The 243,793-nt window shown below is 45.3% G+C and overlaps 4 protein-coding genes and 1 long non-coding RNA gene across 7 annotated transcripts; 1 reads left to right on the forward strand and 4 right to left on the reverse strand.

The window, feature by feature from the left end:
• Positions 1–23,595: 23,595 nt before the first annotated feature.
• Positions 23,596–30,545, reverse strand: HLX (H2.0 like homeobox). Its single transcript, XM_038761285.1, has 4 exons — positions 30,047–30,545; positions 27,196–27,375; positions 26,316–26,500; positions 23,596–24,456 (listed from the first exon to the last, which is right to left on the reverse strand). The coding sequence occupies exons 1-4, from the start codon at positions 30,507–30,509 to the stop codon at positions 24,001–24,003; spliced, it is 1,284 nt and encodes a 427-aa protein (XP_038617213.1). The 5' UTR covers positions 30,510–30,545; the 3' UTR covers positions 23,596–24,000.
• A 33,549-nt stretch (positions 30,546–64,094) lies between these two features.
• Positions 64,095–81,144, reverse strand: LOC119941023 (mitochondrial amidoxime-reducing component 1-like). Of its 2 annotated transcripts, XM_038761464.1 has the most exons (7): positions 81,123–81,144; positions 76,147–76,320; positions 73,968–74,130; positions 70,656–70,796; positions 68,553–68,614; positions 68,340–68,411; positions 64,095–65,486 (listed from the first exon to the last, which is right to left on the reverse strand). In XM_038761464.1, exons 2-7 carry the CDS (start codon positions 76,287–76,289, stop codon positions 65,360–65,362), a joined length of 708 nt encoding a protein of 235 aa, XP_038617392.1. In that variant the 5' UTR covers positions 76,290–76,320; positions 81,123–81,144; the 3' UTR covers positions 64,095–65,359. The 2 variants fall into 2 exon arrangements, with proteins under 2 accessions (XP_038617392.1, XP_038617394.1); XM_038761466.1 differs by lacking the exons at positions 76,147–76,320; positions 81,123–81,144 and adding an exon at positions 79,392–79,464.
• Positions 81,145–83,262: 2,118 nt separating this feature from the next.
• On the reverse strand, positions 83,263–100,071 carry LOC119940831 (mitochondrial amidoxime reducing component 2-like). The gene is made up of 7 exons (XM_038761180.1): positions 99,717–100,071; positions 95,847–96,020; positions 93,342–93,504; positions 91,418–91,558; positions 87,114–87,175; positions 86,955–87,026; positions 83,263–84,069 (listed from the first exon to the last, which is right to left on the reverse strand). Exons 1-7 carry the CDS (start codon positions 100,028–100,030, stop codon positions 83,946–83,948), a joined length of 1,050 nt encoding a protein of 349 aa, XP_038617108.1. The 5' UTR covers positions 100,031–100,071; the 3' UTR covers positions 83,263–83,945.
• A 21,306-nt stretch (positions 100,072–121,377) lies between these two features.
• On the reverse strand, positions 121,378–186,540 carry MARK1 (microtubule affinity regulating kinase 1). Of its 2 annotated transcripts, none has more exons than XM_038760757.1 (18): positions 186,154–186,540; positions 164,569–164,769; positions 162,968–163,021; positions 157,540–157,588; positions 155,365–155,430; positions 152,061–152,131; positions 146,835–146,891; positions 145,817–146,053; positions 145,609–145,728; positions 141,104–141,203; positions 138,319–138,431; positions 136,669–136,822; positions 133,480–133,670; positions 130,831–130,931; positions 129,521–129,685; positions 128,625–128,876; positions 125,502–125,546; positions 121,378–123,888 (listed from the first exon to the last, which is right to left on the reverse strand). In XM_038760757.1, the coding sequence occupies exons 1-18, from the start codon at positions 186,202–186,204 to the stop codon at positions 123,534–123,536; spliced, it is 2,382 nt and encodes a 793-aa protein (XP_038616685.1). In that variant the 5' UTR covers positions 186,205–186,540; the 3' UTR covers positions 121,378–123,533. The 2 variants fall into 2 exon arrangements, with proteins under 2 accessions (XP_038616685.1, XP_038616684.1); XM_038760756.1 differs by having other exon boundaries at positions 130,807–130,931.
• Positions 186,541–192,709: 6,169 nt separating this feature from the next.
• Positions 192,710–243,536, forward strand: LOC119940588. Its single transcript, XR_005455026.1, has 3 exons — positions 192,710–192,815; positions 210,199–210,308; positions 243,320–243,536. It is a non-coding gene; the product is annotated as an uncharacterized LOC119940588 (long non-coding RNA).
• The last annotated feature ends 257 nt before the right edge of the window (positions 243,537–243,793 follow it).

Raw genomic sequence — 243,793 nt, forward strand, 5'->3', positions numbered from 1 at the left:
GGGCCTCCGCCATATGTCAACAGGGTGGCTAATTCCCTGGGCCTGGATTAGCACGAGAGGCATTTCATCAAGACATTTGACACCTTCCTTTGAAGAGTGACAGACAGGGCATGCTAATGCCCCTGGCTAGCATCTAAGGGCCCCTGATTGAAATGGAAATCTGCCTGTGTGGAAAAAAAAAAGCCCCCAGCTAATTCATTGTTTTAAAATCCTAACAATAATAATAATAATTATGGGACTTGTTAAGTGCTCACTATGTGCCAAGCACTGTTCTAAGCACTGGGAATGTTACAAGTTAATCAGGTTGGACACAGTCCCTGTCCCACCTGGGGCTTACACTCATCCCCATTTTACAGATGAGGTAACTGAAGCATAGAGAAGTTAAGTGACTTGCCTAAGGTCACACAGCAGACATGTGGCAGAGCCAGGATTTGAACCCAGGTCCATCTGATTCCCAGGCCTGTGCTCTATCCACTAAGCCACACTGCTTGCTGACCACTTGCTTATCCCGCTGCTGCTTCCATTTGCTTATCGGCAATTCCTCATTTTCTAGTTTGTGTCATTCCAGCCAAAGATGAGTCTCCCACACCTCCGCTGCCCCTTGAAGAGACGCTGGACTCCTCAAGAGGTTTAATCCCCCAACTGTCATCTCTTCCAGTGATACTCAGAACAGCTGTTATTCCTTCCTCAGTCCCAAGGAGGCTGGCAGAAGGCCTGAGGGGCCCACAACTAATTTCCATACTTGGATCTAAATCTGGATGTGCATCATATTTTCTTGAAACAGTAGTAGCGCAGAGTCCCTCCACCTTCTGATCAATGTGATTTAATGTCTTCCTCAGGAGTGGTGAGCTCATTTGGGGTCATTTTCAGCTTGAAAAGGCTGACACTCTGGTTAATTGGAATCCACTTGCTCTGTAGTTTACTGCAAGGCCTCTGATCACCTTTTAGTGAGCAGTTATGGCTTTCCAAACCACGAAGACACACATTAGGAAAAGGAGTCAAGTATTTAAAAACTGAAAGATTAGTGATTTTCCTTAGAAGGCTAACAAGACAGAGATTAAAGTCCTACTCACTGGCCCTAATTCATAAAGACTAGAAAGGAACCTAATATAGATTTTTCAGGTTAGGTGTAGAAAACGTAATTAATACGGTGGTGACATTTCTTTAACATAAGTGATCCCATACAGTGTATTTGTTTTTAACTACAGCTTTTAAATGTCCCTATCATTCGACCAAGCCATGCTTTCAAAGCCAATTAAATCATAGGATTATAGACAGTTTGTCCTTTTTTGGAAGGAAAAAGGCTCTTAGAATACTGCGGTTAGCAGTTGTTCTCGTTGGCTGTGTTACGCCTTCACGAATGACAAACTTCAAGATATGGCTCTGCTGTTTTCATTGGTTTATGCTGGGCAGGGATGAGGGGATTCTTTTGTGTTGCATCTATGTGTGTACGTGTGTCTTCAAAGAGGCAGCTGGTTTTGTCTTTAGTTTCAAATGTCAATAAAAAAATCCACGTGCTTGCCAGAACATGCCCATGTGTAATGGATTTGAATCCCCAAACCACCTGATGATAGCCCTGTGCAGCCTGAGCTATGAGGGTTTCTTAGTATCAGTTGCACTTTGGGGTTATGGTTTTGGAAGTGAAGTTGGATTTTTTTTTTCTAACATGATGACAGTCATAATCATGACAGTCTGAGATCTGCTGGGGGTAAATGTTGGGGATGCAGAGCCAACAAAAGATCTTGCCCAGAAGCCCAACATCCAGACCAGTGACCCCACTACAGTGAGGCCAACAACAACAATTGTGAAATGTGTTGAAAAGCTTACTATTTGCTAAGCACTGTGGTAGATACAAGACAATTAGATCAGGCACAGCTCCAATTCCACATGAGGTTCACAGTCTAATGAACAGGCAGAACAGGTATTTAGTATTCATTTTACAGATGAGGAAACTGAGACACAGAGAAGTGACTTGCCCCAGGTCACCCAGCAGACAAGTGGTAGAGTCACATTAGAACCCAGATCTTCTGGCCCTGATTACCTTGTATTTACCCCAGTGCTTGGAACATAGTAAGCATTTAAATACCGCAGTTCTTGTTCTTACTGTTTCCACTAGGTTATGCTCCCTCTCACCATAAAGCAGACCAACCAGGCCTCAGCCTCTGACAGATTTGGTGGGGACGGTTTGGAGTTTCGGCCCAATAAGAGCATCTGAACCTTGAGGGATCAGAGTTTCCCGACAAGATTAGAGGCCACCATGCATCCCAGAAATCAAATTTCAGACCCAAAGAACCTTCCAGAGGGAGAGTGGGCAACAAATTAGCAGACTCCTCATGAATCTTGGACCTCTCGTGAATGTCAGACAATCTTTAACTGCTCACCTGCTCTACACTCAGCAAGTTTTCTCTATTCATATCTTTCCTGCCATTCAATCATTGAAGTAAACAGGTAGGTGCCTGAAATATGGCCTGCTGATGGAAATAATAATAATAGTAATTATGGTACTTGTTAAGCACTATGCCCCAGACACTGTTCTAAGCACTGGGGTAGATATAAGTTAATCAGGTTGGACACAGTCCCTGTCTCACATGGGGCTCACAGTCTCAAACCCCATTGTACAGATGAGGTAACTGAACCACAAAAAAAGTGAAATGACTTGCCCAAGTGGCAGGGCTTGGATAAGAACCCATGACCTTCTGACTGCCAGGCCCATGTTCTATCCATTATGCCACACTGCTTCTGAATCTGTGTTCAACTGGGTCCTGTCCCTTTGGAAGGAAAGAAATGTTTCAGGGCATGATAGATAAAGGCCTTGGTTGGGGAGAAGGTGTGTGGGGGAAAGGTGGGTAGAGTGTGAGAACTGGTTGGGTATGAGTGAGTGTGTATGGGGGTAACCACATATCAGTCAATCAATGGTGTTTACTGAATTCTGACTATGCAGAGCACCGTACTAAGCACTTGGGAGAGGAACTTACCACAGAGTTGGTGTGAGAGTTCCCTTCTCACACAGAGTGAAAGCAGTGAGAGAGAAAAGAGCATATCAAAAGGATTTGGGTAGTGAAAGAGGTGTGAGTATGACTGGGTTTGTACCAGCAATAGGATGTGAGTGACAAAGAATGAAAGTTAAAATGAGTGAGTATGCGTGTGTGTTGAGTAAAGGGAGGAGAGACAGGGTTACCTTCCTTCATGATACCCAGGGACCTGGGCACAAAAAATTAGATTCCAGGCAAATCTCAGCCCATCCCTATTTCCATTTATCTTTCCTAACCTGAGACAGGAACTCTCCTGTCTATCTGGCACGCAGCTCATTTTCAACTATCCAGTCTCCTTGAGTTTGGACAAGATGTGGGATGTTCTCCTTTTCCAGCCTCTTTACAAACATTCCTCCAAATACTTCCTCCTCTGTTAATGGAAGGAACCAACCCTAGCACAGCCTTACCATTCATTTACCAGCCCTTCCAGTGAAGATGGGAACTTGGTGAGCAACAGAGGAGCAATCTAGGATAGTGCTGAGTTTAGAACCAACGCTGGATTATCCTGATTAGGATCTATCTGATGCCACAAGGGGCAAATGTTCTTCTTAATGAGTATGAAGCCCTTAAATATTAATGCCAACTCTAAATCAAGCAACACCAGGGCAAGGGTCCTTTTTCACTATTGCTGTCAACTGAAAACTTAATGCTTAGACCAGTGATAGAAAGACCCAAGAGGCTGAGCAACAAGAATGCTAGATGAGGGATGGAAACTTTGAAGAAGGCAGCATATCAAAGCTGTTGCCATACAACAGGCGTAAGACCACTTCAACCTAGACAGCGGTTTTCTGAGTCATGAGGGAAGATAGATTTGGGTCCTCTAAATAGGGATGATAGGCCACAACCTTGTCTTCCTCTCTCCCCGATTAGAATGAGAGAAGGAACCGTTTTCTACTTGCTCTGTATTCTCCCAAGAACCTAGCATAGTGTTCTGTCCACATTAACCACTCAGTAAGTACTCAGACTGAATTATTAATTTAAAGTTCATCTTGTGGTTAAACTAGGTTAATTCTTACCAAGTATTTGGTTATTTCTATGGTTGTATTATTTAAGGTGGATTTCTTCATCCCCTATCCTTTTAACAAGGACATTCCTTTTCTAGACTACTTCTGATGAGTTGAGGCATCTAATAGCTAAACCACACAGATCTTTCTGAGGAGGGGATCTTAGAACCAATCTAAGGGGCTTTGTCATTCGTTCATTCATTCATTCAATCGTATTTATTGAGCACTTACTGTGTGCAGAGCACTGTACTAAGCGCTTGGGAATACTACAACTGTTGTTTTCTCTGATAAATTCCTGAAAAACATTGCATTCGAAATCATATGAAGTCAAACCCAGTCAGTGCCCACTAACTGATTTTCATATCCACAGTCAGATAATAATTATTATTACTATCAAATTATTATTATTATTATTGTTGATAAGTGCTTATTATGTGCCAAGCACTGAATTATATGCTGGGGTAGACACAAGATAATCAGGTCAGACACAGTCCTTCTCCTACATGGGGCTGACTGTCTAAGTAGGAGGGAGAAGAGGTATCAAATCCCCATTTTACAGATGAGAAAACTGAGGCACAGGGGAATTAAGTGACTGGCCCAAAGGCCCACAGCAGGCACGTGATAGAGCCAGGATTAAAATCCAGGTCCTCTGGCTCCCAGGCTCGTATTCTGTCCAGGCCATGCTGCTTCCCGTTGTCACGTTTTAACTTCTTTTTCGAGTTTTTTGGTAAAACTATGGTATTTATGAAGCGTTTAGTAGGTATTAAGCACTGTACTGAGAGCTGGGATAGATTTAAGAGCATCGTTTGGAGCACGGTCCCTGACGTACCTGATGCTCACAATCTAGGAGGTAGGGATCGCAAATCAGCTTCAGTACAAGCACGCCTGGAAAAGCGAGGTAAGTGGTGAAGAAGAAGTGTCAGAGGGAGAAGAAGGCAGGGAAGGCGGCCAGGTTCGCGCCTGAACTGTCTGCAGCCGATGGGTCGTGTCTCTCCGCCCCCTCTCCACTTCCACACCCCGCCAACCCCCGACTCCCCCGGGCCCTGAGAGGAGAAACGAACTCAGCAGGTAGGAAGAAAATGCGAAGTGAAATCCAAGATGCTCTCAAAGGCGAGGTCTCCGGAGGTCTCTCCGCTTCTCCCCTTCTTCCGGGAGACAGGAAAGCGCAGGCTGCTGGCGAGGGAGGAGAAAGCATTCGGGGGTCTTTGGGGAAAATTCAATCAAAGAAAGTATTTTCCCACAGACTAGGCCAAACAGATCTTAATGGCTCTTTCCTGATTGAAGAATAAATCACCTATTGATTTATGACCCGGAACGGGGTCTGGTTCCAAATTGAGTTCAAAATTTTACAAAAAAAAAAAAAAAGGAAAATGCTGATTGCTTCATTTCTTCTCTCTCCTCTCTGTTCTTCTTCCTCTTCCCTCCCTCCTCCCCACTTCCCTCCGCCCCTCTTCATTTTCCTCCCTTCTTCCTCTTTAGTTCTCCTACCGATTAACCTGCCCCCGCCCTCGGGAGCAAATCTCTGCCCAGCGCTTAGAACAGTGCTTGGAACATAAAAAGCGCTTAACAAATACCATCATCATTATCATTAAAAAGACAGGTGAGAGGAGGGAAAAGGGGAAGTGGAGAGGAAGAGGAAAAGGAAAAGGGAATAAATAACAAGAAAAGTCATTTGTATTAAGCGTTTAGTATATGCCAGCCACCGTACTAAACGCTAGGGTGGATAGAGAAGCAGCGTGGCGTAGTGGAAAGAGCCCGGGTTTGGGAAACAGGGGACGTGGGTTCTAACCCTGCTCCATCAGTTGTCTGATGTGTGACCTTGGGCAAGCCACTTTACTTCTCTGTGCCTCAGTTACCCCATCTGTAAAATAGGGATTAAGACTATAAGCCCCACGTGGGACAACCTGATTACCTTGTATCTACTCCAGCTCTTAGAACAGTGCTTGGCACGTAGTAAACGCTTAACAAATACCATGATTATTATACGAGATAATCAGGTCAGACACCGCCCCTGTCTCACACAGGGCTCACGGAAAGGGGGATGGAGGGGCTGATAAAAAGAAACATGGGCATCTCATTTTTTTGTGGGGGGAAGGGGTCGTTCCTCAAGTGCTACTCTGGGCTCTGGAAAACGCCAGGGTCCTCTCCTCTTGTCTGAAATGGAGGGGAGGGTCCGCGATGGTGGAGCAAAAACCATAAGAATCGCCTGATTCCTGGACGCCCCTGGGTGGCCTGGGCCCTCCCTCATGCTGATGCTGGGCAGGGAGCCGCGGGGGCTGGCTTGGTGGCCTAGTGGCCTGGGAGACAGAAGGCCATGGGTTCTAATCCCGACTCCGCCACTTGTCTGCTGTGTGACCGTGGGCAAGTCACTTCATTCCTCTGTGCCTCAGTTACCTCGTTTGTAAAATGGGGATTGAGACTGTGAGCCCCACATGGGACAGGGACTGTGTCTAACTCGATTTGCTTGCATCCAGTCCAGCGCTTAGTACAGTGCCTGGCACAAAGTAAGTGCTTAACAAATACCATCATTATTATTATTATTAACTCAGGGCTCTGGGACCTCATCCGACACTAAGCTCCGTGGGTGTGCTATAGTTTCTGTTGATAAAACAAACAGACTTACAGTATTTTGGTACGGAATCATAGCAAATACACCTGTATGGCGTAGACAAATGGATTAATCGTAGCCTAGGTAAACCCAGATTAATCTGTAATCAATCAATCAATCAGTGATATTTATTGAACGCTTACAGTATGCAGCACTGTATTAAGGGCTTGAGGAGTGCAATTCAACAGTTCACTCATTCATTCAATCGTATTTATTAAGCGCTTACTGTGTGCAGAGCATTGTACTAAGCGCTTGGAAGAGTATGATACAACAGTGTTTACATTGACTAGAAAGAGGGGAGCGACTTTACACTCGGTACGTTTAAAAGCAAGGGGAAATGGGTTTCCAAAGTCTCATCTTCGGAATCATTCATATTTCCCCTTTAATAGAAACCGGTGAAGGACACACAGTTATGGTCCTGGAGATGTCCCAAAGGAAACGAGTTTGCGCTTGCTTGGGACACGTCGATCTTTCAGCTTGGCAAGACCTGCCAGTGAATGAAATGAGGAGTCCAGGAAACCATCCTATAGTTTATTAATAATAATAATAATGGTATTTGTTAAGCGCTTACTCTGTGCCAAGCACTGTTCTAAGCACTAGGGTAGATACAAGGTAATCAGGTTGCCCACGTGGGGCTCACACTTTTAATCCCCATTTTCCAGATGAGGTAACGGAGGCACGGAGAAGTTAAGTGGCTTACCCAAGGTCACCCAGCAGACAAATGGCGGAGGTAGGATTAGAACCCACGTCCTCTGGCTCCCAAGCCCGGGTTCTTTCGTTTAATTCAGGAGGAAAATGCTTTTGAGGCTAAGGAGAAGGTTAAACCTTAAATGACCCGGTTGGATTTTGATGAAATTCCTCGGACGTTTGAGGGACAGCCAAAGTTCAATTTGTCGGTGTAGACTACGCCTCTGGAAAACTTTCATATGCGTCTTTGGGCATTTATCCCATTCCGTGGAGCTTGCCCAGACCATTGGGAGCCTGCCTTATTGAAACGGCTTGTCTTCATCTATACTTTGAGGAAAATCTATGTTGTCTGTGATTTACGATCTGGAAAATGGAACCTAGTTTCCGTTATTAGTGGTTACGCCATGTTTGGCAAAAGACTCTGTTTATTCCTCTATATCGTATATATAACATAAATAGATGATTAAATTGAATGCTTTGAATTAATTCATTTATTAACCATTTCTATGCGTTCCGAGCACAACGGAATGGAAAGAAAGTTAGAAACAAAAGAACCGGCGACAGGAGGAAGGGTAGAGGTCGGAGAGAGGCGCAAAGAGTGTTTAAATTAATTTCCGTTCCGATCCTGCTACAAAATCAGCCTCCAGCTGATGAAACTCCCGCGTCTGGCTAAACGCTTGTGACCATTCTACCTCGGGTCGGGGGCCTGCGTGGTCTCTTGGCCCCTGGCTGTTTTTCTGTCTGGTTAATCCATCTATCAGTCGGTCAATCACTGCTATTTACTGAGCACTTATTGGCCTAAACGCTTGCGAGGATACCATAGAGTTAGAAGACGCGACTCCTGCCTCAAGAAAGGTGATGATGATGATAATGTTTTTTTGTTAAGCGCTTACTATATGCTAAGCAGTGTTCAAAACACTGGGGTAGAAAAAAAATAATCAGGTTGGACAAATCCCTGTCCCACAGTCTCAATCCCCATTTTACAGATGAGTTTACTGAGGCACGGAGAAGTCAAGTGACTTGCCCAAGGTCACACAGCAGACAAGTGGCGGAGACGGAATTAGAACCCACAACCTCTGACTCCCAAGCCCAGGCTCTTGCCACTAGGCCATGCTGCTCCTCTATAGCCCGCCCCCCAGACGGACCCAAGCCTCAGCTAAACTTTACTGTGAGCAAACTGCACTCCCTAAAATACCGCTGGCGCCCTTCTCACTCCCAAGCACACACGCACAGTGCATAGGTCAACCCTGACCCTCCTCCTCCGTCACCGATGCAGCAACGCCCAAGGCTTTGCTTGAGCAGGGGCCGAAAACCAATAAATCGCTCTGCAATTCTTCCTCTGCGCTTGGAAGATTAACGCCGAGGTTTTCCAGCTAGGAGCTGACCGATGGAGAACTGGCTCGGAGAGGGGCCTTTGGACAGTCCCAGGAGCCTCCAGGATCCCCTGTCTCAACCCAAGACCCTCCCAGCCCCCCAGGACCCCCTGTCTCAACCCAAGACCCTCCCAGCCGCCCACCTTCCCTCCCCCAGCCCCTGGCCCCTCCCGGACGCCCAAGCCCTTCTCCGAAGCATCAGCCGAGCCGTGCCACCCTTGCTCCGAGACCCCTGAATATGCCCTGCACGAAGACAGATTGAAGGGATTTAGGACTCTGCTATCTGTAAACGGCGGTAAAATTGAATTTTATAAAATAGTAAAAAAGGGCGGACAGGCCGAACAGGGAATGGTTCGCCAAATCTAGCACCACCAAAACGCGAGAGCACCCTTCGAAGTTTAAAGGTGGTGTATTAGGAAGCCCCACTTCTTCACCCAGAGGATTGTATCGTACTCTCCCAAGCGCTTAGTACAGTGCTCTGCACATAATAAGCGCTCAATAAATACCACCGGTGATGATTGTAAGGCTGGGGGATTCGTTGTCAGGGAAAATTGGGCAGGAAGGTTCTAAAAGAGTTTTAAAAGATTCATGGACCGAGGTCCAGAATGGGTTACTAAGAGGGTGAGTTAGTGATGTGGAGGGGAAAGCAGAACCCTGGAACTGGGTATCCAAGTGGGAGAGCAGCCATCACACTTTTCCTCCTGGAACGTGTGTCTTGCTCCTGAATGTACTCGCCCAAGCGCTTAGAACAATGCTTTGCACTCAGAAGGCGCTTAATATCAATATTGGTATTTGTTAAGCGCTTACTACACACCGAACACTGTACTAAGCCCTAAGACTTCTAGACTGTAAGCTTGTGGTCAGGAAACGTGTCTGTTAACTCTGCTGTATTGTATTCTGCCGAGCACTTAGTACAATGCTCTGCACATAGTAAGCGCTCAAGAAGTACCACTGATTGATAGGATGCATGTTAATCAGGTTAGACACAGTTTCTGTCCCACATGGGAATCTCTAAGTGGGAGGGAGAACAAGTATTGAACCCCCATTTTACTGATGAGGAAACTGAGGCATAGAAGAGTTAACGGACTTTCCCACAGCAGGCAAGTGCCAGAATTGGGATTAGAACCCAGGTCTTCTAACTCCCAGACCTGCTTTCTTTCTGCCACCCTGGTTCTTAATAAATTCCTGCTCAATAAATCCGATTGGTCGATTGATCCTCCAAGGGATCTGTTGCCACTGTTGGAGACAGAGCCCATCGCCGTGGGCAGGAATGGTATTTCGGAGGTTCTTCGGTTCATTCTCGCTGGCTCCGGTTGCCGGGGCTCCCCGGGGTGAACAGCCCGGGGGCCCACCACCCAAAACTGCTTGATTAGAAGCAGTGTGGCTTTGTGGAAAGAGCAGGGGCTTTGGGAGTCCGTGGACGTGGGTTTAATTAATTTAATAATGGCATTTATTAAGCGCTTACTCTGTGCGAAGCAGTGTTCTAAGCGCTGGGGGGATACAAGGTGATCAGGTTGTCCCACGTGGGCCTCACAGTCTTAATCCCCATTTTACAGGTGAGGCACAGAGAAGTAAAGTGACTTGCCCGAAGTCACATAGCTGACAAGTGGCGGAGCCGGGATTAGAACCCATGACCTCTGGCTCCCAAGCCTGGGCTCTTTCCACTGAGCCACACTTCCGACTCCGCCCGTGGTCTGCTGTATCACCTTGGGCAAGCCACCCTCTGCCTCAGTTTCCTCATATGTAAAATGGGGATTAAGACCGTGGGCCCCGCGTGGGACAACCTGATGACCTCGTATCTACCCCAGAGCTTAGAACGGGCACCTTGTACTAAGTACAATCTTTTAGTCTTTTAGACTGTGAGCCCACTGTTATGTAGGGACTGTCTCTATATGTTGCCAATTTGTACTTCCCAAGCGCTTAGCTCTGCACATAGTAAGCGCTCAATAAATACGATTGATGATGATTGTAAGCGCCTAACAAATACTATCGGTATTATTATTATTATTGTTAATAAATTCGAGGAGCCCGCGGGGGGCCGGCCGCTCCAAGGTACCAGGTAGCTCGGGGCGCATTGAGCCGGGAAGTTTATTGCCTGGCGCGGGGATTAAGGGAGAGAGGAGAGTGCACCATACATGGCCGGGGCTTCTCGGGCCTCACACCCCCGACTCGGATTCGTAAAATAGCCCCATCCATTACTGGGCCGATATCTGGAGCCAGAAAGTGTACACAGACCATAAATCTCTCGGGCCCCTCGCTGCGCTGCGAGCCGCCCGCTCCTCCGCCCGCGCCCCGCATTCTTCGCGGAGGAGGGGGCGTGGGAGGGGGCGGGGGCCGAGGCTGAAGGAGTAGAGCCCAGAGAAGCCCACCCGCTCGTTTATCAAACGCCTTATAACTCCGCCGGGCGGCCAATGGCTTGGGGGAGAGGAGGCAGCTCTTAGCAAGGAGGCGTCGTTATCCTGTCCGCAAGATGCATAATATTAGCATTAAGGCTTAGGTCATCGCACGCCTTTAAAATCATCATCGCTCCCTGGAGGAAGAGGGCGCGGGGAGGGGCCGGGCCCAAGCGGTTCCGGCCTGCTGATGGGTGGTGCCATCCCTGGGAGGTAGATAATAATAATGGCATCTGTTAAGCGCTTACTATATGCGAAGCACTGCTTTAAGCGCTGGGGGGGGATATAAGGTGATCAGATTGTCCCTCGTGGGGCTCACATCCTTAATCACCATTTTACAGATGAGGTATCTGAGGCCCAGAGAAGTTAAGTGACTTGCCCAAAGTCACACAGCTGACAAGAGGCGGAGCTGGATTAGAACCCACGACCTGTGGCTCCCAAGCCCGGGCTCTTTCCACTGAGCCACTACGCTTCTCTGCGAGATGCCTGCTCTCTGGCCTCCAGCCTGTTCCCTCTTCGGCCTCCCCCATCTCCAACCGCGCGCTTAGCATCCCTCTAAATCCTCTCATTCATTCAATCGTATTTATTGAGCGCTTACTGTGTACAGAGCACTGTACTAAGAGCTTAACTCTCCGGAACTCATCACTTAAAATCCGCCAACGGCTCCCCCCTCTTCTGTCCCGGATGAACCCAAAACTCCTGACCCTGTGCTCCAAGGAACCCGATTGCGTGGCTTAGTGGAAAGAGCCCGGGTTTGGGAGTCAGAGGATGTGGGTTATAATCCCAGCTCCGCCACTTGTCTGCCGTGTGACCTTGGGCAAGTCACTTAACTTGTCTGTGCCTCAGTTACCTAATCAGTAAAATGGGGATTTAGATTGGGAGCTCCATGTGGGACAATCTGATTACTCGTATCTACCCCAGCGCTTAGAACAGTGCTTGGCACACAGTAAGCGCTTAACAAATACCATTATTATTATTGTTGTTGTTATTATTATTGTCTATCTCTCTCATCCCCGACGCCCTCCTGGACTCCGGCCACATCCCAGGGCCTCCTTAACAGACCTGCTCTCTTTCCCTCGCCTTCGTCACTCGCCACACCACTTATCTCTGACCCACCACTCACATCTTCCACTAGTCTAGATCGCTCCCCCCCACCGCTCCCTTTAGCCAAACCATTGCCCTTCCTTTTTCCGAAGCGTCTTCAAAGCCACCTTCTCCAGGAGGTAATCCTTGATTATCCCATCTTCCCGATCGGGACCTCCTCACCACCCACTCACGCCAGCCACCTCGGCCTCTTCAGCATTCCCGAGATCTGATCAGGAGTTCGTTATTCTTCCCTACTCTCACATTCTATTTGCATTTCGGCTCCTTGTAGCTCCTTGCCTTCAACAAATTGTAATTTTGCAATTGTAAATGCGCTCAAGCAGACGCTCAATAAATGTCAGCTGTGTGATTCTGGGAAAATCACTTAACTTCTCTGGGGCTCAGTTACCTCAACTGCAAAATGGGGATTAAGACGGTGAGCCCCACGTAAGATAACCTGATAACCTTGTATCTACCCCAGCGCTTTGAACAGTGCTTGGCACATATAAAGCGTTTAACAAATACCATCATTATTATTATTATTACTGATGAGAGCGAGAAGACGATGACGACGACGATGACGTAAGAATGTCTAAGATTGGAAGGTGACAACGAGGTAAATACCTAAGTAAACCAGACCTAGCTTCTTTTACAGAGTCAGCTACACGTATGTCCTTTTACCTTGAACACTGTGTGTGATTGCTTGTGTGTTTGTTGGGTGGGAGAGTACAAAGAGAGATAAAAGTGCTCACACTTATGGATGTAATTTCACCGACCGCAACGTGATCCTCTAGCTAAGGACCACACGATCTCTCTGTGTTTTTAGAGCCGTTTAGATTTTGATCGCTTCCTGCCAGGAATGTAATAACAACAACAATAGTAACAGTAATAATAATAATACTTGCTAAGGGCTTACTATGTGCTGAGCACTGTTCTGAGCGCTGGGGTAGATACAAGTTAATGAGGTTGGACACAGTCCCTGTCCCACATAGGGTTTACCAGGCGAAGTAGAAGGGAGAACAAGTATTGAACAGATAGGATAATTGAGGCACAGATAAGTTAAGTGACTTGTCCAAGGCCACGCAGTAGAGATGTGGCAAAGCCGGAATTAGAACCCAAGTTCTCTGTCTCATAGGCCCAAGATCTTTCTACTAGGCCACACTGCTTCTCATTACTAATCAAGATGGAAGTGTTTACCCAAGATCACATAAGCGTCCGAACTCTTTTGTCATGAGAAAGTGGTTGGAACTGGGAAAGAATCGCAATGCGGGGGAGCGACGGTGCTGCATTTGCGCGGACCTTGCTCATCTGCTTCCTGCCTTTGTGTTTGTTTATTTATTGGTGGAGGGTTTTTTTTAAAAATGTCATTTGTTAAGCCCTTACTATGTGTCAAGCACCGTTCTTAGAAGTTAATCAGTTAATCAGGCCGGATACAGTTGCCCTGCGCTCTGCATACAGTAAGCTCTCAATAATTACGATTGATGGGTTGTAACGCCCATATTACTGAGAGTTCGGTGGGGGTTTTTAGCCTCTGGGTTCAGGTTTAATCGTGTTATAAATGTCCCAGTTACAACTAAAGACAATCTGTCCATGTGCACAGTGTGGTCACGCATTTTCTGTTCATCCTGGACACGATAAGACAAAGTCTTAGGCAAGACTGTAAGCTCGTTGTGGGGAGGGAACGTGTCTACCAACTCTGTTGTGTTGTAATCTCTCGAACTCTTATTACATTGCTCTGCATTTAGTAAGCTCTCAATGAATCCCGTTGATTGATTGACAAGTCTGCATCTGAACTGAAAACTGGGAGTTAATTGATAAGGACATATTGGTATGGCGCCCTGCTATCAAAAATGGAGTGGCTGTCAGCAAAAGTTTCATATGGAAAGAGAGACGGAGGCTAAAGAGAAATCAGCTCCAAGCGCTACACACATTAAGGACGACAAAAAAGGGAGACAATGCTTTTGTGTGTCCAGTGTGGACAGGACTGTGGAAAATGCGTTGGCCTCACTTAAGTGTGGCACTCACACTTAAAAGTAAACTTCATCCTCAGTGAGGTCTTCTTCGAATAGGAAGGACAAGTATTTATGTTCATCCCGGTAGCATCGTTTTCAAAAAAAAAAAAGATGAACGGATGGTTGGATGGATTGATAGATGGATGGATGGTCAGACTTAAACAATGTATTTGTTTCGTGCCCTTTCCAAAGACCGCCAAAAGTAGTGACGACGACGACGATAACATTTGTTGAGTGCCAAGAGCAAAAAGTTTGCTGTGCAGGGCTGTGGCTTCAGTGAGATTCTCATGAACTGTTGTGAGATTCTCAAGACATAGGACGGTTCCTGAGACCCCGCTGTTTGGCAGACTGAGGGGAGAGGGCTCGGGGATTCCCGTCGCAACCGTGTCAACTCTATGGGGACAATGGAGAGCTTTGGGCCCGCGAGTTTCCAGCTATGGATGAGTTATCATCCACGTTTTTCTAGGCGGGGCTTCCTGCCTCGCTTTACCCAGGTCTTCGGTAACACCTCAGATTTTCCGACCCGTCTAGGGAAGGGCTGGGAGTATCCGAGTGAAGCTGAAAAGACTCAGCATTGGATATACACACTTACAACTACAAGTGTATGCAAGTTGTGCTTTTGTGGGTGCGAATGTGTGAGGGTGGGGCTGAGTGAGTGTGTATGTGTCCTGGAGTGTCGACGTTTAAGCTGGACTCGTGTGTGTGTGTGTGTGTGTGTGTGTGTGTGTGTGTGTGTGTGTACAGGGGAAGGTGATTGTGTCGCGCGTGTACAGTGCTCTGCATAGAGTAAGAGCTCAATAAATAGCATTGATTGATAAGGCGTTTCATACCTCACTGCCCAGGCTACCCAACTCAAATAGCGTGGCTTAGTGGAAAGAGAACTCAGGCCTGGGAGTCAGAGGACGTGGGTTCTAATCCCGGCTCCTCCACTTGTCTGCTGTGTGACCTTGGGTAAACAGTTTAACTTCTCTGTGCCTCAGTTACCTCATCTGTAAAATAGGGATTAAGACTGTGAGCCCCACGTGGGACAACCTGATTACCTTGTAATAATAATAATAATAATGATGGTATTTGTTAAACGCTTACTATGTGCCAAGCACTGTTCTAAGCGCTGGGGGGATACAAGGTGATCAAGCTTGTCCCACGTGGGGCTCACAGTCTTAGTCCCCATTTTACAGAGGAGGGAACTGAGGCCCAGAGAAGTTAAGTGACTTGCCCAAGGTCACACAGCTGGCAAGTGGTGGAGCCGGGATTCGAACCCATGACCTGTGACTCCCAAGCCCGTGCTCTTTCAGCTGAGCCACACTACTTCTCTTGTATCTACCCCAGCGCTTAGAATAGTGCTTGGAGCATAGTAAGCGCTTAACAAATATTATTATTATTATTATTATTATTATTATTATTATTATTATTATTATTATATGCCATCAGAAATAGAAGATCTCCTCAGGCCGCCCCCAATCAAGGCTAAACCTGATTCCCCAAGAGGCCGGGCTAGGCTCCGGTTTCAACCAGGTGGTGCCGATCAGTCCCCTGCTCCCGCCCCCCAACCCCCCTCCCTCTCTCTAAGCAGGGGTCCCCCGAGGTCACCCCCGCACCCTGCCCCTCCAGCAGAACCTTCCAGCGAACGGGCGGGGGTGGAAGGCAAGAGAGGCCACCTCCACCCCGCGCCCCCCGGGATTGCTGCGCCTAGGGACAGAGACCACTCTTGTCTGTGGCTAATCCCGCTCCGGGGGACTGGGTGGGGGGAAAAGAAGCAGCGTGGCTTAGTGGCAAGAGCACAGGATTGAGAGTCAGAGGGAGTGGGCTCTAATCCCGTCTCCACCACTTGTTTGCTGTGTGGACTTGGACATGCCACTTAACTTCTCTGTGCCTCAGTCACCCCATCTGTAAAATAATACAGCCCATGTGAGCCCCATGTGAGACAATCTGATAACCTCATATCTACCCCAACGCTTAGAACAGTGCCTGGCACATTCATTCATTCAATCAATCGAAGTTATTGAGCGCTTACTGTGTGCAGAGCACTGTACTAAGCCCTTGATAGTAGGCGCTTCACAAATACCATAATTATTGTAAGGGGATGTGGATGAGAAGAGGATGGAGAGGGGATGGGGGCGGGACCGGCATCCCCCAGATACCCAAACTTCGGGAAGCGGGAGAGCCCTAAGAGAAGGAAAGCCCTGCTGAAAGCTCACCTCCTCCAGGAGGCCTTCCCAGACTGAGCCCCCCTTTTCCTCTGCTCCTCCTCTCCCCATCGCCCCTACTCCCTCCTTTTGCTCTACCCCACTCACAGCTCCACAGCACTTGTGTATATATGAACATATTTATTATTCTATTAATTGTATTAATTATTTGTATATGTCTATAATTCTAGTTATTTATATTGATGCTATTGATGCCTGTCTATGTGTTTTGTTGTCTGTATCCCCCTTTCTAGACTGTGAGCCCGTTGTTGGTTGGGGATTGTCTCTGTTGCCGAGTTGTACTTTCCAAGAGCTCAGTATAGTGCTCTGCACACAGTAGGCGTTCAATAAATACGTCTGAATGAATGAATGAATGGATGGATGAATGAATGGGTCTCCCCGGGCTTGTCACACTCCAAAGACGCTTTAGACTCCATTTTTTGAAAGAAAAGCGTCGACACACGCGACCCCCATTGATCGGATCATGACCTCGAGGCTCCTGAACCTGCTGGGGGGTGGAAGGGGAGGGGGAGACAGTCAGGTTCTCCTGGGAACACGTTGGGAGGGAGGGAATCGGGGGTGTGGGGGAAGAGAGATCAGTAGGGAGGAAGGGAAAGAGGCGGGAATGGGACGGGGGTGGGATGAACCGCGAACTCCCTCCTCATCCCGGCAGAGTTTGGGGGCGGGAGCGAAGTTTGCCACGTGGGGCTCACAGTCTTAATCCCCATTTTACAGATGAGGTCTCTGAGGTTTAGAGAGGTTAAATGACTTGCCCAAAGTCCCACAGCTGACAAGTGGCAGAGTCGGAATTAGAATCCACGACCTCTGACTCCTAAACACAGACTCTTTCCACTAAGCCACGCTGGGATGCGAGTTGACCCCGGGTTTCCAGAGACAGGGAGAGCCCTCCTCCTTATCCCACTAACCACGAAGAAATCCGGAGAGAAAGACTGTGGCTAGCCAGCAGCGGAGCCTCTTTGGCCCGGGGAGGAGGTAGGGGAAGGGGAAAAAAGGAGACATTTCGGAGCGTCTTTCTCCAAGTCCAAGAGAAACCCTGCAGTCCCTTCCGCGGGCGAGAACCCCCACGGCAGAGGCTGAGCCAGAAGCGGGCCTGAGGCCGGGCTTTATTGGAAGCCGGAGCTGTTTATCTAAGAAAGTGAATAAAGGTTTTGTGTAAACAGCCATTATTTCTGATGAGCGTTCAACGGCAATAAGGAGGGGGGGAGTTGGACTCCTTTTTTATGCGTGTGTATAAGGAGAGACTGTGGCCAAAGTTGACGTTTTGGAGATTGCAATTTGTCTTGTGGACGCCAGCCAGTCCGGGGGCATAACCTCGAAGGTGGGTGGGGGTGGAGAGGAAGATGTGCGTCCCACACGGGAGCGTGTACACCAATGTACCGTGAGCGTGTGGCGGTTGGTGTTCGCGTCCCCGCGAGCGCAAATCCAACGGCAGAGAGCTCCATCGAAATCCCAGTCCCTTATTTGCATTTAAAACTGATCTTCAAAGGGGCCGGGTCCTCATCGGGCTTAATCAGTCCCTGTGGATTTGGGGGGTGGTCCGTTCTGGGCCAAGCATGCGTCTGCGCGACTAAATGATCCGGATAATTCAACCGAATAATAATAATGTTGGTATTGGTTAAGCGCTTACTATGTACCAAGCGCTTGGAGAGCTTGAGAAGCAGCGTGGCTCAGCGGAAAGAGCCCGGGCTTTGGAGTCAGAGTTCATGGGTTCAAATCCCGGCTCCGCCAACTGTCAGCTGTGTGACTTTGGGCAAGTCACTTCACTTCTCTGGGCCTCAGTTACCTCAACTGTAAAATGGGGATTAAGACTGTGAGCCCCCGTGGGACAACCTGATCACCTTGTAACCTCCCCAGCGCTTAGAACAGTGCTTTGCACACAGTAAGCGCTTAATAAATGCCATTATTATTATTATATGCAGCGGAAACGGTTCCTTCTGGCCGCAAACGTACGAATAAATGTATCTTTCGGCTCTGGGTGATTCGGCTAAATTTCCGAGGGAACCGCAACTCGATGCGTTTCATTCATTCATTCATTCAATCGTCTTTATTGAGCGCTTATTGTGTGCAGAGCACTGTACTAAGCGCTTGGGAAGTACAAATCGGAAACAGAGACGGTCCCTACCCAACAACGGGCTCACAGTCTCTATTTCTAAGATGCGGATCAGAAACCCGGGCCCCCAGCGCGCCCCCACAACACTGCCTCCTCCTCCCTAGCCTCCTCCCTAACAAACAAACACACCCTCGCCATCAAATTAATTTGACTGGGCGGGGGAGGGGAGGAGGGGGTCCCGTTTGGGACGGTGGATTAACCCATTGGGCTTTCTGTCTCTGTTTGCGGGCGGCTGGGGCTGGGCTGGGTTTAATTTCCTTCCAGACCGCAATCCTCCCTGGCTGAATCGCCAGCCTGTTCGTTCCCTGGGTTTCATGGTAAATGCCAGCTCCTCCCGGGGGCCGGAGATTCGATGTCACCCTCCGTGACCGCCCCCCAGTCCACGCCCCGGGGGGACCCCAAGGGGGAGTGCAGCAGGAGAGAGGGATGGGGGAGAGAAAGGACCCGGCAAAGCGCTTCGACGGATAAATCAGTGTCTCTCCTGTTTTTCTGCTCTCTCCCTGTCTGATTCCCTGCTCATCCTGGCTGAACGCCCTCCTCCACCAGCCCGGACACTCCAGGGAGGAGTTACCAGCTGAGGGAGATCAGGAGCTAACACTCTGGACTCAGGAGGGATAATGAACCGGGGAAAAGGTATGGAGAGAGAGAAGGAGGAGGACCATCTCCCGCCGTGAAGGGGGAGGAGGAGACGCCAAAGGGTTGAATCCTGTTCCACCGCTCTCGTCAAGCCCTAACGGACTGGATTTATCCCCCCTCCTCCACCGAGTGCCCCCAAATCAGGGTCGGGCTTCATTTCGGGGTTCCGAAGGCGCCCCGGGCCGAAGTAATATTAGACTGTCATCAGGTGAAATTCCCCACATCCCCTGTTCCCATTGCCTCTAACGCTCCAGGAATCTGACACACGAAACCAACAGAAAGGCCACGTGGCTTTAGTCACAATAGTACCCACCTGAGACCGTTTGGGAGTTACCATCCCCTTCCATCCTCCCTCCTGGAGACAGGGGACTACCCCAGGTGGCCCCTAGAAACCCCGATTTCTGTACCTGGTGAAAACCAAATAATGAATCCAGCAGCAGAAGAAGGGATGGTGATCAGAGACAGTGGTGAGCCGGAGCCGTGGGAGACGTGCATTTCCCTTACAGGTATTGGTTTGGGATGAATCCTGTTTCAGTTACTGGATGAATCGGGAGCAAAAATAGGAAAAATAAACAAACAAGTTCCTTCCTCAGTAACAGAACTTTAGTTGGGGAGGGCCGGGGGGGGGGGTTCTTTTATCTGGAAAACAAAAGCAGCAATTGCTTCCATTTTCCTTTTCCCTGGCCAGGGGAAGTGATGGCTCACGGTAGTGGAGGCATTGGCACCAATTAAAGGTAGCCCAAAGCGACGGAGTGGTCGCCGCGGGAAGGCAAAGGGTGGTTTGCGATTCGAGGAGCCATCATCCCCCTTCGACTCCGGTCCATGCCGCAGCAGCGGGAGCCGGGAGCCGGGAGCCGGGAGCCGGGAGCCATCCCACCCCGCCTCGGCCTCTGATTTCTTCGCCCTAGAATTAAGCGGGGCCGGGGGATCCGCCACATGCCTTCAGAACTACTGCGGCGTCCGAGCTGAATACCTTGTGTTTTAAGCACAGCTCTTGGCCCATGGTAAACGCTTAATAAATATCAGTATTAATAATTTGTGTTTGCTTCTCTCCACGATTTGATCAGGGGCAACCGGCGGGAGTGACATGAAATTAACATCATTTACCACCACCGCCTCCCTCCCCTCTCCTTCCCTGATGGCGATTTTTCTTTTTGGTATTTGTTAAGTGCTTACTAGGTGCCAGGCACTGTTCTAAGCGGTGGGTGGATACAAGGTAATCAGGTTGGACATAGTGTATGTCCCACGGGGGCTCACAGTCTTAATCCCCATTTTACAGATGAGGCACCTGAGGCATGGAGAAGTTAAGTGACTTGTCCAAGGGGCGGACTCGGAATTAGAACCCAGATTCTTTCTTACTCCCAGGCCCGTGCTCTATCTACGACGCCACGCTGCTTCTGAACTCGTATCCCATAAAGGATGCCCCAGGGTTTTTCAAGGTTGTTAGCGTATCTCCAGGACCCAATCCCCCTCTTTCAAGCCCGTCTCAGTTCCGAATGGAAAAGAGAGACAATAACAATAATAATCATGATGATAATGATATTTGTTAAGCGCTTACTATGTGCCAAGCACTGTTCTAAGCGCTGGAGTAGATACAAGGTAATCGGGTTGCCTCACGTGGGGCTCGCACTCAATCCCCATTTTACAAATGAGGCAACTGAGGCACAGAGAAGTAAAGTGACTGGCCCAAAGTCACACAGCTGATAAATGGCGGAGTGCTGGGATTAGAACCCATGGCCTCTAACTCCCAAATCCGTGCTCTTGCCACTACGTACACAAGTTCTGCTGTCTGTCCCTGCGTGACTGGCCATCTCTCCTTCCTCTCCCTTCCCCATAAAGGTTTGGTCAATCGAGGAGCCTCGCCTTCTCCTCCAAACGCGCCTTCCTAGCTTTCTCCATCCCTTCTCCAAGCGCCAACCCGAACCTCGCGTTTTCGGCAGGATCAGCCCGAAGACAAGAACGGCAAAACCTGAAGGGATCGTGGCTGTGTTCGTCTTCCTTCGAAAGGCCGGAGCTCCCAGACCTAGTCGAGACAGTCGTGGATCTCCTGGCTCCCTTGGAAGTCTGCTCGGCCCCTGTGCTCTAAATCCCACATGTTGGCCTTAATTTAGAAAATAAATTTATGTCTCTAAAATGCAATTATTTTCTACGGTTGTTTTTTTTTAGACCAGAGGTTGTTCTCGGATGAAAATAACTAGAAATAAAATCGGAAAACGAAGCTGCCTTTTCACTGCACCTAAGGACGGACCCTTGAACAGTGATTGTTTCCCCATCCCATGCACCTTCTTCCCTGGCATATGCACGGGAGCCCCCCAGATTCCTGGAGTGCTGCTCGGGAGATTGTCGGAAACCGGAGGCCAAATTGCAAGAGTCTGAGTGGGGCCGGTGAATTTGTACGGTTGCTGCTCCTTGAAACAGAAAAGCAGAGCTCGTCTTGCTATGGGATATTTTTTGAATTGTTTTTACTAACATTCCCTCTTAATTTTCTGGGATCGTTAGGTGCTTCAACCATCTCCTTCCCCATCCTCTCTTTCCTGGTCTTGAAAATATTATTTTAAAGTGATTTAACGGGGCGCGGGAAGGAGCTTAGCCCAGAGCCCAGACCCTACAGCACAGCCCAGAGCCCCAAAGAAGTGTAAGATAGAGAAGCAGCGTGGCGAGATGGATAGAGCAAGAGCCTGGAAGTCAAAACACCTGGGTTCTAATCCCAGCTCAGTCACTTGTCTGCTGTGTGACTTCGGGCAAGTTGCTTCCCTTCTCTGGGCCTCAGTTACCTCATAAGCAAAATGGGAATTAATGTGAGCCCCTGTGGAACGTGGGCTGTGTCCAGCCTGATTCCTTTGTAACTTACCCCAGCGCTTAGATCAGTGCCTAGCACATGTTAAGCTCTTAAAAATACCATGAAAATTAAAATTAAAAAATCAATCCTCTGGAGCCTCAAGTTCCAGAGAACGAGGGGGACGAAGATCCGAACTGGAGGGCGGGGGTCGAGGGGAAGGGGGAAGAGAAAATAAATTCCCCAGGCTCCGAATGGGCCTTCCTGCTCTACGGTTTTGCCTGTGCTGGCTCTGTATTTCCTCAGTTTTTCCGGGAACTCGCCCTTCCTCTTCCCCGCTCCCAGAAATCTAAGAATCGGTACCGTCCCCCGGCCCAAGACTTCAGCGGAACAAGCATGTTTCTCTGCCTCTCGTCCCTCCTCGACCCCTACTTCTCTCTCTCTCTCTCTCTCCTTCCTTCTCTCCCTTCCCCCTGCTTGTCTGCTTCCCTTCTCCTCTCCCTCTCTCAAGAACTCTCGCCTCCTTCCATCCCTTCGTCCCCCCTGCTGGAGGGTGGGGAGGCCCGGAGCGAAGTCAAGACCGCCTATTAAAAGCAATTTAGAATTGAAATCCCCCCCCCCCCCCGCCTCCGAGCATTTTTATTAAAAGAGACTCCAGGTACTCTTCTCACTAGGATGGGTTGGGGTGTCCGCACCCCCAAGGTGCTTAGGGGATGGGGGCAGGCGGCCCGGGGCGGCGTTTCGTGCCTAGGAAACCCCTTCGACATTTTCCCACTGGCCCGGGACGCTCGGCGGCTTCTGGCGGAGCGGGAAGGGTTAGTCATGGCACGTTAATTAATTCATTAACATGTCTAACTCTCTCCAACCACCTAAAGCATGCGCAGCCAGTGCTTGCTAAACTCATTTTATGAGAGCACTTGTTGATGGCTTAACGGTGGGCGGGCAGGGTTACACTTTGCAAACCCCCTCCTCAGCCTGCTCGCTTCACCCTTACGGTGCTCTCTTCGACTACTATCGGTCCCCTCCCTCCTCCTGCCTCTGACCTCTTGCCTCCTCTCTCCAGCCTTCAGCCTCATTCATTCAATCGTATTTATTGAGCGCTTACTGTGTGCAGAGTACTGTATTAAGCGCTTGGGAAGTACAAGTCGGTAACATATACAGACGGTCCCTACCCAACAACGGGCTCACAGTCTAGAGCCTCCTCACTCCACCCTCCACTCTCTAGCCTCCAGCCTCCTCTCTCCAGCCTCCAGCCTCCTCCCTCCACCTTCCAACTTGCTCCTTTCAGCTTCCAACCTTCTCCCTTCAGCTCAACTTTCTCTCTCCAGCCTCCTGCATCCTCTCTCCCGCTTCCAGCCTCTTCCCTCTCGCCTTCTGCCCCGTGCCGAGTCCCTCCACCCCTTGTTCTTGCTTTTTAGACGATTCTGGGGCTCCTCTAGGCTGTTCTACCTGTTCTACTTCAGATTCTTTTCGCCAGTGAAACTTCTTCTCTCCCCGAGTCCCGTTACTTCGGCGAAAGGGCCCTCCTGCCCCTCCCGGGCTCCTCCCCGGACCCGCTCCCGGCCGTTGACGGTGACGGTGACCCCTGACCCGCCGCACCGCTCCGGGCCCGGCCTCCGGCCCACCAGGCGCAGGCGGGTTTTACAAACCGTAATAAACATTTTATTTACAGGGATTTGGTTTTCCTCAGTGCAGCAACGTGTTGGCCGGAGTTTAGAAAGCGACGCCAGCCGTCGGGCGCCGGGGCGGTTCACAGTGAGAGCTGATGCGGGAAGGCCTGGTTTTGAGGGGGAGAACCAGTGTCTGCCTGGGCGTCTCCCGTCCCCCCGGAGCCCCCGGCCCCGCGGCAGACTATGTACAAAAGAGGTCCCGCGGGCCCGAGGCCCGCCGGGCTGCGGAGTAAAGTCCAGGGACCCGCTCCATCCGAGACATAAATTAGCAAGAGTCCAGGGGAGTCGGGTGGGAGTGAGGGTCCGGGGCGTGGGCGGCCAGTTGGGCCCTTTCCCCTCTGTGGCCCGGCCGGCCCGTGTCCAGTCCCGTCCTGTCCCGTCCCGTCCCGTCCCGTCGGGTCCCGGCTCCCTACAGGGCGGGCGGTTGGGGAGGGGGCGGCTGCGGGGTCTCGGCTTGGGCTGCGGGCGGAGGCGGGGTCCGGTCGAGCTCCGGGCCGCAGCTGGGGGGCCCGGGGGGCCCGGGGGTGCAGGCCGCGCCGGACGACGAGGACGAGGACGAGGACGAAGAGGAGGGCGAGGAGGACGAGGAGGACGAGGAGGACTTGATGACGCTGGTCTGGTGCAGGGGCGGCTCGGGCCCCTCAGTCCTTTCCGAGTCGCTGGGCGCCAGGTCCAGCAGGGAGTCGGGGTCGCTGGAGAAGCTGTCGCCGTCGGAGCGGCTGGGGCTCCGCTCCTCCCGCTCGCCGCCCGCCGTCGGGACCCCGCCGCCCGCCTTCTCCGCCGGCTCCTTCTCCTTGTCCTTCTGCGCCTGGGCTTCCTTCGAGTGGCGCCACTTCATCCGCCGGTTCTGGAACCAGACCTTCACCTGCCGAGCCAAACACCCGCTCGGGGTCACGAGGGGCCCAGCAGGGGACACCAGCGACTGATCCCCCCCCACCACCACCACCACCACCACCGGACCCGCGGAGGGACCACGACCTGGGCCCGGGAAGGGACACACACACACACACACACACACACACACACACACACACGCCCGGACTCTCTCCCCACCCTGTCCTCCTTCCAGAATTGAGGCCTTGGTCCTCACTGGAGGAGGATTCAGGGGTCCGTGCCACCTCCGGGGCTGGGGATGCTTGTCGTTACTCTTTAGGGCGAGGTGCTACATCACCATCACCGTGGGCGTTTTCGTCTCTGGAGTGGCCAGTGGCCCGTGGCTCCCTCCCCTGAGCCCGGCCAGGACCCCAGCATTTAGGGACCCCCGGGGACTCCCTCCCCCCCCCCCCCGCAGGGCGCGGGAGAGGGGAGGTGACCGAAATTCTGGTTGATGCCAGTCCTCTGGATGACAGCCAGGGACCCGGGGCGGGGAGGGAGGGGCGAGAAGCCGCCCACAAGGTTCAGTATAACGCGCTGCGGAGCCTTCTCGCCCGCCCTCGGGACCTTTCCTTCGCGTGGTAGGGCCGAGAGACCGATAAGGGTCCGCTCAGGTCCCCGCTGGCCTGATAAACTAATCCCTCTGGGGGATCGGGAAACGCTGGAATTAAAAATCCAAAAGGAAGGAGCGTATAGAAATAGATAAATGATCCCCCGTAGGACGTCCTACGTTCACAAGAGCTCTAGCTTCCCTTTTAAAAATAACATCCACAGCTGGTGGAAAACGGACTCGGTCGGCCAGAGAGATGGAGGGAGAGGGAGGGAGAGGGAGAGGGAGAAAGGAGACAGGAGGAAAAGAGGGACAGAGACCTAGAGAGAGACAGGCGAAAGGAGGGCTTACGATCTAAAATGCAAAGCGAGAAGATGGAGAGAACCTTCCTTCTGCTCCTCGAAGCCATGTAACAAGGGACATTAATTTCGGTTTAGAATTAAAGCCCAATACGCTAAAATCTAGTTTTGCTTATAATATTCCACAATAAAACTGTAAAAATAATCTCCTTTTGGTTTTGTAGAGTTTGGGTTTTGGTGGGTTTTTTTTTTTTTTTTTTTGAGGAGCTGGGGCCTGGTGAACGGCCTCTGCGTATTTTAAGAAAAGCATGAACCAGGATTTTTTTCTTCTTCTTCTTCTTCTTCAGGAAACTGGGTGTTGCTTCAGAGACCACAGCGTTAGAGAATCGGGCCGGCTGCGGCGCATCTCCCCGCGGACTACTCGCAGAAAAGGGGTGAATAATGCCGTTTGAAGCGATGTTTTCACTTCCTCCCAGTTAAGGATTTCACAATCCAGCACCAGCAGAAGCAGAAAAAGGGGAGGAGGAAGAGGAGAAGGAAGAGGAGGAGGAGGAGGAGGAGAAAGAGGAGGAGAAACGGCTCATGTTTTATTGGTTTTTATCTTTGAAATAAAACTGCCTCCTACGGCGAGTTGCAGGGCCCGTCAATTCCCTTTCCCTCGGCCTATACGCTTTCTTGGTGGTACTTTGCACTCTTTGCCGCACTAACACCCAAAGTATATTGGCGTAATTGCCCAGGGGGTCGCTAGACCTTTTTCCGTCTTTAATTTCCTCTCTGTCCTCCTCCCCTTGGCCTCAATTTTCGCAACAAGAAGCGTGAAATCCAAGATTTGTTGTTTCAACAGGGAGGAAATGCTTAATATGTTTTCGCCGTCAGCATCCAGTGTGAGCTAACGGAGGGGCTGAGTCAGGGGGACAGGGGGAAGGAGGAGGCTTGTGGGAGCCAGACTCTTAAGACCCCTCTCAAAATTGTCTGCCCCCACGGTCCGCGAGAGGTCCTTACTTGAGCGTCCGTAAGACCCAGCATCGCGGCCAGCTGCTTTCTGTCCGGCTTGGTGACATATTTCTGAATTTCGAATCTTTTCTCCAAACCTTTCCTCTGCAGGTTAGAAAAAACGGCCCGGGACCAGGAGCGCTTCCTTTTATACGTCTGAGGCATTGTGTCTTTAGTTAGAACGGCGTAAGGACCTGTGGGTTTGGAGAAAGGGTGGGGGAGAGGGAAGGGAAAATAAGCAGAGGGGAAGAGAGTGGAGAGGCCTAGTTATTAATAAACACACGGGAGCAGAGGGGTGAGGGCAATTAGAGACGCTTAAATAAATATAAAAGCGGCAGAGGGCCCAGCTCTATAGAGAAGGCCCATTGCCGGGACTCTCAGTTCTCTTGCCAAGCAGTGACCACGCAATTGGGCAACTTTGCCTGATTGAGGCGATTATTTAAAAAGTTGCTAAATATACAGCTTTTCCAGAGTCGTGGTAAAAATCCAACAAACTCCACTTGGTACCATTCTATAGGGCTGTCGACTAACGGGCCGCCTAACTCGACTGCTGTCTCTAGGGCCTCCCGTCAGCGCCCACTCCATTCACCTCTCGGACTTCCAGCCACTCTTCTCCCCAGTAACAACCCTCTTTACTGGGTCACTGGGGGAAAATCTTCCAATTTCCAGCATCTTCCCTCAGCCCGATAGCCCCACACCTCCCGTCCACGGTGGGCGGTGGGGAGGGGGAAAGGAGGGAGAAAGAGCTCTTGGAGGTTGGCCTCTCTGACTGTCCGTCTGCCTGACTGCCTTCGGCCTTCCTTTTTTTCCCCCCCTTCTCCGGACCTGAGCTGGGGCAGAAGTGACTCCAGGGGTGATGCAGTGGGGGGAGAGAGGGCGCGTTCGGTACCTGGAAAAGTGTCTTGAAACTGGTGCTGCACTGAACTTCTCGGGGTTGTGTTTAAGGGACCCAGGAGAGCAGAGGCCTCGTTAATGGGATCTAGAGACGCGAAGAACTGGCCGGCGGCGGGTTGCAGGGCAGGGAGGTGAACCCCGGTTTGTCGGCTGGTGGTTAGTAAGGAAGTGAGATCTGGGAGCACAGGAACAAGGAGATCCGCGTTACACGCAAGCAAATCCACACACCCCGAGCAAGACTATTATTTTTCTTTCCCCTCGTTTCCTCTAGTTTGTCTATCCGGAGAAGCGGCTGCATGGACGAGTTTACCTGAGTCTTTCTTATGTGGCCCTTTCTCTCCTTCCTCACTCCTTCCCATAATTTTATTACATCGTAATTATCTGCATATCATCCAAGTCCTTTAAATGAACTAACGGCTTTCTCTCTCTCTCTCTCTCTCTCTCTCTCTCTCTCTCTCTCTCTCTCTCTCTCTCTCTCTCTCTCTCTCTCCCTTTCCTAAACACAATCCCCTTCCTTCTACAAAATCAAAGGCCTTTGAATGGCTAGACGGTCCGTGAGTGTCGGGAAATTATATTTAGAACATCCCCATACACATACCAAAAAGAAAAAAATAAATATTTTTAAAACGGGATCTCCTTTTGTATATTTATACTACGTGTCTAAGGGGAACTGGGGTTGACACAGTCACGTATCAAAGCAAAAATCATACGTATCGGCAAAAAGTTTTCATGTACAGAGACTTCAGATTTCTTTCGACCACTTAACGCCGACATGGTAAGAACTTGTTATTTAGAGGAGGAGAAATCCATTCATTCCGTCATTCGATCGTATTTATTGGGCGCTTACTGTGCGCAGAGGACTGTATTAACCGCTTGGAAAGTATAGTACAGCGATAAAGAGAGAGAAATCCCTGCCCACAACGAGCTCAGAAGCTCGACGAGTTAAAAACGAATTCTCAGGAAATCTCGAGAAGGTATTCCTCTGTCTCTGCCTCTCTCTTTCTCTCCCCACAACCGCACCCCCGCACCCAGAAAGGCATCAAGGTCGCTGAAAAGGTTTGGAAATGGCGGAAAAAAAAATGATGGTATCTATCAATCGCTTACTATGTGCCAAACACTGTTCTAGGCGCCGAAATATGGCATCTGTTAAGGGCTATGTGCCAAGCACTGTTCTAAGCGCTGAAATATGGTATCTGCTGAGCGCTGACTAGATGCCAAGCGCTGTTCTAAGCGCTGGGATAGACACAGGGTAGTCAGGTTGTCCACATGGGGCTCACGGTCCCACCCCCGGTTTACGGATGGGGTCACTGAGGCCCAGAGAAGTGAAGTGGCTTGCCTAAATAATAATAATAATAATCATGATGGCGACTACGTGCCCAGCAGTGTTCTAAGCGCTGGTGGGGGGGGGGGGACACACACACACACACACAAGGTGATCAGGTTGTCCCACGTGGGGCTCACAGTCTTCATCCCCATTTTCCAGATGAGGTCACCGAGGCCCAGAGAAGTGAAGCGACTTGCCCAAAGTCACCCAGCTGACAAGAGGCGGGGTCGGGATTGGAACCCACGACCTCCGACTCCCGAGCCCGAGCTCTTTCCCCGGCTTCTCTAAATCATCATCATCATCATCAATCGTATTTATTGAGCGCTTACTATGTGCAGAGCACTGTACTAAGCGCTTGGGAAGTACAAATTGGCAACGTCTAGGGACAGTCCCTACCCAACAGTGGGCTCACAGTCTAAAAGAGCGGGCTCACAGTCTAAATGGATCGATCGTATTTATTTATCTCCATCCCCCCCATCTTACCTCCTTCCCTTCCCCACAGCACCTGTATATATGTATATATGTCTGTACATATTTATTACTCTATTTATTTATTTATTTTACTTGTACATATCCATTCTATTTATTTTATTTTGTTAGTCTGTTTGGTTTTGTTGTCTGTCTCCTCCTTTTAGACCGTGAGCCCACTGTTGGGTAGGGACTGTCTCTCTATGTTGCCAACTTGTACTTCCCAAGCGCTTAGTCCAGTGCTCTGCACATAGTAAGCGCTCAATCAATACGATTGATGATGACGATGAGGAGGAGGAGGAGCGCTTACTGTGTGCAGAGCACTGGACTAAGCGCTTGGGAAGTCCGAACATCTAGAGACGGTCCCGGCCCAACGGCGGGCTCACAGTGCAGAAAGTGGGCTCACCGAGTCCTTCAGAGGGGCGGGGGCGGGACTGGAACCCACGACTCGCTGGGTAGGGACTGTCTCTATATGTTGCCAGTTTGTACTTCCCAAGCGCTTAGTCCAGTGCTCTGCACATAGTAAGCTCTCAATAAATACGACTGATGATGATGATGATGATGATGAGCGCTTACTGTGTGCAGAGCACTGGACTAAGCGCTTGGGAAGTCCGAGTTGGCAACATCTAGAGACGGTCCCGGCCCAACGGCGGGCTCACGGTCCCGAAAGTGGGCTCACCGAGTCCTTCAGAGGGGTGGGGGCGGGACTGGAACCCACGACTCGCTGGTAGGGACTGTCTGTATATGTTGCCCATTTGTACTTCGATGATGATGATGATGATGATGATGAGCGCTTACTGTGTGCAGAGCACTGTACTAAGCGCTTGGGAAGTCCAAGTTGGCAACATCTAGAGACGGTCCCGGCCCAACGGCGGGCTCACAGTGCAGAAAGTGGGCTCACCGAGTCCTTCAGAGGGGCGGGGGCGGGACTGGAACCCACGACTGTCTCTCTGTGTTGCCCATTTGTACTTCCCAAGCGCTTAGTCCAGTGCTCCGCACACAGTAAGCGCTCAATACATACCATTGAGGACGCTGCCTGGCGCCGGAGACCTACCTCGCAGTGTGTTGCCCTCCTTGACCTTGGGGTCGAACTCGGCGGAGAGGATGCGGTCAATGCCGAATTTGAGGTCCTTGCTGGCGGGGGCCGGGGGGTGGGGGTGGGGGTGCGGGTGGGGATGGGGATAGGCGGCGGCCAGCGGGGACAGGCGGGCGGGGAAGCCGGGAGGGGGCTCGGGGGGCGCCGCCAGCGGGGTGGGGCGCAGCGGGGAGCCGCCGGGGAGTCCGTCCGCCGCCGGTCCGGCCTCCCCCACGGCCGCCTGCAGGATGTCGGCGATGCAGAAGGAAGGCTTCTTGGCGGCGCCGGGCTCCGGGGGGAAGGAGCAGCCGGGCGCGGGCGCGGGCGGGGGCGCGGGCGCGGGCACGGGCGGGGGCGCGTGCCCGCCGGCCGGGGAGCAGTAGGCCGCCGACCACAGGCTGAAGCCGGACGCGTAGAAGGGAGCCAGCCCCGCCGTGTACATCCTGCCCGCGCCCGCCTCGGCCCCTTCCCTTCTCCGCCGGACGGACGGGCGGACGGACCCTCGCTCCGGCCCGGGCTCCTCCCGGCAGAGACGGCGGGGCGGGGCGGCGGGGCGGGGGGACAACGGACCCGCGGGGCGGATCGTCCCCGCTCCGAGTTTAAAACAACAACCACCGTGGAAAGAAAAAATCATAAAAAAAAAAAATCTTCCCTCCGAAAAACTCCCCGGGTTTTGGCCGCGGCTCCGGAGTGGGCTCTGGGGTAGGACCTCGATCCGCGCGCTCATTGGCCCGCGCCGCGGCCAATGGGAGCGCGGGGGGGGCGCGCGACGAGGGAGGTGACGGCGGCTCTCCCGTCGCCTTGGCCACGCCCCCCCACACACACGAGGCCACGCCCCCCAGCGGCGGCTGCCTAAATGATAATGATGATCATAATAATAATGATGGCATTTGTTAAGCGCTTACTATGTGCAAAGCACTCTTCTAAGCGCTGGGGGGATACAAGGTCATCAGGTTGTCCCACGGGGGGCTCGCAGTCAACCCCCATTTTACAGACGAGGGAACTGAGGCCCAGAGAAGTGAAGTGACTTGCCCAAGGTCACACAGCTGACGATTGGCGGAGCCGGGATTTGAACCCACGACCACTGACTCCAAAGCGCGTGCTCTTTCCACGGAGCCACGCTGCTTCTCTCATCATCATCATCATCAATCGTATTGATTGGGCGCTTACTGTGTGCAGTCAGTCAATCAATCAATCGTATTTATTGAGCGCTTACTATGTGCAGAGCACTGTACTAAGCGCTTGGGAAGTACAAATTGGCAACACATAGAGACAGTGCTTTTAGACTGTGAGCCCACTGTTGGGTAGGGACTGTCGCTAGATGTTGCCAATTTGTGCTTCCCAAGCGCCTAGTCCAGTGCTCTGCACATAGTAAGCGCTCAATCAATACGATTGATGATGATGATGTGTGCAGAGCACTGGACTAAGCGCTTGGGAAGTACGAGTTGGCAACATCTAGAGACGGTCCCTACCCCACAGTGGGCTCACAGTCTACAAGGGGGAGACAGAGAACAAAACCAAACAGACTAACAAAATAAAATAAATAGAAGAGATAGGTACAAGCAAAATAAATAAATATCATCATCATCAATCGTATTTATTGAGCGCTTACTATGTGCAGAGCACTGTACTAAGCGCTCGGGAAGTACAACTTGGCAACATCTAGAGACGGTCCCCACCCAACAGTGGGCTCACAGTCTACAATGGGGAGACAGAGAACAAAACCAAACAAACAAAATAAAATAAATAGAATAGATAGGTACAAGTAAAATAAATAAAAAAATAAATATCATCATCATCAATCGTATTTATTGAGCGCTTACTGTGTGCGGAGGACTGGACTAAGCGCTTGGGTAGTACAAATTGGCAACATATAGAGACAGTCATCATCATCATCATCATCAATCATATTTATTGAGCGCTTACTGTGTGCGGAGCACTGTACTAAGCGCTTGGGAAGTACAAGTTGGCAACATCTAGAGACAGTCCCTACCCAACAGTGGGCTCACAGTCTAAAAGGGGAAGACGGAGAACAAAATCAAACAGACTAACAAAATAAAATAAATAGAATAGATATGTACAAGTAAAATAAATAGAGTAATAAATATGTACAAACGTATATACATATATACAGGTGCTGTGGGGAAGGGAAGGAGGTAAGATGGGGGGATGGAGAGCGGGACGAAGGGGAAAGGAAGGAAGGGGCTCAGTCTGGGAAGGCCTCCTGGAGGAGGTGAGCTCCTACAATCAAATAATAATGATGATGATAATCATCATAATAGCATTTATTCATTCATTCAATCGTATTTATTGAGCGCTTACTGTGTGCGGGGCACTGTACTAAGCGCTTGGGAAGTACAAGTTGGTACTGTATATATGTATATATGTTTGTACATATTTATTACTCTATTTATTTATTTTACTTGTACATATCTATTCTATTTATTTTATTTTGTTAGTATGTTTGGTTTTGTTCTCTGTCTCCCCCCTTTAGACTGTGAGCCCACTGTTGGGTAGGGACTGTCTCTAGATGTTGCCAACTTGTACTTCCCAAGCGCTTAGTACAATGCTCTGCACACAGTAAGCGCTCAATAAATACGACTGATTGATTGATTAACATATAGAGACGGCACTTACCCAACAACGGGAGATGAGAGAGGGGACAAAGATGAGAGGGGGGGAGAGAACTTCATTCTTTCAATCGTAGTTATTGAGCGCTTACTGTGTGGGGGGCACTGTACTAAGCGCTTGGGAAGTACAAGTTGGCAACATATAGAGACGGCACTTACCCAACAACGGGAGATGAGAGAGGGGAGAAAGATGGGGGGGGGGGCGGGGAGCGCTTCATTCTTTCAGTCGTATTTATTGAGCGCTTACTATGTGCAGAGCACTGTACTAAGCGCTTGGGAAGTACAAGTTGGCAACGTACAGAGACGGTCCCTACCCAAGAGCAAGCGCTAACTGTGTGCAAAGCACCGTTCTAAGCGCTGGGGAGGTTACAAGGTGATCAGGTTGTCCCACGGGGGGCTCACAGTCTTCATCCCCATTTTACAGAATGATAGCATTTGTTAAGCGCTTACTATGTGCCCTACTGAGAGCTCACCTCCTCCAGGAGGCCTTCCCAGACTGAGCTCCCTCCTTCCTCTCTCCCTCGCCCCCTCCATCCCCCCGCCTTACCTCCTTCCCCTTCCCACAGCACCTGTATATATGTATATATGTTTGTGCGTATTTATTACTCTATTTATTTTATTTATACATATTTATTCTATTTATTTTATTTCGTTAATATGTTTTGTTTTGTTCTCTGTCTCCCCCTTCTAGACCGTGAGCCCGCTGTTGGGTAGGGACCGTCTCTATATGTTGTCAACTTGTATTTTCCAAGCGCTTAGTCCAGTGCTTGCACACAGTAAGCGCTCAATAAATACGATTGAATGAATGAATGTGCCAGGCACTGTACTAAGCGCTGGAGTGGATGCAAACCAATCAGGTTGGACCCAATCAAAGGATCTGCTGAGAGTCCCCGCGGATCCAGAGATGTCGCGGGACAGAAGTGCGTTCATTCATTCACTCATTCATTCAATCAATCGTATTTATTGAGCGCTTACTGTGTGCAGAGCACTGTACTAAGCGCTTGGGAAGTACAAGTCGGCAACATATAGAGACGGTCCCTACCCAACGACGGGCTCACAGTCTAGAAGGGGGAGACAGACAACAAAATAAAACATGGAGACAGGTGTCGAAACCGTCAGAACAAATGGAATTAAAGCTATATGCACATCATTAACAAAATAAATAGAACAGTAAATATGTACAAGTAAAATAAATAGAGTAATCAATCTGTACAACTATATATACAAGTCCTGTGGGGAGGGGAAGGAGGTAGGGCGAGGGGGATGGGGAGGAGGAGAGGAAAAAGGGGGCTCGGTCTGGGAAGGCCTATTGGAGGTTCATTCACCCAGCCATTCAATCGTATCTATTTTTTAAATAATGGCATTTGTTAAGCGCTTAATATGTGCAGAGCACTGTTCCAAGCGCTGGGGAGGTTACAAGGTGATCAGGTTGCCCCAAGGGGGGTTCACAGTCTTAACTCCCGTTCTACAGATGAGGTAACTGAGGCCCAGAGAAGTTAAGTGACTTGCCCAAGACAAGTGGTGGAGCCGGGATTTGAACCCATGACCTCTGACTCCAAAGCCTGTGCTCTTTCCATTGAGCCACGCTGAGCACTTACTGTGTGCACAGCACTGTACTAAGCGCTTGAGCGAGCACAGTATAACTTCTAGACTGTGAGCCCGTTGTTGGGTCGGGACCGTCTCTATCTGTTGCCGAATTGTACTTTCGAAGCGCTTAGGGCAGTGCTCGGCACGCAGTAAGCGCTCAAAAAATACGATTGAATGAATGAATGAATGATAAACAGACGCTTAGTGCAGTGCCTTGCACAGAGTAAGCGCTCAATAAATACGATCGAATGAATAAACAGGCACTTTCCCCGCCTACACCGAGCTTACAGTTTAAAGGGGGAGACAGACATTAATAGAAATAAATACATTACAGATAGAGGTACATAAGTAATAATAATAATAGTGATGCTATTTGTTAAGCGCTTACTATGTGCCGAGCTGTGGGGCTGGGTTGTGTTTGTGTATGGGTGGGGTGTGTTTGTGTGTAAGGGTGTATGAGCGCAAATTCAGCAAACTTCCCCTCGGCCCGTGTTGGAAACGAAGAACGTTTTATGTGGCTCAGGAGTTGTGGACGCTTCTGCCTCTTTTCTCTCCCCCGCAAGAACTCTCTGGCCCATGGGTTTCTGAGAGAGAGGAGGAGGGGAAGGAGGGAGAGGAGGAGGAGAAAAAGGAGAAGAGGGAACAGTGCTCAGCGCTTAGAACAGAGCTTTGCACATAGTAAGCGCTTAACAAATGCCATTTTTAAGAAGAGAGAGAAGGAGGAGGGGCGCCCGCAAATTGGGCTTGATTCAGAGCTGTCAAGCGGTGACAACTTGAACGAGTGAGATGTCAAACAAAGTAAGACGGATGCCTCCGACTCCACAGTCTCCCCGAGACGCAGCCAAGCGCCTCACTGCAACTGCGCTCTGCAATCCGCTTCTGCAATCCACACGACGCGAGGGATGCTCCCTCTCCGCGGCGGAGGATCAGAAAGGAGAGATGACGCGCTCCCGCATCCTCGCCCCCACGCTGCCCATTCCTGGGCAAGTCCCTGCAGCAGAGATAGAGAGAGAGATACATGCAGGATGGATGCCTTAGGGCCGGCAAAGTGACAGCAGCCCTAGGAAAAAAAAGGTATAACGAATGGGTCGGCAGGACCTTAGCAGATCACACACGTATCATGCGGCTGTGGTTTGTGTCTTCTACGGGCTCTTTAGGATTTAGAATACAGGGTGGGATGAAGTACCAGTTTTCTCCATGCCGTTTTCTCCTTATTTTACGAGTTTCGTGCCTTTTAAAATTCAGGGAGAACGGACTTTTTAATAAACAAAAAGCAGGCCACTTAGCACAAGCCCATGCATTTTCAGATCAGAATTATTGTTGATGATAATTATTATTAATAATATTTCAAACAATCAATCCGTGGTATTCGGAAGCTGTCTTTTGTTTTCGATCTTCTCGCTACCGTCTAATACTCCTGAAATATCTTCATCGACGATTTCTTCTCTCATCGAGAGTAAAGGGGTTTGACCAACCTCATACGAGGGCGCAGAGCTCTTCTACTCTAGGGTCACCGGGAAAGCGGCTTGGGGTTTGAGTTCACCATATTGATTTCAAGGGCTAAATCTCTATCGCATCTTCAAATGTTTTCCTTTCTCATGGGCGTGCGATCAGTTATGAACAATTAATTTCCAGCCATTTAGGGCTAGCGTTTCTCTCTCTGCCTGACTCCATCTCTGCCTCCTTCTCCTCCCTCCCTCTCTTTTTGTATCTGTCTCTCTCCTCTCTGTTTCTCCTTCTATCTCTGTCAATTCCCTCCCTTTCCCCTACTCCCCTCCGCAACAGAGATCTACCACCCCGAGTGTCTTTGCCTGTCTCTCTGCCTCCCTTTGGCTGTCTGTTACCTCCTCCCCTTTTCCGAGAACGGGGGTGATGGGCCGAACACCTTTGGTGGCTGAGATACAAGGACTGGATCCCTTTTGGAGAAGAGGTAAACGAAAAGTAACAATAATAATAATGATGGCATTTATTAAGCGCTTACTATGTGCAAAGCACTGTTCTATTTGCCAGGTGCGAAGCAAAGTCAGCGCTGAAAAAGGAGGTTTGCAAGCAAAACAAACGGAGGAAAACGCGAGCAGCATAACAAAGCTCTGTTCCCCCACTGACCGCCCCCTTGGAAACAGCGTTGGGGTCAAGTGGGCACCATAGGGGCAAGTGATGGTGGCGGCCACGGGCAACGGGTTTTCTATAGGTTCAGAGGACAGGGGCATCCGGGACGAAATGTTGGTTGTTTGGGGGTGGACGGAGTAAATGGACGAAAAGCAGGGTGGTTTGGGGGTTCCCCACTAACCCTTCGGGTTTCCGGGCGGGGCTGGAAATTAGCAAACTTCCTAACGGGGCCGGCGCGTGGGGAGGGGAGAGGCTGTTTTTTCTCTTTCATTTCTCGTCACAGCAGGAGAGGGGTGTTCTTTGACCTCCTCTCATCGAACCTCAGGCCCCGCCAGAATCGAGCCCCGGGACTAGCTCCTGAGAGAACGCGCGGGGCTAGAAACCGGAACAGAATCGAGCATCTTCAGAAACCGGGAGAGAACCGAGCATCTCCAGAACCAGGGAGAGAACCGAGCATCTCCAGAACCAGGGAGGGAACCGAGCATCTCCAGAACCAGGGAGGGAACCGAGCATCTCCAGAACCAGAGAGGGAACCGAGCACCTCCAGAAGCCTGGAGGGAACTGAGCATCTCCAGAAACCAGGAGAGAACCGAATATTTCCAGAACCTGGGAGGGAACTGAGCATCTCCAGAAGCCGGGTGGGAACCGAGCATCTCTAGAACCAGGGAGGGAACCGAGCATTTCCAGAATCAGGGAGAGAACTGGGTATATCCAGAACCAGGGAGGGAACCGAGCATCTCCAGAAGCCAGGAGAGAACCGAGCACTTCCACAACCCGGGCTGGGAACCAGAACCAGAACCGGGCTCCAGAACCTCTCTGCAGGAACCGTTGAGGCCGAGCCTCCAATGGGGCAGAGCAGCGCTCGTCCCTTGGGATATAAGAAAAGCCAATCACTTTGTACCCAACCAGGATGCTCGAGGGCGAAATAAACTCCCCTGGGTACGGGTGCCCCCTTCCCGGGGGGTGGGAGGGATAGGCGATTCCCCACCCGCCGCTCCCACTTCAGATGAGGCTGAGGCCGAGAGCCAGCAACTCAACCCGGAGGGATTAGTTGAACGGATGGATCATTCGATGGGGACGGAGCGTGGCGGGGAGGGGCGGGGAGAGCAGGGTCAGGAGAGGGAGGGGGTTAGGCGGGCTTTCCTGCTGTGACCCCAATTTCCCCCCCTGCCACCCTCTCTCCCTGCAGAAGTCACTTGTGCAGGGCTTAATCAGAAATGAGCCAGGAGGCAGGGCTCAAGTGAGTACCTGGTTTTACATTTTCGGTTGGCAATAACTCTGAATGTGAGGCCGTCTTATTGTCATTTTCCCAGTGGCACTAATACTCCCGGGGACTTCCACTGCCCAGTCCACAGATACCGGGGCCTTTCACTGCCGGATCTACAGATGTCAGGGATCTGCCCTACCCTGTCCACGGTTGCCAAGGCAACACACTGCCCGGTCCACAGATGTCAGGGCTCTGCACAGCCCCGTCCACAGTTGCCGGGGCTTTCAATGCTCTGGGAAGCCCTGGCGCAAATTAAACCCTGACCACAACCCCTTTCCCGGGACCCATTGAAAGGTCAATCTTAAGAGCTAGAAATGGCACCTCTGATTGGAGCATAATTAACCCCAGGGATAGCGCTCAAGACTGGGAGCTAGGGGAAGGAGGAGGAAGGCCTAGCCCTCTCTTCTCCATCCTATCTTTCCTTCACCCCCGCCCCCCAACTCCCCAACAGGGAAAGTGTCTCCATGGACCCAAGCTCATTGCTACCCCTCCCCCTCCGGTACTATTCACCCTCTCCCAAGAAGCCCCAACCCTCCCCCCATCTCCTCCTCCTCCTCCTCCTCCACTTCTTCCTCACCAGGTCCCCGGCAGAGAAGCAGGAACGGTCCAGCAGGAAGCGCGGGCCTCGCCGAAGTTCAGATCATCTCCTGTTTTTGATGGGCTCCGACTCGGACTAAATGAGCGGATATGCCTGCGAGATTGGGCCGAAAATAGAAGCGGCTTTAGTATTTTAGGATACAGCAGAAATCCTTATTTCTTCCGGAGAAAAACTTTATAATGACTCCTAGCACTTCCCCTTTCAATATTTGTGCAACTTTATCTCCCCCAGCAAGTTGCTCGGGTGACGCAAATCCGCCCCTGTGTGTTACAACTACCAAAATAAATGCGCGGAAATCAATTCCCTTCTAGCAATGAAAACATAAATATACAGCTGCGACTTTCGCCTTTAATCTCGCCTTTCCGAGCGGAGGACAGATGAACTTACGGGGAGTTTTTCAGCCGGGCGAAGGTGGCGGGCGGGGAGAAGAGGCCGGGAACAATGGTGGGGGAGGAGCGGGTGGCCTAACTCGGGCCCAGGGCCTCTCTCTAGCCCCGATGGCCTTTGCTTACCTACTTATCGATCAGTCAATCAATCCGATTTGAGAAACTAGTGGAAAGAGCGTGGTCCTGGGAATCAGTGGGCCTGGGTCCAAATCCCCCCTCCATCACTCGCCCGTGGTGTGTGACCGTGGGCCAGTCACTTAACTTCTCCGGGCCTCAGTTTCCTCACAGGTAAAATGGGGATTCGATACCAGTTTTCCCTCCTATTTGGACGGTGAATCCCATGTAGGACAGAGACTGTGATCCCCTTGATAAGGCTGTATCTGCTCCATAGCTTGGTTAACTGTTTGGCCTGCAATAAGCACCTAACACATAGCATGATCATTATCATTGTTATCAAAGCAAAACGAGGCCATTTGATTGTACGGTAAATTCATGCCCTATACCCCTTCCCGACTCCCAACCTCCCTAACCAACTTTGCCGGGATTTTCAAAGCCTGCATCTACACAAGCAAAAATGAAGTGGGAGTTGAGGTCAACATCTTACCAATAAGATGGGTTTTTTTTTCCTGACCCAGCATTCGATCAGTGGTATTTATTGAGTGTTTACTGTGTGCAGAGTTCTGTTCTAAGAGTTTGGGACAGTACAATACAACAGAGTTAGTAGTCACGTTCCCTGCCCACAGTGCTCTGCACAAAGTAAGCGCCCAATAAATACGATTGAATGAATGAATAAGGAGTTTACAGCCCAGCTGACAAGTGGTGGAGCGGGGATTAGAACCCGTGCCCTCTGACTCCCAAGCCCGGGCTCTTTCCCACTAAGCCACGCTGCTTCTCAAGCCAAGTTGCCTGTATCATACTCTCCCAGGCGCTTGGCACAGTGATATGACCACAGTAAAAGCTTAATAAATTTGTTAGCGTGGCTCAGTGGAAAGAGCACGGGCTTTGGAGTCAGAGGTCATGGGTTCGAATCCCGACTCCGCCACATGTCTGCTGTGTGGCCTTGGGCAAGTCACTTAACTTCTCTGAGCCTCAGTTACCTCATCTGTAAAATGGGGATTAAGACTGTGAACCCCACATGGGACAACCTGATCACTTTGTATCCCCCCAGCGCTTAGAACAGTGCTTTGCACATAGTAAGCGCTTATCAAATGCCAACATTATTATTATTGATTGATTGATTAGTACAGTGCTCCGCAGTAACCACTCGATAAGTACTCTTGATTGCTCGGTGGATTGATTAAAGGTAAGGAGCACTGGACATGGGGATAAGGCTGTGGGACAAAAACTTTAGGCCTTCCCAGACTGAGCCCCTTCCTTCCTCTCCCCCTCGTCCCCCTCTCCATCCCCCATCTTACCTCCTTCCCTTCCCCACAGCACCTGTATATATGTATATATGTTTGTACATATTTTTTACTCTATTTATTTATTTATTTATTTTATTTGTACATATCTATTCTATTTATTTTATTTTGTTAGTATGTTTGGTTTTGTTCTCTGTCTCCCCCTTTTAGACTGTGAGCCCACTGTTGGGTAGGGACTGTCTCTATATGTTGCCAATTTGTACTTCCCAAGCGCTTAGTACAGTGCTCTGCACATAGTAAGCGCTCAATAAATACGATTGATGATGAAAAAGGGAGGAGAAACTGAGGAAAGTGTTGAAAGTGGGAGTCTGAAACGCAGATTGCTAAAGAGATCCTTGGCCTTCATGAAAAATAAGTTTGGAAGCTAGTAGCCGGCATGGTTGGAATCAGGTAGGCTTGCACCGTCGGTAGGTCACCATCAGGGGGCGGTGTCGCCTCCCAGCGAGGGTGAGGAGCCCCAAGCCGGGAAAGGCTGTTCTCTGGCGACACCTACTGGATTATTTCTAAAACAGCAGCAGGCGACGACGTGCGATGCCAGGAATCCGACGTGATGTAAGTAGCGCTTCCTTTTACTCAAATGCAGGGTTTCCTAAAATTGGCTTTGACAAGCAGCTGTTTCCTCAGCAGACAACATGGAAAGAGCCTTTTTGACGCGCTTAAACAAGCCAGGCAGGGCAAGTTGGTTTCAATGTCTTTCTCTGGAAGGCCAGACACCCATAGCCACCTGTCAGAAGAGGACTCTCCACAGTCAATCAATCAGTCAATCAATCAATCGTATTTATTGAGCGCTTACTGTGTGTAGAGCACTGTACTAATCGCTTGGGAAGTACAAGTTGGCAACATATAGAGACAGTCCCTACCCATCAGTGGGCTCACAGTCTAAAAAAAGTCTAAAAGTCAGGTTGGAATAATAATAATGATGGCATTTGTGTAGCGCTTACTATGTGCCAGGCACTGTTCTAAGCGCTGGGGTGTGCATCAAGGCGAGGGATGCAGAGCTGAGCTCCTTCCCCCGACTCCCGCTCCTCACCCTCTCTTTTTCTGCTAAGGGAGAAAGATGCTCGCCCCCTCCTGTCCTTTACAAACTCCTAAATGGGGTAGCCAGAATGGCCCATGCCGTTGCATGGGATTGACCAGGCTTAGCACCGCAGATGGAGCCTGGAGAGGGGGCCGAGGGGAGGGCTTTGAGGACTGCCCTAACTGGGAGTGAAGATAGAAGGACCTGGAAGGAGAGAGGAAAAAAGGAAGAGAGGGAAGAAGGGAGGGAAAGAGGAATAGGGTGGATGGAGGGGAGGGAGGAAAGGAAGAGAGAGAGAGGGAGGGAGGGGGCAGATGGACAAAGGTACACCCTCCACCAACAGCACTTGTAAACAGAAACCCAGGAAATAATAATAATAATGGCATTTATTAAGAGCTTACAATGTGCAAAGCGTTGTTCTAAGCGCTGGGGAGGTTACAAGGTGATCAGGTTGTCCCACGGGGGACTCACAGTCTTAATCCCCATTTTACAGATGAGATAACTGAGGCACAGAGAAGTTAAGTGACTTGCCCAAAGTCACACAGCTGACAATTGGCAGAGCTGGGATTTGAACCCATGGCCTCTGACTCCAAAGCCCGGGCTCTTTCCACTGAGCCACGCTGCTTAGGCCCATCTCCTTTCTAGTTGAAATTTTCGGGCAGAAAAGCATCTTCAAAGCCCGGGCTTGGGACTCAGACATCAGGGGTTCAAATTTCGGCTTTGCCAATTGTCAGCTGTGTGACTTTGGGCAAGTCACTTAACTTCTCTGGGCCTCAGTTCCCTCATCTGTAAAATGGGGATTAAGACTGTGAGCCCCCCGTGGGACAACCTGATCACCTTGTAACCTCCCCAGCACTTTGAACAGTGCTTTGCACATAATAAACATTTAATAAATGCCATGATTATTATCTTCCATCCATCATCACCTTCACCACTGCCAGCACCATCAACATCATCATCAATCACATTCATTGAGCACCTACTTTGGGCAGAATGCTGTTCTAAGTACTCAGGAGATTGCAAATTCTTGTGCTGAAGGAATTTACAGTTTGCACAGGAGACAGACACTTAAACGGCTCCCACACGCATCCACGGCGTGAGGCCTCCACAAGACCCCGGAAAGACTTTTGGCTGTGGTTGCGCACTGACCTCTGAGACCTGAGGAGTCTGAAATTCTGCTCCTCCTAGCCACAAACCACTGGTGATTTTGTTTTTATTCCTTGCATTTGTCTGTGTTGCGTTTCAGTGTTTCATCACTCTTGATGTGTATGTCTTCAGTCTTCTCCTTATCACTTTCTCCCCACTTATACTCTTAAATTATGAATCCCCTGAGAGACATGGCTAATTTCCTCCTGCGTATTTTCTCCAACCACTTATTCTGCACATAATAAGCACTTAATACCTACACACTACTACTATTAGATTACAGTCAAGGGCAGTAATAGGGTATATATGATAATGCCGTTATTATTATTATTATATGCACATAAACGTGCTTAGGCAGCACAGCCCAGTCATTGATTTTAAAAATGTCTTGGAGCATGCATATCACCATATAATCCTGCTCTTCTCCCACACCCCAAAATCTGAATGCTTGTAAGACCTCTGGGATCTAGAAGGAATTTTAACCCTCACCTCTCTCCCTCCTCCCTCCCTCCCTCCCTCCTCCTCCATTGGACAGGACTCAGTTTTATTCCCTGGGTGCCCTCCAGGGATGCTCCTGTTCACTGCCCTTTTAAAAATTAAGTTTGAATAATAAACATCACATCTTATGTTCCCATTAGCAGATTGCTCCCCATCCTAGCTGGGAAAGAAGTGATATTCACTTCACCCTCAGACTATCCCTCTCCATGGTCAGAAATCGTTGTTCTCACTTTCTACCTCTGTCCCACAGGTCCTTCTATACCCACTCACAAGAGACATCAGCTTGAAAAAAAACCAGTGGGGTCCAGTGGAAAGAGCACAAGACTGCAAGTCAGGAAACCCGGCTCCTCTGCTTGTCTGCCGTGTGACCTTAGGTAGGTCACATAACTACTCTGTGCCTTAGTTTCCTTCATCTGTAATATGGAGATTAAACCTTCCCCTTTAAGACTGTGAGCCTTATGAGGGACAGGGATTGTGCCCGAGTTGATTGTATTGTAGCTACTCCAATGTTCAGCTATGGAAAGTGCTTAACAAATACCACAGTTAGCTCTGAAACAGAGGACAAAACCTGGGAGCAGGATGGGCCCCCCTGAAGTGGGACTTTGGTGCTGGTGCTTCTGTAAGGTTTTAATGTCCCTGCTGCGATTACTTGGAGATAATCTCAAAAGCAAAGCCACACCCACCCCTCCCTGCCTAATCCCTACCTCTCTCTTCTCCAGTTTGTTTGAAGAGCTATAGGCCAGAGAGACCAGTGCCAATTCCCTCCTTTCTCAATAAGTACAATAATAATGATAATAATGATTGTAATAATATTATTATTGCAATGATAATTGTGGTATTTGTTAAGTGCTTACTATGTGCCAGGCACTATACTAAACGCTGGGGTGGATACAAGCAAATCGGGTTGGACACAGTCCCTCTCCCACCTGGGGCTCACAGTCTCAATCACTATTTTACGGATGAGGTCACTGGGGCCCAGAGAAGTGAAGTGAGTTGCCCGACGTCACACAGTAGACAAGAGGTGGAGATAGATTAGAACCCCAGGTTCTGACTCCAGGCCCATGCTCTATCCACTACGCCATGCTGTTTCTCTATCTGATGGTGCCCGAACACACACACCCGAACACTGCAAGGGAGTGGGTAAGAGAAGCCGGGAGCCCTTCAAGCAATTCACCCATGTCCAAGGACAGTACTGCACCTATCCCAGGGCCCAGACACCAAAATCTGAGAGGTTCCCCTGGCTCCCAAGCAACTGGTGAGGTCTGCACACTTTCACCCTGGGTAGCCCCGGACCTACTTCAGGACCAACTGCTAGCAGGGAAGTTTTATGATCTAATAAATAAACCCTGCAGACTGTGTAACGTTCTCGGGGTGATCCCCGGGTGCAGTTGAGCTCAGATTAAGCTCAGCACAACCATTTGCCACCTCGTTCTCAGTTCCATGGGCTGCACTTCACATTTCCTTTTGGAAAAGCCCGAGGGTCCATTTAACAATAGGCCATTTCCCGGTAAAATAATAAGTGAGGGACCCTTTCTCCCCAGGTCAGTTTGCTATGCTTAAACCCCTTCCATTCCTGGGTAAACTGTGGTCGGCTTCTGGGTACCAAGTCAGAGGTGCATCCGGTGCCTACGAGTGCCCGAGAAACATGCTGCAACTCTGGCATCCAAACTCTCCCTGCCCACGGGTAGATGGATCTGGCCGGAGGCTGGTGAGGAGGGCCCCGTAGAATCGATGGGATTTTCAGCCACACCAGCATTTTTGGCCCCTGCAGCTGAGGATACTGAGAAGATATGTCTGCCCTGGGACCGGGTGGACAGGAGACAGTGGTGGATTGTGGGGAGGTGTGACTCCTTCTTGTAGTTGTCGTTGTTGTACTATCGTACTCGCCCAAGCACTCAGTAAAGTGCTTTGCACCCAGTAAGCACTCAATAAATATGACTGAATGAATGAATGATCAACTGGGCCACCTTTGACCCAGGTTCTGGGTGGATAGCCTGCACAAAGTGACTTCAGACTCACTTGAATTGATCCTGGTAGTTCTTGGCTCACGGCAAATCTTCTGGGGTAACTCCTGGGGTGGTGAGTTGGGAAGGAAGATATCTTAGGACTTCTCAACCAGATGGGGTCAGTGGGTCCCGGAACTGTGGGATCCTCTGGGGTCCTCACTAACTGTGTGGCTCAAATGATCACCGGTCAAGGGGCTAGGGTGGGGACAAGGATGAAGATGGTGATGATGTAATCCCATCTGTGTTGAAAATAGGGATGCGGGCAATCTGGTGGTATTGTTAGCACCAGCCTTGAAATCATGCTGCCAGTTCTCCATTGCCTCACTTGGGTCTTGGGCACTGGGTATCTATTGTCCAGGTGCATACTTTTCCTGGTGGACTGATGTCCACCATCAGCTAAAGAAAAAACTGGGGTTCTTTTGGAACCATGGCCATTAAGAGAAGCCCCACCACCAAGGTGGAACCCCTGCCAAGACAAATCCTCAAATCCTCACAGTCTACTCCTCTCCTCTCAAGCCATTAGGCAAGAATCTACCTTTGGACGGGCGTGGCCTTCAGGCCCTCACTGTTCTGTGATTGGCCACACCAGCTCTATACAGCCAAATAGGCTTTTATTATTCTCCTCTTTTCAGGCTAGAGAGGCTTTTGGTTTGTTATGAAAGGGCTCTCATTGGACCTTGGCTATTGATCGCCTCTGGATACTTCAAGGGCACCTTACCAAGGGCACCTTACCCTCGCAACACCTAACTAAATGGATGATAGCACTTGGGGCTTGAGGCCTAGGTCACATGATCGAATCCTGAGGGTGCCACCATCTTGCTTCCCTTGGTGATCCAACTGGGAGCAGTTGAGGGAGTTGGGGGAGAGATTTACCAGAGACAGACAAGTCCCTTTTTGATGTTCTCCTCCTAAGAACCCAACCCCACCTCTCTTCCAACATAGACTATTCACCTCTTCATTTGTGGGGGTGGGCAATGGGGCTTTGCAGGAGGAGAGCCTGCAGGAAGGGGCTTGGGAGCTGCAACAAGGCTTCAAGAAGCTAATGGGTCCAGAAGACCTGCTTTGGGGCTCTCAGTTCCATTTCAATCAGTGGTATACATTCACTGAGCGCTTCCTGTGTGCAGAGTACTGTACTAAGCACGGAGCTCCTAGTGGCCACCAGCCCTGCTCCATTAGTGTCAGAGGAGTGGAGTGAGCGAAGTGGGGAGTCCAGCCCAGAATGTTGTGGGTGAAAACAACAACTCCTGCCACAGAGTTAGCCGCCCTGGGTCAAGAGTCCCCGCTGGCCCCACAGAGCTGGCTGCCCTGGCACAAGCATTCATGCTGGCCCGCAGAGCTGGCCCCCTAAGCCCCTGCATCATCTCCCAACCCTGCCCAGAGCCCTGGACCTCAGACTCACCCAGAGAGTCTCCTGAGTTGGGGCAATGCCTGCAATGCCTGGAATGTCCTCCCTCCACACATCCACCCTTCAAAGCCCTACTGAGAGCTCACCTCCTCCAGGAGGCCTTCACAGACTGAGCCCCCTTTTTCCTCTCCTCCTCCCCATCCCCCCCCGCCCTACCTCCTTTCCCTCTCCACAGCACTTGAATATATTTGTACAGATTTATTACTCTATTTTACTTGTACATATTTACCATTCTATTTTGTTAATGATGTGCATATAGCTATAATTCTATTTATTCTGATGGTTTTGACACCCGTCTACATGTTATGTTTTGTTGTCTGTCTCCCCCTTCTAGACTGTGAGCCCGTTGTTGGGTAGGGATCGTCTCTATATGTTGCCGACTTGTACTTCCCAAGCGCTTAGTACAGTGCTCTGCACACAGTAAGTGCTCAATTAATATGATTTAATGAATGAATGAACTCAATCTGCTCCCGCTCTTGAGCTGACCCTGAAGAATTGGCCAAACTGGTGTTTCTCCTCTTGGTGCCCCCAGCCCTCCGATGCTTATTTCTCAATCTGTTTCAAGAGCTCTGGAATGATGCCCACAGGCAGAAAAATGCCCCCAGTGTCAGCACTTGGGTGTTCCTAGAGTTTGGGCCCTTTTTATAAATCACATCTTCACTAATCTCCTTAAATGGAGCATTATTTCCTGTCCGTGGCTCCTGGCGCAGAGCATTTGAGAAACTGCTCCCCAATGCTAATGGGAATGACACCAAAGCTTGATTGATATCAATAGGACACAGGCGGTTGCTTAATATACAAGGGGCCCAGATGGAGCAGTTTGCTCTCCTCTCTCCAGTTCAGCTACCCCGCAAGCCAAGAAACGAACCAGCCCTTCTCCATGGGCCTCCACATGAAGAATTGGGCAGTTCTGTCCACCGCTCAGATGCCTATTTTTACACCTTCTGTTTGTCCCTAGTCTGACGTGGTTAATCACAGCCCTCCACAGCCCCCATTGTTCAGGTCCTCCAGAAGAATGTTGTTATATTGACTGTTTGTGCGTCAGCCGAGCTCTCTCTGGAGTTGTTCGTGGATGAAATTAGATCATTTCCATTAGGAGACGCTGCATTATTACTCCCCCGTGCCAAATTGAAAAGTGAGCCAAGATGACTATTTCTGGCCATCCTCACCTCAGGAAGGAAAACCTTCTCAGCTTTAATGGGATCTTGCTATTGTTGGTTCCCTTCTGTTTGACACTGGGCCAGCCCGGGGTTGAAAATTGTTTAGAAAGCTGCATGACATATAATAGAGTTCCAGCCATTTGCTGCAGCACATTCCAGCTCTGTGTTTATTTTGAAGAAGAAAAAAATATATTGTCCTTGGCAGAAAATAATGAAAAAAACAGTAACCCGAATCTCCAAACATATGCTTCTTGTTGCCGCTGTGTTTAAAAACTCCCTGCCAGTGTCAGAGAATTACACGCAGAAGTGATAAATCTCATGTAATATTTATAATGATCTTCATTCCGTGCACAGGCAGATTTTCAGCGTGGAGAGATCTAGGACAGCCGAGAGAAAAGCTATAGGGAAAGGGTCGGGGAGAAAAGACTTGAGCTGAAAGGAAGGTGGAGGCTGAAGATAGTGCTCTCCCCTCCTCTAGATGTAAATAATCTGATCCTAGAAATAAAATTAACAATAATAATAATGATGATGGCATTTTTTAATTGCTTACTATGTGCCAAACAGGTACTGTGCACTGGGGAAGATACAAGATGATCAGGTCAGACACAATCCCTGGTCCACATGGGGCTCAGAGTCTAAGGGGAAGGGAAAACAGGTGTTTGATCCCCGTTTAACAGAGAAGGAAACTGAGGGACAGAGAAGTGAAGTGATCTCCCCAAGGTCACACAGCAGGCAAGGGACACAGCCAGGATTAGAAGTCAGGTCTGCTGACTCACAATCCTATACTCTTTCACTAGGGCTTGCAGTTCGAGATTCTGCGGCAGGGCTGCCTTTCAGCCTACTATCCACTGCCACCTCTCTGACACATAAAACCCCACCACACCAAGGCTAGAGCATCTGCCTGTCTCAACCCTCCTATGACATCTAGTTATCAATCAATCAAGTGATTTTCAACTGTTTGCTCTCCAGAGGCTTCTTCCCTATTGCTTTCCAACATGCTCATGTCTCCCATATCTTAAAAAACCCCTCCCTTGACCCCACGGCTCCTTCCAGCTATTGCCCCATCTCCCTCCTACCATTCCTCTCCAAACTTCTTAGTTGTCTATGCCCACTGTCTCAAGTTCCTCACCTTCAATTCTCTCCTTGACCCCCTCTAATCTGGCTTCCATCCCCTTCACTCCACAGAAGCCACCCTCTCAAAGGTCACAAATGATCTCCTTCTTGCCAAATCCAATGGTCTCTACTCCATCTTAATCCTCCTCAACTTTTCAGCTACCTTCAAAACTGTTGACCATCCTCTTTTCCTGGAAACCTTATCCAACCTTGGCTTCACTGACATTGTCTTCCCCTGGTTCTCCTCCTATCCCTCTGGCCACTCATTCTCAGTCTCTTTCCCCAGCTCCTCCTCTGCCTCTCACCCCTTAACTGTGGGGGTCCCTCAAGGTTCAATTCTGGGTCCCCTTCTATTCGCCATCTACACCCACTCAGATAACTCATTTGCTTACACGGTTTCAATTACCAACTCTATGCAGTTGATTCTCAAATCTACATCTCCAGCCCTGATCTCTCTCCTTCTCTGCAGTCTCGCAGCTCCTCCTGCCTTCAAGATATCTCTACTTGGTTGTCCTACAGTCACCTCAAAGTTAACATGCCCAAAACAGGACTCATTATCTTCCCACCCAAGCCCTATCCCCCTCCTGACTTTCCCATCACTGTAGATGGCACCACCATCCTTCCTGTCTCACAAGCCCAAAATCTTGGTGTTATTCTTGACTCCTCTCTCTCCTTCAACCCTTATATTCAATTTGTCACTAAATCCTGTCAGTTCACCCTTCAAAACGTCGCTAAAATCCATCCTTTCCTCTCCATCCAAACTGCTACCACATTAATCCATGCACTTATCCTATCCTGTCTTGATTATTGTATCAGCCTCCTTGCTGACCGCCCTTCCCTGTCTCTCCCCATTCCAGTCCATACCTCCCTTTGCTGCCCAGATCATTTTTCTACAAAAGCACTCAGTCCGTGTTTCCCTACTCCTCAAGAACCTCCAGTGGTTGCCCATCCACTGCCACATCAAACAGAAATTCCTTACCATCAGCTTTACAGCACTCAATCACCTTGCCCCCACCTACCTCACCTGGTTACTCTCCTCCTACAACCCAGCCCACAAACTCTGCTCCTTGAATACCATACTATCCACTGGAACCTCAATCTCATCTACTTCACTGCCGACCTCTCACCCACAACCTTCTTCTGGCCTGGAACACCCTCCCTCTTCATAGTCAACAGACAATTACTCTCCCTACCTTCAAAGCCTTATTGAAGGCACATCAGTCAATTGTATTAGTCAGTTGTATTTATTGAGCACTTACTGTGTTCAGAGCACTGTACTAAGCATTTGAGAGAGTACAGTATAACAATAAACAGACATATTCCCTGCCCACAGTGAACTGACAGTCTAGAGGATGAGTTTACAGTCTAGAGGATGGGCTTATAGTCTAGAGGAGGAGCTTACATCTCTTCCAAAAGGTCTTCCCTGATTAAGCCCTCCCTCCTCAAATCTTCCAGCAGGTTCTGGGTCTCATCTGTATCGTACCTCTGCCTTGGAACCTGATGGGTAAGGGAAGAAGTCCTGATCAAGGAAGGAAAAGTTAGCATTAAAAGTGCCTTTTGAGGGATAATAACAGAATCTTTGGGCCATCTTACCTAGCTCCCTGCATCCAGAAAGGGCCACAGCCCCACACCAATACCATTTCTCCCAGGTTTAAACACCTCCTCAGGGAGAGCACTGTCCCCTGACCTGTGATGTTCAATAAGCCTTCCTGGAGGGAAGACTGTCCTCCAAAGAGCCCGTGGTTGGGTAGGGACTGTCTCTATATGTTGCCAATTTGTACTTCCCAAGCGCTTAGTACAGTGCTCTGCACACAGTAAGTGCTCAGTAAATATGATTGAATGAATGAATAACCCAAATCCTACAAGCTGCAGGGCAAACCATTTCCTTCCTAGGAGGAAATGGGGACCAGCTGGCCACCCTTCTCCCCAACAAGCTCTTTCCACATTTGAACTCTGTTATTAAGGCCCCTCTCAGACTTCACCTGATTTAAGTCCTGTCGGTAAAACACTGCTGAGGGGTAATTACACCATCGGGGCCTTCCAGGGTGGCCCTGAGAAATAACTCATAAAAACGACTGCAAAGTGCTATGTGAATGCAGCAGAACAATGGCAAGCTGCTTTCATCAGCACCACATTTATTTTCAAGGAAAAGCAGCCTGGAGCTGAACTATAAAAAGAATCCTAAAGACACAATGTGTCTATCTCTCTATCTCTATCTATTTTCCTTATCACTACACTGCCCGTTTGTCATTTGCTCTTTTCTTCATGCTGTGTCATTTTCATTGTCTTGGGCTAAGAAGCGTTTGATAAAAATCTGGCTTCTACTGGCACGAGGAAAATCGGCTGCTTGAGAAAGGAACCTGCCATTGTGATTTACTCACTTCAAAGAGCTCACAATATCTTTTTTTATTATTATTATTCTTTGAAAAGTCCTAACAATGTGTTTTTCGTCTGAGCCTCGTCTGTGGGAAAATTTATTTCTCATCACAGTGGGATGTGGCACGCTTGAAACCGAATACAAAGAGAAATGGTAAATACGTGGAAAGATTTTGTTTTCAGTTCGGTATCCTCTAACAGCGACGTCTCTGGTCCTCTGGTGACCACAATGAGCTGCAGACTTCAGTTGGGAAAGAGACTCAAAATCCCATCTTTGAAAACACCAGGCCTTCTTGGACCGAAAAGGACGAGAAGCATTTTTTTTTTAATGGCATTTGTAAAACACTTACTATGTGTCAAGTGCTGTTCTAAGAGCTGGGGTAGAGACACAGCTCTGACATAGTCCCTGCCCGCATGGGGCTGCCAGTCTAAGTACTGAATGCCACTTTACAATTGAGGAAACTGAGACACAGAGAAGTTTAGTGACTTACCCAAGGGCACATGACAGGCAAGTTAGCAGAGCTGTGATTAGAACCCAGGTCCTCTGATTCCAAGGCCCATGATTTTTCCAGTAAGCTATGCTGCTTCTGTCAATGGCAGTGGTGGATGGAGACAGGAAATCTAGGTTCTAGTGCCACCACAGTCTCATGGACTGGGAAATCCTGGGGAAGGCATTTAACATCTCTGGGTCTCCTCTGTAAAGCAGGGAACCAAATCCCATCCCTCCTTCTCAGGGAAACCGACAAGATGGACACACGCTATTCTCTGTGAAACTGCTCTGACCTCTTGGGAAGAAAGGAGATATCTAAATACAAGTGATTACTTAAACCGTGAGCCCCATGTGGGACAGGGACTGTGTCCAACCTGATTATCTTGTCTCTACTCCAGTACTTAGTCCAGGGCTTGGCACATAGAAAGCCCTTAACAAATACCACTATTATTATTATGCTCCACTAAACCAGAAAATTGTTTCCACACGGGTACTTCTTTCTTCAAATATGAGTCACTTGAATAGCACACGCATTCCCAAATTGTTTGTGTACAAGCAATCAGTGGCCCTGGGATTGGGAGAGGGAGGGTACAAGACATACAAGACAATAGGTGTGGGTACAAGTTTGGGGCCTGAAATGATTACCAGAGGTGACTGAAGAATCCTACGAATATTTGTTCTCCTGAACTGAGCTGCATTTGGTCCCATCCATAGGTCTGATGGTGCGTTACCACACTGAGGCTGACTAGGCAGTGCTTTCGCTGACTAAGGAACCGGGGCAGACTAATTGGTTGGGACAGTGGGAGTTGGGGGTGAAGATTGGGAAGCTCCCTGCCCTGCAGCTCTAGAGTTATTGCTCGGAACCACAGTCACTCTCTCTGAATGTGCGCTCTTGGGCAGATGCCTCACTTACAGTTATTATTATTGTTATTACTACTATGATTATTTTATTTTATTAATAATGGTATTTACTAAGTGTAATCAGATCAGACACGATCTCTGTCCCACACAGGACATAGAATGTGAGGGAGGGAGAATGGGCATTTTACCTCCTCTTTTCAGATGAAGAAACTGAGGCACAGAAAATTTAAGTGACTTACTCAAGGACACACAGCAGGCCAATGACAGAGCTGGAACTAGAACCTGGGTCTCTTGACTCCTAGTCCAAGGCTCTTTTGACTGGGCCATACTGTCTGAAGCGGGCCTCGCATAAATGGATGCAAAGTTTTCCTAGTTCAGCATATGCTGCAGATGGAGTGCTACACAGGACACATACTGAAAACAGAAAGAGTCTGTTCATCACATCACACCTTCCTCAGATATAACAGGTGAGGAGAATGTGTGTCAAGCACTGTACTGTACACTGGGGTACATACAAGATTATTAGGTGAAACACAGTCCCTGTCCCTCATGGAGCTCACAGTTTAAGGGGGAAGGGAGAACAGGTATTGAATCCCCATTTTACAGATGAGAGAACTGAGGCAAAGAGAAGTGAAGTGACTTGCCCAAAGTCACAAAGCTGGCTAAGGGCAGAGCAAGGATTAGAACCCAGGTCCTGTGACTCTTAGGCCCGGGCTCCTTCCATTAGGCCACACTGTTTCTCTGTTGATGAAGTAGTCATAACAGGGTGGGCAAAAGAAATGCCTCCAAAGAGAAAAACCTCAAATGTGTGGTGGATCAGTGGATAACAGGGACACTGCAGAAGAAGATGTAACGCATCATACCTGGGACCCCATTAGGATCACAACTACCTAAAAGAGACTCACCTCCCATTTCCTAGATAGCATTTAAGACCAAAAAATAATTCCTCAAAAAGTTTCCAGTTTCCTCCACCTTACCCAGTGGGTCTTGTTCAAGAAAACCATGGCTGGTATTGTGCTCTATAACCCCAGCTGGTCGTCTGGCAAAACACTGTCAAATTCAAGTATTTCTAAGGAAGACTTTTTTTGGCATTTTTTCTCCTGCAACAAAGCAAAAAGCTTTATGATTGATTTCAAGTCCCTTCGCCAACTCTTCCAATCTTTTATCATCCTGTTATACTCAGCAGTATGGCTCAGTGGAAAGAGCCCAGGCTTGGGAGTCAGAGATCATGGGTTCTAATCCCGGCTCTGCCACTTGTCAGCTGTGTGACTTTGGGCAAGTCACTTACCTTCTCTGTGCCTCAGTTACCTCATCTGTAAAATGGGGATTAAGACTGTGAGCCCCATGTGGGACAACCTGATCACCTTGTATCCATCCCAGCTCTTAGATCAGTGCTTGGCACATAGTAAGCGCTTAACAAATGCCATCATTATTATTATCCTTGTTCTTCCTCTTGCTCCCACTGTAAATCTTGTGTCTGCCTCCCCTTGTAAGCTCCAGAAAGGCAGAAAATGCACATTTTGCTTCTGTCATATTCTCCCAAGTGCTTAGCTCAAAGTGACACCACTGGCAAGAGACTGAGTTGGAACTAGAATCCAGGTCCTCTGATGCCCAGGCCCGTGTTCTTTTTCCTCTTGCATTTCCCTTGAGTTGCAGGGTTCCACACAGCCTCTTATACCTCATCATTTCTAAAACATAATACAATAAGCTCCATCTCTCCCTCCACCCCCAAGCTTTGCCTCTACTCCTGAGTGCAGCTTCTCACCATGAAGGCCATGAAGGGAATCTAGTCAGCGCAGGGCTTTCTGAGCTGTAGTTCACTTTCAGAATCTGACAGGTTGACTGGAAAAAAAAAAGCATTAGGGACCTTGTATGATTGACAAAAAAGTTTTCATCTTGTCTGAAAGAGTACCACCGAGCTCCCACCCAAAATTTGCTGCTCTAGGTTCAGACCTCTAAGGCCCAAGGAAATACACCACTCAGGGCTTTTTTCTTGAGCTTGGCTGAAAGGGGAATTTTATGGTCCGAGGTTCAGAAAACATTCATCTTGTTTGCATAGCAGAGTTCTCGCTAACATTAGGTTAGTGCTTAATGGGAGGTTTGGCCCATTTAGATTTAAATGAAAAGTCATGTTTCTGACAGAAAATTTCCTTTCAAAACTGTGCCTTGACTGTTTAAAGACAGTCAATGACTCTCTTCACATTTTCTCCTAGGCAGGACTCGGTTACCTCCCCAAAATTGGTGTCCCAGCTTAGATGGGCACAGGCAGGCCAGACCATTCATTCATTCATTCATTCAATCATATTCATAGAGCTCTTACTGTGTGCAAAGCGCTGTACTAAGAGCTTGGGAGAGTACAATATAACAACAGACACATTTCTGCCCACGACAAGCTCACAGTCCAGAGGGGACTAGAGCAATGGGAGTCTTAGAATTCACAAAGATATCCTCTTCGTGTGAGGAAGGATTGGATTGCAACTGTCCAGCCCAGGTTGGTCCAATTCACATGATGCCATGTAGCCACTCTTCTCAAATTCAGATGGCTGGAGATTGGGGAAATCCCATGTCAGATGCCCAGGGAACATATCTACCAACTCTATTATAGTGTATTCTCCCAAGTGCTTAGTTCAGTGCTCTGCACAAAGTAAGTGCTCCATAAATATCACTGTTTGATTGATAGAGAAAGAGGCTCGGGCTAAGCAGGAGTGGATTTCATGGGTAGCTGTCATTACCTTCCCTGCCTCTCTCCCCAAGAAAGTGTGGGCAACCTTGAAGTGGGAAGGGAGGGTGGAGCAGAACTGCAGCTTTTCAAAGAAAAGGAAAGGTCAAAGTCAAAAGGAGATGACATAGATTAAAACCCCCTCAGAGTGCAAAACACGGGAATCTTCCAGGCCGGGAGTCACTCAGGGAACAGAGACAGGATCCTATCTGATCACTTTGCACCGTCCTCAGTACTTGGACCAGAACAAGTGCTTAATAAAGACCATCATCATCATCAAGAGGGAGCATGTGTGAGAGAACTGGGGATATATGGAGAAGGCAATTGAGACCATCTTAGTCACGTCAATACTGGGCTCTGAAGCTTCAGACTCTCCTATTTGAAAATCAGAGGTGTCCTGTAAAGAGTAGAGTATTTTTTAGCTCTGTTTCCATGGTTGGTGGGAAAAAAAGGCTTCCCTGTCCCTGAGGAGTAAACCAGGAAAACCTCTACTGGTTTCTAATACTTAAAAAAATGTCTGAGTCATGCAGACTGTAATAAACCCAAGGAGCTGTGGTTACTTCAGGATTTTTCTTTCACTCGTGAAGGGAAGGGAGAGGGAAGGGGAGTTTGTATGGGCTGCTCCAGTCTTACTGCCCTCTTCAGAAAAAACGCCCCCCAAAATGGTTCAGAGGCAGACTGGGCCACTAATAGGCATTCCTTGTTTGAGAGGAATCTTTCTGAGGAAACCACAGGCAAACCTGCTTGTTTCCACCTCCCCTGTTCCTGCTGCACCTAGTGAGGTCATCGGTCCTGCTCTTCAAATGGCCGCCTGTGTTAGAGGAATGTCTCTGAATAGGTGGTGACATTTATAGTGTTATTTCTTTTTCCTGGATTTTATGGGTGATTTCAAAATGGCTTTTCAGGCTCTGGGGGAAGGAGACCTTGCCGGGCCCCCCAACCTTTATCCTCCTGCTGTTCCCCAGAATAGTAGAACTCAGAGGAGTTGTCTCCCCTGTCCCCACTTAAGGGTTCACTTGCACGAAACGGAGGAATAAAAATAAATTTCAGTCAAACTGCTGCTTCAAACAATTCTGAGTCATTTTTGACTGAACAGGGTCAGAATCCAGGGCGGGAGACCAAACCAAGAAGGAAGAGAGGAGCACCAGGAGGTGAGCAATTCTGGTGTGGAGGATCATTAGAGTTGAACCATCCCTTCTCCCTTCCCCCACTGCCACCCCTACCATCAACACCCTCGGACTCCCTCTATCTCCCACGATCCACTCCTAATCACTTGGTGTTGGTTTTGTGATACTGGATGTTTGCCCCAAACCAGTTGAATCCAAGCTCTTAATCAATCAACCAATCATATTCACTGAGTGCTTACTATGTGTAGAGCACTGCACTAAGCATCTGGGAGAATACGATATGGCAGAGTTAGTAGACACATCCCTTACCCACAGTGAGATTACAGTCTGGAAGGGAAGAATCAAAATCATGGTGGTTCCTTTCCCCTTTACTAGGACCCAGTGATCAAGCAGTAGGAAAATCCTGGTTCCAGCCCCCAGTTTTAGTGCAAATCTGAAAAGAGGCAGGCTCAGGCTGAAGGAGATGGCTAGACCCTTGGCTTTCCCTGTCTGTGGGTGGCTGGGGTGGAAGCAGGGAGGAGGGAGTGAGGAGGAAGGGAAAGCCTTCAAAAGAAGCATTTTGGCTATTGGAAAAAGCTATGTTTGAGGAGCCTGGGGTCAGAGATACCAAACAAAAAGGCAATAAGGGGGAAGTGAAATGAAGTTCTTTAGTTTCCAATTTCCTCCACTCCATTTCCTGGTAGTTCTCTGGCTAATAACCTTCTTGGCCCACATCCTCCCTATCCCTTGTTGTGACTGCTGAGAGGCGGAGTCTATGAGGTCCTCACCAGTTGTATCTTTCCCACTCCAGGCCTGCTTAAATGAAGAAAGGTTACCAACATCTCTCTGGCCCCCAAACAGTCCTCCCTGTGGGAGACATATATCTCAAGGTCTTCACTGATCAACCTACTGTCTCTCTGAGGGAGCCTCCTAAAAAGGTGGAGCTTGTGGATTTAAGATGCTTGGAGTAGTAGTAGTAGTAGTAGCTACTGAGTGCAATGTGCTGTACTAAGCTCCTAGGAAAGTGCAATAGAAGTGTAAAACACATTCCCTGCCTACACGAAGCTCACACTCTAAAGCTCTTTGCTGGCCTGGAGCTGGCTGTCTAAATGTGAGTGTGTCCACTGAAAAATGGGAGGAACACCAGAAAATGTGTTTCTATCCAGAAACTCCTATCTAGAATCTCCAGGAAAGATGCAAAGAACTATTGAGCTGGGTGGAGAAAATCATAAAATTGTAGAATAAAAAGGACTGAAAGGAACCTCTAGGGGTCATGGGTCATGGGTCCCGTGGGGTCCCATGTCTTGGTCTGGCATACATCTAAACCATCCTGGCCAATCCAGGGAAGGAGAATTCAGGAGATCCCTTGGCAACTCATTCTAAGCTCACACTGCTTTTCACTCACATTTGGGATTTTGACATCCATGAGCGCTCAGCTCACCTAAGTGTTCTTATGAAACTGGACACTGATGAGGGTGGGTAAGACTTTCATTTTTAGAGAGGCCTCCTTGACCACAGACTGGACATCTGCTTTGCTTGAAAACTGTCAGACTCACTTATTCCTTTAAGGTGTATCCACTCATCCACTATGAGTGGTTCTGGAGTAATTGTTCTCTCTGGGAAGAGAGCCGGGGTGGGCAAAATGCCAAGCTCAGAGGAAAAAGTGAGCTGAGATAAACAAGAGTGTTCTGTGGTTAAAGGGGCAGAGGAGCAGGGACCTCCAGGGAGGCAGAAAATCTAGATCACAGGGAGTTTTAGGCAAAGAATTTCTTACAAAAGCAAAAAGAGAAAGTCCCACAACTTTCCTAGCAGTCTTCTTCCTCTCCCTTCTCTTCCCATCTCTTTCACAGCTGGCCCCAAACACAGAGAAAAGAGATGAACTTTCCTTCTCTGGAGATCTTTATGGTTGGACAACATCTTAGCTGTAGAGTTGAGGGGTAGGGTCCTGATCAAAGGCAGAGGATGAATTAAATGACCCCTTAGGATTCCTTGTGGTTTCAAAGCTTCCTTCCTCATAAACTATAGACCTGACTCCAGATTCACCACCTGTTCTTGCACCACCTCCTCCCCCTCATCATCATCATCAATAGTATTTATTGAACACTTACTATGTGCAGGACACTGTACTAAGCAATTGGGAGAGTACAGTTCCAGCACTTAGAACAGTGCTCGGCACATAGTAAGCACTTAACAAACACCATCATCATTATTACAACAGAGTTGGTAGTCACATTCCTTGCCCGCAACAAACTTACAGTCTAGAGGGAAAGACAAACATTAATATTATCATAAATTTCCTCCAGTGAAACTCATATTGACTTGCCTCCCTGGCAGGTAGGAAGATTTCACCCATGGACTTGTAAATCACACAGAAAATGCAAAATGAAACCCCGACTCACTTCCATCTGTGTTTGAAGTGAAACAAATCTCTCACCAAGACGTATTGGAATCCAAGAATGTAAAAACACGCTCTTCTTAGATCCCCAGAAACTTCATGCCAGTATGCCCTGAGTTGTAAAAAAAAGTGCCATTTCAAATGTTTATAACAACATCTGATTTAATATTATACAGTTTCTCCAGTCATAAACCAGAACAAATACTAAAAGATTTATTACATCCTTCCATTCATGGCCTTAAGTAATCAGACTTAATAATAGAGCTGTTAGGGAAGCCCAGAAAAGAAGCTTCTAACTCTTCAGGCCCCAAGATTCCTGAGGAGATTGTTTTCAAAGAGGTTTTAAGTTTTTAATGAGCCTTGAAATGAAATCTTGCCCTTCAAATAAAACTATTACCTTCTGAAATTTGGCTGTGAGGTTGAAGTTGAGGTAGGTCTGCTCACAGGATAAAACAGCTAGCCAAGTAGAGTTAATAATAATAATAATGGTATTTGTTAAACACTTACTATGTGCAAAGCACTGTTCTAAGTGCTGGGGGGTTACAAAGTGATCAGGTTGTTCCACGGAGGGCTCACAGTCTTAATCCCCATTTTACAGATGAGGTAACTGAGGCACAAAGAAGTTAAGTGACTTGCCCAAAGTCACACAGCTGACAGTTGGCGGAGCCGGGATTTGAACCCACGACCGCTGACTCCAAAGCCCGTTCTCTTTCCACTGAGCAGCATCAAGTCAATAGGCCTGGTGTTAGCTGGTCCATGCATTCCATGGTCTCCCCCAGGGCTCAGGGGGCACACTGCTCTGACCCTAATATTTTTGTAAATATGTAAATATTTTAATGTTCATCTCTCCCATTAGAATGTAAGCTCCTTGTGGGCAGAGAATCTGTCACTGTTTCTTCTAAACTTCCCAAGAAGATGCCCACTGCACCAAGAAGATGCCCAATAAGTGCAGCTATTACTTGTGTAGACAAAAAAAACCTGGATCCAAAAGAACCAGAACTGACTCAGGGGGAACAGATGTTACCAGACGCTCTTGCTTCACTTCCCATTCTGGCCACACACACACACACACACACACACACACACACACACACACACACCACAAACAAACAAACAAAAAAACCCCACCCTCTTTGTTCTTAGAAGTGGAGCCAGCCAATGGAGGGCACAGGAGGACAAAGTGAAAAAGAGGGGCCTATTCCACGCTACCCAGGCCTGAGGATGTCCAGTTTGAATGGCCCGATGGCAGAAACCCATCCAGGGCCAAAGAACCATCAATTCGCTCCTTCCCCTCAATCCTGCAGGAAGCCAAAACAACTTCAGAGTTTGAGTACTGATGGGGCTAATGTGGCCTGGAGGACACTCTTGCCCAGAAAGGGCTGACCATTGGCAGAGGTTTCTTGGAAACCCCATTCACATCTTTGTGCAGATCTACCCACTGTGAACGCAGCTAGGCCAGCAGCGGGCATGAATTTCCCAAGAGTCCCCTCTACCCCCACCCCTGAAGGGCTTCTAAACAGACGTACAGAAACCCTTTTGTGACTTTTTGCCCCGAACCGTTCTCTCCAAGCCAAAGGGGAAAAAAATTTTCATTTTTCTCAGCCATTTGATAACAAAGATGCAGGACCTCTCAGCTCTACAAAAAGCTCAGACTATATTACCCAGGACTTCAATTGATTTGAAATATAGACTTACATTTGTCTTGGCTGCATTAATGAGATCTGTTTTACCAATACATTTATATTTATGACGACTAAGGGCAGATTATAGTTGTTAAAGTTTGTCCTCGGGACATGAAAACACTCCTCTGTCATTAATACATTTTGTAACATAAGCTTTGATGTCAGGTCAATGTAAAGGGTAAAAACTTTCCTAAAGTATGCACACATCATTTTTTAGAGCAGTTGAGCCTAATGGAATAACAAAGGTCAGCATAACAAACCATTACAGCTTTGGTCTTGGCAACTGTGGACACAGAAGAACCTCCAAGAAACCATCATCATTTTTCCAATGTTATGGCATCCAGACGACAAGGCTGGCTCACAAATGAGTCACGTGGACCTAGCACCGCAGTAGCGATGGGAAAGCCGAATGATCGGTTATTCGTTTGTTTACGGAGAGCTTTCCCCGTTGATGTTAACCAGAACTTCTTGAAAAGAAGAGCTCTCCAGCTGTCTTGGGCTGTCCTGGTCTCACAGACTTAATTGCTGGCTAAGTAATCTGGTACACGGGACATGGAAATAAACAGCCTTCTCCCCACCCCTCGGCCCCCACCCCTCCTCCTCTCTTCCTCCTCCCTGGCCCACTTAGCCAGTCTCCTCCAGAAGGCTTTATCAGGTGTAAAAGTACACATCACAATTTAGAATATGCTATTTTCTGCAGATCTTGGGGCTTTAGTTTCCAAGGACAATAGAGTAGTAGTTTTAGGGAGTAGAATTCTGGTATTTATGGAGCACCTACTGAGTTCTACTCACTATTGTATTCTCCCAAACACAGAAGCGGCACTCAATAAATACTATTGGTTGATTAACTGCTTGCGATGTACTGAGCTCTAGGGAAGTACAACAGAAGTATAAGGCATGTCCCCTACCCACAAAAAAAGGCTACCTGGATGTCCTGAAGGCAGTGTGGCTAACTGGAAAAAACACGGGATTGGGAGTCAGGGGACATGAGTGCTAATCCTGACTCTGCATTTGCTGGCTGGGTGACCTTCAACAAGTCACTTTGCTTCCCTATGCTCCGGTTTCCTCATCCATAAACTGTGAATTCAATAGTTGCTCTTCCTCCCTTTTAGACCGCTAGCCCCATATGGAATAGGGACTGTGTCCACCCTGAGAATTTTGTATCTACTCCAGTGCTTAGGACAGTGTTTGGGAAATGGTAAGCACTTAGCAAATACCATGATTATTATTATTATCTGAAGCCAAAGTCATTTCCAGGGTGAGAGACCATGCAAACTGGGTGTGGGGGTCGGACAGGAAGAGGAGAAGCCGGAGGCCTATGTCTCCAAGTGTTTCTGTGCTGTGTGGTCCCAGTAACTCTGACTGTAAACAGATGGCCTTCCTGGGGGTCCATGTCCTTGGGCTCTTTGGGTCAAGTGACTGGCAGAGGTTAGTTACCCACCGGGGCTTGAATTGCCAGTAGTCGATTTGCTCCACTGTGCAGCAGTGGCACAAGTTGCACCACCTTGCCCCAACAATCCTGGCCTCCATCGCCTTCATTGTTGTGCCTTAGAACCTTGACCAACCTGGAAGGCAATTGCTTTGGTCGTTGCTGTGATCTTCTCCATCCTGGTGACCAGCTATTTTTCAGAATCCCTGCTGGGCCTGGCCACCTCACAGAATGCCCAACACACACGACTATAGACAGAGGGATGTGATCATAAGAGGGATAATGGGCCACTGAAATCACACCGTGCATAATCGGGGAAAGCTTCATAGAGAAGGTGAGTTTAAGTAGTTCCAGAAAATGGAAGCTCCCAATGGTCTGAAAGAATTTCTGCAACTCCAAAAGGGGCCTAAAGGATTAGTTGAAAGGAACTTAGGAGAATCAGGGAGAATCTGGTTTATATCAACTGTCACCAAATCTTCCTGACTGGAGTCCTGGGAGGAAAAAACAGGTTGTGGCAAATTCTCCTTTTCACCACTACTACTATCCCCACCCCACCCTGATGGAAGGCCAGAATTGTATGTGATTTGGGTTAAATTACAATAATCTAATCGGGTATGTCAGTCAATTCCTTCCGTAAACTGTCCCAAACTTGGCTCTGCCACAGGAAATTCATGAAACTCAGAGGATTTTTTTTGACTAAATGACCCAGGGTGAAAGGTTCCAGACCCCCGGCCCCAGTCCTCTCTCTGCTGGGTTCTCTTGGCCGTCACACCTTCCTGATGCCTGAGTTTGTCTCTGGAGACCAAAAATCCCAGACTAACTTGGAACATAGTGCAGGATGGATTTTCCATCTCCACCTGGGAATTTACCAATATTCATGGCAATTGCGCCAATGAAGCTACAAAACATTCCCTCCAGGTCAGCCTCTACCTCCCCACCTTCTCTTCATCATCAGTGGTATTCATTGAGCTCTTACTGTGTTCAGAGCACTGTATTAAGTGCTTAGGGAGAGTATATTACAACAGAGTTGGTACTCTCCCTGCCCACATCGAGCTTACAGTCTCTTCATGCTCTCAATTCTACTAGGCTGAAAATGGCAAATTTATGGGTAGGGAGCTTGGGTTGAGGAATAAACACAGTTGCCCCCTTCCAGGCATTGGTGACTCGGAAAAGTGGTATAATGTATCAGATTGCAAGCTCCTTGAGGGAAGCAATTGGGATTACTTTAGTGAACTCTTCCAATTTTTTATGGTGTTTGTTAAGTGCTTACTATGTGTCAAACACTGTTCTAAGCACTGGGGTTAATTAGGTCAGACACTGTCCCTGTCCCTCTTGGGACTCACAGCTTAGGCACATTCAAGCATTCAGTACAGTGCTCTGCACACAATGTGCTTAATGAGTACCACTGATTGATTGAGCAGGAGGGAGAAGAGAAGAGTATCAGGAGCCAAAATGGCCTGGCACTGCCATATCAGGAACGCTGAAACAAGACATTGTTACACACCCTGGGGAATCCACAGTTGTCCTTTACATTTGAGGAAGACACCAGTGATGATGAAATATACTCTTGTGAATGAAAAGGCCAGTACAGGATTCTCAGCCCTAACCACACTGCCCACACACTCAGAGGCTAGTCTTTGTTGTGCCACTGTCAGGTTTGCTGTTTGTAGCTCCTGGCACTGTCTTCAAGCTCCTTGCACAGTCTTAACTTTTGCTGCCCTGTGTCACTCTGAGCTGGTGGCTATTTGCAAGGCTCTTTTCTAGCTCATCTTGTTCCCTCCTTAGGTACTTAATGAGAGCAGTGAGAATGGTCAGAGTTGTTTCTCGGAAGGTTTTTATGTGGACATGGAGTCCTCATTCACAAATGACTAGTTGAGAGGAAGCCGGGCTGTGGCAGCCCCCATTCTCACTGTTCCTGCTGTACCTGTCACAAGCTGCCAAAGATGAGAAGCAGTAAATCGGCTAGCCATAAATTTCAAGGATGGTGTCAACAGGGAGGAAGAGAATAGCACACAGTGGCATGGAGAGCAGCGGTGGCAGAGGGAAACAGCTCGGTAAGGACCACTGTCATCCAGTTCTGACTGAAAAGCCTGTGAGCTCCAGGGTTTGATCTCACCCTGGAACATCCTGACTGTGTCAACTCCTGGGATGGAAGGGGTGAGTAGCCTCTTTACTTGGTACTGTAGACAGGAATTCCTGAGGGAACTACCAACTGGTTTCACTGCTCTGTCCTCAGATGGGGGGTGAGCAATCTCTTTACTGATGGCTGAAATTTCACTATCCTACAGCCATTCTTGACACACAGAAGTTACATCAGAGCTTCTGACAGGCAGGATGCTTGGTTTTGGAAGAGCCTTTCAAAATTTGGGGAACTTGTTTTTGTTAAAAGGACATTTGTGAAAGTCAATTACTTGGAGGAAAACCCCTGAAGCAGTAGGAGGAAATCCGATGATGTTACCCCATTAGCTGTGTGAAAAGAACAACTTTCTCCCCTGTATCCTGGGGGCGGTGGGGAGAGAGTGGAACCGAGTTTGGGGAGTGCAGATGGTCAAAGTGGTCAAAATCATAGTCTTTACCCAATCCTGAAAGCCCTTCTTCTTGCCAAGCAGCCATCATGACCCCAAAACAAGTTTAGTTGCTTCTGTTTATTTGGTTTTAACGAAGGTAAGTTTTAGCTATAAATCATCCAGCAAAGTGTAAAACATGGGCACAAACAGGCTAACAAATACCCCAGCTTTATATCAAAGAATTACAATTCAATTCGTAGAAAGTTAGACATTTAATGGACAGTTTACCTTAATAAAAAAGACATTGACATTTTCTTCTCCTGACTCCTCCTAAAGTAGCTTTAGTTGCTAAATTAATGGCTTCACCACAACCTTTCTCACCCACAGGATCCTAAGTCTTCTGACATGACTCTTTTAACCCATCAGCTCCGATGGCAAGGATCACACAGATCCCAAAAAGCACAGTTACTTGGATCAGACAGTGCCCTCTGGGATTTAGGTGCATCCTGCCAGACGGTGGCTCATTAATATATGATTTGGATACCAAAATATGACCACAAACACAAATCAACTCTTCAACCTTGGCACAATGTGTTTTGGTGTCAGAATTACTGCATCAGTTCATTAGCATTGTCTAGGAAACTATCCAAAGCTCTATCTTTCATCCTCTCTGAACTCTTCAATCACCCTCACTTAGCTTCCTGGTTGGCCTGTTAATTCTCAGAAAAACACCCATCAATTTTCTTACAGCAAGTCTTTCACTCAGAAAGTGTATGCATTGTGGTTGGCATTCCACTTCATGTGTCACAGAATGTCCCAGCCCTCAGGGAACTGCTCAGCAGGGATCCCAACCGGGTGGTTGGCTGGATCCCAAACGATTTCTGGGTCCCAGGGCCAAATGGCAGACTGTTCTTTTGGACTACGAGACCAGATGGATCTTTCCTCCTGTCACATTCTGGAGAATTCTACCTCCTCCAAACTGGAAGCAATGGGGTCCTGGGAAACACTGGCCATGCATGCACAGCCCACCTCCAGTTCCAAGGGAGACACCAAATGAGGATTGTTAGTATCAACACATGAGTCCTCTAGACTGTAGGCTCATTGTGGGCAGGGAACATGACTACCAACTTGTTTATATTTTTATATTGTACTCTCCCAAGCACCTATTGAGCTCTGCACACGGTCAGTGCTCAATAAATATGATTGATTGACTGAACTACTTTTTGCAGCTTTGGATGGGCCTGTGGAGGTCGAGAGAGGAAAAAATTTATAACCTAGATCAGAAGAGAAAGCCAAATTAGACCATATGGGATCATCTGTGTGGAGGAGCTATGTTATTTCCTAGGAATTCAAAACAGATCCTGGGCCCAGGGAGTCAGCCTGTTACTGGCCCAGCAGGTAAATGGGGTCTCCAACCTTAATGGTCCCTGGATTTTCCAGCACAAAATACTGTCCGAAGAGAGGTGATTTTCCATACAGTTTCTGGTCAGACGGGTCACACATACGGTAACTGCCAGGAGAGAAGAACCAATAAGAATCAAGCTGACACGTAAAACCCTCACTAGGGTAATGTAGTTCTTTCTTCATTAGTGAAATTCATGCAGGCGAACCATTAGACATCCTAAATTGAGTTCATTTTGGCCTTCTCTGGTCATTAAAATGACAAATTAAACTCAACGCATTGGACACTGGGGGAAAAATCAATTGCTGATCACTACTGGTGACTAACATTTCTAGAACACTATTAATGATCGATACAATTTTAACTTCTCCAAGGAAAGGTGCACTGTAAGAAAAAAGCAAACAACAACAAAAAAACCCTTTGGAACTGAGCTAAGGAGCCTATTCATTTTTGATGGCTTGGTTTAGGCCAGCCTTTCAGATAAGTACAACACATTTACCAGTCACCCAACATTTTATCCAGGATCCCAGATCATATGTAGCATTCTTAATTACTGTAGACAACATAGATTGTTAGTTGCCCTGGGCAAATAGCCATGTGAATTGTTACCGTTTTGCTAATCTACTACCATTTGCCGCACTCCTACCAACTTGACTGTGCCACTTTCTCCCACAATTTATTTCTTAGCCCCAGTGATAATGATGATATTTATTGAGTGCCTATGTGCCAAGCTCCATGTAAAGTGCTGGGGAAGATGCAAAATAATTAAATTGGACATAGTCCCTGTCCCAAAATGGTGCTCACGGTCTAAGAGGGACAGAACAGCACATATATAGATCTTTAAATTGTATAAGTTATTCATTTATATTAATGTCTCTTCTCCTGTAAGCTAGTTGTGGGTAGGGAAAGTACCTGACAACTTTGATGTATTGTACTCTCCTCCAAATGCTTAGTAGAGTGCTCTTCACATAGTAAGCATTCAATAAATACTATTGATGATGATGATGATAATGATGGAGGGCAGGTATTTTATCCTCATTTTACAGATGAGGAAACTGAGGACCAGAGATGCTTAGTGACTTGCCTAAGTTAAGTGATGAAGTTGGGACTAGAACTTGGTTCTGACTCCCAAGAAGACAGGTGGCCTCCTTACAGTTACTAAGCTCTTCCTGCTTTGATCCTTTCCCTCTCATTACTTCTTGGAAGGGATGACAAGCAGAGAGGCCCAGGTATGGAGAAGTTGGATTAAGAGGAAAGACCAACAGCGATACAAAGAGTGATGGAGCTTCTGAATTGGTGGTAGCTGATGCTACCATTTATTTAGCTTTTGTGTAATTTATAATAATAATAATAATAATGACAGCATTTATTAGGCGCTTACTAGGTGCAAAGCACTGTTCTAAGCCCTGGGGAGGTTACAAGGTGATCAGGTTGTCCCATGGGGGGCTCACAGTCTTAATCCCCATTTTACAGATGAGGTAACTGAGGCACAGAGAAGTGAAGTGATTTGCCCAAAGTCACACAGTGGCAATTGACGGAGTTGGGATTTGAACCCATGACCTCTGACTCCAAAGCCCGTGCTCTTTCCACTGAGCCACGCTGCTTCTCTAATTTATGTAATCCTAGAGGACTTTTCTCTTCCCAATTTATGACTACCTGTCTTGAGGAGGATAAAAATGACTACATTTATGACAATTTAAATCTCCATGAGAGATAGGCAAAAGACACCTCAGGTTGCTGCCTGATTTCTCAGGGTATTATGAGCAATTAGGCCCCGGTCTAAGACACATGCAGAACTCTACAATATAACAAGTAGGTGATCTGCCTGACTATTACCACGTCCTTCTTGCAGTCACTTTCATGCTCTGTGACAATGATCCTACTGTAACACACAAGCTCATGAGTAGCGAATCAGCAGAAAACTTTAGTGGAACAGCACAGATGCATTTTGTACTTCAAGAAAGGCAAGCGCCCTCATCCCCACAGAAAGCTTTCTATCTCCAGCAGGGAAGAGGATAAGTTTGTGGCACCAGAAGCCAGACTAGAGCTCTAGGCACTTGTAGCTAAACCTGGCTGGCAAGATATGGCCCCAGGGCTATATGAAAGCAAGATCTCAGCACTGTTCCCTAAGGGAGAATTGTGGCAGTTGGATTCCTGGCTCCAAAAGGCCGAGACTCATAAGCCCACTCTCCATGGAGGCTATGAGGCATTGCCCTCAAACTTTTGCGCTGACAAACCCGGCCTTTTAGCTTTCAGAAACCTGTTGCTTTTCAACCCTCATCCTCCCCTAAAATTCCTGCCCCCATTTAGTTCCTGGATGGAAATAAAAGGTTGTCCCATGTGCTGAGATGAGAGCTGCAATTATGCATGTGGCTCTGCATGGTACATGGGAGGGACCCCAGCTCAAACCACTATGTTTTAATATTTATAAACTCTGAGCCCAGGCCTGGGTATACAATATGGCTACAGGGGCCTGAATTTTGAATGAACAAGTAATTGCTTGTGAGCGCATGGCCTAAAGGCAAGAACACAGGACTGGGGGTCAGTAGACCTGTATTCTAACCCCAGCTTTACCCCTGAACTTGGGCAAATCACTTAATTTCTTTATGTCTGTTTCCTCATTTGCAAAATGGGGGTTAAATATACATTCTACCTCCCCAGTTGACCGGGATCCCAATGTGGGACAGGAACTGTGTCTGATCTGACTAAACTGTATTTACCCCAGCTCTTAGCAGAGTGTTAGGCATAAAGTAAACCTATTATTATTATTATTGCTATTACTATTAAGGGTTGGCTGCAAGATTGAAGTAGAGGATTGTAGGTGGGAATTTTTTTCCAAAAACACTCAGGGCCAAGAAGCCTTCACAGCTAACAGGCTGAGGTATTGCCGCAGCCTGGCTCACCGAGAAAAGGTCAACTGAGACAGATACTTAAACTGTGTGTGTCTCTGCTTGTCTTTACCTCTTAAGCGTTTGCAGTGGCTCCTTCCTGCTTATGACTCCAGAGTCGGGGTCTACCGTGGTTAAGACGCACCTAGAATGGGCACAGAAAGGATTAGGCAATGGTTCTACCAGTTCTCCCAAGTGCTTACTACAGTGCTCTCCACACAGTAAACCGATTGATTGATTGGTTGGGGACGGGGCTCATGCAACCCCATTCCTTGTGGAGCCTTACCTTCCACAAGCCATGACCCTTTTCAATTTCACATCCCCGATGAGGAGCTCGCTCCAAGAATCCTGGATGGGGACAGCGAAAGTCACAGTCACTGCTCTTCCCAAACACTTGGACCCTGTCTGGCCCACCGGACAATTTCCCTCAGTAGCTCCTCTGTGGCCGAACAGTCCACGGGTCCTCCCCTGGTCATTCGCCCTGCTGACCCACAGTCTCCCTGATAAACTGCCTCCCTGTCGAAAGCCTTGAGAAGCAGTGTGGCTCAGTGGAGAAGAGCACGGGCTTTGGAGTCGGAGGTCATGGGTTCAAACCCCGGCTCCCCCAATTGTCAGCTGTGTGACTTTGGGCAAGTCACTTAACTTCTCTGTATCTCGGTTACCTCATCTGTAAAATGGGGACTGAGACTGTGAGCCCCACGTGAGACAACCTGATCACCTTGTAACATCCCCAGCGCTTAGAACAGTGCTTTGCACATAGTAAGTGCTTAATAAATGCCATTATTATTATTATTGCAGGACTAATTCTCCTCGCAGCTCTGGGTTTCACCCTCCCTTTCCCAGCCCCACCTCTTTGCCCAATTCCTCTCCCATCACCCTGCTGATGTCCAGGGTGAGTGACTGACATTCGAGGTAAATCCGTTTTCCATCTGGGAAGGGTCCTGAGGAGTGAGCAGACTTTCTGCCTAGACATTGCGGGTCCTTTCCCCCTTTTCTATGGGAAGGCCAATTTATTGGACTCCTCCACCGGACCGTCCCACCGCATCCCCTGTCGACCCGCTCTAAGCAGAACTGACCACATGGGGGCAGTGTGGTCATTCAAAAGCACACTCTGATAGCAGATAACGCTGAAGAAAACCCAGGACTATTTGGGAGGAAAATAGAAAACTGCCAACAGAACACAGGTTAAATCAATCCTAGTACTGGGCTTTACCTCTTAACCTCTTAACCAGCAACGTAATTCCAAATGGCTTTGGGCGGGAGAGGGGGGGAGTTGCTTGGTCTGTGTCTTGTCTCTTATGGTTGTACATATTTATTACTCTATTTGTTTATTTATTTATGTATTTATTTTACTTGTACTTTTCTATCCTACTTATTTTATTTTGTTGGTATGTTTGGTTCTGTTCTCTGTCTCCCCGTTGCTTGGTCTGTCTCTTGCCCTGAGGTAGGGTGCTGGCCAGACGTGTTTTGGAGGTCATCGGCAGCTCCAGATCTGGGCAGGCCCGGCAGCCCAGAGTGACCACGGTCTACACTCACAGCTCAAAATGACGCCCCTCAATGATCTGGGAGGCAGTGTGGCTTAGTGGAAGGGGCACGGGACTAAGAGTCAGGAGACCCAGGTTCTAGTCCTAGCTCCATCACTTTGTGACCTTGGGCGAGTCGCTAAACCTCTCCCTGCCTCAGTTTCCTCTTCTGTAAAGCAACGATGGGATGACTGGTCTCCTCGCCTCTCAGCCTGCAAAGCCCATTTGGGGACAGGGACTGTGTCCAGTCTGACTAGACTGTGAGCCCACTGTTGGGTAGGGACTGCCTCTATATGTTGTCAACTTGTATTTCCCAAGCGCATAGTACAGTGCTCTGCACACAGTAAGCGCTCAATAAATACAATTGATTGCATATACCCTACCTCTTAGCACATTGCTTAGCACATAGCACTGAATAGATACCATCATCACCATCATCATCATCAATCGTATTTATTGAGCGCTTACTATGTGCAGAGCACTGTACTAAGTGCTTGGGAAGTACAAATTGGCAACATATAGAGACAGTCCCTACCCAACAGTGGGCTCACAGTCTAAAAGGGGGAGACAGTCTAAAAGGGGGAGACCTTCTTCATTATTTTCTTTATTATTATTATTATTTGATGATAAGCACTATCAATAACTGAACTTGCTTCTCCCCCCATCCTGAGTCACCACTACCAAACCTCACTCTCTGAGTTACTGGTTGGCTTCACAGACTCTAACATTGAAATTGATTGTTCCAAAAGCTCAGGCCCATCAATAACATATTGAGGACATTCGATTCCACTATAGTACCCTTAAGGAACAGGCTCTTGGACAAAGGTAAATTAGCAGATAAATAGCCACTACAGCACATTCTTTACCTCCTCGAAGACCTTACATCCTGAAACAACGATGTTGGGCCTAAAGTTGCTCGTTTTGACTTTCTTCTCCAGCCTGGAGTTGAGATCCGCCAGGGACGCTTCCGAGAGGAGCATGTAAGGGCTGGCATCGGTGTAAGCAATCTGCATGGTGAAATTCAGATGGAGAGAGTGATACGATGGCCCAAGAACCCGCTTCCCAGGATCTCCGGGCGGCCAATGCTTCGAGGAAAAAAATCCCTTCAAACTGAGCATTTTCTCTTTCTTTCAGAAGGGCTTCACCCCCCAGGGGTTTGCAGAGGCTCTGTAGCTCCTCTGGGCCCAGAGGTATTCCATGGCAGATTCTGGACAGGGGCCACCATAGCACACATCGGCTGCTACAGGAAGGGATCGTGCACATGACCCGGTGGGGGGAAGGCGGGGATGTGGAGGGCGCCAATAACCCATGCAGCCAAGTACCCATACTTGGTACTTTCAAGGCCCTGCTGAGAGCTCACCTCCTCCAGGAGGCCTTCCCAGACTGAGCCCCTTCCTTCCTCTCCCCCTCGTCCCCCTCTCCATCCCCCCATCTTACCTCCTTCCCTTCCCCACTGCACCTGTATATATGTACATATGTTTGTACATTTTTTTTTACTCTATTTATTTATTTATTTTATTTGTACATATCTATTCTATTTATTTTATTTTGTTAGTATGTTTGGTTTTGTTCTCTGTCTCCCCCTTATAGACTGTGAGCCCACTGTTGGGTAGGGACTGTCTCTATATGTTGCCAGTTTGTACTTCCCAAGCGCTTAGTACAGTGCTCTGCACATAGTAAGCGCTCAATAAATACGATTGATGATGATGATGATGATGATGATGATGATGATGATGATGTGCTAGAGCAGCCCAGCTGGGAGATAGAGAACAGAGTGCAACAGTGGTAGTTGTAACAACAACAGCATATTTCGAGTGCCCATTTGATGGGGATTGATGATGACTGATAATGACTTAATGGGGAATGATGATGTGAAGCGCTTACTATGTGCCAGGCACTGTTCTAAGCCCAGGAGTAGATAAAAGATAATCGAATTGGACACAGTGTGTGTCCCACATAGGGCTCCCAGTCTCAATCCCCATTTTACAGATGAGGTAACTGAGGCAAAGGGAAGTGTAGTGATTTGCCCAAGGTCACACAGTGGACAAGTGGCAAAGCTGGGATTAGAACTCAGATCCTTCTGATTCCCAGGCTCATACTCCACTAGGCCACACTGCTTCATTTGGTATTATGTACTAGGTGCTTGGAAATGTACATAGTAACAAAATGACATGTTCCCTGCCCACAAGGAGCTTATCCTTTAACTGGTGAGACAGACTTAAAAATATTTACCACTCAAGGTAAAGGGGAAGCAAGGAGTCACCTTAGCATTCACTTCCTGTTGCCCTTGACTGAGCCAGAAGCTGGGGAAGATGCCAGGAACGGAGAAGGATATTGGGAGCGGGGTAGAGGGAAAGGGAAGGAAGGGAAGGGTTGCCACCAGTTAGCTAGTTCAACTTTAGAACACACCAGGTGGTCCAAGGGCTATCGGAGCTCAAAGTTTCCTTGTCTGCTCCAGACTTCAGTGTTTCTCACGGCAATGAGCTGGAAGAAGTGCCCTGTCCATTATCAGTGTTTATTGTACTTCCTTGCTTTCAGCCTGGTTTCTTTAAGAAATCTAATTTCTTTCAGGCCCTAGGCTTGTGGGCCCGTTAGCCTGGCTGGAGTGATGAGAGTGAGTCCGAAAACCAAATCTAATTCCAAAGTGAAATCAAAATTGAAGGGGTCATGACAGAACAAAGCGCATTTTACTATTGATGTAGATGGAGTAGTCTTTCAGTTTGAGGACTGCTGCTATCCAGGTCTCAGAGATATTATGTTCTGTGGCTGCCGACTCTATCCATTCTCCCAACCAGCAGTATTTGCTGGGCATAAGGAGGCCCGGGTGAGAGAGTGTAAATGACTCAGTGCAAACCATCACCACTATTGCAAAAGCAACTTGATGTCAAGACAGACTTGCAAAAATACCTTTCAGCCCTGTGAGCACGAATGAATGTGGTAGGGCACAGCTGGAAACTATCTCAGCCCCCAACACTAATCACAAAATCCTTCAAATCTTCTTGGTTTTGCTTGAAAAATATCAATTAGTGGCATTTATTGAGTGCTTACTGTGTGCTGAACCCCGTACTAAGCGCTAGAGAGTGTACAATACATCAGAGTTGGTAGACACGTTTCCTGCAAGGAACACATAGTCTAGAGGGGGGAGGGTATTGAAAAGAAGTACTGAAACCACAACTCAAATTTGAATTTCTCTTTTTTCCATTTTCTTTCTTTCTAATACCACATTTGCTAAACTTGCATTTCGCTTTCAAATTGAGTAACAATTGGGCTCCCCATTTATCTGTCCACTCAAAGCGTGGGAATGGTGGGAATGAAGCAGAAGGCGGAACAAGGCCAACTCTTTGAGGGCAGGGCTCGGAAGCAGTGTGGCAAGGCAGATAAAGCATGGGCGTGGGATGCAGAAGATCGTGGGTTCTAATCCCGACTCTGCCACTTGTCTGCTGTGTGACCATGGGCAAGTCACTTCACTTCTCTTTGCCTCACTTACCTCATCTGTAAAATGAGGATTGAGATTGTGAACCCCAGGTGGGACAAGGGACTGCGTCCAGCCCAATTTGCTTGTATTCCGTCCCAGAGCTTAGTGCAGTGTCTGGCACATAGTAAGCACTTAACGAATACCATAATAATAATAATAACCTACCAACTCTACTGTATTGTACTCTCCCAATCACTTAATACAGTGCTCTGCACAAAAAATACCAATGATTGACTGAAAGTATTAAGAATATAGCCTAGCCACAAGGGAAGCCCAGCAGACTCTATACCTTGTAAGACCATTCTTTACAGCATTCTGGCATCAAGATGCAGGTAGATGCTTTGGGAGGGAGAATGTAAGTGGGCAATCAGAGAAGAAGGTTCTGGACAGTGGAGTGGACATAATAATAATAACAGGATTTGTTAAGTGCTTACTATGTGCCAGGCATTGTTCTAAGCACTGGGGTCCATACAAGTTAATCAGGTTAGACACAGTCGCTGTCTCACATGGGACTCACACTCTTAATCCCCATTTTACAGGATATCTACTAGGCTACGCTGGTGAGGAGTCAATCCATGGACATGTGCTTAGCTACAATCCTAACAACCCTGGCTTATGGATCATAGCATGGTGAGATGGTGTTCTCCAGCTTAACGTTCCACCAAGAAAACAGTCTCCAAGTGAATGTATGAAGCACGCTCACCTGATCGGTCGGGCAGAAGACGTGTTTTATTTGGTGTGAGTTCCTTGGACGCATGTGTGGCTCGAACTGGACCAGCCGATAGGGCTCCGTCTTCAGGAAACTGCTGATCCACTGGGCAGCCGCATCGCCACAGTCCCTGCCTTCGATTTCCATGCCGTGCACTCTGCAAGGGGTGGAGAGAGACCAGTTTTCTAAATGGGGTGTTTCTGGACCCCAACCTCTTTGATAGAGAAGCAGCGTGGCTCAGTGGAAAGAGCACAGGCTTTGGAGTCAGAGGTCATGGGTTCAAATCCCGGCTCCACCAACTGTCAGCTGTGGGACTTTGGGCAAGTCACTTAACTTCTCTGTGCCTCAGTTACCTCACCTGTAAAATGGGGATTAAAACTGTGAGCCCCCCGTGGGACAATCTGATTACCTTGTAATCTCCCCAGAGCTTAGAACAGTCCTTTGCACATAGTAAGTGCTTAAGAAATACCATTATTATTATTATTATATGGCTGAACAGTCCCATAAGAGAAGTAGCATGGTCTAGTGGATAGAGCATGGGCCTGGGAATCAGAAGGGCCTGAGTTCTAATCCCGACTCCACCACCTGTCTGCTGTGTGACCTTGGGAAAGTCATTTCACTTCTCAGTGCCTCAGTTACCTTATCTGTAAAATGGGGATTAAGACTGTGAGCCCCATGTGGGACAGGGACTTTGTCCAACCCTGACTTGTTTATTGTACTTCCTTGCTTTCAGCCCAGTTTCTTTAAGAAATCTCATTTCTTTCAGGCCCTGGGCTTGTGGGCCTGTTAGCCTAGCTGGCATGATCAGAGAGTGAGTCCGAAAACCAAACCTAATTCCAAAGTGAAAGCATCTTGAAGGCAAACAGAATATCTGTTCAGTGTGGCTTAGTAGAAAGAGTGTAGGTCTCGGGGTCAGAAAACCTGGGCTTTAGTCCCAGCTCTGCCACCGGCCTGCTGTGTAACCACAGGCAAGTCATTCAACCTCTCTCTGCCTCAGTTCCCTCTCCTGTATCCATCCTCCCTCCTTAGACAGCGAACTATGACAGTGAACCCTATGCGGGACAGAGATTATCTGATCTGAATATCTTTTTATCTACACATAGTGTATCTAGCACATAGTGAGTGCTTAGGAAATTGCTAGAATTATTATTCTATAAGGAAGAATCAGAGTAGCCAGATCACAGGAACGTGGGCATTTATTTATCCAGAGACAATGAAGTAAATTCCTCAGTCCAGGAGTTCTCTGACGGGCACCTAACTTTCCCATCTCTGATGTCACATGGGACCACAACAATCCTGACAGAGCTCAGAGCTTAGTTCTTGGAACTAACCTGACCTGCTACCTAGAGGTGGATTGACCCTGTCAATTGACCTTGTCAACTGTCAATCCCTGTCAATTGACTTATGCTACCTTGCTCAATGTTTGCTCTGCACCCCGAGGACTTAATAAATCCTTGATTTTTTTAGTGCTGATATGCTGGGTAATGACAATAAGATGAACTGTCCATCTAAATTAACCAGTTCAGCTGTTCACGCTTCGAGGCCCCTAAATCAATCTTTACTCCTTTATATAATTTACATCTTAAATCAAATAAAATACCATCTCTACCGTTTCATTACAAGTTCCCACAGCAACAGCTTTTAGGTAGTTTGCAGAAATAGGGCCCAAAACACAGTGAGACCATCCGGACAAATAAGAAAGGCCACCTACTCTCTAACTGGCAAAAGCAGGGGTCCCTGAAGCCTGAAAGCAAAGAGGGTGCTTACAGTGTTTGCTTAGACCCAAAGAAGGAGGGAGTGACATGAGGAGGTGTGACCCAAGGCCAGTTCTTTCCACACCTGTCACATTCAAGGGTGCTTTCCTGACCACTCTGAACATTTCCCACTAGGGAGCCAAGCTTTTCCAGCCGTAGCCCGAGTTTGTACAGTTTCTGCTCATTAGAGAAGCTGCCGTCCTCCCCAGATGGCCAGGATGCCACCCCAACCCCTCCACCTTGAATAATGAGAGTTTGAAGGAGACAGTCCTGGTTGGATCTGACCCCTTATCCTAATGGGATGACCCAAGATTTTCCTCAGATGTCTTCCTTTGTGGGTGCTCCTATGTCAAAGCCCATTTAATGCAATAACGGGAAAGTTGATTGTTTTTAAAGGCAAAAATTGCTTCCGGTCATACCTGCAGCTGAGCACTGGGTTTGTGGCGGGCACCTTGGTGGGCAGGACTAGATCCTGGGTGTACGCGGCACTCAGCGTCAGAGAATCGCTATCACAGGTCAGGGAGATCAGCACCATGCGAGGCTCCTGCCGGGCATTGACCATGTGTCCATCCTCCTTAACCACCAGCCAAAATCTGCCATTGCCAAAGCAAATGTATCGGAAACAAGGCACACTCCTACTCTCCCCACCTTGATCTAGGGGACTGGGTTCTGCATAAACTGTGAATGTGTTTGAGCAGGTATCCACTTTATCCCAAAGGACTGGGTTCTACATAAAACTCTTGTGGGTGTCTGTCTGTGGGTGTGTCTCACTGATTTAGTATTACCCCTTCTCAGTCAATCAGTGGTATTTATGGAGCGGGAAGCACCGTCCTAAGCCCTTGGGAGTGTACAACAGAAGGAAGATGAGCATTCCTTGCTCTAAAGGCACTTCACTCTAATGGGGGAAAGGGATAAAAATATATTGACAAACAATGACAGCAGAAGGAAGAACAAGGGTAGGAAGTAAAAGAAAAACCACAAGAAAAAAGTAACCAAAATACAACAATATGCAGGATGAAATAGCTGAATTAATAATTGAATCTACAAATAAAAATATACAAAGCCCACGATCCTGGCTAATGTAATGGATTGATTAATAGTCTAAGAAAGGTGATTTGTCCTATTTGATGACGATGGTCTTTGTTAAGCACTTACTATGTGCCAAGCACTGTTCTAAGCACTGGACCTATTTGTTAGACTAATAATGATGAACTTCTATTTGGCTCTCAATTTACAAAACCAGGCAAATTCTGCCAACTCTCAATTACTCAGTGGTCAGTTCAATCCTTTTGCCTCTTCTATGCCTTCCTTAAGGCATACCTTTCTCGTACCTCACTTCTCAGTAACACCTCCCCGTAACACCTCCCCTGGGCGGGGGAAAGGAGAGGGTAGGAAGTGGATCTTACTTTTTCACAGCTCTGATAAAAATTAATAGTTTATGGGGAAGGAGGAGGTGGCCACAAAGATATTTTGGAAGTTAGCTGTGGATTTTATTTACCTGGATTCTCCTCATGTCCATTTCCAGGGGAAATTGAAGCTGACTTACTAGAGAACACTGAAGTCAGTCAACAGGCTTTCTTGCATCCTTACGCGATTCTGAGTAATAGCAGTAGTAGTAGTAATAGCAGTAGCAATAATAATGATATTGATAATGGCATTTGTTAAGCACTTACTGCATGCTAGGTACTGTACTAAATAACTGTATTTATTGAGTGCCCACTGGGTGCAGTTCACTCTGCTAAGTGCTAGGGAAAGCACGACACAGACTGTTGCCTGGACTGGGGGAGTTACAGAGAAAATACAAACCGAGTTTCCTGCCTCTAAAGAGGGAGATGGAATACATTCAACTAATTATAAATGAAGATACATGGGGCACAGGATCGGTGAGACTGAGAGCGGCAGAGGCCTGTGAACATATTTCCCCGTGGTGATTCCAGGGTCACTGGGTGACATGACCAGGTTCCGGGGAGGTGCTAAAGGTCAGAAGGGAGCAAGGAGCTCCATTAAATATGACTGATTGATCGATCGACTCAGCCCACCTCTTTTCCCACCACAGAGCTCTTTCAACTAGCCGCTGATCCCTGACCCCTGGGCTAATGTAGATTTAGGTTTTGAGATGCCCAGCCAGCCGCCTGACTATCGGAGGCTTGAGCTGGGCCTTGCAGGTTTTCTGCCCTGGCCCACTTCAATTAGGAGGGTAGAAAAACTGCCTAAATTTGAACCTGGTTCCAGATGGGGCTATGAGAGGGCGGGCTGCTGCTTCCCCCGACCCTCCATCCCCAGCGGGAGCCCCTGGGGGACCTCTAGACCCAGGGGCAGGATACAAAACCAAGCCAATTCTGCCAAACTCTCAACTACTCAGGGTCACTTCAATCTCTTTGTCTTCTCTCCTGTTTCGTTCATTCAGTCATATTTATTGAGCACTTACTGTGTGCAGAGCACTGTACTAAGCGGTTGGAAAAGTACAATAGAAGAAAAAAGTGACATTCCCTGCCCACAATGAGCTCACAATCTAGAGTGAGCTCCTGTGCCTCCTTGAAAGCCTTTCTCCTATCTCTCTTCTCAGTAACACCTCCCCTAGGCAGGGGGAAAGGAAAGGGAACAGGGTTAGGATACACAGGGGAGCAGAATGGGGGTATGCATGGGAGCAGGGTTGAGATACACAGGGGAGCAGGGTCGGGGTACGCATGGGAACAGGGTTGGGATACATAGGGGAGTAGGATTGGGATACACAGGGGAGTAGGGTTGGGGTACACAGGGAAGTGGGGTTGGGGTATGCATGGGAGCAGGGATGGGATACACCGGGGAGCAGGGTTGGGGTATAAATGGGACCAGGGTTGGGATACGGATGGGAGCAGGGATGGGATACATAGGGGAGCGGGGTTGGGGTACGCATGGGAGCAGGGATGGGACACACTGGGGAGCAGGGTTGGGGTAGGCATGGGAGCAGGGTTGGGATACACAGGGGAGCAGGGTTGGGATACACAGGGGAGCAGGGTCGGGGTATGCATGGGAGCAGGGATGGGATACACCAGGGAGCAGGGTTGGGGTATAAATGAGACCAGGGTTGGGATACACAGGGGAGTCGGGTTGGGGTACGCATGGGAGCAGGGATGGGACACACCGGGGAGTAGGGTTGGGGTAGGCATGGGAGCAGGGTTGGGATACACAGCGGAGTAGGGTTGGGGTAGACAGGGGAGCAGGGTTGGGGCATCAGGAGAGCAGGGTTGGGGTACAGAGGGGAGTAGGGTTGGGGTACTCAGGGGAGCAGGGTTGGGGTACTCAGGGGAGCAGGGTCAGGGAATACAGGGGAGCAATGTTGGGATACAGAGGGGAGCAAGGAGGGTCGGGGTATGCAGGAGAGCAGGGTTGGGGTACATAGGGGAGTAGGGTTGGGGTACACAGGGGAGCAGGGTTGGGGTATGCAGGAGAACAGGGTTGGGGTACAGGGGGGAGCAGGGTCGGGGTACAGAGGGGAGCAGGGTCGTGGTACAGAGATGGGCTAGGCAGGGGATCGGGGTCAGGGATGCCGGGGGGCAGGGTCGGGCCGCAGGGGTCGTTGGTGCCCCCCCATCCATCGACGATCTTGAGCGAGCGTTTCCTAAGTGGCGGGGGGGGGGGGGGGGGGAGAGATAGGTCCCCCCGGCCCCGGTCGGGGCGGTACCTGTCCCGGAGGGGTCCGGCCCGGAGCCCCAGCTCGGTGCACTGGGCCTCGGGCACCGCCAACCCCTTGCAGGACTTGATGGGGTAGATCCACAGCTCCGACACCGCGCCCACCTGCCGCCGGCCCCGCCGGCCCCGCCGCCCGCGGCCGCCCAGCCCCGACGCCCCCACCGCCCCCAGGGCCCCCAGCGCCCCCAGGGCCACCGCCACCGCCCCCAGCAGCAGCCAGGGGGGCCGGGCCGGAGCCCACGGGGCCAGCCGGGACGGGAGGGGCCAGACCCAGCCCCAGCCGCCCATCGCACCGCGCAGCACCGCGCAGCACCGCGCAGCACCGCACCGCCGGCGGGCCCAGGAGGCCCCGACGCCTCCGGCCGGGGCGGGGGCGGAGGAGCGGGGCCCCGGGGGCGGGGCGAGGAGGGCCGGTGGGGGGGGGGGGGGGGGGCAAGGACCGGGCCTCAACCCCGGGACGCTTAGGGGAAGACAGAAGGCGACGGAGGAGGCCAGAGAAGGAGAGAGAGGAGGACAGAAGGCAAGGGAGTAGGAAAGAGGAGCTCAGAGGACGGCAGTGGGCAGAAGGGGAAAGAGGAGGGCAGAGGGGGACAGAGGAGAACTGAAGGTAAGAGAGGAGGACAGAGAAGAGAGAGGAGGACAGGGGACGGAGAAGAGGAGGGTAGAAGGGGACAGAGGAGGACAGATGGAAAAAGAGGATAGAAGGGGACAGAGGACAGATGGGGAGAGAGGAGGACAGAAGATGAGAGGGGAAGACACAGGACAGAGAAGAGGAGGACAGAAGGGGAGAGAGAGGTCAGATGGGGAGAGAGGAGGACAGAGGAGCGGAGGAGGAGAGAAGGAGAGAGGAGGACAGAAGGGGACAGAGGAGGGCAGAAGGGGACAGAGGAGAAGAGACGAGGATGGAAGGGGACAGGGGAGGACAGAAGAGGAGAGAGGAGAAGAGAGGAGGACAAGGGGACAGAAGAGGAGAGAGGAGAAAAGCGGAGGACAGAAGGGGACAGAGGAGGACAGAGAAGGACAGAAGGGGAGAAAGGAGGACAGAGAAGAAGAGAGGAGGACAGAAGAAGAGAGAGGAGGACAGAAGAGGGGAGAGGAGGGGAGAGGAGAAGAGAGGAGAGTGGAAGGGGCTGTCCAAACATTTTCCCCTCCGGGAAGGTGGGAGCAGGGCAGCCTGAGCCCAGTGTCTTCTTTGCCCTTTGCCATAGTAGTTAAAATCCATTCTAATAGTAATGATGATGGTATTTGTTAAGTGTTTAGTATGTGGCAGGCACTGTACTAATCGCTGGGGTGGATCTGAGCAAATCGAGCCGGACGAATTCCCCGTCCCATGTGGGGCTCACAGTCTCAATCTCCATTTTACAGAGGAGGTAACTGAGGCGCAGAGAAATGCAGTGATTTGCCCAAGGTCACAGTAGACAAACGGCAGAATAGGGATTAGAACTCACGAGCTAACTCCCAGGCCCGTGCTCTGTCCACTATGCTATGCTGCTTAAATGCTGGCTAGATACAAGATAATCAGGTTGGATACCGACCCTATCCCAGATGGGGCTCACAACCTTAATCCCCATTTTACCGATGAGGTAACGGGCACAGAGAAGTTAAGTGATTTGCCCAAGATCACCCAGTCGACAGGTCATGGAGCAGGAATTGGAATCCAGGTCCTTCTGACTCCCAAGCCCGTCCTCGGTCGCACTAGGTCACACTGTCTTTCAGTCAGTACCTTTCAGTGTGGATATTAGCTGGGTAATTCTGATGGAGTAGGCCTGTCAAGTCCCCAGAGGCCTTTATTCTTCCTTCTTCCTCTTCCTCCACTGACCTATTGGAATATATGACCTATTGGCAACCCAGTGATGAAACTCCTCTTTGCTCTGATCCAGCTCTAATTACTTTGGCGAAAATTCCTGATTTTTCACATTTGCCCCCTAGCAATGCTTCACCAGAAGTTGAATGACTCTCAGGGTACTAGACTAGGGGGGCAAAGGTCAAACTCTTTATTATTAGAGGAAAGTAGAGGCTGAAGATACAAAGCTGTGGTTGGGGAACTCAAAGCTCCTTTTCCACATTGGACTCATGCCACTGCTATGACACCCACCTGCGGACAATCACTTGTGTCCATCGTGCCTGGATCTCTCAGGATGACTGTACCAACTGAGGTGATATAAGGCCCTTGTTTACTCAGTGTAACAGAGCTCTCTGGGCAAAAGCTCTGAAGTGAGTGGAACAACTGAAGGAAAATCAATAATGCTGATTAGAGTCCTACTGCAGCTTGTGAATGGACAAGAATGTTCCCCCCGCCCCTCCCAACCTGATCGACCAACTTCAAATGGTGACAAGTTGAATTTTTATTTATCTTTATTAACAGATGAAAGGCTTAGAGTATCCTCATTTGTAAAGTGGTTCAAAATAGATTTCACATAATGCTTAATCATCCCAGAGCAGCACATTTCATCAGTAAGAAAAATGTGATGTTCACTTATAAAATATGTGCCTTTCCTGCTTACCCCCACCCTTGAAATTCCATTCCAATTTAAATTCCGTTCTCCTCCCCTCTATCCTTCTCAGAATCCCCATGGGTGCTGAGGGTTCAAACTTCAGACCAATTTACTGTCAAAACCCAACCCAACATTGTACTGCAATAAGAAATAAATGTAGAATAACCCACATTGGTTAAGACAGGCCTAAATTGCTCAAGATTGAAATAATAATAATGATGGTATTTGTTAAGTGCTTACTCTGTGCAAAGCACTGTTCTAAGCGCTGGGGGGGATACAAGGTGATCAGGTTGTCCCACTTGGGGCTCACAGTTTTAATCTCCATTTTACAGATGAGGGAACTGAGGCACAGAGAAGTTAAGTGACTTGCCCAAAGTCACACAGCTCACAATTGGCAGAGCCGAGATTTGAACCCATGACCTCTGACTCCAAAGCCCGTGATCTTTCCATTGAGCCAAGCTGCTTCTCTGCGCCATGCTGCACCTCTGCATTTCATGATTTGTGAAACATGGTGTTACCAGATTGCTGAAACTATACTGTGACATGGAAAAATCCTAACCATGAAACAAATTTAAGATATGTTCCCTTAATTTTGCTTCACGTTTAGGATTTTTCCACATCACAATATAGGAACAAATGCCCGAATTCTCCTATCTCTCCCCTAAGGGGCAATGGCAGAGCAAAACAAAATCTGCATTCTTTCAAAGGCTTAATGATTTCTCCCCAGTCCTGTAAGCTTCCTTTGCCCAACAATGATTGCAGACATGGAGTTTGCACATTCAGTGGCCTCAGTTATATTTAAAGTTATAATAATTGTGGTGCACTTGTGCACCAAGCACAAGATAATCACATCCCATATGGGTCTCAGAGTCTAAGTAGGCCGAAGAACAGAGCTAAAAAGCTTATGGAGTCACTTCTTCGTTGCCCAAGTACAATACCTGTGTTGACTGACTGAAAAAATATTCATCGTGATCCAAATCCCCACTCATCCCTAGCCCTTCCTCACAATAGCCCAGAAGAGAGATAACATCGCCAGGTTAATGGTGGCTAATGCTGTAGTCCCCATCTACATAGGTTTTTTAAAGCATAGGAAACCTGGAAATACTTTGCTAGCTGCTGTGAGCTGAATGAATCACTACGGGGTCTGGTTCTTCAACTTCCAAAGCTGCCTGGCTACAGATAGGGAATAATGGCTACAGAGTTTCACTTCAGCTAATTCGAATGCAGGGAACAGAAACTGTCGGTTCCCCAAGTTGCTTTTAATTATCTTCGGGTGTGTCGAAGCACTTATCCTGGCAAAGGGATCTCTCTGGTGAAACTGTCACTAATGGTTGCAACACAACAGGGCAGAAAGAGAGCAAAGGTTAATAGTGGGCCCATGCTAAAAAAACGTTAGTCAGTATTCGTCCATGGCCCTGGCTTTCCCTAACTATGAGCCACTACAGCCTCAGACCTTACTTCATCAGTTAAAGCAGTGAGCCATGGGGCCCGGCGCTGTGTGTGTCATGCTTCTGAGGAAAATCTCACTAAAGATAGGTTCTGGGGTTACTAAAAGACTGGCTGGGGAAAGGGAGAGAATAAGATAGAAGCTGGTGTGGAGGGGGAAGAAAGTGGAGCAGGGACAGGCAGAGAGGCAAGGGCTGGGGATGGGGTAAGTGGGGTTGTAGTTAGCAGTGAGAATGAGACAGAGAGAGATATGGGAGGGAAGGACAGAAACCACGAACCTCAGGGGGATAAGTGAAACAAGTGGGCTTAAGGGGGAGTGGACTCCAATCAATAATAACTGTGATATGTGCTAAATGATTATTATATGCCAAGCACTGTACTAAATGCTGGGAGATGCCAGCAGACAACAGAAATGGAAACTATTTTTGCCACTCCTCAAATAAAATCCGGGAAAGTTCCTCCTCCTGAGGTCTAAGAAAAAGCAAGACACAGAAATTGGAAAACAAAACAATACACAAATACTATTTCATAGTTCTGTGAGCTGGGGGCAAGTTTTTCTCATCAGATTTATCCCAGGGCTCTTTCCATACTACATTTTCCAATGCTTACACTAACACGTATACAGGGTCTCCGACTTTCAGGCTTCCGATTTTTTCCACTGAAAAATACACCCCAAAGAGTGGGGATGACTTGTATATGTGCCTCTCAGAGGGATCACACAGGCGGTAGCTGCAAGAAGCAAGAAATCATGATTAGTAGTAGTAGTAGCAGCATCTACTGAAAACCTACTTGATAAAGCACATTGCACTAGGTGTTTGGGAAATTCAGAATAAAGAAGTAACACATTCCCTGCCCACAAGGGAAGATTCTAGTAGGGTGGACTAGCATAAAAAATCTCACAGGGGCGTTCAAAATAAATAATTGAACTCGAAGAAGAGCAAGAGCACTGTCACTGTGAGGAGAAGAGGGTGACAAAACACTAGATTAGATTCCAACTCTGAATATATTAAAATAGTGGCATATGGCATCATATAATAATAATAATAATAATAATAATAATGGCATTTATTAAGCGCTTACTACGTGCAAAGCACTAGGCAAATGTTCATGGCCATTCTTCCATAACAATAATATTAGCATTTATTAAGCCCTAAGTGCCAATCATTCTGCTAGACACAAGATAATCAGAGCATCATGGGGTTCACAGTCTTAGAGAGAGGGAGAGCTGGAACTTAATCTTCATTTTACAGATGAGGAAACTGAGGCACAGAGAAGTTAAGCTACTTGACCAAGTAGCAGTTAAGTGGCAGAGCCAGGATGAGAACCTGGGTCTCTTGACTTCCTTTCCCATGTTCTTTCCACGAGGCCATGCTGTCTTCATCCTAGATGACGTTACTGATGGTGAAAATTCCAAGTAATGCCCACCAGAACAGGAACAGCATGGATGGACTGAGTCAAACAGCAAGGGAACACTCCGAGAGAGGACTCACTCCGAGAGATGGACGAATGAGCCACATAATGAAGCTAGTGAAAAAGCCAGTGTGGTATTGGGATATATTAACTGAAGTGGGACCCAAGCAGGAAAGAAAATATAGATCAGGCTCTCATCAGTTCTGGGTCGAATTTTGGATCTGAATTTGTAAAAAGGATGTTAGATACAGAGAAAAATCAAAACGGATGAAAAGATTAGAAGGCCAACTTCCTAAGAAAAGGTTAAAGGAATTGGGTTGCTTAGCCTGGCTCTGCCATATGTCTGTTTTGTGACCTTGGGCAAGTCCCTTTGCTTCTCTGGGCCTCAGTTCCCTTATCTGTAAAATGGCATTGAAGGGTGTGAGCCCTATGTTGGACAGGGACTGTGTCCAACTTGACTGCCTTGTATCTACCCCAGCGCTTGGAACACTGCTTGGCACAAAATAAGTGCTTAACAAGTACCATAATTATTACTATTAAAGGACGCTGGGAGTGACAATACCTAGATTCAATGACATGAAGGGTTTTTACAACAATTCCACCGCTCCCAATGATGCTTGGACAAAAACAAATGAGTTTAAATTGCTGTTGGGAAGATTTCAGTTGGACAAATGGAAGAGCTTCTTAACTGTTAAACTGAGAAAAATAAAAACTTCACAGGCTACCAGGGAAAGTTGTAGTCTTCAGAGAGTGACCCACTTGCTCTGAATAGTTTAGTATCTCATCTGCTTGAAGACAGGGGGCTGCCCCAATTGACTTCTCAAGGTCCTTTCCAGCTCTTTGATTCTATAGCTGTGTACTTAAAACCCATGACATGTACCATAACACTCCTTAACGCTTCTGCAGCACAAGCGATTCTCTTGGTTCCCTAAATGAAAAACCTTGAAAAATCCACACCAAGTGGTATTGGGAAGGAAGCAGCTCTGGATTTAAGCATGAGATCTGTGGTTGAACTTGGCAAAATAGGATTGATTCAAGAAGTGGAAAGAGCAAGGTTCTCTGCCACTGACCAGCTGTGTGACTCTGGGCAAGTCAGTTAGCCTCTCTGGGGCTGTTTCCTCATCTATAAATTGTGGATGAAATACCCACTCTCCCCATCTCTTACACTGGGAGCCCTGGGTTGGACAGGGACTGGGTCTGATCTGATTATCCATATCTAACCCCAGCGTTCAGCACCCAGTAAACATTTAATAAAGACCTTCCCCGTTATCACTATTATTACTTGCACATGTGGCTGCACCTGTTAAAGAGCTGAACTTATTACTCTCCCAGGCTCGGCGATGGGAGACCGACTTTGTGCAGTCAGAAGTCATAATCGGAAGATTAAGCCTCCTGCACCTCTGGTGTTTGTTTCCTTATTTCCAGAACCAGCGGCCCACCACGCAGAAGATTTTCATCGATATAATCAGTTTACAGTGGCTCTGCCAAACTGGACATTCCTTGAAGGCAGTGAGTGCTCTATGCTGGGCGGTGGGACGGGGTCAGCCTCCTCAAACCACCAGGGTAATGATAATAATAATAATAATAATAATAATAATAATAATACTTAAAAGTCTCCTCAGCCAGGCTCTGGGGGTTGGGAGGAGGGGGTCAAGAGGGGGTGAGTTCACTCTGCTGGGGGCTGGGCTCCCAGGCCAGATGAGAGTTGGGGGAACAGACCTTGTCTGAGTGAAGCAAAAGCGTGACTGGTGATTCCTCTTGCTCCCGCACTACCAAGGTTTTGCAGAGGGAATCACCCCTGTACTGCAAGGCCTTAGTACTCACTGATGCCTCTCCTAATGAGAAGCAGCACCGTCTAGCCGAAAAAGCACGGGCCTGGGTGTTAGAGGACCTGACTTCTAATCCCGGCTCCACCACTTCTCTCCTGTGTGACTCTGGGCATGTCACTTAATTTCTCTGTGCCTCAGGTACCTCATCTGTAAAATGCCTATGAAATCCTCTACCCTTCAACTTAGACTGTGAGCCCCACGTGGGACAGGGACTGTGCCCAGCCTGATTATCTTGTATCTACCCCAGGGCTTAGTATGGTATCTGGCACAAAGTAGGTGCTTAACAATGGTCACACACACACACACACACAAAAAAACCCCCCAAAAAACCCCAATCCACCATATATAGGCCTCTTCACCATGTTAACTAACTACCTCTTCAAGGTTTCCAGTGGCTCCTTCCTGCTAATGATGCCAGTGTCTGGGTCCACAGTAGTTAAAATACATCTGCAACAGAACAAACACGGTGTGAGAAAATGGTCTTTTTCCATATACCGGGATCAGCTCCAAGCGTCCCATTTCCCTGCCTTTTACCTGGGGCAGGACATGACCTTGCTCATTTCCACGCTGCCAATGATGAGCTCATCCCAGGAGTCCTAGGAGAAATAAGGAAGTCCTCGTTTGAATTAAGATATTCGTGGGCTCTGCCACCTCGTTCATTTGGGTGGAGTCGATGCAACCCCCTCATCTGAGGGACAGAGACTGCGTCTAATTCCCGCCTGTGTATTCTCTCCCAGTACTTAGTACAGTGCTCTGCACACAGTAAGCGCTTAATAAATACTGTTGCTACTACTGTTGCTAATACTGGGTTTGGTCATTCCCAACCCAGACAAGTTGCCAGGAGCAGCCTGGTCTAGGTCAGGGTGGTCCTGCCACTGTACACCGGCACCGTGTGATGAGCAGGAGTGGAAGTGGGGACGGAGCCCCACTCCTCACTGACCCTGGCGGAAGACAACATCACCCCACGCCAATCAAAGCTTCGGCACGAGCGAGGACGAGAAGGAGGAAAGCAGAAGCAGTGTGGTCTACTGGAAAGAGCACAGGCCTGGGAGTTGCAGGATCTGGGTTCAAATCCCAGCTCTATCAGTTTGTTTTCTGTGTGTCCTTGGGCAGGTTGCTTAACATCTCTGTGCCTGCTTCCTCATCTGCAAAATGGCGATTAAATCCTACTTTCTTTTACCTAGACTGTGAGCCTCTTAGGAGCCGGGACTGTGTCGATTCTGATTACCTCGTATCTACTCCAGCACTTACAACAGTGCTTGGCACATAGTGAATGCTTAACAAATATCATAATTATTATTAATTGTTAGTTATGACAATCCCTGCTCTCAAGAAGCTTAGATTCTACATGGGGGAGGCAAACACTACCCTTCCCTCCCTCCTTCCTAGCTTTATCCCAGGTTATAGCCAACTGCAACATGCCGCGGGACACCCTCTGTGTTGGATATTCTAACAAAACATCCTACATTCATTTCACCACAGGAGGGTAACAAAGTCACTGAAAATGCTTTCCTGTGAGCCACGGGGCTATAAGCCAACTGCAGAACTTGATCAACCAATCAATCAATGGTATCTACTGAGTGCTTACAACGTGCAGAGCACTGTACTAAGCGCTCGATGTCATAACTCTGTCGAATTTCCTTCTCAGACATGACAGAACATCTCCAAATTTCAAAGTGACAAATTTCTGCGGGGTCTGGAAATTCCAAGCTCAGGATGCCACCACAATGATTTCCTCAGAGGAGTTACAATAACAGTAATAAAATAATAATAATTATTATTATTATGGTACTTGTTAAGTGCTTACTATGTGCCCAGCCCTGTTCTAAGCACTGGGGTAGATACAAGTTAATCAGGTTGGACCCAGTCCCTGGCCCACATGGGGCTCACATGCTTACGGATAAGGGAACTGAGGCCCAGAGAAGTTAAGTGACTTGCCCAAGGTCACACAGCAGCCATGTAGCGGAACCGGGACTAGAACACAGGTCCTTCTGACTCCAGGTACATGCTCTAGCCACTGAGCTACCCTGCTTCTACTTTCCTCCTCAATTTATACCTCAGCTGTGGCATATGCTGGTCTGTGAGAGTTTGAGTTGACTTTCTGCACAGCCCCAAATGCCGGGTTCTTCCCACTGCCTCCGTCTTGCTGGTACCAACGAGCTCAGGCCTTCCCAAGGAAGGGGAGCACATGCCCTCTCTGGTGCCAGCCAAGGGAAACAACTCCTGGATTCCCGTATCGGCTGAAACCTGTGGCTGGAGACTCACTCTACACTCACAGGCAGTGACTAACAGTGATTCTCTGGGACTCAGGATGAGCAAAGGCTTGGGGGGAAAGTGAACGGGAGACAACAAGAGGTCAGCAAGACGGAGTAGCGGAGAGCTGTTCCCTGCCTCCTCTCATCCACCCTGGTCATGTCCATCGGTAGGGCTCTGTGGCTCAGATCTGGGCCAGAGAGCAGCTCAGCTAATCAATCAATCAATGGTATTTATCGAGTGCTTACTCAGTGCAGAGCACTGTTCTAAGTGCTTGGGAGACTACCTGATGGAAGGCTGGCAACTCTTCCCCTACCTCTCCCCAAATGCCAAACTTCACATCCTGCCTTCTGGTGGGCAGAGAGGCAGGCTCATTGGCTGATATTTGTGAATAAATTATATATATATATATATATATATATATATATATATATACTTCTAGGGTCTGGAAATAAGGCTATCTTTGGGGAAGTCAGTCAGCCCCTCTGATCCACCATGGACCTTACACACCCAGAGACTCACTCGAATGCCAGGAGCTGAGGAAAGTCCGCCTCTCCTCCCTGCTCCGGAGTAATGGGACCGTTTTTATTCTTGAGCATCTGTATGACAGTAACCCCAAAATGTAAGATTTCTTCAGCCAAGAAAGATGGAGGCTGAGAGGAGACATGATGGAGATTCACAAAACCATGACAGGCCGGGCTGGGTCTGAAATTTGGCTATTATCTCGTAACTACCCCAGTGCTTAGCACATAGTAACCACTTAGAAAGTATGAAGACTAATCCTTGATCCTCAGGGCAAATCCTGGGCTGTCTGGGCAAGGATCTTTTCTCCTCATGCTTGCTTCTCTAGACTCTCAGAAAGGGCAAAACACACACACACACAAACACTTATCTGCTGTGTGACCTTGGGCAAATCACTTCACTTCTCTGTGCTTCAGTTCCCTCATCTGCAAAATGGGGATTTAAAACCTGCTGTCCCTCCTACTTAGACTGTGAGCCCCATGAGGGATCTTGTATCTACTCCAGCGCTTAGTACAGTGCTTGACACATAGTAAGTACTTAACAAATACAACAATCCTTCTATTTCTTCTTCTTACTATTGAATCTCTTGCTTCCCCAGAACTAGGAAGCCCAAGAGTTAGGCTTCCTACAGTAGAGCTATTTCTCCCTAGCTGCTGAGCAGTGCTATTTTTGATTACTAGCTTGAACATTAAATATTGATATGTATTAGCATTTTACATTAATATTAAATGGGACCATCACTAATTGAAAGCTCCAGTTTTCCGCAATGGCGCTGTGTGGGGAAATTAATGCTACCAGGAGACCTTTAATGACTGCGCTTCCTGGCTAAAACTGGAATAAATTGGCAGAATGAACAAAATGTTACTGGAGGGCTTTTTAATTTAAAATGGCGTGGGGGCTTCTTAGAAAGATAAAAATCACCTTCTGCCAACCAAAGAATAAACAGTTCCATGACTTCAGAGATTCTGCAGGATTCTGTAAACAACCCCATCCTGTACGGGAAAACAAAGCTAAAACTACAGTGGGACCATTTACATGGACTTGAAATTATTTAGAATTTGGTTATTTTTTAAAAAAGGACTAATCCATATTATCTCAGAATGAGTCCTTATGGGGCTCGCCACAGGCTAAGTCTATTTTTTTATTTAGCAGCTGAGTTTTCACAGTCAAAAACAGCACCAGCCAGAAAATCTAGGCTCCAGGTCTCTCCTCTCAGGAATGACTCCATGCTTAGCTCACACTTTCAATTACAACTCACCCCTGGGTTGCAATTGAGAAAGGAAGATTCCATCTCCAATGTTTTTTGGAAAACAAGCTGATGGGCCCGGGCTTTTAGGGAAAATCTCGGACTTCCTAGTCTAGAACAGCTGCTCACTTGTCAGGTTCAGCATTCACAGGAGCAAGTATTAAGCCCCCAAACTAGTTTTTCCATTCACCTACAGATAATATCACAGGGCCACCCACAAGGTATGTGGTGTGGAGGTATATTATCTAGTTAATCCTGCAAAACAACAGTACCCTTTTAATTTAAAGGAAAAAACAATGACCCAGATAAACACAGACAGTTTTGTTCAAGTTCAAAGGGAAATCTTACAACTTTGTTGTAAACCCGCCCTGGGACCTTTCTCCCTGCATTACTATTCCCACTGAATCTACTATTTTATGAAGTCCTTTCCAATTTCAACTTTCAAGAGAGATAAGGCAAGGAGGGTGTCCTTAGGTTTTGCAGAGAGTCCTCCCTCAATTCATCTGGTTATGTCGTATCTACCCCAATGGTCAATACGGTCCTTAGCACATAAGCTTTGCTTAACAAATACCATTATTATTATTATTATCATTACTACTACTACTACTTCCAAAATAACAGCAAAATTAGGAAATGTTCATCTGATGATATGATGATATATCCTTCACTTGGTCCGCTGTCAGAATACATCATGCTTTTATGCTCTAGAACCATGCTTAGCTTCCTGGGGATGCTGAATATTATTATTGCTGAGTCTCAGGAAACAAGACTCCTGCAGAAACCATTCCGGGTCAGAGCAGTTGAAGATGCTGCTTACCTCCTCAAAGGCGCTGCAACCTGTCACCACAATGCTGGGCCTGAAGTTGCTCACTGACACCCTCTTCTCAAGCCTGCTGTTGAGATCGGCCAACGATGCCTCAGAGAGGACATTGATGGGGCTGCAGTCTGGATAGGCCACCTGGACCGAGTCATGAAACGGCCACGGGGCAGAATTGAGAGGTTAATGGTTAGAGGTTAGTTGTATATATCTGTAATTTATTTATATTCATGTCCATCTCCCCCTCTAGACCGTGAGCTCATTGTGGGCAGGGATTTGTCTGTTTGTTGCTATACTGTAGTCTCCAAAGTGCTTAGTACAGTGCTTTGCACACAGCAAGCGGTCAATATGATTGGATGAATGAATGGTCACCAAAGCCGGATTCAGTGGAGTGTAATACTGGACCGGCAACAAGTTTTGCTCCTTGTACCATCTCCTCCACCCCATCCCCGCTAACCGTTGTCAGAACGGCTCCAGGATAAACTTGGAGAACATGGATCTGGGACCACCAAATCCCTAGCGCGGATCCAGGGAGGACACGGAAACCACCCTAGTGCTCCATTTACGATTCTGGTTACCATACCCTATGGGACAGGAACCGTGACTACATTCACCTATATTGTACTCAGTCGGTACCGTGTCTCATGCTTCTGTTGTACTTTCCCAAGCGCTAAGTACAGTACTCAGTCAATACCATCATCACCATCACTTGGAACTCCTTGGGGCTTGGCTTCAGCCGAGGAAAAGGTGCAAGAGACAGAATAGATGGGATGGTGAGGAGGGGGAAAGAGGGAAACCCTGCTGCCCACCGCTGTCCCTCACCTCGTCCACCTCCTTGTCTGTGTTTCTCCTTCCAGTATCCTTTAGCCTCTGTCTGGATCTCTCTTCTCTCCCTCCCCCAAATTTAAAAGTGGCCTCTGAAGCCGCCTAGGCCTTGGGGAAAGAGCACAAGCCTGGGTGTCAGGAGACCTGAGTTTTAATCACAGGTCTGCCACTTGACTACTGCAGGACCTTGGGCAAGTCAATGCATTCTCAGTGCCTCAGGAAATGGGATTTAAATGCCCGTTCTCTCTCCTCCTCTCAGACTCTGAGCCCCATGTGGGTCAGAGATTGAATCTGACATGATAATCTCATATCCATCCCAGTGCTTAGCACAGTGCTTGGTATATATTCAGTGCTTAACAATTACCACGATTATTATTACTATTGCCTGATTCTGCATCCCTTTACTTATTGATGATACCCTCTGAAAATCCCACTCCAATTTACACTGAGAAATTTTGTTTCCAGTTTTTTTTTTTAATTAAAAAGGTGGTCTCTGAGGTGGAAGACATTTGGAAGCAATGGGGGAAGCAGCATGACCTAGTGGATAGAATATGGGTCTGGGAGCCACAGGGCCTGGGTTCTAATTCCAGCTATGCCACTGGTCTGCTCTGTGACCTTGGTCAAGTGACTTAACTTCTCTGTGCCTCAGTTTCCTCATCTGTAAAATGGGGATTCAGCACCCGTTCTACCTCTTGGATTGTGAGTCCCATGTAGGAGAGGGACTTTGTCTGAACAAATTAACTTGTATTAAAAAAAAGAGAAAAAAGCGAGAAGGGAGATTCTGGAGTGGGGCTGCTTTTGCAATTTAGAATTCCCTCTCACGGATGAGGAAAAGAGGATTCTGCGATCATATTTCTGTCAGAATCAAACATCGCTTAGTGGCTGCCCCTAACCAAGAAATTAATGCAGAAGGAAACGTAACGATGGGAGAGAAGTATCCACTTTATCATGACTCTCCTCCCCCCAGCGCTTGCTCACCTCCAAGTGACCTTCCTCCAGAGTCCCTTGGATTTGAGAGAACCAATAAAACTGCAAAAATTATTTCTGAATAAGAAAGCCTCCGGATAATCATTCTGCACCGGAGCAGAGATGTTCTCACCTGGTAATCGGTGACAAGTTCGGCCACAACGTCTTTAGACCGCCTGGGCAGCATATGAGGCTCGAACTGTACCAGCCGGTACCCATCTTCGCCCAGGTAGCCTGAGATCCACTGAGCTACTTCGGGTCCACAGTCCCTGCCCTGGATGTCTGAGCTAAACACCCTGGTGTGGGGGAAAGGCACAAGAGAATATAGAGGTGAGATGGAGTCAAACCATTTGGTTCTGGTGGTTTCAACTTCAAATATGTCTTCCCTAAAGCTTCTCATGTACATCTATCGAAAGGAGCCAGAAAATACCAGTGGTAGTCGTAGCAAGGGAATTTACTGAGCATCCACAGGGTGTAATGTACCAATCAATCAATAAAGCAACCAAGGGTACTTATTGAGTGTTTACTGCATGGAGAGCACCGTACTATGTATTTGGGAGAGAACAAATCAACAGGATTGGTAGACATGATCCCTGCCCTCAAGAGGCTTACTATCTATTGGCTGGGGAGAAGGGGAATACAGATGTAAAAATACATTATAGACAGGAAAAACAATAGAGTTTAAAGATCGGTTCATAAGTGCTTGTGGAAGTGCTTAGTGGGTACAGATTCAAGTGCATAAGCAAAGCAGAGGAGAGGGAGAATAGGGTGGGAAGATGAGAGGTTAGTCAGGGGAGTATTCTTGGAAGAGGTATGATTTTAGTACGGTTTTAAAGATGGGGAGAGTGGTAGTCCGTCACTCTTGGGAAAGTACAACAGAAGCATGAAATGTGATTCCTGCCCACAAGGAGCTTATAATCCAATGGGGGAAGACGGGCTTGAAAATGCAATAATAGTGATATTTGTTAAAGCACTTACTGTGTGCCAAGCATCAACTAAGCACTGGGATAGATAGAAGATAATCAGGTCGGACATAGTCCCTGTCCCACATGGGGCTCAGAGGAGGAAGTACAGATACTGAATCTCGATTTTACAGATGAGGAAACTGAGGCACCAAGTCACCAAGCAGGCAAATGGCAGAGAACTCAGGTCCTTTTGCTACCAGACCGGTGTTTTTTCTGCTAGGCCATGATGGATAATTAGAATAAATAGACTAGGCAATTGTTCACACTTAAACCCATGAGTGAAACTAAAATAATGCAAGACTCGGAGGGCAACAATACGTTTGTCCTCCTGACTTCCGGCCACGCCCTTTCATTCATTCATTCAATCGTATTTATCGAGCGCTTACTGTGTGCAGAGCACTGTACTAAGCTCTTGTGTGGCCTCTATCTGCTCCAGTGGCAAAAGAATAAGTTGCAGCCTATGTAAATACATAGAAGAGGGTCTATTTGATGCCATGAAGCCATCTGGCCTCTCCTCTAGGCCCCGAGAGCTCCCGAAGGATCAAGCACAGACTCGTGCTTTGAGTCGCTAGGATAACTGCCTCGATTATCGGCTTTGTCTCAGGCTGGCCCTCCCCCCACCATCAATGCATTTTCCACTAGACAAGAAGTTGTGGGGGGAATCACATAAGCAAAGGTGGGTGAGGAGGCAAGTGAAGATGGAAGAGGACAGGGAACAGGTGCAAGACAAAAAAAAAAAGGCAAAATGACTTACTTGTATGTGGGAGTCAAGGTAAAACTGAAGGGGCCAGAACTTGACTCCGGTAGAACAAAAATGGCCAGAATGGCCGTCCCAGAATGAAAATCATTTCACCGTGGTGGTGACAGGATGGTCTGCACTGTGTCGTTGCTCCAGCCCATTTGGAGGGGGGGTCCCCAGACATTACCCCAGTCCCAGGTCAGGCGGGACACAGTTCCTGTCCTACATGGGGCTCAAAGTCAAGGTAGGAGGGAGAACAGGTACTGAATCCCCATTTTACAGATGAGGAAGCTGAGGCCCAGAGAAGATTACATGTCGATGCCTACTTCAAGGTAGGAATCACTAACAGCGACTGCATGCTGGTGGTGAGGGAGGCAGAAGGGAGTAGAGTTGCAGCTGTCAGGCTGATAGTTAAATCACCTTCAGGGCACACACATCCACCCCAACTTCAGGAGTGCTGTTACACAGGCCTGAATAGCCTACGGACGTGCCTTTGTCACAGGGTGGCCCATAAATCCAAGAGTTTGGCCCAAGGTGGCCATATTCTCCGTCCCAGCATGCCTGAAAAGGTGATCCTCAGAGATTTTATACACTTCTGCTCTTCCCCAGCCAGGTGGGGCGGGGGGGGGGGGGGGGGGAAACACACTATTTGTACACTTCCTCAGGGTCTCAGATTCTGGTGCTTTTCTAGGAGGAAAACGAGGAATAGGGGGACTGCTACTGAGATAGGAGAGGGTGTCCTGATGAGATCTCCCTCCCTCACCAGTCCCACGATTATCCTTTACTCCCAGGCTCCTCCCAACTAACTCTTTCTCCAAGTGTTCTCTTCACACTTTAGCAACGATGGGCTTGGTTTTACACCGGGATTCAGGAAAAGCAATTCAGGAAGATGAGACAGCCTAAACCCAGGCATTGGGCACCCCTCCCCGATTACCTGCAGTCGAGAACGGTGTTGGTTGCAGGCAGTTTGGTCGGCAGGGATAGGTCCTTCCTCCCTGGAGCATGGAGGACCAAGTGGTCATTCTCACACGTGATGGAGATCAGCACTAGGCGAGGCTCCTGTCGGGCTGTGACCATGTGCCCATCTTCCTTGACCACGAGCCAGAACCTGCATAATCAATCAATCGTTTTTATTGAGCGCTTACTGTGTACAGAGCATTGCATTAGCACTTTACTACGCACTGGGGAGAGTACCATACAGTAAAATTTGTAGGCATGTTTTCTGCCCATGAGGGGCTTACAGTCTGGAGGGGAAAAAAAGAACCAAGAAGGGTTAAACCCAGCAGGGCAGGCTCGAGCATTCAGTGTCGTCAGGCAAAGCTGCTCTTGGCAGCTGAGATGGTGGCGGGAGGGGGCTTAAAGAGTGGCAGCAGAGGCCTCGTCGGCATGATTTTTCCTTAAAGGCTCCCTCCCCAAACTGAGCCCAGGAGATTTCGGTTCCGGAACCCGATACTACTTGAGCTGGTAATAATAATAATAATAATAATAATAATAATAATGGCATTTATTAAGCACTTACTATGTGCAAAGCACTGTTCTAAGCGCTGGGGAATTTACAAGGTGATCAGGCTGTCCCACGTGGGGCTCCCAGTCTTAATCCCCATTTTACAGAGGAGGTAACTGAGGCCCAGAGAAGTGAAGTGACTTGCCCAAAGTCACACAGCTGACCAGTGGCAGAGCCGGGATTTGAACCGATGACCTCTGACTTCAAAGCCCGAGCTCTTTCCGCTGAGACACGCAGGAACTGCATGTGTCACCAGTGGTTCCACTTTTTATATCTACCTCAGAATCCTGGGGCCCACGAAAGCATCGGATAATTAGGTCCGGAGGTGAGCCGGGCTTAGGCTTGTACTGCGCTTTCAGCTTGGCACACTTCTTGGTGTGTCGGGTCATGACAGCCTTAAATATCCATCTAAACAAACGGGACGATCCTCTCATCCTTTCCGCTTTCCCAATGAGCCTCGGGGCGAGTTTTTGTTGAAACATGGGGCCCTGGTTGAATGGCGAGTGGGAGTTTGGAAACTATCATCAGAAAGTCGGTCCACCACTTGTTCCCCTGCAGAGCTGCGGGGATTCCTGCTTATTCAAGGCTTTACTGTCAGATAATGCAATTCACACGATGCCTGCAGATTCCAGTACTTGGCATTATTCTGTACTTGATACTATTTCTACTCCTAAGATTCCATGTTCATGAGCCCACTGTTGGGTAGGGACTGTCTCTATATGTTGCCAATTTGTACTTCCCAAGCGCTTAGTACAGTGCTCTGCACATAGTAAGCGCTCAATAAATATGATTGATGATGATGATGATGATCTCATGGTTCATCTTTCAGCTGGCAGCACACCACTGCTTCAATCATTTCACAATGCCCATTATTATCACCCAACTTCCTCCATCAAGTATCAAAGCTAGGCCGTGGGATTAGAACGGGGGCTGGAGAAATTGAAACCCACCACCTGTGAGTTAATCAATCGTCTATGGTTTCTGAAAAGCAGCGTGGCCTAGTGAAAAGAGCATGGGTCTGAGAGTCGGTGGAACTGCAATCCCCTTTTACAGATGAGGAAACTGAGGTTCGGAGAGGTTAAGTGACTTGTCCGAGGTCACCCAGCAGGCCAGTGTTGGAGCTGGGAGTGGGGCCCTGATATCCCGGCTCCCGGGGCCTTGGGAGTCGGAGGTCATGGGTTCTAATCCCGGCTCTGCCCCCTTGTCAGCTGTGTGACTTTGGGCAAGTCACTTAACTTCTCTGTACCTCAGTTCCCTCATCTGTACAATGGGGATTAAGACTGTGAGCCCTACGTGGGACAACCCGATCACCTTGTATCCTCCCCAGCGCTTAGAACTGTGCTTTGCACATAGTAAGCGCTTAACAAATGCCATTATTATTATTATTATTATTTTTCCACTAGGCCACGCAGGAGCGGGGATAGAGAAGCAGCGTGGTTTAGTGGAAAGGGTACGGGTTTGGGAATCGGAGGACTCGGCCCCTCCACTTGTCTGCTGTGTGACCTTGGGCAATGAGTTATCTCATCGGGAAAATGGGGATGAACACTGTGAGCCCCACGTGGGACCTGATTACTTTGTGTCTCCCCCCCAGGCGCTTAGAACAGGGCTTGGCCCATAGTAAGCGCTTAACAAATACCATCATCATCACTATTATACTGATTATTATATATCATCATCATCAATATTATTTGTACTTTCCAAGCGCTTAGTACAGTGTTCTGCACACAGTAAGCGCTCAATAAATACGATTGATTGATTGATTATAATAAGAGAAGCAGCGTGACTTATTGGAAAGAGCCCAGGCTTTGGAGTCAGAGGTCATGGGTTCTAATGCCGCCTCTGCCACTTTCATTCATTCAATCGTATTTATTGAGCACTTACTGTGTGCAGAGCACTGTAATAATAACGTTGGCATTTGTTAAGCGCTTACTATGTGCGAAGCACTGTTCTAAGCGCTGGGGGGGGGGGTTACAAAGTGATCAGGTTGCCCCCCATGGGGCTCACAGTCTTCATCCCCATTTTACAGATGAGGGAACTGAGGCTCAGAGAAGTTAATCAATTGTATTTATTGAGCGCTTACTGTGTGCAGAGCACTGTACTAAGCACTGGGAAGTACAAGTTGGCAACATATAAGTTAAGTGATTTGCCCAAGTTAACACAGCAGACATGTGGCGGAGCCGGAATTCGAACCCATGACCTCTGACTCCAAAGCCCGGGCTCTTTCCACTGAGCCACGCTGCTTCTTGGGAAGTACACTTGTCAGCTGTGTGACCTTGGGCAAGTGACTCAACTCCTCTGGGCCTCCGTTCCCTCAGTTGTATAAACGGGGATGAAGACTGCGAGACCCACGTGGGTTTCCTTGTATCTACCCCAGCGCTTAGAGCGGTGCTTTTAGACTGTGAGCCCACTGTTGGGTAGGGACTGTCTCTATATGTTGCCAACTTCAATCAATCGTATTTATTGGGCGCTTACTGTGTGCAGAGCACTGTACTGAGCGCTTGGGAAGTCCAAGTTGGCAACATAGAGAGACAGTCCCTACCCAACAGTGGGCTCACAGTCTAAAAGGGGGAGACGGAGAACAAAACCAAACATGCTAACAAAATAAAATAAATAGAATAGATATGTACAAGTAAAATAAATAGAGTAATAAATACGTACAAACATATATACATATATACAGGTGCTGTGGGGAAGGGAAGGAGAAGCAGCGTGGCTCAGTGGAAAGAGCACGGGCTTTGGAGTCGGAGGTCCTGGGTTCAAATCCAGCTCCACCAACTGTCAGCTGTGTGACTTTGGGCAAGTCACTTACCTTCTCTGTGCCTCAGTTACCTCATCTGTAAAATGGGGATTAAACCTGTGAGCCCCCGTGGGACAACCAGATCACCTTGTAACCTCCCCAGTGCTTAGAACAGCGCTTTGCACATAGTAAGCGCTTAATAAATGCCATTATTATTATGGGGGGATGGAGAGGGGGACGAGGGGGAGCTTGTATCATCATCATCAATCGTATTTATTGAGGGCTTACTGTGTGCAGAGCCCTGTACTAAGCGCTTGGGAAGTCCAAGTTGGCAACATATAGAGACAGCCCCTACCCAACAGTGGGCTCACAGTCTAAAAGCTTGTACTTCCCAAGCGCTTAGTCCAGTGCTCTGCGCACAGTAAGCGCTCAATAAATACGATTGATTGATTGATTGCTTGACCCATTGTAAGCGCTTAACAAATGCCATCATGATTATTATTATTTTGAGTACTACTACTGCAGGTGGGTCGGGCGGGGGTGTCCGCCGGTCGGGGCGGTACCTGTCCCGGAGGGGTCCGGCCCGGAGCCCCAGCTCGGTGCACTGGGCCTCGGGCACCGCCACCCCCTTGCAGGACTTGATGGGGTAGATCCACAGCTCCGACACCGCGCCCACCTGCCGCCGGCAACGCCGGGACCGCCGGCCCCGCCAGCCCCGGCCGCCCAGCCTCGACGACCCCACCGCCCCCAGGGCCCCCAGCGCCCCCAGGGCCACCGCCACCGCCCCCAGCGCCGCCAGGAGCAGCCAGGGGGGCCGGGCCGGAGCCCACGGGGCCAGCCGGGACGGGAGGGGCCAGGGCCAGCCCCAGACGCCCATCGCACCGCGCAGCACCGCCCAGCACCGCGCAACTCCCGACCCGACTCCGGCTCCGGGTCTCCCAACCACGGACGCGGGGGGCGTGGCCTGGAGGGGGCGTGGCCTGGAGGGGGCGTGGCCGACCGCTGGCCAATCACAGCTCTCCCAGCCCGGGGTGGGAGGGGAGCGGCGACTAGCCCAAACTCCCGATCCGACTCCGGGTCTCCCTCCCACCGACGCGGGGGGGGGGGCGTGGCCCACCGCTGGCCAATCACAGCTCTCCAAGCCCGGGTTGGGGAGGGGGGAGCAGCGACTAGCCCTAACTCCCGATCCGACTCCGGCTCTCCCTCCCACCGACGCGGGGGGGCGTGGCCTAAAGGGGGCGTGGCCCACAGATGGCCAATCACAGCTCTCCGAGCCGGGGGGGTGGGGGGAGCGGCTACTAGCCCTAACTCCCGATCCGACTCCGGGTCTCCCTCCCACCCACGCGGGGGGCGTGGCCTAAAGGGGGCGTTGGCCCACCGCTGGCCAATCACAGCTCTCCGAGCCCGGGGCGGGGGGGAGCGGCGACTAGCCCTAACTCCCGATCCGACTTCGACTTCGGGTCTCCCTCCCACCGACGCGGGGGGGCGTGGCCACTCGCTGGCCAATCACAGCTCTCCAAGCCCGGGGTGGGAGGGGGAGGGGAGCGGCGACTAGCCCTAACTCCCGATACGACTCCGGGTCTCCCTCCCACCGACGCGGGGGGGGGGGGGGCGTGGCCCTCCGCTGGCCAATCACAGCTCTCCAAGCCCTGGGTGGGGAGGGAGCGGCGACTAGCCCTAACTCCCGATCCCAATCCGGGTCTCCCTCCCACCGACGCGGGGGGCGTGGCCTAAAGGGGGCGTGGCCCGCCACTGGCCAATCACAGCTCTCCAAGCCCGGGGGGAGGGGGGGGGGAGCGGCGACTAGCCCTAACTCCCGACCCGACTCCGGTTCTCCCTCCCAACGACGGGAGGGGCGTAGCCAAAGGGGGCGTGGCCCACCGCTGGCCAATCACAGCTGTCCAAGCCGGGGGGGGGTGGGGGGGCGGTGTGAGTGGCGACTAGCCCTAACTCCCGATCCGACTCCGGCTCTCCCTCCCACCGGCGCGGGGGCATGGCCTAAAGGGGGCGTGGCTCACCGCTGGCCAATCACAGCTCTCCAAGCCCGGGTTGGGGAGGGGGGAGCAGCGACTAGCCCTAACTCCCGATCCGACTCCGGCTCTCCCTCCCACCGACGAGGGGGGCGTGGTCTAAAGGGGGCGTGTCCCGACGCTAGCCAATCACAGCTGTCCAAGCCCGGGGGGGGGGGGGGGGGGTTGAGTGGCGACTAGCCCTAACTCCCGATCCGACTCCGGGTCTCCCTCCCACCGACGAGGGGGCGTGGCCTAAAGGGGACGTGGCCCACCGCTGGCCAATCACAGCTCTCCAAGCCCGGGTTGGGGAGGGGGGAGCAGCGATTAGCCCTAACTCCCGATCCGACTCCGGGTCTCCCTCCCACCCGCGCGGGGGGCGTGGCCTAACGGGGCGTGGCCCACCGCTGGCCAATCACAGCTCTCCAAGCCCGGGTTGGGGGGGCAAGCGGCGACTAGCCCTAACTCCCGATCCTACTCCGGCTCCGGGTTTCCCTCCCACCGACGCGGGGGGCGTGGCCTAAAGGGGCGTGTCCCGCTGCTGGCCAATCACAGTTCTCCAAGCCCGGGTGGAGCGGCGGCCCGCCGCGCTCACGTGACCCGCCGCGGCGCTTTGGGCAGACCCCGACCGGGCTCCGACAGCGCCCCCTTCCGACGGCCTGGGGAACTCGCAGCCGCCTCTTCGGCCCCTCCGCCGGGGGGAGCGCCTTCGGTCAGTCAATCAATCAATCAATCAATCGCATTTATTGAGCGCTTACTGTGTGCAGAGCACTGTACTAAGCGCTTGGGAAGTACAAGTTGGTAACATATACAGTCAATCAATCAATCAATCGTATTTATTGAGCGCTTACTGTGTGCAGAGCACTGTACTAAGCGCTTGGGAAGTACAAGTTGGCAACATATAGAGACAGTCAATCAATCAATCGTATTTATTGAGCGCTTACTGTGTGCACAGCACTGTACTAAGCGCTTGGGAAGTACAAGTTGGCAACATATAGAGACAGTCAATCAATCATATTGAGCGCTTACTGTGTGCAGAGCACTGTACTAAGCGCTTGGGAAGTACAAATTGGCAACATATAGAGACAGTCCCTACCCAACAGTGGGCTCACAGTCTAAAAGGGGGAGACAGAGAACAAAACCAAACATACTAACAAAATAAAATAAATAGGATAGATATGTACAAGTAAAATAGAGTAATAAATATGTACAACCATATATACATATATACAGGTCCTGTGGGGAAGGGAAGGAGGTAAGATTCCAGCTGTTCTACCCAGTCCAAGCTGCCATGCAGAGCCATCCGTTCTGCTTGGGCCAGGAGGCTGGGCAACTGCCACCGTTGCCAACCCCCAGAGCTGCTTCCTCCCAAGCAGAGTGGCACCCAGCTGTACCCAAAGCTGGCTCTCTTGGGTCACGAACAGGAGTTTTTGGTGCAACCGGGTGGTGTGTTTTGGTTGCGCTGGAAACACCTCTACATGTCCCTGAACACTTAGGTCAGCCACAGGGATGATAGCTGCAGCCCCTGATCGTGAGGAAGTAGCCTGTTCCCCCAATCCAAACCGTTTTAAGGGCTTAGGTATGTATGTAGGCTGGCAAGACAGAATCCGGAGAACGCACAACCGACCTGCCCAAAGTAGGACATCTGGTCACCTGGTTGTAAGGCCCAAGCTGCCCACTGACTCTCCCCGAGCGGCTGAATACCACTGGTCAGTCCCCACTAGCCACGGAGGACAACATGCCGTTTCTCCGTTATTGCTGCATGGAAAGGGTTAAAAGAAAGGCCACACGGTTCTTCCTCTCAGAAGTTGTTTGTGCTATGTGCTTGTTGACTTTGGCTCTCCCTGAAGGATTTGCTCTTTATCTCTACAGCCTGCATCCTGCTGAGGCCCAGGGAAAGATGCCATAGCAGCAGCAGCCAGGGAGTGCGCTGCCAGGAGGAGAGATTCATTCATTCAATCGTATTTATTGAGCGCTTACTGTGTGCACTAAGTATCGTGTGTACTAAGCGCTTGGGAAGTACAAATCGGCAACATACAGGAGACGATGGTATTTCTGCTGGCCCGTTTTTTGTCAGATCCAATGGGTACTGCTGGCCTGACTCTGGCAAGGAAAGGAGGGTTTGTTAGACACTATGAGTTTTGCAGCCCCTAAAAAAAAAGGTATGGTTTAAAGGGCTAAGCATTTTCTTGAGGGCTTGAGCCTTTACATTTGAATTATTGCTCCATCTGGGGCCAGTTACAAAGCCTCATCTCTTTTCCATCTGATTCGTTCGTTCTATTTTAGAATTTTTGTCTCCCTCAATTCCATATTTTATGTTTCATCCCTTCCACGCTCCTCTGTTTTGTTCTCTCCCTTACCTTACCAGCTCTTCTTTTATTCTCCCCAACAGACTTCTTCCCTTATTTCTCTCCCTTTCCCATAATAACGATAACAATAATACTAATTGTGGTATCTGTAAGCACTTACTATGTTCTAATCACTGTTCTAAGTGCTGGGTAAGATACAGGAGAAACAGATCAGACACAGACCCTGTCCTACACAGGGCTCACAATCGAAGTAAGGAAGGAGAACGGGTACTGAATCCCCGTTTTACAGATGAGGGAACTGAGGCACAGAGAAGCTAAGTGACTGCCCAAGGTCTCACAGCAGGCATGAGATGGAGCCAGGACTAGATCCCAGGTCCTCAGACTCCCATGCCCGTGCTCTTTCCATGTCTTGGTCCCCACCCTACCCTAACACCTGAAAGCTGCAATTCTCTCTTCTCACACCTCTCAGCCCCCTCCCCGGCGGCGTCTTCCCAACTTTTCTGCAGGTTCCACATGCACATACAGAGAATCAATCAATCAATCAATCGTATTTATTGAGCGCTTACTGTGTGCAGAGCACTGTACTAAGCACTTGGGAAGTACAAGTTGGCAACATAGTACAAGTTGGCAACATAGAGAACAGCCCACTGCAATGTAAGATGTGGAACCCATAAATACAGGAACCAGAAGAGAGGGGAAGATTATTTCATTTTTTTTAGGAGCCTCATTAGTCCGAGATCAGAGCTTGTTATGCTGAAATCGGACCTAGTTAGTGTCTCATCATCCAAATGGGACTGTTTTCTGCATTAAGGACAGGAACCAGACAACCGGCTGAGGCCCAACCAGGAACGACTGAAGATGCCAGAAGAAAGGATGGGGCTTGAGAAGGAAGTTTGCCTCTCTCCTTTCTCTTGGTTTCTGGGGCTTTCCACATACTGGTGATTCCGGGACCTCCTACCTTTGCTGAAACAATGGGCTGGTAACACTGGATACCCAAATGGCTCTTCTTCTTCTCACGGGAGGCTTTCAACAAGCTGCATCGATTCTTGGGCACTGTCCAAGGCCACAGCCCTTCCTAGCACTTACCTCTTTATCTATACCTTTCTTCAGCACCACCTATGTATATTAGCATAATCAAGGGAACAGTAAATTTTTATATCTGATATCCCCACTACAGTGTAACCTCGAGGCAGGGGGGAGAGAGAGAGAGAGAGAGGGTGTGGACACGCAGTATTTGAATCGAAGCTCTCTGTTGGCCCCTGGTTACAGGCGGTGGTACCCAGGGCACTCTGTGTATTACCCTCTTCATCAGCACTGTTCTCCGAATCATTACATGGGGAAAAAAACACAACAACAACAACAAAAACCAGATTTCCCACACGCAGGTTCAATAAATCTGGGTGTTTATTTTACATAGGTCATCCAGAAAACAAAGGCAGTAAAACCTGGTGTCAGGCAAGCTCTCCTTCCCACCCCATGGATAAGGGGAAGAACCTCTCCTCAGACTGCTCTCAGGAGCAGAGTCCTGGATTGGCAGAAAAACAATTTTCAATGTTCAGGCAATAGCTCAGCTTCCTGATTCTGACAGAAACAAGAATGGGAAAATAGAGATGGATTGGTCTCAGATAAAGATCATTCATTTGAATGAAAACGGCCTGAAAAAGTGAATCTTCCTTTCAAATGGTAGTCATTGTGTTGAAGTCCAAGGACAAGGCTTTGAGGATCATTTTCTAAACTAGATTTTTTTTGCAAGGGGGAGCTGAAGGTGGGGGTTGAGGATTATTTATAGGCCCTCATGGCAGGATTGTGCTTGATTGTTTTGCGGTTCCCGTTAGCATACTTCCTCAAGCAGCACCAGGAAATGGGGAACACCCTACAGATTATTAGTCCAAGAGTTTCTCAAAGAACTAACCCTTTGCCTGGCACCAAGGCCCATTCCAGGCCTGGCAGATCCAGGCTTCAGGGGCTGGGGGCTCGGGACATCAGTGTTGTCAAAATATTCTCTTTAGTCCACAACAATGAAATGACAATCCAACTAACCTATTCCTGGGCTTTCATTCCTCCTGTGCCTGTCCTTTCTGGATTTTCTTCGGTTCACTCTATTTGTATTATTTTTGTCCTCTCCTTTCAGTTCAACTTCTTTCTTCACATCCTACTCTTTCCTTGCTGTCCCTCAGTCTGTCAGCGTTACCACACTTAAAACCTCTAACCTGAATTCTTTTCACTGCTTTGGCAAGCAGTCTCTTGTTGCTCAGTTTTAGAAAGCAAATGCTAGTAGTACAAGAAATTGGTCCAAATTTGCCTTCATTTTGCTTGAAGGTTAGAATTTGAAATTTAAAACCTGGCAAAACTGCCAGCTGCTTTTTCTCCCCCTTCTTTTCTCTCTTCCTCCTTTGCTCTTATGTCTCCATCCCTCTGCTTTCTCCTTCTCCCTAAGGAGCCACACTGGCCAGGACAATCCATAAATTGACTGTCATTCAATGACTGAAATGCCCCCCACTCCCCACTTAGAAGTCCAGGAATGTAGTGACCATATCCCCAGATTTTCCAGGTTGCCTGCCAACACAGTTTCACCTTTCTGCCTCACTTTCTCTCCTTTCTTGCCTCTGACAAAGCTATCCCTCCATCACCCTCCACTCTCCTACTTCTTGGTCACCTCCCCTGACTCTTCCTCTTTTTTCTACCTGGTCCCTCTCTCTCTTCCCAGTGCAACCATCACCCATCTGTTCCTCCTCATCACCCCTTCCTGCAGGAGGAGAGATGGACCAGTACCAGCGCTTGGGTTGCCAACTTGTACTTCCCAAGCGCTCAGTACAGTGCTTTGCACACAGTAAGCGCTCAATAAATACGATTGATCGATTGATTGATCTTCCAGCCCTCAAGCTGTAGGTGTCCTCTCATCCTCATTTGGAGGACATTTCACTGAGTTGCTCCCAGACAGAGTTCGTCCTCTTGATGCACTTGGGAAAAAAAAATCAATCAGCTTAAGCAGCGCTCCAGCTTAATCCCCAGGACTGATTTCAACAACCACTTCCTTGAACGTCACCTGACAGGCCAATGAGCTTCTGCGGGCCAGACATTTGCCAACTTTGATTCATTCACGTCCTGGCCAATGGCTCAAATGCTAGGCAGTAGCAAATTCTAACTCTGAGCATGATCCCTTCATTAAGTTGCCTTCAGTTTTTCCAAGCTGATCTCCAGAAGCAGTGGGAACCCGACCTGCACTGCAGGATGACTGTGGCGTGGCCTCACTCTGCTCAGGCATCTGTTCTGGCCTAAGTGTTCTGAGCCTTCTGCTTGGGCTATGAGTACTGGGGCTCTGCACACAGTAAGCACACAAATACAATCGATTGATGGTCACATTTATCCCTTCCGCCTTCAGAATCATGAGGATAAACTCCCCTCCTGGTCCCCCCTCTCCCCGCCACCTCAATGGTTCTTTCCTTTTCCATTTCAGGACACTCACCACCCCCTCTACTCTTCTAGCTTCTCCTCCTGCCTCTGTGCTCTTCACTTCACTTGGAAACTCAGGATTTGGGAACTCATTCGTCTATAGTTCTGTATCTTGGCTGTGATAAACCTCAATACAGTGTTCTCTAAATGCGACAATGAATGAATCTCTTTCCTGTGGCCTTTCTACTTAATTGTATGATTGAATTTTAATGCTGGGTAAGCGTGTAGGGTGATAAAAAAGCACTGAGGAGGGGGATGAGGTGGATTCAATAGCGATACTCAATTCGACAAAGACATTATCCCCCTCCCTACTCCCTGTCTCCCACTTAGTAGATGGTGGCAACAACAGTCCTTGGGCAAGTCACTTGGCTTCTCTGTGCCTCAGTTCCCTCATCTGCAAAGTGAGGATTAAACCTGTAAGCCCCCTGTGGGACTTGGACTGTGTCCAATCTGATCGCTTTGTATCTACCCCAGGGCTTGAAACAGTGCCTGACAGAGTAAGCGCTTAACAAATACCATTAAAAAACAAAACAAACGAACAAAAAAAACCACGCATGTTCAATTCGTCAGGTTTGGAGATCCAAGCCTTCCGGTCCTCCTGAGACTGATGGGGTTCCAGCCTTCGTTGCTCCCCTTAACGGACCAATGACACCAAGGTGGCAGCCACTCCAAAGGGGGCCGAGTAGGCGTTGGCTAGTTCTTGCAGGCCAATGACTAAGTAGCGGCATCCCTTGGTGAGCACTTTGCCGACGTTCTGTTTGGAAGAAAGGGGACAGAAGTCAAATCCTAGGAGGCCCCCCTGAAGGAAAAGGAAGCTAACTTTACTATGCCCTATCGTTATTTTTAAACTGCATTATCCCAAGAGGAGTCTGTCCATGTCTTGAGCATTAATGTGGATCACACCTGTGTTTGCTTCACTAGCACAAGGGCAATTTGGCGGTAGAACAAATAACGCCACTGTAGTCCTTCCTTGGAAGGTGGCATTTTCGATCTGCGACTAGAGTGCAGGGTGTATAAGCAGCTGCTGAATAATGAACTGAAGCGGAGCAACCAGAAGCAGGGCAGGTAGAAGAAAGAATGCCTTTTCCATAAAACACAACCTTAGTCTGGCCAAGAGGGGTGGACGGGAAACGGCAAGAAGCAGGCCAGCCGTCTGAGATGGGGACGGACCGGAGCGGGTGACTGTGAGCACAGATCAACCCTACACCTTAAAAAGAAGGCCCAAATCTTGTGAGAATTGGTAATCGTACCAGTCTTGGGAGTTTCCTATGGAAAGATACCCTTTGGATTGGAAGCACGATAGTGATACCTTTGTACTGTTGGTATAGAAATCGCTTCCAATGTGCTCATAGCACTGTCCCTGGCGCCTTCTAAGACTTTGAGCCCCTTGTAGGAATAATAATAGCAATACTTGTTAAGCATTTACTATGGGACAAGCACTGTGCTAAGCACTGGAGTAAAAAACAAGATCAGACGCAATCCCTGGCCCACAACTGATTGTATTGTATTTACTCAGGGCTTAGAACAGTGCTTCATAAATACTGTTATCATCACTAGCTCCTTTATGAACTCCTTCATGGAGGGGGCAAGGTGTATTATCTTGATTATTCCTAAGGGAGAGGTTAAGTGGGCCTAGATCACCGGACCATGGGTCAGTGGGCATTTGAGCATCAGTGCATAGGGCACTATCATTCATTCATTCAATCGTATTTATTGAGCGCTTACTGTGTGCAGAGCACTGTACTAAGCGCTTGGGAAGTATAAGTTGGTGTCTATGTCATGGCACCTGACTTGAGGCTCAGGCTGAAGGAAGAGTCAGGACATGCACAAGCACATGAATCACCTCCACAAAAATAAAATAACCAAAGGGCAAAAAGACCCAAAAAGAGACACCAATACAAATGAAACAGACACAAAGACTGAGAGTTAAGGGGATTGAAGAGAATGGCCTGACTATTCTATGCTTCTTCTGCTTCTCTGCAGTTTCCAAACTGACACTTTTGGGAAAAGGGGGAAGTAGCAAAATCTCAATCTTTTCCAAGTACCAAATTTCCAGGTACTTCAGAAAGATTTTCTAGGGTGGCAATTGTGCTTCAAGCTACAAAGGAAAAGAAATGCTACACACGAAGGCCTCTTCATTAATCCTGACCTTGGCTCCTTGGGGGCCTTGCTTAGTAGTTTCCACCACTTTTAAAGTCAAAGTTAGGGTGGTAAAACATGAGGCCTTTCAGTTACCCATCCCCTGGGGCAGGCTCGGGGTGGCCTTGTAAACTATCATTTCCAGTCATTTATCCAATTTTGCTTTCATGGACTGAAATCAGAACACTTCCGTTGCTTCCTTCCAGGCCCACTGAGATGAAATCAGGGAAATTAACGGGAGCCATTCATGCCAGCTTCCTACATGAGTTACCATGCACATGGCTGCTGCTCCTGGATCCCACAGTGGAGGAGATAAATTGGGAGCTACCGACGAAGGGCAGGGCTAGCCCCCATAGGAATGCTTCTCCAGGGGCTCTCTGCTAGGAAGATTTGGCAAATTAATCCAAGTAGAATTAACCACCCCCTAACAATCTCCTTCAGCTCACCACCCTTTGGTGGTGTTTACAGAAATGCTTCTTAAAGATCACAGAATCGCAGAGCTCAAAAGGACGTAGAATTGTGATTATACCTTCTGTGTGCAGACCACTGGGCACTTGGGAGAGTATAATAAAAATAGCAAAGTCCCTGCCCTCAAGGAGTTTACCATTTATTGGAGGCACTAACAGGCTCATCTCCCTCTCTTTGGCAAAACCACACATAGCCAGGGGTCCAGATAAGAGATTCAGCCTTTGAAAGAAAACCTCCTGCTAGACTTTTCATCCCACCACCCTTGGTTATTCTTATGGAGAGGAGAGAAGTCGGCAGGATAGACCCCTGGGCTAGCCTGGTCTGGCCTTCCTTTTGAGCATTTTTCAGACCTCTTAAAGAAAGGGAAGGATGTGGCTAACGGATTGACTGGGCCAGTTCTCTTCGATCTGTTTACTGATGACCTTGGCGAAGGTCATGGTCTTTGTACGCATCCCTGGCACTGACCTGCTCAGGGACTCTGAAACTTCTCTGTTCTCCCGTTCTTCTCTCCCACCTCCTCCTGACACCCACCTCAAGTTGCTGGTCATGGTGCTGCTAAGGTCCCTCTCCCTGGAGAGGTGGAAGGCAGGTTAAGGAGAACTGAAGCCACTACAAGCTTTACAACACTGGGTATTTTCTATTTTTAGGCCGGGGAGATGGGGAGAGAGCACCAGGCAGGTCCGAGGAATAAAAACAATATCAATAACAATAATTATGGTATTTGTTAAGAGCTTACTATGTGCCAAGCACTATATTCAGTATGAGGCAGATACAAGATAATCAGGTCAGACAGAGTCCCTGTGTCACATGGGGCTCATGAGCAAGGTAGGAAGAGCAAGTATTAAATCCACTTTACAGAAGAAGAAACTGAGGCCCAGAGAAGTTAGGTGACTTGTCCGAGGTCGCCACAGGCAAGTGGCAGAGCCGGTACTAGAACCCAGGTCCTCTGACATTCAGGTCCATGCTCTTTCTATTAGGCCAAGCTGCTTCCCTGGCATTGGTTTAAATGTTTAATGGTAAATTGTTCATTGTTTCCATGAAAGTCTTCACCTCTCAGACTGCGAGCCCCTTGTAGGTAGGGACTGTTTTAATACCACTTTCTCTGCATAGTTTCCAGATCCTAGTAGAGAATTACACCCAGAGGAGCCGCTCAATACATCCTTTTTGATGATCAAGTGAGATTGGTTCCTACATTCTGAAGCTGCTCCTGGTTTGGTAGGATTGCCAACACCTTGGAAAGAGAATTCAGAACAACTTAAACTGGAAAAATGATCCTGCACAACAAACAGGATGAGACTGTCAAATCTTAAGTTATATTAATTATGCTGCCGACCTGTACTTCCCAAGCGCTTAGTACAGTGCTCTGCACACAGTAAGCGCTCAATAAATATGACTGAATGAATGAAGCTAAGGTAGTGGTACACTTAAAAATGAAAGAGACATTTCACAAATACAGGCTGGGGAAAGACTAGGCAAATGCCCAGGAGAAAAGGACACGAGGGTCACAGTCTATAATAACATAAATGAGTCGATAGTGTGATGCCAGTATGAAAAAAGCTAAGATACTGGGTTGTGCCAACAGAAATGTGATATGTATAATAATTGGGAAGTAATCCTTCCCCAGACCCTGCACTGGTCAGATTGCAGTTAAGACTACTGTACCCATTAAACTGGAGGGAAGCTTGTAAACTCTTATATTAGGATATAAGGCTCTTTGTGAGCTTTGGTCTTGTTCTTTTGTACTTTCCCCAAGCGTTCTAGTGAAGTAGACACTACTGAAGTTCTCACACCAAAGCTGGAGTTTCCTGGAGTTTCCAAGGCTGGATGTACTATGATTTTCTCCTCTGATGTCCTCACTAAGCCATTTAAGTTCAGTTTGGCTTTTTTAACTCTACACCAAACTATTGGGTGCATGTTCTAAGGAAGATGTACTCTTCTAAGTGCTTAGTGCAGTGTTCTGCATAGAGTATGCACTCAAATACCATTGCTTGACTGATTGAAGTTGCTCTAAGTGTGGGGAGATGGGGCAAGTGAGAATCTAAAGGGGTCCCTCTAGACCTCTGAACTTGAGGTAGTGAAATTTCCACGTTAAATGTGTCCATTTCCACTTCGTCCCCAATCCACCTAAGCTTCACTTAGCCATGTGGCACCCCAAAATGGGAAGTCGGGCATGACAGGAGAAGGAAAAGACCAAAAACCTGGAACCAGTACCACCACTCCAACGGGTAGTTCACGAAGGAAGGAAAGTGAAGTATAACCCAAACTGCAGGCCATTGGCTTTTACTACTTGGAAGTCCTCAGTCAGAGCACCTGGGTTCTAATCCCAGCGTGCTGCGTGACCTTGGGCACGTCACTTAACTTCTCCATCCCTGTTTCCTCATCTGCAAAATGGGGATTCAATACCTGTTCTCCCTCCTGCTTAATTATGAGCCCCGTGAGACAAGGACCTTGTCCAACCTGATTATCTTGTACCTACCCCAGTATCTGAACAGTGCTCGGTATATAGAAAATGTTTGACACCACCGTTAACATTATCATTATTCACCCCTAGGCAAAACCATTGGCTCACTCCACCTTCTTCTGAATTAATCTGGAAGTTTCTAGGGAGAAGTTGGGAGGCGCGTTCCCTGCCCACAAGGAGCTTACCGTCTAGAGGGAGAGATGGACATTAAAGCAAAACAAATTACGGATATGTACATAAACGCTGTCGATGGGGTGAATGTCAAATACTTGCTGCGGGCAGGGAACATGCCTACCAATTCTGATATATCGTACTCCCCCCATGCAATCACATGAAAGAGCACGGGCACGGAGCCGGGGGTCACGGGTTCTAATCCCGGCTCTCCGCCACTTGTCAGCTGTGTGGCTCTGGGCAAACCACTTAACTTCTCTGTGCCTCAGTTGCCTCATCTGTAAAACGGGGATTGGAACTGTGAGCCCCACGTGGGACAACCTGATCACCTTGTATCCCCCCCAGCGCTTAGAACGGTGCTTCTCCACCCGCCTTTTCGGGATGAGGCCCCTGGGGGCCAGAGAAGTGGGTCTCCCCAGGCCCCCCGGAAGGCAGGTGGCGGGATTGGAACCCAGGACCTCGGGCTCCCGAGCCGGGGCTCCCGGTCCTAGACGGGGGGGGGGGGGGGGGGGGGAGGGGGCTTTGTCGTACCTTGGCCCCTGAGGCCCAGAGAAGTGAGTCTCCCCAGGCCCCCCGGAAGGCAGGTGGCGGGATTGGAACCCAGGACCTCGGGCTACCGAGCCTGGGCTCCCGGTCCTAGACGGGGGGGGGGGGGGGGGGGGGGGGGCGGCTTTGTCGTACCTTGGCTCCTGGGGCCCAGAAAATTGAGTCTCCCCAGGCCCCCCGGAAGGCAGGTGGCGGGATTGGAACCCAGGACCTCGGGCTCCCGAGCCTGGGCTCCCGGTCCTAGACGGGGGGTGGTGGTGGGGGGGGCTTTGTCGTACCTTGGCCCCTGGGGCCCAGAGAACTGAGTCTCCCCAGGCCCCCCGGAAGGCAGGTGGCGGGATTGGAACCCAGGACCTCGGGCTACGGAGCCGGAGCTCCCGGTCCTAGACGGGGGGGGGGGGGGGGGGGGGAGGGGGCTTTGTCGTACCTTGGCTCCTGGGGCCCAGAGAAGTGAGTCTCCCCAGGCCCCCCGGAAGGCAGGTGGCGGGATTGGAACCCAGGACCTCGGGCTCCCGAGCCGGGGCTCCCGGTCCTAGACGGGGGGGGGGGAGGGGGCTTTGTCGTACCTTGCCGTACTTCTTCAGCTTCCTCCGGTATTTCTTCTGGGTCTTCGTCCGCCCGCCGCCCTGCTCCTCCAGCGGCTCGTACCTGGCCGGGAGGAAGGCCAGGTGGACCCTGCTGGGGCGGCCCGCCGGCTCCGAGCCTCGTCCCGCTCCCTCCTCCAGCTTCTCCTTCTCCTGCTCCTCCAGCTCCTCCTCCTCCTCCTCCTCCTGGTCCTCCCGGGCCCGGGCCCGGTACCGGTACCGGTCCCGGTCCCGGTCCCGGCGGGGCAGGATGGCGGTGGTGTCGGTGTCGGTGTCCCGCTTGGCGCGAAGCCGGGGATCCCCCGTCATGCTGCCCTGCTGCCCGCGGCGCCCGACCTGGGCCGAGCCGGCGGGCGGGACGGGCACGGGGACGGGCACGGGGACGGGCGGGACGGGCAGGGGGACGGGCGGGACGGCGGGCAGGCCGGGCGGGACGGCAACCTTCGCTCCCCTGGGCGCGCCCGCCCCCGTCCCGTCCCGTCCCGTCCGGTCCCGTCCCGCCCCGGCCCCCCCCCTCCGGCGCCCCCTGGCGGCGGCCCCCCCTCTCCGGCGCCCTCCCTCCGGCGCCCCCTGGCGGCGGCCCCCCCTCTCCGGCGCCCTCCCTCCGGCGCCCCCCGGCGGCGGCCTCCCCTCCGGCGCCCCCGCGGCCGCGGCCCCCGCTGTCCCACCTCCGGCGCCCCCTGGCGGCGGCCCCCCCGGCCCCCCCGACAGCGGCGACGCCCCCCAGCTCCCCCTCCGGCGGCCCTCCCTGCGGCGCCCCCTGGCGGCGGCCCGTCCCCCCCCGCCCCTCCCCGACAGCGGCGGCGCCCCCCAGCTCCCCCTCCGGCGGCCCTCCCTGCGGCGCCCCCTGGCGGCGGCCCGTCCCCGTCCCTCCCTGAAGGCGCCCCCCCCCCCGACCCCCCCCGACAGCGGCGGCACCCCCCAGCTCCCCCTCCGGCGGCCCTCCCTGCGGCGCCCCCTGGCGGCGGCCCGTCCCCCCCATCCCTCCCTGACAGCGGCGGTACCCCCCAGCTCCCCCTCCGGCGGCCCTCCCTGCGGCGCCCCCTGGCGGCGGCCCGTCCCCCCCGTCCCTCCCCGACGGCACCCCCCCGGACTCCCTCCGGGGGTCCCTGACGTCGCCCCCCCACCCCCCGGCCCTCCCTGACAGTGGCGTCGCCCCCCAGCTCCCCCTCCGGCGGCGCCCCTGGCGGCGGCCCCCCCACCCCCACCCCTCCCCTTCGGCGGCCTCCCCTCCGGCGCCCCCTGGCGGCCCCCCGTCCCACCTCCGGTGCCCCTTGGCGGCCGCCCCCCGACCCCCCCTGACGGCGGCCCCTTAGCGGCCGCCCCCCAGCCCCCGGTCCTTTCCTCCGGCGCCCCCTGGCGGCGGCCCCCCGTCCCTCCCTGACGGCGGCCTCCCCTCCGGCGCCCCCTGGCGGCGCCCCCCCCCCCCGGTCCCTCCCTGACGTCGGACCCCCGGCCTCCCCTCCGGCGCCCCCTGGCGGCGCCCCCCTGCCCCTACAGCCCCCACCGAGGCCGGGAGGAGCAGCCCCCCCCCCCCCCGGGCCCCTTCCCAAGGCCTGCCTCATCACCTTCTCACCCAGCCAGCACTTTCCTAATAACAATAGCATTTATTAAGCGCTTACTATGTGCAAAGCACTGTTCTAAGCACTGGGGAGGTCACAAGGTGATCAGGCTGTCCCACAGGGGGCTCACAGTCTTCACCCCCATTTCCCAGATGAGGTGACTGAGGCCCAGAGAAGTTAAGTGACTTGCCCAAAGTCACACAGCTGACAGTTGGCGGAGCTGCGATTTGAACCCATGACCTCTGACGACTCCAAAGCCCCACACTCTTTCCACTGAGCCATGCCATCCATTCACTCATTCCAACGTATTTATTGAGCGCTTACTGGGCGCACAGCACTGCACTAGGCGCTTCAAAAGTACAATTCGGCAATAGAGACAACCCCTGCCCACAACGGGCTCACAGTCTAGAGGCGGGGAAAGACAGGCCTCAAAACAAGTCAACAGGCCACAGCCGATTCTAACTGCCCCCAGGTGAAGGCACATCTCCTAACAATAATAATAATGATGATGATGGTATTTAATTGCTTATTATGCGCCGAGGTAGATACACGGTCATCAGGTTGTCCCACGTGAGGCTCACGGTCTTCATCCCCATTTTACAGATGAGGTCACTGAGGCACAGGGAAGTTAAGTGGCTTGCCCAAGGTCACACAGCAGACAAGTGGTGGCGCTGGGATTAGAACCCACATCCTCTGACTCCCAAGCCCATACTGTTGCCATTCAGCCATGCTTCTTCCTCCAGAAAGCCTTCCCTGACTGAACCCTCCCTCCTCTCCTCCCATTCATTCACTTGTATTTCTTGAGCACTTACTGTGTGCAGAGCACTGTACTAAGCACTTGGAAAGTACAATTCAGCAACAGAGACAATCCCTTATCCAACAGTAGTCTCACAGTCTGGAAGGGGGTGACAGACATCAAAACAAGCCAACAGGTATCAATAGAACCAATATAAATAAATAGAATTACAGATATATATATACACATCATTAATAAAATAAATAGAATAATAAATATGTGTATATATATACACAAGTTCGGTGGAACAGGCTGCTCACACTTGCTCCCTCATTCAGCCTCTCTCCCCCACGGCACATGCGTACATATCTGCAACTTATCTATTTATTTGTATTAATTTGTTGAGCACTTACTACATGCCAGGCCCTGTACTAAGGACTGGGGTAGCTACAAGATAATCGGGTTGGACATAGTCCACGCCCCACGTGGGGTTCAGTCTTAATCCTCATTTTACAAATGCGGGAGAGGCACAGAGAAGTGAAGTGACTTGCCTAACGTCACACAGCAGACAAGTGGTGGTGCAGGAATTAGAACCCAGGTCCTTCTGAATTCCAGGCCCTTGCTCTATTCACTAGACTAACTGCAGCTCCCAGAATCCCCAATTCCACCCTCGGGCCTCATATTTTTGCCAGCACAAAGCAGGCTTGATGCAGTGTGGCGTATCAGGAAGGATTAGGATCCAGCCTAATCCTTCCTCTCCTCCCACACAATCACAAACACCGAAGCAAAGTGCAAAGGGCTTGTGGTTGATCCTCTGGCCGAAGATCAAAGAGCAGTAGACTGGAAGTCAGGAGACCTGTGCTCCTATCTCCAAGCTGCCACTTACCTGCTGTGTGACCTTGGGCACTTAACTGCTCTGTAACCCCAGTTTCCTCATCTGTAAAGCAAGTAAAGTAGATTGTGAGCCCCATGTGGGACAGGGATTGAGTAAGATTTACAACCTTGTGACTGCACAATGCCCCAGCATAACATAAACACTTAAATACCACCCTGATCCACTTGTTCGGTAATGTAGACCTTAGAAAAAAATTGAACTAAGAACAGTAAAGGATGATTCTTTTAGTACAAATTCCTCATTTCTTCTCCCACTCCCCTCTGTTTCACCCGTGCACTTGGATTTGCACCCTTTATTCACCCCACCCTCAGCCCCACAGCAACTACATACCTACCTATAATTTATGTGTTTCTATTAATGTCCGTCTCCCACTCTAGACAGTAAACGCCTTGTGGACAGGGAACGTGTTTACTAACTCGGCTATATCAATCGTATTTATTGAGCGCTTACTATGTGCAGAGCACTGTACTAAGCGCTTGGGAAGTACAAATTGGCAACACATAGAGACAGTCCCTACCCAACAGTGGGCTCACAGTCTAAAAGGGGGAGACAGAGAACAGAACCAAACATACCAACAAAATAAAATAGGATAGAAATGTACAAGTAAAATAAATAAATAAATAGAGTAATAAATATGTACAACCATATTGTACCCACCCAAGCACTTAGTGGAGTGCTCTGCACACAAGTGCTCAATAAACACAGTCTTTTAGACTGTGAGCCCACTGTTGGGTAGGGACTGTCTCTATATGTTGCCAACTTGTACTTCCCAAGCGCTTAGTACAGTGCTCTGCACACAGTAAGCGCTCAATAAATACAATTGATGATGATGATGAAATATGATTGATCGATCGAAATTAATAATAATGATGACATTTGTTAAGTGCTTACTATGTGCCGAGCACTGTTCTAAGCGCTGCAGGGGATACAAGGTAATCAGGTTGTCCCACGTGGGGCACGCAGTCTTCATTCCCATTTCACAGATGAAGGAATTGAGGCCCAGAGAAGCTAAGTGACTCGCCCAAAGTCACACAGCTGACAAGCGGCGGAGCCTGGATTAGAACCCACGACCTATGACTCCCAAACCCGGGCTCTTTCCACTGACAGAATGGCAGAGAAAACATTCTGATAAGAATCAGTGTGATAACTAAACTGCTGAAGTTGGTAATAAAATGCAGCTAAATTATCACCAGTGCCTGTGTTTACATATGGGATTGTTTAGTTACATCACAGTGCCCTGCAAACAGTAGGTGCTCAATACCATTGATCGATGACATCAAGAGCCTGGTTCAAGCCACCAAATCTGCAACAAAATAGTCCCCAGTGCCACTTGCTTTTTAAATGACTTGGCAGCAAACTACAGTTGAGAGAGAGAGAGAGAGAGAGAGAGAGAGTGTGTGTGTGTGTGTGTGTGTGTGTGTGTGTTGGGGAGGAGGGTGGAAAAGTAGTGGCCCCTTCCTCACCCCCCCTCTCCATTCCCAAATATAAGAATGGGGGTTAGGGAAGGCTAGAAGCCTAAGGAATCTCGGTTTACGCAGTCCCCCTTCTTACCTCCTTCCCTTCCCCACAGCACCTGTATATATGTATATATGTTTGTACATATTTATTACTCTATTTATTTATTTATTTATTTTACTTGTACATATCTATTCTATTTTATTTTGTTAGTATGTTTGGTTTTGTTCTCTGTCTCCCCCTTTTAGACTGTGAGCCCACTGTTGCGTAGGGACTGTCTCTCTACGTTGCAAATTTGTACTTCCCAAGCGCTTAGTACAGTGCTCTGCACATAGTAAGTGCTCAATAAATACGATTGATGATGATGATAATGCAATATGGATATTTGTGCTATCCATACTGTAAGCACACAAGTTTTACATATTTTATCTAGCAACAAACCCGTAGGCACGACAAAGGACTCAATGCTGCTTTCCACCCCTTCCATATATAGGAATATATAATTGGACTTTGAGTTGGAAGATGAAAATTCATGACTCATCCATGAGGGTGGGTATGACTGGAAAGTCCAAGAGATGACTTTAGACCTTTCCGCCCTCCCTAGGAAAAGCGTATCATTTAATTCAGTTGTATTATTGAGCGATGTGTGCAGAGCACTATACTGAGCACTTGGGAGATTGCCCTTTCCCTGCGCCACTGGATTTCTCACAAATAAAAGTGAAATAGTGAACGTGTCTGAATGGTGACCGTCCTATGGCAACATTATTTTTTAAATTAAAATTTTTATGCCTATCTTCCAATGGGAGAAATTCCTTTAATTAAAATTTTAAAAGCTATTTTTCTAATCTGCATAATGTTGCAGGAGATTATGCTGCGGCTATTTTTAGTAAAGAGTTCTTCTGCGTATTTAGGAAACTTCAGAGGAGAAAGTCACCACATACGCATATAAATCACATTCAAGAATGAAAAACCTCTGAAAAAAGCAGACGATTCTGCTTCAGAATTCAGCTTCAGACAATTCATTACTTCAAGTAGCTAGGAACCTTGCACAATTTATGCATAAAGGCAACCTTCACCAGTGCAATGTCCAACTTAATCAAACGGGAAGCAACATGGCATAGTGGTCAGAGCTTGGTCCTGGGAGTCAGAAAGTCATGGGTTCTAATCCCAGCTCCACCACCTGCCTGCTCTGTGGCCTTGGACAAATCACTTCACTTCTCTGTGCCTCAGTTACCTTATCAATAAAATGGGGATTAAGACTGTGAGCCCCATGCGGGACAGGGACTGAGTCCAACCCACTTTACTTGTATCCACCCCAGCACTTAGTACAATGCCTGGCACATAGCAAGTGCTGGACAAATTCCACAACTGTTATCATTAAATCAATCAATGGTATTTATTGAGTACTTACTACATACACAGCACTGTACTAAGTGCTTGGGAGAGTACAACACAACAGAATGAGCAATTTGTAGTCTAGAGATTGAGCATATCATCCGTCTCTATATGTTGCCAACTTGTACTTCCCAAGAGCTTAGTACAGTGCTCTGCACACAGTAAGTGCTCAATAAATACGATTGATTGATTGATTAATGTTACTACATGCTGAGGTAGCTTTTTTGAAGCATGAATTTTGTGTCTAGACAGGCAGATAGAGGAAATGCTTAATTGAACAGTAACCTAACAGCCATTATAAAAGGAAAGACTAAACCTGGAATGTAGAATCCTAAATGTAAGTCAGAAAAATTGGGTGGCTCTATTAAGTACCATGCCTCGTGAAAATGAGCTTTAATCACAATCTAGTATGGCATCACTTGGAAAAATTAAACAAAAAACCAACACTGCAGCCATAGTGCTACCTAAATACTTCTCTCACCAGAAACTGAACCTCAAAATTTCCATGTCCAACTTATCACTTTCACTTATTCAATTTAAAAATTGTACCGATAATGAATTTTATGTTCTTAGCCTTGTGGACTTAATCTAAAGGAAACTGCTAAACCTGAAATATAGGGTAGAGTGGGAAAACAGGAGCACCTAGGGGGAAGACGGACACTTTAAAATGGTAAACTTTCTGTTTTTGAAGTATTCCATTTTTCTGGAAAATAATGATGGATGAAATAAGACACAATTGCTGTGTGCTATGTGTTGTAGTGTTGGGAAAGAATACACAAGACGGAATTGGACAGAGAAAATGAGAGGAGGAAGGTGGGAGTCAAGAGTGAGGTGTAGTTGTAAGATTAATTTAGAAGGATTGAAAAGAGCTGAGCAGTAGCAGGTGAAGAGGGCAGAAAATTAGTGGAGATGAGTTGGTGAAGTATTAAAACTGATTGCAAGAAGTTTCTGTCTGCTGAGGAGATGCAGGAACCCAGAGGAGAGATTTGAAGAGAGAAGAAATGTGGGATGAGTGATACTTCAAGAAGAACGATGCATGCGATAGCATGAAGTACAGTTTGGCGCGGGGAGAGTCTGTAAGTAGCAAGACCAACAGAGACAAATAATCAATCAGTCAATCAATTGCCTAGTTGCAACATGACCAGCAAGATAGCAGTTTGGATGGAAAGGGAAGAGCCAGGAAAGATTGTGTAGGGAGAATGAGCAGGATCCAGAAGTATGTTGAATAAGAGAGTTGAAAGAAAACAAGATGTCAAGGATGACCCAGGTTGCCGGCCTCTGGGGCAAGTCAGAGGAGAATTCAGGAGGAGGAGGAAGATTGGCTTCAGGCGATGAGTAGTTCTGCTTTGCATAGTGCAAAGCTTTTCATGTCTAACATTTCATTTCCTATAATTACATCAGTTTTTAAGGGTTTACTCACAACTTACCCTGAAGTCACGCATATTCTGAATAGGCAGTACAGCCAATGGACATTTCTGCTCAGACAACGGGCTTGTCGAGTAACCTGATGTGAACCTTCAATCGGATGGTCTCAAAAAACTGTTCCAAGACTTTTATGGGGTCTGGTCTCTACAGCAGTGGCTGCTGAGAAGAGAAACTGGTTTTTACCACAGCTGCCTACTTAGTGCTCTCTCGGTTACTGCTCTGCTCCCTAGACTCTGGTTTGGGAGAGTTGTCATTCATTCATTCATTCAATCGCATGTATTGAGCGCTTACTGTGTGCAGAGCACTGTACTAAGCGCTTGGGAAGTACAAGTTGGCAACAACCTCAGTGGAGAGGGAGTGGAATGCTTTAAGAAGAACCTTGAGATTACACGGATGGCTTACGTACCGGGTTGAAAGGCCCTGGACTCAATTACCTGATAGAAACGCAGGCTAATATTTATTTTTCTATTTTGGAAAACAGTACGCATGCCTTACCTTCCCAAAAGGACACACTTTCCCATGTCAGTTCTCACATGAAGCAACACCGTTTCCCGCCATAAATCTATTAAAAAATTCCAAATACTTGTGGTCTATGATGATTCAAGATTTGACAATCTTAACATAACTGGAATTTATTTATGCAAACACACTGTAAAGCCTTTCTGAATTTTCAAAAACATGATAGTCTTGCATGATTAAAACACAAAAACTGTAAACGTTTATGCTAATACCATTATTTCACTCTCCACTTGCAGTACCAGAGGGGTAGAGAAAGAACTCCTTAATACATTAGGTATCAGCTTCAATTACAGGGCTGAAAACCCTAATCTCTGTTTTAGGAACAAATCTCTGTACATAGTCAACACAATCACATACAAATAATGTTTCCAAATGAAATGAACTTCCCAAAGATTTAGGAAGGTCAAAGTTTCATTCTGTACCTATTTGGGCTTGACCTTTTTTTAAAAAAAAAACCATAAGACTCATTATCAACAACTATTACACTTCTCTATTGGAAATAGTGACTTCACATTTTTATAAAGAGCAAAAGACAAGTGCTTTATTATGAGAACGGTTCCAAGTAAATTGTAAGAGTGCACCAATGATAGTGAAAAGATGACTTGCATCAGGTATTTTTTTTTATGAACACTGGGTAAAAAGGGGCTACAGTACGTCTTTTCCAAACACCACCCTTTTCTAAGGCAACAATACACGTCCATTTTAGAACAGAACTGTTACATAAAAAAGCTACATCACAGAACAGTACAGCATATAAACTCCATCTTGGAAGCCATTGTGGAGTGGCCAACCACCTACATTTAGGGCCTTCTAACAAGTTAGGGTTAAACAAAATTTATCACAGCTTTTTTGAATGTTTAAAATTAACAAGTTTTTCCATGAACTTTCTATTTCTCACGGATGGGGCCCACATGTTGATATTACAGTAATTACATTAAATAACATTGCACAGTCAACCTCCAAGGTTAAGTCAGTACAAAATAAGTATTAAAATGTACCAGTGCTAGTGGTTTTACATAGTTTATATCACTAGTTATGAAATTAAAAAATAGGCGAATGCCTTACAAACCGCACAATACAGGCATAATGATGTGGAATAAATATAAGAAATCTGGTAAAATATTAAACGCAAACAGGTTACATGGAAACAAACTGTACAACCACGTAAAGCATAAACCAAAAATCTATGGTTATAAACAATTTGCTGTCAAGTCTCTTAAGTAATTACACATACTGTGGAAGGGAGGAAGGGAGAGGAAAGGGGTCACAAGGGGATTTGAGACGGAGAGGCGCTAACGCCAGTTTCAAACGCCAGTTAATTCCTGAGGTGGCATTAATCATTAACTGATGCACATATCAATACTGGAAAAATGAGCTTGTGCTATGAAACAGTACCAATATCATATTTCCACCGACTGGAGTTTGTAATATCCTGAAAGCAGCAAGCCTAACTGATATACCATGATACTCAATGGAATATTTATTTTTCTTAAAATTTGGAAGCTGCATGTATTAGTGGGCCAGGAAAAACATTTCAAAATTCTTAAGAAAATGAGATTTTTTTCCCCCTCCAGCAGTTTGAGTTAGCCCAAGACAAATAAATTATTTTCATTTACTCTCATACACTAAGTGCCAACACTGTAAACATTTTCAAATTTTTTCAACTGAACACTGTTCAATAAAGATAAAAGCTTAAGATAAGAACGAAGAACTGGGAGTACAACAAAAGCCGATATTTCTCAACTTTTAAATCAAATTTATATAAGATTTTTCAATAGCTGAAAATAATTCAGGCTACAGTCACGAAGACTTTTCTTGTGCACTCTGAGGATGGACAGTTTTTTTTTTAAAGCAAGATGGAGGTAAGAATTTAAAAAACCCACCAAAATGTAAATAATAGCGAAGGACATTAAATCAAAGCATTAAACATATATATTTGTGCAGAAATCTAGACAACTATACATGATCTGTATTTTAAGCATTTTTTATTGTACAACTATAAACAGAAAATGAACAGAATAATCTATATTACTTACCTGTACATGTGAACATAACTTTTTTTTACCTACTGTTATTTAATATAGTTCGTAGTGACTTTAATTTTACATTTCATAACTATGTATAACCTTATTGCGATATGGGCAATTTCTACAGGAGAGTTTCACAAGCCAATCACATCAGGCATTACCAGTACATTCCAAAGGGGTGGATCACGATGTGTTGCCTTCCCTGATCCCAGAAATTCAGTGCCACTCACAGCTTAAGCTCATTTGCAATTTTGGATGCAATGTTCTTAAACGCAATCGAAGTCCCAGATATTCTTTTGAAGCGGACTCCGTTGAGTGACAGTCGTGGCAATTTGCAGACTTCCATCTCCCACTGAACAAGGCTATCTTGTCGGGCGTCACCGTGGACACAGAAAAGCAAAAACCTTTCCTTTTGTTCATAATCGCAGTTATTTGCATCTAACACTTTTCGGATCTCTCTCATCATGTCATTGGGGTCCATGGAACTAGTGGTCTTCATGCTCCAAGTGAATCGCAAGGAACGAGGCTTAGAATCTTTAGTGTCCTCCTTCTCTCTTTCTTTTGGTTCCCCAGAAATACTCCTGTAGGAAGACAGGGGGAAAATGACCATCTAGCAGCACAATGAAGGCTAATGGGAACAGATCTACCCTGAGTATCATCATTAAAATTTGGCACTATCTCAGTCTACATACTTGGTCACCTGTTATTCTCTCAGTAATTTCCATAACATCCACCTCTAAAACAATGCAAAATGATCTAACTGAATGTTTGGGGGAAAAAACTCTTAAGCATTAAAAATGTTCAAAAAGCACTAAGTAAAAACAGAGTAAGAGTTAATGAACAAGTTTCATTCTCTTCTTTCCCTACATCTTTTTTTGTCATACTTATGTTTGCAGAAGTGATTTTTCAGCATTTTCTTCATAAAAACCAAAAGGGAGAGAGCTCATTTGTCTTGCAACTAACCCCAAATCTCTGAAATGTGCTTTAGATTTCTGAAATCTCTCTCTCTGGGTTTATTTAAAATGACATATTTTTGGACGAGAGGTTTGCAATATATTTACATTTATATAGCAGTCTCTTGTATTCCTAGGGCACTGGAAGGTAACTCCTTATAGTTCCAATGCAAATGCTCTGTGCTTCAGATCCAGAAGTCCTATCCAATTCTGGAGTCTAACTTGACAAGGCCTATGTTAGGGGACCGAGGCTTGGTCCTTTTGGTTGTGGGGGAGAAGAATGAGGGAGTAGGAATGAAGTCTGTGGTATAAAGGTGAAGTCTGCGCTGCACACTAAAGTTCCTTTTCCTTATTTATTACACTGAACTAGACTAATACATTGCACACACAACCCCCCTCCCCCCGACAACCCCCATGCATATCTCCGCAATAGCCCAAGCAAAGCAAGGAGACGACACATTAAACAAATCTCTAAATCACAGATGAAAGTATATGTTTATGAGAAGGGTCTTTTCACGGAGCTAATTAGGCATATAAGAAAACATTAATATTTAAGAACCATTTTTCCACATTAAGTCATTGTGGGAAAGTTGGCCAACACATTTTTGGAACGTTTGCAGTTATGATCTAAGTGTTGAATTATGGATTGGTGAAGGGTATTAGGTTTATTTTCAAGTTTTAATCAATGACTATCAGAGAAACTTGAGCAAGGTATTCAATTTCTTTGTCACTAAAATGGGACTTAAGTACAAACATCTGGATTAATAAGGGATGGTGCCAAGAATTAGGTATTCAGCCATACCAAAGTGTGTACTTTGATTCACTCAACACTCATCCTGAAACAAATTACTAACTTCACATCTTCCCATATATTTCAGCTTTGTTTAGATAATAATCTTCAACATTTTCATGGAAATACTAAATAAATTTTGAGCTAAATATATTCAAATGAGGTTAATTCTTCCATAAAATAATTTTTTTTAACAAAGTATACAGTTCGTTATATCATCTGGAAAATAAGAACTTATTGAATTTATTATATAAAGTTAAGATACTAGGTAAAAGGGTTCCAAAGGTTAAAGGGAAATCAATTCATTCAAAAGCATAAAATGTCAAAATATACATGTTATCCAGCTACTGGTTTGTTAATACTCATTTTTATGAATGGATATTATGCCTTTAAGAAATAAATGTTTCATACACAGGGACCTAGCAGCGAAGTATTAATTGTGGCTTCTCACCTTGAGGTGTCAGTTCTGCCACTGGCTTCGCCTTCACTTGGATCCCTCAAAACAAAGTTAAGGTTGAGATTTAATGATAAAAGGTAAAGAAAAATTAATCAAGATAACCTACATCTAAAGATATATTAAAATAATTTCTTGTTGAGCAAACTCCATCATAACAGTTTTCCAACACCTAATGCTATTTTCCTCCAGGTTTCCAACTAACATTTTCTGAGTGCTTACTTGATGTGCAATGAGAGGCAGCATTTCTGAGACATGATCTTCCAAGTGCCCAAACCAAATATACAAGACACTCTTCTTAATGAGTTTGGAGTGGTTTTCAGTTACAGCCACATCTGACTTTGTGCATTTTTTTAACGGTTTAGATTGCTCAATTTAGAGAGCAAATCGATGCACAGTGATTGAACTGCCTTGGTCAATACCAAAAAACCCAAACACACACATGCTGACATTCGAAACAGCAAAAGCCTGACATCACTAATAAGTGATTATTCATTCATGTGCATTTTAAATAATTTGATCAGGTAGTAGTATTAATGAACAAATATTATAAATGCGTTCAATTCTAGTATACCAGAACCTTAAATATTATATATAACATATTGTTTAAAATGTATTAAAAGGTAATTTAAAATAGTTTTAATATATGCTAATTCACCAATCCTCACTTGGGAGAAAACAGTTCTAGCTACAAAAACCACCATCCAATATAGAGAAAATAGGACTAAAATCCTTCAAGCCATCCTTTAATAGAATATACTTAAAAGCTTTATGGAAATCTTTTTAAAAGCTTCTATGATTGTCAGAGGTATGTAAATACAGGAAAAATGACAAGACTGAGAATTAAAATTAACAAATGTCAATATATTTGTACACTTGAAATACCCTTTAATCACACAACGAAGCCATTTTGTATTTCCACTTTTTAAACTCTGAATTTTAAAATTTGTGGTTTAATCTTACCCCTGAAAAAAACAGCTGTAAATGCACTTTAATATAATTTAAGCAAAATAACCAAGAGTACCATAACCCTCTCTACAAAATATACTAATTTTGTTTAAATAATTTGTTAGTCTATGGAAATTCTTTAACACATCTGATGCCCCCAAATCACAGATCTTCTCCATTTTAAGAGTTTTTTTCCTGAATAGACTTGAGTTTACAGGATGTTTCACACATGTACAATTTGAGTCTTGGATTTCAGTTGCCCTTGGTTACTTGAACAAAATCTATTGTTTATTGGAATATAATAAATACTCTGCACCTTGGCTCCTGATGTCAAATTACAAAATCAAGTGGGCTCCCCTTTTTTCACTGTTCCAAGTTATCTATTATTTGCTTTAATTTTCACCCCTGTTTTCTTTCCTCCTGAATTTACTGCTGCACCTGTGAACAGAATTTGCAATTTTGCCCAAGTTCTCTCCCCCAAAACATTGCCTTTTTTGCCATTGCTTTGAAAATTCCACCTTTGCCCAAGGGGCATGTAATACATTTGTCCTACCAACTGCGTATGTATGCATGGATAAAGTGAACCTCACTCAGAAGGATATATGCTGCTTCTACATAGCCTAAAGAAATATGAGCTGTAGTTCCCCTTTTCTGAATAATAAAGTCTTAATTTAGGTTTCACAAGGAAATAAGATCAACTCCTTTCAGGCCTTTAACACCCAAAGGGATTTGGAATCCAATCATCCCCTTTATTGGATAACTTGGTTCACTTTACACATACCCACTTTTTAAAAGTTAAATCTAGGTGGAACACCAAGGAACTCTCATCTGGACCCACAGAGTTGTGACGCAGATGGTTAATCATTCACCTAAACAGAAGCAGAAGATGGGACCGGATGAACTTTCATGGTCCCTTCCAGATTTAGGATCCTAAGATTCTCTGACAAAAAAACAAACCCAAAAACCAAAAATGAAAAAACTGGGGAGGAGGGGAGGAAAGGATTAAGGAAAAAGTTGTGGGAGCCCAGAGGGGCAACAGTTTCCTAACCCCCTAGCCATTTATTCAGGGGAAATCATTAGGTGCCCTGGGAAACTATGCTCCTATATGCTTTAAAAATTAAATCATTCAGAAGAATATGCCTTTGAAACCCCATTTTCTGGCCAGACATAATTCTCCAAGGAGAAAGTCTGGCCGACCCAGGGAGGAACTTTGAGAGGTTACCCAGCATCATCACTGTGCTGGCTGCAGGGAGCACTTGGAAGATTAAAAATTGTATGTTTGTCAGTTAACTGGGTTATTAAGGTAAATGTGGTCAGATCTGTCCCAGTGCGGTTGAACTCAATATATCTCTCATCTCTCCCATCTTGTCAACTAGTTTTCCAGTATCACCCTGAGCTGCATATTACTGGAAAATGTAGGACTGTTGAGAAACTTCTCCCCATGATGAGAATTACTATTGGAGGAATAACTCAAGAACAAGGATCTGTTCAATTTTCAAGAATTTACACTACAGGAACTTAATGAATTGCATCAGTTGCCAGCTGGCCAACCTCTGTATTGTTCTAGTGGGACAAAACCTTCTGTTCATACAGGCAGCACTGCTTATTTTGGGGGGAAGCAACCTGCTTGCCATTGTTGGGTTGTGATTTTAAATTCAGCTGTGTGATGTGGGGGACACTACCTTATCAATGCCTGCGTCCTCAGCTGTAATTAATGACTTATGGAAAAACTAATAAAAGTGATTGGATGCAAATATAACGTAGTCTTAAATCTGTTCAGAAAAATAATAAATATAAGTATGTAACAGCTGGAATGGGCTAGACCACTCTTCTGAGTAACAACAGTAGATGTGTTTGGTACAATTTTTAAGGTATGCATTTTATTCCAATTTAATTTATATGATGATTCTGGCTTTCAAAATCCAAATAATACTCCAGTGCATTTTATATCTCAAGTTGTCCTGTTATTCTATTTACTTTTGTCTCCTTGGTCCCGTTTCTTCTGTGATTTTTATTTCAAGGCTTTATTAATACCTTTTTAAATTTTTCAGAAAGATCTGGATTCAGGACAGTGGCATAAGCCAACTCAAACACTAGTCAAGGAAAGCTTGACCTTCCTTTTAATTCCTACACTCAAGGGAGGCATGGAAACAACACTGCATCGATACTGACCTGCGGACAAACTTGGAAGTAATTTTGCTTATTATACCAGTTGATGTCCCCCTCCTGGCATGTGAAAATGCACCAGTTTCATGTGATGGCGAAGCAGGTGGTCCATTATAAGTAGCATTGCGTCGTTCTCGGAGCTGCTCACCATGAAAAGTGCTTCGACTTGAACTCCCACGAGGAAATCGGGTTCGGTCTGGAGTAGACGTGCTAATACTATGAGCAGATGGGGAAGCAGCAGGCGCTCTCTGAGTTGCACTGTTGGGGAAAAAAAAATTCAGTATATATTATTCAGAATAACAATATCTCCCACTTATGTTTTCATAAACATAAGCCAGAGAACAGAATGCTGCAAATGCTTACTCTTAACATTAATTTTCTTTGATAAAACTTTTAAGACCCTAAATATAATTATCAACTCAAATACTCAACTTTTCTTAATCCACACTTTTCAATAGCAGGAATTAACAAAAAAAGCTGACAGCAATTTTGTGATTATATTCAGGTAAACCTCTTAGAAAAAATTATGAAGAGACACACTGAACTTCTAACCAGCAAGAATAGCTACCATTGATACAACTTTACTTTTGGATTGTAAATGCTATTGACAAAAACAGGATAGTGCATTTTATACAAAAGGATTACCATCTTTCATCTGCAATTATGCTGGCATTGACTGTATCATCCAAGCCTGTGAATGCTAACCATCTAATCAATTATTTTTAGTAACAGTGAATTGATATACGTTAGTATGGTTTTGAAAAACTTCAGAACTCTATCAGAAATCACATTTCCTTTTCAAAACAGCTTAGCCTGATAGAAAATGGGAGTATCTGTAAAAACCAATATAATATCACATATTTCTTAACACAAAATGGAAAGCAATGCACAGGACACGTTACCCTGGTCGGTAAGCTTCAGTGCCATCTTTGATGGTTGGCAAGGTAACTTTTATAGGATGACCGGAGGCAGACATGGACTTCTGGTGTCGAGGTCGAGTGGAGGGTATAGAGGAAGCAACAGCAGAGCCTCCAGAAGGGGTGCTACTTACAGACATTTCCATTAGACTTTCAGCGATAAGGGGCCATGGCAATATGAAAAAGAAGGAGCAATTTTTTAATTACTCTAAAATCAAATACTGCATTTCAACAAAATTGAATGAAAACATTGGTAGCAAGCACCATGAAACTGGCATACAGTTACTGACGACTAAGGAATATAATTAATGCTGCATTTGCTTCAGCATAATTTCATCATCAGTTACCACAGAAAAGCTATCATTTCAGCTGGCTGCCTATGGACTTAATTGAGTAAATATGAAATTAATTTCCTGTTAACATTTAATATGTTACAAAATAAAACGCTCTACCTAGTAGACCCAAGAACTGTAACAATTACTAACCAAAGATCAGTATCCTAAGGCACCATGGCTAATTGTTCTTAAAGAGGTGATGAACCCCACAAAAATGCTGCTAAAATATCTTCTCTCCTTCAAGTGCTGGAGTCATTTCTGACCCATGGCAACTCCATGGACACACCCTCTACAGAATTTCCCATCTTCTGTCATAAAGTCGTTCTGATATGTGTAGCCATACAGCTAAAATATCATTCTGGGATTATAGAGTACCAACACTAGTATATTAATATCCAGGATCTTATCCCTTTATCAGTTTAGCCTATAGACATTCAACAAATGGATACTCTCATTAAGGACTAGGATAGGTACAATGTGGAGACGAAAATACTCAGTCCACACCCAACGTATGTTACAGAAGCTCCCGAATGGACTCAAGCAGCCTAGCTGTCACCAATGGATTTGAGCCCTCCAGACATCAGCATTAAATGCCTCTGATCTAGCTGAGCAGTACTGGGTTAAGTCGAGACACAGAGTCAAATAATCTCATTACAAAAACCAACCCTCTGGATCAGAATGGTGATTTACTTTGCAGATCCGTCTCAGTGAATTATAAAGGATACAATTTCTACGAAAATGCTTAATACAGCCCAGCCTAAAGTGAAAATGTCAGAGGTTGTGCTGAAGGAGAATTAAGAGTTGGTGCATTCACTCTTTATCACCCAAAATGATGCCAACAATTAAACTTCTGCTTGACAGGAGAGCTCAACTCACTGCGCTAGACCAATGAATTGAGAATGTATTAATATGGATCCCTTATTCTTCTATACGTACTTCCATTTTTTTCGGTCTTCATACCTGCTATCTTTTCCATTCTGTATTACTGAATAGCGATCAGTAGTACGTTCACATACATATGTGTTTCTTCTAGTCATGCCACCACCAGGAAATACATTGTTCTGTATGATGGGAAAACAGGTAATTTTCCATTTCAATTGAATTTTAGGAAAATCAGAACACATGTAACTTTTAAACTTGTAATGAAAAACATTTCAGTATTCTTTTGAAATTCACATCAAATATTTTCAAATTCGTTCTAGAGAGACAGGCAGGAGGCATTGTGGTAAGAGCATGGGTGAGGGAATCAGGAGACCTACGTTCTAGTTCTAATCAGTCATTGGTCTGTTATAACAAACTTGGCCAAGTCACAACTTTTCTGTGACTCAGTTTCTTCATCTGTAAGACTGGATAATAATAACAATGTGTACCCCTTCCTACTTTACGTGGGTGTTTTTCTTTTTTGAAGTATGGGCTTACTATGTGCCAAGCACTGTACAAAGCACTTGGGCAGATAACAAGAAAATCAGGTTGGACATGGTCCCTGTCCCACATGTCCAAGTAAGAGGGAGAACATGAACTAAATCACCATTTTGTAGGTGAGGAAACTGAGGCACAGAATAGTTATGTAACTTGCCCAAGGTCACCCAGCAAACAAGTGGCAGAACCAAGATTGTTATAGTACAGTTGTCTGGATACAATTTTTGCTATAACATTGCTTATGTCAATCTCTGGTACAGTCAATCTGAAGTACCTTTGTTTTCACTTCCTAGAATGAGGTCCTTGTCCAGTTTTTAAAATGGTTGAATGGTATACTATGTCATACAACTTGTACATGAGGACTTGTCATTTCCCTTTTAATAAATGCCGTGTTGCTTCTCTTTCACCTTTTTGCTTCTAATTAGCGCAAAGCCTTTTCATTGTAGTTGTCCGCCTGTGAATTAACAGTTCTCCCACTATCTCTAATGCAATGTTTTTTGGTAAATAGTTAAATCAGCAGATGGTACTATTTTCGAATATGCAACAGACTCCAATGCTCCACAAGGAGGATGTGAGTTCCACACTCGACAACTGTGTAAGTAGCAGAGGAAGGCCCAAGAGTGTCTGCTGCTGCTGCTGCTGCTGGAAACACACAGAGATATTCTGTCCCATTGCCACGATCAATTGTATGCTTTGAGCGCATAGTGTGCAAAGCACTGTACTGAACGCTTGGGAGAGTACAATGTAACAGAGTTGGTAGACATGTTCCCGCCCACAATGAGCTCACAGTCTAGAACTTATAGACTAAACCTCACTCAGATCAGCCATCTCGCAATGCTTTGCTGTTGGTTCTAGGGGACCGGGAAAGAGAGTGTGGATGGCTCTGCACAAACCATTACCACTACTAGAACACAATTTAAGAGCATGCCTTCCTTACAGTGGGATACCCTATTGCCTTGTCCCTAAACAAAAAGTCCATTCAAGTACGCAGTTCAGATGATCCCAAGTACTATATTTTAAATTGTAGGAAAAACCGGAAAGCTTTTGAAGTTTCTCTATTTTCTGTGCACAACTTCTCTAGGTCAATGTTTTTCTTTTATTGAAACCCAGTGATATTTAAAAGTTCACCAAATGACTATTTTACACACTGGTGTTTTCAAAACATTTAAAAAATATTTGAGAAGCTGGTAGGGAAAAACAGCCTTTTTCTTCTCACTGGGCTCTCCCTTTCTTAAATAGTACCAAGCTCAGATGGAAAGCAAATACCATCTAACTATAGTCATATGCATCTATTCTAAGGGTACTTTTTTTTTTTAGTCGGGCCTTCGGCCCTTAATGTTATTAATATAGTAAATAAATAATAATTAATTATTATTAATTTGAAAAGCATTTAAAATGTGCTTTGTAAAGTAATTCTTAGAGCTGGGATAATTACACGCAACTCAATGAAGACAAGTGGCTCACAATCTCAATAAGGGAAGACAGATACACAGATTTGTCAAAATGTAATTAGACCAAATAACTGGCTTCGATTCAATAAATCAAAGACGTCAATGGTATAAATATATAAAGGGTATTCAAGGACAATTCTTTGGGCACCGCCACTTAGAATAAAACCATTCAAGGTGAGGATCTGCCACAACTCTGGAGACCCAGGGGAAACTGAACAGCTGCAATATAATCATTTCATTAAATAACCACTTTTGAAGTTTAGTATCTTGGTCATACTTGGAAAATAACGGTTGTAGCACTTTCGATTTTGCAGACAAAAGTTTTTAATATGTTAACAGTACGCTCCCAAAGGGGAAGGTGATGACTCAAGGGTCATCATTTGGGTGGTTTCAGAGCAGTGATGAGGATTGCAATGTTTTGACTTTTATCTGGGCTCAAAACCCATCACTTTATATACATGAACAGTCTTATGATCCATATACAAAAATCACAATTTGAGACAGTTGTAGGTTTTCAACGTTATTACAATTTTAAGCTGCCCTAATAAAAATCTAAGCTCCTCAAGGGCAGGGACCATGACTTCTGTTTCTATTGTGCGTCCGAGCCCACAGCAGGCACTCAATAAAAGCCACCAATAGTAACTATTCAAGAACAAAAGTTTCCTTAACTTTGCACAACAGTCTTTAAAGTAATAATCATAGTACTTCCTGAGAGTTGTAAACAACATTATACACTCACGCTTGGAATTGTAGACTTTTTTCTTTCTGGTCCTACAAGAGGACTAACGGCCATCTCCCCTTTGGATCCAACTGTAGTGCTGCTAAGTTTACGTGATACGTCTTTGTCCCATTCCTCTTTCTGCTCACTCTCCACGCTGTTTGCCTGGGACCTTTTTGTGTACGATACAGCAGGAGGGATGGCTGGACCGGCTATAAAGTGAAATAATGCCTTATCAGCTGAAAAATAACTACAACGTTTTCCTCTGCGAACAACTCAAAGGGCATTTCCTTTCAAGTTGAAAGCCTCTCTCATTTAAACCATTTGCATATCAATCAATCAATCAATCGTATTTATTGAGCGCTTACTATGTGCAAAGCACTGTACTAAGCGCTTGGGAAGTACAAATTGGCATCACATAGAGACAGTCCCTACCCAACAGTGGGCTCACAGTCTAAAAGGGGGAGACAGAGAACAGAACCAAACATACCAACAAAATAAAATAAGTAGGATAGAAATGTACAAGTAAAATAAATAAATAAATAAATAGAGTAATAAATATGTACAACCATATATACATATATACAGGTGCTGTGGGGAAGGGAAGGAGGTAAGACGGGGGGATGGAGAGGGGGACGAAGGAGAGAGGAAAGAAGGGGCTCAGTCTGGGAAGGCTTCCTGGAGGAGGTGAGCTCTCAGCAGGGCCTTGAAGGGAGGAAGAGAGCTAGCTTGGCGGATGGGCAGAGGGAGGGCATTCCAGGCCCGGGGGATGACGTGGGCCGGGGGTCGATGGCGGGACAGGCGAGAGCGAGGTACAGTGAGGAGATTAGTGGTGGAGGAGCGGAGGGTGCGGGCTGGGCAGTAGAAGGAGAGAAGGGAGGTGAGGTAGGAGGGGGCGAGGTGATGGAGAGCCTTGAAGCCCAGGGTGAGGAGTTTCTGCCTGATGCGCAGATTGATCGGTAGCCACTGGAGATTTTTGAGGAGGGGAGTAATATGCCCAGAGAGTTTCTGGACAAAGATAATCCGGGCAGCAGCATGAAGTATGGATTGAAGTGGAGAGAGACACGAGGATGGGAGATCAGAGAGAAGGCTGGTGCAGTAGTCCAGATGGGATAGGATGAGAGCTTGAATGAGCAGGGTAGCGGTTTGGATGGAGAGGAAAGGGCGGATCTTGGCAATGTTGCGGAGCTGAGACCGGCAGGTTTTGGTGACGGCTTGGATGTGAGGGGTGAATGAGAGAGCGGAGTCGAGGATGACACCAAGGTTGCGGGCTTGTGAGACGGGAAGGATGGTAGTGCCGTCAACAGAGATGGGAAAGCCAGGGAGAGGACAAGGTTTGGGAGGGAAGACAAGGAGTTCAGTCTTCGACATGTTGAGCTTTAGGTGGCGGGCGGACATCCAGATGGAGATGTCCTGAAGGCAGGAGGAGATGCGAGCCTGGAGGGAGGGGGAGAGAGCAGGGGCAGAGATGTAGATCTGGGTGTCATCAGCGTAGAGATGATAGTTGAAGCCGTGGGAGCGAATGAGGTCACCAAGGGAGTGAGTGTAGATGGAGAACAGAAGGGGACCAAGCACTGAACCTTGGGGAACCCCCACAGTAAGAGGATGGGAGGGGGAGGAGGAGCCTGCAAAAGAGACTGAGAAAGAACGACCGGAGAGATAAGAGGATCACCAGGAGAGGACGGAGTCTGTGAAGCCAAGGTCAGATAGCGTTTCTACTTATCTCGCTTTTACTCCGAGCAATGTAACTATTTGCAAATAATTCAGAAGAGCCATTCATCATGTTCTTCTTGATATAGACTTGTGCTAATTATCCAGTGCTTTGCATATAGTAAGCACTTAATAAATGCCATTATTATTATTATTATCTCTAATTTTAAAAACTAAAATTTCTTGGGCAACTTTAAGGTAGGCTGTCTATAGCTATGGGTTATATCCTAATACTCTACCAAAATGGATGCATTTTTATACACTAAATCAATCAGATATTAATATAGTTCAATTCTTTTCTGCCCACCACCTATTATACTTTTCTACCTATGATAAAGTTAAGGGGCAATGGGTGGGAGAAAAGCTGGCAGACATCTAGTAGAGGTCAGCCTCTCAAGGACAAAACCGTGCTGCAGCAGCCCTATTTGGCTCAGGGGCAGAGAGTGGGAAAAGTGACTTTTAGTCCAAAGATACTAGGGAAGCAGATGCTGGGGTTCAACAAAAGAAACCTGAGGCATTTTGAAATACCACACCAACTGTCTTTTGTCTGGTTTCTTAATGTAACTATTTTAAATCTTCAGTTCACAAGATTCATTATCACCAAATCCCTAAATGTAAACAGTCCATTCTTTTAAGTAAAATAGTAAATCTGTGGATCCTTAGCTACATCAAAGGCGCAGCAAGGCCTAACCAAAAGAATGTGGGTGTCCAGGAGGTAGAAAACTAATATTCTAGTTTCAGCTGTGTGATCTCAAGCAAATTACCTAACTTCTCTGTGATCAGTTTCCTCACCTTTGAAATGATCTAAATAACTCTTGCCATTCCCTCTCTCTGGGATATTGTGAAAACAAAATGAGATCCTTGAAAAAAATACCTTAAAAAGCACCAAGTTATTCATTTATTAAAGAACTATTATTCAAAACAATATAAAAATATTTCCAACTAAATTCCTCCAAAATAGAAACAAGCAAAAAGCAATTAGCTCTTACAAATTTCTGCTCCTCAATTACTGATCCATAAAAGTGTTTTATTATTGATAAATTAGTACTTGGAAATAACAGTACTAAAAATAAAAAAAAAAGACTGCCACTCTTGAGGCTATAAACTACTTGTGAAGCAAGGGATGAGGCACACAACCCATGTGTACAGAGAGAAGCTGCATGGCTTAGTGGAAAGAGCATGGGCCAGGGATTCAGAGGATCTGGGTTTTAATCCTGGCTCCACCACTTGTCTGTTGTAGGACCTTGGGCAAGTCACTTAACTTCTCTGGGCCTCAGTTACCTCATCTGTAAAATGGAGATTAAGACTGTGACTCCTAGGTGGGACAGAGATTGTGTCCAGCCTGTTTATCTTGTACCTACTGCAGTTCTTAATACAGTGCCTGCACATAGTGAACGTCTAACAAGTACCAAAAAATGAGATAGCCCAGTCAAGTTTAAGGAACACTGCACACTCAAAATCAAAATTGTACATTTTACTTTGTTTGAATGTCACCCCCACCATGATCACTGAAACGGCGTTGCTTCTGATTTGTGGATATACTCCGTTGGACCTTCAGGTGAGCGGGAGACTGAATCGAGCTGTTGTTGAGATCACTGCTGGGTCGGGATCTTAGGCACAGGTTACCACTGGACAAAGACTCACTTCCTTCAAACTATTAGCATAAAGAGAAAGTCCAATAAGGATTATTTATTTATGTATTTATTTATTTATTTATTATTTATTTATTATTTAAAGCGAACTGAAATCAGTGGCACGCAGATCTGCTTTATTATTAGGCCATTTTATTTCCACAATAATTACAACAGAAATCTGGTATCTAAGATGCCACCCTCATTTGCCCACACCTATTTACTTCTCACCAAGTAAGTAAGCTAAGGGTACAGTGGGCTAGCAGCATCAGAGAGCAGCAGCGGGTCAATAATGACAAGGGTCTCAAATTGCAGTAGCTTTGGGCTTCCTAGTCTGCCAGTCAATTTTTCCACTGTCCAAGGTCTAAAGCACTAATCTGAATGTTTCACATCCAGGAATGGAGTTCTGGTACCTCTGCTAATGAGGAGGGGAAAAGCACACAGGAAGTACTTAATAGCAAACAAGTAGTTTGCAACAAGAGGAGTAGTACAGGAAAGGAAAGGATAAATGGAAGGTCATGGTTTTTATAAAGTGAAACCAATTATTCAGAATTCACTTTATCAATCCCCTTAATATCTGGGCCAACAACTGAGAAATTTTACCCTCAGTTCAAAGCCTAGCTTGGATATGGAAATCAACAGTTAAGGGAGAGTTTTGTATAAGGAAAAAGCAAAAGCCAATGCACTGATTATTCAGTATCACAGATAGGATATCATTTCAAGTGGGAAGATCTTACAAAGAGAAAATAACTTTTCCTCGTATGGGACCTGTGCTCTTAGACTCTTCGGGACCAAACATTTTCAATATATCTCCTGAGGAAAGCGTATAGGAAGAAATACCATAATCAGGTTCTGGTTCTGCTAATAGGCAACTTATACTTTGCCTTACAACCAAGATTGGCATTACAGTACTGTGGTATCCATTTTAGGGCACAAGGATCAAAACCTAACCAGTACGTCTGTGTTTAAGGCGGGTAGAGTGTGTCATGCACTGAAGTGCACCTGCTGTTAAAGTAAAGGCAATGGCAGTTCAGAGGAAGTCTCGATCATGAAGCAGTAGGGATGATCAAAGAGCTGTGTAGTTATAGCTATAAACTGCCTTTTCCTGCCCCCCTCAAAAAAGGTTAATAAAACTGAACCATCCCCATAACCTGAACCACAGTTCACAAGGCTGAGGAACTGGTTCATAAAATCAGTATTTTCTGTACATTCCAGTACATTTCTTTCTTCAATCCAAATCAAAATGATGTAAAATATGTTGCCAGCACTAATCACGTACTTATAATGCAAAATAACATACAATTCAAAAATACAACATTGAGGCACAAATCTCAGTAAGCAAGGCTCAGATGATCTCTAAAGGTCACTTTGATGCTAATCAATCAACAGTATTTAATGCATATAGCTCTATATTAACCACTTGGGAGAGAACAATCTGACAAAATTGACAGAAGCCCATTATAATAATATTAATAGAAGTGATATTAATAGAAAAAATAATCAAAGATGAAATACTTACTTCAGGTGGTTTTCTACCCAAAAGCAAGTAAGTAGCCATGACTTCATTATATTTCTGATTTATTAATGATTCATTGATCTCCTCCCTTGAAAAACCCATAGTGACCATAATGTCTGAAGAAAAAGTCATAAAAATCAATATTAACTGATATCTTTCGATCAACATAAATCAAAAGAGAAATGACGAGACAGAACTAATATTCTAACATCCTTAGATTTTGTTATGTGGGCTCATTACCAAGCTAGGAAACAAACCCACATAAGCATGGTTAAAAAGTGGAAAGTAGCTCCAAATCCTAGGGACTTTGCCATCGTAAGTGCAGCATGAGGGGGTGCATTCCTATGTTTGGTTCTAGACCCCAGTGTATTAGAAGACAAGAAAGAAGGACCCCTTAAATTTAAATACTGAGAAACAATGGCTTAAGGCACACAGCAATACTAATATGTCTGTTTTCGCATGGGCTTTTTATTCCCGACACGCTCTCACATTATCTAACTTTTGTTCTCATAACAATCTTGCAAGGTATGTAGAAAGGCAGGTATTACTATCCCCATTTTGCAGATGAGGAAACTGAAAAGTACAGAGAGGGCTAAGTGACTTGGCCAAGGTCACACAGAGCAGGCTAGTGGAAGACCTTGGACTTGAACTCGGGTCTCCCGCTTCCAAACTGGTGCTATTCCCCTACACCATGCACATATCATCATCAACATCATCGCATTCAAGTGTGTTAGCCATTAGCCAAGGGCATTTAGCAAGTATACAGAAGGATTAAAGGACATGGACCTCGAGTTCAAAAGGAATAATCTAATGGGAAATATAAACACATGTCTTGGAAGAACAATAACTGAGACTATCGGCAGAAATAAACACAAGCACAAGGAGACATATAAAGAAGAAATGATTTCAAACAGTGATCCTCTAGACTGTAAGCACGTTATAGGTGGCGTATGTGTCTACCAGCTTTATTGTATTGTACTGTACTCTCCCAAGAGCTTAGTACAATGCTCTGCACTCAGTAAGTATAAGTATTCAATAAATACCACTGATGATGATGATGATGATGATACATGAACGCTGAAGTGACTGAGTGGATAGCAGACCCAGAATCATTGGGGATTGATAAAGGAAAGTCTTTCAAGGGCCAGAGGCCTTCCAGGAGGGCTTTGAAAGAGGGGCAGGCAAAGATAAAGGAAAAAGAAAAGGGCATGGTATGAACAATCAGTTGGAGGTAGAGAGCCATGGGCAAGGGACAATTTAAGAGATGCACCTGGGGGAAGCAGAGAGAATGAAAATTGCGATATAGTTGCAACAAGGGAGAGTGTGGCAGATAGGTATGAAGAATCCTGAAATAAAAATGCTTGAAATTAAGGATAAGAAACATGCGTTTAACAAATACCATCATCATCATCATCATCATCACTATGGTGCCTGCTCCCAGACTGAGCCCCTTCCTTCCTCTCCCCCTCTCCATCCCACTCATCTTACCTCCTTCCCTTCCCCACAGCACCTGTATATATGTATATATGTTTGTACATATTTATTACTCTATTTATTTTACTTGTACATATCTATTCAATTTATTTTGTTAGTATGTTTGGTTTTGTTCTTAGACTGTGAGCCCACTGATGGATAGGGACTATCTCTATATGTTGCCAACTTGTACTTCCCAAGCGCTTAGTACACTGCTCTGCACACAGTAAGCGCTCAATAAATACGATTGATTGATTGATTTGTTTTATGTAAAAAGCAATGGGGAGCCATTTGGATAGTCTTAAATAAGGGAATTTGGTGTTACACAAAGATGGAGGGTAGGGTAGGTTAAAGATGGGAGAAACCAGAGTTGGGGAGATTAGCAAAGAGGCTAAGAGAGAACTGGAGTTGTGGCTTATGCGTGGGGAAGAAGAAGTAGTTCCAAGTAATACTAAGGCAGAAATGGTAAAGTTTGCCACAGATAGAATGTGGGAAGGAAAATAGAAGAATCAAAGAGGACTCCAAACTTGCCAGGGGGTGGTAGAGTGGGAAAGCTGGGGGAGAGGAGAAGGTTTAGGGAGGGAAGATGAGTTTTGTTGTAGATATGCTTGTGTGAGGTAAATGGAAACTGAGCAGGAATAGTCAGAAAAACAAGGTGAGAACCAGAGAACAAATACTTTGGCTTTTGCCAAGGTTAAAAAGTGTTTCTAGAAGGAGTAGGTAGTCAACCATGTTTAAACCAATGGAGAGAGATCAAGGAGGCTTGGAATGAAGAACAGACCATTAGTGTAGGCACGAAGGAGGTCACTAAAGAGTTAAATGAGAATGGTCTCAAGGGAGTGGAGGAATGCTGAGTACAAACTCAACTGCAAGAGGGGAAGTGAAGCCAGTGGGTGTCTATCTGTTTAAAGAGTTGACAAAAATGGGAAAAGGGGAGCTAATTGAAGATTATGGTGAGATTGTAAATGATTTTTTTCAATATTGCGGAGACTTGAACATGTTCCAAGGTTGAGAAGGAGCCAGGGGAATGAGAGTAGTTGAAGACAGTAGTGAGAGTAGAACAGAGTGAGAGCAAAGATATTTATGAGTTGAGACAGGAACACTGCACTGTGGAGGCAGAAAAATGTGGATGAAGGGAAAAGACAATGGTGCAACACAAAAGAGAAACCTTAAGGGAAGATAGTTTATTAAATAATTTCCCATTAAACATAGCACATATTTCTTCACAGTAAATCCTTTTTTATTGTGATCGGCTTATTGAAGTGGTTTTCTCTGCAACACAACTTTAGAGACAGTATTGCCTGGTAATGCTTACCTATTCTTTTTGTATCATTGAAATCTGGCTCGGGCTCAAGATATGGCTTTAATTCTTCTTCTTCATGACCAACATTCATCCACCGATCTTTCATTATTTGCTAGGGAATGAACATTACATTACTTTTCAATAAGCGGATTTGATCACTTTAATGATTTCAATTGTAATTTAGGAACAAGAAATGCACCTGCTCAACTCAAAAGTAGGTCTGCAAATTTTACAAAATTATGGAACAGCTTAGCCCAACAGACTGGTTAGTTTACACAAATTATCTGTTTGTAAAACAAAATAATGGCAATCAACCTTGCCACATGGGTCGCTATCACCTGTTCAAATAAAATCAAAACTTTCCAGCTCCTTTCTATCCATTTTTGGTAGTGACTTGCTTGTTTTTTCCTTAAAGGGGGAGGGTGATACTGCTTTATGCAATACGCATATGCTTAATATGCATAAGCTGCAATATGGTTGCCTTTCCATGCGTATGGTGGGTAGATGGAAAAAATGCTCCTCAGTCAGCCACAACTATCCCAAGAACATGGTGGTCAGGACTAGCCAGAGAAAAATCAGGGTAGGGCAGTTGGATGGCAGCTCTGAACCTTTTCCTTTGAACTTAATATCCTAAGTAAGAGTAGCTCAGTTAAAGTGGCACCATGGAGCAATCCCTAGCTCTGCTTGCATAGTTCTTGGCTATGGAAGGAGGACATTAGGAACTCCAGTAGGTAGCATGCCTCAATACTGAATCCTCCTACTTTTTTTCAGCTCCTTACTGATTTAAATTTAGCCACCCTCCACACACACATACATACAGGGTTAAAAGTGAGTGCTACAATGAGCATTAGAGCAGGCTGAAGTGAACTGGGCAAACAACTTTAACTGAAATCAACCTTCAACTTTTTTACTTCAACTTTCAACTTCAAAGCTCTCCAGAACCTTGCCCCTTCTTACTTCACTTCCCTTCTCTCCTACATCCCCAGTCCACATACTCGGCTCCTCTGGTGCTAATCTTCTCACTGAGCCTCGATCTCGTCTGTCCAGCAGTCGACCCCTGGCACGTGTCCTACCTCTGGTCTAGCACGCGCTCCTCAAATCCGCCGATCGTTCTTCCTCGCTTCAAAGCCCTACTGAAAGGGCACCTTCTCCAAGAGGCCTTCCCAGACTAACCTCCCCTTTTCCTCAGCTCCCCCCAACCCTGCGTCACACTTGACTCGCTCCCTTTGCTCTCCCCCCGACCCCAGAGCACTTATGTATATATGTATATATCTATAATTCTATTTATTTATATTGATGCCCTTTTACTTTTTTTGATGTGTATATATCTGTAATTCTGTTTACTTACATTGATGTCTGTTTGCTTGTTTTGATGTGTCTCCCCACTTCTAGACTGTAAGCCCGGTGGGCAGGTATTGTTCTCTATTGCTGAATTGTACCTTCCAAGTGCTTAGTACAGTGCTCTGCACACAGTAAGTGCTCAATAAATGCAACTAAATGAATGAATGAACTTAAGTTTTGTTCTTAATCCATTATGTTGTCATTTTTGTGTGCCAACAGCCCTATGCTATTTATTTATAAATTCCTTTTATCTCTGAAGATCCAAAAACTACAGAATGCCCATTGTTACTTCTTTCAAGAAATACTCTGGTGGAATGGAATCACAGAAAAATATATCACACCCCCACCAAAAGGAAAAATTCTCTTGGGTAGAAATCATGAGGAACTGAGCTAGAGGAGAGAACTAGGAATATTTTGGAGGGAAATCACTCATGTACAGAGAGATTGATGCAGCTTGGAAATGAGGAGTCACATTTGTACGCACTCAAGTTGAGAATAACTGATGCTAAGTAGGTAATAATAAATAATTTTAGTCATTTTATTAATAGTGTGCCTTCTTGGGGAAAGGTGGACTCGTATCTTTTAAATGTATTTCTAGTGCTGATTCCTTTTGGGTGGATAAAGGAGGACAAAGATGCAGAACTATATGCAGAAATGGAGTAGGAGGAGACAATCACATTCTCTGTGAATCACGACAGCAATTTTCAAGGGTAGCAAAGTTCACTAGGAAAAGAACATTAAATGATTTGAAAAATAAAATGGGGATACAAAATTCTTTGAAGGAAAATATAAGCTGACAGTAAACACGCAGCATTATCAATTAAAATCCTATTGTCTTATGAATAACAAGTACCACTGTCCTTTATTTTACAACACGACATTATTGATTACTCTGAGGGTGGTGGAAAACAACATTTATTTGCCCATCCTCTCTCTCAAATCTAGACACACATATTCATAACTTTCCTTGTATCTGGATGACACTACCGATGGTGTGTGCCTCCTGTCCATAGGTCTGCAGTGGTTCAAAGGATCAAGTAGTGGTTGTCCTTCATATTCATAAATGATTCCACTGTGAAGACCAACAGTCTCCACTACCTCTCCTGCACCCACAAAAATGGTTCTCTATTGAACAGTTGTATTTGCTGTTAGTAGGACCTGGCACACTTTTGGTTTTGCTTCAGTCTCTCAAAATCTGCCACTCCCTTCCTGAGCACAATACGCTAGGCTGATCTGTCTGCCATACATGTATTCCCTCATTCATATACGTCAGGCTTCTCTGTTTGAGGCTGTGCTTCATTGCATTCCTAGAGCATTTAATCTGCCCCCTTATTTTCAGTCACCCCACTTTTGCCCAACACGTAGCAAGCTGTTATCATTCATTCATTCAACACAAATGGCAGCCCCAGCAACCAATATTACTTTCCACACCAAACACAAGCTGTTTGCTACTCCACCTATCTAGAGCTTTTGCAAAATATCCCCACACCCCACAAAAGAACCCCTGCCAATGTGTGAAGACATGGCTTTCACTCCAACACTTGGTAAACCTCCACGGCAATTAGTCATGAATAATGGCCTAGAAAGCAGATGGGATAGCATTCCATCCAAGATCTACAAGGAGGGAGAGATATTCCTCAGCTGCCTAAAAAGGCTCTTCCGCAACATAGAAAATGCTACAGGATTATAAAGACGCACAGTTGTCTTCAACATCAAGAATAGAAGACAGACTTGACTGCAGAAACTGTGGGATCTTACTGCTTTTGATACTGGCAAACTCTTACTCAGGGTCTTTCTGGATCAACTAGTGAATAGCATGGTTAACCATGTGCTTCCAGAACTGCAATAGCTTCAGTTCTCAGAGAAGCACAATGGACATGATGTGGTTAATAATAATAATAATAATGGCATTTATTAAGCGCTTACTAGTGCAAAGCACTGTTCTAAGCGCTGGGGAGGTTACAAGGTGATCAGGTTGTCCCACGGGGGGCTCACAGTCTTAATCCCCATTTTACAGATGAGGTAACTGTCACAGAGAAGTGAAGTGACTTTCCCAAAGTCACACGGCTGACAATTGGTGGAACCGGGATTTGAACCCATGACCTCTGACTCCAAAGCCCGTGCTCTTTCCACTGAGCCACGCTGCTTCTCAGTAGTGGTTCCTGACACTACTCCTGGCTGGTGTGCAGCAAAGATCAGACCGCTGTGTGACTCTGGACAAGTCACTTAACTTCTCTACGCCTCAATTTCTTCATCTGTAAAATGGAGCTTAAATGCTCATTTTCTCTCTCTCCCCTACACAAGGAGCCCAATGTAGGACAGAGGCTGTTTCTAATTTGATTGCATTATGTCTATCCCAATGCTTTGTATAGAGCTTGGTATACAGTAAGCACTTAACAAATATCATTATTATTATTATTTTTATAAACCATGCAAAGGCATTTGATATGAGCCAACTAGAATTTTAGTAACTACGAAAAAAAGTCTGGCTGCCTTGAGAAGTTTTCAAGATCCTAAAATTACTGCCAACAGATATGGCTCCTCATATCAGAATCTTAAAAGGTCTTCTCTGATTTTTTCCTCTCAACAATGGAATACAGAAGGCTGTGTATTAAGCCTATTCCTGTACAGCCTTGTGTGATGACAATATAAGGAACTTGGAAACATGTCAGTAAAAGGTTCCAATCCTCAAGGAAACTCAATAGGTTTTGAGTGTTACTCAAAGCCCTTGAAATCACTCATACAGGAATTCCTATATGCTGATGATTGTGTCTGGAAGAAAACGCTCAAGGAGACTTGAAGAAGAGCTTTATCTTCACAGTAAACCATTTATGGGACTGAAAATCGGAGAGAAGCTCAAGGTTGTGTATTAACCTGTACCCAGGAAACTACACAACCAAGAATTGCCATCGGTAACAGTGAGGAAGACTGCTCTCTGAAATCTGTTTCCTATCATCACAGAGTGTCCAGTAATGCAAAAGTAAATAATGAGGGAGGAAATTGAATCAAGAACACAAATACATGCTCTGGGAGAGTGGCAGAGGGGGTTGTCAATGTTATTCACAATCAGAGGGCTGCTGATTTTTCTAGAAAATGTCAACAGTAGAAACACCTTTCCACCAGTGGTCTTACATTTAATACTTTGAAGCTGGGGCCCCAAATTGTAAAATACTCACTGCCAAGCTCCCCCGTTTTACAGGATTCAGTACCAATAATTTTTTGAGAAGATTTTCACAGTCTGTGGACATATAAAATGGAATACGGTATTTTCCTCGTAAGACTCGTTCCCGTAATTCCTTTTCAAAGAGAAAGAAAAAAAGATTCATATAACTACTGATGTTGAAAAGTCTGAAAATAAAAACAACATCTCAATCTCACTGATACCTTTAGATTCTGACCATCGAATGGCAGTGATCCACTGACTAATGTATAAAGAATGACTCCAAGGCTCCATACATCCACTTCTGGTCCATCATATTTCTTTCCTTGGAAAAGTTCAGGGGCAGCATAGGGTGGGCTTCCACAGAAAGTGTCCAATTTGTTTCCAATTGTAAATTCATTACTAAAACCAAAGTCTGCTATCTTTATATTCATGTCTGCATCAAGGAGAAGGTTTTCTGCCTGGGAGAGACATATTAAGAATAAACCATGAACAATGTACTGAGGGAAAAAAAAGTAAGCTTATATAAAATAAAGCTACAGAAAACACATTTGTGTAATTTGAAAATATCCCAAATTTCACAATTTAAGAACTTGCTTTTTCTGTTCTGCCAAAACACTGTATTTACAAGTATGACCATCCCCTTTATATCATGCTTCTTTTAGTTCTCTTTCTTGATAGTGCTATTTTTTAATACACTACAAAGTTTACCTTGTCATAAACACTTCCCTTTCCTTTGAGGTATTTTGACTCAATCGTTAGAGTAATTAAATCCCTTTTCTCTCAGATAATAAAACATACACATGGCAGGTATCTATTCTCTTGGTAAAATGTACTTTGATAAACAAGATATGTGAGAGATAACAGAAAATAAAGCATTTACCCATGTATAAAAAAAATCTCACTCAAAAACTTGTCTTTGTACATATTTATATTATTTGATCATGTAGGCATATTGTTTAATATATTAAATATTTTTGACAACTCTTTGGATCTTGAGAATGTACTTTAATGCATTAATGAACTTCACTTTATAATCTATGGGAAATTACAATTATTTAGCACTCTTTCCCTGAACACTATTTTCTAGGAACCAGTAAGAATGTTAACTGTAGAGTAGTATAGCATTATATTTCACCCCCGACTATGGGCTCCTTATCCGTGATAGAAATAGACAAAAGCTAAATTATTAATTACATTTGGATTTTTAAGATATGAATCTAGCAGTTTAATCTTGCTTACCTTAAGATCACGATGAACAATGCACTTCTGATGACAGTACTGTACAGAAGACACAATCTGAAACACACGTTTTCAATGACTTATTGATGCAAACTTATTCTGCCACAGTTATTCCTTTGCTCATGATAACCTTGCAGATCGTTCTTAGTTACCTGACTAAACGTACTTGTCTTCTAAGTTGGTTTTTTTTTAATCATCTAAATTTTTCAATTTTTAAAAAACTGGGGTTAGGGTCTATATTCATGAAACTTGGTTGTGTATTTTCGGACTTAAAGCTCCAGAATAAATCTACAAAATCCCCAAATAACATAGACAAATTCAGAGGAAGTTCTTTTATAGGAGATACAGCAAATGAGCTCAAGGTAAACATTTTCCAACTTTTTTTTTTTACTGTATTTGTTAAGTGCCAGGCACTGTACTAAGCGCTGGGGTAGATACAAGGCAATCATAATCAGGTTGGACACTGTCCATGTCCTACATGGGGCTCACAGTCTTATTCCCCATTTTACAGTTGAGGAAACTGAGGCACAGAGAATGAAATGACTTGCCCAAGGTCACACAGGAGACAAGTGGTGGAGTCGGGATTAGAACCCAGGTCCTTCTGACTCCCAGGTTCATACTCTATCCATTCTATGCTGCTTCTCATCTTCAGTTAACTACCAGTCCATCCAGGTTGGCAGGGCACCTTGAACAACTCAGTAGCATGCTCTCATCATCAATCGTATTTATTGAGCGCTTACTATGTGCAGAGCACTGTACTCTCCTAACTGCTCTCCTAACTGCGGCTGCCGTTCTAGCCTGAACTAAGCCCTGGTAAGGTCCGGCTGGGAAGGAAGAGCATGTATCTGTGAAAAAGCAAAATTTGATGTAGGATCTCTCCTGGACTTTCCCTGCTCAGGACCCACCACAAACTTGAACTGGCCTGCCAGAATGCTGAATCAATGATTTTACCAGAATAAATTAAAATCAAACACCAGGGCAGGCTACTCTTTACTGGTAGCCCAGCCACACTGCCAGGGTTCTAGGTGACTGGCTAAAGACTTTTTTAAGAGGTGGGATTTGTGGGAATGGGGCTTCCAGGGATGAATTTGTACATTTCCTGTACAACATGAGGTGGTAGGGTGCTCTGCTTCCACTGATTTTCTACTCTTACGCAAAGATTGCACTACTCTGTACATCAACGGTTAAATGCCCAAATTTCTTCAGTGGTAATTCGACCTTGTCCAATAATTTGTTCACAGGCCTACATCCTGAAAAATGCATTAAGTACTGAAAAAATAACTTGCTCTAAAAACATTTCTAAAAGCAAGGAGTGGATTGAATGATTCAGAAACAAAGGAGGCAGGAGTACTAATCCCAGATTTGCTATTAATTCACTTGACAAAGTGGTATTTAATTTATCTCTGCCTGTCTCATTTACAAAATGATAGCAGCGACTTTATGAAGAATAGTGGCTGTGTAGCCCAATGTCTATTGAAGGGGCATTTATAATGCTTAGTAAAATCTAATTATGAACAGAGCATACGATAAATGTCTAGATTAAATATTGATTTAATCTATAGCATTACATTAAAATTGGGGTAAGGATTCTTTGAAAAGCAGATAATGTTAATACTGGGTTTAACTTGGAACTTTAAAATATAAAATGAAAATATACCTTAATGATTTCATTAGCTGGCAATCGTGGAGAAAGGATTTTAAAATGGTTGGACAGAGGGAATAAAATATGGCAAAATGGATGACTTCTCAAAATTTCTTGACCTGACTGATTCCCAAGAATGCTTAATGAATTGGCCTTAAGTGGATAAATCATTTTCTCATGACTTCACGAAAAATGTAATTTTAACATCATCTTTCAAGCAGCTTGAGAATGTACAATTCTCCTGCACTTGTCAAGGGGTGGAGTCTGTACTATAATGAGTTTTCTCATTTCATCCTCTCCTGCCATTTACCCACACACAGCCATCTCCCCTCTCTCCCTAGATCAGTAAGAGGGGAAACAGGGGCGGGAAGAAGGGCAAGGACCGGACAGACCCAGATAATACTAAGAGGACAGGATAAGAAGAGGGCAGTAAACTGAAATGCAAGCATCATCAGTTCTAAAGTAATTTCTGTTCATTTCTACACTTCTACCCCTTTTTATTCTATGTAGAAGACATTTCCCTTACAGCTGAAGACTTCATAAAATACCCTGAAGCTGTAATAAAATTCTCACTCTGCTCCCCTGGTCCTTGTCAGAGATAACCAGAGATCATCAAAAGAAGGCAGGAGGTGTCAGGGCCTTGAGTGAGATGATGAAAACTGGATTTTTCCAAGTGGAGAGGAGAGTAGGGTCAATATTCCACTGAACATCCCCACAGCACAGAATAAAATTCACAAGTGCTTGAAACCGCTGGAACGTGAGGGTTGCTTGGCCAACTCGTCAATGATCCCCAGACCAAATGTGATCCACTGTCAGAAAATATCTGCCTCCTATTTCCCAGGGTATTTATTGCAAGGGAAAATAAGATTCAGTTTACATTTTGTAAAATACGTAGGGACTTCTGCTTAAAAGTAGCGCATAAGGAATTTAATTAATGAAAAGAATGGACCCCACTCAGAATTGCAAACTGGAGAATCAAAGGAACAAATCAGACCAATTGCTCTAAATGTTTTTGGAAGAAACATTACTTTTTACCTAGCATTTTTCCAGTAGAAAATTTAAAATACTTGACTTAAGGAGAAGTCATGCTTTTCCAACTGGCTACTGGATGGCAAGTCAATTTTTATAATGGCAAAGAAAGAAAATTTTTTAAATGAAGTAAATGCCACTCAACATACAAAATCCTGACACATCTAAAAAGACATCTAAAATGACAAAGATAATCAATAAGAAATGAACTAAATCCCAGCACATATGAAATCATGAGATTATAGCTGAATATCTATCAGTAATCCACTTATTGTGAGAACCAGGGTCAATAACCAAACCCAAAGAAGTAGATATTTAAGAAATAGTCATCCCTGCTTTATTGAAAATCCACAGGTACACACACACACTCACACACAAAAAAAATCCACATTGTGTCTTATTGTTTCAGTGGAAATCAAGAGGTTGGGGGAAGGTAGTCTGAGAAAAATTGAAATAGTACATGGAGGGGGCATTTTTTTCAAGTTTAAGAAGAGGGCATTATGTTTCTGAACCAGAAACACCACACCCGTTCATTAGCATTTTCCAGAGAATTAATTTGTAATTGCTTAAAGGTCACTCTTTCCTGTAAACATATGGTAAAAGTGAACTTTAAACACTTTTAATTGCTGATGAAGGCATTCCTGGCACAGGTCAACTATGTCATGACCAAATCATGGCAGCATTATGGCCCAAAATACTTGTCTTCCACTGCACTCTATCCAAATTGAGAAATGAAAATACAAACTTTTAACAGAAACTCAAAATGATATTAAGTACCTGCTTTGGGACATGACTATATGCTTTTAATTAATGTTCAAAAGGATAAGCTTTAATAATGCTAGCAGTTATATCTGCTAAAAAGACGTTAGGACTGTGCTGTATTACAGTTAGTCTTCAGTGAGAGGTCCTGTTGAAAGTTGGCAAACAGAGTTGCAGAGGAAAGAGAAACTACATTTTCCAGGAACCATATTTTCCGCAACAATAAGTGGTTCTCCTAGCTAAAGCCAGGCCCCTAGGGTACTCTGAGGGTGAGGAAAAGAAAAAACCTCTTTCCTTTTCTTAACTCTGGTACACTAAGGTTGTCTTCCTCTAGCTCTCAAAAGCAGGCTCCACATGGTAAGAAGAATCTTCATTACCTAATTAAGCTTATGAAAAGGTAGGCCAGAGAAGTGGGGTTGGTGATCTTTGGGGCTTTTCCAGTTTAAATCCCCATTTGAATTTCCTTTTTGTATTTTTAACAACTATACCTTCAATTAAAATAGTTTGTTAGACACGTTTCACTACTCTTCAAAGCACTCAGGCAGAGTTCACTTTGGATTCTGGACAGATTTCACATCTCCTTAATTCCTTTTGAATGCCTGGATTGGTGAAGGGCCCTTTTTGCTTCTCTTACTAGGCAAGGTAGCCTCATCTCACAAAAGGAATGCATCTGATAGAAGAATTCTTAAGTCAAGTTTTTATGAAGGCCATCAAGTCTAATGCAATAAAATAGCTGGGGAGCATTTCTCTTCATTAATTTTTTTGAACCTTAGGCTACTTAATTTTACGGAGGAATTTAAATTAATTTGATATTTAATCAGTGTATTTCTACACTAAACTGTAAAACGGAGCATACTGAACACTTATATTTTACCTACGGAAAAGCTAATTGAACAAGAGTAGCAGAAAGCAAACATTAACTGGACATGTGCAACAATCTCTGAGCTCAAGTTAAAGTTGTTATATTTGTTATCACATTAACCCTTCACACAAGATCCCAAACCCAGCTTTTTCAAGGCTAAACAAGACTGGTCAGCCTATCCTTCTTAACCAAGCAGAGAGGGACACTAAACCATCAGCCATGACATCCTCAAACAGGGCGATTCTATATACATATAGAATACACATAGAATACCCACATATACTTATAAACAATTTATAGATAAAACTGCCAACTTCAGTAAAATCCCATTAGAAGCGGGGGATTTTCAGCAGTTCAGCTAAGTATAAATGGAATTCAAGATTCCATTCTTAAAAGCCAATGCCACAACCTTAAATGCTTCATTATAATATGTAAAATAGTAGAGCACCGGGATTAGGCATCTTGTCTACATTTCAAATTGTTCAGAGTTAACAAGGTGAACTGTGTAGAGTTTGAGAACACAAGGTGTCCATCTAGCTTTGTATTCTATTTATGACAACTGCACAATAGGACACTTGAAGGATCATCCTCAAGATTAAAATGTACCTTTTCATTCATTCAATCGTATTTATTGAGCGCTTACTGTGTGCAGAGCACTGTACTAGCACCTTCTAACGAGGTAAATCACAGCCATACAAATACAGCACCTTAAGACTATCAGAGGCTTTAAAATAGCAATTTGAAACATTTTAACTTTATATTTGGGAACAAGATATGTTCCTCTTCAAGTTTTGTCACGTTTTTAATAGAACAATCTTAGTGTAGGAATTTTTCATTTAAAAATACTTCTTTTGCATTTTAAAGCTTACGCTTGATACTGTCCATTGTTCATCATTAAAAATATCAGGAAAATAAAAGTAACTTCTTTCCATACCTGCCTAAATTTTGCACGAGCCTCTTTCTCTTTCATTCTTCCATGGGCAACTAAGTAATCAAATACTTCTCCTGAATCAGAAAGGTAAAGCAGGCAGTGAAATAAACATTTTTTTTCAATTTATGTATATATGCAATACCAAGAAATTTTTAAAAGAAATCTTTCAGCCTCCTTTTAAATAATTGTCATAATAACATTGATCTATAAATTAATATACTCAAGTGGAAAACTGCCTGCTGGTTTAAAAAATAATCAGCAAATTACATTTTATTTCAAATAAAGGGATAAATAAAATAATCAGGAAAGCTTGCCAGGGCATTTTGTCCTATGATCATGATATAGAAATTTCTGGCATCCCTAGTGAAGTTTCTAAAGTTGTTGGCCTGAAATATTATTATTTTGTAAATAAAACTAGTTACATGGTTTTCATGTTTGCGTCTGCCAGCAGCATACCAAAAAAAATTAAAAGAAATATTTTTGGTACTTAGTTATGAAACAGGTACTCAATATATTGAAGTATTTTAGTATGTGTTCAGGAGAGTAAGCTCCTTGTCCACTTCTATAAAGCACTATTATTCCTGGGATACTTGTGTTGAGGAAGGACTGAGGAGAAACTAAAAATAACATCCTTTCCAAGCAAGTAGCCTAGGTCAACAAGTTGTTGCAATTTGCAACATATTGGATAATGTCAGGATGATGACCACCTAAGAAAAACTGGACTAAAGGGTTACTTTAGATTACAGAATGTTATGGTTAGTCAAAGTATCTAGCAAAGTAAGATTAATAATAGAACACAAAACAGTGTCAGAAGGTTGTGAGACACAGCAAAATCAACATATTTCAATAACTTTACACCAGGGAACTCAAACATGGGTTGACAAGAAAAATTAACTGAGGCAATGAGAGTTTGCCTCATCAATTTGCCCCAGGTTTATGGGTCTGGATTGGGGTGGGCCTTGAGATCAGGCTGGTAAACCTTAGTCCATCAAATCATAGGTCCAATTAAGTCTTTTCTCAGGTGGGCCTCAGCCCAGGCGCATGTGGAGCATCTAGGTCTCATAAGCTCTCCTTGGAGTCCTTTGGATGAGGAAAGATCTAGGCCAAGTCTGAATTTGATTGCCCTCACTCCACCGTGGCCACTCTAAACCAGAAAACTTCTGGGCTCACCATGATTTGGACTGTATCTCTCTCCCAGGACTAGCCTGGAACTATGATGGTCTCCTGTCCTGGAACTAAGTGTTCATAATAATGCACACTTCTGATCACTTTATTCAAGTTTTCTCAGTATTGGGTTTCTGAATTGATGATGACAATATTTTATATGTTCCTATCAATCCAGCCTGGAAGCGTTATAAAAAATATCTGGATCCAAAAAAGCCTTCAACCATCCTCCATGCCTGCATTTACCAATGCAATTATGAATCAAGCCATCGTATACATTGGGTACTTATTGTGTGCAGAGCACTGTACTATGTGCTTGTAAGAGCACACTATTACAGAGATGGTAGACATGTTCCCTGCCCACAAGGAGCTTACAGTCTAGAGGGGGAATTAGGACCTTTTATCAAGCCCACCCCTTTCTACTTTCTAGTAGAAGTAGTGATGGTATTTAATAGGCACTTACTATGTACAAAGCACTGAACTAAGCACTAAGGTAAATACAGGGAAAAATGAATCAAACCAATTACCCTCAAAGCTAACCTTTGATAATAGTAAGAAAATACAGACTTATTTCAATGGTCCACTCGAAGCCATTCAATCTAATATATGTGATTTTAGAACTAGGCTTAATATTTTAATTTCACATTCTCATTTTTAACAATGATGTTAGGTATTTCCTGGCAAAGCAATGACTCTAGATCAGAAAATCAACGGCACAGATCCACATTTCCAGTAAAATGTACATCAACCAAAACAAATCCACTCTAATATTCAATTAAGAAAAGATTAATTTTAACAAATATTTTTACACATGAATATTTTACTCTATTTTATTTTGCTGAATTATTTTCATCTTAAAGTTCTACTAATCACAGGTGAAGAAATTCAGTCTTTAAGCCAAGACCGTGGTGAGAATCAGTAAATCTCACCAGTGTTATGTTAAATCGATATATTTGTGCTGGATTATTTTCAAATTACTTGGATACTGCTAAATGATACCCATATTATGAAAGGTACTGGACTATATCCTCCTCATTAAAACCACTAAATACATATGTTACATCAACTATTTTAATTTAACTCTGGCTTCCCTTTTAGTCCATTTATTTATTGAGTAATTTTTAAAATCAAAGAAAAAATCCTATAACTTCTCATTTCTTTGATTTATTTAACTTCAAAGCATTACTCATTTTTAAGTGCCAACCTTCACAATTCTTACTTGAATCAACACTCATGGGCCTGCTAAGAAATACTGAAAAGACAGACCTGTCTTAACAAATCTAGTTACTGAATGTCTATCCTCAATAAACAAATTTCTAAATCATGTTTTTCCATTTTACTTTTTAAAATACCCAGGAAGCTATTATTTAATTAACTTAAATCAGCCATTTTATCTGTAACTTCAGAATTACTCAAAAGATTTCATTTCTAGAAAATGGCATCTAGGATGCTAGTTTAGTCTGTTAATTTGTCTCCTTCACCAAAATAGCTATTATCTAATCCAGCTGAGAAATGCAATCTCCCATTGGTTGCATTGTTGTCCCACTGATTTTTATTTGATCATTAACAGTGGTCAGCAGAAACTTTTTTTCAAAAATAACTACTGTAGTAAAATACAACCATACACAAATCCTTCCCTCCTCCCTCCCTTTGCCTAAGACACCTTGACCTAGGCAATCTCATTTTTATCTTTAAACAGAAACTTAATTTTGTATTAGTTTTAAAATTATATATTGTCCTTTCATTTGGAAATATTAAACCAAAGTTTTCATCAATAGATTACTTAAAAACAAGCTACACCCGGAAACAAACATTCTGTATTTTAATCACACTATTAAATTGATATAGAACATGGCTATCTTTATAAAGCAATTTAAAATTATTATCTCAATCCCTCAAATGATGGGAGGTGGTTCAAACTGCAAAAACACAGGAGAAATAGTAGCTTTAAATACTGTTTCAAAAAACCTCTTACGAGACTACAGGAAGGATAAGAGGCCTAAGCAACAGAAAAAGAAAAAAAGAAAAATGAATCCTTAATCAAATCTAAACTCAACCGCAATCAAAAAGACAAAATATAACCCTTATGGGCTCATCTTTGTTCAAAAGAATAGTTTTCATATTTTATTCAAATCACACTTACCTCCACTAGCATACTCCATTACTAAATACAGTGTCTTCTCTGTTTCAATAACTTCAAATAGTTTCACTGAAAGAATAAATGAAACATATAATTTTATAACCATCTTCAAAATCAGAATATACCACACAGAACTTTAACAGGCTGAAAATTAAAAATGACCAAAATATCAAATGAGCAAAACACCATCAGAAAGTATGTAGGTGTCCGCTGCATAAAATTAAATAAGAATTTTAATATCCAATTTCACAAGACCAAAATTCAAATTATTTTTTCAGAAAACCATCCTTCCTGTTCAAAGAAAGATTCTGAAAACGTTTAAGCTTTAATACCCAACATGAGTTTGTAGTAGTTTAAAAAAAAAAAACAGAAATGAACCAAAAAACCTTTTATTTCAGCCAATCATTCATATATGAGTGCTTACTGTATGCAGAGCACCTTACTAAACACTACTTGTTCTACTTGTTTTGTTGTCTGTCTCCCCCTTCTAGCCTGTGAGCCCATTTTTGGGTAGGAACCCAAATTATTAATAAAAATAATAATGGCATTTGTTTAGCGCTTACTATGTGCCAAGCACTGTTCTAAGCACTGGGAGGATACAAGGTAATCAGGTTGTCCCACATGGGGCTCACAGTCTTAATCCCCATTTTCCAGATGAGGTCACTGAGGCCCACAGAAGTGAAGTGCCTTGTCCCGAGTTCACAGCTGACAAGTGGCGGAGGCGGGATTAGAACCCATGACCTCTGATTCCCAAGCCCATGCTCTTTCCACTGAGCCACTCTGCTTCTCTACGTTGTCAATTTGTACTTCCCAAGTGCTTAGTACAGTGCTCTGCACACAGTAAGCGCTCAATAAATATGATCGAATGAAAATGAATGAGAGTGCAAAATAACAGAGTTGGTACACACGTTCTCTGCCTGCAAGGAGTTTACATTTTACTATTATATTTAATAAAACAACTAAAAAAAATCAAGAACTAAAAACTTAACACAAATATCAGCATTTGGAGCCACCCAGGCTGGTGACAGGAATACAATCTGGGACAAGTTCCAAGCCCACTGAGCAGAGCCACTCTGCTTTCCTCCAACCAGAAGTTGGGTGGGGTTCAGAGACAGCTGTTCAGCTGTTCTTTGTGTGACAAGAGACTTAATTCCAGAGTGGTACTGTCTTTTACACAGGTGCATCCCTGAGCATCCCTGAACATGCTTGTATATATGTATGTTTGCACATATTTATTACTCTATTTATTTATTTAACTTGTACATGGCTATTCTATTTATTTTATTTTGTTAGTATGTTTGGTTTTGTTCTCTGTCTCCCCCTTTTAGACTGTGAGCCCACTGCTGGGTAGGGACTGTCTCTATGTGTTGCCAATTTGTACTTCCCAAGCGCTTAGTCCAGTGCTCTGCACACAGTAAGCGCTCAATAAATACGATTGATGATGATGATGAGCACAGATATGTGCTCCCAAAGGACTACTGGAAATTCTTGAGTCCCAAGGCATGCTAATATGCTGTGGCACACCCCTGGGAAACAGTGGGCTCAAGGATGTTCCAAGGTGGAGGGCAAAGGCAGCAACAGCTGGAAACATACTGCCATGGAGTCAAGGGGTTCAACTGGGCCCAGACCAAGGGGGAATTCCCTACTGGGAGCCCTGGGAAGGCAGACAGCGAAAGGAAGGACAAATAGTGTCACAAGGGGGAATTCCCTCCCTCCAGCTCCATTTTGGGCCGAGTATCCCCGCCCCAACACACACACTTGTTCACTACCTCTGCCTGTCATGTTAGGTGGTCATCACAGTGGGGCAGGGAGAAGCACCACCAAATGTTGGCAGGAACTGTCTTACCCAAGGTCAGTGTTGCCCAGGACAACTCTACCCATTTTATTTACTGGGTAAACACAGCCAGATTTAGGATTGCTCTCACCAGAATTTAGTGTTGTGGTCATAGCAGAGTTTCTAAAAAATGCTACGGAAAGGTAAGGTGTCACCTTCTAAGGGCGACACTGGCTGGTTCTATTCTTAAGTAGCAGGGTCGTTCTCACCATCTTTCCCATTATACAGCCATACAAAGTGCCAGCCCCCACCCACCCCCAACAATGAACACAGATTATTTTTCAGGCCCATAAACTTAAAAGATCTGCGAGTTTATCTCTAGGAATATCCCCCCAAATTCCTACCTATATTGGGATGGTTCAATATCTTCATTATTCGTACCTCTCGAAACAACTGTTAAAGGAAAAAGAAAACTGGTATATTTCTGAAGTTACTTCAAGACATGATAGCATTTGAGGTAAGGCGTTAGTCTCCAAACCAATAAAAAACAAACTATTCCTAGTAGAGTGGGGAAGCATTCAACCTACTTCTTAAATTCTACCAGACTTTGTATATTTGGTTAGTTTCCTTAGAATCTGACCTATAAAATAAATTCAATTGCCTTAAATTACTACACCTAGACTATTACACATATGACGTTAAAAAAAATCAGTATGAGTAAGTCTCATCTAAGTGGGCACACTTTGATAATGTCTCCTAAATCCATTTATATTTCTGGCCTGTTGTGTAATTAAAAACTACACTGAAAGAAAAAAATGCTTCATTGTTATTGTAATTTGGCTAGTTACTAATTTAAAGCAAGAAGAATATGGAAATGTTTTGGATTTCTTGCTAAGACAAATGATGCCATTAAGAAATTCTCAATTCATTTCTCAGTATTTTTACGCCAAAAAAAATGAAGAATGTCTTTCCAGAGCTTTTAATCTTCCAAACCCACATGCTTAAAGTCCTGTTTGTGATCCATCACAAAAATTCCTCAACTGAAAAGTGGTGAAGAAAATTAAAGGAAGAGTGATAAATTCTCAGTGTTCCCTCAAACAAGAAATCTCCAGTACTCTCTCCCGTAAAAACAATGAATAAGCCACTTCTTCAAATTCTTTCTCCCTGTGGCACCTCTATTTCTGAAGGGTGAAGTAGCTATCATTTTTCCAATATGTTTATTTGTAAGAGCACAACTAAATATTAACAGATCCCCCAATTAATAAGTAAGCTATTTTGACGTAATTAAAAATGTTAGTTCTGGCTAGAAGAATTGTCCACTGTTTCACTCAAATTAGGAAGAAACTGTTGGAAGGGAGGGACAAGGAAAAGAGGGCAAAGGCTTTTTCAAATCTGATTCTTTTGTCGCCACCCAGATCGGGAGAAGCAGGAGTAGGTTAAGACTATAAATTCCAGTCAGGGCAGGAATGTGTCTGTTTATTATATTGGATTCTCCCAAACGCTTAGTAGAGTGCTCTGCACACCGTAAGTGCTCAGTAATTACGACTGACTTTAACCCTCCCTTGTTTCCACTGTAGCTATTGATTTTGCTTTTTCTTTCAGCCAGGCTCCCAGTAGAGAACCAAGCCCTAGGGAACCATCCGCTGGGATAGCGGCAGCTTTGGTTGTAGTCTGTGTTCTTACCTTCTCCTGCCTCTGCTACTTCAATTTTTGCTGGCCTTCCCTAAGTCTGGAGACTAACAAGAAGCACAGTAGCAAAAAATTTACAATTGCAACCTTGAGCCACTGCGAGAGTCACCATCTTGACTTCTCCTTCCCTCCCTTCTATGATGCATCTGCCTTAACTCATGAGCTCTGCAGTGTGCTGACAGGGACTTGGTAGAATTTTACATAAATAAGATGAATTTCAAGAGGCAGGTTTTTTTCTACCTCACCAATTTAAACCATTCCAAACCACAGACACTAATAATTCCACTATTAATATAAAAAGAGATAATTCTTTAAAAACAATACTGATTTTCCAAAGAAAAAAGCATTATAAAGTACACCATAAGTAAAATATTAAAGAGGTGACTATGCCTTTTTTATATAACATAGAGTGGAATTGAAGGTCAAGGAATCGAACAGATAAAATGCATACTGGAAAGCTATTTGGGTAATCATTCAAGTGAAAATAGATTACATTTTAATATTATGGTGGCAAACTGCTAAATGCTTATTTCAGTAAAATAGAACACGATAGCTTGATATCATCAGATAACATCTGTAATGTTACATGATAGTTCAGTAGCCACAAAGGAAAATACAATCTTATGTATAACAAATGACAATGATGCCCTCTCATCCCTATTTTCAAAATGAGTCCCCTCATTTTAATTGTTTTAAGTGCCAAGCTGTAGCTTGAAAATAGCATCGAGAGACTCCAAAGAACAAGTTGTGTCCTTTCACTGCTGACAGAAGTAGCTGAAGAACAATTTTAAAAGGCTTAGAGGCAATTTGGGATTTAAAAAAAATTCAATTTTCTTTGGTTGACCAATTTTGCAAAATTTGGAACTTTAACAATTCTTTTAATCATCCCAAAATGTTTTGTTCTTGATGCCTTCAAGTACAGGACATTTTTCAGGCAGACAATTTCTGAGTGCACTATTAAATTATTTCACACTCCCAGATGAACACCAATATACCATACAACTCTTACTAATGGAACCACACGCCTAGTGGGAATTATCAGAACAAAGGATTGTTCTTCAATATGAAAACTGAAGCATCCCATTGCTGTTTAAAGTACATGGAGCATTTTTCCAGCCATAAACTATTAAAATCTTGGGCTCTAAGATGCAGTATCAGCATTAAAGGCCTCGTCTTGGGTTAACAGCCAGACTAAAATGGTGCAAAATTGTGTTCTGGTCTTCTGAATGGGTCAAAGACCATGCTGCTCACTATCAATACTGTCCTATTATTATGTATAAAGCCATTCTCAAGCCTTTTCTAACGAGCTGCAATACAAAAATCAGTGTTTTCAGTAGAGAAAGGGAGAAGCCCATATTTGATTTGCTATGCAGTTGATTTCTATTTTTAGGGAATTTCTGTACTTTCCTTGAGGTATAACAACAACAGTCATGTGCTGTATTGAGCACTAGGGAAGACACAAGATAATCAGGTTGGACAGTCCCTCTCCCATATTGGGCTCGCTTTCTAAGGAGGAGAGAGAACAGGTATTGCATCCCTATTTTTTGTAGATGTAGGGGAAAAGGTAAACTAAGTATTCTCCCAAGCTCTTACTAGTACAGTGTTCTGAATACAGTAAGCATTCGATAAATACTACTGATTGACTCATTAAGTAACCTGCCCAAGGTCACAGGACAGGCAAGGGGCAGAGGGGGAATTTGAACCCAGGTACTCCAACTCCTGGGCCCATATTATTTCCACTAGTCTAGGTAAGAAATCACGACTTTTAAAACGTTTACCATGCTGCAGAATAATGTGCAAACTCATTTTTGCAGAGCACTAACACTCTGCAGAGCAGCAGAACACTAAGCACACATGTCTCAGAATCTGTGAATGGGTTGACTCTCCAGCTCTGGTCAAATCATTAATTTAAAAAAAAAATCTGTGCTTGAAATCTGCACCATGCGTTGACAGTAGTGACTGCAGCCACAAGCCAGCGGGCAATATTCATTTAAACACACACAGTATGTAGGGACTGACTAGTGATGCGATAGCTTTCCCCACTCACATTCACCTCCATGTTTAGCAACCACTATCACTATATTGTATACAGGAAATTGTGGCTGTTTACTCAAAACTGAGATTGGCTAGAGAAACCTGGATATGCTCCTATGCATTAACATGTCTCACAGGCAGCCACTGAGACATGAAGACATGACGGAGGGGAAAGTCTCCATAATTGCTGCTCATCAGCAGGGAGGGGCAAATCCCAAAACACTTTTGACTACCGCCCTGACACCAACTGCTCCTAGCCAGCAAGGGCCTATTCCAGGTGCCCACACTGGGAAGAAACCCCACAAGCAGGGTCTTATCCTCTCCCGCAAACACACCCTTCTGTCAAGCTGGAGTCTGTTCCCCAGGACTCTGTTCCTTCCACACTCCTCATGCCATAGGCTCTCTAGAGTCCTGGCTCCTTAATCCCAGGTACGGATATCTCCCAAACATTTAACACAGTACTCTGCACACAGTAGGTGCCCAGTAAATGCTGTGGATTGACTGATTCAGCAGGATATAGTTTTTTAAAAAACAAAAACCGGGTAAGTTCCAAATTGCCTAAAACGAGGCATTGAAATACCACCGGTAAAGTCAGATAATCAACAATTCAAAGATCGAAATCAAACACCAGGAAGCCCAATCATCAACATACCTCTATCAATAAAATTTGACAGATGGCTAGAATCCCCAAAGCTGACCCAGCTTTATTGCAAATGGTTAGAGCCTCAGAAGCAGGCAGGGCCACTTTGCAAATGGCTAAAGGCTAAAAAAAAGTCTGCCACAGCCAGTTATTAAGAACAATCTTAAAAGCCTCTCCAGTCCCACTGCAAATGGCAGGGTCCTTTTCTGCAGCTGTAGCCCCACACTGGTTTTAATTAACCCAAGAACTTTATTTTCCGCAAAGGTTAAAAGTAAGGGAATGGAAAGTCAGCTGTTCCTTCTGCTTCCCCTCCCCACCCCCCTGGGAGATGTTCATCTGCTCTTCTTTCACCTTGTGTTTTAAACTTCTCATTCCCCTACCTCAGCTCCCGGAATTGCCATGGAAACTGTAGTAGCTGCTTGTGTCACAGCCCCCGCACCGGGGCCAAGAAGGATGACCCTTTGTCAAGGCTCTGGGAGAGGAACAAGGGCCAACTTCACTCTAGACAACATCATATCTGGCCAATGAAATGGGCCTCTTCTGGAGAGCCATGTGAAAGAGAGGGGAAGGAGGCTTTGATGCTCATAGTGTAAGCAGAGCCTTGTGGACCGGGCATGAGAACTTGGTGTGGTACTGTGTGGTTGTCAACCAACCAGCTGCTGCCCAAGTCTAGCTTAGGAGAGCACTGACACAAGACTATCAAAGGACAGCTTTAAAAATGTTGGCTATAAAACTATAAAATAGGGACATATTTAGATTTTGGTCATAAAAGGAAAAAATACAACCACCACCAGGAATTGACAGTAACGATGTATCCATCTTATAGAAACAGAAAGCGTCATGCAACTCCCAGCAAGACAACTTAATATTCTTAATCATCAGGTGATTCTGCAAAAATACTATCCAAGTCCAAAACTTCCCTGACTTGGCACCTTTGAATAAACACATTTCCAAAAGATATTATGAAATACAAGATGCCTAAGAGAGATTTCAGGCCGAAGCAATTTTAACAAATTTGATAAAGCAAACAAGCTATGTGCAGAGCAATTTTAAATAGTTTTTAATGAGATACGCTACTGGAACACAATTAAAATAAATTTGCATTATTAAAAGTATGACATACAGGTACCCAAAATTAAATTTAGAATGACCTCCCACTCATACTGATCAGAGTCACTGGGGAAATCCATTATCATTCCTTTTTAATCCTTCTATTAACAGGTCACTGTTGAATAATAAAGGTTCATGTCAGTGGATTATGCATCAGAAGGGAAGATGTTTCAAATTATTTTTACAAAAATCACGCATTATTTCATCAAGCTACATGACAAATACTTTATATATCTTTCCCTGGCAAATGAGGTACTAGGGACACCTCAATGAGAGTTACACTCAAAATAAATCATTTAAAAGTCACCGCAAGCAGAAAAATAATTCTGATAATCTGTACTCATAAGAAAAATACTTACTTTTTGTAGACTGGTAGGATTTAGCTGAGTCTTATCTATTATTTTCACAGCAACCTACAAAATTAAACAGAAAGCACTCAATAAATACCACTGGCAGATGAAATAATTATAAAAGGCTTTACAAGTTGGATAATAAATCCATACATTTGGCTTCATTATTGTGTACTGAAATGAAATATAAGATAATACACAAACTTCAATTAGAGTTAGGGAATGATTGCTTTAACATCTCTCCTCTCCCCTTTTACTTGAAAATTCAGCTATACCACCTAAACATATTGATATAATTCATAGGCTGGGTTGTGTAAATCTTTCACATTCTTTGTCTTTGTTATCTGCTCCTTGTCTACTATGCTTTTTTGTGTGTATTTGTATTTGTTGTCCAAAGGCGGCACAGGAAGAAATAGTGTTTTAGACTTTCACAAAGCTCAATCTCTAATACTGTGCTACAAATGTGGTCATCTTTGCTTTCTTGAAGAACCCCACATTAAAGAAAATTTTCACCAAGGTGCTGACACTACACACCTGCACACAATACTGCATCATGTTCTTTCAATACTGCATCTTGTCCTCTCCAGGCAGACATGCCCTATTGTTACCTAATTCTACCACAACGTTCTAGCCACACCAAACAAAATCACCACTTAATTCAATAAAAATCAGTCTTTTTAACCTGTAGTTAAATGCTTAGGTGACAAGCTGAGAATAAAATCAATGCCTCAAACCCAATGTGGGAAATACCTGTGTAATTTCCTTTGTCTTTGCATCTGCAGGTATGGGAGATAATGTGGTCAATCGGAAAAAGCCTGCATCTGGGAGGCAAAATACCTGGGTTCTAATCCCAACACTGCCCACCCTGTCACTGGCCTGCTGTATGACCTTGGGTATGACCCAACCTCTTGGGGCTTGCAGTTCATCATCTGCAAGTCAGGGGAAAAGATATCTGTTCTCCCATCCTCTTAAATTTGAGCCTGTGGGGAAGTGTGCTTATGCCTAATCTGACAATGTTGTACCTAACTCTTGGCACATTGCTTTGGTTCATAGAAAACACTTAGTAAATACCAGAATTACCACTATAGGTCTTAATTTGAACTGGAAGGCATTCCAGAGCCCCAAATACTAGCTCTTCTTCTAGTTTCCCCCTCTGAATGAAGGCTCTGAGTGACCACAAACCTAAGAAGCATCAAGGCTGAGCTATGGAAAACTCCAGCAAATTAAGGCCTCCTTACACTTGAAAAAAGATCGTCTTTAAATAAAAAACCATTTGAACTGAAACATGACCAAATACATACCATCAATTACAATGCATGTTCTAATTTTACCCTTATTCACCATCACCACTAAAAACAGATGTTTACATTTTTAAATGGAAGCCTACTTTTGTGGATGTCAAGGAACTTTAGGAATTTTTTTTGATATTTTACCTTAACCTTTTAAAAATTCTCAAATTCAAAGCAAAACTCTCCTAAGTTATAGCCTAGCAGTCTATTTTGACATTTTCAGCAATGAAAACCCCATCAAAAGAGTAACAGTAAAGCTTTTTAAAGAAGTGACATGGGTGACTTTGGGAAATGCAGTTAAAATCCTTAATACAAACTTACCTCTCTACCTGTAAGAACATGTCTTGCTAATTTCACCTTTGCAAAGTTTCCTTTTCCTATCGTTTTTAACAAACGATAATTGCCAATGTGAGGTTGCTCATCTGTTGTTGATGCAATGGAGTTTCTACACCGGGGGACGTTCTGCCTACTTGATTTCATAGGCTGGATGTGTGGTTCGGTATAGCCATCCACAGATGTATGCTGAAAGAAAAATGAAAGATAGATTTAGGTTAGCAATTGCAAAAGATTTTTAAAAAGACACTTTACGATTTTTGACTAAGAATGAAATTAGCCAGAAATTATTCCACAAGATGCAAGGTGGCTGCTACAGATTGAAAAAAAAAAAAAAAGATTTCTACCTGTTTCACTTAAATTCTGGTAGCTAAATGATTTCCATCTTCAGAAAAGATGAAATTTGCAAATGCAAAATGTTTTTCAAAGACATATAGTGGCTCCTCTTTTCTATCATATGCTTTTTCAAAAATTATTTGGATTTTAAAAGGCTGTCTTGATTTTTTCACAACAATTCTCAACATAACCAACACTCCCTCTTAGACCTGCATTTTAATTTTTCCAAACAGTCAATGTGACAAAGGAAATTTTTGATACCAAGAATTATTTTAGAGCTCTAAGGAAAGGGAACTTTCAAACTTCATTTTCAAAACAATGGAAAGCAGAACTCATGTATTTTCTTCTACCTGGATACTTTCCTAATGTTTACGCCTTTATAAAAAAAAAGACAGAATAAGAAGAATATTTTGTTGGCCTTCATGTTTTCTTCTCTACTGTACTTTCCCAAGTGCTTAGTACAGGGCTCTGCACATAGTAAGCCTTCAATAGATACCAGTGATTGACTGATTCTCTACAACCTATGTAAAGGAAACCATTCCAGTTTATCATCAGCCAAAATTTCTAATCCTCCTATTAACAGGGCATCTAAGGATATTGAAAACGCAGTTATCTATAGCTAACAGCTATTACACAGGCAGCCAGAAAAATATGATTTGGGGAGTTCCAATGAGTATCCTAATTTCATGTCTGAAGAGACTGAACTAGTCACAAAGGAATCTTGAAGGAGAACAATGAGGGCCTAGAGAGCCAGATAGAAACATACAATCCTACATGAATTTCCAGCACTCTTGTCACAACCTAATCCCACTGGGTCTGTTGGATTTAACTGCAAGACTTCATGATGTGCCCATCTCTCCTGCTAGACTATAAGCTCTTAGTGGGCTGGGATCTTGCCCCCCATGTCTATTGTACCTCTCCCATGTACTTAGTAAAGTGCTGGGCTAGGGTTGAGTGAGAATTCTAACAGGCCTGTAGATTGTGAACACCTCGGAGGGGGACAAGGACCACAACTAATTCCCACCTGCTTATCTTTCCCTAGTGCTTAGTACAGTAATAGATACCACTACTACTTCTACCACCAGCAAAGTATGTATTTTCAAGGGTACATTTTACCCTGAATATCAACGTAAGGGTGGCAAGGAAAGGATTTTCCTCTGCCCTAACCCTATTTAAAATCAGTAGAGATCTGAAATTTTGGTATAAGACAGGGATACATTAGAATTGCTCGTCTTCTCTCAAGCCACCTGGGGCCCCTCAGCCTACCTTTCCCCTCTTCCATCAGCTTTCTTGCAGAGGACGCTGACTCTCCCCATTTTAAGATTAGCCCTCAGGTGCTCTGTATAACCCATATATTCAGTACCACAATGTAATTTCCAAAACATCAGCAAAATCTTCAGATTTTCTTCATAGATAAACGACTGATCATTACACAAACCATTTGAAAAATTTTCTCAACTATTTTTTTTTTTACCAATGGCACAAGTTTCCAAGCATGACCTAGGCAGCTATTTTCATTAGATGTGGTATGGTTTGTCCAAGTAATACCGCAAATCCATTTTGCTTTCCAAGCATTGATGAAGTGCTGATTTACATATGTGTCCCAAAAAGTCCAATTTATGATTCATGTTTAATTGTATCCATAATATGCTGAGTGTTGCAAATCATCAATTGGCTAAAAAATACAAGCTTGTGATTAAGTATCGAGGTCAGGATGATGTCATTGTAAAGGATTAACTTTTTTTGCACTGCAATGTTCACTGATGATTAGGATATAAACCTTAGCATTTTGCAAATTTTTCAGTCACATTGAACTGGAACACTGATTCACTGCTCAAATTCAAATGACTAGTTTTTACTTCCCTAGCTGCCTGGAAACCTAATGTGTTGCCAAATGATATGCACTGGTTGTACTGATTGCATTATCTTCATTCTTACAACAAAGAGAACACTTAATTTGCTCTAGATTTGTTATGGTAAATTCCTAATTTCAACCATCTTTTCCCCCACAAGCCTCTCTAGATTTCAAGAATTAACCTATTCCAAGTTTCCTACTACATAAGTACATCTACATGAATGCAGTTAAGACACTGGTCCCAAAACCTACAGGAAATGGTGAAAAAAGGTAACCCAATGTCAACAGTCTCCTTTGTGAGACTGTGATGGTGGCTGCTGGATACATTCTGAAAGCCATTCTTCTTTGAAAATATTCAGAGGGGGACTTTGTGCAGTCAGATTTCTTTCGGGCTTGGACATGATATGGGTGTTGAATCTTGAGTCTTGTCCTATTACGTCACCACCTCCCTGTGTTCCCCGCCTTGGTGTTTATGATGCACAGCAATTTCAAAAATGCTCCTTTGTGCCTGCTTAGAGTCTTCTATGCCTTCTAAGCTCTTAACTACTCACCACTTCCTATAGCACTGCTGTACTTATCCCACATACCTTATTGCTTAAGTATTAACTCATGTAAGTAGTTCCTTTCCATTCTTCCACGCTGAAATTTAGTTTAATATTTGCCTCCCCAACTAGATTGAAAGTTCTTCGAGGGCAGGGAATCATGTCCACGAATTCTATTTTATTTTCCCAAGAGCTTAGTACAGTGCTCTCTAGACAGTATAAACTAAATAAATGTGATTTACTGATTAATCCTGGTGCATCTTTTCTATGGAATTTATTAAGTCCTTATTATTTGCCAAGGACTGTACTAAGTGTTGGGGGAGATACAAATTAATCAGTCCCACATGGGGCTCACGGTCTTAATAGGAGGGAGAACAGGAACTGAATCCTCGTTTTGCAGACAGGAGTACTGAAGCCTAGAACAATTAAGTGACTTGCCCAAGGTCACAAAGCAGACAAATGGCAGTGCTGGGATTAGAGCCCAGGTCCTCTGACTCCCAGGCCTGTATTCTTTCCATTAGGCCACACTGCTTCTCACCTTAGAAGGAGCACTGCTTAGGATTCATAGGCAGGAGCTGGCCGATTCAAATCTAGGGGCCAAAGACCTTGTTGCCAGTCAGAGGCTTTTAGCTAGCCTTAGAGTCTCTAGAGGGTACAAGTTCAACTTAGCTCATTAAGGCTGCAATGAGACTACAATAAGGACCACTTAGGACAAAGAAGTGGGATGAGAAAAGAACTCAGACACAAGTATTGGTCCAGGCCATAATAAAGCTACAAACACTCATTAGTTTTTTTAAAAAGTACATGTGCTTCATTCAGCTTGAAATATCACAGCTTACTTCAAAACATCCCATAAGCTAAATATGAAGAAAATAAATCCTTCCACTCAGGAGGAAAAGAAAACTAGAGTTTTGGGTTCTCCAGCTTCTCCTTCTCCACCTTCTGCTGCCCAGAGCATTTTTCTAAAATGAGGTTTTGCACATCTCTCCACTCTTCAAAAACCTCCAATGGTTACCATTCATATCAACAGAAACTTCAGACCGCTAGCATTAAAGGCCCGCTATACGGCTCTCTCCTGCTTACTTATCCACATCCTTCTCCAACCATACAGCCAGTGTGATCCAATCGGCCTCTTCCTTTCCAAATGGCCATGATCCTGGTTCAAGCCCTCATCGTCACTTCATTAGCCTACTGTATAAATATCCTCACTAGTCTCCCTCTCTCCCACCTCTCCCCTCCTCAATCTATACTGTACTTCACAGCCAAGATCATCTTCCTAAAACATTATGATTTTCACATCTCTCCCCTCCTCGAAGACCTCCAATAGCTACTCATTCCCCGCTGCATCAAGCAAAAAATCCTGATACTCCCTCAAGTACTTAGTACAGTGCTCTGCCCAAAATAAGTGTTCAATAAATACCAAAGATTGAATGATTCATCACTGGCTGCATTGCTCTCTCCTATTTAGTAGTAATAGCATTTATAAAACACTTGCTGTGTGCAATGCACTGTACTAAGTGTTGAGAAAGTACAGAGGTGGGAAGCATTTAACCATCTGTATACTGCAGTCAAGAACTGAATAGGCATTCAATAAATAGTACTGACTGATTCTGTACTGTATCCAATGATAGAGAGCAGAAGCTTTTTCAACCGACTGCAGAGGCAAAAAGATGTGAATTGGAGAAAACCGACAAGGAAAGGAGCCTTATTTGAAAGCCAGGGTCACCTGCTTTACACGAAAAGCTTATGGGGGAACCTGTCTACCAACTCTGTTATATTGTACTCTCCCAAGCACTTAGTACAGTGCTCTGCATATAGGAAGTGCTCCATAAATACCAGTGATTGATTATAAAGATTCCACTGAGGACTATCAGGAAGCCAACCCTAAACACCATCCCTTACCGCACCTTGGAAGAAAAGCAAAGAGACAGCCAAACTAAAGTTAGGTCCCTTAAAATTTATTTATGGGCCTCAACTAGTTTCAACTCAAATTATTTTTTTCCCCAGCTTTTAATCCTTCAGAGATTGCAGTTCTAAAAGTCATCAGATCTTCTTGAGAAGTGCACTTTGTAAAACAAAGTGTTGTTTAAATAAGCATGTTAGAATCACTTTCTTTCCTTTCATGGCTGTCTGGCTCATGCAGTATTTCCATAGATTACATACACCTTTGGTCAAGATAATGTTAAATCTTCTTTAGTCCTTTTGAAGCCTTCACTAACTAGCCCCTCATTTCTCCAACTATTCACCCTCCCTTCTGTTTCGCCTAAGCACTTAAGCACTTTGATTCTCTTTTGAGCCCCACCTTTAAATCTTTGATACTTTAGTACTTACGTACATAATCTCATACTCTCCTCATACTCTCCTCTTGTGTTTCATTCCTCTCAAGCCAACATATTTACTGTGCCTCTCTCTCTCTCTCTCTCTCTCTCTCTCTCTCTCTCACACACACACACACACACACACACACACACACACACACACATATACATACCCACACACGCCTTGCTCGTGCCCTCTTTTCTGTTTGGAACTCTGATAGCGATTCTGTAGATATATTTTCTCCAGACTTGTAAAATTAAACACATTTATAAGTGGAAAAATGAATGGAATTTATAAAACTGAGGGGGACAATGTTATCCAAAACTGGTAATGCCAGAAAATTTTTGAGAACATCACAATTAATAACAAATTAAAGGAATTCAATGTGATTCCTCTATGAAAATCATGGAAAAGTCTGAGATGAATGACTTTACGAGGTCTAGATGACTGCATTCACTACTCTGTAAGATAGCTTACATAAATGGCACTCTTCTTAATGCGTGCAAGCAGCCAGCGAGTAATCTCATCAGCGCTTAGCCTATAGAAAGTGCTTAATAAATGATGTAATTATTCATTATTTAAGTGTTGTGTTCCAGCTGGCACCAAAACACAAGGCACATGGGTGCCACAATGACTTCTAATGGATCACTTTGTTGTACAGCAGCATCATGGCCACATGTCCTAAGAGAGAAAAATCCATGATGGGTGACCATTGCCTGGTAGCCAGAACACTGAAAACTGAATGGCCGCTGGCCACGACAACACCACCATCGCAAGCCATCTGCTCTGGGGCTCAAAAGGGGATTGGCTCTAATAATCGTCCATTGGGAGCTGTCCTGCTGAATGGATCGGGCTCTTGATTCAGTCGGTCCCAGACTCTGCCAGCCCAGAATTTGAAAATGCATGATCGGTATTCAAAGACCCCACCTATGACACACCTGCAAATATTTCTGCCAATGAACACCACTGGTCAGACCAAAACAATAGCGAGGCCAAGTAGCTGCTGGAGACCATGTTTAATCAACACTAAGTGTGAATCAACAACAGAAACTCCCCTAAGAAAGAAAAGGAAAGGAAAGAAAGGGAAAGGGGAAAAGGGGAAAGGGGAAAAGGGAAAGGAAAAGGCAAAGGAAAGGAAGATAAGAAGAGAAAAGAGAAGAGAAGAGGAGAGGGGAGGGGAGGGGAGGAATGAAACGGAAAGAAAAGAAAAGGAAAGGAAAGAAAAGAAAAGAAAAGAAAAGAAAAGAAAAGAAAAGAAAAGAAAAGAAAAGAAAAAAGAAAAAGAAGTTTACCGCTGCTCCCCAGCAGTTAATATATGCCGGACTGCATCAGATGAAGTAGTAGTATATGGCAAAGATGAGGAGCTGCAGTTAGCAGCTGATCATGAGCGCAGCAAGAAGCTTTTTAAAAAGCTTCATGCAGTCTACGGACCAAATTCCAGTGGTGTTAACCCCATTCTAAAGGCTAATGAGTCACAATTGCTGACCAACTGCACTGCAATCCTGGATAGACGATCTTGGACCCTTTACAGATGATCTGGAGCAGTTTCCAACCATTAAACAAATCACTCTCCCCTCAACCACTTCAGAAGTACTGAAGGCTACTGATCCACATTTCAGTGGATCAGCCACTGGTATAGATGGCATATCTGTGGAGGTGAACAATTATGGAGGGCACAAGCTCACTGGAAAGCTTGGAGATCTGTTGTGCATTATCTGGGAATGGGAAGAACTGTCACAGGAGTTCAATGATGCATGTGTTGGCCATCTGTATAAGAGGCAGGGCCATCAACCGTCATGGGATTTTTCTCCCGGCCACAGCTAGCCAGGGTAATGTAAAACCATCCAATAGACCAGCTGGCAGAAAAAAACACTTCCTGAGAGCCAATGTGGCTTTCGATCTGGACCCAGTATTACTGACATGATCTTTGACACTAGACAGCTAAAGAAGAAATAGGGAGCACACTCCAGAACACACTCCAGGACATCTACCTAGTATTCACTCATCTCACAAAACCTTTTGATTCAGTAAATAGAGATGGCTTGTGGGCCATTCTTTGAAAGTTTGACTTTCCAAAAAAATATAAATTTTACAAGGTCGTTTCAGGATGATGACAGAGCACCTGATGAAGATTGCTTCCCTACTAGCTTTGCTGTCACAAACGACTTCAAGCAAGTCTGTGTTTTCCCACATATTATTCACTGCCTTGCTGATACATTCAAAGATATGGAAAATGGGGGTCTACATACAATATCAACTACATGACCACCTCTCAAGTTTGCAGTGATTTTGTACAAAGACAAAGGCAGCAGAGACTCCCCTAAGAACTGCAACTGGCAGATGATGTGCAATAGTTGCCAGCACTTAGACAATTACTTACTGGACATTTTGCATGAGCTGCTAATCACTTAAAAGCACTCTGAAAAAGATCGAAGTCATGCTCCAACTGAAAGCCAACACCACAGCACTTGTTCCAATAGCATCCATAGATGGATGGCAACCTGAAGCTGTCAAAAAATTCTGCTATCTGGGCAGTATGCTCTCATGAAATACTGCTGTAGATGACAACCTTGCATGACATACTGGCATGACCAGAATTTGGCACGGTGGGATATGAGCTCTGTAAGTTAAAGAGGAGTCAGCCTAAAGGTAAAGACTGTCGTTTACCATACTGCTATTGCCATAGTATTATTATATGTAGGTGAGGCAGACATATCAACGGCACATAAAATAACCAATCCCATCTGCATTTGCTAAAGTGGAGAGTCAGCATAAAACAATTAGAATTCACCCGAAAAACCAAGGACAGCAGAATGGCAGACACTAAGGCAATGATGACAAGAGCCTGGCTGCAATGGTGCAGAAACTCAGTTTGGATGAACAATAACTGGATATCCCAGAAAATATTTTATGGAGAACTTAGCACCGGGACACGCTTCAGAGGTGGAGAGTGGAAAAGGTATAAACCGATCCCAAAGTGTGCTCCAATGAGACAAATACTTGGAAACTTGTGGCACAAAACATGCCACCTGGCATCAGATCTGCTCTTCGGAAAATCAGTCTTTTGAGGACAGATGTGTTGACACAATAAAAATGAAACGGGCTAGGCCAAAGACATCTTTAAGCCTACATAACAGAGTTAACATTCCCATACACAGTCTAGGGCGGCTTTTGTGCCTCCGCCCAACTCACCAAACACTAGCAGAGATAGGACGAGGGCTCATCTGACATTTTTGACGGGATATTCCATAATCATAAGAGCTTTCCCCTTTCAGCAAAGAGGTAGATTAGATTATGCTCAAATAATGACAAAATGATATGGGAATATAATGACAACTTTAGCCTTTTCCACAAGACAAATTATTGAAAAGCTAGTCTATATAGGAAGGTGGATGGAATTCTTTTTAGAATAAGAATTTATCGAAATAATTGTAACAAACAAAAATGCTGGAGGGATAAGAAAACCAATTTTCACTGTGCTTCACAATTTGTTTACTCTAACAGCAAAAGATATTAAAGATCCAGATAACAGATAACCCTCATGGTATGGTCACACCTCTTTTCATTCCCACAATGCAAATAAATACAAGACGAAGAAACTAACCCTTAGCAGGAATCAAACCATTTGCCCAACGTCCCAGTAGGTAAAGGTACCAGTGATTTCATTCATTCATGCGTTCAGTCGTATTTATTGAGCGCTTACTTTGTGCAGAGCGCTGTACTAAGCACTTGGAAAGTACAATTCAGCAACAAAGAGAGACAATCCCTGTCCACAACAGGCTCACAGTCTAGAATGGGGGAGACAGACATCAAAAAAGTAAACAGGCATCAATAGCCTCAATATAAATAAATAGAATTGTAGATACACACACACACACACACACACATTAGAACAAATAAACAGGCATTAATATAAATAGAATTATAGAAACGTACATAAAGACACAAGAGTTGTGGGGATTTCTGATGTCTAAATCCCTAGATCACACTACACATCTTGGAAGAGAGTAGTTAAGAGGGCAGAGAAAAGGTTAAAAGATCTAAATTGCAGGTCGGGAAAAAGAGATGAGGACAAAAGATTGGAGAAGACTAAATGGGATACAAATATTTGCTTAGAGGTTAACCCAGTCTGGTATTAGCATAATAAAAACCATCACTCAGAGAAAAACAATTGTATAATCAAGAGCAAACTACCATTTATACACTTGGGCAGGAAGAGCCCCTGCCATGAGAGGCCCCAGTGAGAGGGGGGAGATGTACACATTGGGCCATTCTTTGGCCCTGGAGCAGCAGTGATAGCAGCCATTGAACATTATAGCAGCAGAGAGCAAGGATTAACCTCCCCACCTCCCTCCCTCCTCCTTTCCCTCCACTGCCACCAATAATGGCCCAGGAAGGGAAGAGCCATTTAAGGTGGGAGGGTCCCAAGGTAGAGGGGCCCATGGCTAGCCCGCCCCTGGAACACAGGTCTCAGTTCCATTATTACCTATCTTCCTTAAACATCTACTAAAATCGACGGTGGCTTTTTCCCCTGCATTGAATTTGCCGAGTCAAAACCGAATTCACCTCAGTCAGGATTTCAAGAGCAGAGAGTTAAATTTCTAGGGCTAGGCTGTTGCTTATTTTCTCCCGATTATAAAGGAATTGGATTCTGGAGAGTGATTTGATAATTTCTCCCCCTCCCCCTACAAAAAATAAAATCTTATTATGGTGAGACAGGAGAAATAAAGAAGAACAACATGGAAATCTTTAGGACATCAGAAAGGGAAAAAATGCACATTATCATGGCAGAACTAAAGCTTCAGAATACACAATACCGTTACTTTCCAACAGTGAAATTGCAAGTGCGATGGAAGCAGTGCAATTTAAAGCACCAGGCTGGTATACCTGCCCAATTCCCATCCAGATTAAAAAAAAAAAAAAAAGGCAGTTCTCAGTAACCTCTCCATGAGGAGCCGCCACTTCGGCAATCACCCAATCTCTCTTCCTCCCTCTAGACTCCTTTAGACAAGCCCCTGTCCCAATCCCATCATCCCCCTGACTAGGCTGCTCCCTATTCCCACCAACCTTCCACTCCTACCTGAAATCTGGAAGTGATGTGACCTCTATAATAGGTCTCCCGGATCGGCACATCTTCCACACCCTCTCAGCACTGGTTTCCCCCTCCCCCTAGGTTGCAGCAGTGGTGCTCACAAACATTAAAATTCTGGAATGAAGTCAGTTTACCAGTACTGAGGTTATGATCCCCCTTGGATGCAGCTTGGGAAGTTATATAGGGAGTTGAATTTGGGTGAGAGCAAGGGGGATGGCGATAACACTTTCGGGAAGCAATAAAGTGCAGCCTCAGGCACAATGGCACCCACAGGAAAGCTTCAGTCAGAAGTGTCATCTTGGATAAGGACTGACCACTCTATCTGGTAGGAGCACATTGCACACAGCTCCACTTTGCCCACAACAGAAGACCGTGAGGGTGTCTGGGGGCTGGCCAGCCATCTCCAACGTGATGACTTAGTGGGAGAAATGGACAACTTTTCACGTTTATGCTGAAAGGACGTGTATGACTGGTTCAGTACCACTAGAAAAGTTAAAGGACTTCCACTGCTCCTTTTCCTGAGTGGCCACTATAACCCCATTTGCCAGGCTAAGCACATCTTTTGAAGAGGATTCTCCTGTAAAAAAAATTCTGCTCTGGGCACTCAAATGCACTAAGCAAAGCTAACATACATCAGTCTACAGATTGCACTGTGCCAGGGTAAGTGGCTCCAAAAGCATTGATCCTGTCTGCCTGAATCCCCAAGGCTGCTTGGAGGTGGAAACCTGGCGGCAACTCCAGCTTGCCTGACTATTTCAGGCTTTTTCATCCCCCACCCATATTCGCTACCCTACCACCACACTGTTACACTAGGCAATCTTTAGAGTCCAGAGCGGGTGGCAGCGGAGAAGGGACAAAATGCCACCCTGCCAGTACTGCCGGACAGCAATCACCTGATCAGACTTTGAGACAATCAGGACATGATCTCAGAAAATTTACTGAATGTACCTTGCACGACAGCACCTAAATGATTTTTAGCCTTTCATGCTGAATTGCAATTAACTGCACCAATCCCACTTACCATTGGCTCATTAATGCATCATTCATAATGATTGGATAAAGGTCCTGGGAGAAGGCTGGCAAAACTGCCAGGAGTCTTGCCTTCAGTCCTGTGCCTGGTATGGTCACACTGAAGGCCAGGAATCAGGGATGCCTGGTACTGAGCCGGACAATAGCAGCAGGGGGGCTGTAAGTTAAAACATCAGCTGGGCACTGTCTCCTGTCACTAACTCTCTCAAGGGAGAGAAAATCCCAAGTCAGAAAATCCTGGGAACAAAACATGCTTCCTCCAACTGTTCCGGCTTTGTTACACACTCAATATGAAAAGGCACCTCTAGATTGTCTGTGCCTTATGATCAGGGAATGCGACTTCCAACTCTGTGGTATTGCAGTATTCCAGGAGTTTAGTACAATACTCTGCATGCAGTAAGCGCTCAGTAATACCACTGATTGATTGATCAAAGGGCCTCTGAATAAATGTCTGCTCCTGAAGCAGAAATGAGCAGGTTATGGACAATCAGATCCAGAACAATTAGGAATGGCTTCTCTCAAATCACAACCTTCCATGATCACTTCACACTCCTTAGAATATGGTACTCACAACTTTTGGGAATTTGCTTTTCTAACCAGGAATTTGCAATATCAGTTGCACTTTCAAACTGCTCTGTAACCATGAAACTTCTGGTTCACCCTCTCACATTTAATTTAATGTAACAATGCATATGCTGCTCAACTAAAATCTCAATGGACAAGTCACATTTATTTTCCATGGGCAGGCATCTTTAGCTTAGAACATTTTGAATAACAATGAAAGTCACTAATAATGCTTCTAAATTTAGAGTTTCCACTTTACAATGCTTTGGGTTCAACTTTACAACACTAGCCTCCTCTCTGGAGCTTGGCTCCGCCTCTCCGTCTACCAGCTCCGGTTGTGTACTATGCTGGGGTCTGAGTGGATATGAGAAAGCTACTCTCTAAGTTCAGGTGGGAAATGGGGGAGGGAAAGGAAGAAATTTTAAAGAGGGCAAGGAGGCAGTCCAAAAAGGACCAGAGAAGGGGGATTACCTTATCACCAGATGGAGTTACCAGGAAGGAGAAAGAAGGAATTCATTTAAATTCCAAAGAAGTTGATATGGAACTTAACTTGATAAAAATATACTATGATTCATTTATAATAGACTGAGTACACAATTCTGGGTAATTTTGGTAAAAATAGAATATCTGACCTTGATTATGGAAACAACCCCATATTTATAACATTGTTCCTTTGAGAAAATCGGTTCTGCCTTACAACGGTTTGACTTAAGATGTGGTTTTCAGGAACCAATTGTGTTGCAAGTCCAAAGGATGCCCATATATAAACACTTCTTAAGTGCCAAGAGCAATGGAATAAAGCTTGAGTTCTCACCACAGGGAACACTTAGCTCCTTTGCTGCAGGTAAACTACTATGGTATGAAGCCAAGGAACAATCCCATTGTGCCCAAAGGCACTGGGACATAGAATTGTGCTTCCAATTTAAGCAGCTGTGAGGTAAGTTTGACAAAGGTGAAAGTTAGCTGTAGGGAACCCAATGTTTTATGGGAACTAAATCTGGCAAATACTTGGACTTGTACCATGAAGAGTGACTGTATGGGAGGTAATTATCAATGAAAGCCTTGGAAACAAATGAACACACGGGCCTCATCATTTACAAAAGGCTGTGCACCAAATTAGGTGATGCACTGTCAATATCTTCTGGAACCCAAAAGAACTAGAGGGGTACCAAAGTTTAATCAAGACACGAGCCAGTAATCCTAAAAAAAATAATAATAATAAAGGTATGCAGGGGAGGGAAGATTTATGCCTTGGAAAGATCAGAGTGAGAAAATAGAAACTCTATACACCAGTGTCCACATTGATATGCCATTAACATTTTCAATTGGGTTTTTTTGCACATTAAGCTACTGGTACAAATTTTTATAAAAGTAATTAAAGGTACTTCCTGAATTATAGATGTGTAGAAGGTTTATAAAAAATATGTAACAGGAGCTTAATGTCAACAAACTATACAATTGGAACTAAATACATATAAAAAAAATTCAACCAAGATCAATGTCTCCCCCATTCACCCTGATGCACAAAAAGTCATGTGACTGGCAAGAATCATGACAGAGAAGTGAAAATGGGGCTAGGCACTGAAAACCAAACAGAACAGAATGCAGTATCTTTTTCCTCTCCTCCTCCCCATCCCCCCCACCTTACCTCCTTCCCCTCCCCACAGCACCCATATATATGTTTGTATAGATTTATTACTCTATTTATTTTACTTGTACATATTTACTATTCTATTTATTTTGTTAATGACGTGCATCTAGCTTTACTTCTATTTATTCTGATGACTTGACACCTGTCCACATGTTTTGTTTTGCTGTCTGTCTCCCCCTTTTAGCCTGTGAGCCCGTTGTTGGGTAGGGACCATCTCTGTATGCTGCCAACTTGTACTTCTCAAGCGCTTAGTACAGTGTTCTGTACACAGTAAGTGCTCAATAAATACAATTGAATGAATGAAAGAATGTCTGTCCTGCATTGGCCTGTCCAGCCACCCATGGTCAAATTTCACTGTCAGCATCGTTTTCAATCATGAAGGATATGTGACTGTGTTGTGACAAAAATTTAAATTTTCCGATAGAGTTCAGGGAAGTGAATTCTTTCAGGAAATCAAATTTTTGAATCTTATAACCCAGGTAACCCTTGAATATAGGAACTTAAAACTGAAAATTCAGTCCCATCCACTCATTAAAGTCATATTTATAACAACAACAAAAAAAACCAAACAAACCCCAAAATCCCACTTTGGATTTTGCCTTTGCAATCATGACTCCAAATTGAAGTTTTAAGTTCTCGACACTCCTAGTGTACACACGCGTCTTCACCTGGAAAGTGCAAGGGCTTAAGCTTTAAACCACTGGATTTAATTTACTTTAAATATTTTTATTCATTGCCCTAGAGGCCTTCAAGCAATGACTGCATTTAATAGATCTATCAAAAATAAATGCTAGAAAATGTGAAAGTGAAGAACATCTACGTGTCACTCACTCCCTTAAGCAGATGAAAAATAAGTTTTATTTTCACTGTACCACTCAAGTACCTGCCTGGAATTCAGCCAAAACATACAATTAGAGAGTTCCTCATCTTAAAAAAAAGAGAGATAAATGAAGGAAAGAAAAACTAGAAAGAACTGAAAATATTTCACAAAACTGCATAGTAACATGAAAAGCAAACTGTCACTTTCCCAGAAGTTGGTGAAGACCCCCTGCTGCCCACTGGTTGGCCAACATCAAGTTACCTATTGATCACCCAAAAGCTGAAACCTCCAAACCTGCCAACTTTAGAGGTTAAGGAACCACAGGAAGGATTCAGTATGGGCCTGTTACAAAAAAGGGCTCAATAAATACCAATGCTTGACTGATTGTTCTTTGAACGAAGATCTCGGTGGGGGAGAAGGAGGGAGAGAAGAGAGATAGAGGGAGGAGGTATTAGGCTACTCCAGGATTCTCCCATAAAGACTGCAATGGGCTCAGGCAAGTCCCCTGAAAGTCCAGACTGAACAGGGGTGCATCCTGACTCTCAGTTCCTGAACACCTGTAGATACCAAAGCACCCAGGGATCTACAGTGGTTATGGAGTTATCCTCCCACCCCACCACTATTCTGATTAGCATCTGCTAAGCTGAAAACACCAATGATTTGAAGACCTTGGGAAAATACTCTCCTTGGTACTATAGCTCCCCAGGGGACAACCTGATCACCTTGTAACCTCCCCAGTGCTTAGAACAGTGCTTTGCACATGGTAAGCGCTTAATAAACGCCATTATTAAAAAAAAGTATATACATACACACCTAGTCCAGGGCTTGGCATACAGCAAGCACTCAATAAATACCACTGATTGACTGACCTTTTGATTTGATATATTTTAATGACTATATCTGTCTCCCCTGCTAGAGTTTACACCCCTAAGGCAACAGAGAATGGGACACTTCATTATTCTCTACTTCCCAAGTAACTAGTACAGTGCACCCCAAGGGAGGCACTCAATAAATGCTGCTGCTGATACTACTACTACTATTACTACTAGAGAAGGTTTCAGTAATGGCAGCAAGGAGCTGGACTTCTGTTAGTGACCAGGATCTCTTCCTTTCCTCATGCTCCCCATCCCACTAGACAGCTCTTCTGTGCCACCGGCTCCATGCTGGAAATGCCTTATTTACAGGATTGTCATTAAGTGATTCTTAGCTAGGAGAGCTAATAAAGGCCGCTAAACAAAGTTATATATGAAGTCAAAATAAATAAGCTTGTATCGCCTGTCACATCCTTAGTTTTGCTTACTTTATACATCTCTACCCTGAACTAGGTGCTAAGACGTGGAATGTACCCAGGACGAGGAAAAGTTTTGACCGAATGTGGAAAGGAAACTTTTTTTGGCTGGTACTACAAGTGGAAATGTTTTAGATTCTGACAACCAATGATGGGGCAAAGATGGGAGAAGGGGAAGAAGTCACTTGCAAGAAACCTTACATTGTCAACCACAATTACCCTGATCAATTGTATTTATTGAATGTTGCTTTATATGTCTCCCACCATAGACTAAGATTACTGGGGGCAGGGAATGTGTCTGCCATCTCTGTTGTATTGTACTCCCCCAAGTGCTCAATAAAATGTTCTGCACATAGCAAGCTCTCAATAAATACCAGCGACTAGGATAGTGAGTTGGCTGAAGGGATGATATGACTCATAGGGCTGGGAAAAATCAAGGAAAGGGTTTTTTTTGGAGATGGGATTTTACAGAGGGCTTTGAAGTTGGGTAGAGCTGGGGTCTATCTGCTGTGGGGAGAGAGGGAGTTCCAAGCCAGAAGAACAGCATGAGCGAGTAAGTAGTAGTATGAATTAAGCTAGGTTCAATGCACTGTACTAAGCACTTAAGTACAAAAATTGACATTCCCTGCCCTCTAGAAGCTTACACTCTAATGGGGGTGACAGGCAAAAATATTTACAAAGTTATCAAATTAGTGAATTGAATGTACAACTGAATAACAGGAGTGTGTAGGTTCTTATTCAACCCACATATTCAATCCCTCACTAAATCCTGTCAGTTCGACCTCCACAACAGCACTAAAATTCACCCTTTCCTCTCCATCCAAACTGCTACCACATTAATCCAAGCCCTTATCCTATCCCACCTTGATTACTTTATCTGCCTCCTTGCTGACCTCCCTGCCTCCTATCTCTCCCCACTCCAGTTCAAACTTCACTCTGCTGCCCAGATCATTTTTCTATAAAAACGTTCAGGCCACATCTTCCCACTCAAGAACCTCCAGTGGTTGCCCATCCACCTCAGCATCAAGGAGAGAAACTCCCTACCTCAATCACCTTGGCCCCTCCTACCAAACCACGCCACTCTCCTACTACATCCCAGCCGGCACACTTCGCTCCTCTAATGCCAACCTTCTCACCGCACCTCAATCTCATCTATCTTGCAGCCGACCTCTCGCCCACATCCAACCTCTGGCCCAGAACATCCTCCCTCTTCCTATCTGACAATTACTCTCCCCCCCTTCAGAGCCTTATTGACGGCACATCTCCTCCAAGAGGCCTTCCTTAACTAAGCCCTGCTTTCTTCTCCCACTCCCTCTGTTTCACCTTGACTTGCTCCCTTAATTCATTCCCCCTCCCAGCTCCATAGCACTGATGCACAGTAAATTTGTTTATATTAATGTCCATCTCCCCAACTAGACTGAAAGCCCCTTGTGGGCAGGGAATGTGTCTGTCATACTGTACCCTCTCAAGTGCTTAGTACAGTGCTCCACACACAGTAAACACTCAATAAATACGACTGACACTGACTAAGGATGCATACAAATGAATCCCTAAGTGCTAGAGATGGCTGATGGGTCCCTGGGCACAGTTCCCTAGAATGGAAACCCCAGAGAGCAACCTCTGGCAGCATCAGCAGTGGCATCTCCAGCCCTGAGAGAGGCGAGTTATCAAAATGGAATGCAGGGGGAGGGGAGGAGTAGGGATAAATGTGATCTTCACTATGTCTCTCTCCTTTGACTGAGAAGACCAACAGATTAAGGAGTGGACTATCTTTGTGAGTGCTTGAGAGGGCCTCTGTCTCTCTGGGGGGGGTGGGGGTGGGGAGAGAGAGATAGAGAGTCCTTCTCTTGGTTGGGGGGGGGGGGGGCGGAGGAAAAAAAGGGGTTCGTCTTTCTGAATCTGAATGTACACCCAGTTCTCCTAAAACGCAGGGGTTGCACTCTCACGGAACCCCAGATTAGGGAAATTTAGCATGTTGTGCTCACCACATCTGGCACAAAAAATGCACACAACCCTTTCTTCCAAAATCATGATGCCCTGCTGTCTCCAGACAGGCTCACACTGTCAGAAGAGCATTCTCTAATTCTGCCGCTGCATTCTAGCCCAAAATGTTTAGGGAAAACTTGTGTTGCATTAAATCTGCAGGCACGCATGGCCGTATACATGGGTTTGTGCACCACTGTTTCTTTCTCAAACATTTCTGTTTATCTCCCTCTCATGTAAGGCCATGTCGCCTTTTCTCCCCACTATACATGGCCAGCTGGCCCTGCCCCCTAGCAGAGTACCTGTAAGAAACCAATACAGTCTATTCACTAATTTCCTTTTGTTCTATTTAATATTAATTTATTAAATTGTCCATTTTTTCCCTGGAATCTATCAGCCTCTTTTTAAAAGTACAGCCCGTGTGCAAATACATAACCATATAAAGCAGTCACATACAGCATGTTTGCTATATGTGAGGCAAATCTTTTAAATGCACATTGTTTAGGAAATGGAAAAGTCACTAAAATTCAGGGTTTGGCCTAGGCAAATTCCCGTTCGGGCTTCACTGCCTGGGAGATTAATTACGGCATTTGCATTTAACTATTTAGAACCTATTAAGATCACTATGCACATAAGCCATTCAATTAAAGAAAATATTTTTTGAAAAGTACATACACAGTCAAAATATTTGAAAGGAAAACAATTCCTCCCCAAATCTCAATTTCACAAGGACACAGAATTAACCTAAGCATGGCAAACCAGGAGTCTATAAAGCCAATGTGTAAAAGGACACAAAATACGAAAGCATGCTTTCCTAGGAGTTTTCCTTAATTTCTACTTCGAAAATGGGTGACCAAACTTTATCATCATATTCAACTACAAAGCCCCAAATGTCCTTGAAGTTTTCAAAATGCTTGGGGATTCTTTTTTGCTATTGATTTAATTTGGGACATTTTCACAACAACTATTCTTTAAAGTATTTAAACTTAATGAAGACATCTATAGCAGAAATGCGTAACCATTCACTTGGCAAAAACACTAACAACATAAGTAACAAAACAGTTTTGGGGGCAACTTGGGAGAAATAAGAATAGATTTCATTTATTAGCAAATATTTTTAGGAGGAAGGAAAGGATTAGTTGATTTAAGAATGGCGCTAGAGTTGAAATACTGGTTAATTTCTCATTAACTGGGAAAAAACAAGAGTAGAGGGAGGAAAAGGAGGATGAAAGAATTTACTCAATCCTTTATTCAACCACCTTCTTTGGCATAATTAAAACTATGCACTGCATTTTGCAGTATAACTGCTCTGGTAACATTTTAGTACAGCATTAGGACAAAATTACCCTTATGGGCTCTTCTCATCACATCTTAATTTTAAAATACGTATATTACATTTTTCTTAAAGTACGCAGATGTTAATCAAGTTATTGTACACCTGTTGGTATAATTTTGCTTCATTTAAAAATGGATTTGTTTGACTTTAAACAAACTGACATTCTTCGGGGCACCATTCTGAAGTACCATGTTTGGACAAATGTGGACTGTCAGTTGCTTGGGGGCAGGAATTGTGTCTACCAACTCTGTTGTACTGTACTTTTCCAAGTGCTTAACACAGTGTTCTGTGCACAGTAGAGGCTCAATAAATACCAATGACTGATTTTTATACAAGAATCCTTTCAACAACAACAATTGCAGCAACAATTATTCAAACCCTGGCAGAAAATGTCCAGTTACTGTCAACAGAAGACAGAGTACAGCAAATTATTTAGCTTGCCTCAACCTGGTAACAAAAACTCTATTTCACTACAAGAAAAATTATCTCCTGTCATCTTACATATCGTTGGAGTTTAGGCAGGGACACTCTGAGCCCATTAGACTAAAGAACCAAAACTAACGTCTAAGGCATTACAAAAAAATCTCAACTTTTTTTATCCTATCCTCTCACCCCTCTCCTCAAAATCTAAACCTCTTTTCAATAAATTTTGCCAGAAAATGTGCATTAAACATAATTCAGTAATAATTGTGATTTTAACAGTAATAGTGTCTTAATTTCTTCTCTCAACATCTCAAAGCACTTTTAAAAATACAAATTACAATTGACCAAATCCCAATGAGGTTGCTAATAAATGATCTATTATGAAGTGCAAACGAACTAGCAGTGATTTGCTAAAGCAGAGTTAATGAATCAGGAAGAAATCTACGTGAAACGCCATTACCTTTGTGCTCTTTGTGGGACCAAACACACTTGAAAAACGAATATGAATATTCCCTAAGAAGGTGGAGAAATGACAGCTGTTTTGTTTTTTATTAGTTCAGAAGGCTGCACCTTCAATAATATTTTCCAGAAGACAGTTCGATCACTGACACATACCTGGTGAAAAGGGAAAATCTTTCCAATAATGACATACCAAATAGGAGAGAGATTTAAGTAAAAACTGGAGTGAAAAATCCCTACTACCTTGATTAGGAGACTGAAAGCACTACTGGTTTTACATGGCTTTAAAATATTTTACTGCAACCCCAAGGCCAAGAAATCTGTACATTTCAATGCATGCAAACACCCCGCCCCCCCACCCCCCTACTGTTTTTATTCCACTTTCCCTCCTTCCCTGTATATTAACCAAATTATTCCAATGCACCCAATATTACAACGGGCAATTTCTCTGGGTAACGGGTGGTGGAAGAAGAAATGGGGGGGGAGAGGGAGGATGTGTATGTATGTATAAAAAAGAGAAATAAGGTAGGTTATATTATCTGTAGCATTAACACAAACACGCTTTCAGTATGTCGAATTACAAAAGCTCTTGTATAGATTTCATTTTCTGACATCCCTGAACTACAGCCTAGGTGGCTCCCATCTCCAGCCCCTTCCCCAGATTCCCTAAAACTGAAATGCCGAGAGGAGGAAGGGTGTAGGGGCGGCAAATGAGCCCGCTATCACCTCCACACACACACGAGAAGGTGGGGGGATAGAAGAGAAGGAAGTGAGAAGGGGAAGGGTGCTGGAAGATGGAGGGAGAAGAAGTGGGAAGATGGAGGGAGGAGAAGTGGGAAGATGGAGGGGGAGAAGTGGGAAGATGGAGGGGGGAGAAGTGGGAAGACGGAGGGGGAGAAGTGGGAAGACGGAGAGGGAGAAGTGGGAAGACGGAGAGGGGAGAAGTGGGAAGACGGAAAGGGGAGAAGTGGGAAGACGGAAAGGGGAGAAGTGGGAAGACGGAAAGGGGAGAAGTGGGAAGACGGAAAGGGGAGAAGTGGGAAGACGGGGAGGGGAGAAGTGGGAAGACGGGGAGGGGAGAAGTGGGAAGACGGGGAGGGGAGAAGTGGGAAGACGGGGAGGGGAGAAGTGGGAAGACGGGGAGGGGAGAAGTGGGAAGACGGGGAGGGGAGAAGTGAGAAGACGGAGAGGGGAGAAGTGAGAAGATGGAAAGGGGAGAAGTGAGAAGACGGAGAGGGGAGAAGTGAGAAGATGGAAAGGGGAGAAGTGAGAAGATGGAAAGGGGAGAAGTGGGAAGATGGAAAGGGGAGAAGTGAGAAGATGGAAAGGGGAGAAGTGGGAAGATGGAAAAGGGAGAATTGAGAAGATGGAAAGGGGAGAAGTGAGAAGATGGAAGGGGGAGAAGTGGGAGGATGGAGAGGGAGAGAAGTGGGAAGATGGAAAGGGGAGAATTGGGAAGATGGAAAGGGGAGAAGTGGGAAAATGAAAGGGGGAGAAGTGGGAAGATGGAGGGGGGGCGAGAAGTGAGAAGATGGAGGGGGAGAGAAGTGAGAAGATGGAGGGGGGCGAGAAGTGGGAAGATGGAGGGGGAGAAGCGGGAAGATGGAGTGGGAGAGAAGTGGGAAAATGAAAGGGGGAGAAGTGAGAAGATGAAAGGGGAGAAGTGGGAGGATAGAGGGGAAAAGTCGGAGGATGGAAGGGGGAAGTGGGAGGATGGAGGGGGAGAAGTGGGAAGGAAAAGAAGGGAAGGGGAGTAGGGGGGAAAGAGGGGAGGAAAAGAAGGGGGAGGAAGGAGAGGGCGGGAGGGTGGGGGGGGCAGAAGTGGGGGAAGGGGCATCAGCCGCCCCCAGCTGCTCCCGCAGCCTCAGTGACTCACGTTCTCCGTGTCCCGCTCGTTCACCGTAGGCAATGGCGTCCGGGCCGACATTTTGTTGGTGCGGCGGGGTCGGGCCGGGGTCTGGCCGCCGGCTCGGGGGACGAGAGGGACCCAGGCGCGGAGACCCAGGCGGGGACACCCAGCCGCGGGGCCCGGCCGGGCAGGGCGGGACGGCCGGCTCCCTCCCTCCCTTCGGCCCGCCGCCACCAAGTGCGGGACGAGGGAGGCCGAGGGCCGAGCGACGAGGGAGGAAGGATGGAGGGGCGAGCGGGCGGGGAAGGCGGAGCCGCTCCCGCTAGTCTGTCCGCCTCATGGCTGCTCCCCTGAAGGTGAAGTCAGGATGGGCAGAGGAGCGCCGGGCCCTGAGGCAGGCGGGCGGGCGGGCCCTGAGGCGGGCGGGCGGTCGGACCGGCCCCCGGCCTGCCGGGGCTCCTCCTCTGCTCGGCGGCGGCCTCGGTCTCCTCCTCCTCCTCGGGTCGGGGCCGGGGCGGCCCTCGCCCTCTTTCCGCTCAGGTGCTCGTCCGGCCGGGCCGCCGGGCATCCAGCCGCCGCCCGCGGGGTCCGGGAAACGGGCAGACCGGCCGCCGGCCCTCCCGCCGCCACGGCACGGCCCGGCCCGGCCCCTCCCTCCTTCCCTCCCCTCCACTGGCGCTCCGCGCACACGGGCCGCGGGGGCGGTGCCCGCCTCTGCCTCGTCGGAGCCCGGTGGCCCGTCTGAGGGAGGGGAGGCCTGAGGAGGGGCGGTCTGAGGGAGGGGCGGCCCGTCTAAGGAAAGAGCTGTCTGTCTGAGGGAGGGGCGGCCCGTCTAAGGAAAGAGCTGTCTGTCTGAGGGAAGGGGCGGCCCGTCTAAGGAAAGAGCTGTCTGTCTGAAGGAAGGGAATGGGCTGTCTTTCTGAGGGAAGGGGCGGCCCACCTGAGGAAAGGGCTGTCTGTCTGAGGAAAGGGGGCGGCCCGCCTGAGGAAAAGGCTGTCTGTCTATGGGAAGGGAATGGGCTGTCTTTCTGAGGGAAGGGGCGGCCCGCCTGAGGAATGGCCTGTCTGTCTGAGGGAAGGGGCGGCCCGCCTGAGGAATGGCCTGTCTGTCTGAGGGAAGGGGCGGCCCGCCTGAGGAATGGCCTGTCTGCCTGAGGGAAGGGGCGGCCCGCCTGAGGAATGGCCTGTCTGCCTGAGGGAAGGGGCGGCCCGCCTGAGGAATGGCCTGTCTGCCTGAGGGAAGGGGCGGCCCGCCTGAGGAAAGGGCTGTCTGTCTGAGGGAAGGGGCGACCCGCCTGAGCAAAGGGCTGTCTTTCTGAGGGAAGGGAATGGGCTGTCTTTCTGAGGGAAGGGGCGGCCCGCCTGAGGAATGGCCTGTCTGTCTGAGGGAAGGGGCGGCCCGCCTGAGGAATGGCCTGTCTGTCTGAGGGAAGGGGCGGCCCGCCTGAGGAATGGCCTGTCTGCCTGAGGGAAGGGGCGGCCCGCCTGAGGAATGGCCTGTCTGCCTGAGGGAAGGGGCGGCCCGCCTGAGGAATGGCCTGTCTGCCTGAGGGAAGGGGCGGCCCGCCTGAGGAAAGGGCTGTCTGTCTGAGGGAAGGGGCGACCCGCCTGAGCAAAGGGCTGTCTTTCTGAGGGAAGGGAATGGGCTGTCTTTCTGAGGGAAGGGGCGGCCCGCCTGAGGAATGGCCTGTCTGTCTGAGGGAAGGGGCGGCCCGCCTGAGGAAAGGGCTGTCTGTCTGAGGGAAGGGGCGGCTCGCCGAGGAATGGCCTGTCTGTCTGAGGGAAGGGGCGGCCCTCCTGAGGAATGGCCTGTCTGTCTGAGGGAAGGGGCGGCCCGCCTGAGGAAAGGGCTGTCTGTCTGAGGGACGGGAATGGGCTGTCTTTCTGAGGGAAGGGGCGGCCCGCCTGAGGAATGGCCTGTCTGTCTGAGGGAAGGGGCGGCCCGCCTGAGGAAAGGGCTGTCTGTCTGAGGGAAGGGGCGGCCCGCCTGAGGAAAGGGCTGTCTGTCTGAGGGAAGGGAGTGGGCTGTCTTTCTGAGGGAAGGGGCGGCCCACCTGAGGAATGGCCTGTCTGTCTGAGGGAAGGGGCGGCCCACCTGAGGAATGGCCTGTCTGTCTGAGGGAAGGGGCGGCCCGCCTGAGGAATGGCCTGGCTGTCTGAGGGAAGGGGCGGCCCGCCTGAGGGAGGAGAGCGGGCCACTTGAGGGAAGGGGCGGCCCTGAGGGAGGAGAGCGGGCCACTTGAGGGAAGGGGCGGCCCTGAGGGAGGAGAGCGGGCCACTTGAGGGAAGGGGCGGCCCTGAGGGAGGAGAGCGGGCCACTTGAGGGAAGAGGCGGGCTTGAGAGAGGTGAGTGGGCCGCCTGAGAGGCAGGACCCCGCTCCCTCCGGCCAGGCCGCCGCCCCCTCTTAGGGAAGGGAAAGCAGCCGTTCCAGATTGGGATTGGGGTCGGAATCGGGGCGGGCGCGTTGCTCTGAAAGACACTTTGGTCGCCACGGTTGGCTGGTTGGTGGCTCGGCGCCAGCCCCTAGGGCCGCTCCATTCATTCCCGCATTAGGGATGGAGGCCCGCGGACCATTTGCGTGCTCACCCAGCCGAGAGCACGCGCTGGCCGCTCTTTCTCATTTGGAGACATGAAAAAGCCCTTCCCTTTTGTTTGGTTGAGGGAGGAGCATTTTCCCTTCGAGATCTCTCTCTCTCTCCTCTCAGTCGCTGGAACAGATACAAACTACACAGGTTGGACACAGCCCATAACCCAAATGGGGCTAACAGTTGTAATCCCCATTTTACATGTTGCCAATTTGTACTTCCCAAGCGCTTAGTACAGTGCTCTGCACATAGTAAGTGCTCAATAAATACGATTGATGATGATGATAGTTGAGGTCACTGAGAAGTTAAGTGACTTCCCCCCAAGGTCACACAGCACACAAGTGGCAGAACCTGAATTAAGAACCCAGGTCCTTCTGACTCCCAGCTCCCTGCTCTATCCATTAAATCACCCTGCCCCTCCCTCTCTTCCTCTCTCCCTCCCCTCAATTTCCCCTCTAGTTTTTCCCCATTCCATCCAACTGAAAGAACTATGGGATCTTCTCGGTTCACCCAGGCCTCCAACCCATCCCTCTCCCTCGCTTCTTTCCGCCCACCACAATTTCTTTCACCTGTCGGTTATCAAGTTTTTACTTGGAGGCCTAAGCACAGTCCCGGACACTTGGGATGGAAGAGTGAGGTTGGGGGGATGGCGAGATCTGAGGAAATGGAAAGTCGGAATCTCTTGGGATCTCTCCGTAGAATTCTAATGAAAATGGATCGATTTTGCCATCTCATCCAACTTAACCTGTTTTTGTTGGGTACTACTCAACCATCCATGCAGCACCTGGTTCTTAACTCTGGTTTAATGGAGCAATTTTTCATCCCTGGAATGTTCTGCTCTTAACAAGGACGGGCTAAAGGCCCAGGAGGTCATTTCCCCTACTCTATGTAGTCTCCTTTCGAACACTCCGATCTAGGGAGTTACCGGTTGTTCAGTTTTATTTTCCTTTTTTCAGAGAGTTCAGAGAAGGGTTCTTTATTCCCCTCTCCACTGTAAAGTCCTTGTGGGCAAGGAACATGTCTACCAACTCTGTTATGTTGTTCTCTCCCAAGTGCATAGTGCAGTGCTCTTCACACAGTAAGTGCTCAATAAATCCAATTGATTACCTATTTAGAAGAGGAAATTTTGGCATTTAAAATCATGTCCGGAAGATGGTATTCTTTGGCTAATTAAAACCACCATCAAGAAAGCGGCACTAAGAAACTGGGGAAACCATTCTGAGATCATGTATAACTGAGCAGACTCAATGCTACAGGTTCTGGCACGTACACCCACATCCTGCTTAGTCATGGCAAGGCATAGAAGTAGTGGTAGTAGTGTGACATTCACCCCCATGCATACAATCTTATCATCAGTGGTGTCATCTTTGAGCCCAGGGACAACTCTATAGTATTTAAGACAAATCTGGTGGAAAACCAAGTACTTGGTACTGGAAGATACTAAAAGCAAAAGTACTGACGATATGCATATTTAGGAAAATTAGGGTAGATTGAGGCTAACTAAAATGGGAATTCAAAGTACTACGAGTAGCATAGTCTCCCAAGCCCTTAGTACAGTGCTCTGCACATAGTTAACACTCAGTAGATACCACTGATTGATTGACAGGAGGCCTGCTGCTGAAGAAGAGGGGACGGACGGAAAGAAAGTTCTTCATTTCAACCCACTAAACTGAAAAGACTACAAAAATCAGGGAAGGGAGAACAAATGATTTTAAAACATAGTGGAAAGGGTTCTGGAAGTCAGGATACTTAAGTCTGAATCCCAGCTCTGCCGCTGATCTGCTGAATGATTGGGGCAAATCACTTAACCGCTCTGTGCCTGTTTCCTCTTTTGTGGAATGGGTCAAGGTCCTTGCTCTCCCTCCATTTTCCGTCATGAGTCCCGGTGTGGCTTTTTCTACCTTGATGCTTAGCATAGAGCATTTTTATTAATACTTGTATATAATAATACAAGTCATCTCAAGCAGTGTGTTATAGCAGTGCGCAATTGGGAGATCACTATAGCAGCCAGGCCGACTTGGCATCCAACAATCAAGAACTGAGTTGTTCACCTTGAGTGGTGGCTGACAATAGGTGGGCTCCACAGGAGCAGTTAGCCCAGCCCTGTGTGAGGCAAACACATAAGCACAGCAGACAATTCTCCATACTTGTACAAGAGGTAGAAGAGAGCATCCATCATGCATCTTCTTTTTAGCCAAATCTGCTCACGTGGATAAAGTTCTTGCTATCTTTCAGTAGTATACATCTTTGAAGACAAAGGACAGTTTTGCAGATATTGAAACAGTTTTGCAGATATTGAAAACATAAACTCCCAAGGATTTTTGTTTGCGTAAAGTGCAATTAGTAAACCCATATAAAGTGTGTGTTTGAGTGTGTGTTTGGGAGAGCAGGGGTCATCTTTTGATGTGCTTAAAGCTACTCAGGGTAAATTTCCCAGAACTCTCAAGAGCTAAACTGCCCTGTGACCTACAACTAGCACATTTTTATTTAATATTAGAATTTTAATTTAAAGTAGATTAAATCAAACTAACTATTATTAGCTGTTTTGATCAATTTAATGATTAAAATATCTAAATGTTTAAATTCATTAATTTTTTTTGAGGAAAAACTGGCCCAGCATCAGACACTGGGGCAACCCCAGGCAGTTCACCAGGCTCCTATCGGGACTTCCCTAAGGAGGGAGAGCAAGGATCTTATCCCCATTTTACAAATGAAGGAACTGAAGCACAGAGAGGTTTATTGCCTTGCCTGAAGTCATGCAGCAGGTCAGTGGCAAGCTGTGGGCTAAGACCATTTCTGACTGTAATGGGGAGGAAAGCAGCATGGCCTAGGGGAAAGAGCCCAGGCCTGGAAGTTGAAGGACCTGGGTTCTAATCCCTACTCTGCCACTTGCCTGCTGTGTATCATTGGGCAGTTACTTAACTTATTTGTGCCTATTTCCTTATCTTTAGAATAGGGATTAAGTCCCTGTTGTCCCTCCTCCTTTGACTGTAAATTCCATGTGGGACAGGGATTATGTCTGACCTGATTATTTTATATCCACCTCAGTGCTTGGCTTAGTAAATAAACAATGAATACTACAGTTATTAAGAGGGGAAAGGGGAATGTTTAAGAAGCAGATGTCTTTTCCTGGTGCAGTAGTTCTCACTTAGATTACCTCAACCTGCCCCCCCCTCCCTCCCAGATCCAACAAAGGACTTCTTACCTGCATGAATGGCACTACAATCTACTGGTGTCCCACCCCTACCCCACATCCCAGCAGCCCCTAAAATCAGCTCTGAAAAACATTGCCAATTCACGCAGATAATCATAGGATAGAAAATCATAAAATAGTATTAAAACTGTAAGAATGATGAAAAGAATGAAAAGTAAGTAATAAATAAAAACTAGATGACTAGTTTAGATGACTAGATGACTAGATGACTAGTTAAGACTCTGAGGGTTTAGAGGCAGAGGAAGCCAATGAGTCTCCCAAACTGAAGTTTGTCCTTCCCACGTTTTCCAGAAAACTTAAACAGCTGCCGAAATCATAATAGGATTAATGATGTTATTTATTAAGGACATATTCCGAGTTAAGAACAGTACGAAGGGTGAGGCAGATTCAAGATAATCATATTGGACACAGTCCCTATCCCACAGTCACAGTCTCAGTCTAAAGAGGAGGGAAAACAGCAATTTTGTCCCCATTTTACGGATGAAAAAATTAGGCACAGAGAAGCTAAATGGCTTGCTCAAAGGCACACAACCAGAGAGTGGTGTAGCTGGGATGAGAAACCAGGTTTCCTGACTCCCAGTTCTGTGCTTTTTCGACAATGCTGGAGCTGTTTATGGCCCCTCTCCTGCACCCCTGGATGTGAAATGGTGACTGATGACTGCTATTTGGGTGACTGGGTTGGAGAGGAGAGGTGTAAAAACCTGTTCTTCTAGGGGCTGCAGAACCTAGTCTGTCCACCTTAACAAATTACCGATGATGTTATCCTAACAGGAAAACCACAGAGGTCAACCTGAGCAGCCTACACCTGCAAAGACCCAAGAATGAGCCGGGTGGATCAAGTCTGAAGAAGGGATTGTATGAAGTCCAGAAAAATCCTGCAAGTGTTTAGGTGAGAAACAGATTCTCTCCATCTGAATTGAAAGTATTATTTGCTTCCATTGTCATCAATCATTCAGTTCCATTTGTTGACCGCTTACTGTGTACAGAGCATTGTATTAAGCACTTGGGAGAGTACAGTATAACAGAGTTGGTAGACATCTTCCCTGCCCACAGTGAGTTTATAGTCTAGAGGGGAAGAAAGACGTTTAATTATGGATATGTAAAGTGCTGGAGGGCTGAGGGAGGGGTGAACAGAAGGAACAACTCCAAGTGCAAGGGTGACGCAGAAGGGAGTGGGAGAAGAAGAAATGAGGGCTTAGGGAAAGGCCCTTTGGTGGAGATGTGCCTTTAAGAAGGCTTTGAAGGTGTGGAGAGTCATTGTCTGGCCTATATGAAGAGGGAGGGCATTTCAGGCCTGAGTCAGGATGTGGACGAGAGGCCAGCAGTGAGGTAAAGGGGAATGAGGCATAATGAGTAGGTTGGCATTAGAGGAGTGAAGTGTGTGGGTTGAGTTGTATTAGGAGAGCAGGGAGGTGAGAAAGGAGGGGACAATGTGATCGAGAGCTTTGAAGCCGATGGCAAGGAATTTCTGTCTGAGCGGAGATGGGTGAGCAACCGTTGGAGGTTCTTGAGGAGTGGGGAAATACGGACCGAATGTTTTTGTAGAAAAATGATCTGAGCAGCAGAGTGAAGTGTGGACCGGAGTGGGGAGAGACAGGAGGCAGGGAGGTCAGCAAGAAGGCTGGTATTGTAATCAAGGCAGGATGGGATAAATGCTTGGATTAACGTGGTAGGAGTTTGGATGGAGAGGAAAGGGTGGATTTTAGCAATGCTATAAAAGTTGTACTGACAGGATTTAGTGACATCGAATACAAGGGTTGAATGATAGAGATGAGTCAAGGATAACACCAAGGTTATGGGCTTGTGAGACAGAAAGACGGTGGTGCTGTCTACATTTACTTTGTTGCCTTCTTTAAGTTAACTAACATTACTCAGGAACTACTCCTTTTCTCTTTAATGTTCGTTCCTGCTGGCACTCTGATGTTTTAAACATTTTTTTCCATGTTATTTGTTAAACGCTTACTGTGTGTCAAACACTGTTCTGAACACAAGTTATTTAGGTTGGACACAGTCCCTGTCCCTCCTGGGGCTTGCAGTCTAAACAGAAGCAGCGTGGCTTAGTGGAAAGAGCACAGTCCTGGGAGTCAGAGGATGTGGGTTCTAATCCCGTCTCCGCCACTTGTGTGCTGTGTGACCTTGGGCAAGTTACTTCACTTCTCTGTGTGTCAGTTACCTCATCTGTAAAATGGGGATTAAGACTGTGAGCCCCACATGGGACAACCTGATTACCTTGTATGTACCCCAGTGCTTAGAACAGTGCTTGGCACATAGCAAACATTTAACAAATACCATTATTGTTATTATTATTAGGAGGGAGAACAGGTATTAAATCCCCATTTTACAGTTGAGGAAACTGAGGCACGGAAATGTTAATGACTTCCCCACGGTCACGCAGCAAGAAGTCGGCTGAGCCGGGATTAGAACTCAGATCTTCTGACTCTCAGGCTCGTGCTTTTTCCACTAGGCCACGCTGCTTCCCCTCAGTGCCCAAGGTATGATTTTTATTTACATCAGTGGTGTTTCATGATATGCCTTTCTGAGATTACTCTCTTAAAAGATAATGTTGCTATTTATCAGGAAAATATATTTTTCTGTTTCCTGAAAAGTGTGGAAACTGCCCTTTTTCAGATAGCTGAATGCATTTCTAAGTGTCATTCCGTCAATCATATTCACTGAGCGCTTACTGTGTGCAGAGCACTGTACCAAGCTCTTTGGAGAGTATGGTATAATAATGAACAGAAGCATTCCCTGCCCACAATGAGCAAAATGGTTGTTTTTGTTTTCCTGCCTGTTATTGTATTTAGAATAGTTCGTCCCCATTTTACAAATGAGGTAACTGAGGCCCAGAGAAGTTAAGTAACCTGTCCAAGGTCACATACCAAGGTCACATAGCAGACAGGGGGCAGAGCCGGGATTGGCACCCAGGTCCTTCTGACTTCCATACTCCATGTTCTGTCCACTAGCCCTTCTATCCCTGTCATTTCTTCATCTGTAAACTGGGGACAGGTATCCACTCTGTACCTCCTTGATTGTGTGCCCCAGGTGGGACGGGAGTGTGTCTAATCTGATTGCTTTCTATCTACTCCAGTGCTTAGTACAGTACTTTCACACAAAGTAAACACTTAATGAAAGACCATAATTATAGGGCTGGTAGTTGCCAAGGGCTAGATTTCCAAAGGATTTAGGTCACGGAGCTGGAAACTTTTAAAATTAGTGTGAGGCAGGAGGGAGGGGAGTGTGAAGCATGGTGAAATGAGGGTGGAAGGGAAGCAGCGTGGCTCAGTGGAAAGAGCCTGGGCTTGCAAGTCAGAGGTCATGGGTTCAAATCCTGGCTCTGCCAGTTGTCAGCTGTGTGACTTTGGGCAAGTCACTTAACTTCTCTGTGCCTTAGTTACCTCTTCCGTAAAAATGGGGATTAAAACTGTGAGCCCCCGCCCCTGGGGACAACCTGATCACCTTGTAACCTCCCCAGCGCTTAGAACAGTGCTTTGCACATAGTAAGCGCTTAACAAATACCATCATCATCATCATCATCATCTGTAAAATGGGGATTAGGACTGTGAGCCCCGCGTGGGACAACCTGATCACCTTGTACCCCCGTCCCCGTGCTTAGAACAGTGCTTGGCACATAGTACGTGCTTAACAAATGCCATCGTTATTATTAAGTAGAAACAGAAAATGGCAAACACAGGAAATAGCTGACAAATTCCAACCATTTTTCTAAATGGAAGTGCATCACCGAGCAACCCAATGTCCTTTCCCCAGCTTTCCTTTTCCGTTCTCTTAGTCACTCTCTCCAACCCTCTGTCTCACGTCCACGTTAAGTCTCCGAAACCCTGCACTGTGACGGGCTGCACTGCAACCATCCACTGTGGTCATGAGGGGTCAGAACTCACAACCTGCTATCAATATCGAATAATTCCACCCCACTTAAACACTTTAATGAACGGCATTTCTTCTCCCATAACCAGCCCTCACAAGCCTGCCGGTGATGAACCCTCTTGGAGAAAGGTTGCCGTTCTCAAAGGCAGGGCTGTGTACGTGGGACCTGTAGATCAGGAAAAGATCAGATGACTCGCCTGCTCTCCCATGTTTGGCTCTTGGCTCCCGAGCCCGAGACTGAATGTAGCAAGTGGATTTCCTGCATGAAACATCTATTCCTCACCTGAATGGTACGCACCTAATGCTCAGTCCTCAGGGCCAAATCAGCATTTGGGAGGAGAGCGTGGTACAGACAGAAGAGCTATTTCGAGGGCTGGGAATCATTGGTGCTAACACAAAGGCCACCCCAGGAACCCAGATGTCAGCAAGCCTTCTGTGACAGACAGGCCTTTCCTGTCCTCAGCTGTGTCTCTCTCCCTGACTGCTGCTCTTGGCGAGGGCTTAGTACAGTGCTCTGCACGCGTAAGTTCTCAATAAATACTATTGATTGATTGGGTGGTCCCCTGGCTGCCCCCAAAGGCCAGGAGAGTGGAGACAGAGTTACTATTATTACTATTATCATCACTATATTTGTTAAGCACTTACAATGCACCAAGCACTGTTCTAAGCACTGGGGCAGAAACACACAGTTTATCAGATTGGACACAGACCCTGTCCCATATGGGGCTCACAGTCTAGGATGAGTCCCCATTCTCCAGATAAGAAAACCGAGGTACAGAGAGGTTAAGTGGCTGGCCCAGGGACTGACAACAGGTATATGGCAGAGCTGGGATTACAACCCGGGACCTTTGACTCGCAAGCCTGTTCTCTTTCTATTAAGAAACTCTGCTTCCAAATATGGGAACAGAGGTCTGCGTACAGTGAACACTCAATAAATTAGTATGGTGATGATGATGATGCAAGCAGAGAATAAAATGGAAAAGGAGCAAACTAGCTTGCTTCCTGGGTCTCTGCCTCCACTGATGTTGCTTCAGCTGCTCTGCTGCTTCCCTGCTATGTGACCTTAGGAAGGTCACTTAACTTCTCCATCCCTCCATTTCCTCATCTGTAAAATGGGGATAAGATGTCTGTTTGCCCTCCTGCTTTGACTGTGAGGTGCACTTGAGATAGGGACTGTGTCTTATCCGTTTATATTGTTTCCACCCCAGCATAGTACAGTACTCGGCACATAGTAAGTGCTTAACACAGCAGTATTTATTATTATTATTATTAGTAGTAATAATAATAAAATGGCATTTTAATTTTACAGCACAAACATCCCTTAGCCGCAGTTACATGATGGGCAGCTTTTTCAATTCATAGCTTAGTCCAGCTGCTATGGGTTTATTTTATCCAGGGTTTGAGGATTATAAGGAGAGGATGTCCAAACAACTGTTATATAGATTTTTCCGACAGTGGCTTGCAGCAGACTGCTGTTTAAACTAAAATTGGTAAAGGCTTCTTTAAGGTCACCAGTGAATAGAGAAAGGCTATCTTGCTTCCTGTGCCTGAGCGGTATAATGTCCTTGAGTATAATGGCCTGAAAGATAAATTTATGGGAAGAGAAAGTGCAGGGGACACCTGTAAAGAGGCTTCTACACTTCAGAAACAAACGCAGCAAATGTTGCTGAAGCAGTTCCTTTAAAAGTCACTTTGCTCTTGACTGAGATGTCAAAACAGCTGCGTCTGTATTGTATCAGGAAAAAAAACCCCAATGAACTGATTATTCTGTCAGAAAATTTCTTGAAAAAAGCAGGTTTCCCTTCTACTTCCAATGAGTGGAAGCAATAATAATAATTATTATTATTATTGTGGTATTTGTTAAGTGTTTACTATGTAGCAAGCACTGTATTAAGCTCAACAAAGCCAGGGACAGTCTTCGCAAATATGTGGGACAGAAAAACAGCCACAAGTACATAACAATGTCTAGACAGTAAGCTTGTTGTGGGCAGGGGAAGGTGTCTACTAACTGTTATATTTTACTCGCCCCAGCGCTTCGTATTGCATGCTGCACACAGTAAGCATTCAGTAAATGCGACTGAATGAACATCATGAAGCAGCATCACAGGAGCAGTCAAATAAATATGAGGGAACCCCCTGAGGGGCTTTTTGCGTAGTATGTTTAGTAAATGTAACTAGAAAACAAACAATAATCTCAATATTGTCCATGCCACACTTTTCAAAGCTCTGAAAATTCACTTGAGGAGTTCCTGTATAATGCGAGTTGGTATGCTTCTTTTTTATTTTCCAGACTGAACAAGCTGCATGGGAGAAAATCCCATCAGAGCATTTTGCAAAATGCTGTCTAATAAAGACTCTCCAGGGAAGGCCTGGAGAATATGAGCTGGAAATAAAATATAGAGGAAGGGAGAAAGACCTGAATTAGATTAGGCTGCTGAGATTAAATCCTAAGAAGAACTGTGATTTTTTTTCACTGTGTAATAACATGAGTAAAAAAATAGAGTGCTCAGTAACCAAGACAACAGGTTTATTAGCATCATCTATATATATACATATATATATATAAAAGAGGAGAGAGTGGCTGTCTGGGTCATCACAAAGAATTGTGATTGGTTTGCAGGCCGCTCTCATGCTGTGACTGACTAGGAAGGCTTGGATGGGGGAAGGGAGATGAGGAGACCTTCCCCATCCCCCAAGATGCTGTTCTCCCACCTGCTGTGGGCCTGGGTTTGGAGGGGGCACAGCTGAGATCACAGTGGCTCTGAGGGAGCCAGTTACAGTCTTCCCTATGACCGCTTACCAGGCCGCCATTTCTGCATCCTCAATTCCACTTCCTCCAGGAGCAGGCTTGGGACTGTGGCCAAGGCGCCCCATTTCTCCCAACTCTCCCGTAACCTCATCCCTGCTCACTTTCCCTGAGTTTCAATAACCCTGGTCACGCCTATCTGTCTGCCAGCCCCAAGCTCAATAACCCCCCCATTCCTCCCTTTGTTTCCCCTTCTCATTCACATTTCAGCAACCTTTCCCTCTTCTCCTCTGTGTGATCACCCCCCCACCCCCCAAGCTACTCTGACCATCCCCTCCCACACATGTGCACCTCCATCTTTGAGTGCTGTGCTTGTGTTTATACTTCTGACCATGCCTGTGGTTATCAGCCTCGGATCGTATATGCGTGCACCTGTGATAGAAAGTCTAACTCTGCATGCCCATGCCCTAGCAGAAGGAACATGGGACTGGGATAAAGGAGAGACCGGTTTCAATGACCTTGCCTGTTGTGTGACTATGAGCAAGTCACTTGACTTCTCTGTGCCTTAGTTTCCTCAACTGTAAAATGGGGATTCAATGCCAGTTCTCCCACCCCCTTAGACTGTGAGCCCCATGTGGAAGAGGGACAGAGTCTGACTTTACTGTTATCGGTTCTGGTTCTTAACACAGTACTTGATACATAGTAAAGGGTTTAACAAATACCATTATTATTGTAACAAGATGAAGGTTTAATAAATACCATTATTGCAACAAGATGATGGCCTACAAAAACCTGTGATGAAATGATCAGATCAATTGAAGACGCGCTTGTGACCCATGGTGTACATTGCCCATGGTATTATAGTCATTCTCTAACAAACATGCATCGCTTAAATTTAGTATTGTATGTATATGAAGGTTTCTACAACCCAGTGTTTCTCACCTACATGATCTTTCAGGAAACTGTCATTTTGTCAATGTCTGTGAGGCATTTCAAGTCACTGATTATTGCAAATTAATCCTCCCTAAAAGGTGGAAGGCACAGTACAAAGCTGAGTGCTTCTGAATTCTTCTAAGGAGTCTGCTATCTCTAGGTAACACACATTTGGCCCTGTGACATTTCTTGATGCTCAAAGCAAAAGGGCAGTTGCACTCCTTCACAGAGAAATGCCGTACTGAAATGTCTCGCTTAGTTCTCTGTGTGGCCCAAAGTTGAGCAATTATGTACAGGCCAAGGAAAATTCTGGTAGATGCATCTAATAGAAACCCAAAAAGTCAGAGCAGTCAGGGTTTAGAGTTGGGTTTTATCCTGAGGTGACAGTGTCTATTAACCATTTGTTTTGAATAGTCAATAGTCAACAGTGTTTGCCAAAATTATTAAGAAAATTTGCACTAGGCAGTGGACTATCGATTTGTATTTACAAAATTTACATTTGTATTTGAGACTCAAATGTTTAATGGACTGCTAGGGACTTGAAATTGATTATTTTTTTTACTGTCTGCAAACTCTTATCTTTCTGAGCCTTTGGGAAGGGAGCTGTCTCTCTCCTGCTGGTTTCAGTGAACAGATTTATCTGAAAATGCCACCTCCCATTGCATGAAGAACCTTCATTAAATGATTTCTGAGCATGCAAGGGAAATAGAATTCCAGGGTCACCACCTACCACCCTAGGAAGAGCAGATTTTTGCTTTAAATAATAGTTTCTGTGAGTCAGAAATATCTTTGGAGCTGTTTCATCCTTTTGTGACATGGTATTCCCTGGTTCACCAGCCTCAATCACATAACCCCGGATCTGTTTATTTGAACAATTTGACTACTCCCACCATTTTCTACCCTAAATGCTATCGCCATACCTGGGCAGCAGGGAAAGAGAGCCGCTAAGCTGTGGGGCATTGATTGGAGGGGTGACGGGGAGGCAGAAAGCCCCAGATCTGAAGACAGTGGAGTTTGGGAGAAGGGTGCAGAAATTCCTGATCCAGAATGCTGGAGGGCTCAGAGGGTGAGGAGGAGAAGGTGGAACCCCCGCCTTCCCCCTGGTGACTGTGGGCAGTTGTTGGGGCCTTGGAGGGAAATCTCAAAACAGGGCTTTTTGGAGAGAGGAGAAAAGCCAGATCCAGAAGCTTGCAGGAGACGTGAAAAAAATTCAGAGATCACAGGGTGAATGCCAACCAGCAGCAGAAAATAGAAAGGGTGCTACAGTGTGTTGGAGGTAGAAGGGGAAGGGAAGGAGACCCATTCCCAGCCCGGATGACGGGATATCCTTGATGTGCTAAAACAAAGCTCTCCACGAGGGTTTTAGTCGTTCTCTTCCTGAAGAGTAAAAAGTAGAGTTTAGTGTCTGGGGGGTCTCAGAACCCCATTTTGGAATGCAGTAATCACTCTAAATGGGAAGTTGGTAGGAAAAAAATGCTATAATTTGGCCTGCCTCCTCCACTATGTATAGGTTCATAAGAGAAGTGTGTCTGTTGCACTTTAAGCGGGCAGTGTCCTGACTAGTAGACAGCAAACCCTTACAAAATAGTAGTAGTAGTAGTAATAGTATTTACTAAGCACTTACTTTGCGCAGAGCACTGTACTAAGCACGGGGAAAGAATGCATAGGAAGAAATTAGACAAATCGGCAGACAAATTGGCAGTAAGGTTGCTTTGTGTGAATAATAATAGTAATATCTGTTAAGCACACACTATGTGCCAAGTATTGTACTAAGCACTGGAGTAGATACAAGATAATCACACTGGGCACAGTTCTTGTCCCACAAGGGATGTACAGTCTAAATAGGAGGAAGAACAGGTATTGAATCAGATTGGATCCTACCACTGGTCTCTCCTGCACTCAGTTCCAATTAAAATGCAACCCAGGCAATCGTTTGGAGACAAGAATTCACTTGTCAACATTGAATTTTTCAAGAACCACCAGAACTAGTGAAATGGAACAAGAACAAATGGTCAATCCAAATTTCTGTAAGAAAAATGCATCCTTGAAGCCTCTGTTCCCCAAGTAATTCCAGAGGGAAGTCGAGTTGAAGGGAAGCACTCAGTACACCACTCTGCACATAGTAAGCGCTCAATAAATACCATTGTTTGATTGCTTGATTGAGTGTGACCAACTTGTTTTTCTATAAATAAAATACCGTCAAGGCATTGGGATTGGTAAACTCTTCCTCCAATCCTGCTGCCCTAGGTAGTTCTCCTCCTACCCAATCCCTTCCCAACAAGCAGTTTATATCCCGAGTTCACTAAGACCTGTAGCTAATTATGTATATTAATTTCATTGCCATTAATACTACAATAACACGTCATATTAAAGTGTGCTATATAGTCAATGTTCACCTCAACCCACCTCCCAAGGTAACTTTCAAAGACAACTTTACTCACTGAGGGGACTTCTATGCAGGAAAATAAATTGTAATTGCAGCTCAAGGACTGACTTTACAGCCTCAAGCAATTCAAGGAACCATTTGGTGTCTGTTTCTTCCTTTGTAAATAGGGTTAATAATACTTTGCCTACCCGGTTTAATTAATGTTTATGAAGTGCTATAAGATCTGTAGATGAAAGGTGACTTAAGTGCAAAATATTAGCTCCCCCAAACAGCTGTAGCATATATTTTTATAAAAACGTTTCTTTCTGCTCAAGAACCAAAGGTGTTGCTTGATTCTGAGAGTAATAGTATCCTGAAAAAAATCTAAAGGGAAAATAAAGCACTCTTGCCAAATTTAAATTGATTGTACTTACCAAAGCTTTGCAGAAGATGGACACTTCAAGAAAAAAGTGCTTCAGAAACCAGAGAAATGGATTTGCACTTTTACAGAGACTATAGGCCAGACACCCATAATGAGATCTTTGCTTAAAAAATGACAGAGCATCAGCCCACATCGTAATTGGGCTTTGCACTTATAAATTGCTTCCCTGACCATTTTTCTAAAGGGTAAACAGCCCTTATTGCTTAATGACCTCAGGTGCCCTGTGAGGTCAGTATTACTACCCACATTTTGCACTTGAGGAATTTGAGACACAGGGGGACTGGGCAGGGAATGGAAAGTTCATTTTGGCGGGTTAGACTTCAGCAGGAGTTCCACCATGTTGGAAATGTGTCCAAAAGATCATGGAGGAGAAGCCACATAAATTTCCAGTGAAAACATCATCTCTGACAAGCATGAGAGTGGTTTGTCAGGATCCACCTCACTCGCTGAGAAGCAGAGTGGCTTAATGGAAATGGCACAGGCCTGGGAATCAGAAGACCTGGGTTCTAATCCCGGCTCCACCACTTTGCTGGCAAATCACTACACTTGTCTGTGGTGCAGTTACTTCATTTATAAGAAGAGGATTAAGATTTGTGAGCCCCATGTCGGACACGGACTGTGTCCAACCTGGTTATCACAAGATCTACCCCAGTGCTTACTACAGTGCCTACTGCATAGAAAGCACTTAAATAGCCTAAAAAAAGTATTTCATTTTTTATGCTATTTGTTAAGTGCTTAAACTGAACTAAATACTGAGGTAGATACAAGGTAATCAGGTTGAACACAGCTCCTGTCCCACATAAGGTTCTGAGTCTTCATCTCCATTTTACAGATGAGGTATCAGGCACAGAAAAGTCAAGCGACTTGTCCAAAGTCACACAGCAGACAAGTGGCAGAGCTGGGATTAGAACCCATGTCCTTTTGACTTCCACCACTGGTTTAGAGGATAGAGCAGGGGCCTGCGAGTCAGAAGGTCATGGGTTCTAGGTGTGATCTTGGACAAGTCACTTCACTTTTCTATGCCTCAAGTTACCTCATCTGTAAAATGGGGATTTGAGACTACGAGCCCCACGTGGAACAGGGCCTGTGTCCAACCTGATTTGCTTGTATCCACCCCAGTGCTTAGTACAGTGCCTGGCACATAGTAAGTGCTTAATTAATACCGTAATTATTATTGTTAGGACATGCTGCTTCATTCAAACCACTAGATTCCATGATGGCAGGGATCGTGACTACTTACATAGTCAGTTGTACTCTCCTAAAAGCTTAATACAGTGCTGTGCACACAGTAAGTACTCAATGAATGCCATTGATTAACTGAGTCAATCCAAGACAAAACACGAGAACCCTTCAGATCTATTAGAAAGGGTGCAAGGCCATTTTGGCTCTTCTATGTAAGAATTAGATTATCCTGCTTAAGGGCAAAAGAAAGGACTGATGTTTTGTCTTCTTACTTTCTAATTAGTAACATGGATACCAAATAATATGTACTTTAGTAGGCATGATTAGAGAGCTGAGGATAAATTAGAAATCTGCTTTCGTTTCATGCCAATTTCTCAAGAACCTAAATTGACTATTTGCCAGAACCCCTTCTGGATGCTAAGATGACAACACCTTTCACGGGCACTCAGAATTTTTATAAAATGATGAGAAACCTGCAAAATATGGTGAAAGTATCTGGCTTGAGAACCTTTGCACGGGTACATTCAAGTAAGAAATATCCTGTCTTGCAGTTCTTGACCATTTTAAATTATTGATATAGTAATAATAATGATGATAATGGTGTTTAGAAAACATGTATTATAAGCCAAGCACTACAGTTAACTCTGGGGTGGAAACAAGGTAATCAGATCAGTCACAGTCCTTGTTCCACAGGAATCTGAGAGGTAAAGAGGGCAGGTACCTTATCCTCCCATTTTACAGATGAGGAAACTGAGGCCCAAAGAGGTTAAATGACTATGCCCAAGGTCACACAGCAGACAAGAGCTGGGACTAGAATTCAGGTCTCCTGGCTGCTAGTCCCTTCCTTTTCCTCTAAGCCGCACGTAAAAGGAATAATAGGACTCTGTCCCAAATAGAGCTTGGCAGGTCAAAGAAGCAGATAAAAAGGAAGAACCAAGAAGCGGACAAGAAGCTGGCAGGATCTGAGAAGGTAGAGAAGACAGCCACCAATAGGGAGATTTCTGGAAACAAGCTTTCCTGTTCAAGAGCAGACTCTCCCTGAGGAAACAAGCATAGGTGTTGTGTCAGTTTCCCATCTAAAGGACCACCAGGACTAGGGACAACTTCTTCAAAAAGGGGAGGCCCTGGAAGGTAGAAGTCCAAAGTGAGCTTTTCATTTGTGTTATAGGGAAAAGAGAAAAGAAAAGAGAAAAGAGCCTGGGGATGAAAGTCAGGAGACCTGGATTCTAAATCTATCTCTGTCACTGGCCCTCTGTGTGACCTTGGACAAGTCACTTAACCTCTCTGGACTTCAGGTTCCTCATTTGTAAAATGGGGATAAAATAGTTTTTGATCTGATTATCGTGTATCTACCCCAGAACTTAGTACAGTGCTCAAGTGCTTAGCACAATGGTCCACACTGTAAGCACTCGATAAATACGATTGATTGCTTTGGCACCTGGTATGTGCTTTATACCCTAATTATTTAAATTGTCAATAATAATAAAAAACATCGTTGTAAAATCCATAATGGATTCATTACTGAGGACCTCATGACCCCACTAGAGCACCCAGGACCTAGAGAAGGCTGAGGGGTTGATTTTGTAGTCCTGGGAGGAAGGAAAAATGGATTTGCTTTATATTTAATAGTGAGGGGCGGGGGTGAGGAGGGGGGAAGGAGAATGGGAGGAAATGGGTTGCTAACGGGGTGGCGTTGATGAGAAGAACCACAAAATTACGACAAAAGCAGCACTTTTGTTTTCTGGTCAGTGTTTTTTCTTTTGACCATTAATTTTTCCAATCTTAATTGATTTATATTACTCTTCCTCCCTGCTGGCCTATACCATCAGTTGTCTCAGGTTCACTTCATACCCTAATAATCTCACATTGCTCACACATGGTTCATTATGCTGTATGCTCCATTTCTTTCAGGGAGCTTCCAATTCGCTAGTTTTCAATCAATATCAAAGGAGGCTTTGTGAAAAAAAACCAACAAAAACAACGACATGGTAATATGATTCTAACTCGGTTTCCATTGAGTTTGCCTTCCATTCTCTGGAAACAATCCATGAAAAATAAACAATGGAACAAGCTGGACATGAGTAATGAGGAAAATATGTTAACAAAAATGCAAACAAATCTTATAAATTGCAACTGCATTTAAATGTAGCCCTCTCATTAAGGATCATGTTTTTGAGGTGTTTGCTTAGGAGTTTGCCAGTACAAAAGTGCTTCCGAAAGGTCTCTCGAATCAAGTTTGACAACTATTTCCCCATTAGTCCTCCACGATGCACCCAAAGGATTGGTAGGTACAAGATAATCAGTTCAAAAACTATCTTATCCCCAGTTTACAGGTGAGGAACCTGAAGTCCAGAGAGGTTAAGTGAGTTGCCCAAGGTCACACAGCGGGCCAATGACAGAGCTGAATATAGAACCCAGGTCTTCTGACTCCTTGTCCCATGATCTTTTCACCATTGAAAAGCTTACTTTGGACTTGTTCCTTCCAGGGCCTCCCTCTTTTAATTGCAGTGTGGATGCAGTAATGGGGATTGCAGATAGCCTATCTATCCGTACGTGCCCATTTCACAGGGACAGCAGGGGAAACCGTCTCCTCAGCTTTTTCGAGCAGGACTCCTAGACTAGCTCAAAGACAAGACCTGATGGTTTCCTACCAGACCTGAAAATATCCAAAATGGTGGACTTCTGGCCTACCAGCAGAGAAGTCTGTTCCTCCCAGTCACTCCTAAAATCGCTACCCACTTTTCACTCTAGCACTCAAAATTAAAAGCTGCCACCTGCATCAGCGTGGCAGGACAGACACAGACACAGTTGACTCCTGGTGACGTCAAAGAGCAGGATAGCAATTCCGTAGAGTGTCACTTTCCTCCAATAAATTCTCCCTCTTCCGTCTCAGGACCCTTTGACAATCCCAACAATTTACTACCCAAGTTGCGTGGCAGAACCCAGAGAAGCCAAGACAGGAGCAGGACAAAGACCACCTTACCCTCACCACCTAGGGTCTTCTGAAATTGGGGTTGAGGTTTATAGCTTTTGTGACCTTTCTTTGGATAAACAGAGTTTTATCACTTCCTGCTCATTCAGATTCCTTAAATATTTGGAAATAAGGAGGCTCTTTTTCAGACACCAACAGGAATAAACTGTAGCTCCCTTGCATCCTGCCCCCCTGTTTGTCCTCGCTAGCTCTCTATATGCTGTGGGTGCTCCATAAATGTTGGATAATTACGACAAACTTAAGTTAATCACTCACTTCGAGATGCTAAAAGTGAGTAACATGGTTCAAGTCCCAGTTCTGGGAAGGACCCTATCAGCTATTCTCTATCTCCTTGGAGACCAAAGCTATTGGAAATGGACTCAAAATGCAACAAGATGGATTTAGGGCAGATCAGAAGGGTTTTTTTTTTCTGTGACTTATGTACACATCAACAATGTATTTATTTACATTAATGTCGGTCTCCCCCTCTAGACTGTAAGCTTGTTGTGAGCAGGAAATTTATCTAAGTATTTTTTCCACCAGTAAGAGTTGCTCTCAAATTTCATGCCCACTCCACTTCCTTTGCTGCCCGTTTCCTTGCCAGGGCTTCCACAGTTCTTCTGCATGATTCCTTTTTGGGTCGACTCCATTTGCCCCAACTCCATTTGCTTTTTGGGGCACTTTATCCTCAGAATGAGAGCCTTAAAATTTTAATAAGTACTTCTATCTTCCTAAACAAGGAAGCAGAGCTGAATCAAAATCTGATTTCTTTCTATTTATGCAGTCATGCTCAAGTTTGCAGCAAGAAACCTGAAACTCATAATCAAAATATACTTCTGTCCACATGGAAACTTTTCCAGCTCAACAACCTGAGACCCATCATCCAGAAACTCCTAGATTGCCTGAAGCGCACATGAGAAGACGTGCTAGCAAACCAGGGTAGTTTGGATGAATCAGCATGGCCCTGAGGATTAACAGTCAGCTCCAGGAAGAACGTGGTTAGGAATCAAGCCACAGAGGGGAAACTCTTTGCCAACCATTGGCTAAGTTCTAGAGAGAGTCCTCTGAACTGTCTTCAATATGACATTGTCAGGTGAATAAAGCACAGGCCTGGGAATCAGTGGACCTGGGTTCTAATCCTGGTTTCACCACAACTGCTGTGTGACCTTGGGTAAGTCACATAACTTCTCTGTGCCTCATCTGTAAGGTGGGGACATGTGGAACATGGACTGTGGCCAACCTGATTACCTTGTTTCTACCCCAGTACTTAGTACAGTGCCTGGAACATAGTAAGCGCTTAAATAGCATAACAGTGCATACACTCAAATCCAGTATCATTTTAGCTCATAACATAGAACAACAAGATGTGAGATTTTCAGAGGAACAAAAAAGCCAACCTGGAAGCTGCCACTCATTTTTCTTCCTTGACAATATATAGTTAAATAATCATGGTATTTATTTAAGCACCTTGAACCATGTGCAAGTAAAATAATCTGGTTGAACACAGTCCTTGTCCCACATGGGGATCGCAGTCTAAGATGGAGGGAGAAGAGGTATTTTATCCCCCCCACCTTTACAGATGAGGAGACTGAGGCACTGAGAAGTGAAGTGACTTCCCCAAGGTCACACAGCAGGCAAACAGAGCTAGGGCTAGAACTTGGGTCTCCTGACATTCATTTCTGTTTTCTTTCCATTAGGCAATGCTGCTTCCCTATGCTACCCCTTTTTCTGAACAGAACTCTCCTATGGAGGGCTGGCAGAGCAACTGAGTGACAATTCATTCAATCATATTTACTGAGCACTTACTGTGTGCGGAGCACTGTACTAAGCGCTCGGGAGACACATTCCCTGCCCACAACAAGCTTACAGTCTTGATTAGCATCTGTCAGTCCTCACCACTTGGAAGAGTATCATTCAGATTTACTGAGATTTTTAAGGAAGAATCAAGTGGCAAGAGTTTATTTCCATATCTGAAAATACTTTTTCCAAATTCCCAGGGGTCAGTTTTGTTTGACGATACTAAGACTTTTTTTCATTTTCCGGTTTTCCCTCATGCCGAATTAAAAATAGGACATGAAGTGGAATGCCGTGCATTCTGAAATTCCCAAAAAAGGAAAACGAAAGTGGTAGCTGCTCATGTCTACTTAATTTGCCACGATGCTTCACCAGTATAAATTCAGAAGTTTATATTTGGCCTTTTCTCTCCAAAGGTCAGATAGGCTGCCCTAATCCAGCAGCAAGATTCTGAACTGTTGAGCGTTTTCCTGGTTGAACATTTTCCATTATTTTTCATATAATTATATCTTTGTAAGTAATGCCTGATTTGTTCTAGGGCAAGAAATTCTCAACACGTTATACAAGTGGCACTGTCATCTTATGTGGCTATGTATCCAGTCAGAGTTTACTGAGAGAAAATTCCTTTGCTTATGGCAAATTCCCTTGATAATTTTTTTTAAGGGAGGGGTCAGTCTGTTCTGGAAACAGAGTTTTTTCTATTAACTTGGGGCCCTGGTATATCAGATAATGGAGACTGTGAGTGATGAAGTTGAATTTGCATTGTTTCCAGTTGACTTCTGTTTGTTAGGCTGCTCTTAAGTGGTCTCACCAGGCCGTAACAATCAGCAGTTCCCTTTAATTTTTGCTTCAAGCTTTCCTGATTTTTATTCATCAGAGAGTTTTCACTAAGGACAAGTGCTGTTGGGAAGCAAATTTCCAGCCTACAGTGTGATGCATATTTATGTATCATTGGAAATTGCACCCTGTTCATCATCCCAGAAAGACTCCCATTTGCTATTCCTCATTTCTTCATTTGTTCATTCAATCATATTTATTGAGCACTTATTATGTGCAGAGCACCGTACTAAGCGCTTGGGAGAATACAAGAATAAGCAGAAACATTTGTGTTAACAGCTGCAAAGTGCTTTGATATCCTTATGTCTGGATGGTAAACTCTGTTTTATGCATATGCACAATTATCATGAAAAATTATATAATGAATTAATTTTATAATGACAATTTTAATAAAACCAGGTACAGTGTCACCTAATCATAGTTAAATTATTGATATCTATGATTGTGTATAAACAACATTTATGCCCCCCCCCAAGTTACTTAAAAAATAGACAATAAGTACCATTCTTTGGTCTCCACCTTTGCCCTCTAAATAGAAGAGTTATTTCTTGAAGTCGTGGGAATCTGAACAATAGCTTCCGCCTCCACTTTACTTCCCCATCTTGGCTTGTCAAAACAATCCGTAGTCATAAATACCATCTTAGCACCTCAAATTGCCAGTCCCCAAATGACACGCAACAGGCAGAACATTGGTTAACAGACCTAGTAAATGAGTAAGGGGAAAAGGAGGGGAAAAAAAAAACCTTTCAAAACCCACCATGAGGTTGCCTGGAAATGATTTTTAAGCTTCACCATATCTGGAGTTCTAGTGACTATGAAAAGCAGAGGGGAAACGACACTTCCAAGTAGGAACACATTGACATCTACTCTGAAGGAAAACTTCCTATCATGCGGTGCGTTGCCAATGAGTCTCAGGTGGTATGGGAGTGCTAGTAGAGCAATGATGCAGTCAAAGCTAGATGCTCCCAGGTGGAGGTTTTCTGGGCTTTTTCAACCTGACACAGAAACTGGGAGATCTTGGCACAGAAATGAGCAGCATTTGTGGGAGATTTCTGGGCATTTTACCATTAAATGAATGATCATGCAAATTAGATGTGACTTAGCATCTGTTGTTTTTTAGTTAAGAGGATGTATTCCTTTGGAAATGAGACCATGGTGCTGCCTACATCTCTCTGTCCCAGCCATTCTTGGAGTTGCAGATACCTGGTTTTGAACCAAGAATCCTGTATGGTAAGTATGTCATCTCCTTAATTTCCTTGAATTACTCATTTTGTCACAGGCAGCATGTATAAAGAGCCAAATTACAAAGAATAGGGTTTAGCAACACCCCTCCAATCTATCAGAATAACTTATACTTTAAATATTTCATATTGATCAAATATACCTTCCTGTTGGACAATTCAAACCCACTTACTATTGCTAAGGCATTGTGGCTTGATATTCCAAGATTTATTTGGATTCTAGTACCTGTAATCTAGTGTTTTTACTGAGTTGTACAAGCACAGTTCTTGAAACTACCTTGTCTGTTTTAGTTGACTCTGCTTATGTTACTACGGGGGGGGGGGGGGGGGCGGGGTATTTTATACTGGGGCCCTTATGTATTTGTATTGAGTTCTTAATGTGTAATATTCTTCAGTTGTATAGTTATATGGGCAAACTGAACTGTGGCGAGAACAGTGAATGTGGGCACCCAACTATTGCAGGTGAGATTTTTGTTTTGGTGGGGAGCATCTGTGATTTTTCCAAGTGTACACAGACTGTTGTCTTCCTTTAAGAGTCTTGATACTTTTCCCGATTTAATTAAGAGGGTTTAGTGTTCTCTCCTAAGTGCCCAGTTAGTGCTGCAGTAGAATGGATTTGAGACTAAGACCTAAGGAGAACTTTCTTTTGGAAGGGATTTTTAGAACAAGAACAGGTTGCTAATGTGGCCTAGGAAATAACTTTTCCCAGGCATTTTTAGAAACGGAATACTTCCCTATCCAACCAAAATGGTTTCATGTGTAGCCTAGTCTGGAGGTGGAGAATGCATGGAGAAGGTGAGTCTAGGATCCTACTCAGTCTAGAGATTAGAATAATAATGGTATTTATTGAACACCTGTTGAGGGCAATGCACTGTACTAAATGTTTGGGAAAGTACAATAGAAGCACAAGAAACAATCTTGTTACTGGGAATTTACTCTCTAATGAGCAGGATGAGGTTCTTTCCTTAGGTCTAGTCCTAAAATATCTCAGCTATATCAGGCTCTCAATAATCTTCCATCCTTTCCCCTCTTGGGATTGTGGATGGGGGCCACATACCTACTGTTTGGAGATTCTTGAAGCAAAGGTGTTTCATTAATTCCTAGTTCTACACACTTACATTGATCCTGTTTCCCCACACTATTTCCTTCTACATTCATCCTGTGAATTCTCTCTAAATTAACAAAATGGTGACATGGCCACCCCAGAAACCAGTTGATGATTGTATCAGTTAAATAGTGGATGGAATGGGACTGGGTGGGAAGGAGAAAGACTGCCGATGATTGAAAAGGAGAGTCATTTTCAGAAAGGCAGTTCTGCCTTTCTGGTAATCAATCAATAATTTTTTTTGATAACTTACTCTAGGTAGAACACTGAATTAAGCTGTTGAGAGAGTATAGTAGAGTTAGTAGAAATTTTCCCTGCCTTCAAGAATCTTATAATCTAGTAGGGGGAGACAGACATTAAAATAAATAATGGATAGGGGGAAGCAACCAAGTAAAAAGGTACGTACTTAAGTGCTGTGGGGGTGGGTAAGTGCTTAGGGGTTAAGGACTCAAGTGCAAATGAAGTGAAATGAGGAGGGAAATAATAGAAATAATAATTGTGGGATTTTTTAAAAAATGCTTACTATGTGTCAAGCATTATTCATTCAATCATATTTATTGAGCACTTACTGTGTGCAGAGCACTGTACTAAGTGCTTGGAAAGACATGCTTGTGTAGATACAAGGTCAGATACCATCTCTGCCCTACACAGGGCTCACAGTCCAAGGGAGGGGGAGAAGAGAAAATCCCCATTTTACAGATGAGGTAACTGAGGCACAGAGAAGTTAAATGACTTGCCCAATGTCACACAGCAGGCAAATGGGAGAGGCAGGATTAGAAACCAGGTCCCCTGAATCCCATGCCCATAAGTAGTTAATGATAATAATAATAATAATGATGGCATTTATTAAGCTCTTACTATGTGCAAAGCACTGTTCTAAGCACTGCGGAGGTTACAAGGTGATCAGGTTGTCCTGTAGGGGGCTAACAATCTTAATCCCCATTTTACAGATGAGGGACCTGAGGCACAGAGAAGTTGAGTAACTTGCCCAAAGTCACACAGCTGACAATTGGAAGAGCTGGGATTTGAACCCATGACCTGAGCTTAGCCAAGAAAGGCTTCCTGGAGGAGATACAATTTTAGTAGGGCTTTGAAGATGGGGAAATTGAAAGCTTTTGTCCCCAACTCTATCTGTGGCTTCTTCTTCATTAGAAATCAGAGCTGCTTCCCAGTTGGCAGCAGGTTTGCAAAGGGACTTGAGGACTTGTCCTCAGGGTCCCAAACAGACTGGCGCCCAGCTTTCCTCTTATCACAGCTCTGTTGGCACACGGCATAAGCTTTCCGCCGAGGGAATGGAAGCAAGCAATTCAAGCTGGCTGGGCCTGGTGAGTGAGATGTCAAGGACGTGCTACAGAAATATTTCCCCTCTTTCCAGAAGCTCAAGCCTCGGCAGGAGGCAAGGGATTGGACAAACAGAGTGTTACTGCAAGAGCTGACATTTGACATTTGAAGGGCATGTTGGAAGATGGGATGGGGATGTGTGTGTGTGTTGGAGGGGGCAATAGAAAATCATTCGGACACAAACTTAATTCTCTTAGGAGAGTCAGCAACAGTGTGAGTATCTCTATTCTGTTCTCCCAACCCTGAGCCTTACTTTGCACAACTCGGACAAACTAATACAAGACAGAACAGGTGATGCACTTCATCATTTCTTCTCTGTGACATTTGAAGATTAAGAAATGATGGCAAAACGCATCTCTGTGGGGAGAAGTTTCCTAGAATCAAACTATTACTCAAGGGGCAGTAGTGGTCCGGCATTAGTTACTGAATGACCCCATCCCATTTCTCCTGGTGCTGACCACACACAAACCTCTTTGCTAGAAGTTTCTGGGAGAGAATGTAGAATGTCTGTGCTAGTCAGTCAATGTCAGAACTGGTTCAGTGACAGGCCAGATAAAGAGGTAAAGAGAAGGGAAATCAACAAATGGTCATCTCTGGGGAAGCAGTCCTATTTTACATGGAAACTGCAAAAGAATAGACTACCAAGTCAACATAGGAAGACCCCATATAGAATGTAAATCACGTGTAAATTTCACACGGAGGTTGTGGCCTGGTGGTGAGGAACATAATAATAATAATTATGGTATTTGTTACCATAATAGTGCTTACTATGTGTGAAGCACTGTACTAAGCGCTGGGGTAGATACAAGACAATCTGGTTGTTCCATGTGGGGCTCACAGTCTCAATCCCCATTTTTACAGATGAGGTAATTGAGGCACTGAGAAGTTAAGTGGCTTGCCCAAGGTCACACAGCGGACAAGTAGCGGAGCCGGGATTAGAACCCGTGACCTCTGACTCCCAAGCCCATGCTCTTGCCACTAAGCCACGTCTCTGAGAGGGATGTGTGGGGAAATTCCCGTGGAGACTCCTTTCTGCAGTCGACTCTCAAGCCCATTAACTGGATCTTTCCCTGGAGTGAATGGTGTTTCTGAGGGAATGTACTTGGCAGGTATTTCTGCTCCCTCACCCTAGGAAAGCCATCTGTCAGGAAGATAACTGGCAGGGAGCTCCTCAGCCAGCCTTCACTTACAGAATGGTTTGCGAAATGACTGAAGGAGAGGACAATAGAACAGAGAGAGACACACATATGGTTATGGCATCCTAGTTGCTTTCTCCGTTTCCCTGGGGTTAGACACTTCCTCTCCCTCTCCACTTTGCAGGGAAAAGGTGCTCTTCAGAGGAATCTGGTTGAGAGCACAAAATGGATGGAAAGCCAGGCTTTCCTGATGTTAGATTGTTAGATTAGAGGTTCCTTCAGCACATCAGGGCTCTGGCAACTACTAGATAATTTGAGGGTGCCTTGAAAAGGGCCTGTCAATCAATCATCAGCCTTTACACAGTCTCACGGATAAAATCTCTCCATTAGTAAAGTCATCTTGGAACCTCTTCATCTACGTGAGAAGCCCAAGACCAAGGGCATAGGATGATCATCTGAAAAATACAAAAGAAAGGAAACCTATGTTTTCAGAGACATAAATTCATTCAATCATTATATCGAGTGCTTACTGGGTGCAGAGCACTATAATATTCTGTGATAAACGTGATTGAGGGGAGCAGAGCTAGGTAGGGGCGATCTAGAAGTCTTTATAGAAGAGGTGATTTTTAAATCGGAGGGGTGGGCTTGGGGTTCAAATTCTGTTCTATCAGCAGATTCCTGACTATATAACGAATTTATCCTCTGACCGGGGCCATTTCTAAACATAGTTGCTATTTACTTGAGTGAGTTGGGGTTTCCTTAAGGTTAATTTTCCCCAGACACATTTTTAGGGAATCTGTACTCTGTCTCCAAGGAACCAAAAAATAAAACAAGGCCAAAACCAAGTTTAAAAATAGAACCCAGAATACAAATATGTTGCGTTGGTCTAACAACTAGGATCAGCAGCCAGTTACTGAATGTCTCTTATTCCTAAGTGACTCACAACCTCCCATAACACTTACAAACATATCTTACATACCCTATCAGTAATTCACTAATTCATGTATATATCCCCTTTTCTGTCCTTCTCTGCTCTAATTTATTTTAGTAGCTTCCTGCCTTGCCAGCAGTATGGCCTAATGGAAAGAGCGAGGGTCTGGAGACCGAGGTTCTGATCCCGGCTCTGCCACTTGCCTGCTGTGTGACCTTGGGCAAGTCATTTACCTTCTCTGTGCCACAGGCTCCTCATCATCCAACAGATTCAGTTCCTGTTCTCCCTCCTGCTTATACTATGAACCCCATGTGGGAAAGGGACTCTGTCTGATCTGATTATCCTGTATCTAAACTAGGACTCTGTACATTGTGCTAGGACTTAGTATAGTGTTTGGCACATAGTAAGGACTTAACAAATACAGGTATTACTAATATTGATAATAAGAGCCAGTGAAAGAGACTGAGCTTGGCCAGAAAGGTAGGAGGAGAGCCAGGAGAAGACTTTTTCAGAAAAACCAAGATTAGATGGTGTTTGTAGAAGGGGGTACTCCGCAGTATTTAAGGCAGCCTAGAGATTGAGGAGGGTTAGGATGGAATAGAGTTCTTTGGTTTGTCAAGAAGGTGGTCACTGGTGACCTTGGAGAGCGCGGTCTCAGGAAGTAAAGAGGGTGAAAACCAGATAATAGAGGGTCAATGACACATGTTTAAATCTGTACTAATATTGAAAATTTCCCTGGGACATCTAAATGGTTTGGCCAAAGGGACATTTACCCCAGGTCCAACACCCTCATCAAAGGGGTAAGCACTGCAGTGATGCTGACAGAATCTCCTTCTCTGGAAATTTCCTTTGCCATGGCCGATATACCTCACTAATAAAGGTGCAGTAATAAGGGTGATTGGGAAACAATCAATCCATAATATTTGAGTGCTTACTATGTGCAGAGCATTGTACTAAGCAGGGATCTCTGGGTTTCCCAACCAGCAGATGTAAGGTGGTCCAGATTATTTGTAGACTAAGCCTACAGTACTGGGCTCACGCCTAAAATCTCTCCTCCTCTGGGAAGCCTTCCCTGATTACTTCTCAACACCACACCACCAAGCACTTAGCCTGCCATTGCTTTCCAGACTGCCAGTTCGTATCCATATTTTCCCAAAGCCTCTGCTAAGGAGCACTAAGTGTTTTCCCAATAGTCCACAGGTGGAGACTGCCTCACTGTATCTTCAAAACATTTGTTCTGCCCTCCCTGTTTGTGTAGTCCCCATTTTAGCTCACATAAAGCAGTTGCTTGTATGCGGCATTCTCCATTCACCTCACAAGTTAGTGCAACTAAAGACAACTGGTTTCATTCTCATTAATGCTACCAGATGGTACCGGGCATTGGATTGACCCCAGTTCTTGAATCAACTCCTTCACACATTCCTGATGTCTTAGTATACATCCGAGCACTCCTGAACTTTTCCAAAATCTTTAATGGTCTGAACAATTCTGAGAATGAAAATCATTTTCCAACAGAAACAGTAGGTGCCTACCCTCTTAAATGATAGTGTTTCGCAGCTCACTTTACTTGACACTTGGTATTCTCAGAAGCAAATGCACTGTGAGAAGGTTAAAGAAAGGGCCTCTTTATTCCCTGGGGCATATTATTTCCCTTAAATAGTAGCCCTTGCCGTCTCTATACCAGCTGCTCTTCCGATTTGGTAACCAGAGCCAACCACTACCGATCCATTACTACTTTGTTATTGCTTACCTACATCACCGTCGGTATTTCTTGATCGGGTTTGTTCCTTGAAAAAGGAGATGAATGGTTTCTATGATGCCCAGAATAATGCCTCCAGTCTTCCTTTCACCTTTTTCTTATATAAATTAAAGGGATGGGGTGAAGTTGGAGCTGAGACGAAGACCTGGCCTGTAAAAATATGAACAGATTTGAAGAGATCAGTGTCTTAGAAAGAATATTGATTTTCTTCATTAAACCAAAATGAAAATGTAAGCTTTTAAATTTGATATGCATACTACTACTAATTGTGGTACTTGTTAAGCACTTATTTTGTGCCAAGCACTATATTAAGCTCCTGGGGTAAATACAAAGTTAATCAGGGCTGACACAGTCCCTGCCCCACATGGGACTCACCTTTAAGCATACCAGTCATTGTCAGCAATATTCATTATGTGTTCACAGTATTCAGGGTTCCTTATATGCCCTATAGGGGTTTCAAAGGACTAAGAATGATATATCAGGTAGATACAAGGTGATCAGGTTGGATACAGACACTGTCCCATTGTCTCACAGTTTTAATCCTCATCCCCATTGTACAGATGAGGTAACTGAGGCACAGAGAAGTGAAGTGATTTGCCCAAGGTCACACAGCAGACAAATGGAGGAGCCAGAATTAAAACCCCTGACCTTCTGACTCTCAGGCCCGTGCTGTATCCACTATACCATGCTGCTTCTTGGGAAAATTTTCTCAGGAAACTATGCCTCCATCCTTGCCCTCAAGGAGATTGAAATTGAATGGGGAAACAGATGGCAATTATGAATATTCAAGCTAAAATTCAGTGGAAAACAAGGGAAAACACAAATCATGGAATCAAATAGTTTGTGCAGTGCCAACTATATTGAGTTTGGGGGCATCTGTGGACTGAGTAGGATGGGTGTACAGAAGAAGCATTTGCACACCTGTTTGAATAATAGTAATTGTGACATCTAAGTGCCTACTATGTGTCAAGTATTGTGCTGGAGTAGATAAAAGCAGATTGGATACAGTCCCTATCCCAGGTGGGATTCATCAATACTCAGCTGATGATGTTGTTCCTCTAGATATTCACTCCATCTCTTTCCTCTTTCTTCTCCTTTCCATCCGCCTTCTCAGATACAGGGCTCCTGGCTCTACACGCTCTCTCACTGATATCTCTAAACAAATTGTATATTTGGTTATTTACTCACCTTTTTAATTCTGATCCTTGTATCCTTTTACCTCTTTCCACTCCCTCTATTTATAAATAATACGTCTATCTGCCTCCCCCATTAAATAAACCTCCTGAGGGTAGGGATGGTGTTTTTTGTTTCTGATATACTCCCCCAAGTATTTAGTTCAGGGCTCTGCCCCCGGTAGGCACTCAATAGATACCACTGTCTAACTGTTATAGATCTTCAGAGCAGAGAGCAAGCAACAGGGCTATGGTTTCCCTGGAACAATTGGGATTGTTGGCACATGGGAAGGAGCGTGAAGTTCCTTCCTTGCCCTGGGAAGACAAACTCAGCTATAGCAGCTGGAGTTTCTGTCATTTCCTGTTCTTGCTTCTTCTGCTCTGCTTGATCTTGGATACATGAATTCTTGCCTCCACAAGCAGCTGTGCAAGAAGCACAGGACCAGAAAGAAACCGAACTGCTACCACTGCTGCTGCAGCCACCACCGTCCAGACCACTTTTTTTTAATGTTATTTGTTAAGCGCCTACTATATGCCTAGCACTCTGCTAACTAAGCACTGGGGTAGATAACAAGCTAATCAGGTTGGACACAGTCCCTGGCCCACATAGAGCTTGCCATATTAATCCTCATTTTACAGATGAGGTAACAGAGGCACAGAGAAGTAAAGTGACTTGCCCAAGGTCACTCAGCAGACAAGTGGCAGAGCCAGGATTAGAACCCAGGTCCTTCTGACTCGTAGGCCCATGCTCTATCCACTAGGCCATGCTGCTTCTCTAGCTAGCTTTCAGCTATAGTGACTGTCATGGTTGAGCTAGTGGCGGCAGAAGCGGCAGTGATTTATTTTCTTCTTAGCTCCTTCAGCTTCTCTCTGATCAAAGATGTTTCTTTAGGCCAATCTGCCCCTGTCTTTGGAACCTGGAAAAAAGTTCAGCAATTCCACAGAATGGCCTGGTGGAAAGAGAATGGAGCTGGGATCCAGGAAGCCTGGGTTTGAATCTGTGTTATCTTGGGCAAGTCATTTAACCTCTCTGGGCCTCAGTTTCCTCATCTGTAAAATGGGGAGTAAGGTGAGGAACAGGGACTGTATCCAATCACATAATCTATCTACACTTGTCAATCAATCATATTTATTGAGTGCTTACCATGTGCAGAGCACTGTACTAGGCACTTGGTAGAGAACAATATCAGAGAATTAACAGATGTGTTCCCTGCCCACCACGAACTTACAGTCTAGAGGGAGAAACAGACATTAAGTATGAGGGTAACTGTGGGTGACAATGTAATGTACACTTTACATATAGTAAGCTATGTAGAGGTTCAAAGGGGCTTCTTCCTGACATCAATACATTGCATAGCATGATGTGATGATGTTGTATTATTATTGTAGGGGCCTGAATTTAGAGCAGCAGGGTTTATGCTGAACACTGTAATCGTCAGAGGAGACCCTCGAGGGTGACTTCAGTTATTCCAGCTGTATATGAAACCTTCTTCCTCTCTCCCCGAACTTCACTTCCATCACCCCCACCTGTTGACTCTTTTATTTTCTGGGTCAGAGACCCAGAAAATACTGCAATTACCGTTTATCTCTCATGCAGTTTGGGGAAGTAATGGAGGAAGAGGAGGACGGAGTGATAGACTGAGTAAGCCTTCAGGGCTCCAGTTGGTATTATGCCGGACCAGGGAATTATTAGATGGGTTTAACGTCAGACTCAGCTGTTAATCCTTTCAATGTCACAGAAACTGAATGGATCGCTTTTCTGTTAAAGGAAGTTCAGAAATCTTAGCCTCTGATCTTGCGCTTTGGTTACTTTCCTTATTAGGAATTCTGATTTGTGCAGCATTCATCCAGTAAACACAGCCGTCCTCAGAGTCCCATGGCAATGCCAACAGCAGTCCCTAAGGAGCTTTTGCAGCAGGGTTATCCCAGTTTGGCAGAATGAATCATCATTCCCTAAGCGATGTAACGATCAGTTCTTAGACGCCCATGCTGGGGATAGGTGAAAATGCTTCTAGCAGCCCTAGCTGCAAGGCCTAGTGAATTGGGCACAGGCCTGAGATTCAGAAGGTCGTGGGTTCTAATCCTGACTCCGCCATTTGTCTGCTGTATGACCTAGGGTAAGTCACTTAACTTCTCTGTGCCTCAGTTCCCTCATCTTTAAAATGGGGATTGAGCATGTGAGCCCTATGTGGGACAGGGACGGTGTCCAACCCTATTATCTTATATCTATCCCAGCGCTTACAACAGTGCCTGGCATGTAATAAGCACTTAACAAATACCGTTATTATTATTATTATTATTATTATCTACAAATGGCATTCACACTTTTCATCAGTTATTCCAAGATGAGTTAGCAGAAGGATCCACATTCAGCTCTCAGACCACTGTTCTCCATTTCCAAAACTCAACTAAAACCACATCTCATAATCTCTTTTATTGAGTGCTCACTGTGTGCAAGAGCACTGTACTAACTGCTTGGGAGAGCAGCGGAGTTGGTAGACATGCCCACTGCCCACAGCGAGATTACAGGCTAGAGGGGGAGACAGATATTAATAGGCCGGTGACCTACTCTGGCCTAGCAGGGGTTGGCCCAGCCTAGTCAGCCAGTTAATTGTATTTATTGAGCACTTACTGTGTGCAGAGCCCTGTACAAAACACTCGGGAGAGTACAATATAACAGACACATTCCCTGCCCATGGCGAACTTACAGTCTAGAGGGTAAGCCAGTTGCACAGTAAGCATGGGCTGAATCAGAAGAGGCCCAAAATGACTTCCAGGACAACACTGTGATAAAAAATAATTTGGCTAACAGCTTATGCACAAAGCACTGTACTAAGCACTAGGGTAGATACAAGTTAATCAGGTCAGGCACAGTCCCTGTCCCACCTGGGGCTCACTCCTAGTCTGAGGGAGGGAGAACAGGTGTTGACTCCCCATTTTACAGAGGAGGTAACTGAGGCACAGAGAAGTTGTGACTTGCCCACAGGTCACACAGCAGGCAAGTGGCAGAGCCAGGATTAGAACCCACGTCTTACGACTGCCAGGGCCGTGCTCATTCCACTAGTCATTGGTTATCATGCCTACAGAATGCTACAAACATTGCGGCTCTGAAAAAACTAAAAGGAACATGAAAGAACTGTACCTGCTGCTTAATGGCCATTGCTATTTCAGACTCATTTTCAACTCAACACTAAGGGGAATTAATAAGTAGTATTTTCTTGTCACAATTCGCCCAGTTTGCCTTAGAAAGAGCAGATCGGAGTAGAAAGGAAAATCTGCTGGTCTGTAGCATGTGCTTCTATTACTGGTTTGGAAGTTTACCCCAGTGAGTAGCTGAGGTCCAGGGCTGCTGATTAACTACCATCCTCAATACCCATTACCTATAGAACAGTGTGTTTGCATATATACAGCTCAGCATAAATGGTATGTAGGTCTTGGGGATTATTTATGTCCTCCAGTTTGAATATGACACTACGGAAGATATGATTCTCACTTTTATATCCAAGTGGAAAGAGCACGGGGCTGAGAGTCAGAGAATCCGAGTTCTAATTCTGGCTCTGCCACTTGTCTGCTGTATAATCGTGGGCAAGTCACTTAACTTATCTGTGTCCCAATTACCTCATCTGTAAATTGGGAATTCATTGCCTGTTCTCCCTCTTACTAAGACTGTGAGCGTCATGTGGCAGAGGGACTATGTCCAATATGATTGTCTTGTATCTACCCTAGCACTTAGTACAGTGCCTGCCACATAGTAAGTGCTTAACAAGTACCATTACAAAAAAGTGTGGCTGATGAGACCAGTACATGACTGACAGTGCTTTTCATCTTGTTGGCATAAAAAGATTGGTCTTTGATGTATTACTCCATGTTGTTTGTGTTTCTGTTTCCCCCTCTTGGAGGTCACAATTTCCTTGAAGACCCTGAATCAATTAATCAGTGGTATTTATTGAGTGCTTACTATGTGCAGAGCACTGTACTAAGTGCTTGGGAGAGTACAATACAAGAGGGTTAGCAGACACATTTCTGCCCACAGTGTCTGAACCTAATGTACCTCCCTTCTCTATTCTGTTGGTGTTACTGGAGAAAAGAGCAAGTAAGGCTCCAATTCTGATGAAGGCAGCCATATTATCAAGAAATAATCTCAGAATCTTGATGGATTTTTCAGTGCAATCACCCGTCTTTGGTAGTTGTTAGAGCTGAGGTCTAGTGATAGTGTCAAATGCTTTTCTAGGGTCTGTCTTCCCCTCTAGACTGTAAGCTCATGTGGGCAGGGAACATGTCTACCAGCTAGTGCATTGTACTCTCCTAAGTGCTTAGTACAGTGCTCTGCACATGGTAAGTGCTTGATAAATACCATTGAAAGGGTCTGCAGGCATCCTAGAGAGGTTTTGATGTTGTCCCCTCCCTTCTTCTGTATCTGATCTGCAACTAAAATCATGTCATTTGGGCTGAATGTACAACCATGGTTACAGCAGGAATCTTTAACTGGAAAATTCAGCAGGGATTAGGCTTCTTCCTGTTGGAGACGTGACCCGCTCCAAGTCCTTTTGAGCAGGTCTTCCCTTCCAGCCTGTTCCTAATCATTCTCCGAGAGGAAGTGCTTTCTTTGTTCCATTTCTCTTCTTTCACTCTGCCCAGCGGCCTCCCCTTGACTGTCTCATCTTCTTCTGACAGGCCCAGAGAGGCGCCTCTCCTGAACCATGTAAATGAGCATTTTTTCCAGGTCTGCTACAGTCTGGCCAGTTTCCCCTGGGGTTACTTCTGTTTGAAAAAAGATGTTCTATTAAGCTTCTTCAGTTATCAAAGTCAGGTTAGGAGGGGGTTCAGGTCAGGGGTACTGATTGTACCGCTTACCCGCATCCTCCCCTCCAGCCCGTTCCCGGATTCCAATTCCTGTAAGGTCGGACATGAGACGGTGGGTCGGTGGAAGGCAGGAAAGCCCACACCTGATCTTCCATCATCACCACCCCCTGCCTCCTCCTCCTTCTCCACCCTAGTCCCCAAGCTGCAAGAGGGCCAGCCAGAACGGACGTGGGGGAGAAGCTGGAGAGTTGTTTTCTTTGTCCCCGTCTCTCAGCCTATAGCCCTACAGAAGGGACTAGGGTCTTTCTCTTTTTCCTCCATTTCCCCTCTTCTTTTCTCAACTCATACTATTCCCTTCCTTGGTACTAAAGCGTTCACATGCCTGGAATTCCCAACTTGCCCTCTCTCTGACTGCAGTTTTTCCAAACACTTTCAGTCAGGATATTGCTTCACTTCAACAATGACTCATTAAATTGAGGCTTGAGGGACAAAACTACTATTTACTCTTTTAGTGGCGATCAGAGGTCTGCTTAGGGAAGCAATTTTGATGAAAATGGACACAAACCTTGCTTGCACTCAGCTGGCTAATGAAAATAGCATTTCCCAGGGTGTTTGAGATTGAGCAGGAAATTCAGGTTTTCATTCAGAAATCCAGACTCTAGTCCAGGTCCAACCCAGCCTTGGGGGTGCAGCTGCTGCAGGAGCCAGTTGTCTGATTAGATCTGGGGGAGCCAGGAATTCCAAACCAGCTCAGGGTAATCTCCACTTGAAGAATCACCAACAGGGCTTAGGGTTGAACACTGATTGTGAATAACCCAAGGAAGACTCTGAGTTCCCCCAGAACTGCTCCAGTTTTTAGGGGTTCGAAGCTGAGATGCCATGGCTGTGACACTCACTATCCGATGCTTATTTCAGAGCTCGTCTCTTAGAAATCCTTAGTGCTGATTAGTTTTTCCATCGACTAGCATTTTTGTCGTAAAAACATTAAATTTAGGATCAGTCCTGAGCTCTTTAAATACTATGACTTCAACTGAAAAAAGCCAAAACTCGTAAGGGATAGCTGTCCCTGAATTAATGGTATGTAACAGAAAAATGTCATTATTCAAGCATGAGTTAATCCCATACCTCCTTAAACTAGATATCCACTGTTTGCAGTTAAATAGGCATTTTCATTCCTAGCCACTACCCTAGTATATTAGTAGGATCCTGTTAATAAGCTCATATTGCCAAATTCATGCTGGAAGGGAGGCATTAGAGAGCAACAAGGAAAACAATCAGAGACTTACAACATCAGAGATTTACAAGGCCATCCCTTTAAACTGTAAATGCCTTGTGGACAGGGAATATGTCTGCTAATTCGGTGGTATTGTGCTCTCCCATGTGCTTAGTACAGTGCTCTGCCCAAAGTAAGCACTCAATAAATACCATTGATCGATTGATCCATGCCCCCAGCCGCAACTCATCCATCCATTTTTCTTCCTGTCAATATGTCCATTTCAGGGATCACCTTGGTCACCCTCCTGTCTACGTCAGACTTTTCATTCTGGGAAGTCGGAGGCTGAGAGAGGTCTGACTGAAATTTACAAAACTATGTACTGTGTCACGTGAAATTGTCTTTCTCCAAATCTGGACTACATAGCAGAGACACACGAAGGCAGCAGATTCAAAACAAAGGATGCACTTCTTTTTTATATGGAATTTATTGCTTCAGGAAGTAGTGGCAGTGTAAAGTATCAATAGGTATAAGAAGATTTGCCTCAATTCATGGGTGACAATAGTATGTTATTAGAAGCAAAGGTAATATGGTTTCTTGTCGAGGATAGCAACAATCACGGTCGTTCTTTGAATATCCTTTGTCCCTGTTGGAGGCAGAACTCTGACAGTGTTAACCATTGGTCTTTTCTCATATGCCACTGTTTAAAGGTAGTATGCTCCTAGAAACCTCTGGGATTTCCTTCTTGTTCAGCCACTGAAAACCCCAAGGCAAATATCCTAATATGGAAAGTGATAATCACTCCCACATTTTAGGAGTGGGGTGAGAATTAATGAATGTCTGGGGAGAGCTTTGAACTCTCAAATTCTCTGCAAGTGCCAAGTATCCCTATTATTAAAGTGCTTTGAGATCCAAAGATGAAAGTCTCTGCTAAAGTTCAAAGTGTAGGAACGGTAGCAAATGCTATGATTTGGAAATATTCATACAAGGTCAGGTTAAGGCCTTCGTGGGCCCAGAGCATTGGAAGACCAATGGGCCCTCTGCGTCAAAGTACATTACTTCCCACCCTCTCTGAGCATGTGTGGCCAGGCCTTCCTCCATGCCCCTCCTGCTCCCACCCAACCACTTCCGACTAATCCTCTCGCCTGTGTGACAATTTACAGCAGTAAAAACCACAGGCCTGCTTGTTGGTCATTCGAGAGCTAGGGTGCATGCACACTGAATAGCAATGAAAGCATTTTAGCCTCCCAATCACTTTCCGGCAAAGAGGAGTAAAAACACCTCATTTAACTAAAATGTTAAATGCAGGGCAATGTGGTTTTACGCCTGATTCAGCGAACTGTATCCCATATGCTTCTATTACTGCAGTTCTCCATTTTAATCACCTGAAGAGTCCCTTCTTTATTTACCCATTTTCAAAAATTGCCTGGCCATTGAAGATGAGATCTGCTACAGCCCTGATATTGGGCTAAATTGAGCAAATCCTTGAAGTTCCATCATGAACTTCAACCTTAGTTTTTACGTTAGTGACACTAACTTGCTTGGTGTCTGTTTCCTCCTCTGTAGAACAGGGATAATCAGATCTTCCCTTATACATCTGTCAGGGATATTGGCAACATGTTTGCAAAGCAGCTCTGATCTTTGGCAAACAAGTCTACCGTATGACTAGAAGATAGTATTGATGGGCTTAATCTTAGCCTGAGAGCTTGTAAGAATTTATCCTTCTGCATTAGGTGGAACTAACACAATTTGGGGTTCTTTGTCCCACCACCTAAAGAGCATCGCTCAGCCAGAGAGATGGCAGGGGACTAGAGAGCAGTAGTGGCACAGCAGCCAGGAGACGGAGAAGAGAAGAATCTGTCCAACCTTCTCCTTTTTCCACTACTCACTAGTTTCCCCTGCTGCCACCACTAGCAGCACATGGCAGGGGTAGCAGTAACCGCAAGAATCTCCCCTCCCTACATCTTTCTTCAATCGTATTTATTTCATTCAGTCGTATTTATTGAGCACTTACTGCATGCAGAGCACTGTACTAAGCACTTGGGAAGTACAAATCGGCAACTTCTAGAGACTGTCCCCACCCAACAACGGGCTCACAGTCCCTTTCCTTTTTTCTCTCTTTAAGTCGCTCCCTGCCTGTGCTCTCCTCCTCTGCTCTTTTCCTGACCCCTTGAACCTTCCCTTCTCCCTTCACCGTTTTTCTCCGTCCCCATTCGTTCTGTACCCATTAGGCATTAAGCCCCTCCCCCGGCCAAATGATGGGTATTTTATTTAGGAAAACATTGTCAGTTCCTGCGGAGTTATCTAGCCGGAGGATGAAAAAGGAAGGGAAGGATGAATGGTAGGCCACGGTCATGGAAATCAGAGAAATGTTACGGATAAATCTAGACAAGATGGATGTGCTCAAAAATGATAACCCACTCTTATCTGTAGCAATTAAGTGAACTTAATTTCAACTTTGGTGAGTCCCTAAATCTCTATCAGTCAGATTGATTCCCTTTGCGCACAGCATCTTTAAAGGAAAAGAGTGTTGCTTTATTAAAATAAATTGCCTTTGAATTTCACTGCTGTTTACTATTACCAATTTACTACTATTTGCTGTAACAATTCACCCCTGCTGCTATACTAATAGACGGTTGTTGCGAATTTTATTGTAAGATATTTCATTCCGGTAGAGGAAGAGGGTGGGGGTTAGGAACACAGAAACCAAAGAACTATGGGTTTTTGTATTCAACTCATATTTGACTCAGTGATAATCATGTGTGTATAATTGTTCATTAAGCATTTGTTTTGAGCAACCAGGGATAATATCCCTGACCATTCTTGTGCACTGGGCTTTGAATTGTCTAAATATGAATTGTGCATGTAGCAATCAGCCTTGGGAATAAGAAACTTCAAGATGGTCAATTTCAGGGTAGACGGGTCGATTTGAATTCACTTGAATCCTGCTTTCTGGGTACTGTATCTTCCTCATGGCTTGGTACAGTGCTTGACATGTAGTAAGCACTTAGCAAGTAAGTGCTCATTAATTCCCGCTGCATCTCTGGCTTGCTCAGTGAACCCAGGAAATGTCCTTATCCATTAACTCGCTGACTCCATCTAGAAAATGGGGACAAAGATTCTTCATCTACAATTCACCTCGTAGGTGCATCTGAAGAGTCATGAAATAGTGTGTGTCGAGCATTTTGGATGAAAGCCTCTGTATAAGTTCAAAGTAAGGGTGGTGTTATTAAATCACAAATTATAGGGATGGCAAGGAGGATGGGAGGGAAGGGGCATGAGAAAGCAGAAGGGTAGAGAAAACGGAAGAATGAGCCATGATGGTCCCTGCCTTCAGAGAGATTATTCAGTAGCAGAGAAGATAAACATAATTATATGAAGCAATCAGGCAAGTGACAGAGGCAGAGAACATAACTATTAGGAAACATCTACCCAAATGTGCAGTGGGGTGGGGGGATGATCTGAGAGAGAGGGGGTGAGCAGAGACTATAACATTTGGAAATATCTACCCAAATTTAAGGGGTGTGTGCGCTAGGTTGGATGTGGAGCGATTAAAATGATCAGTGTTACACTGAGTTAAGCCGGGCTGGCTCTGTGGAAGCATTGGAGCTTTGAGAGAGGTAAGCAGGTCTGCTACAAAGAATAATTAGTCCTATTCTACTGGCAGAAGAAAACGAACTGAATCCGTATAGCAAGACAAAAAATATCTGCTTCGATATTCTAGCCATTGTGTCTGGGTTTGGTCAAGGCAGTGGGAATGGGAGGTGGGGAACACTGCCCACTTTCCAGTGAGATAGTTACTTCGATTTTGGTTGATCATTCAGAGCAGGGAAGCTGAGTCGGGTATGGGGACTTCCCATCCAACCTAGGTGGTTTAGATTTCAAAATGAACAGTCTGATGTCCTGGTAGGACAGGATGCTGCCCTTCAGTGGGTTCTTTTGCCCTTGTCCCAGCTTTTCCAGATTCTTTGTCTTCCCGTTAAGAAGTGGAAGAGTGGCAGAGATCGGCCTCTGCTAAGTCTGTAGGGGCTCAGTTCACTACATGGGGCCTGAGCTCAATTAGCCCACAAGATGATCTAAAAGCAAATCCACTAGTCCCCAGGCTAGAAAAAAGTAACTTGAGTCTAGGCCTCCTTCTTATGTTCTTCTGCCACTGCCCTACTTCATTGAGAGCCCCCAAGGGCTGAGGGAAGGAGAAAGGCCTTGATGAGACTACAGAGACTGTTATACTTGTACTTCTATGGTTGATCCCAGAACTGCTTGGACTGGAAAACACACACACACACACACACACACACACAAACACACACACACACACACACACTCTCTCTCTCTCTCTCTCTCTCTCCCCCCCCCTCCCTCTCGCTCCCTCTCTCCCTCCCTCCTTCTCTCTCCCCTTCACCCCCTGCCCCTCCTTGTGGCCCCAGCACCCTTGCAGAAATCATCATCATTAATCGTATTTATTGAGCGCTTACTGTCTGCAGAGCACTGTACTAAGTGCTTGGGAAGTACAATTTGGTAACATATAGAGACAGTCCCTACCCGACAGTGGGCTCACAGTCTAAAAGAAATAAGCCTGGACCCCCTTATTAGTGGACTGTCCTTCTCTGTCCTGAGGAGACTATTGCAGGATGGAATCCCTGGGGATTTCATTAGTGTCTATGTGACCATACCACTTTCACGTAAATATGTTTTAGTACCTATCCTTACGTGTAGCCTATGAAGCCAGAACTGTCCTTTGTGTTCAAAGATGATACTGTGGATGGTTGATGAGACTGTGCCTGTGCGGTTGAGAGACAAGCCTCAACACTGTTTTGGTGCCATTGTTGGAGGCAGAATGTGGAGCTAGATGTGCCATTGATCTGATTCAATCTGTCTTTGCTTTTGTTCCTAATATCGATTACTTATCCACTGTATTCAGACTTGAATTATGGGAGGTTACACACACACAAAAAGTGTCCATATTCTCCGGTAGTTTGCTAAATCTTCAGCATATGTTACGTGATCATTGCCAAAATCAATCACATTTACTGAGCACTTACCGCGTGCAGAGCACTGTACTAAGTGCTTGGGAGAACACAGTGCAATTGAGTTGGTAGACATGTTCCCTGCCCACAGTGAGTTTACCGGGAAAGCTCACCTGAAGAATTCTAACATCATCAATTCAATGGTCCTGTGAACACTTTCCCCGATTTCTTAATCCCATTCAGAGGAACAAAACCCAACAACTCTTGTGCTAAAGGAGTTGTCCTTTAATTAGACTTAAAAGAAAGGAAGCATAGCTGATTCCTAGAAGGAGTTGTTTTCCGAGACCATTTTCCTTAGCAGCGCTTGCCGATAAACAAGAAGGAATGGGGGGATTGCCACAGACATGATATGCTTTTCACAACAAGTTAATAATGGACTATTGAGCTACAGTCTAATATTTCACAGAATATTGTTATTAGAAGGATATGTGTAATAGTTTTGCACATTCTCTGACTGGACAGGGTACTAAGCCATTTCCTTGTAGTTATAAAAAAACAATGCTCCCAATGAAAAATAACCTCTCCAAAGACATTCCTTCCCTTTCACTTCTTCCCGTGCCCGTATAACTCAATATCCTCACCTGTGGTGTATTTTTTATACATAGTGTGCCTGTGAAATCTTATCATAAAGTACAGACTTTAAACAAACATAGCTAATAAATATTCACAATACATGACAGTCAGCAATATGTATTAACACCTCCTCACAAGCACATTTGCCTAGATGCTTTTTAAATAGAAGCTGAGTGCTTGTGTTAAGGGGTTGTTTGCATTTTATATAGAAGGTGTGTATCCCCGCCCACCTGCTGAGCCATTGCACTCCATGTTCCTGTGGAAGTATGTTTGTCAATCCAGATGGGAAACTCAGCTCTGAGCAATTTCCTGAACTGTAGATGTACAGAACCAAAATGCTAACCCCAGTGGGAAGCAACATAGCCTAGTGGAAAGAGCCCGGGGCTTGGAAGTCAGGGAACATGGATTCTAATCCCAGATCTGCCAATTTGTTGCCAATTTGTACTTCCCAAGCGCTTAGTACAGTGCTCTGCACATAGTAAGCGCTCAATAAATACGATTGATGATGATGATGATGATCTGCCTTGACTTCTGTGTGACCTTTCGCAAGTCACTTAACTGCTCTGTGGCTCAGTTTCCCCATCGGCAAAATGGGGATGAAATAGGTGTTTTCCCTTCCCCTATGAGGCAGGACCTGTATCGGACCTGATTATCTTGTATCTACCATAACGCTAAACACAGTGCTTGGAACATTACTAATGCTTAGTAAATACCATCATTATGATGATTATTTCTCAGATTGTTCAGATCCAGATAATTAAAGTTCCGTTTCCAAAGCAGAGGATGCCATTCTTGGGCTGGGGTGGGGAGAGTGAATGTTACAGGGCTGCAAGTGCCTGAAATGATCCCAAACATCCATGTATGTTGTTACTACAGACCTTCTGCTGGTTATCTAGCGAGTTTCTGAGTGCGGAATTTCTTTGCGATCCTGTTTGTTGCCATTAGCAACTAAGACTTGGAGCAGGCCGAACGACAAGAACCTTCCATCTTTTCAAGCTGATGTTCTGGGAGTTGTTTCTCGTGGAAAGAGGTTTAGTCCCCAGAATGAGGCTCACTTTCCTCCCTCCACCCAATACTCGCCTCCCAGTCTTTGTATATGGGTAGAGAGAGTAACCACAGGCTTCATGTTTTTTGGCATGGTCATTCTTAATGCCGATTTTCCCTGCCGCTCCCGATGTCTGACGCTGTGAGATGGGGGACTACTCATTACCTCTTTGTATCAGTGGAAGTTTTGGCAGGGAAGAAGATGGGCATTAGACAGGATAGAGAAGTGATTCTCAGTCAAATTGACTATAGAAAAATATGTTCAATTTTGACTTTTAAAAGCCCTAGGACAGAAAGGTACAGTTAACTTATCTGAACAGTACAATTGATGCCTCATTATAGAGAGACCGACTAGGCACTGTATGACTCACCCAGACCTTTTTCATTTTCTCTCCTCTTGCCCACCTTTGGGTCATTTCACACTTCATTGGTGTTTCTAAGAGGGTAGAGAATTGAGAAGACTAATTATTGAATACACGGGTGTGCTGCATATGAATGCAAGTGACACTTTATATAGGCAAAAATTGCCAGAATCATTTGGTACTCTGATGCAGGGTTTCAGAATTGTCGGTACTTAAATAAATCCCAAATCTCACTGCAAATAATCCCAAATTCCAAAGGTTTGGTCCAATACATATACATGGAAATAGGAAAATCTCCATGGTAGGGTCCTCTTAGCATGATCAATTTACACTATTGTCTCTGTAATATTAGTCTTTGTGTTAATCATTGGTAATTTTATTAAGTGCTTATTGCGTGCAGAGCACTGTATTAAGAACCTGGGAAAGTACAATATATCAGAAAAACATTCCTTGCCTACTAGGAGCTTACAGTCTAGAGGGGGAGATAGACATTGCAATAAATTGAAGATGAAGCTTAGTTAGGCTTTGGAAAGAGCATGAGCCTGGGAGTCTAATCCCAGTTCTACCATTTGTCTGCTGTGTGACTTTGGGCAAGTCACTTAAGTTCTCTGTACCTCAGTCACCTCATCTGTAAAATGGGGAATAAGGCTGTGAGCCCCATTTGGGACATGGACTGAGTCCAAGCTGATTAGCTTGTATCTACCCCAGCGCTTGTAACAGTGACTGGCACATAGTAAGCGCTTAACAAATACAAAAGAAAAATGAGGGAAATGTCAGATAGGTACCTAAGTGCTGAGTGGTTGACGGTGGTTGACAGTGGTCAACCAGTGAGTGGTTGACAGTGCTGTGCACATAGTAAGCGCTCAATAAATACGATTGATGATGATGATGATGGGGTGTATATTGAACACTTAAAGGGTACAGATTAATTCAATCATTTACTGAGCACTTACTGTGTGCAGAGCACTGTACTAAGTGACTGCAATAGTGCATTGGTGATGCAGAAGGGCAGGAAGAAGAGAAAATGAGGGCTTAGTTGGGGAAGGCTTCTTAGAGGGGATGTGACATTAGGATGGGTTTTGAAGATGGGAGAGGGTCAGATATTAAGGGGGAGGGAATTCCAGGCCAGAGGGAAGATGTGGGCAAGAGATCAGCAGCAAAAGAGACAAGATCGAGGGACAGTGAGTATGTTGATAGAGGAGCAAAGTGTGCAGGCTGGGCAGTAGTCGGACACCAATGAGGAGAGTTAGGAGGTGGAGAGTTGACTGAATTCCGCACCATTTATAATCATTGAGATGTCATTCTTTAGATTGAAAGTGCATCAAAAGGTTCATCCCCCCCATCTAAACAATGGAATCCCCAGGCAAGAGTGAATTCCTCGTGGGCAGGAATTGTCACTTTTTTTAACTCTGTACTTACCAAGTGCCTAGTGCAGTACTCAACCAATGAGTGCTCAGTAAATACTCCACTACTACTACTGCTGCTATTAAATCTTCTCTTATTCAATAGGTAGAAGAGGTTGTTGGTGATTACAAGATTTTTTTTGGAGGGGCACATTTTCTAACTGTGAACCATTGACGTTTACCAGTTCCATATGGGTCATCGGCCTTTTTTCACATTTGGACATTACTAACCAAGGACAGAAATTTTCCGTCAGGATTAGTAAAATCCAATAACTATCATGGTGCGCCATTTCGGTGTAGTTGAAGTAAGCATTACTAAAAGATCCTTAATTCATTCACTGGTTCATAAGGGTGATTAATATTCAGATTTTAAATTATATCTACTGACACTTGGTCTTTCAATTTCCTTGAGATTGGAAGGAAATAGAGCATTGGAAGAAAAAACCCAGCAACTTATTACGTGTCGCAACATGATACCACAGAAATCTATAACTCCAGGCCCGTAAAACCTTTAAAGAAGAAATCAATATATAATTCAACACCTCAGGAAGAACAACATTGTTAAAGTTGCTAACTTCAGAATTGATCAATTTTTTTTCTGTTTTTGTGATGCTACCAGTCCCTTACTCTGAGGAAAAAAGACTGGTTGGGCACAAAGTCTGACATCTGAAATGAACTACCTTTTCTAAATATTCTTAAAGGGGGTGGATAGTCATTCTGCAGATCTGTTATTTTCCTCCCTGTTTCTGTCATTTAATCTTCCCCACCTCCTTCTCCCACTCTTCCTTTTGGAAGCTCTTTAATTAAGAAGAGCAATAATGATGACAGCAGAAGTTAAATCAGGTGGCTGTCATCTCATTAGCAAATACACAAAAATCAGCTTTCGGGCCATTGACTGACTCCAGAATCAGTGAAATTACTAAAAGAAAAAAAGTGTGTGCTCTTTAGGCAAATCTTCAAGGTAGTGTTTCTTAGACATTTATAAATATAGTATCCTGGGTGTTGAAGTCAGTAAGCGTATGAAATAGGAAGACCAATGTCTGTGCCCTCTTCCCTGCCTTGCCACCATGCCAATGGCACATAGATATTACTATTGTTATTATTATTGTATTTGTTAAGCACTTACTATGTACCACGCACTGTTCTAATTTATGGGGTTATGGTGGAGTGAAAGCAGGTAACAAGATGTCACCTAGCAGAGCTGATCATAGTGGCATTTAAAATTCATGTGGAAAGAGGGAAAGGGGGGTAAGAGGAAGTTCACATTTGTGGGAAAGAGAAGGTAGCTGGGGGCCCATCTCTTCCATTCATTCCTCTGATGTGAGGCAGGGAGTTTGGCCAAATGACCTCTTGAAGTCTACCACTTGTCTGCTGTGTGACCTTGGGCAAGTTACTTCACTACTCTGTGCCTCAGCTCCCTCATCTGTAAAAATGGAGATGAAGATTGTGAGTGAGTGATTGTGAGTGATTCTAGACTGTGAGCCCACTGTCTCTATCTGTTGCCAACTTGTACTTCCCAAGCGCTTAGTACAGTGCTCTGCACACAGTAAGTGCTCATTAAATACGATTGAATGAATGAATGAATGAATTGTGAGCCCTATGTGGGACATGGACTGTGTCCAATCCAGTTACCTTGTATCTGCCCTAGTGCTTAGTAAAGTGCCTGGCACATAGTAAGCATTTAACGAATATCACAATTATTATTAAGCCCAAGCTTTCTGCCAAGGATTCCCACTGCCACAGCCTCTCCATTTGGACTGAGAAGGTGGGCAACAGAGGAGTCCACCTAGAAGTAGCTGAGTTTCAGTTGGTCCTGTGACTTCAAGTGACTCCCCTCACCATGCCCCCCCGTCATAAAGAGGTGGTGGGCAAAATCTCACTGGGCAAAGAGGGAAGGGGCAGAGCGTACCTCCACCTAACACTTAAATATCCTGTTACCCAGTGACACAAGCTCATCTGGAGAAGGGACTTTCAAGACATCTCAAAAAGACTGTCTCCTACCTAATTACTTTTTATCTACCCCTGTGCTTAGTTCAATGTCTGGCACATAGACGGCGCTTAAATACCATTTTTTTTAAAGAGAGGTAAAGGTCAGCAAGACATCATAACCACCAGCTGATCCTCACCCTGAAGAAAAGAATTCATGGCTAGCAAGTCAAAGCCCTGGAAGTTTGCCTGTTGCCAGTGAAGCATCTAAGATGCAGTGAGTACTGCCTATCATAGAACAGTGTTCCAGCACTTAGAACAGTGCTTTGCACATAGTAAGCGCTTAATAAATGCCATTATTATTATCACACTGGCATTCAGCAGTCTTGAGCACTGTTGGGCTGTGCCTCCAGGGCACCGAGTCACCAACCTCTTTATATCACTGCCTTCCCACTTAATTATTAAGCACTTACTACGCAACATGCACTGTGCTATGTGCTAGGGGAGATAGAAGCTAATCAGGTTGGACACAGTCCATGTCTCATAAGGGGCTCACAGTCTTAATCCCCATTTTTCGGATGGGGTAACTGAGGCACAGAGAAGCTAAGTGACTTACTCAAGGACAAGAGGTGGAAACAGGATCAGAACCCAGGTCTGTGTTCTGGGCCACGCTGCTTCTAATCAGTATTTAATGATCAGAAGGACAAGGTGGGATGGAAGAAAGGGTGGGGGAGAGAAGAGTTTTCAGACTTACTACTTAGCAGAGAACAATATAAAAAGGATCATCTCCCTGAAGCCAAGCTTGCACTCAGCAGGAGAGGAGGAGGGCTTGAATCAAACAGAGATTCTCACCGAGCTATGGCTTTTCCTCCAGCTTCTGGGGGAGCCTCTCTGTCAGTAGGAGCTAGTAATCAGGGCTGATGGATAGGAGATGAAGCCTGGAATTTGACTTTGAGGTCCCATCAGAGCCAACGATTCATCATCTCTCCCCGTCCCCTCTTCGCCCCGTTAATGCTCTGCACTGCTGCTGCAAAAACAGCAGAAGCAGTGGCGTGGGCTGCTTTTCAGCGGGAGGCTTCTGGAGGCTCCGATCCTGCCCAAGGCCTCTTGCAGGATGCTAATGCCTCTCTGGAGACCTGAGTTGATCTCTGAGCTCCTAAGAAAAAAACCAAATCAACAACTCCACTCTGAAGCTCAGTGATTTGAAGGGTTCACCGGCTTGGGGTGGGAGGAGGGAGGCAAGGGAAAAACGCCGGTGGGCATGGCTCGGCTCATCTTTAAAGGATTTACTCTTTCCTGAGAGATGAAGAGGCACAGTCAGGGAATTATTATGAAATATAATTACATGAAAATCAAATAAGTGTCATCATCGGGTCAGACCAAATGGTTCATGCAGTGAAGAATTCTCTTTGTGGATGTCGGTTCTGCCAGTTAACTGCAGTGTAACCTGGGGCAAGTCACTTAATTTATTTCTGCCTCAGTTTTCTCATCTGTAAAATGGGGATTAAAAACCTGTTCTTCTCTCCTAGACTGAGTGTGCCATGTAGGACAGGGACTGAACAGCACCTGTATATATGTATATATGTTTGTTCAGATTTATTACTCTATTTATTTATTTTATCCCCCTCATCCCCCTCTCCATCCCCCCATCTTACCTCCTTCCCTTCCCCACAGCACCTGTATATATGTATATATGTTTGTACAGATTTATTACTCTATTTATTTTACTTGTACATATCTATTCTATTTTATTTTGTTAGTATGTTTGGTTTTGTTCTCTGTCTCCCCCTTTTAGACTGTGAGCCCACTGTTGGGTAGGGACTGTCTCTATGTGTTGCCAACTTGTACTTCCCAAGCGCTTAGTACAGTGCTCTGCACACAGTAAGTGCTCAATAAATACGATTGATTGATTGATTAAAAAATATCGATGTAGAATCTCAGAAACATTATCGTGCATGTGGGTTTAATCCACATCAGTCAATTACTTGTTCAGTCATCTCACTTTTAAATTATAATTACTACTGTTACTAGTGTTATCATTGTTAGCGCTTTGATATATCCCGGTGCTAGCTTCTTAGAAAAAGCGTCTGAGTCTGTGTACACACGTATTATTGCTGATCTTTAGAGCGCATCGTAAGGTTTTAGGGACATTAGTAAATCGAAACCACAGAACTCAATCAAACCCAGTCACGTTATTCCCACAACTTCCCCAACCACCAGTACCGTACCCGCAAAGTGACTCACTTGAAATGGGTCTAAGTTCCTCTCGGCTAGGCTGGGTTTCCAAGCGAGCCCCACATCCTGTCTGAGGCAGCGCCAGATGGGTAGTAAAAACTACTGTCCTTATTTGAGCCCAGTGACTAGTAGTCCTAAATTGGGTATGGGAGAAGGTTGGCATTGGATTGTCCAATATTTTTGACTGACCACTCTACTCACCCCCTGGGTCCCTTCACTTTAGAGTTAGGATGCCGCCTTCTGGGACTTTTCCTTCTAGAGAACGGGGAGTTAGCCTTTACGATGACAACAGTCATAATAACAATAATTATAAGAGCTTAAATATCATTATAATAATATAATACGGTTTATATAGTTATAATGGTATTTGTTAAGCTCTTACTATGTACTAAGCACTGAGGGTGCTACAGTATAAGCAGATCAGTTCCTGCCCGACACAGAGATCGCAGCCTGAGAGGGCGGGTGGACAGGCATTGTCCCTTCCAGATCTCCCTTTTTCAGATGAGGAAATGAGGTCCAATTATAATAATTATGATATCTAAGTGCTAACTGTGTGCCAAGTACTGTGCTAGGGTAGATACAATTCAAACAGGCTCACAATCTAAGCAGAGAAGGAGAACAGGTATTTAAATCCACATCTTACAGATGAGGAAATTGAGGCTGAGAAGTTAAATGATGTGAGCCCACTGTTGGGTAGGGACTGTCTCTATATGTTGCCAATTTGTACTTCCCAAGCATTTAGTACAGTGCTCTGCACACAGTAAGCGCTCAATAATTACGATTGATGATGATGATGATGATGATTTGCCCAAAGTGTCACAGCAGGCAAACAGAGCAGCCGCGATTAGAACTCAGGTCTCTTGACTCCAAGTCCTGTCCTCTGTTCATTAGGCCACACTTCTTCCCCTAGAGTGGAGAGCGAAATGGAAAAGAACAAGACACACACTGACACAGCACTCTCCTTTCATGCTTTGCAATGAATGAAATGAAGCCCAAAATAGTGCCAAAGCTTTAGCCTTCCTGACTTCTAAGCCTCTCAAAACTCTCGTAAACTCATAATTCCTATATAAAGTGAAGCGATTCACACTCTTGAGAGTACAAGGTTGACAGCATTTCCCGTGAAAAGTAAAGGATTGTCTATGTTTTATGGAGGTCATGGGATCATGTGAAGAGCAAGGGAAGCTATCCTATCCCTAAAGTAATTTGTCCTCACCACGGCTCTTGCACTGTAGTATGTACATTTTTATAACGGTATTTAAGTGCTTACTATGTGCCAGACACTGTACTAAGCACTGGGGTAGATACAAGATAATCCAGTGGACTCAGTCCTTGTCCCACCTAGGGCTTAATCCCCATACAAATGAGGTAACTGAGGCACAGAGAAGTGGAGTGACTTGCCCACGGTCACACAGCAGAAAAGAGGTGGATCAGGGATTAGAACTCAGATCCTCTGACACCGAGGCCCAATCTCTTTTCACTAGGTCATTCCGCTTCTCAGGGGCTTTACAGTCAATGAAAAGAAAAGCTCATTTTCTGACTTTCTAAACCCAACTAATCCATCAGTGACATTTATTGAGCACTTACTGAGTACTAAGCATTGTACTAAGTGCTTGGAAGGGTACAAAAAAAGCAAGACTCATGTTTTCTGACCTCAAGGAGTTTACAGTCTAATAGGAGAGGCAGAAATCATTTACAAATAGTGTGGCGGGAGGAAGAACACGGACATAGCATTGAGTAGTGCCAATCTACTACAAGGTCACCTCTTTAAAGTCAGGGATTGTGACTGCTAATGCTGTTGAATTTTCCAAGCACTTGGCTCGGTGTTCTACACAGAGTAAAGCGTTCGATAAATATGTTTGATTTATTGGTTGACGTGTTAGGATGAAATAGCCAATTCTTGGAGAAGCAGCATGTTCTAGTGTAAAGAACTAGAGGACCTGGACTCTAATCCTGGCCCTGCCACTTGCCTGCTGTATGACATTGGGCAAGTCACTAAACTGCTTTGTGCTCCGTTTCCTCAACTGTAAAATGGGGTTTCAGTTCCTGTTCTCTTTTGATTGAGAATCCCGTATCGGACAGGGACTGTGTCTGACATTATCTTGTATTTTTCCTAGTACTTATTCTATTTTAATTATATATTAATATAGTATAATTGTAATCATAATAATACAAATGAGATCATTTAAATAATGTTGCTCTGGTGGAACTCCTGTGTCTTAACTGTGGGCTTGGAGTGATTGACTTAGGTGTATGGATGAAGCTTATACCCTTCCCGGAACATTAGAGGTAAAACCTTGTTCCTGGTAGCCAACAGGCTGCCAGCAATTAAGTTTGCCAATACTGCCCTGGAAATCTCTACTGCTTGTACCGGGGGAAAGCACCTGAGCCTGCAGTCTGGGATTATCCTCTCAAAATTGAAGTGTTTACAGAGGTTGAAGGCCGGAACTTTGAGGCAGAGGATGAGTAATGTATCCTGCTTTCATTTTTGAAAGGTTTTTTGAGGTAGGAGGGAAAGCTAGGTGATGTGTGAGTGGATTTGTGGAATCGATAAGGGGGACTTTTTGCCACCCTCAAAGGATTTTTCAGGACAGTAGGTAAAATGGGACAGTTCTAGTCCTGACATGATAAAAAAAGTCTCTGAAGGCTTTTTTATGATTAGCAGTGATATGTAGGAAGAGAATGCAAGTCATGATCACACAAATAGCATAGCAATTACACTTCACAGTAAGATATCTCTGAAACTTTCATATATTATCTAATTTATATCAGGCTATGCAAGCTTCCGATTCCATCTTGTTTTCTTGTGAGACACGATGGTGGAAGTCTTAGAGATGTAGTTCAAGTCATGCTGTCGTTAAAACAGCTTAATGAATGTATAGGAATTGTGATGGTGGTCCAGGGATCTATTGCAGGAGGTTGGAAGGTGGGGATGTTGTTGCCTGGGGGTGGGCAGAGCCTAGGTACCCATCCTTACTATTCTGGGGGCTCGAGTAGGGGTCAATAGCAACATGGCAGAAGGGGATGAGCTTCTGAGTTCCAGCTCTGCTTGAATTTGTCCCTAGTCTTGAGCAGATCATGTTATCTGCCAGTCCTTTTTGACCTCCTGGGTGAGCAAAGACCACAGCTAGCACTTTTCCTATGGAAGATGAGTAGCTGTTTTGGTTTCCATGGAGGACGTAACAGGAGAGATTGGGCAAGAAGAAGTTAGGATATTCGTTAGAGAGAATTTCCTGATGGAAAGCACTGGGAAATAGTAAGGCAGGTTAACAAGGGACCTGTGGAATTTCCTCTGCACAGTTCTCATGAAAGAGTTTGCTACTGTTTTTCTGAGAGAGTTTTGGAGCGATCCTACATGAAGATTCCTTGTAATCCAATATTTCTAATATTGTCAAGGATTATAAAAATGTAATTAAGACTTTTTCTTATACAATATTTGGCAGCAGGCACCATCTTGGGTGACTTTCTCTATGGACTCCCAAAGAAAAGCCGTCTGAGCATCTGCCCAGGAAACATACTCATGGCCATATTCCCAGAAGCACCTGCCCCCGGCTGATGACAGAGGACAGAGTAGCCCAGCCTCCGCCCATTCTGAAAATGTTACATCATTCCAGGATGCTACTTCCTTCTAATACAATGCTTGCTATTAAAGTCTCTCCTGCTGAATACATAATCCTTAGAGGCAACTTTTGTAAAGACCAAAGGCTGGATAGGTAATCTGAAGATAATAAGTGAAGTGGGGTTTCTTAGTCCACTCCTGAAATGCAGCAACTTCTGGGGTGGAGTGGTCCCTTCTGAATAGTTCTGCCGCACCATGCCAGAGGATACTAAGCAGTTTCAGACAGCACATAATGGAAGGTGCAGTTTTCATTTCAGGATACAAAGATCCTGATACCAGATCCTGACATTTTGAGGAGCAGGGTTGCTTAGTGGATAGAACATGGCCCTGGGAATCTGAAGGAGCTGGGTTCTAATCCACGGTCTGCCACTTTTCTGCTGTTTGAGCTTGGGAAAGTCACCCAACTTCTCTGTGCCTCATTTCTCTCATCTGTAAAATGAGTTTTAAGAGTATGAGCCCCATGTGGAACATGAAATGTGTCCAATCTGATTAGCTTGTATCTATCCCAGTACTTCGGACAGTGCCTGGCACATAGTAGGCACTTATCAATTACCATAAAAAAGGATATTTGGTAGATGGGTGAATACTTTACACATAACAAAGCCCTGGGAGAATCAATCAACCACTTATTGGAGTGCTTATTTTGTGCAGAGCACTGTAGTAAGTGCTTGGAAGAGTATGCTTGGGAGAGTACAACAGAATTAGCAGACACATTCCCTGCCCATAATAAGCTTACGGTCTAGACTAGTTTACAGGGTAGAGTAGCTTACAGTCTCAAATCGGTGGCATTCAGAAAGACCAAACCTTCAGGGCTTCCTGGCAGGGAGGGCCTGATATTCCATTCTAATATTTACATTTTCCTATTTCACTCCCCATCTCTATTATTTTGGCCGATTTTGTGTCTTTGTAAATAAGCCCCTTTCCAAATCTTCCCTCCTTTCTCTCCCACACCCCCAGTTCTAATCAGCCTTGTGCTTCCCCAGACTGGCTAATTCCCTTCTTGATACACTGCTTGCCTCCTCCTGATCCGAGGCATCTAGCAACCCTTGGCTTTCACATTGTGGGGCAGTGGTGTGAGTGTTAGCATGGCTGTCAGAGGTGGACAAGATGAAGAGAGATCTCTTCTGTCAAGGTTCTAGAGTTAGACCCCAAAGTCTTAATATTTCAGAGGATGGAATTCACGTCCAGGCCTCAGCCCTCACGCTGGCAAAGATATTTCTAAGACAGAGCTCTGTCCTTCGGAAGCAGCGTGGCATGCTGGAAAGAGCACAGGCTTGGGAGTCAGAGGTTGTGGGTTCTAATTCAGGCTCTGACACTTGACAGCTGTGTGACTTTGGGCAAGTCACTTCACTTCTCTGTGCCTCAGTTACCTCATCTGTAAAATGGGGATCAAGCCTGTGAGCCCCAAGTGGGGCAACTTGTATCTATCCCAGTGCTTAGAACAGTGCTTGGCACATAGTAAGCGCTTAACAAATACCAAGATACAGCAGGCAGTGAAATTTCTAATTAAAAAATACCAACCAGCCGAAGTACAATGCATTCAATTTACCCAAAGGATGAACAATCCTCTAGCAGGAGGAACTACAAGAAACATCTTTGGGAGAAGCATGGCCTAGTGAAAAGAGCACAGGCTAGACTGTGAGCCCGCTGTCAGGTAGGGACTGTCTCTGTACGTTGCCGATTTGTACTTCCCAAGCGCTTAGTACAGTGCTCAGCACACAGTAAGCGCTCAATAAATACGATTGATTGATTGACTGGGAATCAGCATACCCAGTTTCTAATCTCAGCTCCACCACTAGCCAGCTGTGTGACCTTGGACAAGTCACTTAATTTCTCTATGCCTCTGTTTCCTCCTCTATAGACTGCGAGTCCTATGTGTGCTAGGGACTGTATGTGATCTGATTATTTTATATCTGCCCCCATGCTTGACCCATTAGAAAGTGCTATACAAACATCACAATTATTATTAAGGGTTTGGTCTCCATGTACAGATGCTTCAGGAAGATCGAATTCCCAAGAGGTACAAGAGTGACGTTCCTGAGAATGTTCACAGGGTTCTTCTTCTTTTTCATGTGAGGGGGGAGGGATGAGTGGTGGGGAGAGATCGAACAAGCGGCAGGAAGTGACAAAACCACTGAAGAAATCAGAGCCAAGATGAGGGGAGAGAGGCAGAGAAGACAGGTGGAGGGGCAGATGCCCAAAAGATCTGTAACTATTTCACACCCATCAGTTAATACAGAAAGTGATAAAAAAATTCATGGTTGGTTCTCTTGGAAAATATTTTCAGCTGTAGAAAATACAAATGGATTAATTACAGGTGTAATGCATCTTGAAGACTCTATTCCTGTAAAGATAAGATGCACTGACAACACATTATAAATGAATAAATAGGCCAGACCAACATATCTAGAGAAAGCTTCACTCTACCTCGAGATGAAAGCGATTCTGCAGTTCAATAGTTCCATTTCCTCTACAGAGATTTTGAGGATAAAAGCTGGCTACTCAAAGGACAACAATGCAAGCTACAGTAGTCAATGCCAAGGTTATTTTATTACCTGGGAAGAAAAATGTATAAGTTTTTGTTTTCACTTTTCCCATAGTAATGTGCTGTTTTCACATAGTTTCATCAGGCTGTCTTTGAGTCATGCTTCATCATTATAGTAGTGAGATTATTTAGTATGTGCTTACTGTTTATTGTTATATTGTACTCTCCCAAGTGCTTAGTACAGTGCTTTGCACATAGTAAGCTCTCAAAAAATACAATTGAATGAATGAATATGTGCAGAGTACTGTAAGCGCTGGGAAAGTATACAAGGTAGAGATTTATCATTAACAGCATTTTGGGAGTGTCTACTATAAGCAGGGCACCTTACTAGTGCACTATGTGCTTGTGAACATACAAAGTGAAATACATGGTCTCTGCCCTTAAGAAACTTGTAATTCAATGAGGAAAACTGGCAGACTCAAATGGTCAAAAATACAGTAAGGAAAATTGTAAAAAAAAAAAAAAAATAGGCCCAAATATAAAACCAAAAGTAAGAAGATAGATAGCAAATAAATAAACAGATCTGCCCATTAGCTAAGGTCGCTGATGAGGTAGAATAACCAGGAAGCAGGTCCTATCTCCAGTAGTGAAGGAGAGTGTAAACTCCCTGTAGGCAGAGAACTTCTTTTATTCTGCATTTCCCAAGCACCTAATACAGAGCACGACACTTAGTAGGAGCTCAATAAATGCTACTACCACAATATGGTAGCCCCACAATCTTCCTAATCCCCAAAGCGAGAGTTTGAAGAATTTAACTTCCCATTCTTGAGTCCTTAATTATTATTTTTTAATTCATCTGTTGAATTCAGGACTCTGAGGTGAAGCATGCCACATTCTGAGCTCTGGACTTTCCAGCCTCTCTGTTTCCCTGTGTAAAATGGGAAGAAGAGGAACATTCATGTCATCGGTGAGTATGGAGGTCTGAGTTTTGCCACATGAATATTGAACCCCGGATGACACGGTTGACCTCAAATCTTTGGCCACACATTTGAACCTCATCCTTAGGATTCACATCTGAATTCTCAAATATCGTAGTGGTAAGGTTGAATGTCCACCAAGAACAGGTATATATCTACCAAGATCAGTTTGATTTGTATCCTAGTTTCATTTACGACGTTCATTTTGACTCTCATCTCTAGGGGCAGAGGGCCATAAATTCAGCTTTGGCAAATCCATATCTATCAACTTTAAGAAACACATATATTTGATTGATATGACCCTGATTATTCTTTATGTTCGTTTAGGAAAACATCTCCAAAGTACTTGATTCAAATTTACTACTG

Source organism: Tachyglossus aculeatus, chromosome 19, assembly GCF_015852505.1.
Source record: "Tachyglossus aculeatus isolate mTacAcu1 chromosome 19, mTacAcu1.pri, whole genome shotgun sequence".
Classification (NCBI taxonomy): domain Eukaryota; kingdom Metazoa; phylum Chordata; class Mammalia; order Monotremata; family Tachyglossidae; genus Tachyglossus; species Tachyglossus aculeatus.

What these genes read in the sequence shown, in the direction of transcription:
- HLX (XM_038761285.1), bottom strand. Translation starts at nt 30,509, where the DNA reads ATGTACACGGCGGGGCTGGCTCCCTTCTACGCGTCCGGCTTCAGCCTG. An exon ending in GGAGGGCAACACACTGCGAG is followed by an intron (nt 27,376 to 30,046) that starts GTAGGTCTCCGG and finishes CTGTGCTCCCAG; the next exon opens with ATCTCACTTCCTTACTAACC. An exon ending in GTTTCAAGACACTTTTCCAG is followed by an intron (nt 26,501 to 27,195) that starts GTACCGAACGCG and finishes CCAAACCCACAG; the next exon opens with GTCCTTACGCCGTTCTAACT.
- LOC119940831 (XM_038761180.1), bottom strand. Translation starts at nt 100,030, where the DNA reads ATGGGCGTCTGGGGCTGGCCCTGGCCCCTCCCGTCCCGGCTGGCCCCG. An exon ending in AACACCGTTCTCGACTGCAG is followed by an intron (nt 93,505 to 95,846) that starts GTAATCGGGGAG and finishes CCCCCACACCAG; the next exon opens with GGTGTTTAGCTCAGACATCC. An exon ending in AACTTGTCACCGATTACCAG is followed by an intron (nt 91,559 to 93,341) that starts GTGAGAACATCT and finishes GACTCGGTCCAG; the next exon opens with GTGGCCTATCCAGACTGCAG.
- LOC119941023 (XM_038761464.1), bottom strand. Translation starts at nt 76,289, where the DNA reads ATGGTCAATGCCCGGCAGGAGCCTCGCATGGTGCTGATCTCCCTGACC. An exon ending in AACCCAGTGCTCAGCTGCAG is followed by an intron (nt 74,131 to 76,146) that starts GTATGACCGGAA and finishes CACCCCTTGCAG; the next exon opens with AGTGCACGGCATGGAAATCG. An exon ending in AGGGTCATGGCTTGTGGAAG is followed by an intron (nt 68,412 to 68,552) that starts GTAAGGCTCCAC and finishes TGCCCATTCTAG; the next exon opens with GTGCGTCTTAACCACGGTAG.
- MARK1 (XM_038760756.1), bottom strand. Translation starts at nt 186,204, where the DNA reads ATGTCGGCCCGGACGCCATTGCCTACGGTGAACGAGCGGGACACGGAG. An exon ending in ATTGAACCATCCCAATATAG is followed by an intron (nt 155,431 to 157,539) that starts GTAGGAATTTGG and finishes TTATTCTTTCAG; the next exon opens with TGAAACTATTTGAAGTTATT. An exon ending in GGCAGAACTGACACCTCAAG is followed by an intron (nt 123,889 to 125,501) that starts GTGAGAAGCCAC and finishes GTCTTCCTACAG; the next exon opens with GAGTATTTCTGGGGAACCAA.